A 276,059-nucleotide genomic window follows, 5' to 3' on the forward strand; every position below is an offset into this window, starting at 1 on the left:
TTCTCCCTTATTTTATATATTTCTTAATGTGTGAATAAAGAATTTAAAAGAGAGAGAGAGAGAGAGAGAGAGAGAGAGAGAGAGAGAGAGAGAGAGAGAGAGAGAGAAAATGCAGTTTCATTTTCCAACCATAGGTGGCAGTAGCATACTCGAAATTAAATTTTCTGGGTCAAACATGTTTTCATGGGTGTTTTCAAGATGTGACAGACAACTTGGCACTTACATAACAAAATAGCAATGATACTTTGCAATATTTGCATTTGATCTTACTCAAGGCACATTCAGTTTAGTAAGCTTTGCTAATCAAACTACTTGGAAATGAATGTTGACCTGTTTTATGGCGAATTGGAATAAAGTTGACTAAAAAGTTGACCCCAGACCCCAACTTGCCAGTAATGGTTTTAAAACATCTTCCTCACTAAACTCACACCTCTCTCCCTGACATGCACTTAAAGTACACTCAGGAAGGCTATAATTAGTTTTAATGACTATACCTAGCGTTAATACCTGTTTTGCAACTCAGCCTCTCCTTCTTTAAAGCCCAGTCTGTGATGCATTTAAGGGGCGTTGTCATCCTGAGGAATGCTATTATAAAAAAAAAAAAAAAATCCTTCTTGGAATAGACAAAAGACAGGGCAGATGAATTCCATTAAAAAGGGAAAACCCTTAAATTAGACAATCATGAACTTAACCCCTAGGCGTAATTGTGACCATTTTTTGGCTTTTTGTTGGATCTGACCAAGCCATTTCAAAATAAAATACTGGCCACAGGTCTGCAATACATGTGTGTTATTGTTGTATATTATCAGTAACACCTGCCAGACAAATAGATAGTGATTGATAACGTTCAGTAGATGTACATTATGTGAATACAAAAGGGGGTACTACTACTGCTACAATCTAAATATGCAAATTGCTTTCTTTAAACATAGGTTATAATTATAATAGTTTACAATAGTGTAGGACTTTTTCACAGCATCACTAATCTAAAAGGTTAATATTTTGGTTATTTAATTACAAGAGAGGTGGGAAATAATCGACACATCTCTGTGTGATGCGGTGAAAAAGTGTGATTTATTTTTTGCAGCATGGTTAAAATGGTTAATGATCGTCACCCTCAAGCATGCAGGCAAGATTGAATCTCGGCCGCGGATGAGCTTTTCTGTCAGCCACAAGAAGTTTGCCATTGCTACCTGGTGCGAAATGACTCACTGGGGTTCTTCTTTCATTATGTTTCTTACATTTCACATTAATTGCTGGGGGGCATGAGCATATAGACAATTGAGTTGAAAAATTCAGCTGTCAGAATGTGAGACTTCAGGCTTTAAAAGGGTCTGCAGGGTCACCATTTTTAACAGTTAGTCACAGAGTGTGCAGAAACGCAAATGCAGTGTTGTATAAAGCACTTGAAAGAAGTATTTAACAGTGTTTACAAAACTGCGTTCATAAAAATTCAGCTGTCAGAATGTGGGATCTTGAGTTTGAAAGCAGCCAAGTTTCAAAGTAGAGTTTGGCTTTCCAAGCAGGGTCCCGATTTTTAACAGTGTTTCCATAAGAACATACCGTAAGCGCATGAGTACCATTTGTGCTGACGCAAAACCAGAAATGCCATTGAAGTGTCATTCAGTGCTTGATCACGGTCCGAAAAAGAAAAGAAGCGAGAGGGCAAGTTTTTCCACTACTTTTCATTACTTTACCACATTTTTTTTCTCCCAGCACTTTTTTTTCATTTTTTTTCTCCCAGCACTTTTTTTTCATTTTTTTCTAATGAAAAACTGTGGCTTTAGTTTAGGAGAAATATGAAGTGTCTTTAAATGACTCTTTATTTTAAATGACCCTCGAAAAAATGTGTAATGTGTAATACAGTATACTATAAAAAATATTATATTATCAATGACATTTTCATCTAAGAATCCTCTGTGATGTTACCCTGATGACCTCAATAAGTTTTGCTGGTATTAATTCGTACCACATTTATCAAGCAGGATGGGATTAATGCCAAGGCTGAAGCCTACAGGGTTTTATGCACAGCGGATATAAAAAGTCTACACACCCCCTGTTCAGAAAATGTTTTTGTGATATACTGTATACTGTATAAAAAAGAGGCAATTATAAATTATTTTAAAAGTTTCATAACTTGGACAGTCAAATAGTTTTTTTCCTCCCCAAAATGTTTTCTCAAGGCAAGTAAACAACTCAGGTGTGGTTTCACAAGTGTGCACACCCTCTTATAACTCGGACGTGGCTGTGTCCAGAATTAGCAAATCACATTCAAATTCAAGTTAAATTGGAGTCAGCACATTGATGCTCCTTATCTTCAATTTATGTTGTACTTTCTTCTCTTGACATAACTTGCTCTCATCAGTTCACAGAGTGGCGGAGTGACATTTTTGGGGGTGCTTGGTTACATTTTAAGGGTGTTTGAGCACCCCCAAAATTGGGCTGTGATGTTTAGCAAAAAAACAAAAAAAACAAAAATCCAATTGATATCTTCCGAAAACATGTTGGAAAATTTATAGTCCCACTTATAAGAGAGAGTGCACACTTATGTGTATATTGTACAGTATATTATATATTTTGAAATGACCTATTATGATCGTATTTGTTATGTCACCAGCTTTGCATTTGAACTGGGGTGATTTGTGTACACTTTTTTTTTTTTATACACTTTAAGCTGCTGGGTCACAAATCACTCACAAAACATTAAAGCGATATGGCAAGTAGGTTTTGAGTTGGTCGGTGCTGGATTTCACTTTCCTTTCTTTTCTTTGGTCCTTCCTCGGGTCTCCTGACGGCCTCACGACTCTGGCTGGAAGTGTTCGGTTTAGGTGAACGGTATGGGATTTTTTAATCGGTTTTAAGTGAACTAATGAATACACACCCACCCGCACGCACGCACGCACACACGCACATACAAAAAAAAGAAAAAAGAAAAAAAGAGCAATGATGATATGTCAAATCGGTAAAATTACCGAATGAACAATACTGAGCTCTCCAGAAAAAAAAAAGTGGGTTTTGAGTTTTGAAGCTTCCAATTATCCGACCTTTCATGTATTTGGGGCGACACAGACAAACTCACTTTGTGCGATCTTTCAACATTTTTATTAGTTAGGAAAGTTTGAGTGATTATAAAAGTCTAAGTAGGCAGCCAGAGGTGTTAAAATTAAAAGTATAGATAATGATATTAGGGTTTAAGAAGACTTGTGTAGAAGTTCAAGTATCAACTTAAGCTTGTAACTCCTCGAAAAGTGTAAAAGCAATGGTTTCAAAAGTAAGGAGTAGGAAGTACAGATGTTTGAGTGGAAATGTTCGAAGCAGAAGTAAAAAATTAGGCTGAAATGTCTGCTCAGGTAACTTACTTGACACCTCTGTAGACATCTAATGTTTTATTGGCCTGTAGATTGTCTGAACATAATACAGTATCTGTGATGCTTTGTGATGTTCATCGTACATTTATTTGTGACATGTGCAGCACAGAGTATAAATGTATATACCAGATAAAAGAGACGTACTGTAGTCATACGAAAAAGGCAAATTTTACAATAAGCATTTTGAACACCTTGTAGGTTTTCCAACACATTTCTTTTACAGGGCATTCAAAAATATGCCCACTAATGTGAATGGAGGACATAAACAAAAATGGATGTTCAGTTTTCTTCCGTGACCTCATTTATAATATCCTCTCACCCTGGCACTTTCATGTTTGATTACCAAAGCGATTGTTCACTCAGCTATAATACAATGCATACAGGCTTTTATTATTTATTTATTTTACATTGAAACATTGGTTACCATGTTCAAATATCAGACCCCAATAACAAAATACTCAAAACAATAACAAATGTTTAACAACAATAAAAAGCATTTGTTGATCGTCCCAGGTCTTGCTATGCTTGATTGAGATAACCGAACCCATGTGCCTCCATTGTACAGTTTGTATACAGTGATGAAATAATACAGACAAGATGAAACAAGCACTGTCGTTGAGGCAATGGTTAGTTAATAAATTAGACATTTCTTTTTGACAGCTGCGCTTCTCTCAAGTTGATTGGCTGGTGCGAGCTGCCTCCTTGTGGCCTAAAATACACACTGCAGGTGTGTTTTCATCATCTGGTTGGTTGTTCTCGTCCTATTGCACAAGTTCTCTTCCAGCGACCGAGACATAAAGATTTCAACTCAAATAGTCAGTGTGTTATTTTTTCCACAAGTGCTGACGAAAAGTTCAAACTCCTGTACAGTGTCACATTTTTTTTTTTAAATAAATACTCTCCAATAACAAAAAGTAGATGAGCATATTTTAGCTTTTATAAAACCGAAAACAAACTCCTCGACGTTAAGTCAGCACCAAAATCTGGTGGTAGCTTTGGGTGAAAAAAGTAAACAAATGTCAAACATGGTATCGACACCAGCAGGTGTTAAATATTTGTATTCAAATGAACCCCTTTGATGAACAAAAATAGCAAAACAAGTGAAGTAGTTTGTCCATCTTAACGTTTGCCGAGCAAGTCCCGCCTCTCCTCCTGTCATAACTTCCCCAAGTGAAAGAGAACCTGGCAAATAATGGCCACCACCCCAGCGTTCAGTACGGAAGAAATGGAAATGTCTAACAATCTGCTTTCGTAGAGCACAAACTCCGTTTTGTTCTCCTCCACTTTGGCCATGGCCAACAGGCCTTTGGCAGCTCGACACAACATGCTCACGCTGGGCGGATCCATGTGGGGGTGCCCCATGTGCAATAAGCTGTGAGGGTTATGCTGGTACTGCGCCATGCTGACGCCGTCCTCTAAAAAGGCCACCAAATTACCCACGCTTCCTTTCTGCATGGCTATGACCCGCGCCGCCGTCGGGTCTCCTTGTGCCAGGTGGGAGGTGATGGCCACCGCCATCTCCCTGTACACTTGGGCCTTTCTCTGACCCACGTAGCGGACCAGCACGGTGAAAAGTTTCTCTTGTCGACTGAAAGGCGGCGTGGCGAGGAGGAGGTCCACGTTCCCTTCCTGGATGCTCAGCTTGCAAAGACATTCCAGAACCAGCCTCTGAGGAGTGAGCTGGGAGTAGGCCAGCGCCGAAGGGAAGGGGTCCTGGGCTTCTGCCGAGGGGCACACCATCCAGTGGAGGAGGCCGTCCAAGATGGGGAGGCAGATGGTGTCGGCGTAAGCGGAGAGGTCCAGCTGGCCGGCGATATTCGCCAGAGTAACCATGGCGTTCTCCCGCAGCTGACCCAGACACTCCCACCACCACTCGTATATGCCGCTCGACAGCCCTTTGTCCTGTTTCTCGTCTCGTTGATAGCTGGGGGGCGACCTGGTCCTCTCCGGGTGTTGGTGGTGCAGCAGCAGGAGCCTGCCCAGGAGAAGAATCAAAGCGGGGTGTCTGGACATATCCGAGTCGTTCCCCGGGATGAAGGACAAGCCGCGGACGATGTTGGAGATGCAGAGGCAGCGTTTGGTCAACGAGTCCTGCCAGGCTGAGCTCGTGGACAGCGGCGCTTCATCCAGGCAGCGGGGTTCGTCCTCCAGCAAGGTGATGTGGTCCTGTTCCCCGTCCGGGTGCACCCTGAACGGGTAGGACGGCAGCGAGCGAGCGGGGTGGGCTTTGGAGAGGGCGTCCACCCGCGCGCACAGGACGTCATCGATGGTGGCCGTGATTCTGGGTTGCTCCGTCCCACCGTCCGCCTTGTTTTCTTTCTTGTGCTCCTCCCTGCTAGGCGGGTCGCAGCGGGGTTCCAAGTAGGTCTGAATGTGAGCCGTGGTGTCGCCTCCGCCGGCTTGCCAGTGGAGCAACCCGCTGGTGAATTCCTCGACAAAGTCATCCATCATGACTCCGCTGAGGTCGTCTTTGTCAACGATGGTGATGGGGAGCTTATCGTATTTGCTGGCTTGTTTGGGTTTCGGCTCAGTAACAGACAGCTCAGGATCACGCTCACTTTTACTCTCTGCGTTGTCATCCTTTGTTAAGCTCTGATCAGGTTTGTTCATCGCGGCAGCCGAGAGAGTCTCTCCAGTAACAGCAAGAAAGTCTTTAAGGGGATTTTCTGGTCGGTCCTCTGGCACCAGCAGACCCGGGACAGACTCAGATGTAGATTGTACCGAACTTTCCGTTTCATTGTCCAAGATAGTTTCTTCCTTCTGGTTGGAGCTGAGGTCCAACAAGTTTTCCTTTGTCACCGTCCCTACTTCAAAATCTTGCAGGATGCCGAAGATCTCAATCAGGCAACGGCGGAAGTACTCGACAATGAGCTCCAGGAAGCCTGGCAACTACACGGACACAAAATATAAACGTTAACCGTGAGCAGATAGCTATGTAAGCATTTTTTTTTCTTGAGTTTTCTGACATGCTCTTTAGTGCTGCAGTGGTGCAACGGATCACAAAAAGTCACGGTTCGGATCACGGATTTGAGCCATGGATCGGATCGTTTTTAGCACTTATTACTTTGTCTTCATTCATTTTTTAAAATGCTTTTCCACATAAAAAAAAATACAAAATGTCTAATATATCCATTTAGGATTTAGTGTCTTCATTTATTTTGTAAAATGCCCCCCCCCCATTAAATTAAATTAAAATTGAATTAAAAACGTCTAATATAGCCGTTTAGGATTTAGGAATACAACTTTAAGTGCAATATGAGGCAGAAACATTGTCATTCCCAATAGCCATCCAGGCACCCGTAGTTAATGCCAACACTTACCATGGCCAAAAGTGGGAAAAATATAAAACTAATAAAAATAGTAAAAATTAATTATTGACATTTATAGCCGTCAATGGCAGTGAATGAATTAAAAAGTAAAAGAAAAGATAAAAAATTTGGAGCATCAGGTGATTAAATTTGTAAAAATCATAATTAATCGCATGACTTTAATAGTTAACTCGTGATTAATCACAAATTTTATATCTGTTCTAAATGTACAATAAAAAAAAGTTTTCATACTCTTGTTAACAAAAGTGGAAAAAAAAAATGTTAAATAGAAATAGTTAAAATAAATTTTTGACGTCGACAGCCGACAATGGCAGTGAATGAGTTAAAAAATTGCTCCAAAAATTTACTCAATTATTAAAATAATTGTCGATTAATTTGATCATCGATTACTTGTCGATTAATCGATTATTTTTGACAACTCTAATGCTCTCCATGTGCTGTTTCACTGATACGGTGGACACAGTTGTTGTCAAGAGACTGCCTTACCTGGGAGAGGTTAAATGATGCAACAGTGCTGTCATCATAAAGCAGAATGTTGATGGTGTCAAGCGCCCATGTGCTCTCGGCGAGCAGGCCAGACTTAAGCGACATCATCACACGCCACGCCTCGGGCGTTCCTGGGATGAGAAGTGTGGCAGAAAAGTGGAAAGTGAGAAAAGTGTCGTTGGGTCGCAAAAAATTACACCGTGTTGCGTTGAAATTTGGGATGGACTTGATAATCGATTACTCGAATGTTTAGAATATTTTGTAGATTTTGAAGAACTGTTGATTGATTGTGTCTGCATCAGCTGTGTGATATTCAGATACACGCATGCAAATGTAGAAGCTTCCCAAATACATTTCCAGAATTGTGTTACTATATACTACACTCACTTGTACTCTACTTGCTAATTCGGCTCATTTGAAGCCCCACTGAGAGTCACAAGCAAAATCTTGACCAAAATGTTGGCCTGCTTCCAAACCATCCGCTATCTGGGCTTTTCCCTTGGATGAAAATGATTGCTTTGAATATTAGTGTTCCCTTATGGCCTCCCACCTCTTTCCTGTGTTCTTGGCTAAGATAAACAAGACTGTCTCCACGGCAATGAGACGATATGCTTGGTGCATCAGCTGGGGACACCTGGCCATGCATATACATTCTCAATAACACACACATCATTATCACCACCACCTTTGTTGGATCCCACACTCCTCCACTGTGATGGCACCTGGGCTATAGAGCGCTAGCTTGGATTAAGCAGCTAGCCATCTTCCAAAAACTCCAATTCATCCTCTCCATATCTGTTGTAAATGCCTGTTTGATGTGGCTGTGTAGGTGCTGAGTTTTTTTTTTTTTCATTTACTAGGCTCATACTAAGCTCCTGTTTAAGAAGCATGGCTTGAGCCTTGTCTTTTCTCCCCTCACCCTCCCTAACATCTTCCTGACATGTCTAAGATTTGAAAAAGCGAGTACCAACAGGTCTTTCTGCCATCGTTTATCATGTTTCTTGGATGGGTTGTGCCTCAATTTTGTTGCTCTGTACTTTTGTGACAATCCATCCATTCATCCATCTATCTATCATCCATCCATCCATCCATCCATCCATCCATCCATCCATCCATCATTTATAATATTTCTTAGATGGGTTGTGCCTGAATTTTGTTGCGCTGTACTTTGTGACAATCCATCCATCCATCCATCCATCGTCGTATAATGTTTCTTGGATGGGTTGTGCTTAAATTTTGTTGCTCTGTACTTTGTGACAATCCATCCATTCATCCATCTATCTATCTATCTATCATTCATCCATCCATCCATCCATCCATCATTTATCCATCCATCACTTATAATATTTCTTGGATGGGTTGCGCCTCAAATTTGTTGCTCTGTACTTTGTGACAATCCATCCATCCATTCATCCATCTATCTATCATTCATCCATCCATCCATCATTTATCCATCCACCCATCCATCCATCCATCATTTATAATATTTTTTGGATGGGTTGCGCCTCAAATTTGTTGCTCTGTACTTTGTGACCATCCATCATTTATCCATCCGCCCATCCATTATTTATCCAGCCATCATCTATCCATCCATCATTTATAATATTTCTTGGATGGGTTGTGCCTAAATTTTGTTGCGCTGTACTTTGTGAGAATCCATCCATCCATCCATCCTTCCGTCCGTCCATCCATCCATCCATCATTTATAATATTTCTTGGATGGGTTGTGCCTCAATTTTGTTGCTCTGTACTTTGCGTCCATCCGTCCATCCATCCATCCATCATTTATCCATCCACCCATCATTTATAATATTTCTTGGATGGGTTGCGCCTCAACAATCCATCCATTCATCCATCTATCTAGCATTCATCCATCCATCATCCATCATTTATCCATCCATCCATCGTATATAATGTTTCTTGCATGAGTTGTGCCTCAATTTTGTTGCTCTGTACTTTGTGACCATCCATCCATCCATATTTCATCCATCCATCATTTATCCATCCGTTCATCCATCCATCCACCCATCCATCATTTATCCATCCATCCATCCGTCCATAGAGACTAATGTTGTGTCTCACCTGTGTCCTTGGAGGTAAGCTTGCGTCGAGGCCTGAGAATTGGCAGGGTGCCCTCCACTGATCCCGGTGGGTAGTTGAGGTCCCTCCTCATGTTGTGAGGGAACTGACTCAGAGGTCCACATCCCTGAGAGCCCATCATGGACATCCCAGGCTTTGACATCTTCATGGCTGACAGGAAAGCTACTTTGCTGGGTGACACGCGATTGTCCAAGGAGCGTTGGAAAGCTCCCGGACTGGGCGCTCTGGGCAGGTGGTTTGCCATGGATTGTGAATTGGAGTAGGAGGACGGGGGGTGGCGCGATGAAAAGGGAGGCATACCGCCTGGTGATGACATATAAGGAGACTGCCGGTGCCATTGATCTTGTCCCGGTCGTCCATCCATGTCCTCTCTGCCAATGGAGCCGTAAGGCGGCATTTGGGAAGCGTGTCCTTGCCGATTGGGATAGGGATAACCCAGGTCTGTCCTGGACGGCCACATGTTGGGACCATCAGCGGTGTGGTTAGGAGCAGGCCCCCCTCCCATCATTCCATGCTGGTTTGGCATTGAAGAACCCATGCGATCGCGAGTGTAGAGATAAGGGAACTGTCCTTGGATGGGTCTGTGATCTGGGCCTGAATAGCCCCCACTATAATGGTTATACATGTCCGCCTGCTGGTTGGAGTACTGCATTCCGTACATCTCATTCTCGTGCCTTTTGGGCGGAGGACCGTACATACCGTCCATGGATCGTTTGTAGCCCTGCTGAAGCAAAAGTGGATGTTGCTTAGCAATATTGGTTCAAAAATCACTTATAATCATTTGATAATTTTCAGAAGGAAAATTGTGATTAAATATATAGTATATTTATACATATGTACTGTACGTGTATATATATTAGTGCTGCAAGATTGTGTATATATATATATATATATATATATATATATATATATATACATACATAACTTTAGACAGACTGCACTCACCTGTTGCTGTTGGTACATCCCAGAAGGATGCATCCCATATGGCATGCCAGGATACTGCGGACTGTAGCCATCATGTCTTCAACATAAAACAAGCGGTAATGTAAAACTTACTGCTTTCCAAACGGCTCAGAAAAATGCAACACATGACCAAACTATGACATCACACACAGGTTCTGACCTCTGCTGTGAGGGGTATCTACTGGAAGAATACATGCTACCCTCACTGTGAGGCGCCATGTTGTTCTGACTACCAGGGGGACCCAAGCCGCCCTCCATCCCCATCAAGTGGTCTGGTCTGTAGAGTAAACAACAGTTAAGCTTTTACGCCTACAACGACAAGACAGTGGAACCTTCAAAGTGGACGGAACCTGAGACCCAAGGTCAACAAACCCTGAATATGTGTTTTATATTGTGAAGAGAATCGCTTCCTAATCACAATGAATAAAAAGCCCTCCTTCATCTACATTTACATTGAATGTTTTTACAATTTTGGAAATTGGAAATTTGGAAAGACTGAGTCAACCAGAGTTGACGTTTCAAGATTCCACTGTCCATCCTCCGAAGATCTTGGTCTGGCTCACCTCCTGTCATAGCCTGGTCCGTATGAATACTGCGTGCGTTGAGTCATACTAATTGCTGCTGGGGGCCGTCCATAAATGTCCTGCGCACCTCCAGGCGGCATCTGGCCAGGCGGCATCTGGCCAGGCATGAAGGGATCCGCTCCTGCCACTGAGTGGAACAAAAATCAAAAAAAGGTAAATATATGTATGTAAGTATGTCCCATATGTAGGAATGTAGATAATATTAGCAAAAAATACCTTTTAACAAATCATGCTCAACTGAGGCCTAAAATGCATTTTACAATTTAGTTGTGGCATCTGCAAGCCAGCAGGTGGCAGCATTCCCTCAAATATTCACCAGCTTCTCAACTTGGTTTGGACGCTGTATATATATATATATATGTATATATATATATATATGTGTACAGGAACCTGTATATTATACTGTATAGGCCTTATATTGTAAACTTTGCATAAATAACTTGCTATCTGCTGCATTAATTGCTCCACTTAACCTGATTCTTTTATTAGGGAGGTCCATCAAGTCCATCTATCCATGATGAACACGTTAAGATGATAAAAATACTCAGCTACAAGAACATCAAAGATGATGATGTCATTAGTGAAAGTGTGTGTGCTAACTTGTGTTTGGTAAATTATTGAGTATTATTTAGGTTCAGTTTTACATGTTTTTGTCTTGAGACAATCCCAATCGCAGCAATACAAGCTCCTTGTCCATTTTCAACCATGTTTTGAATTGTGATGTTGATAAGAAGAAAAAAAAAGAAGTATAAAAGGAAACAGTTGAGTTCATTGTGACGACTATTTGTCCACAAGCCAGTGTTTCGTGTTGGCCTCACTCACTCTTCCTCATGCCAATGAAGGGATCCTTGGTATCGTATTGCATCCTCATCATCATGTCAGGCATAATGAGGCCTTGCTGGTATGAAGCAGAGGGTGGCAGAGAGGCAGCACGCTTCTGGAAGGCCGGGTCACTGACTTCTGAGAAGGGATCCTGCACGCTCACGCTGCTCCTGGAAAGGGGATGGGATTAGGAATGCAGGGACAAGAAGTAGAGTACTAAAGTGGAATCGGGAACTGTGTACTAAATAATGACATATTATAATTTACGGAAGAGCTATAGGGCCAGTGAAAAGAGAATAAAAAGTTTGGCAGGATTCTGACTTTATTCACAGAATTCTCACTGAAAGTCTGAATTCTGACTTTAAAGTGAAAATTCCGATTTTAATCACATAATTCTGACTTTAAAGTGAGAATTCTGAAAATTCTGAGAATAAAGTGAGAATTCTGACTTCATTAGTGCTGCTATTATTCTCACTTTAAGGGCGACAATTCTGAGATTAAAGTCAGAATTCCGACTTTATCCTCAGAATTCTGAGAATAAAGGGAGAATTCTTACTTTATTCTTAGTGCTACTATTATTCTCACTTTAAAGTGAGAATTCTGAGAACAAAGCCACAATTCTGACTTTAAAGTGAGAATTCTGAGATTAAAGTGAGAATTGTGAGAATTCTGTGATTAAAGTGAGAATTGTGAGAATAAAGTAAGAATTCCCACTTTAAAGTCAGAATTCTGACATTAAAGTCAGAATTAGAATTCTGATTTTAAAGTCAGAATTCTGAGAATAAAGTGAGAATCCTGCCAAACTTTTTTCTCTCTCTCTTCACTGGCCTTAATCCTCTTCCGTAATAATTATATTGGGCCATCTTAAAGTTTCTGTGTTGAATTAACAGAAAACACAATGGGCTCTTTTATTTTATTTCCCCAAGTCTCGCATAGAAATATGGGACCATTAGCTGTGTGTGTGAGGATGATGTGAAATCAGTGAACCGTTTGCGAGTGACGCGTTGTCACCGCTCCAGCCATGATGTGGCAGCAACCAAGGTGAGCGGTTAGCCTTAATAAATACAGAATGAGCTCAGTATCGGTCTGCCTTCGCCCCAATCAAATTGACCAAAAGTGCATTTGACGCCTGCGACCAAATTGTCACTCCCTTTGTTGAGCCACAAAGCCTAGTTTGGCGCAACAAGCCTTGCGCTAGCACAAAAAATGAAAATGTCTTTGTTTAAATGTTACGTTTATTTTAAAAGGGGAATTAATAACAAAAAATATAATATCGCAAATTTTTTTTAAAGTAAAGACAATTTGCAATTTTGGTATTGTTTCATTTTTTTATGTGGTGAGCCAGGATTGAACAAACACCTTCTGGTTTGGTAGCACAGAGCGCTGCCAGTGGACTAAAGTTCTGGGCCACCTCTGGGACACAACTCCAGACTTTATTTGAACACACAGCAAGTACAAAGTAAATTCTGTACAGTAATTTTTACTCTATTTAGAGTGGGGCCAAATAGACTCAGTTTTAGAGTAAAATTTACACTTGGAAAAGAAAGAAAAACCTCATAAGCTCACTGCATGAAATTTCATGATATTGTAAAAAAGAAAGAAAAGAGGCTCACACTTCATCTGGCCATTACAGTTGGCTTTAAATGTAGGTGGCCAAAACATGCCAAATTAAAATTCAACTGCACTAATAAACTAACCACCAGAGGGTGCTGCAACTTCACAAATGTGCTGCTTTTACTATCGTGACATGATGACGGCGTCATGGTGCCAGTTAGCGTTACATCCCTACAAATGTGATTAGGTAATTGCGTATTATTCGTGTCAAAAGCATGTCAAAACCACCTCATGCCCAGACGCACCTATCAAACATTTATTTTATGGTTGGCATGAACGACTACCTCGAGCTACTGGAAAACTCGAGGAGCGCATGAGAAGCTATGTCTTTTGCAAGACTAACATCCTCAAATGTAGTAAAGTGCTATCCGGGCTTCAAATCATAACTGATCAAGCGTACTACACATCCGTCTCATGTGACCTTTTAGGTCTGTAAATCAACTCCCCTTTTCTGAGATAAGCATCAATTTGAAAGTGTCAAATGATATTTTACAGGGAAAAGTGGTTACATTAAGTGTGAAATGTAGTGACTGATGATGCATGCAGTGAGAAAGGCAGTCAATCTAGCTACAAATAATATTGCTATTATGTGTAGAACTAGTAAAATAATGATTTAAGGTACCTGTTTGGAGGCACAGGTGTGCCCTGTCCCAAAGGGGTGGTGGCACGGGTGGGGGGCAAGAGCTCCCCTGCACCTTCCGCAGTGGAGCTGCTGCCAGAAGATTGCGGCGTCTGAGGACCTTGGAGGGAGCCGCCTGAGTTAGCTGCAAGGTTGAGATGTTGGGATGTTAGGACTGTTAGCGAAAGTTATGTCATCAACTTAAAAGGCAATCAGGACAACCGTTAAGTCAGCTTGCTTGTCCACACAACTCCTAACGTGGCTCGGCAGAGGTTTTTGTATGAGAGAGAATACTTTGGAATTGAGGCCAAAGCGCTGGCAGTAATGACCTACATGAGAAGTGAGCTGAAGCAAACAGCCCACATATGGGCATCAGGATGGGAACAACATGGCGGCTGATGAGGGGCCCATGAAGGAAGAGAAGGACGGATAAAAACAGCAGAGAAAAAAAATAAAGGGAAATAAAGTCAACCACATGCTGCTCGCCTGATTACAATTTGGTCTTATTTCCAAACAATATTTTCCATTAATTGAAGTGTGGGAGTAGCGAAGATTGAGGTGCCGAAGTCAACTGGCTACATGAATAGCTCTTATCATATAAATGAATATACTTTACATAAGTTAACTGCTGTTAAGCAAAAACTTAGCAAATGATGTCCCCGCCATTAAACTGCCGATGCTTAATAAGCTGCAGCCTGGCTAGATTTTCTGGCGAGCACTCTTGATCATTTAAAGCCGTCGTCATACTGGCACCTACCGACAAGCTCGTCCAAGGTCCTACAAAAGCAAAACAAATGACAACCTGATCTGATGACATGTCAGATATAGATTTTTTCTATTAAAGTTAAAGGTGCTGCCAAATGCTCATATTTCAGCTTTTGACCAAATATATACCAGTTTCTAAACCAAAAAACAATTTGAGTCGGAAAAGTGTTCAAAGTCTCAGTCGGCACAAAAATTTTCTTGACAATAATATGTTGTATGCCCTCATAACATTTTGAATAACACTACATTTGTTGAATATGAATTAAACAGTCAAAAGCCACCCATTTTTATCCATCTCACATGGCGGCCATTTTGCCAGTAGATGTCGACTGAAGATGACATCAATGTTTCTCAGGTAACAGCCAATCACGGCTCACCTGTTTTCTGACTTTGGTCGTACGATGTTCACGAGCTGAGCCTTGATTGGTCGTTACCCGAGGCCTGAGCAACGGTGATGTCATTTTTAGTCGACAGCAAGTAGCAAAATGGCTGCCCCTAAAATGGATAAAAAAACGGATGGATTTTGCTGCTTCAATCATATTCCACAATATTCATCAGAACACTGTGCTTAGACTAGTAGACTATACTAGACCGCATGGACGATATTAACTCATTCACTGCCATTGACGGCTATAGACATCAAAAAATGTATTTTAACTATTTCTATTAGTATAACATTTTTCCCACTTTTGTTAACATAAGTATGAAAACCTAGAAAACATTTTTTTATTGTACGTTTAAAACAGATATATTTGTGATTAATTGTGAATTGTGACTACTGAAGTCATGCGATTAATTACGATTAAAAATTGTGACGTGATTAAAAAAAAAAAATAAGAAAATATTATTAATTTTTAATCGTAACTAATCGCATGACTTCAGTACTTAACGCACAATTAATCACAAATATTACACCTGCTCTAAATGTACGATAAAAAAAATTCTAGGTTTTCATACTCTTGTTAACAAAAGTGGAAAAAAAAGTTAAACTAATAGAAATAGTTCAAATGATTTTTTTTTTTTACGTCTATAGCCGTCATTGGCAGTGAACAAGTCAACGTAAAGAAAAGTGGGGTTGATTTCCCTTTTAATTCATTTGCTCCCAAAAAACGTATAAACACGTTCTATTTTAAATGTTTTTAATATATATTTATATATATCTTTTAATGCTAGTGCATGCAGAAGGCTTTGATGCAGCCTCTCAACTGCTGAGAACAGTTGAGGAAATGGTAGTCATTACAAAAACGGCCAGCATGTAGCAGCAGAGCAAAAGAGATCAACCAGGGCCATGTTGCAAAAAAAGCTAATTTACCCACAGTTCTAAACAGATTGATAAACAATGATGAAACTTAGCTATATTCTAATGCTGCAAAACGGAAACAGATGGAAATATATATTTTCCTGATGAAAGAAGAGACTATAATCTTTCTTTTGGTAGGTTCCATGTTTTTATAGCAATAGAACACAGTATTCTGTGAACCTTGCAAGTCAGTCTAAATCCAGTAAAACAGCCGGGAGCGAAGGGAGTTGCTTCAGTGAAAATGGCTGCAAGTGAATGAGTTAAGATACGAGTGCATCGAATTGAGCAGAATTTAATCGTTCCACTTTGAGATATGTATAAAAGGAAATGGCACATCTACAGTACTGACAAGTTTATTTAAATATACGTAAAATGACACTGAAAAAGTGATTTCATCATATCCTCTCGAACAGAGCATTAGCATACCAAATCGGAGTCCAACTGGATCGAACTCTTCCACTTTCAAATCGAACCGTATTTGAACCGTTTCGCATCCCACATATCGATAACTGTATTGAAAAATGAACAGACAGCTATTTCTAGTGTTTTGTACTTTATGAACAAGAAACTTTGATGTCAGCCCATCCTAGCTGGCTGCTAGTCAATCGCATGATGATGATGAAGACAACAACGCTATACAAATCCATATTCAAATCTATAAAACCCTACTGAAATTGAAAATGACACGCCTCCTAGATCATGAGTTATAATTGATAAATCAAAGGTAAAACTGGGTTAGCCTATTTAGTTGTAACGCCACAACTGTGCGAATTCTAGGAGTAAAGAAGAATTCTAGGAGTAAAGAGCCACAAGAGGCTGGTAGCACAAGCTCATAAAACCAAGGGATACAAATTCCCCGTAGCAAGTTTAATGCAAAATGAGGACCGTTCTGCGAAAAAAGATGACAAAGACAAAGAGAGGATATGAAAACAGCCTAATGAGCATTTAGCGTAAGAAGCCTTCCACTGGAACAGCCTTGGTGGCCCATTACCGCGCCACACGTTTCCAATAGGAAAAAAAACACAGACTAAAGCTTTAAAAATTCATACTAATTCTAAATTATTCAATGACGTCCCCTGCTTCGACATGGTAGGAGACAGCGAGGCTGAAATAGAGGCAGAGGCTATAATGATGGCAGAGGTTGCTGACGTACATGTAAACAATATCTGCTTTCACCAAGGTTCAGAAGTAGATTACCACTCTTCAATAGCAAACAGTCTGATGCAAATATTCCGATGTGAGATGAAGACGGACGCAAGCGTGAACTCAAGCGCCCTTTTGCTCCACATTTCCAGGCAGAAGAATGACAGCGGCAAAAATAAATGTGTGCGTTTCAGTCACGTTGGTTGACATTTGTGTGTGACAGCGGGTGACATAATCCACTGGGGTGGGGGCAGAGAGGAGGAGGGGCCATGGGTGGGAGTCGGTCAGCCGAGCCACTTTTGTGAATGAAAGGTGACGGGGAGGTCAGGTTTGTTTACATTTTGCATTCCAGCCCTCATTAATCACTCCTCCACATACACGCTCTCGCCGCTACCAGCCCGCTGGACACCATCCATCTGTGACATCAGCGCTCTGTCGAGTCTATAAATAGACTGGCAGGGTCTCTGCAGGGCAGATGGCTTATGATGTAAAAGGAGGAAAAAATAGAGAGAGCACAAGTGACATCGAATGTAATAATTTATTGACGCAATCATTTTCCTTTTGATTAAAGTTTATGTAGGGTACTTTATTTTTATTTTTATTTCTAACACTTATGATATGATGGTATACTACAAACAATAAAGACATGGTCGCCTTTTATGTTGAGCACCAAATGAGCAAGATGGACGGTGAGATTTTTTGTTTTGTTTTATGTCAGCAAGGTGCTCCAAAGCCTTACATTAACAGTGACAGTCCCATTAGATGATTATATATATATTTTTTATACTTAAAGACAAGACATATGAGGCTGAATTATAATGCGTTATAAACACAAGATATGTGTTTGTGTGATATCCATGTGTACGGGGCCAATTTTCTTTCCCACAAGCAGGAAAAGCAATCTGCAATATCTCACGCTGAGGTTCTTTTCAAAAGCCGGGGTCACCTTTCTCATCTCAGTTGCAAATTAGAGGCGTGCCCTTAATGCACCGACTCTCTTCTTTCCTCTCCACTCCTGATCCTCACGTCATAATTGTTCACAATGTCAATACCAAACATATACAAACAAAGTTACCCAAACACAACCTCCCTTAACCTCAATTCACACAATAATCCAAAAATAAAAGGTCCAAATGGGATGGTATCGAAGCTGACCTTCATTAACTGGTAAATTGTCTCATCAAGTGTTGTTTTCTTACAGTATTTCATGGGCTTACAAGAGAGCATGCAGAAGTTTTGTATGTTCTGCAACTTCATCTACCTTTTAGCAGAAATGTTCCAGTTCCTAAGGGAAATGCAATAACTTCAAGAAATTAACTAAATCACATTAAGAAAGTCATCTTGAATAAAAACACTGCATTTGCCTTTGGACTAGCTGGCTGGAGAAAGAAAGTTGACTTTACATATATCTGATCTTTATTTCTTCTGTTAGTGCATCATTTAGTGGCCCGAATGGCGGATGTTATTTGTCTGCTTAATTAAAAACGCTCACTGACTTAGAACTTATTTAATAGGGTTTTATGAAAGACAATTCAGCGCTTCCCCAAAACACAGGAAAGGAAGTTCTGAACGTTCTAAAAAGCACTTGGGCTGCAATTATAACAAAATATAATCAACCACTCAGTTTTCGGTCTTCATCACTTAACCAGTAGGGGGCAGTCATGCACTAAACGTGCCTGCCCAGAAGAACACAGGAACATGAAGTTATTGACCTCATGTAGCTAACAGCTAGCTCTACCCTCACTCATGGAAACATGTTGAAGCATCATTTATAAGTGACTTTTAAGACACTATTACATGTGTAATGTAGATAGAATGATATATGTGTAAACTAAATGGTGGTTAGTGTTTGTTTACCTGAAGTGCTAATCACTAGAGCACTAATGCTAATCACGATGACTAACAGTTTAGCATAGGCAAATTTTGTTGGTGTTCATGTATAGAATATAAATTGTGAGTACAGTACTTATAGTCACTCAATTCAACTTATGTCCAACCTTAGCACTACTTAGGATTTCTAATCATAACTGCCAAAAGTGAAGAAAGTCACTTTTAGCCTCTTGTTTTCAACCTGCTCCAAATAAAAATGAGACCCAAGTTCAGCACACACAAAAATTGCAGCAGACAGACAGGCTGCTCTGAAGCCCACATATCCCCTGGTGGGAGACAATTATATTTCTTACTAAGCCACTTCACACTTGTCGATGTGCAATTTATTTGAGCTTTCTGCTTTTTTTTTTTTTTTTTTTATCATGTCAATACGGCATATTGAATGTGCAAAGTCAGTAATATTATCAAGTATCAGATATGACTTTATTTTTCATCTAAGCACATACACTGTTAAACCCTACTGTATCCTTTGACACATTAGAGAACCCAACACTAGTTTCAAAGATGATAATTTTTTTTCTTTTCCAAGCTTTGCGCAACCTCATCTGAACTAGTGTAGTGTGTGAATGCTATTTTTACACACACAGCAGGCCTAATCTGTCATAATTTGTTTAAAAAATAAATAAATACACATTTGAATGACGCAACATTTACTACTAGGGATGTTCAATGCCACTTTTTTCAGACTGATATCAATACGACTACTCAACTCTTGAGTAGTCACTGATACCAACACCAAGTACTGATAGCACTAGTTTTTATTTGACACACACACAAAATAAATAATTGCGATTGGTGGGATACCAACCAATCGCAATTATTTATTTTGTTCAGGGTGTACCCCGCCTACTGCCCGAAGCCAGCTGGGATAGGCTCCAGCGCCCCCCCGCGACCCTTGAGGAAAAGCGGTTAAGAAAATGGATGGACAAAATAAATAAATAAATATATAAATAAATAAAATTGCATGAAATCAATGGCAAATGTCTCTTCTAATTTGTAATTTCTAGTTCTTCATCGTAAAAGGGCCACAAGGGGGCGCTGTGAGTATCGGCCCAAAACCAATACCTGATATCAGCACTCGCCCATCCCTTTTTTTTTTTTCTGGAGAGCGCAGTATTGTTCATTCGGTAATTTTACCGAATTGATTCTTTTTTAAATTTTTTTTATATATATATTTTTTAGTTAATTTTTATTTTGTATGTGGGTGAGTATGAGTATGTGCATGTGCGTGTGTGCGTGCATGTGAGTGCGTATTCATTAGTTCACCTAAAACCTATTAAAAAATCCCATACCGTTCACCTAAACCGAACACTTCAGAACCCAGCCAGAGCCGTGAGGCCGTCAGGAGACCCGAGGAAGGACCAAAGGACCCATCCCTAATTCTTACTAAATTTAAGTTACATACAAGCATTCTAAAAAAAAAAAAGTACAACTTGGCTAATTCAGTCCATGTTTCAGCATTGATATACACTCAATGACGCGGGGCCTGGCAACGGTGCAAAAGTGGAACATTCGCCAAAGTTGCAAGACCATTGACACCTGTAGCTTGATCGAATCGCACGCGGGTGGGCAAGAGGCTGAAACCGGTCCTTACCAGGTGAGGGAGGCTGGATCTTGACCTGCTTCCTGCTGTCCCCCGCAGCCAAACTCCCACTGCTGCTGCTGCTGCTGTCGGCCGGCGGCTCTTCACCTCGCTCCATCTTGCACTCGTAGGCAAACAGAAACTGGATGTAGTGCTTCTTCAGCGAGCTGGCTGAGCTGCTCGACGTTCCCACGCTCAGCGTGGTGGACAGCTCCCGCCATTTCTTGTTCTTGTTTACCTGTGGAGGGTGGAAATTTTTTATTTTTTTGCCATCTATTTTGTGATGTTCACATACTGTTCAATACGATGACATCCCTTGCGCCACAACTTAGACCTGCTTTTAGCTTGTCTACAGGAAAATCTAGCCTACTTTTGTTCACCATATTGCCAAATACGCTAATCTAGACTAGCTCTGGCATGAAAGGTCCCCATAATGTATTTAAGTACACAATTGTTTAATAATGACAATTTACTTGAGGATATATTTGATCCCATTGAGAACATGTTTACATAAATTCTGTGGTTCTGTGGTCTTAATCTGAACACGAGTTACCATGGCAAGGCCTCCAATCTCCCGAACAGCAACGTAAAGCTTCCATAGATCCAGAGGTTTCTTCCCCACGACGGGCAGCTGGGAAACGGGAGTTCCTCTCTCCTCCATGAAGGACAGGTAGCGTTCCACCCACATCCGCCTCTCCGGCTCCGCACCCAGCTCGTATAGTCGCGAGACTCGCTCGCCGCTGCACGTTGACGAATTTGGGTTGGCTTTCTGTCCAAAAAAATATGGAGGGGGCAAAATACAGGTAGTTAACGTATATAGCTCTTGGATTCCGAGAACGGACGCAACCTCTCGCCTCCTAAATGAACATTTCATATGAATTGTATAGTGGCAATTACACAGGCTATTTGCTGTACCTTGTACTGTACTTTAACAATTGTCTCTCCCCTGGGAGTCATTAAGTTTCATTGTATATTTACGCAGCGGGAACTAGAATCTTGGTTATATGGACATACTAAAACAGTACACACAGTTTGTTCAAAGAATTTCATTCATACGTTTACAGCAGATTTAGAATCTGGCCTTATGTAACACGGGGTCAGCAACCTTTACTGTCTAAAGAGCCATTTTATGCCAAATAAATGAAAAAAATCTGCATGGAATTGCAAAACATTTGAACATTGTGATGAATGAAACCATGTGTTATTTTAATTAAAAAGTACTGAGGGTCCAAAAGCTAATTAGAGCTGCACCAGAACATAAGAATATGAAGCAACTATTTTCTTCTCCCTTTTTGTAATTTTCCATACTTAATTTTTTTTTCTCTTCCCCCCCCCACCCCCCCCCCCCCCCCCCGACAACAAATTTGGACTATGACATTTTATTTTTTATTTTTATTGTAATCATTAAATTATTTAAATAATATTTTATCTAAAAAATAAAAATGAATATGTAAAAAAAAAAGAAAATACATTCTACAATTTTTTTTAGAGCTCCCTGACATTTTTTTAGTTTTTTAAATTGTAATCATTAATTTATTTAAATAATATTTTATCTAAGAAATAAAAATGAATATGTAAAAAAAAGAGATCAATTCTACATTTTTAGAGCTCCCTGACATAAAAAAAATCTTTATTGTAATCATTAATTTATTTAAAGAATATTTTATCTAAAAAATAAAAATGAATATGTAAAAAAAAAGATACATTCTACAAATTTTTTTTAGCGCTCCCTGACATTTTATTAGTTTTTTAAATTGTAATCATTAATTTATTTAAATAATATTTTATCTAAGAAATAAAAATGAATATGTAAAAAAAAAAAGATAAATTTTGCATTTTTTTTAGAGCTCCCTGACATAAAAAAAAATCTTTATTGTAATCATTAATTTATTTAAAGAATATTTTGTCTAAAAAACTAAAAATGAATATGTTAAAAAAAAGATAAATTCTAAAAAAAATTTTTTAGAGCTCCGCGGGCAGCCACTGGGAGAGGGACTAAAGAGCTGCAGAGTTGCAGACACCTGGCCTATATGGACCCCCCCATCCATCCATTCATATTGAACCTGTGGTACTTACTGGGCTTGGAGGGGCCTTGACAGGCCAAGGGGGGCTGCTTATGCTGTCACTATCATCTCCGTGGTAGGAGGACAAGCTAGCTGGGCTGGGCGACAGTGGGGAGGGGACGGGCACGGCACTGCTTGGCGTGGCCGGCTGCGACCCGCACTGCTGGGGGGCGGAGGTGCTGTTGTTGTGACTGTCTTGTAACTGGTGTGCACAGAGAAAAAAAAAAAACAGCTTCAGTGGATAAAAGAACGATTCAAACATCTTAACGTAACATGTCTGACCCTGAGGAAGCAAAATCACTGGACATTGGTTTCATCCACATGAACATTATGGAATGTTGGAATTCAACATTGATACACTATGTTCAGTTTTTATGGGAAACAAAAAAAAAATCAAGCACACTGTGTATTAGGGCATCGACGCTGACAAGCCTACTTGCACAATATAATGAGATTCAGATGATAGGAATTGCATAAATCAAATCTTGCTTTATGGGGCTAGTTTTGAATAATATAACAAGATGTTGTATTATTGTTGCTGTAGTCTGGAGTAAAATTGCACTGAGAGCTGAGTTTAATATTTTGAAATGAGGCAACCAAAATATTCAAAACAGAAACGGCTCCACATTCGTCAGATTAGTGTCAAATTAATTCCTCTGCGACTGCGTAAATCAAATGAAATATTGTAACAGCTGAACTGATACAGCTTTCGTATTTGGATTTTACTAGATATTGCAAATGTGCCTAATTTGCCCTAAATTGGTGTATTTGAAATATGATGTAAGTTGAAAATAGTAGGGATGAGTGAGAACTGATACCAAGTACACGATATCAGGTGATATGGTATCCTAATTCGTTATTGATATCGGTCCAATATAAGCCCCCCCCCCAAAAAAAATGCATCAGATGATAACGGTCAACATCCAAAATCTCAGATGTTAGCACCCACCCATCCAGACTCTGCTTTATTAGTGTTATTTCTCAGGGTCCTTTCATTTATTTTGTACTTGTCTGGCGTTGGACCGAAACCTTGTACCCCCCCCCCCCCCCAATTTTTTTGTCGATTCAGGAGAATTAAAAAATGTTGTCTTTGTTCAACCATTAACATCCTTAAAGGAAGTAAGCCATTATGAACACTTAAGATCGGTAAATAATTTGTAAAAACAACACCCAGATGTGTGAAACAGACCAATAGCATCGATTTTTGAAAATTTACCAATTTGTGACTTATGAAATTTTAGCCGGGTTGCAGCAATTTATTTAGTTCAAGTGCAGTCCATTCTCATGTTTGAGGTTGAATTTATGTAACTCAAATGTTTGGAATAAATGGGTAATAAATAAATTGGGTATCATTTTTTTGTATTGGCTTGATATCGGTATCGGACAGTACTGTAGGTTGCAATATCGGTATCGTAAGTGAAAAAGTTGTATTGATACGCATATCAGCTGGCCTCTTGGGGATGTTTTACGATTACGGATTTGAAATGAGAAGAATAGATGTTTGCCATTAAATCCATGCAATCTTAATTTCATTTTTCAAATACATAGCTCTTTCTTTAAAATTGTCTTTCATTGTTTTTCTGTGGGAAATTGTAGCCATCAAAAGTACTAATGGTATCGGTACTTGGTAACGGTAAACGAAAGCGATATCGAACATCTCTAGAAAATCCAACAGATTGATGTTCTTTGCATGTACACAATGTATACAATTTCCCCACCAGGTGTGAGTGAGTTTACATTTCATCGAGATGAATAAATGTGCACACGCATGTTAACTGCAAAAGACGGAACAACAGCTTGACAAGTGCTCTGGGTCTTTATATGGAATGTTCAAGTCAGCAAAAGCTTATCTTGCCGGCTTTCGATTTCCCTGAGTCTGTCTTCCGTGGATCTGTGTGTCTTTGTGTTCCTGCACTCATTCCCGGCAGACAGATCATCTCTTTAGAGAGCACGAGGGGTCTCTCTGGCTGCTCTGAATGCCTTTAAATAATTCAAAAAGCCCTTACTACCATAATCAGCAGAAGAAAAGACAGGGATTTGGAGCCAAAAGAAGCGTAGCGGATGTGATGGAGGTGCATGTGTCAGTAAAAACAATTGAGAGTGGGGAGGAAAGAAAGAGCAGAGAGCAGTTTTGTTGCTGCCATGTCAAGGTGCAATTTGAGGGCCAAATGAGAGTTCAGAAGTCACTACGTTTTTTAAAGCAATATTATGTTCTTTGCAACCCTGCTAGTCTAAATAACGGAATTCTGATCAATAAGGCATAGGGCTTCTGGATTATGGAAAAAATAACCATCACGATTATTTTGGCATGAACTCATTCACTGCCATCGACGGCTATAGACGTCAAAAATTAATTTAACTATTTCTATTAGTTTGAGCTAACTAGTGCAGTCATGCGATTAATTCCGATTAAAAATTGTAATCGCCTGAAACCCCTAATTTTTAATAACCCCCCCCCCCCAAAAAAAAAGATTCTTAAAAATTTTTTACTTTTTTTTTTTTTTTTAAAGAATAGATTATTACAAATTAGGGGCATCGGGCGATTAAAATGTGTAATTGTATTTAATCGGACGACTTCACTAGTTAACTCACGATTAATCACAAATTTGATATCTGTTCTAAATGTACAAAAATAAAAAAATCTAGGCTTTCATACTCTTGCAAACAAATTATTATTATTATTTTTTAAACTAATAGAAATAGTTTAAATTAATTTTTGACGTCTATTGCTGTCAATGGCAGTGAATGAGTTAATCGAAATCACAATTATTCAACCGATTATTTATTTTTTGGTACAAAATAAGAAAATGTTTAAGCATTTAAAAATATTAAGACCAATTTAAAAAAAAATAGGAACACTATAATTATGTAAGTTCCTTTTAGACTAAACAGAATTTATAATAATATAAATATAATATATAAATATAAATACCCGCGAAATCCTGGAGGGACAAAGGGTCAAATTACCTATAGAGTGTATTTATTTTATTTTTTATTATTATGATTGCTGTAGCAACTGGCGGTGGTAGAACAAACATCACCACTCCAAATGTAATGAATTATTATTATTGTTATTATAATCTCTTTTATCACAGTCTTTGCTGCTGTTCCTTTTATGCATCAGCTGGGTGCAAACCATGCACCGAGGGCGTCAGTCACTCAAGTCAATTATTCTGTTCGTATACTAAGCCCCTTTCTGAGGATTTGCGCAGATCCCAGCGTGCAGATCTTTTGAATCTCTGTCATAGTAGCTCTCTCTGATACTCTCATGTTTTCTACCATACACCTTCTTCACTGTATCAAGTTCACCGACAACCACATGGATCATTACGGTTTTGATATGCCACATTTTCTGTATTTCTAGTTCTCGGTCTTTGTACTTGCTTTTCATTTCCATTTCTTTCAGTGCGATGTTTCTATCTGACGGACAGTCACGTCAATCAGTTTGCAAGTGGAATTCACTGGCTATTGTTCTATCAGTGTTGACTGGCATGTCCCACATGATGGTGATGTTGTTATCTTTATTATGCATCACTGTCTCTGGCTCGTGTTTGTACCATTTTTCTGTAATCTCGATATCATGGTCTCTACAGATGCACCAATGGAGATATGCTGCAGCATTATTGTGCCTGGACATGTAATCCGTTTTGGCTAGTACCTCACATCCAGATAGAATATGGTCCATATGATGATGATGATGATGATGATGATTATTATTATTATATGATATGTCATATTATGGAGTGAGGCAATTGTATGACATAAATACTCACAAAAATAAACGAAAACACCCTATATAGCCTGGATTAAATTTAAATGTATTGTATAAAAATAAATATAATAATAATATAAATCCAAATAGTTAGATATAAAACCATTTTTAGTGCTCAAAGTAGTTACTTTGCCTGGTAACGAGTTACTTTTATTATGAAGTAATTCAATTACTAACTCAGCTACTTTTATAAGCAAGTAATGAGTAACTATAACTAACTAAATATATACTCACAAAAGTAAATGAAAACACCCTATATAGCCTGGATTAAATTTAAATTGTATTAAAAAAAAATAAAAATAAAATAAAAAATAATAATCCAAATTGTTAGATCTAAAATTTTTTTAGTAGTCAAAGTAGTTACTTTGCCTGGTAACGAGTTACTTTTATTATTAAGTAATTCAATTACTATCTCAGCTACTTTTTTTAAGCAAGTAATGAGTAACTATAACTAATTACTTTAAAAAAGTAACGCTCCCAACACTGGCCCTGAACAACTGTGATGTCATTTTCAGTCGACAGCAAGTGACAAAATGGCCGCCCCGAGATGGATAAAAACAGGTTGATTTTGCGGCTTAATTCTTATTGCACAAACGCAATATTAATTAATTGGAATGCCGTGTTTAGACTAGTGACCTTATCATTTTGGGGTTGACTTCCCCTTTAAGTAAAAGAATAGTGTGTGACTTCTTGTGTGTCCAAGCGACTGTGTGTGTGTGCCGAACCCTTGTGTTGAGCTCAGGCTGCCGAAACACCAGCTACAGAGAGGTGGCGGCCAAAACATTGCGAGGGAAACATTAGGAATGGCAAATTTTAACCAAATCATTAAATATGGTGCAAAAACAAGAGAGAAACAACAACTCGGTGTGCTGAGGCAACATGTGTGGATGAGAAATTATTAGGTGCACAAGAGCAAACCAAAGAGGATAAAAGTGAGGACAATAAGAAACGTAAATAGAATTTCTGTTACCTTTGGCTTGTGAGTGTCGTTGGCCGGGCCGTTGTCATCTTTTACATCTGCTTTCATTTTCAATTCCGGGCTCATCATCCCGTCCCCAGACATTCCGATGGCTCCTTCACAAAAGTATGATGAAAACATTTAATGACAGAAAAATGTAACGATTCCCCAAAGAAAAGATTATTATTATTTTTTTACCATGGTCGCTCAACGCTCTCTCAAGTGATTTGCTGCCACTGCTGCTGTTTTTGTGCGATTCATTCATTTCTGAAACAAATGGTAGTTCCTTTGTGAGGTGTGAAAGCTTCAGGATAATGGCTTGTATGACGTCACAGACATTCGCCTTTCATGGTATTGACATGTTGTCTCCCTCAAAGCGTCGCTGGCAAAGTACGGCCGCTAGTTCTTCACACGCGCAAGCAAGAAATATCCCCAAAAAGATGGCTGCTCAAAACAAAGCCGGTCGGTTGAGGTCTTTTGATTTTGTTGGGAGGAATCCAAAATGTGAGTTTGCCTTCAAAGTGGCGCCACAATGGCAAGGGGGCGGGGTTTGCCTTCACATGATAGACAGTCCTCTCATTTCAAAGGCATTGGCATAACTGCTTTTGAGTTCAAGTTGAAGAGGCGCTAACATCATCATTGCTACGTTTCATAGCGGGAGCCGTATAGTTCTTAAAAAACAAAAGAAAATCCTTGGAAGCAAGGCTTTTCCTTCGGTGCTAACTGACTAATAGATTTTCACTCTTCCTTGGGCAAAGTGCTGTGAAACCTTGGTACTCATTTCAAGTTCCTCAAATATCAAACATTCTAATATTTGGCTGTGAATAAAAGGGGCCTATTCATTCCATGCCCTCAGAGGTGCCTTCGACGACAACGCAAGCAAGGTGAAGGGCTGAAAGAAACTTTTGCGACGTCAATATGTAGCCCGGTGGTAAATCCGGGTTTAGTATAAATACATAGACATCTCTGTTTTAGCTCATTCACTGCCATTGACGCCTAATAGACGTCAAAAATTCAACATTTTTTTCCCACTTTTGTTAACTAGAGTATGAAAACCTAGTATTTTTTTGCACATTTAGAAGTCATGCGATTAAATACAATTACAAATTTAAATATCCTGACGCCCCTAATTTTTAATAATATCTTTATTTTATTTTTTAATCGTGAGTTAACTAGTAAAGTCATGCGATTATAACAATTTGAAAAAATTATCACCTGATGCCCCTAATTTTTAATAATCTTTTCTTCTTTGAAAAAAAAAAGAAAAAAAAAAGAAAAGATTATTAAAAATCAGGCGATTAAAATTTGTCATCGTAATTAATCCCTCTCTGATAAAAGATTTCTGTAAATTCAACATAAACACAACCGACATCTGGAGGGTTATCTTGACTGGCCTGACGTGCGGCAACACTTTTCATTCCAATAAAGATTGCATTAGGAAGTAGGTCAGTGGAGCACACTGGGTCAGAACCCTTCAAAGTAAAGCTTGTCTCTTGGCAAGTTGGAACTGATACACAGGTATGACGACAACATTGATGTTAAATGGTGGAGGAGAGGGGGAAGTACATAGTTAAGTCCTGGCCACGTTTTGAATTAAAGTTGGGACGGGGGCGAGTACCGACAACAGTTATTAATATCGGATGGATACCTTTCCTTATTACAAGGTATCGGTACTATAGTGCTATCGTCGCTATAGCGACGACACCGATATTGTGGCTATTTTACAATCAGGAGCTGGAAATGTGAAATTAGAAGAATACAAAATTGCCAAAATAGGTCTTTCTTTAAAATTGGGTAACCAAGGTAGTGTGCACAGGCACCAGGTAGCCCCCAAGGACCACACAAGTAGCCTGCAAACTTGTTTTGACTCATTCACTGCCATTGACGTCAAAAATTCAATATTAATACTATTGCTATTAGTTTTAATTTTTTTTCTACTTTTGTTAACAAGAGTATGAAAACCTAGAATTTTTTTAATTGTACATTTAGAACAGATATAAAATTTTGCGATTAATCGTGAGTGAACTATTGAAGTAATGCGATTAATTACAATAAAAAAATGTAATCGTCTGACGCCCCTAATTTCTTAAAATTAAAATCTTTTCTTTTTTTTAATTAGGGGCATCAGGCGATTACATTTTTTAATTGTAATTAATCACATGACTTCACTAATTAACTTGCGATTAATCAAATTTGATATCTGTTCTAAACGTACAATACATTTTGTTCTAGGTTTTCATACTCATAAAAGTGAAACTAAGAAATAGTTCAAATGAATTTTTGACGTCTATAGCCATCAATGGCAGTGAATGAGTTAAAGCTAACTAGTTGTCAGACATTGTTATTTCCTAGGAATGTTGTATAAGTCATCACTTGGAATTTTGAACATTGGCAGAGACTTATTGAAATAAAGCGTTCTTGATTTCCATCTGATTGCTAGTTATTGTGAGAAATCATTACTATGATCTGTTCCTTCACTTGGGATGTAACGATATCCAAATGTCACAATAAGCGGTTCAGAAAATGGATAGGTGGATGGACATTACGAAATAACCACCATATGAATCCCACGATGCGATAATCATCACACTATTATAGGGAGGTTGGCAATATAAAAAACGCTCACAAAACAGCATAAAAAGTCATTATACTGTAAAAAAACAAACAAAAAAGGTCATACTGAAATAAAAAGCACACTATTGTTTTTTTGTACATAATAGGAGTGACGTTCCCCTTCATCTGGTGAGTAACACGGGTCTTTAACATAGGTGGCCAAAACATGCCTCATTCAAATTAAAAGGGTGCTGAAACTGCAGAAATGGAAACAACCTAAACTTTTTAATGTGATGTGCTGCTTTTAATATTGTGACGTGACGGCGATGATATCGTGGCAATTTTAATATCGCGATATCACAATATTGTCATTATCGTAACAACCCTAGTCTTTTTCTTGTCTTTTTTTTCCTCTAACTTCTAATTTCTGATCGAAGAGCGGCCACAAGAGGTGTACCGATATCTTGAAGTAAGGCTGGGTGTTGGCTTGATACCGTAACACGGTATCGGCACTCACCCTTCTGAGCAAATGTGTGTAGAAATGTGTATCAAACTGGTAGACCTTCACATTAATTAGTACCCAAGAAATAGCTCTCAGCTTCAACAAGGATGATGAGCTTTCTAATGCAGTGGTTCTCAACCCTGGTCCTTGAGTACCCCTATCCAGCCTGTTTTCCATGTCTCCCACAAGCAACACATGCGTTTCAAATGATCATCTAATCCCTGCATAAAGCCTGATAACGATCTTCAGCAATGTTTAGTCAATATGTAAAAACGAATGAAAGTAGAGAATCGCTAACTAAATAGCATGAAAAAAAACAACACATTTTCCCTTTGATATTTTATAATGTTCATGACTGAGAACAAAGACAAGACAATACGCCCTCTGCCAGCTGGATTTCGCAATCCTACCTGAAGGCATCACATTGTAGGCCGGACCTTGTGCGTTGCCCATGGCTGAAATATTGTTGACTGCTGGCCGGCTGTAGGGGACCGCGTTGCTTGGCTGGGTGACACTAGCTCCTTGATGGCTGCCCTGCCTAGACAAAAACAGGACCAGATGATGATTTATTTGGATGCTTTTATAAGAAAGTAGCTTCAAATGTTCGGGCTATGATGGCAGAAAACAGAGCAGATGTCACATGATTGTATAGAAATGAGATTCGGCAAGCTGTTGTTGCAACTTTTGGACTCTTTTTCTATAAAACAGTCGACAACATATCAGCGATCAAACAGTTCCTTCGTGAGACTGCAGACGAATCATCTTCCCCCATCCCACAAGTCATAATTTAACTAATTAAGGTGAGCTTTTGGAGAGGCTCATATTATTTGTTTCCATGGCAACGGGAAAAATCAATTCCGCTTAATCGCCCCCTTTCAGCTTCCCTCCTCTCACGGCTCATCATGCAGTGTTGCAGGTGACATAAGAGGGGCTTATCTGCAACCTGCTGAATGCTCCGCCGTGTGTGTGTGTGTGTGTGTGGTCTTGTTTTTGTTACATAGTGGGGCCAACATTCTGGAATTTCACAGAGTTGTGGGGCCCACCCGTCCATGGTCCATGTGGTCCCATTTTGCTGGGCGCCACAAGTTTAGACCTCTTTTTGAGGGTCAAGACTTGGTTTTAGAGTTTAGGTTTGAATTGGGTTATGGTTGAGGTTAGGGTAAGGAATAGGGGTAGGCAATCATTTTTGATGGTTGGGGTTAGGGGAAGGGGCTAGGAAAGGCATTATGTCAATGAGATGGTCCCACAAAGATAGTAAAACAAACCTGTGTGTGTGCGTGAGCGAGAGAGAGAGAGAGAGAGAGAGAGAGAGAGAGAGAGAGAGAGAGAGAGAGAGAGAGAGAGAGAGAGAGAGAAGGCAGTGGCTTTCATTTCATTACATGCTGGGCAGTCCAAAGCCACTGACATAAAAGTTAAAAGAGAATACCGTATGCAACAATTTGGCCTATCTGGCTCTGAAACAAGATTATCTCCTGGACGAGCATATTAAAAGATGTAACAGTAGGTGAGGACATGGCACAAAAAGGTCGAATACCGGGGTGTCCAAACTTTTTTTATTTTACGGCCGCTTTGAAATGGTTTTGACTTAAACACAGTGAAATCAATAAAGCAAGCAGTTATATATTGTTTATATTTTCTAGAAGGGCTGGGTTGAATAAAAAAAATCGATATATTCATTTCGAATCGATATTCCTTTTCAGAGCGCAATATTGATTCATAAAACCAGGAATCGATACTTTTAAATATGGCTCCCAAATGCAAATATGCCCTTCTGTTATTGAGTACCCCAAGAGGAGCCCAGTGTTTTTGCCACTTTATTTACATAGTGCTGTGGTTGTAATCGATTTCAATTTTTTTTTAGTTTTGATCAGGTTATGTTCAATAAAACATACATGATTAATGTAACTGCATTGGATTCAATTTTAAAGGTAAATATTCATATATATATTTTCATACTAATGCACCAAGTAAGAGCAATAAGTTACTATTTGCAGCATTGATACTTTATAGAATGTCTTCCATATAAAAGTAAAATTGGTACTGCATAAAATCCTTACCTGAATCAAAAATGAATGTGAATCATAAATCGAACTGGGATCTTCTGAATCGAATCAAATTGATTTTAAAAATCTGAATCGCTACCCAGCCCTAATTTCTAGTTATTCTGAAAAACTGCCATAACAATTTTCTGTTAAGATGACAAGGAAAATTGTTTAGGATTTTCAAGATTTTGGGGTGGCCTCGGCCCTGTATTACTCTAGACTAGATCCACCCCTGCACTGAACAGCAAACGACAATAGCCAAACATGAAAAGACCGAAAGATGGACAATGTAAGGTAGAGAGGAACACCAGCAGAGGTTTTATGATTTTTTTGTCGACAAGAGCAAAAATTCTATTTGGGTTTAAGCTATTCAAATCATTTCTCACTGGCATCAGTCTCTGTTTCATACACGGCGTAATGCCTCATGTTGGAACTGATACATTTAGCCTAAGAGGAGGGATTGGCATGGTAAACCTCCCTATAATCTCATCTCACAGATGTAATTAGTCATAGAGCACGGGTGATGATACATATGTAATCCCTCTATTGGGGGGGAGGGGGGGTTGCATTGGTATAGTGGGGGCCCTTGTGGAAAAGACACCAACTAGCACCAAAACCACGCTTATCCGGCCCCCAATTCTCGATAATATGTGGTATATAAACACCATCGTTGGCTGCCGAGCTGCTCCTTAATAAGACCTGAGTGAGTCAACGCACAGAAATGTACATTTTGATCTTTACACCTCTCACATTAAAAATGTTTTCTTTGCAGCCAAGTGCCTTGGAACTGCTTTTTCCAGCCCTTCCTGCACCCACTCACAGCAATGGGAGACAAGGTCTCATGTGAACGGTCAAACAATCAAATCAACAACAACAGTGGTTGCAAGCTTTTTGACTGTGCCGCTTTCCCATTATGACTAATTCATGTCATAAAAAAGGCCATTAGCGAGCACTTGATGGAGGCAGCGCACAGTGTTTAATCACACTTAATATATGCATGCACAACTATCAGGGAGGGGGAAAAAAATGAGCAAAACGAATTCATCTTGCTCTCAGGCACCTTTGCACCAATGAGGGGAAAATGGTTGACGCAGAGAGAGATGGAGTGAGGCTAGGAAAGAAACAAAAAAAAAAGGCAGTGGCGATGCAAGAAAAAAGGCACACACAGTTGGTCCAACAAATGTGATGCCAGTAATGCGTTAATTAGTAAATTTTATTACCAGTTAAGTAATCAGACTATTCTGATATCATTGTAAATTACTTTGATAAATATATTTGCGTCCGTCTGTAAGGAACATGAGTATTTGAGAGAGTGGCACTTTTTGGCAGCACATGTAGTAACACTTGGCCGCCAGCAAGGGGCACCAGTGAGAAAGAATTGGTAATACAAGCGAATAATAAAATTTGAGAAAAACATCCGATTCCTAACACTATAGTACTCACGAAAGTCAGAGCGAGTGTCATCATCGCATTGAGACTCATATGTCCATAAACAGCAATGGAGGAAGGAGTCAGAGAGATCTTCATTTTCAAAATGCAAACAAGTAGAGTCACTATGTTTAGTTTGTATCAACTAGAAACAAAAATATTAAGGTTTGTTGCACAGTCAACCGTGTTATCTAAAGGGCTATTTTCCCGTCTCGTGTGCGACATCCTCACAACAATTATTTTATTTCGTCACTATTGACTGTCTCTAGTTGATTTTCCATCCACCCTTTTTTTTTTATTTGAATAAAAAAAAAGAAGCGAAAAATAAAACTGAATGGAAATGCTAGAAATTCAAAAAAGGGCCAAAAATTCGCAAAAAAGTTTCTGTGCTTAGAGGGGCTGGATTTTGAAGCGTATCGAAAAAAGGAAAATGCTAATTTTGGCGACGGAAACAAGACCGGATTCATGTCGCATGTTTTGACCGGATATTACGTCACACGCAGGTTTGTAGTCCCAAAGCAATGGCGGACGATAAAGTAAGGAAACCTTTTTGGAATTAATTAAAGAAGCGAATATTAATGCAATTTTAGATGGAGAACAGCAAAGAAACGCTACGGTTTATCAAGAATTACAAAAGAAAACTCATACGTCATCGCAAGACACATTGCTTCCTGGTCGTCTTCTTCTTTTAAATTACTGGTGGATCACATCTCTATGGTGAATGTCGCCACCTACAGCGGCGGAGTCCCCTCTCAATATTCGCGGGAATAAGTCGCGTGTCTGTTTTGCGTATTTTCAGTAAATTCGCTTGAAAAGGCCTGATTTACTGATGGTTGTGTTAGCTGATGCTAACTAGGCACAACCAGGATTGCATCAGCCAAATGGGCAAAATTGCTACATAGTTCATTTTGCACATTCTAAGAGAATATATGTAAATATATTAATTGAGCACGCTTAATGTGATTTATCAAACCTGAGCCGAACTGTGACGGCTGATTTCACACCTTTAAACAACGTGCCCAAAAGGCAGGTACAAACTGGCACGCAAGCGCAGGGTAAACTTTTCCACTCGTGTCAGGATTTACGAAATGTCAGAAACTACAAATTATCGGGATTTAAGAGGCTGACTTCGAGCGGATCGCAAGAAGGAGTCATGCCTACTCATCTATGACAAAACTCCGTAAACTCGGCATTTCCTTAGGGATTATTTTAGTGCACTGTGACAATTTTTGCGTGTGTTGTTCCAAGTTTTAAACACGATACACAGATACATTTGATTATCACACACTCAGGATGAGTTAAATCAATTATGCAGTTGTTGGCTTCCCTTAAATTCTGATGAAATGATAGATTTTTAAAAAATGTTTGCCTAATCAACTAGCACTTCCAATTCCATCACTTCAAACTTTTTCTGTTTGTGGTTAAATTCACTTTTACACCTGTTGTCAACAGTAGAGTGACTATGCAATTTAAAGTTTGTCCTTTGGGCTCTTAGTAAAAGATGGTAATCTTAGTAGATAATATGCAACACGCCCACAGATGGCGTACAAAATCTGTTAGGCTGAACATGCAATTCAGTGCCCGCTATTTGGAATCTTGACAAATTGCTTGTGGTTTGTGGCTGTAGTGTTGTAGAAGGGCACTGCTTCATACTGAGAGTTGGTTACATTATTTAGCCGTAAGTGATCAAATGCTTACATGCAAAGTCAAGAGTTCATTTATTTATTTATTTTGGTTTCTCATGGGTCCCTTTGTAGCACACGCGCGTATGCCGGCATACCATTTACAGCGGCGGCCGGCACTGGCGGTAACAAATAATTATTTTTTTTTTACAATTTGAGCTTTTCCAACTACTAGTTGAGCTAAGTATTAGTGTAGCACAACATGTAAGTATCGTTTCTGCAATGTGACTAGACTAGAGGAACTTCGGTGGCTGACGTTTCTTTGAATGCAGTAGAGTGACAGGGACTAAAAATATGGAGTTTATTACTACTTTGCCAATTTAAATAACAGCCCAGGTATGTTCCCGTTGAGGATATTGTATTATGGCATGTTTAAGAACTTAAAGTCTAATTTGCAAAAATAAATAAATATATATTTTATTAACTCATTCACTGCCATTGACTGCTATAAACGTCAAAAATTCATTTGAACTATTTCTATTAGTTGAAAATTTTTCCCCTACTTGTTAAGAGTATGAAAACCTAGAAATGTGTTTTTATTGTACATTAAGAACAGAATAAAAATTAGCGATCAATCGTGAGTTAACTAGTGAACTCATGCGATTAATTACAATTAAAAATTGTGAATAAAAGATGAATATTAAAAAAATATATATTTTTAACCATAATTAATTGCATGACTTCAATAGTTAACTCAAGATTAATCACAAATTTTAAATCTGTTCTGATTGTACAATAAAACAATTCTAGGTTTTCATACTCTTAACAAAAGTAGATGTTTTTTTCGATTAATAGAAATAGTTAAAATGATTTTTTGACTTTTATAACCGTCAATGGCAGTGAATGAGTTAATAGGACAAACGATTTATAATACCATAATATTTTATGAACCTAAAAGTACTTGATATTGGTATCGGCGATATTGGCACTTGGTATCGATCGATATGAAAATCTCAAGTATCGCACAACTTTAGTTTTATTGAACTTAGATCATTAGTTTATCTAATGAACTACAAGCTTGCATCTTCCTTTCACAAAATGTGACCACAATATTGCCCCAAACACAGACTGCTAACATGTGAAGGACAACACCGGCCATTTTCACACCGTGGGCCAGTGCATGTGCGTGTGTCAGTGAGTGTTGGAGCCTGTCCTTGTGTTGATGCGCAGGGGTGTGTGTGCTGTTGCCAAGGGGTTGCCATGGTTACGAGGTGCCAGCCAACCATCAGACTCCACTTCTCTCGAAGCGGCGGCGCCTCGCATCCTTTCCGGGTGGTGACAGGCCAGGCCGAGGCCTCCCAGCGCTGCTAACTGGACCAGACAGCGCGCGCACTGGGACCACGAGGAGTGTGAAGATGGCAAGCCATCGATCCAGTGCTCTGTGTGTGTGTGTGTGTGTGCAAGGAAGTGTGGCGGAAAGTGTCAGAAAAGGAGCCAGACAAAGAAGGTTGCTGGATGGACTGGATCGGCTGGAGGCCATGAATTATATATGGAGCCAATCTGTTCTTAGGGCAAGCCGGACTGGCGGCGTCTAAAACACACACACACACAAATGGACCCCTCTGCACACCTGCACACGAATAAAAGCGGCTTTTAACATATTAAATCCCGAGAAAAGCCGCTCTTCTCTTCGCTCTATTCTGCTGCCCCCCCCCCCCCCCCTCCCAAACATCAAACAGCTCAGAATGGATGGAGGAGAAGCCATTTATTTGGCCCATCTAATGAAAACGCAGCGCTCCGCAAGCCTGCCAAGACTGCGAGCGACAAAGTGCCACAGGCAGTATCCCCATTCCTGACATTCAAGCACTGCTCTTATTTATTTAGGAAATTTACTTACTAAGGAGGTCAGAAATGAATTATTTGTCGAGGATTTGCCTGGGAGCACTTCTCTCCTTCTCTTCCTACATTTTTCTCTCTGCAATTTCCCTTTGATTTATAGCTTTTTTTTCTCTCTCTCTCTAAGCTTTGCTCTTCTTCTACTAAGTGCTTATTTTTTCGACAGCGGCCGTTCCTATAGCTCCAGGAACTTTTTGTTGAGTGTCGCCGGCAGCGCTGGAAGTCATTTGGAAAGCCCATTCTGTCCTTAGATGATGCTGCCAAGAAAAGCTTATACCTTTTAATTCTTCCGTCTGCTCTTCTTTCCATAATTCCCCACCATCAATCCATAGCCCCTAAAAAAAAAAAAATGGCCGCAGCTTTTGGCTAAGGAAAATTGTACTTCCTCCATATCGGCAGAATGACATCATCAGTTAGTTATTTAAAAAAGGAATGAAAACTACTTGACTTTTGACTGATCTATTGTTGTTACTCTATCCATCTGCAATATTATTAGGGATGTTCAATACCACTTTTTTTCAGACCAAGACCAGTACGAGTCCTTAACTCTTGAGTAGTGACCGATACCGCCAGTACTTTTGATACATAAAATTTCCCCCCACAGAACAGATCATTTTAAAGAAAAACCTATGTATCCTCAACATGTAATTTTTTTTAATGCATAAATAAATTCTATTCTTCTAATTTCTGATTTGTAATTTTAATTGTAAAACATCCACAAGAGGGCGCCTGATACCGGTATTAGCTGACGTCGCAAGTACGATACCTTGAAATAAGGCAGAGTATCGGTCAATACCAATACCTGGTATCGGTACTCACCTTTCCCCAATTATTATGAATGATTGGGAAAAGTAACTATTGTGTAATAAAGTAATCTATTAGAGATAGACTGATGTTTTTTTTTTTTAGGGCCGATACCGATTTTATTAGTAGTCCTCCTTGATTACTACCGATAACGGATGGTTGGAGCCGATATTCATTTCAATGTAAGGAAAAATTCTAGCAAAACATTCAAGGACCTCCCAGGGTCAGAGCTAGTAAAAAGTAAATAGCTCCATATTGTTTGCTACAATGAATAAAGTTTTCCAAAATTTCAAAATATCTGAAATTTTACATTTTTACTTATCTTAATTTTTATTTCAAACAAAAACAAGGTGCAGACAATTCCCAGATTCAGCATCATCTCTTTTAAAATTAACAATTTTTTTTTATGAATATTTCCCTGGATTTAACGTTTTAAATTGATCTATTTTCGGCTGTATGATTCTTCAAAAAAGCTGATGCTGATATTCGTCAAAATACTTAATAGTGGTCCCGATAATCGTCTATCCTGATAATACGGAAAGGAATATAAGCTAATATAATGGAAGATGAAAACAAAGGGAATTTTAGCATGTAATTTCAATAATCATAAAAATAAAAAAAAAAGCATTTTAGTTTGTTATGGAAAATGTTTTTCTTTTTTTCAATTTTAGTTTTAGTTATTTTGTTCGTTTTCTTGAACTATAATAACTTTGACACACACACTTGTCTTTGTATCATCATGGGAACATTTCATTGACATAATGCATTGCCTACCCCTATTCCTTACCCTAACCTCAACCATAACCCAATTCAAACCTAAACTCTAAAACCAAGTCTTGACCTTCAAAAAGAGGTCTGAACTTGTGGGGACCACCAAAATGTCCCCACAATTTGAAGTTGGTCCCCACAATGGTAGTTAAACCTGGAAAAACGCGCGTATGGGCCCCACAATATAGCAAAGACAAAAGCACACACACAAACCCCTCACCAATAGTTTTGTTGAATATTTAGCTGGACATATATGTAAAAAAACTAAATTAGGATCCCTGAGAGTTACAAAACAAGGACAAAGACATTTACCCTAAACACACAATTTGAATCCAAACCTAAACGATGCCCTTTTTTTTTCTCTCTCTCTTTTGCTATAACGAAGGTAGCAGGCAGCTGTGCAGTTCACACCGGGTCGATGCATCAAAGTGGGAAAGCCGCCATGTGCAACGACTAACAACTTGTTTCTCAGACGGGGAGGAACTAAGTGTGAACGTTTCGGAATGTTGCGCTGAGATCCGGAGAGCAAACGGGGCACTGGAGCCTTTAACTGCAGGTTTTCCAAGGCCAATTTTCTCCTGATCTCCCTCAGATGTTTTAAAGTGGGATCTGAGGGAGGAAAACATAACAAGGCGGCTCTGGAAACAGCGGAGAACAAAAAGCAAATTGGGAGGAAGAAAGACTGAATGGGATGAAAGAGTCTGGGGTAGGATAACAGAGCAGAGAGCGAGAGGGTGATACAGTTGGGAGAGCTGGTTTTAAAAAAAGAAGAAGAAGAAGAGAGAAACAGGTGAGAGGGGAGGGAAAACACGAGCAGGCTGAATGATTGACAGCAGATCAGAACAACACTTCTGGCAAGCAGACCCAAGAGTTTCTTTCTTTTTTTTCTTTTTTTTAATGCTTCAGTTGTGTTTATTCGATGAAGATGTTGCAGGGGAAATAATATTCACTTTGCTTAATGAAGCTCCAAAGAAATGGGAACATATGAACTCACCCTTCTATTTACAGGTTATGGTGATTTCAAAAGTTGACTTTGAACTTCAAGGCTCATTTTTTACTATACAGTGGTACCACGGAGTTTGAACACAATTTGTCCGAATTGTTCAACCTCCGAAACATTTTTTCCCATAGGAAATAATGTAAATGCAATTAATCCATTCCCAAGCTCCAAAAACAGAAAATTCTTATTTTAATTTCTATTTATGAAAAAAACATGTACACCTTATACATTATTTGAAACAATAAAAAATCCCTTACCTTTTTTTGTCGTGGTGTGATGGCATCAGTGGATGAAAAATGCTGTGTTAATGCATGCTTTAGTTCAGTGCTGAGTTGGTGTATTTTACATTGGGCATATTGTTAGACTACTAAGGGGTCCTTGTGCGTTGTTTAGCGTCAGGCACGTTGTTGAACAGCTAAGGGGGGTCCTTGTGCAGTATTTACGGAAGTAGTCACAGTCGGCGTGATAATCTCCTTCCTAAACCCACTATGGTTTGTAGCACTGTACGTTTTTCTTTTCTGCCACTGGAACTGCTATCTTTATTTGGGCCCGTGATGAAGAAAATTGTCGACTATCTTATGTCTTATAAGAATGTCCTACAAAGGGATAGGCGAGTACTGATACCAGGTATCGGTGTCGGGCTGATACCAGGACACATTTCACAGTATCGGTACTTGCGACGGGGATCAATACTGGTATTTAATTAGCTCTGAAGTGCAGACAGATTTTTGGATATTATATCGTTTATCGTCACTAACTACTGCACTGCTATGAGAGGAATGACGAACGGAGAACGTGAAACAGGAAATGGAAATACAGAGCAGCCTTCCAAATTAGAAGCATGGATTTCAAAACAAGATATAATTAAACATCACACACTAAACAGCTTGAGGAATTGTTATAGATATTACTAAATTACTGTATTGTATTGAATTGAATTCTTTGCACTTCATCGTATTCCTTAAAAGGAAGTTGTACAAACACATATTTTGATTGAGACTTTTTATTTTTTTTATTTATCTGTTTTTTGAAATTCCTTTTATTGTGTGCTCTATGCAAAATGACTTTTGAGCAAACTGAAAAAATATAACTGCCATTAATTCCAAGCAATTTTAAGGAAATTTGCTATAGTTATGTTATATGTCATTCAAAAAAGTATTTTAAAAATTGTATGTATCATAAGTACTAATGGTATCAACACTTGGTATCGGTGAATAGTGAAGGTTTGAGTATTGGTATCGGTCTAAAAAATTGGTATTAAACGTCCCGACTAATAACATTCCAATTTGAAAAAAAAAATCTGTTTTTTACGCTAATTAAAACTAAAATTGCCCTGCTGATTCCAAAATTGCAGTAAATTTTTCTTTAGCACAAGAATGTTATTTCTCTACAGCTTACCCTTCAGATAAGCAAAACCACTGATTAGCTGTAGTAAGACTGTAGTAAGAAGAGCTGCAACGGCGGTAAATACAACCAAACATGCCGCACCTGCTGTTGTTTATTAATTTTTAATTTTTTAACATGGCTTCCCAAGATGGCAGGAAGTATTTTCCAAAGCATGACTTTTTTTGCCGACGCCGCCATCTTACAACGATCCCGCCATCAGAAAATTGTCTTCGTATTTGTGAGATCACGTCTGATCACGAGAGAGCTCAGCTTTGGAGGACTGGATTCTAGACCGCTGGTGGAACAGAACTCTTACATGTGTGGCGTTCTGTGTTGAGATGATCTGAACAGACTTCACACAATATGAGCAAAACAGTGAAATGCCCGATTTTCTGTCAGTTAAAAAACAAACAAACATCTTTTATGGTTTGAAAAACCCTTATGGGGTTGCAGGCGAGCTGGAATGTATTCCATCCAAATTTGGGACATATTAAGCCTACCCTCCTGATGCACCGTTTTGATAAACCAACTGGAGGAAACACAGACACCCGCCCTTCTTCTCTCAAGGTGGCCATGTTTGCACAAGTTCCCTCGGTTAGGTTCAGTAGGAGTTTACACCCCCACACATAGGATCCCGCAGCAGCCCCAGCATTGCAAACACTAAATATATATTCAGCCCCCATGGAAAAATAATATCCCTAAACTCGTATATTGTTATGGCATCAAAGCGCTTTGCAGTCGTGTGAAGGTGCTCGGCGGCTCCTCAGTCTCGAGTGTTTTTATTGCCAAACCTGTGGTTTACTTCTTTTTATTTTTTATTTTTTTTTATGTCTCGACAGTGCAGCATTCAAGTTTTCGCACAAGCCATCATTTCTCTGCCTGCGAGAAATGACACTCGGTGTACAGTGTCTGCTATCAAAATGTCACACTTTTTACTAGTTTTGTGAAAATAGCGATCGTTGACAAATGGCCCATAGAAGTGTTGCATCACTGAGAATGAACTCTTTCGCTCACAGCCCAGCTTTACTGAAAGTGACGTAAGAGGGGAAATATTTGTCTTATTTTAGTAGTTGCGAAGTATTGGACTTTTCCTGCTAGATAGCAAACTAAAAAATGTAATGATGGAGCAATCGCCGCAGTCAGTGGAGATGGCGTTGCAGCAATGAAAGCATTTACTCGAGGCTTTAAGTAAGCGCTTTTGCATTGCAAGTTGCGGGTCAAAGGTTGCATTTTGACACAATGAATAGCAAAACTGAGAATGAAACGCTGAGACAAACGTAAAAAAAAAAGTAGAAGAAAAAGCACAACCACCGAGACGGACCTAAAAAGCTTCTCCTACGGCGGGTAGTCTGTAGCCAAGGGAAGCTCTGCAATACTTGCACAGAAGCTAGCAACAGCTTGCAGGTATCAGCGAATCTAATTTAGAAAGTTATTATAATTCAGTGCATTATTTCTATAGTAAGCTCACAATTAATCAGAAATTAATCACACGTTATATCTGTTCCAAATGTACAATACATTTTTTTTTCAAGTTTTTCATATTATTTTTAACATAAAATTGAATAAATATGGCTAGCAAATACAAATGTGGCGTATCTTTTAGTTCACTGATTCAGCAATTCATAAAGTTATTTGGTATAAAAAAAAGATCCTAAACAGTCGAAAGAAGTGTGAAATATTGAGTGATTGATTTGTGTTGAGTTAATTTTCTGCCACTAGGTGGCAATTGTGTTTCATGTTGGGCGTTAGTGACAGGAACAATACATTTTTATTTTTAAATTCTGAGCTATTGGTATTTGGAACATGAAGCAACTTCATTGTAAATTACAACTAGATGACAGAAAAAATGGTGACGCCATGCTAAATGCTAAGCTAAGATTGACATGGCTAGCGTGTTTAACTGCAGTGCTTGGTTGATCGATTACACTTTTCACCGCTTTTCTACAACCACTTTAAAGTGTAAGGTATCGAACTTTGAACAGCAAAATTGTAAGAAAATTAGTAAGTGTTCTAACTGTGGAGTAAAAATCATACTCGCTAAACTGAACCGAAACCGGAAAGTGGACAAATATGGTCAGCAAATACAAATGTGGTTGAATCTTCTAATTCACTGATTCAGTAATTCATAAAGTTATTTGAGGTAAAAAAAAAAAAACTGAAAAAAAACCCGGAACAGTTGAAAGAAGTGTGAAACATTGAGTGACTGATTTGTGTTGAGTTAATTTTCTGCCACTAGGTAGCAATTGTGTTTCATGTTGGGCGTTAGTGACAGGAACAATACATTTTTCTTTTCAAATTCACAGCTATTGATATTTGGAACATAAATCAACTCGTGGACTCCAGGCCATTTTGTTCATTGTAAATTACAACTCGATGACGGAAAAAATGGTGACACCATGCTAAATGCTAAGCTAACCTAAAATTGACACGGCTAGCCCGTTTAACACCACAATTAAGTGCTTGGGTGATCGGTGACACAGCAAAATTGTAAGAAAAATAGTCGGTGTTTGGACTGTGGAGTAAAAATCATACTCGCTAAACTGAACCGAAACCAGAAATTAATACATTTCCATCAAGCTGTATGTCAGACAGGAGTAGTGACCCATATGCTTTAAAGTAGATATTCATAATTTATCAGTAATGTTATTTGTATGATTTCACAATAGAGTCCTGAGTTTTGACTTGAATTTTGAGTGATGAATCTCGTGTAGTAAATGCTGTTACAGGCCTAATTCCTTTCTTTGGCTTTGGTGAAGTGGAATTTTCAAGGGAGCTCAGCATATTGCACTAACTTCCCATTCAGTCCTTGAGCAATCAGTTGGAGACAACCCATAAAGTGTTTTGCTTTCTTTGACAGTATCACTTTTAGGACCATTATGATCTCGTTAGTTGTGGGTACCTGCTGTGCGTTGCATTGATTGAGCCTGGCATGGTGGCTGCTGCTGCCTCCTGCATCTTGCGGTTTGAAGTGCCCGAAGAAGGAGGGCCCATTCCCGGTCCTGCTGGCTGAGGCATGCTGGGGGAGCTGGGGGCCACGGTGGGGTACCCCCTGTTGTGGTTTCCCGGTCCATGATTGCGTCCCGCGGGGATGGGTTGACCGGGGCCGTGGCCGTGCACTGGGCTGCTTGCGTTCATGGCCAGGCTGTTGTTCATACCCGGGCCAGGGACGCTGTAGTTGGCACTTGTAGTCCCACTGTAGTTGGAGGGCCGCGAGTAGATTCCTAGTGAAGACAACGTGCAGTGGTCAGCTAAGACATTGTTATGACTCATTTTAATGCACTGACCTTTAAATAAACACAACAAGAAAGTAATTGAGACAGTGTCAACAATAAGGCTAAAAAACAGAAATAGCTATAACAATAACGGAAGTACGGTAACGATAACAATAACAACAGCCGAATAAGACTAGTGAGTTATAGACTGGTTTTTGGTTGGGCTACCTTAGCTCCAAACAAGGGCTTCGCAATGGCAACACATTGGCTTCTCCAGATGAGTCAGCAATGAGTCAGGATTCTGTCCCACTCTTCCTGTTGCTAACTTTCAATGTTAGCCAGCGCTAACATTGAAAGTTAAAGGGCTATCGGTCCTGGTGGTTGATGTCAGCATATGCTAGCTAGGCTAGCCGGCTAAGAATGTTCGAATATGAAATGAGAGCTGGACAAGACAGATGGTTTTGGTTTTGACCCCTTTCTTGTTAATTAGCTTTGACATCTAGCTCCGTAAATGTCCAAGCTTCAATTTGATATATGGCATGTTACCATTTATAGAAGACATATTATTTGTAACTGAAGAACCAGATGTGAAGTTTATATCCAGACATAAAACAGTTTAGCAAGGTAAATATAACTAGAAATTAGAAGCAATTATATTCAATACCACTTTTTTTCAGACCAATACCAGTACGAGTACTCAACTCGACTAGTCATTGATACTGATACCAAGTAGCAATACCACGAGTAGTTTTGATACATAAAATTGTCCCCCCAAAGACAATGACAGATAATTTTAGAGAAAGACCTAGTTTTCCTTAAAAATAGCACAAAATTAATGGTAATTTTCTATTCTTCTCATTTCCAATTTATACCTGAAATAAAGTCTGGTATCAGCCTGATACCGATACCTTATATCGGTCCTTGCCTACCCCTAATTGGAAGGATATAAAATTGCCATTCATTTCATGCACTTTTAAGGAAAATGCTTTATGTGTATATAGATAGAACTTTCTTTAAAATGATCTTTGTTGTTTTTTGAAGGAAAATTTTAGGTATCTAAAATACTAGTGGTATCGATATCAGTGACTCCTCAAGAGTCGAGTACTCGTATTGGTATTGGTGTGAAAAAAATGTAGTGTTTTTTTGTAGTGAATTAAAAATTGTATATCTACCACTCATTTTTCAATATGTACTAGTGTTCTGATACCGTTTTTTTGGCCCCCGATACCGATACCCAGTTTTGCAGTATCGGCCGATGCTGATACCATACCGATACCCAGAGTTTCTTTTTTCAACATGAAAAACCTGCCCTGCCATTAGTTCAGAGCATTCAAAGGCCAATAGGTTCGGCATCCAGAGAACATATTGGTGAAAGTCGTGCACAAGCAAGACACAAGATGCTGCATCCAAAGTCCTATATTAGCATCAGAAATAATAGTATCGGCTTGTTACTTGTTAGTACCTGCCGATGTCGATACCACTGTTTTTATGCAGGCCTCTTCCGATACTGGTATCGGAACAACACTAATATATACATAAAAGTTGCCATTTCTAATTTATTTTCTGTTATGTACTCAAAAAGAAAAACTAACCAACTGCAACTGTCCAATCAAATTTCACCTTCCACCTCCATCACGTACGGTTACATCGTCCATCAAACTAGTAATCCCTCCGCGGGTGAAGAATGAAAAACGTAAAGAAACTGATCTTAATTCCGATTCACGGCCATCACAACCGCCACTGGAGGCCCAAAATAATTTGCGGGTGTTGGTCTGGCGACATTCTTCACAGCAGCAGGTTGCCGATTCGCCCGGGGAACGATTGCCAAGCTTAAGGCTGACTTTGCAAAACACTCGAGACGAGCTTTAATCTGCAGTAAATGCTTTCTTGCTACCCTGGTGTGCTGCATGCCTGCCAAGCCAGAGGCTTTCCTAAGGCGCACTTAAACCCCTCCATTTTGGCTCTGAAAGCTCAGTTTCACTCCAGCACTTGCTGCAACGAGAGCTGACAGAAAATCACCAGGCTGTCAAAGACAATGTGTACGTACATTCAGTCTCACTAAAAGACAGTAAGTGCAGTACACAACACACACGCGCGCGCAGGCACACACACACACACACACACACACTGAACATTACACGACGCCCTGGAACTACTAGGCTGTTTTCACCATGGGCTCCCACCACGGGACAAATCCCCTGAAAAGTATAGAATGGAAAAGCGGCATCCTCCATTGTGATGGGGGCTATTTATTTTGATTTGATTATGGGTACTTTAGTAGGGCCTCCCTGCTTAATCCTCTGAGAATATGTCTGGAAAAGGGGATCAAGTCCCTTTAAAACCTGAAGGCTTTTCCTCCGACGGGGTTCCAAATGACAATATTCCACAAAGGGTTTCTGGAAACGGAAAAGGCTTCTCTTTTTTCATGACACAAGACTGCAAGTCTAGAGAGTGAGAATAATGCAGACAGGGTAAAAATGTCTGTCCTCCAAAGCACAGAAGACAGGATTTAAATCGGATCAGAATAAAAGTCTTCCCCCTAAAGCGAACAGCTGTGGTCGAATTTGTCCAGAAATTGTAACAAAATCCACGATTGGAAAAGGGGCAGAAGAAGCGAATCATTTCGGAGGTTTTGCTGAGCCGGTAAGCTGACACCTGTCGAGGCTTTGCAAGTACCAGAGGACGAAATGTAAGAAAACACGTTTGACTATTTCCTGGATGCACTACAGGGGAAAATTATCAAAAGTTCTTGACTGGATGGAGAATTTGAAAGTTATAATTTCCTGTTTCCATGGCACTGCTTCAGACATAATGCATTATCACCATGTCTTAGACTGAGACATATTTTCTTGCACTCATAATCAACTGGCTCCAACCAACACTGTGGACATTTCTGGGAACGGGGCCCCGAGATGTCTTTGGTGGACAGTTTGACGCAGAAGAATGAGGCCTCATTCAAGAAGCTCTCACAGCCGTTTTCGGACAGCTGTTCAGCCCCAGGTCATGGCTTGCCGCCATAGGCTGGATGGACAATTTGGACTTCCTGGCCTCTGCAGAGCACCTCCCACAAAGTTGTTAAGATTACTAAATTCCCAGTTGGACAATCTGCATTATTTTCCTATTTTAGTGGGCGAGCCTCAAAAGTCAGTTATCGTGTCTGAAAAGTTTTCACGAGTCTTTATTTAGAGGTGAGGTGAAGCCAAATCTCACAGCAGAGCTTTGCGGCGGTGGACGTCATTAAACAGAGTGCTGCCCTGACGTAGCACCCTTTAAATTGTTCCAGTCATGGACGACGTTGGCTCAGCAGACAAATAAAAGACAAAATAGCTTCTGGACGAAGCTTTTTCCTGAGAGTCGTACTCTATTCTGACAAGAATCACTCGCATCTCGAAGGATTGCGACTTTGCCGAGAGATCGTCTTCAAGGACGGATATACTTAGTGAGAGCGTACTTGAAAATATGTTGGACTGTTCCCTCACTTTTTGCTGGTGATACGTTCCAAAGCCCCACAAACACAAAACGTGAATTTCTACAAAGACAAGTTGACTTAAAAACGTTTTTAATTTTTTTTATAGGGGTATCTATTAGGCTATTATGAACCCCGTTGCGTGGCCCCCACACTTCTAAACACTTGTTACGCTTAATACATTTTAGATAAATAAATACAGAGCTGCTGATGCAGTTCTTCTTTTTAATCTTAAAATGGTTTACTTGAACCAGAAACCGGGTTACGAATGTCACAAATTGGCCACGAAAGGAAATCCGCGACACAGTGAATCTGCAATAAGTGAAATGTGAAGTAGCGAGGGAACACTGTAGTCGCCAATACGGTTGAACACACTTGCAAATATGTTCAAATGTATCCAAATTGTAGCCGAAATGCTAAAAACTTCACAGTCAATACCCCATGGCATTATGGGAAAAAAAATGCCAAGTTTTTAGCATTTAGACTACAGTCAGACTAAATTTAGTATGTTCCAACGTAATTGCAAATACATTCAAATTTAAATAATAATAATAAAAACATATATATTATAGCTGTCAAATGGTTAAATTCTTTAATTGGATTAAGCACGTCTTTGAATTGTTATTATTAATTAAAAAGACTTTTCAACATTTTTTGCAAAATTTTAAGAGCACCTGTTATGTTTGAGTTCTTTCACCATTTAATGTTATGAGGACGTCTTCAACATTTTATGATCCACTGCACATCTCTCATCCTCCTCTTTTTCTAATCAGTTAATTACTTGAATCTTTTGGAATGGGGGAAAAAAATGACCCTAATCATTTTATATGAACAAATGTTCTGAATGTCATATGCAAACATTTATTAAATGCTTTACTTTAATGCACGTGCTCGTGTTCATTGCTCAAACACAACCTGTGCTACCTTTAATGTAACCAACCGCTGTCAAGCTAAAGGATCATTTACGGTCAAAATTAATAGTGTGATTAATTTGCGTTAATGCATGATTAACTCATTCACTCGCAGCCATTTTCACTGAAGCAAACGCCTTCGCTCCCGGCTATTTTACTGGATTTGGACTACTTTTGTAGGGGCCACAGAATATTGCGTTCTATTGCTATAAGAAAATGGAACCTACCAAAAGAAAGATTAGAGTCTGTTCTTTCATCAGGAAAAAAAAGTAGGCTATATTTTTTATCTGTTTCCGTTTTGCAGCAATTGGCATTAGAATATAGCTTTCATCATTATTGACAAATCTGTTTAAAACTGTGGGGAAAATAGCTTTTTTGCAAGATGGCCCTGGTTGATCTCTTATACTCTAACTACCATTGCTTTAAGCGTTCTCTTTAGTTCAGAGGCTGATCAAAACCTTCTGTATGCTCTAGCATAAAAAAAAAAAACTAAACATAAAAAATGTATAAATACGTTTTTAGGACCATGGCAATAATTAAAAAAGAATGTTTTTATACGTTTTTGGGAGAAAATGATTTAATGCGATAATTCTTTGTGATTAATCAATGAGTTAATGCTTTAACTTTGACAGCACTAATATATATATTGTATAAACATAGAGTAGGAACGTATACGTATAAACATATTTGCAAACACGTTCAAACGGATTTGCCAGTCAAACATTTTTTACTCCACATTTGCAGTTCCACATACTAATTCTTTATTTGTCCCTTTTTCTGTCCGTGTGGCTCGTTGTCAACTTCCTGCCTGCTTCTCGGCCGCTTAATGCCTTTGGGGAATCTTGGTAGTATTTATAGCATAAAGTGAGGAAGAAGAAGAAGTCATAGTGCTCGTGGTTCTTCGTTCAAAATTACATGGAAATTCCCAGCAAAGTCACGCATTGGTCGCACACTATAGTCAGCGCTGGTCTTAATCTCTGGAGTCGCATGGGAGAGCTCAAGTGTGACCAAACAGATTAGTGCCTATTGCTCCCTCAGCAGGATGGACTGGGCATGTCTAACAGCCGAGACAGTCCCCCCCCCCCCCCATCCCCCCGGCTATGATGGAGCAACGGGTGATGGTGCACAATGCACTTTCCATTTGTGAGCTCCATCAACATAGATTAGAAAGCAGATTACATGACTGCGTGCAGGAGATGCCAAGGACAGCAACACCGGCACACTGTGCATGACTTGAACCCCAAAAATGAATAACATCCAGTTTTAGCTGGTGGATAGAAAATGAAAGATAGTCAAGTAAGAAGACGTGCCATTTCATAATCCTGTCAACCACAAATTGCTATTGAGTTAGTGTAGGATACAATTTACATACGAATTTCGGTTGTGTTGCCACCGTCATAAACCGTAGACCACCTGTATTGATTGCTGTACAGTGGAAATCAAAATTCCATGTATTATTGACGGCCAATAAACTGTGCTCACTTGGGACAGTTTCACATAGGGGTCTACTCACTTTTGTTGCCAGGGGTTTAGCTGGTAATGGATGTATTTTGAGTTTTTTACCATAAGGTCAAAGGAGGACACTAAATGCTGATATACATTTTTATGTGCACACATCTTTATTTATAATTAAATTAATTATATATATATATATTTTTTAGTTACAGTGGAACCTCAGAGTTCGAACGTCTCGAAACTCGTACAAATCGGACTTCAACCAAAAAGTCTTGGAGTAAAAAAATGCCTCGGAGTTTGAACTCATTTTCGGAGTTCGAACACCTAAGCAAAGCAAGCTAAGCCGAACGTGCCTTGAAAACAGGAAGCCGAGTGAAGCCGAAAACTCAGCACTGAACTAAAGCAAGCATTAACTTAGCATTTATCATCCACTGATGCCATCACACCACAACAAAAAAAGGTAAGGTATTTTTTATTGTTTAAATAATGTACAGGGTGTAAATGTAAAAAACATAAATAGAAATTAAAATAGGAATTCTTTGACTTTTAGAGCTTGGGAACGGATTAATTGCCTTTGCATTATTTCCTATTAGAAATCGGAGGTTGAATTATGTTCAAACTTCGAGGTACCACTGTATATATTTTTTAAGAGACCACATAAATACACATAGGGTTCCAAAGTGGAATAAATCAGACAATGATGGCACAGCATTTGTTTGGAAGTTTTTTCTTTCTCTCTTTTTTTTCAACCAGAAATGTTTTACTGCTGATTAGGGGGTACTTGGCTGAAAAACAATTTCACAGGAGGTACCTAAAAAAAAAAAGTTGAGAACCACTGTACTAAAATATCTGCAGCAAAGTGCAGGGTGTGCTCACTTTTTGTGAGCTACTGTATGACTGCTGGTATTTATTGATTGCAATTTCTATTTTGGCATTTTGCCTCCGCAACATCCAGCCTCGGCCACCTCAGCACTTTTCCTGACATGTCCAACAAACCAGAGAAGGGCTGACGAGTTCCACACACTGACAATTTTCTCCCAAATACTACATTCCCTCCCTTAGGATGTGGCTTGAGTCATAACTTGTCTATTCTCTGTGTGTGTGTGTGGCCAAAATTGAGAAACTCTGCAGGTTCGACAAGGCACTGAGGTTTCAAAAGTGCTGCTTGCACGGTCATTAGTAGTGGAGCGCTTAACCCCTGGAGGAGAAGTTGGGGGTGGTGGTGGTAGAGGAAGTGAAGCAATGGGTGGAAGAAAGAACACAGCCCAGATGGACTGATAATCTTTTCCTGTAATGGTATGACGTTCTCCTCCCCTGTCAGTCTGCTTTGGCTCGGGACCATGCGCGGGGCTGTAGAACAGCTGTTGGGACTGGAAGAGGAATATCAACAAAATATCCTCCAGTATCCACACACATGGGCATACTATGAGTGCTGTTGCGAGCTTTCTTGACCACAAAAACTGCACGGCTGCCATTTCCCATCAACCAACATGAGGATGTCGGAGTGTTTCATATTCTTGGGTGAACTCTCAGCTGTTTTTGGATGTGCGTGGCAGGTTTCGTTGCTGTGAATGTTCAGGTCAGCGGGCGGGCCAAGGAAAACAAAGAGCAGAGTTCAGGAACTTGGAGGCCGTTCTGTGTTGGATAATGGCTTACTAATTTGTCAGAGCGCTGGGGAAAGGCAAGGGAAGCAGATGGAGCTGTCATTTAGAGAGAATATTTATCAACAGCTGTCCACTCTGTTCATTACTTGGGTTTAGGTCCTGGCTATGTCCTGGAAGCCTAATTTCATTCACCAGGAGGCGTTATAAGGAAATTGCCAATATACGGTATGGACTTAAAAATTCCTTTTAGCAGTGTTATCGCATTTAAACTCTTATTACCGTATTTCCACAATTAATGGCTGAGGCTGAGGAGTACAAGATGTCTGTTAGAGGGTCATGATTTTGCGTTTTCAGCTCAATGTTAAGATCTTTTTCTCTAACACGTCATCACTTTCTCTCAACAATGGCTATGATGTCATCGAGTTTGCAGTCCATTCGTTTGTTGTGCATATCTACTAGGAGTGGGAGAATCTTTGACTCTCACGATTTGATTCGATTCTGATTTGTGGGTCTGTGATTCCATTCAGAATACATTTTCGATTCAAAACTATTTTTGATTCATAATGATTTGATTGGCAATGATTTCTGCAAAGAATCGTCATGATCTACTCCAGTCTGGTTTGCAAGACAGAATGATAAATGGAGACAGTAAAACATACATACATATTTTTTTATCATTAAATTCAGTCCCAGCCCTTTTCACTGAAGCAACCCCCTTCACTCTTGGCTGTTTGACCGATTTTGCAAGGCCCACAGAACATCGTGTTCTATTGCTATAAAAACATGGAACCTACCAAAAGAAAGATTACTCTCTTCTTTAATCAGGAAAAAAAGTATATTTGTATCTGTTTCCATTTTGTAGCAATTATCATTAGAATATAGCTAAGTTTCATCAATATTCACATTCCTGGTGAAAACACTGACAAAAAGAGCTTGTTGCAATGTGGGCCTGGTTTATCTCTTATACTCTGCTGCCACCTGCTGGCCCTTTTTCATAACAACTACCAGTGCTTTAAGCGACCTCTTCAGGTCAGAGGCTGCATCAAAGAGTCCTGTATGCTCTAGCACAGGGGTGCTCAAGTTCGGTCCTCCAGAGCCACTATCCAGCCTGTTTTCCATCTTTCTCTCCACTAACACACCTGATTCATGATCAGGATCGTTATCAGGCTTCTGCAAAGCTTGCTGTTTAGCTGATCATTAGATTCAGCTGTGCTGTGCCCTGCTGTAGCATAACCCCCCCATAAAAGACGTATAAATATGTTTCTGGGACCATGACAATATTTAAAATACAACATGTCTATACATTTTTGGAAGCAAATCAGTTAATTACGTTTTGAATTGTAAGGAAAGTGCCTTTTTCCACAAAAACAGATTGTTGACCAAATCTGCTACTCTATGTAGCTAGCCATAAATTTGATAGCTTTTATAGTATTTACCACGAGTGATGATACTACCAGATGTCATAACAGTGAGAATTACAGCTCACTATTTATTTATTTACAACAAGAAAATATATAGGAATGGAAATTGAATCTACCCTCGTTTTCAGTTTTACGATTAATTATTAATAAGTAGGGATGAGCAAGTACCGATACCTAAAAACAGTATCGGGCTGATACTCGGCCTTATTTCAAGGTATCAGTACTCGTGACGGCAGCCGATACTGTAGCTCTTGTGGGCGTTTTACAATCAGGAACTACAAATTAGATATAAGAAGAACAGAAAATTGCCAATTTTAAGGACAAATGCTATATTGGGATATACAGCTGTAAGTATGTAAGTATGCTTATTTTTTTATATTTTAATTTTATGTATCAAAACCACTAATGGTATCGGTACTTGGTATCAGTGGCACTTCAAGAGTTTAGTTAGTAGGTATCAGTCTGGAAAAAAAGTGGTATCGAACGTTCCTATTAATTAGCATTCATATTTTTTGGGCTATATGCTAGTAGACTTGGTCATTCCTGCGCTAGATGCTTAAGTCTCAGAAAATGTGATGATGAAAGACTAGGAACCGAAAATATTTAACACATGACTGCAATATAATTTAAGTATTTAAGTACACACTATAAAAGGTTAAACCCAGAAGAATAAGGAAGTGTGACATACCAATCAGACGCCGTCACGCTTTGTGACAAGCTGGTGTTAAAACGCGCCATGAGCCATCCAATAACACGGGCTATTATATCACCATTCTGCAGCTAAACTTTGATGAAATCATCATCATTCTGGAGCCAGCTCACCATCTTTGCACGAGGAGGGCCAAGAGGTTAGTCTGCAGTTCAAATGTCTCATTAATATTTAGCGAGTCACACCCACGGAGAGCCACACGAGACGAGCGGCGTAGAAGACAAAGAGAGGATGGACGTGTCTTTCAAAATGAATCCTTTAATGTTCCTCATTAGCACGCTAACTTTGAAAGCAATGACACTGATGCCAAGGCCCAGCGCGACTGCCAACTACGGGACAATTGTAAAATAAATAAATCAATAAATCAAAAGTAAAATCAAATGGGATTTTCCCATCAGAGGCCAAAATCCTATATTGCCTTAACAGGCCTGAATGACACAAGGAAACACAAGAAGTGCTTTTCATTATTAATATTTCAAACAAAGTATCTCCAAGGACTTAATGTTAGACAAAACATGACGGCATGCGTGTGCATTCAGTTTAGTGCGAGGTACTGTAATATTCTAACCTTGGTGCCCTCCGTACGGGCTTTCTTGAGGTCCGTAGGGGCCTGTGGGGCCACTTTGGGAGTAGGGCCCCATCCCGGGAAACAATGGGAACTGAGAGCCAACTTGGTTCCTTGGCATGTTGGGCATGAACCCTGAAATTCACACAGAGTGACACAGGGTGTCAAAATTAATTCGGAGTTCATTTAAAGTTTCTTTAACATCACAAATGTTTTGAACGCACGATTAATGGCTGCCCCTTACTTGGAAAGCCTGTACTGGGGGAATTCCAGTCGCACCGAAGTTTGTATTTTACAATTTTAAAAATGTGCAGAATTTCACAAGTTACTTCATGTTAAAGATTAGATATAATATAATAAGAAAAGAAAAAAGCAAAGTCTTGTTGAAATGCAATTATGCCATCTAGTGGCAGAAAAATGACCTGAACACAAATCAATATCACTTTTTTTTTTTTTTTTACAATATAGTACATCTTTTTAATTTTAACTCAATTTTATGAAATTATTATGAAATTTCTGTATTTCTATTAGTTTTACATTTTTCCACTTTTATGTTAACAAGAGTATGAAAACAGATTTTTTTTAATTGTACATTTTATTGCACATTTAGAACAGATATAAAATTTGCGATTAACCATGAGTTAACTATTGAAGTAATGCGATTAATTACGATGAATAATTGTAATCACCTGATGTAAATAGACGCTTTCTCTTGATTATTCTTCAGTAAAACCCTCAAGACACAGACAACTAAGAATACTTCTTTCTTTAATAAATAACATCCGATATCAGGCCTTATTTCAAGGTGGTGGAAGAATGCAAGTTTAAGGAAAATGCTATATTTGGATGCATAGGACTTTAAAAAAATCGGTCTTTTTTTTATGTATCAAAAGTCCTAGTGGTATCGATGCACGGTATCGGTATGGGTGACTATTCAAGAGTTGAGTGCAGCGTATTTAAATTGTCTCCATGCATTCAACATTTTTCCCTTGACAGTTTTCCTGGACTGGACTTGAATTTTGATTGACTACCTCTCACTAGACAGTGGAAAACAAGCATTAGGAAAACGTGGACTAAAGTCACAGAATGTCTTGCAAAATGAATTCAAAGTACGCAAACACACACTGCGTGAGTTCCCCCTGCAAAGGGAGGCTTTAAACATTGTTGTGTAAGTGGGCAAAGAGCTCTGCGTGTACAGAATAAGCTGCCGATTTGACCATGGCTACTTCATTATTCTAAGCCGCTCTGTCAATAGGTGCCTCAAAGCCTCTCGGGCTAAAACTCGCCTCTACCATTCAAATTGACATTTGGAGCCATCCTCGTCTGGGATCGGCACTCTCGAGCCACCGTGTTCTTTTTCAAAACCCACAGAAAGGTCTCATGATCCAACACAAATGGGGAAAGGTCGCTGAATGGCCCTTGAAAGAGAAAAAAGTGTACGTGTCGGATGACGGTGAGTGTGTCAGACCAGGTGGGAATGGATTTGTACGCTTGAATGTAAATTTTGATATGCAGCCACTCTTTTGTGAGTTCGGGGATTTGTTAGTTGAAAGTGCAAGGTACCAGTTGGTGTCTATTTTTTTTTCTAATGATTGATTTGAATTCACTACCAGCCATTTTCACTGAAGTAACCCTCTTCACTCCGGCTGTTTTACTTCATTTGACTGATTTTGTGTTCTATTGCTATAAAAACATGGAACCTACCAAAAGAAAGATTACTCTCTTCTTTCATCAGGAAAAAAAAGTATATTTGTGTCTGCTTCCATTTTGCAGCGATTAGCATTAGAATATAGCTGAGTTTCATCAATATTCAAATTCCTGGTGAAAACACTGTCAAAAAGAGCTTGTTGCAACATGGCCCTGGCTGATCTCTTATACTCTGCTGCTACCTGCTGGCCCTTTTTTGTAATAACTACCAGTGCTTTAAGCCACATCTTCATGTCGGAAGCTCCATCAAAGGCTTTTGTATGTTCTTGCGTATATTATTATATATTTTCTTATTAATACCTTTGCTGGCGACTGAAGATGATAATTGACTCATTGATTCATTTTCCGCACTAAAAAGTTAATATTTTGTCCAAAATGAATTTGATAACTTCATTATGTTTCATGTAGAGTTAATACCTTTAAAAAATATTTTTTTCACTTACTGTCGACTGAAGATGACATCACCTGTGCTGAGGAAGTAGGTAACGACCAATCATGGCTCACCTGTTTTCTGGGTTTGGTCAGAAAAACTGAGCCATGATTGGATTAGTGCGGAAAATGGATCAATGAGTCAATTATCCCTTTAAAAAAACATGTTATATTAGATATACTGTATAGGTCTTTTTTTTTTTTAATGAATGAAAATATTATGTATCAAAAGTACTAGTGGTATCAGAACTTGGTATCGGTGACAACAAAAAAGTGGTATCGAACATCCCTAACCTAATGCATTTGTTGGTGAATGTGTCTGCATGTTTGTGTGCATATAATTGTGTCTCTGACTTTACGGGGGCAGATAACAAAGAACGCAAGCATTAAATGTGTGTGTGTGTGTGTGTGTGTGTGTGTGTGTGTGTGCGTGCGTGTCTGTGTGTGTGTGAAAGTGACGGAGGCCAAGACAGTTGGAGAAAACGTGTGTGTGGGAGGGAAAGAGCAGTGATTGGGGCCTGAAAGTGCTTAGGCTGCGAGTGTTGGGTTTAAGGAGCGAGGACATTATTGTAATGTTTTGCTTCCATTAGGATGAGAGGATGTTGGGAGAGGAGGATGTGGAGGAGGAAAAAAAATACTGTGTAATACCTCACTTTAAATTGCCTGGAAAATAGATGGAGGAGAAGAACAATGTGTAGAAAGCGCTAAAAGCAAATAACACATTCAAGGATTTTTGTCTTTCTGCTTGGTTCACTCCCCTAGTATGCATACAAAGACACACACGCACACACACACACGCACAATCTTTCCCTCTTCCTGGCAGAGCGACTAAAGCGGGCAGCCGGCAAAGCATACATGGGAAAAAGTGGGAAGGGACATTCAGCATATTTATCGAAATGAAGAGATGAGAGAGGCTCTTAAGGGAAGCGAGCGCTTGAGCAAAGTGGGTGTGTTTGGGTGAGAGAGTTGCGTGTGAGCGTGTGTGCGAGGGGGCGTAATTCTTGCTAGGAAAAGCCACACAAACAACAGCACTTTTAACCAGCGTTGTATTTTCTCTTGACTGGAATTGGGAGAGTTTAGAGGCATTAGAAAGCAGCATTAAATCTCCAGCTGGATTTTCATCTTGCTGGGAAAGAACCTTCATCCACTCCCCCTTGTCTGTCTGACTGATGCTGACACAGCGGCCGCATTCCATTTATGTTACGGCCTCTGTCTTGTGTTTGGGGCAAGATTTCAAATGATGCATACTGATGTTTATAATTACCAAAAAGCACCCAAAGAACAACTTTATATGTAACTTTTACAAACTAAACTACACATGTCAAAAATAAATCAAATAAAAACGAATTCACTCCCAGCCATTTTCACCGAAGCAACCCCCTTCGCTCCCAGCTGGTTTACTGAATTTTGACTGATGAGTGGCCAAGGACTGGACGGAACGTGACTGGACGGGCAGTGACTGGATTGGACGCCATGACTGACGGGACGTGAGAGGACTGGTCACCAAGACTTAAACATCCTCACAACAATTATTTATTTCAGGCACCAAGCTTAGGCAATAATTGTGACCTTATGTATTAAAGGATATTTATTGTGTCTTAGGCCCCGTCCAGACGGAAGCAGAGCCCGGCTTCGTCCCTCAAACAAATCTCGTACACACAGAAGCATTTCAAGACTTGCGTGTGTCCAAAAGAAGACGGTGAGGACATTTAACGGCTGTAATGTATATGCCAAGTCTGGAGTGGCGCTGTAGCGCAGCCACAGGGAGAAAAAGAATCAGCGAAGAAGACGAACATTTTTTTTTTAAACTTTATTGCAATCTACAGAACAAACATGGCTTTGCGTGTATCAAAACAACATGAAAAAGACGAACACAGGAGAAATGACAATGGCGGGTGATTAAAGTACAACACCGCTTGTTGAACGTGGGAATAAAGAAGCTAAATATTTAGCTGCAAAAGCATAAGCAAGCTAAGGAGGCTGCGCAAAACGACTACCACACGGCTATCCGATATTGTTGTTGACAGACTGACGGTTCGCGCGCAGTCACGCGAGAATTGGCGACCATTACCTTATCACTGGAGGAGTATCCTACATATGGTATCCAGACACGTACGGGCGCGTTTTGAAATCTTTCCACTCTTTAGCCCGGTTTCAAAAGTGATCGGTTTCAAGCTCCGAAACCGCGGCATCATGTGGACGAACGGCTTAAACGGTAAGAAACTTGTGAGGATACATTGAAACTGACTTTCGTGTGGGCGGGGCCTATATACACCAACACAAATGAGACACACGGAAACATGACAAAAAACATGGAACCTACCATAAGAAAGATTGGAGTCTCTTCTTTCATCAGGAAAAAAAAGTCTATTTCTATCTGTTTATATATAGAATATAGCAAAGTTTCATCGATATTTACATTCCTGGTGAAAACACTGTCAAAAAGAGCTTGTTGCAACACGCTGATCTCTTATACTCTGCTGCCACCTGCTGGCCATTTTTTTTGTAATAACTACCATTGCTCTAAGCAAACCTCTTCATGTCAGAAACTGCATCAAAGCCTTCTGTATGCTCTTGCATAAACCCCCTTCCCCATAAAAACATATAAATACTTTTTTGGGAGTGAAGGACAAAGTATAAAAAAAAACATTTATACATTTTGGGGTTTGAATGAGTTAATCATGTGACAAAAACAGCAGGACAAACTTTGAAGTGTTTCAAGCATTATTATCCGTTCACATTCAGTCAAATGTTTCAGATCTCATTGGACGGCGCTTCACAGTGCGAATGGACAATGACCTGTAGCAATCTTGTGAAAAATACAAAGAAGTGGAATGTGATGCAATGGCCAAGTCAGTCATCTGACCTGAATCCAATTAAGTTTACACTTCACTTGCGAAAGACAAAAGTGAAGGGAAAATGCTTCAAGAACAAAAACAAAAAAACAAAGACAGTTACAGGAGAGGCCTGGTAAAGTACATACCTCGCTCGTGAGGCATAGGTGAGCGGGTGATTGGTGGACGGGATGCCTCCGATCCATTCCCAGAACTCTGTGAGTTTGAGGCGGAGCCTTCAGGAAGACACAAAGTCACAATATGAAAATTCAGAAATCCAACAATGTATTATATAGATTGGCAAATTAATTTTCAGTAACACTTTATAATAACTATCTGTTATAACACGTTAATAGATCATTAATAAACGGTTAATTAATCGGTTATTTACTAACTGTTAATGAGGAATAGTTGCAAATTAAGAATAATGTTCCATTAACATATATATAAACTATTAACTGAAACTCAACAAATCACTAGTAATTTACTAATGGCTTGTTTATGATGTATTACTCATTTAGTAGGTATAGTTATAAATCATTAACTGCAACTCATTACCTACCAGTTTATAAATGATATATTACCTAGTTATAAGAGATAGTTATAATAAAGCAAAACATACGGCCCGCGGGCCGAATCAGGCCCACAAAGGGATTTAATCCGGCCCGCGAGATGATTTTGTAAGGTAAAAAAAAATATTTGTAGTATATAATAATATAATAATATAACATATATATTCGTAATCTCGCAATATTTTACACACCACCTAAACTTATGATTTGTTAAAAATAAATTAAATAAAATCATAGACTGACATAAACGTGTTAAATACGACACAAATTCAATTACTATATGAGAAGGATTAATGTCCTTATAACGTCATCAACTGTGCCACACAATGCATTCTGGGAACAATATATATGCAAAACGGGTAACTACAACACATCCGGAACTCGCACAGGCAAAGTGTTGCTGCGTGCCATTTGCATTCATGTTATTTAATGAAACAACATAATTAGAGTTGAGCCCCGTAATGTAGGGCTGGCCCACAAATAGCGAAAATCTGCGTATAATTGACAGCAATTGTTTTTAAGTTATATACCATGATTTTACCGATCTGGCCCACTTGGTAATATATTTTCTTGGTAATATATTTTCCTAATATGAATTTGACACCCCCTGTTGTTGTTCACAATCACATGGAGCACTCAACACAACCGCTATCCATGAACTTGTGTCTATTAATGATCAGTTAAACGACAAATGCACTTCCAGAGGCCATGTTGAGTCTTTTGACCCGGTGGCAGCTCTTTGTGTAAGCATTCAAACATGGGAACCATCCCCTGCAGGAAACCAGAGCCATTTGGGGATCATCGATTTGGTGCTCGCGCGTGTCTTTGGGCTGTGTAGGTTCCATTGAAATCCAATAAGAAGTTGAGAGACTGATTAGGACAATGGCAGACAAGGACCATAGTGGATTGATTTGGCTTGCAGCAAGGAGACAGAGCGGCAAATGTAACCTTTTATCTTTGGATTCGGGCCTTTAAACAGTTTGAGGCTCCAAACTGGCTGTTGATGATGTGCGTGATTCACTGTTTAAGCCAGCATGACAAAAACAAAATTATTTTTGTGTACATTATGCTATCATGCAGCAGTAACAATGTGTACATCTGTCGGACTATTTATTTATGTATTTTTTTTAATTATTATTTTTAATTATTATTTTTAATTATTATTTTTAATTATTATTTTTTAATTATTTTTTAATCATTCATTCATTCATTCATTCATTTATTTATTTATATATATGAGGGGTGTCAACATTAGTGCGTTCATTTTGAGTTAATTTAAAGTTCCTTTAATTTTTTTTAACGAGCGATTAATGACCGCCCCTTATTTGCAAAGCCTGTAATGAGGAATTTCAGTCCCAACGCAGCAGACACGTCTGCGTCAAACTTTAGCAGTAATAAATTGAATAATAATGCATACGTATATTTGTAAAGACTGGGTTCAAGTTGTATTTTACCATTTTAAAAATGTGCAGAATTTCCCAAAGAGATAGCTCTTATTATTATTAGATAGCTCTTAATATGAAAAGAAAAATCCACTGGGCTGTCGCCAATGTCTTACATGTCTTACATATGCATTTGTGCCATCTAGTGGCAGGAAAATGACCTCAACACAAATCAATATCACACTTTTTACAGTACAGCACATCTTCATTTTAACTCAATTTTAGGAATTATTATGAAATTACAATATCAATGACTAAAAGATGTAGCCGCATTTCTATTAGTTTAACAATTCCCCCCCATTTTTATGCTAACAAAAGTATGACCACTTAGAACAAACACTTTATTGTACATTAAGAACAGATATAAAATGTTCGATTAATCACGAGTTAACTATTGAAGTCATGCTATTAATTACGATAAAAAAAATGTAATCGCCTGACACCCCTAATTTATTTACGTGTGTGCATGTGCCGCAGCTGCCAAAAGTAGCGGTAATACATGACTGGAGGTGGCACACTCTCCACATAAACGAACCCAATTAAGTCAACATAATTGCTTGGCATAAAAGTGCATAAACAACATTTCCTTCCACCAGGCCGCCTACAGTCACAAGCACTCACACACGTGAAAGTAATAAAAGCAATTGCGCAGACACATGTAAATAAACACTCACAAGTACACGAGAGGACACAACGTAAGAGCACAAAGGCATTGGATATGTGCCAAAAATGTAACTCCCATTCACACACAAACACGCACACACACACACACGCGCGGACCCCTGCCTCACACATGAGTGGATCCGGCGGCACTGCTTCAAAGAGAGAATATTCGATTAGTTAGTCTGTCAACATGTGGCAGGAGGGAAGGGAAAACATCCGTGCAATCGTTGAAGCAACTCTCAGATAACGGCGGAAACATTGTCTACGTGCCACAATGTGGATAGGATGAGAATACTTCATCAAAAAGTTTGGTTTGAAGCACAGCTACAACATTGCAGGAACAATTGGAAGGAGATTGACATCTCACATGGACTATTTATTTACTTTACTGGGGAAGCTCAGTAAAATTAGTTTTTATTATTATTGTATTGTATTGTATATTGTTATTAGTTCTGTCAAGCGATTCATTTTTTATCGATGAAATTTTCCACAGGGCTGTGCAATTAATCAAACTTCAATTACAATTTCAATTATTACACTTCACAATTACAAAATTGGCATAATGGTAAACAAAAACAAAAGATTATTAATACAAATTTTTTGTTGTTTAAATGTATATGTTTGCACATTTTGTAGCTTATTTTAAGATAACTAATTTAATACATCTTGCTTGGTCTATAAGAAACTTGTTTCAAAGAAATTTATTTGTCTTGATATTTTTTTACATTTAAACATTTTCTCTTTTTGCACCAAAAAACAAATGGTCTTCCTAATCGCGATTTCCATTATTACCAAATTATTTGCGATTAATTGTGATTAACTCATTCACTGCCATTGACGGCTTTAGATGTCAAAAATTCATTTGAACTATTTCTGTTGGTTTAACATTTTTTTCCACTTTTAACAAGAGTATGTAAACCTAGAAAAAAGTTGCTATTGTACATTTAGAACAGATATAAAATTTGTGATTAACCGTGAGTTAACTATTGAAGTAATGTGATTAATTACAATTTTGCAAATTTTTAATTACAATTAATTACAAATAATTTGTAATAATATTTTCTTTTCGTTTTTAAAATAATCATTTTTCCAAAAAAGAAAAGATTATTAAAATTAGGGCATCAGGCGATTATAATTTTAATTGTAATTAAGTGCATGACTTCAATCGTTAACTCATGATTAATCACAAATTTTATATCTCGGCTAAATGTACAATATTTCTTTTCATATTCTTGTTAACAAAAGTGGAAAAAAATGTTAAACTAATAGAAATAGTTCAAATTAATTTTTGACGTCTATAGCCGTCAATGGCAGTGAATGAGTTAATTACATTTTTCTACTTACGCTTCTACTTTTTTCTTCAAAGAGTGTTACAGATATTTACTTGAATAAAATCTTGGAATTAATGTAAAATCATCAAATAGAGTATATATATGACCAAAGACTGCTCCACTAGCTTTCTTGGATCCTTGAATAGAACGCTTCTGTAACACACAACTGTTTAAGAAAATTATCAAAACGGACTTAACTTTACAGGCCAATGGGCCGTCTTTTTTTCTCTCATAGAAACAATTCTCAGAACTTCTCACTTGCAGTTTTAGTTATGCTCACAAGCATCACACTTCAGAAGGTCCCGTGGAGGAATTTTGCTCTGAGATGATACACCAAAGGTGTACAACTAATATGCTATTTGAATTTTGGCTTTGTATAGTGCGCACATTACAAGCGTCAAGTAATGGAAAGTAAAATGAAATATAGTCTATGTCTGTCAGTCTTCGCGCCAGTGGCTAAGTTAACAGGAAGTGAATAAAACTGAGTTAACTGTAGAGTTAATGCTTTAATTTTGACAGCCCTCATTTGTATATATACAAACCTGTCATACATAGTTGATAATATAACTACAAATACAGGGACGCCGAGTTCCAAATGTTTAGTTGAATTTGACGTATTTAAAACACTTGCGCTGACTTGCGCCTCATGCTACTCACTACTGCGCCCTAGTGGCCATCACCTGCTATTGAGATATATATTGAGATACTTCACTTCAGTAGCACGTTGGCCATGTGCCTGATGATAAAAATAATATACCTGAAGATGAACATTCTGTTGTGCATTTTGCGATTTTATTATTATTTTTTAAATTACAAAGCAATGCGAGTAACTTTAACTCATTCACTGCCATTGACGGCTATAGACGTCAAAAATTAATTTGAACTTTTTCTATTAGTTTAACATTTTTTCCACTTTTGTTAACAAGAGTATGAAAACCTAGGAAAAAAATTACTGTACATTTAGAACAGATATAAAAAATTGTGATTAATCGTGAGTCAGGCGATTACATTTTTTTATTGTAATTAATCGCATGACTTTACTAGTTTACTCATGATTAATCACTAATTTTATATCTGTTCTAAATGTACAATTAAAAAAATTCTAGGTTTTCATACTCTTGTTAACAAAAGTGGAAAAAAAGTTAAACTAATAGAAATAGTTCAAATGGATTTTTGACGTCTATTGCCGTCAATGGCAGTGAATGAGTTAATTTCTACTCAAAATGGCCGCTATTATTGAGTAATGCGTTACCGGCATCACTGCATTCTGTTACTTGTTTCAGAGTAACACTACACAAAATAACAGGTCATTTATGGCGAATCCCAAATTATTTGTATACAAATCTAACACTCGTAATCTATACACACAAAATAACTAGCAGCTATTTGTCGCCGTTGAGTGAATTACAGCAATGGTTTAGTTTGGCAGATAAATCAGACGGCAAAACAATGAAATGACCTGCCGTTATGCGAGTGTGTGTGCGTGCAGGGATGCATGCCAGGCATCAGCTTTAGCTGTCAGACCCTGTTTGCTTGGATGGCAGACTGATGTTGGCAGCAGATTGCGCCGTGTGCCCCCGCGTGCACGCGCCGCTGTGTGCACTACACAACCATGCGACGTCTCGCCTTAGATGAGACGGGCAACGACAAGGCGTTTGCGTATACGTGACACTGATTAAGGGAGATGACAATGAAAAATAATCACAAACAGAAAGTCTCAATGACGAAGAGAACATGGAGAAGTGATAAGAGAAGACTCGCGTAAGTTTGATAAAGCTTCGGCCGCGCCCCGTCTTACTCCAGTTAAGCTTCCAGCACTTGGTAATTATTTCACTACCAATTAGTGTCCAAACAAAGCCTATCTCTCCCTGACAACCTCCTCTCCCCTGTCCTCCCTCCTCTCCTCACCCGAAACGCCATTAAATAATTATGCTTAAATAAAACAAACAGGCTCCACACTGAGTCCTGGCACGCTTAATCTGTACCATTAATAATTCATACGCCGAATCTCTGACACGCAGTTCTTCACCATGTGCTGCTGGGAGAGAGAGCGAGAGAGAGGACGAGCTAAATGTCAGCAGTATATCATTTCCTGTATACACACAAAAAATAATAATAATTTGTATGGAAATGCTTCTGCCATGCAGGTCGTCTTCCGAGCTTTGCATATGTGTGTGTGTGTGTCATTTAAAAGCTTGTGTTTATCCAATTGTGGAAGACTCACTGTGCACTCTTCTATTCTAACGATGCACGTTAGCACGTTAGCATGCAAATACCGTACACGGGAATCAATCTTACAGCCCGTATGTTTTTGCTCATGTATGTACACCAGTGCTATAGACATTTTCCATTGGCAAAACAAGATATTACAAGGTGTGACGGAAACCAGTACTGACTGAGAATATTTGTCATCGCTTCATCATTACAATATTTGACCACACAGTCGTTGGCAAGAGATGAGAACAATAAACACGTGCTAACGTTAGCGAACCTTGTTGCTACTGTGATTGAAAAGTCAACACAGGACTCTAGCTGGATTCTGAAGTATTTGGTTTAGGTGAACGGTATGGGATTTTTAATAATAGGTTTTAGGTGAACTAATGAGTACACACACATGCACATACTCACCTACGTACACGATTAAAAAAAAAAAAGAGCAATGATGATGACATGTCAAATCTGTAAAATTACCGAATGAACAATACTGAGCGCTTAGAAAAAAAAAAAAAAGAAAAAGAAAAGTTGGCCTGTGCTATTGTTAGCATGTGTCATGTTTCGTTTTTTTTGGTTGGTGTTTTTTGTCTTGTGTTCCTGGTTTCCTCCCTTCTCTCGTTATGTCTAACCACCTGTGTGTGCCTTCCCTTCCCCAGGTGTGCCTCATTAGTGTTGGTGTATTTAGGCCCCGTCCGCACGAAAGCCAGTTTCAATGTATCCTCCGTTTAGGCCGTTCGTCCACATGACGGCGCAGTTTCGGAGCTTGAAACCGTTCACTTTTGAAACCGAGCTCCAGAGTGGAAAGATTTCAAAACGCGCCCCGTACGCGTCCGTCTGGACACCATATGCAGGATACTCCTCCAGTGATGACGTAATGGTCGCCAATCCTCGCGTGACTGCACGCGAACCGTCAGTCTGTCAACAACAATGGCGGATAGCCGTGTCGTAGTCGTTTTGTGCAGCCTCCTTAGCTTGCTTATGCTTTTACAACAAAATATTTTGCTTTTTTATTCCCACGTTCAACAAGCGGTGTTGGACTTGAATCACCCGCCATTGTCACTTCTCCTGCGTTCGTCGTCTTCATGTTGTTTTGATACACGCAAAGCCATGTTTGCTATGTAGATTGCAATAAAGTTCGGGGAAAAAAAGTGTTTGTCTTCTTCGCTGATTCTTCTTCTCCCTGTGGCTGCGCTACAGCGCCATTCCAGACTTGGCGTATACATTACAGCCGTTAAACGTCCTCCGCGTCTTTTTTTGGACACACGCAAGTCTTGAAATGCTTCTGTGTGTACGAGATTTGTTTGAGGAATGAAGACGGCTTTGCTTCCGTCTGGATGGGGCCTTAGTCTGTTGCGTTTGTCCAGTCTGTGTGAGAGCATTGTCTTATGTTATGTGTGGAAGTTTGTGTGTCAAGTCACCGTCACTCCACGGCAAGTCAAGTCGAGGCAAATCAGGTCACGTCACGCTCGTTCCAGTCTGGTGACCAGTCTATTCATGTCCCATCCAGTCATGGCGACCAGTCCAGTCATGTCCCGTCCAGTCATGGTTGCCCGCTCACCTTTCTCCCTATGGTTAATAAAAATAGCATGCATGTGCACTTGATTCCTGTTTCCCTGCTTTTGGGTCCATCAGCCCTCATCCACTCATGTTCCACCCTGACAGCATGTTTTGTTCTGTGCGGTCATTGAAACTGAGTGAAGTCAAATTGGAACTGTAGACAATTGTGTATTAAAGATTATATGAATGCGTATCAATCAGAATAGTAAATACATGGTGCAATTCTGCCTCAAAGCAAAGGTTCAATTTAAAGCAACAATATGCAATTTTTAAAATAAATTGCTGCCCACCCTTTCACTGCCACTGACGTTTAAAGACGTCAAGTAAAAACCTACGCTTCACTGCCAATGACGTCAAAAGACGTCATCCAATGATTTTTTATTTTTTTTTGAAACGGGTAGAGGAAACCCTTCCGCATGTCTGGTGAAAGTTTCCAGTCTGTTTGTTGTGCCTAATGACTATTTTTGGCCCCTAGAGGGCAGCAATGACTCTCTTTTGACAAGATCGGGTGGGCGTCAGTAGAGGCGGAGCTAGAGCGTCGAGCAGGAGATGAGAATGGAAGACAAAGGAAAAATGGCAGCCGGTCGCGAGGAGCTCACGCCCGAGACGTTTTTTTCAAAGACCAAAAGCATCGCTGAAAAAGCACATTGTTGACGACGATGATCATCATCGATGATGAAGATGAGGGTGGTGACTCCGTGGTTGAGAAGCATTGACGCGGCAGTAGAAGACGTTCGATGGAGCTAGATGGAGGAGGGAACGGGCAATGGCGAGCGTTTGCAAGCAGCTCTACACTTACAAGACGAAAGGCATCGACCAACGCTAAAATAGTACATTGATGACGACGGTGATCATCCTCGATGATGATGAAGGTGAATCCGAGCTTGACGGCGAAATTGGAACCGCTGACGCGACGGCTATGACGGTGTCGTAACGCGGAACACAACCGAGCACGCACATGCGGACGTTCGATCGGACGACGGAGAGTGCCCCGAGTCCAATGCATATTCATCGGAGGAAGTGTGTACAGTCTGCTACTTGCTTTTTATTCCCCGGAAAAAAAGGCCGTCAAGAAAGTGTAACGTTTGCACGCAAAACGGACCAATGTGAAAGTGAAAGTAAACTGTTGTGCGAGTCCTGGCGTCTCCTTGCACGCAGGAGAGCGTTACAAAAGGAAAAACTGTATTTGAAACATCCACATAATTGTAAGTAGTACCACAGTTGCACACATTTGTAAATAGTTTGCGAAATTGTTTTGTCAAATTGTTACACTGTTGAATGGAAATAAACGTATTTTGCAATCAAAAAACACTTTTTCATTGTTGGTGAAAGCGTTTTACAGAAGTAAAGCACTATTTAGGTGTTTGTGGCATCATTCATGGACAAAAAGAAGTGTACAATTCACTAGAGTGCATGAAATAACATCGTTTCACAAAAAGCCGTTTTTCTCCGCTTTTTGTTTCAAAACAGAGAATTTCGGTGAAAGTAACCATTTTCTATTGTTGATTACTGAAGAACGGAATAAGGTAGAAACAAACTTTTTTTTCTGATGAAAGCTGAGAGTCCAATCTTTCATTTGGTAGTATGTGTGTTTCCATAGTCCAAACACAACATTTTCTGTGGACCTTGAAAGATCACTCAAAATGCTTAAATCGGCTGGCAGTGGGGACAACCCGTTTCTGAAAACGTCTGGCAGTGAAAGAGTTAAAATGGTTAGACAATATTCACAACGTAAAAAAACGCAGATTCCAGGAACATCATTGACAAACTGTCCAAGAGGCATCATCAGATGTACCAGTACATGTTTTTATGTTACAAATAGACAGCGAGCTGATCCGTTGGATCGGACAATATTTAGCAATTTATGCAAAATCGGTGATCAGCTGTAATGTCTTTATTTGCCCGCTCGATCAATGAAGTCATTGATCAACTCCACGAAATAAGACATTTATGTTTAATGTTATTTGCATATTTTGAGGACCCCCCATGCATTTCAATTGACTTCAGTTATATGCGGGGTTTCGCTCTTCGTCCCTCTCTCACGCAAATGGCGGCGGTCAACTGTAGAGTAAATAACATAAAAGTTTTTTTAAATATAGATATATTGCTCCAATCGCTGTAATCGATTATCGGTTGTCACTCGTTGATCGCTGATCAGCTAATAAATCCTCATCGTGTAAAGCCTAGTTATAAATACTGTCTAATCATTTTAGTGGGTGTGTAGACTTTTTATATCAACTGTATTTACACTAGAGGGTGACACGAGAGTGTTTTTTTTTTCACTCCCATCGCATGAACTACTCTGAAAGAAAGAAAAAACTCGGCCCAGGCCCACACCATAATAATAATAATAATAATAATAATAATAATAATAATAATAATAATAATAATAATAATAATAATAATAATAATAATAATAATAATAATAATAATAATCCCCTCCTGCTCCCGTTCATAATGACTCCCACTTCCATATTACTACCATTTTGGAGGTCAGCTACATACCAAAAAAAAACAAAAAAAAAACTGCACCTTTATGATTTTTTCCCCCCTACTGGATAATCCTGCTCCCAATCCCATAATTAAAGGTAAAGTTGACTCCCATCCCAGGATTTACCCCCCAAAAATGTCAGCCTCTAATTTACACAATCCACTCGCTAAAATGATTAATATTTCTAACACGGGCAAGTTGTGTTCATTCATTGACGTGTTTGTTGTTGACTTGCTCGCTACTGTGTACAATATTCACATTTTTATTATTATTATTTTTGTGTTTGTGTTGAGTGTGAGAGTCAACAGGAGGTTATTGAGTTTTTGTTTAAAAAAAATATATATTTCAATGATGCGTTAAATAACAGTAAACTAATCAGTATAAAAAAAATACAGATTTTCCCCCAAAACTTTTCCTATGAGGCACCAGGGCCAAAAGTAATGGAAGTTCATTGCATTTATTATGGGGAGATAATACTCTTCGGTAAAAACCAAAAACACATTTCAAATTCCTCTTCCGCAAGTACTGTCAAGGCAACCCGGAGTCTTCGTTTGAAGAGAGGGAATGTAGTCTTTGAAGCTTTTTTTCATCAGGATTTCAAACGCAAAAGCTTGTTAAGTTCAAAGCTGAGGGGGAGGAGTTGTGGCCATATTTCTGTTTTGTTTCAGGGCTCGTCCTAATATTAAGCTTCAGAGGAACTGCATGTGTGTGTGTGTGCGTGTGCTTATATGAGTGCACGTGACATGGTGTGTGTTGTGGTGCCAACAAAGTAAAGTCCAATATAGAATCAATGACAAGTCCCCTTGTGGTACAGTACGTCATGCATGCATGTCTGTGTGCAGATATCGCGCTCTGTGCACTGAAAAAAAAAAAGTCCTTTGACTTTACTTAATTTGGTCATGTACATCGGTTGCATATGATTCAAATGTATTGAATTAATATCGTTATGCATTATTAACTCATTCACTGCCATTGACGGCTATAGACGTCAAAAAATCATTTGAACTATTTCTATTAGTTTACTTTTTTTTTTTTTTTTACTTTTGTTAACAAGAGTATGAAAACCTAGAAACAAAAATTGTACACTTCTAACAGAATTTGTGATTATTCGTGAGTTAACTAGTGAAGTCATGCGATTAATTACGATTATTAATATTAATTGCCTGACGACCCTCATTTTTAATAATCTTTTTTAAAAAAAATAAAAGATTATAAAAAATTTGAGGCATCAGGTGATTACAATTTTTTATTGTAATTAATCACATGACTTAACTAGTTAACTCACGATTAATCCCAATTTTTATATATATTCTAAATTTACAATAAAAAAAATTCTAGGTTTTCTTAATCTTGTTAACAAAAGTAGAAAAAAAACATTAAACTAATAGAAATAGTTCAAATGAATTTACAATCTGGCAGTGAATGAGTTAATATCCATTTGTTCATGTCAATGTTTTCTCACAGGAAACAGGTTCAGTTCACATTTTTAAATGATCACGTCTACTTTACAACATTCCTAGAAAATCATGATGTCCTATCACTAGTGAGCTATTTTTTTACTGCAGCATACTATTTGGATTAAATTTGACCTGTTTTAACATTTGGCAGCCATAAAAATGAGTTTGAATGACTTTTTCTGAAGTGACACAAAATACCCTAATACACATAATACTACAATATTTGTTATTTTTTAACAGGTGCTACGTTTGTGAAACTGGAGTTTATGGTAACTTTGACCTGTATCTAAAGAAATGGAGTTAACAGTAAACGATTAATAAAATATATATTAATAATATAATATATAATATAGTTAGAAGCAGAACATTTCCACCTCGTTTGCTGCGGTCAACAACGGGTTCCTTTACAAAATTCACTCTGACCTCTGAGAGTGTGCTCACCATCCATTGATTTCTGAACACAGCCTATGTTTTAAACCAATCAGCAGCTTGTGCGTGAACTGTTTCCTTTCCTTGTACTGCTTGACACATTGGGCTCCGGGACTCCATTTTTTGCGGCACTTTCAATAACCGAATGGCACATTTGAACAACACTCTGAGTTTCCGAACGTTTTATATATATATATATATATATATATATACTGTATATCTCGATTTGATTCCGATGTTTGGGTGTGCGATTTGATTCAGAATCGATTATCCATTAAGAACGATTTTTGATTCGAAATGCATTTGATTGACAATGATTTTTGCTTCAATCTATAGATGTGCAAGGAATTGTAATGATCTACTCCAGTCTGGCTCGCTAATGCTAATTAGCGCGCTACTCACAGCACTTATATCACTCAAAAGAATGGCTCCACACTGCAAAAAAAACAAACTTTTATTGGAATAACTTGATCGTGACTTTTTCCTTCTACTCTGTAACGTGGCTACAGCTTAATGGTGTATTAGACCGCGTGGAACCACACTGCCCCTCAGTGGCCAAACCGGGTACAACATGAACAGCGCTCCAAATAAAGGCACACAGAGAAAGGCAAGACAGCATAAAATAATTTAAATAGAATCGATTTTGTGACATTTAAAATAAATTCTCAATTGTACAAAATGAGAATCTATTTTTTTGGGCACACTTATATATATATATATATATATATATATATATTTGGGGTGTGAATTGCCTAGTACGTGGCGATTCGATTCATATTACGATTCATAGGTCACGATTCGATTCGATACCGATTAATCCCGATGCGAATCTATACATTGATTATTGCGATTTTTTTTAAAACTCAAATTTTGAAAATACTAATCAGTAAACTTGTACATGTACACTGTAAGATTTGTATGAAAATGTATTTATTTATCTGAAAATTAAGGTTGCAGTCCGTTTCATGTTTGAACAGCACTGAAATAAAATATTAAGGCTTAATGTTCCATTAATATGACATTCTTCCATGCTTAATGTGTAAATCCTAACCCTAAGTAAGACGTTTTGTTGAATATTCCCATAAAAAAAAAGATGGATAAAAATCAATTCGGCGGTATATTGAATCGATTCGAGAATTGCACGCTGAAATATCGCGACATATTACCAAATCGATTTTTTCTAACACCTCTAATATATATATATATAAATTATGATATTTCTGGTGTGGGTCAAAATGGACCCAGAGCATACTATGTGAGCATGAGAAACAAACTTATAAGAGGGTTTGAGGAAGGACAGGCCCTCTTCAAGCAACAGAGGACATTTGTCCAAAAGTGAAGACATGACAGCGAGCTCAAGAGAGAAAATCCTGCTTCAGCACCGCCTCTTAATGCAACCCTTAGGCCGTAAATGTACACACACCTTCTCCAGCCAGCACACCCACAACAAGGTAATATCTCCTCCTTGACTTTATAGGCGAGAGGAAAATAAACAAGAGACTCCGGTAATGGTGGTTGAGCTTTCAATGGGTGTAAGCCGATGCCTCTCCAAGCCAGGGGCTGATGCCAGTTTAACTAGCCCTGCAGGGGACGAGCGCGGGCCTGCAGTGGCTCACAAAACAAGCGCTCTCACTCTCCAGAGATCCTCATTACTTTCAGCGCTGAGTAGCAAGTGTAAGTAAAACAAAAGTGCAGCTTAAGCTAAAAAATGCAGCGAGCGGGATCGAGAGAAGTAGATGTTGGGGAGAGCGTAATAATTGAACACCGCGCTCCAATTTGAATACTCCACTTGGATGGAGTCAGAAAATATATTCTCAAAATGGCTAACACAAGCTTCTTTAGAAAAAAAAACATGTTTTGTTTGTGCTGTGTGAGTTTGTAACCAGAGGGGAGGACATTTTGCCGTTTTTTTACGTTAGGAGAAGATGACGATTGGGATGGTGGGAGGGTTTTAATGTGCAGATGGGAAAGGGAGGAAGAAGATAAAACAGAAGGACAGAAGAGGGAAAAAAGAGCTGCAGGAGTAGTACGGAGCAATACGGGGAGGAGGGGGAAAGCGGGCCAGAACGGCGATGGAAAAAATGGGCCTGGTACCTCGGCGGGAGGCCAGCACCGCAGCAACGCTCCGAGCGAATGCAAACACAGAGAGGGGAGGGGGTTCGAGGGCTGCATATGAGGGAAAGTGAGACACAAGAGAGCGAGAGCGTGATGAAAGTAATATGAGGCCGAGAGAGGGACAGGGAGAGCCACGGGCGCTGTTCCCATGCAGGCTCTTTGGGAGTGGTGCGACCAGGAAAAAGAAAAAAAAAGAAGAAGAAGAAAATCTGTTCTGCTCCCTTCACACTGCATCAAAATTCAACCCCCCTCCTCGCTCCCACAACCTTCTTGTAATAACTTGCACCCCTAACAGAAGAAAAATAAGTTTGGATGAGCATTCCCGTGGTGCGTTTTCCACTTGGATATTTTGCAGCTTGCAAATGAGTTTCTGTCTGTGCTCGGGGAAGTCATTTAACTGACGGCATTATCAACAACGGCCACCTCAGAGCATGCGGCGCTCATTTGTGCTGGATCCCTTCCGGGCGTTTGTGCTCGACCTTTGACCTTAGCGGGGAAAATACACCGCAAAGATATCTTTATATCTGCGGTGCCGCTATGATCACAGATTGGAATATTAATGTGTTTTCTTGCCCAAATTACAAGCAAACCACAGGCTATGATGCAAATTATGGCGATGGGATGTAAAACAAGTTGGACCCTTGAGCTAACCCAGCCTTGTTCACGCACTGCCACGCATCTGCTTACATCTCCTCATCCCCATCGTACTGATCCGAGTTCTTATCTAAGGATGTACTTCAAGAGACAGGCTTTTCTGCAGGTAGCAGCGAATCTAATTTAACTCATTCACTGCCATTGATGACTATAGACGTCAAAAATTCATTTGTACTATTTCTATTAGTTTAACATTTTTTCCCACTTTTGTTAACAAGAGTATGAAAACCTAGTAGAAAATTATTGTACATTTAGAACAGATATAAATTTTTTGATTTATCGTGAGTTAACTATTGAAGTCATGCGATTAATTACAATTACAAATTTTAATTACCTGACGCCCCTAATTTTTAATCATCTTTTCTTTAAAAAATAAAAATAAAAAAATTAAAAAAATTTCTAGGTTTTCATACTCTTGTTAACAAAAGTGGAAAAAAGTTGAAGTAATAAAAATAGTTAAAATTAATTTTTGACGTTTAAAGTCGTCAATGGCAGTGAATGAGGTAATGTTTTTTTTTTAATACAAATTTTAATTACCTGACGCCCCTAATTTTTAATCATCTTTTCTTTAAAAAAAATAAAATAAAAATTTGAATTTTTTCTAGGTTTTCATACTCAGACAGACTAGGAAGTGGGAACAAACTGGCCGAAAACCAGCAATATTGGTTGTTCGTCGATGGCGGAAGGGAGTGCATACGGTGTCGATTACTACTCATCAAGTCCGTAGTTATGACCGTCATGTCTAGTAATTATTATATTTAAAATATATTTTTCCACATTTTACATCTTTGAGTCTACTTATATGGTTTGCTTGTGATGACTCCATACAGGCGACTTGTCAAAACTAAGTCCCAATGTTATAATAAACATAATTTGATTTTTGATCTTTTTAAACAACTTTAACAGGAAGCTATTTGACTCTTTGAGTTTCACGCATCCCAACTTTGCCGCTTCATTCCTCTTTATATCCGTCTGGATGAGAGACAAATATCCTCTCGCCTTCTCTCCAATTTTTCACGAAAGTGCAAAATTATTCAAACGACACGAGTCAACGTCAAAGCGGAGAAGGCGTTTATGTCTGACGGAGAAATCGAGACGTTATTTTGCACATGCATACGAGGAGGGAGGTCGGCGGTTGAGCAATGTGATTTCTGCTCGATTGTCACAAATCTAGCGCAACAGAAAAATCTATTTGGCCCACTGTGTGCCTTTTTTGGCTCCAGGAGAGCAAGGCGAGGGCCGGATAATGTTCAAGTGTATTGGATTTTCTTCATGGAGAGACTAGAAAAGAGAGAGAAAGGCAAAAAAGGGGGAATCACAGGCATGCCTTGATAGATTTGTGTAAGTGTACGGCTGCATGATAGCCCGGCAATATGTCAGCCCTCCACTTGCCTCACCTCTGACTGCGGCTCGATCACAGTCACATCCCGGCAAGCGAGCATTTAGAAGTGATTTGTATGTGCAGCCACGTGTGCCGCTATGCATGCCCTGCCTGGCTGCGGTGTTATTTTTCAAATATATTGTGTGTAGGTGTTTGACAGCCGGGTGAAAGGATGACATGATGAAATTGCTCCCTGACCGCTGGCACGGCGCGCGTCGTCCTGTGAGAGCTCAGCCGTGTGACGTGTCGCATCAGAGCACTGAGAGAGGCTGACAACATCACACTGGTGCTTAAATGCTTGGCATCCGTGAATGTATAAAAAAGAAAAAAAAAGGACATTTATGCTTTGACAATGGAATATTATATACCTTCCAGAGATTATGCTAGCCAGCTAATGCTGTATAACCAGGGTTGGGTGGGTTAGTTTTAAAATGTAATCCATTACAGTTACAAGTTACCTGCTAAATTTTTTTTAAATTAGTAACGTAATCCAAGTACCATAACATTAAAGTAATGTAACTGGATTACTTTTGGATTACTCTAATATTGAGTATGCTCATGAAGACAAAATAAATATAAATATCACCACAATATATATTCTATACAATGTGCCCCTGCTATTTGCGGGTGACCGGGACCCGGGCAGCCTATAAATAGCAAAAATCCTTGTGTAATTAAAAAGCGTGTAGGCTATTGATTGATTGAAGGCTGTTTTCGAACTGTCACTGAAAGCAACCACACCTCATAGATAGATAGATAGATAGATAGATAGATAGATAGATAGATCCAATGAAGATGATGATGCGTGACATCAACTGCAAAATTAATCACAAGTTTAGCCGTGTTCAAGTTGTGCATGATGTTTAAATAGTGAATTGGTGGGAGGAAGATTTGTTTGGAAGGTGTAACTCACATTATGGTTGTAGGCTAGCGGGCTAGCTAGCAAGAAGCTACAGCGCGTAGCATGCCACTGGACTCTTAGCTCAAACTTTCAGTTTCAGTTCCAGTGAATACCGGTCGCCATTTCCTCCTCCCGTCCATGAAGCTTTTTCAAACTGCCCGCGTGTGGAGGACACGACTAGTGAGTTCGTTCGTTCCCACCTCCCCGACATGTAGCAACGGTCCCACTCGCGCGGGAATGCACGTGCTCTCTCTCGCTCTGTCCTTCTCTCTCTCTCTCTGTCTGTCTGTCTGTCTATCTCTATCTCTCTCTCACCCCCTTTCGCACTCTCTCTCATCGTAATTGTAATCCCTCGAAGTAATCCCCATTTTTAATAAATGTACCTGTAACCTCATTACATGTTTTTTCCTGTAACTGTAATGGAATACAGTTACATTTTTTTTTTTGCAATCTGACTACATAACGGCGGTACATGTATTCCGTTACTCCCCAAGCCTGTGTATAACCGACGGCCAACCCTCCCTCATCTAGTTTAACATCTAAACCCCCACACGATAAATCACGTTTTAAATAACTACCTTACAACCCTTTCTTAATTTAATTTAATTTAATTTAACAAAATGCCTAAAAGTGATGCTTAACTCATTTCCTCCCAGCCATTTTCACTGAAGCAACCCCCTTCACCTGCTGTTTTACTGGATTTTGACTGATTTTGCAAGGCCCACAGAATATTGTGTTCTATTGCTATAAAAACATGGAACCTACCAAAAAGAAAGATGAGAGTCTCTTCTTTCACCAGGATCTTTTTTTTTTTAAATTTATATCTGTTTCCATTTCGCAGCATTTAGCATTAGAATAGAGCTAAGTTTTATCAATATTCACATTCGTGGTGAAAACACAGCTTGTTGCAACATGGCCCTGGCTGATCTCTTATACTCTTCTGCCACCTGCTGGCCTTTTTTTGTTGTTGCAATAACTACTATTTCTGTAAGCCACCCCTTCATTTTCGAAGCTGCATCAAAGCATGTTCTTTCTTTTGCAGCTGGAACAACTTGCAATTTTGAAGTGACATCTGCTGCATTTTTTTTTCTTTCTGTCAAACAACTCAGATTTCCGTTGGCATCTCAGAGAACATTAGTTGCCACTTTTGTGTTTTACAGGAAGAGTTTGAGTGTAATTAACAAAAACAAGGCATAATAGGACTTGTTGGCATTTCGAGCGCAGGCAGCCACAATGGAGTCTAATCAGACAAAAAGAGTCAAAATACCCACATCATCAGTGTAAATTCATCACCACTCGTATGGCAGTAAGATGAATACAAGACAGTGAAATGAGGCCACAAGATATGTTGTAATGACTTCCACAACTGAAGCGCAGTCAGTAATGCAGCTTAAAACAATTTGTTATACTCACTAATTAAGTCGCTTATTAATGTTTTGTTGATTTAGTGGACATTGTTGTTCATAAAACTGAACGATGAAGAGGATTACGCACACGCGCAGTGTTGCTCTGCCCGCTCTTTCTCTCCCCGCGTTGCAGCAACGCCAACGAGCGCATTAATGAAAGTGTCTTAACTTGTGATGAAGCGTTAGAATGTGGAGGCTTTAGTAATCAGATATGTGGTAACCACATCAGTGCTCCTGTGTGTCTCTCCCAGGCCGGCTGAGCATTGATCTAATTCAAAGCCAGTGCAGTAAAGCCGCTAAGACGCGCCAAATTTTGCACACCGCTCCACACTTTATCACCATTTATTTGGCACGCCCAATACTTTCAAATATTTTCTTATTAATCACGTCCCAGCAATCGCTTCCGCTTCCCCATCTTCGCCACTTTAATCGGGATTCTCGGCACGGTTGTTGGCAAGAGAGCCGGCAAAACTACTGTCCCAGTTTTCATTAGCGTCAATCACGCTAGTGAGGAGGAAGAGGAGGGGGAGGCCTGACATCAGCGAAGACATTTTGCCCCGCCTCATCACATTGAATGGCAGCTCTGAGGCGCGCTGATATGTCGCTCAAGCGCTCGCTGGGGCAAAGAGGTGGCAGGATGATGAGGGAGGCCAGCAAACACACACACACATCTCTAATTCTCACTCGACACTTGTTGAATAATCACTAATTTACAAAGCAAAAAAGGATGTTCGATATTACTATTATAATATGACAAATCAACCAATAAATGTGAATTGTCTTTAGATTGTATTTAGTTTTGTTTCATGTTATTGTTTTGTCTTCTTGTGGTTTGTTTCATGTCCGTCTCGTTAGGCTTTTGTGTCCACCTGTTCTCGTCAGTCCCTCCCTTGTGTCTACAATCAGTTCCCTCTCTTGTCCAGGTGTTCCTCATTGTCTCATTATATTTAGGCCCTGGTCCAGACGGAAGCAAAGCCGGCTTCGTTCCTCAAACAAATCTCGTACACACGGAAGCATTTCAAGACTTGCGTGTGCCCAAAAGAAGATGCCGAGGATGTTTAACGGCTGTAATGTATATGCCAAGTCTGGAGTGGCGCTGTAGCGCAGCCACAGGGAGTTAACGGAAAGCGTAGAAGAAGAATCAGTGAAGAAGATGAACACTTTTTTTTCCCCCTAACTTTATTGCAATCTACAGAACAAACATGGCTTTGCATGTATCAAAACAAGATGAAAACGACGAACGCAGGAGAAGTGACAATGGCGGGTGATTCAAGTACAACACCGCTTGTTGAACATGGGAATAAAGAAGCTAAATATTTTGCTGAAAAAAAAAAATATATATATCTGTTTCAAATTATCATTTTTTTAAAAAAATTTTTTAAACAAACCGATACCACTGGAACTTTTGATACCGAAAAAAAAAATACAAAATAATAATAATAATAATAATAATAATAAAAAAATAAAAAATAAATATATATATGTATATCTGTTTCAAATTATCAGGTTTTTTTTTAGGTATCAAATGTTCCAGTGGTATCGGTGTTCGGTACGGTTACCTTTACTTTTTTGATCAGACTAACATGGTGTGCTACAAAAATTGACCAAGGCGTGAGTTGGGCAGCTGTACCTGGTGTGTTGGCGCCAGCATTGGGGCCGCTGGCCGGGGAGATGGGCCCAGAGCCTGAACGGGACTGTTGCGACTGCGTGGAGCCTGCAGGTGAGCCCACAGGGGAGGGCGAAGGTCCGCTCCTCTGGCTGTGAAGTTGTGGCGAGGCGTGGGGAGAGAAAGGAGACTGTCGCTGGCTGCTGGCGCCTGCTTGCTCTGCTTGGTTACTACTGCCGCTGACCGCTGATCCCAGACCAGCCTCTGTCCCCGTGGGGAGGTCATCTATCGAGCCAGACAGGTCCTGGAAAAGAAAATTAGTCAAAATTAATTAAATGAGCAGAGAGCACTGCATGTGTGTTTGTCTTTAGCAGTGCTTTTATCTCAATCCAGGGAATCCCCATCAATACAGCCGAAGGAACACTCGTTGCAAAAGCGTGTGGAGGGCGAGTGGCAACGGAACGGCAAAAATAGTAGAATGTGAGAGAGGGCTTAGATGGGATGAGATTTGACGGCTGCCCCCGAAACACACACACACTTGAAACACACATGCACAGATTTTCTGGCAGCTGAGCCTGAGCTGTAACTCAAAAACGAAGGGGAAGTCAGTCGTGAGTGAGACCCCCCCCTCCCCTCCCCACCCCCCACTGAGGGAGGAAGAGGAAGAGTAGCGGGTGAATGCCAGCTGATGCAACCAGCTAAAACAGGCCCAGTGACCTCAGTCTGATCCCACCTGAGACCACAAACGTGTCAGCGGTTTGTCATCGCGTTTTCTCAAAATAGTCAACTTTGCCCTCGTTGTGTTTTGATGCAAAAACATGCTGTACAATGTAGCAATAGTCAATAACGAGAGCTGCAAATTAATACCTCTTTGGCAGAGTTAATTAAAACTGGACCTTGAATTTATAATAAGGTCATCACTATTATTGACATATTTTCCAAATGTAACAAAATGCAGAGTGTGTCTGATTGCACTTGACATGTATTCATCTGCTTTGATGGAATGTGTATTTCTGTGTAAGCCCGACTCAACAAGCCTGGTGGCTTTTCAGTCAGTGTTCATGCCATCATTAAGCCAGCAATGATAGTAACTTATATACAAATTCCACACAGAGCATTAGCAACAACACTGGTTCCAACATACATACGCGGATGCTTTCTTTTCGTTGCTATGTTGATAAATGTGCATTGTCCTAAATAAATAAATAAATAAAACAAATTATGCCATTATGTAGTAGTTAGCCTCAAGGACAACATGAGTACAAAAGCATATTCTAAAAATAGCTCAATTCAGTGATGGGGAAACTAAGAACAATTAAAAAAGGAGAACAATGGTATTTATTTGTGTGTTTGTATGTTTATTTATTTATGTTAATATTACATGGTGCATATTTATTAACTCATTCACTGCCACTGACGGCTATAGACGTCAAAAATGAATTTGAACTATTAGTTTCACTTTTTTTCCCACTTTTGTTAAAAAAGAGTATGAAAACCTAGAAAAGATGTATTGTACATTTAGAACAGATATAAAATGTGTGATTAATCTTGAGTTAACTAGCGAAGTCATGTGATTAATTATAATTAAAAATTCTAATCACCTAATAAAAAAAAAGAAGAAAAGATTATAAAAAATTAGGGGGCGTCAGACGATTACATTTTTAAAATTGTAATTAATTGATTAATCACAAATTTTATATCTGTTATAAATGAACAATAAAAAAATTCTAGGTTTTCATACTCTTGTTAACAAAAGTGGGAAAAAAATGTGAAACTAATATAGTTCAAATGAATTTTTGACATCTATAGCTGTCAATGGCAGTGAATGAGTTTTTTTTAAAAAAATATTTTCCAATTAAAAAAAAAAAAGGCAGTGAATGAGTTAATGTACTATATATTCTCTATTTGCTCTAAAAAATAAAAAAAATAGATTTTGTTTAATGGGAAAAAAAATGCTGTTTTTATAAACCAATATTTTTATAAAGGACATTTAGAGCCTTCAGAATCTAATATTAGCCCGTGCTAGTTTTATTATCGTAATTGGAATATATCTAAGTGTACTTCACACTTCTCATACCCAGGTTATTAAATTGTAAATATTACGTATATGTCCCAAATATATATATTTTCTTTAAAAGGCAGCCTCATCTGTAAGAATGACGTGAGAAGCTCCAGTCCAGAATCCCTGGGATCAACATGCGAAAACTGTTTTAAGTGCATCGTCTGTGATTCAACACAAGGACTTGTTGTGTCTTCATGTAGCCGTGTCATTTCTGTTTTAACAGAAGCGCCTGTCGCTCGCCGTCTGCTTACTGTGGTTAATGCCATCTCAACAGCCAAACAAAAAGCTTTTGTTTCCCATCATGCCACTGTAATGAGTGCCCACCCACTCTGCCAGCCTTTCGCCTGGCATCATTAACCTCGTTTGACTTAACACTCCCCTCTTTTCCTGTCTTGCTACCAACTCCCTGTCCCAGCTAATCAGGTCAGCCGGTTGTCCGAGCAGAGCAAACAGTGGTTCTTATAGTGGAAGTCAACCTTAAACATTTCTTGACAATAATACGTTATATGTTAGTAAATATGACATTCTGATTAATATTACATTTGTGGAGTATTCAGCAAAAAAAGAAAAAAGGTGAGCTGTGATTGGTCGTTGCCTGAGCCCTGAGCAACATCGATGTCATCTTCAGTTGACAGCAGGTGGCAAAATAGCCGCCCCGACATGGACGAAAACAGCTGGATTTTGCTTCATAACTCATATTCCACCAATGTAATATTAATCAGAATGTTTAGACTATTGAGGTCACATATTACTGTCAATTTTTTGGGGGGACAGGAAACTCGTGAGGTTCAGTCAGAACTACTGTTTTAAAAGGACCGAAGTTATTTTTCCAATCAGCAGCCGCCCGCTTGAATTTTTTCTTTACACTTCAGGTTACCATGACAGCCAGCGTATCCATGGCGATGGCTTTTTCCAAATACAGTAACCACGAGCTAGCGTGCTGCGTAGCTAGGTTGTTAACCCATGGGCTAATCATGTGAATGGATGAGAATAATTGCATTCCGCCTAATTGGGTGCTGTTGCCAGCTTTTCCAGTGGCAGTTTAGGGGTGGGGAAATGCGTATCAGTAATTTGTTTAGAGGCTCGTTTGGATTATACACACACTTGAGCACAGCTGTGTGGCCCAAGACCAAAAAAGTAGCAGCACTAATACAATAAAAGGGTGGTAAACCTTAACACCCTTTGACTATATAAATGCCCATTCCAAATACGCCCATTATATTAGTGAAACACCACCATAAAAAAAATTACAACTCTCCTTTAGTTTAATATGTTTTGGAAACCCACACCCTTCCTGTACTTTACATTTAATTCTTGTCACGGGCCAGAGAGTTTTGTGTCTACTGCAGTCACACACGCCAGCCAGCTAGCTAAGCACCCAAACAGACGTGCGGTTGCCGCATCCAAACGCCCCACAATCGGCAGCCCCGATCCAAAGTGGCCCAAATCCAATTTGTTTGGCTCCGGGCTGCAAATTGCTCTGTGTATTGAGTCTCCAAATAGCTGTCAACCTCTCCTGCTTGGCGTCCTGTACCGCTTAATTCACTCCTGGAGCATGTAATTGTCATAATAAGAAAAATATTGAGGTGATAATAACAAGTTACTTTGGGATAGCCACCGCCCACACACACATTCACGCAGAGTGTGTACATAATGGCCTAAGACTTCCATCGACATATTTCACACAACATTGGAGAGGCAGTCGCTCGTGACCCTTCACCTTGCTGGCATTGGCACCTGTCTACAATGCCTGTGTGTGTGTGTGTGTGACAGACACACAATGCGGCTGGCCTGTCACAGCGAGACGTGCTTGGCTACTGATGCAGCCAAGGGGGACAGATGAGACCTGTGTGTGTGCAAGTACCAGTATGTGGAGGGTTGACAGAGCTCTGTGCCAAACAGTTCGGGATTTAAATACATATAGCACAATCCACTCGATTTATGGTTTCGAGTGCCAAAGACAAATGTACACTGGCGCAGAATTATTTGGACAATGGCTGAATAAGCAAAATGGATTTTGCAGTCATCCGTTTTTGTTGTCTTTCATAAAATGAGACTGATTAAAAGGAAATTAATGGAACATTTTTTAATAGCCAGATCAGTTACTTGATCTCAACCCTATAGAGGATGGCCCTGGTCACCAACCTTTTTTTAACCCTGGAGAACCCAAGAACCATTTTCTTCTTTGGAAAATTATGAATTATACATTCAATGACTGCTATAAGTTCACTGAACACCAAAATATATGTTTTTTTCAATGTTTTTTTCAATTTATTCCCTAATTTAGGATTAGGGCGAAATTTGACCCTTTGGGATTTAGGGGTATCATTTCGAAAAATCAGAATAACAAAAACTGTCAGTAAACTATTTAGAATTTAAGAAAATAATCAGTCAAATACACAGCTACATTGAACAATATATATTTTTTGTTTTATTTGTTGCATTTTAGCCATCTTGTCACCACCACTCTGGCTCATGTAAGTGCAATATTCATCCACTAGATGGCCCCATGCAGGGGTCAGAAGTGACACTCTGGACTTTTGAAGTTAAATTTGTAATAAAAAAAAAGGTCTTTGTTATTTGAGTAGCAGAATTTATAGGGGTCAAATTTGACCCCGTGGGTTCGCCAGGGTTAAAGTGAGAGCTACGTTTTCTCAAATTACCTTTAAATTGCATCACTTATTTAAAAAAGAAAAAGAAAAAAAGAAATAAATTCTTGAGCAACATTTTTGAAAATCGTCAAAGCTAACTTTAATCACACCTTGATTGTTTGACCACAAATAAATTGAGGTAATACGGAAGTGTGGGCCCGCCAAAGTGGAGGACAAATGTGGCAAATCCAGATCCAGAAAGTAAAAACCCTACCACAGTTTGGCTTTAGCCCCTGATAGTCCCTAGCAGGTAAACGAGCTAGCTAGGGAGCTAGCTATGTAGCACCTGGGGCTAAAGCCAAACTGTGTCAGGGTTTTTACTTTCTGGACTTGGATTTGCCGCCTCTGGTGGAGGAAACATTTTTAATGTACTTGTAAATACATCGGAACATACTTACGTTTAAATGTACTTGCAGGCTAAAAGCGCCTAAAACGTAGCATTTTTTCCCATAATGCCACGGTATATCGACATGCACATGTGCAAGTAAAACAAAGAAAAACAAAAGGCCCTTTTTTTTGTGAAATGTATTCACTTACATGGCAATAAAATCGATTCTGATTCTGATTAAGAAAAAAATATTGTACATTTTATTGTACATATAGAACAGATATAAAATTTGTGATTAATCGTGAGTTAACTATTAAAGTCATGAGATTAATTACGATAAAAAAATGTAATCACCTGACACCCCAAGTTTTAACGCATTTGCAAGTACATTCGAACATACTTATTAATACGATCGCACATATTTGCAAGTACGGTCGAATTCGAGCTGTCTAACGATTACATTTTGTAATCAGAATAATCCCATTTTAGAATTTTGATTAATCAAAATTAATCGTTTAATTAAAAAGGCTTCTTTATCAACATTTTTTTAAGAGCACCTCTTATGTGTTAATTCTTTCGACGTTTCATGTTATGAGGACGTCTTCAACATTTTTTGATCCATTGCTTGCATAATTTAAAATGGGGAAAAAATGACCCCAATATTTTGACATAAAAAATATTCTTGAATGTCATACACAAACATTTATTAAATGCTTTACTTAAATGTGTGCAGTTATGTTTATTGCTCAACACAACTTTTAACGTAGCCATACGTTGTCAAGCTTAAGTATATAATCTGTGGTCAAAATTAATAGTGTGATTAATCTGCGTTAATACATGATTAATACGATCGATTTTTGCGATTAATTAATTAGTTAACGCTTTAACTTTGACAGCACTAGTTGGAATATACTTGCAAATACGTTTAAACGTACTTGCGGGCTAAAGGCTAGAAACGTTGCATTTTTTTCCCATAATGCCACAGGGTATTGACTTCCACTTTTGGGCTACTTAATACCAATTTTTTTTTAAATTAAGTAATTAAACATTGTTTATTCGTAATTTTTATGATGATTATTATGTCTGCATGCACAAGTCAATACTTGGTGGCATTATGGGATTTTTAAAATTTATTTTTAGTGCATAAAACCCAAATTATAAAACACCACTGTCTAAATAATGTACTTCTTGATCTAACAATATGCACAACAATGTACAATTTAAATGCACCGGACGGGTGTATATATACATACAGAAAAGACCCCGTGCATTGCCTTCTACTGCAGCTACTGCTGAAAACTTTTCCAGAGTTGATATTATTACTGATCTCTTTTTTTTATATATCCATAGGACCTGTTTTGTCTGGGTCAAAAGTAAAAGCACATTATAATGTTACATACACACTGTGGTACTCAATATATGGAGAGAAATAAGACCTCTGCGCACACAGAGGTGAGCTTTATTCTTTGTTTCTCTTCTCTGGGTAAATATGATGATGTGAACTGTAATTAAGTCCAATAGCTACGCTGGGTAGGCCTGAGGGACGACTCTGCTCATTGCAGCAACGCACACATTTGTCGGCTCCGGACGCGGCGCTTTCCATCTTTACGGCGCTGTGGAGACTGAAGGGAAAGGCTATTACATAAAGATGTTTATTCATCCTCCCCACAACTGTCGTCTGAGGCAAAATCCAAATAAAAGGCCATGCAAATGAATCCGAATGGACTTCTTAATGTGTGTGTTTGTGAGTGTGTACGTGTATAAGAAGGTTTTTAATGCAACACCCCTGTAGAGCACCAACTGAACTTGCCTTCACTAAGTGCTATTAAGTGGAAAAAGACGGAGAGAGAAAAACAAACTGGATGGCATTTTAACACCACTTCCACATTATCTATAAATTTATGTTTTAATGCCATTCAGCTGTTTTGTTATGAAACAATTGGAGGTGATATGGGCAACTACTGATGCTTATTAAACTTGTTCAAAAAAAGAAAAAGAAAAAGAAAAGCTTGTTAACACTTTATATGTAGGACAATGGCAGCATGCTGCAGAATGTGTGTGTGTGTGATTGATAACAGCTTTTACAATGCTAAATATGATCTAATACACGGGTATAAAAAGTCTACACACCCCTATTCAAATATGAATCAAATCTCCTGAGCACAAGTTGAAAAATGTATTATGGTGTGATGAAAAAAAGAAAAACTTTAAGCAAGTTTTGATTAGTTTTGACCAGAGGTGGGCATCGAGGGCCAGAGTCCTGCAGGTTTTGCATGTTGCCCTTCTCCAACACAGCTGATATATGATCAGCTCATCAGCAAGCTCTGCATAAGCCTGATAACGATCCTGTTGATTGGAATCAGCTTGTGTTGGAAGTGAGAAACCTCCAAAACCTGCAGGACTCCGGCCCTCGAGGAGCGAGATTGCCCACCTCTGGTTTTGACTGTGATATAGCTAGCAGTTTGTTAGGTATTATTGTGGTTGTAGTTAGCAGTGGTGTAGATCTGTTTCTATATTTCAGTTAGTTTCTTTGCCTCTAAGATAAAGTCAAAATATTAGGAATATCCCTCCATCTGATGCAGTGGATTTCTACAACAAGTGTTGAAAATTTAGAAAATGGTGATTTTGGGCAATATTTCCAAAAGTTCATTGTCTATACTGCTTACACTGGTTAGGACAACATAACAGCTTTTCATGGCACTAAACTATCAGTGATTACTAACAGAAACACCATTTTAATTTGGATTATGTTCATTAACACATTTGCTCCCCCAAATTTATAAAAACGTTCTATTTGAAATATTGCTATGGTCCCCAAAAAGTATTTATACGTTTTTATGTTTATTTTTTATTTTTATGCTAGAGCATACAGAAGGCTTTGATGCAGCCTCTGAACTGAAGAGAACGTTTAAAGCAATGGTAGTTAGTACAAAAGGTGGCAGCAGAGTATAAGAGATCAACCAGGGTCATGTTGCAACAAGATTTTCCCCCCAGCGAACGGATTTGTGAAACTTAGCTAATTGCTAATGCTAATGCTAATTGCTGCAAAACTGAAACAGATAGGAATCTACTTTTTTTTCTTGATGAAAGGCGACACTCATCTTTTTTGGGGTAAAATAGATGGATAGATGGTTCTATGTTTTTATAGTAATAGAACACAATATTTTGTGGGCCTTGCGAAATCTGTCCAAATCCAGTAAAACAGCAAGCGAAGGGGGTTGCTTCAGTGAAAATGGCAGGGAGTGAATGAGTTAATAATTACCGGTGACAATTTACCTGATTTCTGCGTCTGGTCATGTGACTATTGCAAGATGGGCTGTGATTGGTCATTAGCATGAGCCCTGGGCAACTGTGATGTCATTTTCAGTTGACAGTAAATGGCAAAATGGCTGCCCCATGAGATGGACGGTGGATGGCGCGGCTTTATTCTTATCCTACAAACACATTATTATTCTTCTTCTTATTATTATTAGAACATATTATTGTTACTTCATGCAATGTGAACATATTGTTTTCTCCTCTCTGTATTGTAAAATATTGAATAATATAGCAAACTCAGAACAACAACTTAAGAGTGTCTTAAAAGAAAAAAAAAAAAACTTTATGGCTCACAAAGCCCAAACAACTTCTTAACAATAACACAACTGCAAGCAACAAATGAAATGTCAAGAAATGCTGCTGGGGGTCAATCGTTTTTGTGGACTCAGGATTTGGACGGACTGAGTTAATCTGTTTATAATAGTAAGAGTAACTCCTCGGCACGAGCCGTTATTGTTTGTTATAAAGATACCGGGCTAGCGGAGTGAAACGTGCCGAGACGCTTAAGCCTCTTGTGAAGTGTGGTACAGGGTGGGCTCCTTTGAATGTGTGGCCCCATTACCCCCAAGACACTCAAATCTGCTGAGGGATTAGAGTTGAGGTCTTCTGATTCGTCCTGATAATATGCCAAGCAGCTCGTAGCAGTTCTTAGCCATCATCATGCCGAACCCACCCACTCTTCACATTGACATCGATAGAGCATGCACCTTGAACCTGATCATTTTACTTTCCAACATTTTTAATGTACACATTTTTCCCGTTATGTTTACTTATGGCATCCAAGCATATAGCATCCGGCCCCCCACTCTACCTCCCCACTCACCCTGAGAGAACGAAAGAAACGATGCAACATCAATAGTGTGTAAGAGAGATGGAAGGAAAGGAACATGAAAATAAAGAAATAAAGAGCCCAAATTCCTCATTTCTAATTCAGCTGCTCGTTCAGCTTAACCTCTCTCTTCTCAGCAATTAACGCACACGCCACATCCTTCACGCCGCGTACAGCCCAGGCTAAATAATGCAAGGGGCATCCAGCACCCGCATCCTTTATCATCCCAAATGACACCCATTTGCATATCTCCCCAGTCAATTAGAGTGCAGCGGAATAATCAGCCCATAATTGGGGGAGAGTGTCGGTAATCACCCACAATGGCACACCGACAGGGCCGTTAGGAGGAGCGAGGGGGGAGAGGTTGGATGCTTTTGGGTGTGTGTGTGTGTGTGTGTGTGTGTGTGTGTGTGTGTGACAGTCCATCTGACTGCAGTCTTAACTTCAACAAACTAATACATTTAAACAAGCAATCTAACTTCTACTTTCTTTTTATGTACACTTTCCTCCTTTATATATATATATATATATATATATATATATATATATATATATATATATATATAAAAAAATACCATTCACTTCAATATTGCAGCTTTCAAAATGTGAATCAAGAGTGCCAGAAGTGGTTTAAAAAAAATTATATTTCATAATGGCATCACATTTACACAATTCTCAAAGTCTTATTATTATTATTATTATTATTATAAAGAATTATTTCCATGTATGGGAAGGTATTGCATACAGTTAAAATAAAAAAATAGTAAAAAAAAGTATTTTTTGGGGCTTTGTTTGTTTGAATAATATTTTATTTCCTGTTTTATGGGATAGTTGGGGAAGTTTTCTGTTTCTTGGAATTAGTTTTTTTTCTGTCATAAAAATATATTTCTAAAAACGGGGGAAAAATTAAAATACCAGGACAAAAATTGATTCCAAATAACAAAAATATTATTAAAAAAAAAAAACTCATAACAAAGAACTTTGAAAAACATGAAAAAATCCAAAATAAAATAAAACAAAACAAATCTGAAAATCACACAAATTCTGAAAAACAGTGTGTGTGTGTGTGTGTTGGATTCTGAAAAAGCAGACAAAAATATTTTAAAAAAAGGGCAAAAAAAAGATGTTCCAAAAAAAAACATTCAAAAAAACAAAATTCCAAAAAACAGAACAAAAATATTCCAAAAACAAACAAAAAATATTCCAAAAACAAACAAAAAATATTTAGAAAAACAACAACCAAAATTAAAAAAATAAAATAAAATCCTCAGAGAAAAACTGATATTTTTTCCAAGTGAAAACAATACACTTCTACAGTTAATAAATAAATAAATACATAAATAAATCTTGTCATTAATTATTTATTGAATAGCCATTCATTCTTATTGATCCTAATACATTTTCATTCAATCCATTCCCATAAAAATTGAAGGTAAACCAAAATAGCACAACTATACCTCTGCATCTCAGCAACTTTCTACCTTTGGAGCATTCGTGCTTTTTTTTTTTTAAACTCATTGGAGTCAACTTTATATTAAATTGTGACAAGTTTAACCTGAAGCTTCTCCACTTGCACAGCTATTGTCGTTGGCTGCACCAGCACGCCGTTATCGACTCTTTTCCTTCACTCGGTGCCTAAAAGGCAATTAATAGATACCAATTCATAGACCATTGACGAGTAATTTTCCCAATGGCCGATTAAAGAACATTTCCTCAAGTCTAAAGTACTGTTAAATACACAACAAAGGGAAAAGTTAGTCATAGTCAAGGCATAGAAGAAAGGCTGCAGACACACAAGGGGGAAGATTCCCCCACTCGTCCCTTTTAGAAGCAGACTATCAAAGTCGTTTCATGAGAAGTTTTCCGGGCAGCTTTGAAGCACAGTTTTGCGCAGCCTTTTGGATTTCCAGCTCAAAGGAGAATGACCGTTTTCTGTGAGACAACATTTGCTTTTATACACTCTAACTCCCCGTTCCTCCGAGGCTTTGGTGGCGTCCTCTGAACATGCCGAATAAAAGGATGAAGTGAGGAAACGAAGGCGAGAGAGAGAGAGAGAGAAAAGGGATGATGTAGCGAGTCGGGTATGCTGGAGGTGTGTTCAAATGTTGAAAGGAACAAGGTTAGTTCATATCTGCGATGCCCTCCTTTTGTAATCTCACAGCGGCTTTTAATGTTTACCCAAACATCTTCCATCATACCAGGCTTTTGCGCTAAGTGGCTGTTTTTCAATCTCAGCTTGGTGAAATGGTGGCAAGGCAGCCAAGGATAGCAAAGACGTTGACAGTCATGATTTGAAACAGGATTTTGGAATGTCAGGGGCACAAACTCGGCATAAGAGCTTAAGTTAAATTAAAAACAGGTTGGCAATAGTTGTCTAACTTTGTTTCTCATTTGGACGAGAAACTCGATATTCAAAATGTCAAAGTCTTGTAAGTCTGTTAAATAAGCTACCGATTGCAGGTAAAGATGTTTATCATTCTACACTCTAAAAACTGTTGAGTCAAAAATAACTCATATGGGTCAAAAATGGACCGATCCTCTACTTGGGTTGATTTGAACCAGCTCTGAGTCAGTAAATGGGTCTTTTAGTGTAAGACAACTCGTAAATATGGTCAGATCCTTTACTTGGGTCAAAAAATTGGGTCGTTTTGTATAAAACAACCCAGAAAGTTGGGTCAAATTGACCCATAAAGTGGATCAGTCCATTTTGATCCATAATTAGGTTACTTTTGACCCAGCTGGTAGAGTGTAACGATAAAGCTTCTCATTCAAACGAGAAATGTTCTCGTTAGGGCGAGAAACTTTATTGTTCTAGTGAGAAACATATTTCACTTTTCTCCCTCCCATGTCACTTTAGGTGCTCTGTAGGTGTTAAAGTAATCCAAAAGTAATTTAAAGTAATGAAATTACAAGACTTCAATATTGTGGTACTTGGATTACATTACTAACTACATTTTTTTAAACTCTTCCTCTTTGGCATCCTGTCTCGTAAGACAATGGAGTTTGCACCGGCATATTAAAGTAATTCAAAAGTAATGTAATGTTACTGTAATATTGTGGTACTTGGATTACATTACTAACTAAATTTTTTAAACAGATTACTCTTCCGCTTCGGCATCCTGCCTCGTAAGACAATGGAGTTTGCACCGGCATATTAAAGTAATTTACAGTAATGAAATTACATTACTGTAATATTGTGGTACTTGGATTACATTACTAACTACATTTAAACAGGTAACTCTTCCTCTTTGGCATCCTGCCTCATAAAACAATGGATTTTGCACCGGCATATTAAAGTAATTCAAAAGTAATGTAATGTTACTGTAATATTGTGGTACTTGGATTACATTACTAACTACATTTTTTAAACAGATTACTCTTCCGCTTCGGCATCCTGCCTCGTAAAACAATGGAGTTTGCACCGGCATATTAAAGTAATCCAAAAGTAATATAAAGTAATGAAATTACATTACTGTAATATTGTGGTACTTGGATTACATTACTAACTACATTTTTTAAACAGATTACTCTTCTGCTTTGGAATCCTGCCTCATAAGACAATGGATTTTGCACCGGCATATTAAAGTAATTCAAAAGTAATGTAATGTTACTGTAATATTGTGGTACTTGGATTACATTACTAACTAAATTTTTTAAACAGATTACTCTTCCGCTTTGGAATCCTGCCTCGTAAAACAATGGAGTTGCACCGGCACATTAAAGTAATTCAAAAGTAGTGTAATGTTACTTGAATATTGTGGTACTTGGATTACATTACTTATTCCATTTTTTAAACAGGTAACTAGTAACTGTATAAACGTGCATACTTGCTGATTTGATATTGCTTGGATTCGAAAGAAAACCTTATGCAATGTTTTTACAGTTCATGCTATTTAAATGTCATCAATGTTGTGGTAATACCGACAACCGATCATTTAAATCGTTATATGAACTTTTCAAACTATTTTATCTGTATAAATGCTCCTCAAAAACGAGAGTATCTTTACACATTTCCTACCGTCTACAGAGGGAGAAAATATTGATTTCCTTTTTAAGGGGGTGCCTTTCTCTGTTTAATCCCTCATTCCACGACTCTCTGGGGCTCTGTGGCATTTCTTGTCAGCCAGCCAACCTCGTGCCGCAGAGACGTATGTATCACTGTCAAAATGACTGATCAGAAGGAGGGCGACGGGGAGGGAGCGAAGGCAAGGCAAGGGGGGAGAGACGGCTTGACTGTAGAGATGCTAAACCCCCCCCCCCCCCGAAAAACCCACTGCCCCTATTGGACATGCCTGTCAGCGCGTCCGCCTCTGTAATCCATCAGCTCCCGCTGCTGATCAATAATGTGATCGGTGAAATTCTGAGGCATACCTTGTGGAGATATGTGCATGCGGGGAGAGAAAAAAATGAAAATTAACGACTGACTGTGAATGGCTGTGAATGAATGTGACCTTCAACTGGCATGAAAGTTAAACTCCAGACTGCCTGTACGTACATTTTGTCTTCATTCTTTTGAAATATGTGATATTGCACATGGGACCAACTGCAATTATATAGCAGGAAAGGAAAGTACATCCTTAAAGGGATAATTGACTCATTGAGCCATTTTCAGCAGTAAAAAGTTTTGAACAGAATTCATTTGATAACTTAGTATTCATGTACAATTAATACCTTTCAAAACAGATTTTTCCATTTTCCGTCGACTGAAGATGACATCACCTGTTGTGAGGAAGTAGGTAACGACCAATCATGGCTCAGTTTGCTGCCCAAACCCAGAAAACAGATTAGCCATGTGTATCGCGATACGTATCGTACTGTGACCACTGCATCGTGATACACATTGCACCGTGAGGTTGTGAGATTTAATTTTGTTTTAAATGACAAAACCATAGAAAGACTTTATCAACAAATTTCACATTTATGTGGACAGATAATTTTTTCCAAATCCTAGTTGATGGTAGTAAGGCTAAATTACATTCACAAAAGTAAACATTAATAAAAAGAAAAGAAAATCATTGGTCATTAACTCATTCACTGCCATTGACGGCTATAGACGTCAAAAATTTATTTGAACTATTTCTATTAGTTTAACATTTTTCCCACTTTTGTTAACAAGAGTATGAAAACCTAGAATTTTTTGTATTGTATTAGAACAGATATAAAATTTGTGATTAATTGTGAGTTAACTAGCGATTAAATACGATTAAAAATGATAATTGCCTGACACCCTAATTTTTAATAATCTTTAATAAAAAAAAGAGATTTTTTTTTAATAAAAGATTATTAAACAGTAGGAGTGTCAGGTGATCATTTTTTTTATATCATAATCAAATTACATGACATCACGAGTTAACTCATGATTAATCACAATTTTTTATAAAAATGGTAATCGCCTGACACCTTAATTTTTAATAATCTTTTCTTTGAAAAAAAAAAGCTTATTAAAATTTTTGAAAAAAATAATTACAATTTAAAAAAAAAAATTAAGAAAAGATTATCAAACAGTAGGGGTGTCAGGTGATATATTTTTTTTAATCATAATTAATCGCATGACTTCACTAGTTAACTCATGATTAATCACATTTTTTTTTTATAAAAATGGTAATCGCCCGACACCCTAATTTTTTAATAATCGTTTCTTTGAAAAAAAAAAGCTTATTAAAAAATTTGAAAAAATAATTACAATTTAAAAAAAAAAAAAGAAGAAAAGATTATCAAACAGTAGGGGTGTCAGGTGATATATTTTTTTTAATCATAATTAATCGCATGACTTCTCTAGTTAACTCATGATTAATCACAAATTTTATATCTGTTCTAAGAGCGCCCCAACATTTTTTTTTTCTAGGTTTTCATACTCTTGTTAACAAAAGTGGAAAAAATGTTAAACTAATAGAAATAGTTCAAATGAATTTATGACGTCTATCGCCGTCAATGGCAGTGAATGAGTTAAAAAAAAAAAGTGCATCTTAATAGACTGTGCCAGATAAAACACACGCAAATTTCCACGCAGGAAACATAACACAAAAATCATCAATTATACGCCACTTGAACCACCATCAGGACATCGGACTGTTATGAAGTCCATCCGCACACAGCACTGGCGTCATTCCACACTTGCGAGTGTTGCAACTAACTTTTAAATGGTGAAAACAAATTAGGCTCACCATCAAAGAGACTTTTCAAAAAGCCATTTCTCCATTCCAGTTCAAACAGAAGCCCGTTCGCTCGGTAAACAGGCGCGGGGAATTCACCGAGCAAGTCGGAGATGCAAACAGTCGGAGGTTCACCACAACAAAGACGGAAGGGGGGAAGCGGCGCAGGGCTGCGACTCGTCACACACTCAACAAAAGCAAACGGGACCGACCGGCCGTGAGTACGAGAACAAAACAAAAAATACTTCTTAATTGGAAAAAGGGTCTCCCCCTTTTTCCAAATTCTTGCTCCTCACTGTGACTGGATGCCACCCCCCCCACCCCCATATCTTCCCCTTTCTTCTTCTTCATTAAAATAATTCACTGCTGTTTATTACGGCCCCCAACTTAAATTAGAAGACAGATGGAGCAAAGAAAGAAGTGGGTGAGGGGGGGAAAACCTCTGGGTCTTGAACAGCTTGCGAGATATTTTTTTTTTTTACTATTATCAAGAAGACACACACTCGACGCATCATTAGCTATGCATGGGGACGAACTGGTGACATTTTTATTTTTTTCTGAAAGAGCTCAGTATTGTTCATTCGGTAATCTTACCGATTCGACATGTCATCATCATTGCTCTCTCTCTCTTTTTTTTCTTTTATGTATGTGCGTGTGTGTGAGTGTGTACTCCTTAATTCACCTAAAACCTATTTAAAAATCCCATACTGTTCACCTAAACCGAATACTTCAGAATCCAGCTCGAGTCGTGAGGTTGTCAGGAGACCCGAGGAAGGATCAAAGAACAGAAAGGAAAGTGAAATCCAGCACCGAGCAGACATCACCTACTACCCACCGAGTTACCAACCAGAATCTTTCACCAACCCCAGAAACATCTAAATTAAACTAAACCTCGAACCGGTGACATCAAGTCACATGGCGTGCCGAGCATTGTGGGTAAGGCGGCAGGAATCCAGCCTATTGACAGCCGCTGCTCTCCCGCCCGCCACCGTCCCCGGGTTTTTGCAATTACAATCAAACGGCAAATGTGCTAGAGGGGGAATGGTTAATCGATTAATCAACAAATTGTCAAATGAATCAATAATTATTTGTGATAATCGATAATCATTTAGCTATTTTTTTATTATTTAAAATGATCCAAAACCTTATCAAAACATTTTTAAAAAGCGTAAACAATGTAGCTATCAACAGCTGCTAACTGAATCATAATTAATTTATGCTTGTGCACTGTCAATTTGAAATAAAGTCTTGTTTTTTTTTAAAGGGATGAAAATGCAATCGGCTTTATCCGATTCATCAATTAATCGAAAAGTAATCAGCCGATTCATCGATTACTGAAATAATCATTCAGTGACAGCCCTTGCTATAAATGTCGACCATTAATCAAATAATTGGATACGATTTTATTTTGCATATGAACATGATCATTGATTACTTGGTGATTAATCGATTAATTTTGACAGCTAGTTGCAGCCCTACAAACAACTATTTAGTCAGTTAAATGTGAAAGAAAATAACAAATTCTTATATGGGAGTTGTTTGATCATCGATTACTTGTCGATTATTTTGACAGCTCTAGTTACAGCCATACAGTTAACTATTTAGTAATTTCATGTGAGAGGAAATAACGTATTCTTAACTGGGAGTTTTTTTTTATCATTGATTACTTGCCGATTAATCAATTATTTTAATATTCGATTAATCGATTAATTTTGACAGCTGTAGTTACAGCCATACAGTTAACTATTTAGTATTTTTTTATGTGAGAGGAAATAACATATTCTTAGCTGGGAGTTTTTTGATCATTGATTACTTGTCGAATAATCGATTATTTTGACAGCTCTAGTTACAGCCATACAGTTAACAATTTAGTAAGTTTTATGTGAGAGGAAATAACATCTTCTTTCCTGGGAGTTTTTTGATCATCGATTACTTGCCGATTAATCAATTATTTTAATATTCGATTAATCGATTAATTTTGACAGCTCTAGTTACAGCCATACAGTTAACTATTTGGTAAGTTAAACGTGAGAGGAAATAACACATTATTACATTTGAGTTATTTGATCATCGATTACTTGTCGATTAATCGAGTATTTCGACAGCTCTAGTTACAGCCATACAGTTAACTATTTAGTAACTTTATGTGAGAGGAAATAACATATTCTTCCTGGGAGTTTTTTGATCATCGATTACTTGCCGATTAATCAATTATTTTAATATTCGATTAATCGATTAATTTTGACAGCTCTAGTTACAGCCATACAGTTAACTATTTAGTACGTTTTATGTGAGAGGAAATAACACATTCTTATATGGGAGTTATTTGATCATTGATTACTAGTCGATTAATCGAGTATTTTGACAGCTCTAGTTACAGCCATACAGTCAACTATTTAGTAAGCTATATGTGAGAGGAAATAAGACATTCTTACATGTGAATTATTCTTATAATTCCGATTGGTTTGATTCCAGTTCAACTGACGGCAATTTGAAGCATTAGATTTGCGATAAAATGGGATCTTTTAAAGGCTCCTTTTTTTTTTTGCAAATTCCCTGATAGCAAATGAGAGCCGCGACATCACACAACACCATCTTAATTCCATCTACAAATAAGCCCACAATACACACTGCTTCATCACTGGTATCAGTATCGGCGCCATTTGCATATTCGCGCACACCCTCTACCAGACCCGACGAAGCGAACACCAGCTAACCAAGCAGAACGTCCTCGCCGATTTTCGCGCGTGTGTGATGTAAGCCCGCAGAAAGGCGAGGTGACAGCGGCGCGCCGTTGATCTAATAAAAGAGGAAGATGAAGCGGCGTGCGATGGCGAGGCACCAGGAGCACAAAAGGCGACAACTTTTGCTAAAACACACACGCCTCCCCGGCACATAAAACGCACGCCCGCACGCACACGCTCGTCTGTGTGATCGACACTTTCATAGTGTCGAAGCTGAGGTGTCGGGATATAAAAAGCGGCGCTGATATGATTTAATGGCCGAGTCTTATTATAAGACTGTCGCCGGGCTGGGTGTAATCTGGCTGCGGGGCACACACGCACGCACACTACAATGCTCCCCAGCAGATAATATTGCTACGTGCTACATTGCTATTATAAGATAGAGCCGTGATACGCTGCCTATAAGGCTGTCATTTGGGGGAGGGAGTGATTTATGGCTGCGAGGCACGAGAAATAAAGACAGATTATTTTTATTCATGTGTCTTCAGAGGCCAACTTCATATCTGTTGTTATTTTTACATCGACTCAAACACACATTGGGCTTTGTGGTATTTATATTGGACCGCCCACAATAGCGCTTATGGCACAGATTCGGAATCTGCACTTAATAAAATGGCATCTCCCCGTTTTTAACTCATTCACTGCCATTGACGGCTATAGACGTCAAAAAAATCATTTTAACAATTTCTATTAGTTTGTTTTTGTTTTTTTTACTTTTGTTAACAAGAGTATGAAAACCTGGAACAAAAAATATTGTACATTTCAAACTAGAGATAAGATATAAAATGTGTGATTAATCGCGAGTTAACTAGTAAAGTCATGCGATTAATTAATTAAATAATTAACCAATTTACTGCCATTGACGGCGATAGACGTAAAAAAAAGACATTGTAACTATTTCTATAATTTTTTTTATTTTTGTTAACAAGAGTATGAAAACCTGGAACAAAAAATATTGTACATTTCAAATATAAAATGTGTGATTAATCGTGAATTAACTAGTGAAGTCATGCGATTAATTAATTAAATCATTCACTGCCATTGACGGCTATAAACGTAAAAAAATAATAATTTTAACTATTTCTATTTGTTTAACATTTTTTTCCACTTTTGTTGAAAATTTAGATTTTTTTTATTGTACATTTAGTTTTGTACATAAAATTTGTGATTAATCGCGAGTTAACTAGTGAAGTCATGCAATTAATTACGATTGACAACTTTTGCCTGATGTCCCGAATTTTTAATAATATTTTCATTATTTTTTTATTTTATATATTCACTGCCGTTGAAGGCTGTAAACGTCAATTAGTCAATAAGTAAAAAAAATTATTTAACAAAGTAGGAAAACCTAAAAATGTTTTATTGTACATTTCGAACAGATATAAAATTTGTAATTAATCGTGAGTTAAATAGTGAAGTCATGCGATTAATTAATTAAATCATTCACTGCCATTGACGGCTATAAACGTCAAAAAATAATTTTAACTATTTCTATTCGTTTAACACTTTTTTCCACTTTTGTTGAAAATTTAGATTTTTTTTATTGTACGTTTAGTTTTGTACATAAAATTTGTGATTAATCGCGAGTTAACTAGTGAAGTCGTGCAATTAATTACGATTAAAAACTTTTGCCTGACGTCCCGAATTTTTAATAATATTTTCATTCTTTTTTTATTTATTTTTATTTATTCACTGCCGTTGAAGGCTGTAAACGTCAATTAGTCAATAAGTAAAAAAGATAATTTAACAAAGTAGGAAAACCTAAAAATGTTTTATTGTACATTTAGAACATATAGAATTTGTGATTAATCGTGAGTTAACTAGTGAAGTCATGTGATTAATTACAATTTTTTAAAATTAATGCCCTTTTGCCCCTAATTTTTAATAATCTTACTTTTAAATAAATTTATGGCAGTGGATGAGTTAATTAATTAACGACGCCCCTAATTTTTAATCATCTTTTCTTTTCTTTAATCTTTTTTTTTTTTAAGAATCAAAGATTATTAAAAAATTTGGGGCATCAAGTGATTAACATGACTTCACTAGTTAACTCACGATTAACTCATTCACTGCCATTGACGGCTATAGACGTCAAAAGTTCATTTGATCTATTTTTATTAGTTTAACTTTTTTCTCATTTTTGTTAACAAGAGTATGAAAACCTAGATTTTTTTATTGTACATTTAGAACAGATATAAAATTTGTGATTAATCGTGAGTTAACTCGTGAAATCATTACAAACTTTAATCACCTGACCTATATTTTAATAACCTTTTCTTTAAAAAAAAATTGTTTTTAAAATTTTTAATGTTTTTTTTCAAAGAAAAAAATATAAAAAATTAGGGTGGTCGGGAGATTACAATTTTTAAACGTAATTAATCGCATGACTTCACTTTACTAGTTAACTCACGATTAATTACATTTTTTTATATCTGTTCTAATAAAATAAAATAAAATCTAGGTTTTTATACTTTTGTTAATAAAAGTGGGAAAAAATGTTAAACTAGAAATAGTTCAAATGAATGTTTTACGTCTATAGCCGTCAATGGCAGTGATTGAGTTAATCACCAATTTTTTATCTGTTCTAAATGTACAATAAAAAAATTCCAGGTTTTCTTAATCTTGTTAACAAAAGTAGAAAAAAAACGTTAAACTAGTACAAAATAGTTCAAATGAATTTATGGCAGTGAATGAGTTAAGGGCGACTAAATTGCTATTAATTATAAATAGCAGAGCAGCTGTCGTCAAATAAGTGACGTACCTACGAGGGGATTAGACGGCGCGCTGTTATTGCCTCTCCTGCCACTTTTAATATCTGCGCCCCGACTGCAATCACAGGCCTAATAATGGCTTCTCATTATGAGGTGAGCACCCGTGTCTGTCGAGAGGGGGGAGGGGCTTCAATCTCAAAAGCCACAGATGACTCCCTGTTAAAAGTTAATTTGATTTCAGGCATTTACGGAATGAGGCCGTAAATTTAAGCTCTCGAGGGGCGCGCCGATTGGCCAGCGCCGATAATTGAGATATTTGATCTTGATGTTTGACGATGTGATGCAGGTGAGGTTGCAGCACACGCCTTTTGTTCACCACGTGTAATATTGAAATCCATCAGCAGATGGCGCTGTCTTTTCTGTGAGCATGGCAGGGAATGTGATGTGGTGTATTTTGAATGGGGCCACATTGCTGCACAACAGAACATTAAAAAAATCTGTCCAGGTAGGAAAACACGTCGTTATTTTTCTAATCTGGTCAGATGGACCTTTAATTTTCTTTTGTTGTAAAAAAAAAAATACAAGTAATACTCTGCCTGGACTTAAATGCACCAAATCAATTTGTGGAAAAAACACCTGCCTTTTTCTCAAATGGGTTCGAAGATATTGAGTTAATTAAAAAATATAAACTTTTCCCACACCGGCACTGTAAATCTCATGTTTTATAAACTCATATTTAGAGTGGTCAAAATGAATCAACAACTAATCGATTATCAAGTTATCAAGATCAACTATTTTATTTATTAATTGCTCTAAACTTTAGAGCCATTCTTTACCTTAAAATGATCCAAATCCTTTGCTTTCACCTTCTCATAAGTCATTGTTTTTTTTTTTTATGAATTCCTTCATGAAAGCAGACTGACTATATTTTCCCCCATTTTTGTTAACAAGACTATGAAAAATATTTTAATGCAAATTTAGAACAGATATAAAATGTGCGATTAATCGTGAGTTAACTATTGAAGTCATGCGATTAATTACAATTAAAAACTTTAATCGCCTGACACCCCTAATATAGAGCTTTTTGAGCAAAAAGAAAGATCACAGCCTGACTTCTTTGAAGGCAAGAAGTTCAGTCATATCCAATGAAATTAAGCTAAGTAACACAATTTACAGTATATGTATCTATAAATTGGCTGGAAAAACAATTCTGTGTTTGTGGTTATGAATGTGTTAGGTGTACATGAACTCATTCACTGCCATTGGCTATAGACGTCAAAAATTCATTTGAACTATTTTTATTTAACATTTTTTCCACTTTTGTTGACAAGAATATGAAAACCTAGAGGGAAAAATTACTGTACATTTAGAACAGATTTTTTTTTTTGATTAATCGTGAGTTAATTATTGAAGTCATGCAGTTAATTACAATCAAAGATTTAAATCACCTGACACGATTTAAAAAAAGAAAAGATGATTAAAAATTAGGGGCGTCAGGCCATTACATTTTTTAATCGTAATTAATCGCATGACTTCACTAGTTAACTCATTATAAATCGCTAATTTTATATCTGTTCTAAATGTACAATAAAAATAATTCTAGGTTTTCATACTCTTGTTAACAAAAGTGGAAAAAAAGTTGGTTATGAATGTGTTAGGTGTACATTAACTCATCCACTGCCATTGGCGGCTATAGACATCAAAAATTCATTTGAACTATTTTTATTTAACATTTTTTCCACTTTTGTTGACAAGAGTATAAAAACCTAGGGGAAAAATATTACTGTACATTTAGAACAGATATAATTTTTTTTGATTAATCGTGAGTTAACTATCGAAGTCATGCGATTAATTACAATTAAAAACTTTAATCGCCTGACACCCCTAATATATATATATATATATATATATATATAGAGAGAGAGAGAGAGAGAAATTTGTTGTGATAGCTCTCTTGCCTTCGCCTTAGAGTTTGTAGAGAAAGGTCTCCACCTGACTTTCGAACTTCCTCTGTCACATACATATTTTGCACTTACCACTACCCCCCCCCCCCCCGTTTTACCCTCTCTCTCCTCCTTCATGGCCTCTGTCTTAATTTCACAAGGGAATCATTTGACAGATATTGCCCTTGAAGAGGCAGCCTGCGCCCAGCCCCTGAGAGCAATGGGGTGGGGGGGGTGGGGAGGTGGGGGGTGGGGAGGTGGGGGGGGGGCTCGGCGGGGTGATGGAGGAGGAGAAGTGACAGAGAGCGAGAGAACCAACAGGGGAGGGGGCGGGAGGAAGAAGAGGAGGGGGTAAAAAGTTATTAAGTGGATGTGAAAATGCAGCGCAGCCAAAAAGGTTAAGTCTGGAATAGGAAATTAAAACTTGCATCGCTTTTGGCTTTAAATAGATTTGGTTTCATTACGGGCGCCAGGGCCAGTTAGAGTCAAATCCCTCCGGAGAGAGAAGAAAGCGAGCGAGGGAGGAAGGCGAGAGGGCGACGCGGGAACGGAGGAGGGCGACGGAAGACGGAACAATAGCAGAACGGAAGGAGGCCGACTATCATGCAGTTCACATTCATTTTCAATCTCAGCCTGTTTTTCCCCAAACGCCCCAGCGCGAGCCGGTGAATACCAATTCCGCACATCCATTTAACGCTCGGGCTACAAGTGGAACCCAAGGCCGCTCGCCGGCTGCACGGCGCGCATACAAAAGAACGCCGGCAGCGTTGACTAACAGGTGCGCCGCTTATCAGTGACGTTTCACGACTCTCGAGTGAGTTCATTTTCGGACCCTGGCATGAATGTAAGATAAACAAACGCCTCGTACATGCAAAACATGTGAAGGACAAGACCATTTTCTCATTCTCAATCTTCAAGTGGCTTCGGCGGGAGGGAAATTTCTCATCCGGTAAGCACGCTGACCGACGACCGTCACGCGGATCTGTTTATTGCCTCTCCCAAGGAAAGGCGGAGAAACGTACAAGCGCGATCAAGTCAGGGAAAACGACAGAAGGGACGGGAGAGAGACGGAATTAAAGAATTAGAGGTGGAGAGACGTGCCAAGGAAAAAGGAAGCAGATGGACAAGTGGGACAAGAGATCTTCTCATGTGCCACCACTAAACGTGATCAAGTAAGAAGCATCTACTAGAAAGCTTTTATTTTGCTGGCAGCAGTGATCCGGTACTGCCATTTTCTATACAGTGTCTTATTTACATGCAGTTAATTACTCTAGTTCATTTTTTTTAAAAATATTAATTCAGTGTTTTGATTGTATATTATAATTACAATAAAGTTGTCTTTTTTTTTTGGAAATTCTGAATTTCAAAATAAAAGCCTAAAATTAAGGTTGTTTTACCCTCTAATTTCTGATTTTGAGTTTTTTGTTTGTTTGTTTCTTAGTTTCCACTTCATTTTCTACTTTATTTTTTATTTATTTTTTACTTATTTAAACTGTTCTAACGTTCAAACTGTTAAAGTTAAATAAAAAATAAAAAAAATATATTTTTTAACTTTTTCACTTTCAATTCTACATTTTTGACCTGTTCAAATGGTTCCAACTTTAAACTGTCCAGGTTAACCATTTTTTCCAAATTTTAAAATATAAGCCACAATTTAAGATTTTTATTCCCTTTAATTTCTACATTTTTAGTTCATCTTATCCCTACCGCTAAATTCTTCAAAATTTCAAAATAAAAGCCCCTTTTGATTCTTTTTTTGTTTTCTTCTTTTAAATCGTACATTTATTGACAAATTCAAAGCGTTGCAACTTTAAAGATGCTCAATGCAGGGAATTGAATTTCGAAACTCTACTGCCACTTATGGCCGAAAAATGAAACTGCAATTCTTTTGTTCACAAACACACTGCACAAATAATGTTAGGGCGGGAACTTCGAACTCGAATCCAGTCTGAAAACTGTTGGCCTGAGGCTGTGAACAGCTAAGGTGTTAATCTGCTAATTAGAAGATGTTTGAGTCATAAATGGTCAAATAAAAAATATGTTTTGGGGGCAAATTGCCACAAAGAGCAGCTTTAAACTGTTTAGCATATACATAACCAATGGCGGAGGCCCGTGGTGTCCAGGGGTGGCCACGCCCCCCCCGGATCCTGGATATTCAACAATATTGTCAATGCCTACTAAATAATTGATATCTCAGCTTCTGAAGCAGATAGAAACATAATCCCCCCCAAAAAATTTCAGAGCTTCCACATGTGGTGTGCACACAAACCCAAGTTTATTATTACAAACCTTCAATATTAAATAATCAAATAAAATCAACAAACAACTGTGTCGCATCTGCAGGTGTGTTTTTGGACACAATTGTCATGTTGCCTGAATGTCAGCCTATGTTAGTCCATAAAAAGGCATGTTTTTGTTATTTATTTATTTGCATGTTTGATGTTCAGTGTTTTGAACAAATAAACATGTGTAAAATCATTTTTTATTTTATTTTTATACTTAGTCATGAATTTTGCTTTTTGGTTTCCTTTTCTACTTATTGTGTCCAGGTCAATAACTGATATTTGCCTTATTGCCGCCAAGTGGCAGAAAGCTGTATTGTAATTGAGCAACTCATTTGGAACAATTGGAACAGCTCGAATGCACTGAATTCATAACATATGCTCTGAAATTATCTCATGCAGCCCACTAGTCGGTGCTTGCAGCCCAAGGTCGGCATGCAAACGCTTTGGCTGCATGGTTAAGAACCACTTGTTTAGACATTTGAGTTATAACCTTATGGCCACCCCTATATAAGTCATGGTTTCACCTTGGCCACCCCAATAAAAAAAATTCTCGTTACGCCCCTGTCCACACTGCATTTTTTTTCTCTCCAAAATTTCACAAATAAAAGCCCAATTGTTGTTCGTCTCTGAAGTTCAAATGTGAGATGCTGGTTTGTACTAAAAACTTGAAAGTTTTCTGAGAATGACGTCATGGCCATTTTCTTTCTTTCCCACCATTAGCCTCGTTGCTCTTGAAAATCGACAAAAAGCCGAGAGCAAAAGATGCCCGCACACAAGATGTTGTTAGTAATCAAGAGCCAAATTCTGTGTTGATGACACTTCAGGTCATGTGTGTGTATGTTGGAACAATTCAAGACTCAACAGTTAAAAGCAATCTTACAACCCCCACACCCTCAAGTCCCCAGTTTGTCTGATGAGACTACATGAAAAAAAGAAAAAGCCTTGTTCCCACCGCTGTCTGCTTAATAGGAAAAGCAATTTGCTATTCATCCTCTCCAAGGAATAGGCGGTAAATACTTGACGAGGGAGATGCGAGCAAGTCTCGCGACTGTAACACACCGTACAAAGCAGAAACACACACCTTATTGTTTCAGTGTGTGAAATGAAGAGTTCGTCGACGAATGAATCGCAGAACGAAGGACACGTTTAAACCTGCATGTTTGTCGCGGGTTTTGTCAGCGCCGTGTTGAGCTGCAAATTCAGGTGTGAGTGAATACTTTCTAAACTTCTCTTGCGAGCTGAGGCATCTGTGTATACAGTATCTCGGTGGTTTATTGCTGCATAGTGACGTGTGCAGGCTTGGGGAGTAACGGAATACATGTAACGCCGTTACATAATTAGATTGAAAAAAAATGTAACTATATTCCCATTGTAGTTATAGGAAAAAACATGTAATCAGATTACAGGTACATGTATTAAAAATGGGGATTACTTCGAGGGATAACAATTTCTACAATGAGAGAGAGTGCGAAAGAGGGCAAGATAGAGAGAGAGAGAGAGAGAGAGAGAGAGAGAGAGAGAGAGAGAGAGAGAGAGAGAGAGAGAGAGAGAGAGAGAGAGAGAGTAATCCAGTTACATTACTTTAATATTATGGTACTTGGATTACGTTACTAACTATGATGGAGCTATGTGGGGAGCGTGCATGCGTCAAATGTATCTTCAGCTAGTTAGCTTAGCTTTACGATGCTGCTAATTCCCACCAGTGTGGAGGAATGATTTTTGTACACAGAAAATTCTGTAGAGTAAATTTGACTCTATTTAGAGCGGGACCGAATAGACTCCATTTCAGAGTAATATTTACACTTGGAAGAGAGTAAAAAAAATAATAAAAATAAATAAATAAATAAAAGGCACTCGAGGGTTGAGGCACGGACTCATGACCTTCAGCCTAGGAGACTGCCACACTACCACCTGAGCTATGCCCCTCTAACGGTTTGCTTATCTCAAAGAAACCAAAGAGGTTGTTTTTGGTCTCTTGGAGTTAGGACGATTCCATGGAATCATGGAATCAGCTGCAGCCGACACAAGCGAGGTACAGAAAGCAGGAGGTGCGTGGCTCAGGGAGTAGATTGGTCTCCCAAGATGAAGGTCCTGAGTATGTTCCTCCACCCTTGAGTCACTTTTAGTTTTTTCCCCCCCAATTCTTTATTTTACTCTCTTCCAAGTGTAAATATTACTCTGAAACGGAGTATTTTTGGTCCCACTCTAAATAGAGTCAAATTTACTCAATAACTGACTTGGGTTCTAACCATAGCCGTAATGTGGACCAGGATTGGGGTTAAAGTAAACCATTTTAAGATTTTTGAAGTTCAATAGATTAAGCTGGGAAATAACTGAATTTTAGGTTTTATTAAACACTTTGGGCACCCACCATATGTTGATATTTAAGAGCGCTCCATTTACCATTCTAATGTGATTTTTCGTCTGTTGGACTATAACGCTGGTGTCGAGCCAAAACCTTGTACCTCCAAAATAGTCACTTTTCAGAAGATGTTTTTTCAATCATAAACATGACATCATCCGAGAGAATATTTGAGCCATTTTCAACACTTTCAATTGGTCAATAATTTGTCAAAATGATGAAAAGTATAGATTTTTTGAAAAAATATGCACCAAATTGTGACTTACGAGGTCTCAGCCCGAATTTGAGTAGAACTTGAAAATCCCTCAGCATTACTTAGATACACACGCATACACACACACTTACTCTCGTCTTTTTGGCACCAAGATGAAGGCCAAAGCCAAACTGTGAGTGCAACTTCCCATTTAGGCCTAAAATACGACTTTTTTTTTTTTCCCCATGAGGGAGAGCACCAGTGAAGCAAGGATAGTGCACCAAGAAACAAAAAAGGATGAACTGCGTGTGTGTGTGTGTGTCTGAGAGATAGTAAAAATGGTAAGATGTGATGGGCTGGCTGGCATTCAAGGCCTACTTTGTAGCCAAGAGAGCTGAGGCTGCGCTAACGCGAATGTGTGTGCGCATGCACCTATACACTCCTCAAAGCCAAATGGAGAGACCCAGCACTTCAGCAATGACAAGTAGGTAAACAAAATCATCCGTGCGGGAACAAAGAGACAGAGATTGAGCACTAAAGTCGGAAGATGAGAAAACTAGCAGAAAGGAGGGGGGGATGAAAAAAAAAGGCGGCCCTTCCTTGTTTCAACCTCACATCCTCGCGTTGCGAATGTCTAAAGAAGCAGCAATATTTGAAATAGCTGCGTGGATGCCATTGTTTACCGCTCGCGCCGCCATTAAGCCAAACACGAGCACAGTTACTAATCCAGGCACTTCGACTAAATCACTCCATAGTAAGTAGTTCGTGTTCATGAATACTGACACAGACGAGTGCATGTGACGTAAATGCACGTTTACCAATGTGTATGTTGCTCCGGATGTGTGTGTGTGTGGTTGAGCATCTGTATGCATCTCGGCTTGCTCCATTCCTCCTCCCGCTATTTCCTCTCCACACAGTGATGAAGTCCGTCACAGGGTCCCCGGCCCAATATCCAACGCCTAATAAACTAATACATCATTAATGAGGGTGGGAGAGAGGGAGGCAGGACCGACAACGGCGCTGTGCTAGGGCAAGCTATTGCTGCACAGCTCAATAGGGCTTTCTAACAAGGCTGTGTCCTTGAGAGAGGCTGCATACTAAAAACTTCTCCACCGGTGCCAAGCAAGGGGAATTCATAAACAGAGGACAGAAAAGCAAAAGCGGGAGGGGGGGAGGTAGAGGAGCGTAAAGCAGAAAGGCTTCCAGGAATTGGAAGGCGAGAGCAAGAGAAAGGAAGATGAGTCATGTTGTCCTCTTATCTTACTTTCGGTCATATTGTGCCGCCGTGATTGACTCAGTAAGTGAGTACCTGATCAATAAGCAGTATATCAGTTTGTCTGAATGACTATTCCCATCTGTAGCTGGACTATTTCTATTGGTATGTTTCAAAAAGAGATGTTAAGGGCATCAGAGGGCAGTTAAGGTTTCGTTGCGATGAGAATTGGCTAGGTTAGCTTAGCGCTAGCTAGCTAGCAACTGGAAGGGGTACGCCAAACATATCATGAATGGATTTAAAACTTTACCAAAAGCAAAAAAAAAAAACACCCTGGGTCGTGCCGTTGGCCGCTGTACAGTGAATGACCCTGGAGGTTAAATTTGATATTTTAAACTTTAGACTTTAAACTAAAAGACTAAAAATCTTTCCATACATGGCAGCATTAGGGCCGCAGCTGAAAACACATGTCTTGGTACACTCCAATGAGTTTTCAAAAAAAGTGAATATTTAGGATTGGGCTTTGGGCGCTTTGAATAACATATTGTGTAGATAAAGTGCAATATAAGTGCACTCCAATCAGCCATTTTTTGGACTGTGACGTGTTTTTCGGCACCAACAATTAGTAACCCATTCAATTGATTTGGGGTTTGATGGTTAACTCATTCACTCCCAGCCAATTTCACTGAAGCAACCCTCTTCGCTCCCGGCTGTTTTACTGTATTTTGACTGATTTTGTAAGGCCCAAAGAATATTGTGTTCTATTGCTATAAAACATGGAACCTACCAAAAGAAAGATTAGAATCTCTTCTTTCATCGGGAAAACAAAGTATATTTCTATCTGTTTCCGTTTTGCAGCAATTAGCATTACAATAATAGCTACGTGTCATCATTATTTACAAATCTGTTTAAACAGGGGGGGAAACAGCTTGTTGCAAGCAACATGGCCCTGGTTGATCTCTTATACTCTGCTGCCACCTTTTGGCTGTTTTTTTGTAATAACTACCATTGATTTAAGCGTCCTCTTCAGGTCAGAGTCTGGTGGCAGCCGTGGCTTAGGGTGTAGAGTAAGTAGACCTCAGTAACCAGAAGGTCAGCTGTTCGATCCCCGCTCTTCCCAAGTCATGTGTCGTCGTGTCCTTGGGCAAGGCACTTCACACACATTGCCTCCAGTGCTACTCACACTGGTGTATGGAAGGTGCGAATGTTTGGTGGTGGTCGGAGGGCCCGTAGGCGCACACCAGCAGCCATGCTTCCGTTAGCCTGCCTCAGGGCAGTTTCGGCTAATTAAGTAGCTTACCGCCACCACAGTGTGAATGTGTGAGTGCATAAATAGTGTATGCATTCCTCTGTAAAGCGTCTTTGAGTGTCTAGAAAAGTGCTATATAAATCCAATGCATTTTTATTATCGAAGCCTTCTGTATGTGCTAGCATATTTATTTTATTTTTTTTAAACGGAAAAACGTATAGATACGTTTTTGGGACCATGACAATATTTAAAGAACGTTTTTGTACGTTTTTGGGAGCAAATGAGTTTTAAATGGAAAATTAATATGTGAACGTAGATTTGGGGTACAGCCCTCAAATGCTCATTTTCACTATGTCTGCAAAACTTTGGACACACCTCCTCATATATCAGGAATTGGACTAGACTGCTGATGCACACAAAACAAGCGTCCATATAGACACGATTTGAATAATTTAGCATGGAAAAATTGAGACTGCTTGAGCCAAACCCCAAAGAGATTGTGAACCAACTCTCTCAGGCCCCCTCCCAGCATCCTCTGAGGTCAAGAAGATGTTTTTCTGGATGAACGCAACTGCAATGTCATTCTTTTTCCTTTCTCATTGTGTGCCTGTTTTCTGTCCATATAGCATGCAAGTACTACACGCAGAGAAAGAGAAAAACAAAGCTTCCGGTCCATTGAATGCATGCTTGTAGTCATAAACACACACGCACACACTGAATGACTCCCCCCCCCCTCCACTACCCTCCCCAATTTGGACGCCTCTAAGCAAATACTGCCGCAGGCTTCATTTGAATAGCGATAATTGAAAATCAGGCTTGTTTATCAGGCTAAATAGAGTGACAGACACTCACAATATGAGGCAGGGGGTGCGAGCTTTGCAAGTATTAGCATAATGTTCATGGCTGAATGATTTCTAGGTCCATTAGCCCAGCGAAGGACATTCGAGCGGTTCACTTTTCATACTTCAGCTGGAGCTAAATGCTGAAATATGAGTTCAGTGCGAGGTGTTACTATGAAATGATGTATTGACCCCTGCGAGGCGATGTGAGGTTGTGGCGTCATCCTCTGTTGAGATAGACAGGAGAAAGAGGGCAGCAGAGAGAGCTAAATATGGGCATGTGTGTGTGTGTTCAGGAAGGGGGGCTTGCAAATACTCAAGAGAGATTTGGGAGTCTGTCCAAGACTTTCATTATTTTTGATGCAAATGATCAGACCCTCATAATTAGGCCTCTCATACAAGACTCTCTCTCTCCTTCTCTCGGTCTCATTTCATCTTTTGATCAACGGAGCACAGTATGGGGTGGAGAGGAACACCGCGGTCCTCCTCTGCGCTTGGTTTGTCTCTGGGCCTTAAAAATGGCTCCTTGCCTGGTTGTCCCCGTCGGAGAGAATCCTTCTTTGACATGTCAACTTAACTCATTCACTGCCATTGACGCCTATATACGTCAAAAATTCATTTGAACTATTTCTATTAGTTTAATTTTTTTCCCCCACTTTTGTTGTATGAAAACCTAGATTTTTTTAATTGCACATTTAGAACAGGTATAAAATTTGTGATTAATTGTGAGTTAACTAGTGAAGTAATGCGATTAATTACAACAAAAAAATGTAATCACCTGACGCCCCTAATTTTTTATAATTTTTTTTTAATCGTGAGTTAAATAGTGAAGTCATGTGATTAATTACAATTAAAAAATGTAATCACCTGACGCACCTAATTTTGAATAATCTTTTCTTTGAAAAAAATATTAAAAAAAAAAAGATAATTCAAAATTGGGGGCGTCAGGCGATTAAAATTTGTGATTAATTGTGAGTTAACTAGTGAAGTAATGCGATTAATTACAACAAAAAAATTTAATCACCTGACGCCCCTAATTTTTTTTAACTTTTTTTTAATCGTGAGTTAAATAGTGAAGTCGTGTGATTAATTACAATTAAAAAATGTAATCACCTGACGCACCTAATTTTGAATAATCTTTTCTTTGAAAAAAATATTTAAAAAAGAAAAGATAATTCAAAATTAGGGACGTCAGGCGATTAAAATTTGTGATTAATTGTGAGTTAACTAGTGAAGTAATGCGATTAATTACAACAAAAAAATGTAATCACCTGACGCCCCTAATTTTTTATAATTTTTTTTTAATCGTGAGTTAAATAGTGAAGTCATGTGATTAATTACAATTAAAAAATGTAATCACCTGACGCACCTAATTTTGAATAATCTTTTCTTTGAAAAAAATATTTAAAAAAGAAAAGATAATTCAAAATTAGGGGCGTCAGGCGATTAAAATTTGTGATTAATTGTGAGTTAACTAGTGAAGTAATGCGATTAATTACAACAAAAAAATGTAATCACCTGACGCCCCTAATTTTTTTAAACTTTTTTTTAATCGTGAGTTAAATAGTGAAGTCATGTGATTAATTACAATTAAAAAAATTAATCACCTGACGCACCTAATTTTGAATAATCTTATCTTTCAAAAAAATATTTAAAAAAGAAAAGATAATTCAAAATTAGGGGCGTCAGGCGATTAAAATTTGTGATTAATTGTGAGTTAACTAGTGAAGTAATGCGATTAATTGCAACAAAAAAATTTAATCTACCGACGCCCCTAATTTTTTATATATTTTTTTAATCGTGAGTTAAATAGTGAAGTCATGTGATTAATTACAATTAAAAAATGTAATCACCTGACGCACCTAATTTTGAAAAAAAATTTTTAATCGTGAGTTAAATAGTGAAGTCATGTGATTAATTACAATTAAAAAATGCAATCACCTGACGCACCTAATTTTGAATAATCTTTTCTTTGAAAAAAATATTTAAAAAAGAAAAGATAATTCAAAATTAGGGGCGTCAGTCGATTAAAATTTGTGATTAATTGTGAGTTAACTAGTGAAGTAATGCGATTAATTACAACAAAAAAATTTAATCACCTGACGCCCCTAATTTTTTATATATTTTTTTAAACGTGAGTTAAATACTGAAGTCATGTGATTAATTACAATTAAAATATTTAATCACCTGACGCCCCTAATTTTTTATAAATTTTTTTTAATCGTGAGTTAAATAGTGAAGTCATGTGATTAATTACAATTAAAAAATGTAATCACCTGACGCACCTAATTTTGAATAATCTTTTCTTTGAAAAAAATATTTAAAAAAGAAAAGATAATTCAAAATTAGGGGCGTCAGGCGATTAAAATTTGTGATTAATTGTGAGTTAACTAGTGAAGTAATGCGATTAATTACAACAAAAAATTTAATCACCTGGCGCCCCTAATTTTTTATAATTTTTTTTTAATCGTGAGTTAAATAGTGAAGTCATGTGATTAATTACAATTAAAAAATGTAATCACCTGACGCACCTAATTTGAATAATTTTTTCTTTCAAAAAATATTTAAAAAAGAAAATATAATTCAAAATTAGGGGCGTCAGGCGATTAAAATTTGTCATCGTAATTAATCGCATGACTTCACTAGTTAACTCACATTTTATATCTGTTCTAAATATACAATAAAAAAAATCTAGGTTTTCATACTCTTAACAAAAGTGGAAAAAAAATGGTAAACTAATAAAAAAAATGTTAAAATTAAATTTTGACGTATATAGACGTCAATGGAAATCACAGTGTGGGCTGGTCAAAATCATGAAAGACACACATCAAGTTTAACTGATCTGAGAGCAAACAAATGATTGGGAAACCAAAGAAGGAAAGTATTTTCACAATAATATAAACATAGTGGTAATTGACCATTTGTTCACCAACTCTTCCTTTCCAATTTAAATCCAACTACAGCGCTATCAAATTTGATTATCAGTTCAGTCCATCAGCTTTAGCTTTCCCGACAGCTGAAACCCAGCAAACAGGAGAATTTCTCAAGCCAAATCTAATTTGCAGGACAACTCTGAGAAGAAACAACACTTTTCGTAGCCTGCCAAATTAACTCATTCACTGCCATTGACTGTTATAGACGTCAAAAATTCATTTGAACTATTTCTTAGTTTAACTTTTTTTTCCACTTTTGTGAACAAGAGTATGAAAACCTAGAATTATTTTTATTGTACATTTAGAACAGATATAATATTACTGATTAATAATGAGTTAACTAGTGAAGTCATGCGATTAATTACAATTAAAAAATGTAATGGCCTGACGCCCCTAATTTTTAATAATCTTTTCTTTTTTTAAATCGTGTCAGGCAATTAACTGCATGACTTCAATAGTTAACTCACGATTAATCACAAATTTTTATATCTGTTCTAAATGTACAGTAATTTCTTCCCCTCGGTTTTCATATTCTTGTCAAAAAAAGTGGAAAAAATGTTAAATAGAAATAGTTTAAATGAATTTTTGACGTCTATAGCCGTCAATGGCAGTGAATGAGTTCATGTACACCTAACACATTCATAACCACAAACACAGAATTGTTTTTCCAGCCAATTTATAAACACATATACTGTAAATTGTGTTACTTAGCTTAATTTCATTGGATATGACCGAACTTCTTGCCTTCAAAAAAGTCAGGCTGTGATCTTTCTTTTGCTGGAAAAGCAAAGCATCTCACATACAAATCACAACTTCCTTCACTCGGAGCATCTGCCGTATTCTATCATGTGAAACTTCAAAAAACTGACTAAGCATTGACTGAAGTGTTTTTTCATCTGTCTATATAAACATCAAGAACCGGGTCAGTACTGACTGAAAAGAAAAAATATATATATAAAAAAATCGTATTTTTGAACACGTACGAGCGTAGGTTCAAGGTGACCTACATGATTGAATGGTTGGGCACTCCTGTTCTAGGTCCTCTGCGTGAGATGTAAGCCATATTTCAACCCCCAAAAAATCCATTGTATGCAAAGTGAAATATAAGAAGGGTTTTGTTTGACTAAAAGGTGAATTGTGTCAGCTAACTAGGTGAAGCTAAACACAAAATGTGATCAATACAAACAAATTAAGCCTCACAACTATAAATAATCATTTTAAAACCAGCATATTTGCAATGCCCGTACCCAGTGTTTTTCCCAGGAAAGACATTTGTTGCTGGCGAACGCTTCCGGCGACGTGAAGATGCTAATGCGCAAAGTTTGACGTTGCTTTGAAACTACAAAAAGACAAAAATAAAATCTTAAGTCATTACTGCGAAGTGGATCTTGTAGACGAGGGGTCAAGGAAACATGGGAACGTCCACGCGTGACAACAACCCATGATGGGTACACAGTAACTTCACTAGAGTGAATTTGACTTTATTTAGAGTTAATTTGACTCTATTTAGAGTGGGACCGAATAGACCAAATAGACTCAGTTTTAGAGTCATATTTACACTTGGAAGATAGTCAATTAAAGAATTGGGAAAAAAATGTCACTCAAGGGTTGAGGAACAAACTCACGACCTTCAGCTTGGGACTCTAGCCACTCCTACTTTTTTGCTTATATCCAAGAGGTGACCAAACACATTGTTTTTGGCCTTATAGTTATGAAGATTCCAGCTGACACGAGCGATATACTTACACACAGCAGGAACTGCGTTGCTGAGGGAGTAGATTGGGAAATTCCTCAAGATGAAGGTCATGTTTGTTCCTCAACCCTTGAGTGACTTTTATTTATTTTTCGATTCTTTTCTTTTTTTACTCTCTTCCAAGTGTAAATATTACTCTAAAACTGAATCTATTTGGCCCCACTCTAAAAAGAGTCAAATTTACTTACAGAAAGCAAAGCATTATATTTCTCTAGCTAACTTAGCTTAGCATAGCTTGTTGTTTCAAAGTGCGTCTACATGGATAGGCAGTGATTCTCTGCGGAACTTTGGTCAAATCATTTGCGGAGAAAGTTCGGTGTGGAAAGCAAGTCAGCGAGTCAAAATATAAGACACAGCTGCGAGGGGAAAAAAAACAAAAAACGCAGAACAACACTGAGCTTTGGTCCCCGTACACCCAGCAGAGGAGCCAAACTGACGAGGGAATAATATGAAGACTGGAAGGTTAAAAACCCAGCAGAGGACAATGACACTAAGCCCGATGGGAAACGGAGAGGAGTCAGAGGAGAGGAGGATAAAGGACGGGGTTGGAAGGAGAGCAGGAGGAGAGGGCAATTTGGTTTCAGCGCTCCTCTAATCTAATATGTGTAACTGTGACGGATTCTCAGTCGTCCACCAGAGCCTCCGCACACAAGGGACGGAAGCAAAGTTTCCTGTGGCCGGAGGGGGATGAAGCAAGCAGGGAGGGTCGCACAATCATTTCTGGGCAAGAAGCAATCCCAAAAGTAGAATGTAGGACAAAGCCAACATCTAATCGGTTGCAATAAATCCTTTAAAGGTGTGTGTGAGCATTTTCAAGAAGGGGAGGGGCTGAGGGGCAATTCCACAGAATACTACCACATCACATATTTTCCACCCCACTAGAACTTGCTGACTCCCTCTCTCCGACTACATGATTGAGTCTGAATGAGGAGCAGCAGCTGCGTCCCACCGCAGCAATGCTAAGGTTAGCTATTTGCTCTTTTCACACTCCACCGTGGCTAAAAGGACTTGGATGCAATGGGAATAGTCAGCTAAATCATCCCAAATCCCGCTTTTACCAGAGAGCAATAACCAGTGTGGTTGTAGAGTTCGCTTTGAGAGGTGAATACCCTCCGAACTGACGCGCTTAAATCGTTACACAGAGCCACGGACTTGCATTTTCCATTAGCTTATTGATTTTGGGTACACAAGGGTTTAGGGCAAGACGTCTCGACAGGAGATGGCTCAGAAGGTAAGGTCACTGGTGCAATGAGTTAAAAAATGAAAAGGCATGTGATTTCCTGCAGTTGTGCCTTCCAAGTCTGCTTGGAATTTGAATTGTTTGTATTAACATGAACTACAACATGATCTGTATGAAAAAAAAACTAGTGATAGACAGATATGTTTTTTTCAGGGCCGATACTGATGTACATTATTAGTGCCGATAAACGATATTTGAAGCCGATGTGAAAAGGGGTGACAACATTTTGGTGTCAAAATTTTATGATCAAATATCATATAATTTAATTTAATACAAATGCCAATCTTGACTGTGTTTTTCAGACTTTTCAAAATGTAGATTTTTAAAAAAAAAATTTTATATTAGACAATCTAATTTTAAATTTCTAAATAAAAATGTTCCAGGAGCTCCCAATGTTATCAGTATGTCTTAAAAAGTTAAAAAGAAACTTAAAGAAGTAAATACCATAGCTCTGCCCCCCCCCCCCCCCAAAAAAAGCAAAAATCTTAAACTTTTACATGTCTTTGTTTTAATGTCAAACAAAAACAAAAGGTTCTAATGGTTGCCATCATATTTCATAAAGTGAACTGAACATTTTAATAAGTAGTGCCCTGAGATTAAAATGGTTTTAGCTTTGCCTTTTATCGGCCATCAAATTTTGAAAAAAGGCCGATACCGATATTTGTCAAAATGCCCAATATCGGCTTGATAATCGGGCCATAGATGAAATAATCTTGACCCACAAATTCACAATTAATAAAGCTCTGAGAAGTACATATTTGTAATCCATTCATGCTTGAGCATCCATTTATTTCCGTGAGTTATAACACATGCAGACAATATGCATATTTAGTGCAACTTTAATGAGATTTTGAGCCTTGTGTCCTGATCCCAGCGGATTTCGTCATCCCGGCGTCACACAAAAAACAAGTTTTTAGTCCAGTCAGCAAGCCAATTCGTCCATGTGTGTGTCAATAACACATTTTTCATAGCGATTCACACGGTAAACCAATTAAAAATGAATTTAACTGTTAAATTCCTTCCTATTTACTTTCACATTCATTGTGAGCAGCTGTGTTTTCATCATACTAGAACTAGAACTACTTCCTGCTTCCTTGTCTAAGAATCATGGGAAATGTAGTCCTACTAGACTAACGCTGCGGTTGCCAGTCAGAGCTGACTGAGCCTTTCTGGTGGCACATTTACAATGTTATAATGTGGGACTGGCACAAGGTAAACGACACAGTTAGCTTTCAATTAGCTGCCGGGACCAAGCAAAAAAAGTTGGCTAAGGATGATGAGTGCATTAGCTTGTTTAGCGCGGTTTAACTGTCAACCAAGATAGCATTTAGCATTAGCTAAAGTCATAGCACAGCCACTGGTTGGGAGCAAAACATTTATTTAGCCTAAACAGTAAATGATGAACATGTAATCCATCCCAAACTAGATCATTTTATTTTTGCCATTTTTTTTGTCATCATATTAACTCATTCACTGCCATTGATGGCTATAGATGTAAAACAAAATCACTTTATTTCTACAAATTATTATTTTTTCCACTTTTGTTAATATAAGCATGAAAACCTAGAAAACATTTTTTTATTGTACATTTAGAACAGATATAAAATTTGTGATTAATCGTGAGTTAACTAGAGAAGCCATCCGTGATGACATCATGATTAAAAAAAAAAAATCACCGCATGCCCCTAATTTAATTTTTTATATTTTTTATTTTTTTAAGAAAAGATTATTAAAATAAATAAATAAATAAATACACATATATATATATATATAAAAGATTATTGAAAATTAAAGAAAAAAGAAAAGATGATTAAAATAAATAAATAATCATTTAAATAATAAAAAAAGATTAAAATAATTACAATTATTTTTTAAGGAAAATATTATTAAAAAAATATATTAAAAAAAGATTACTAACAATTTGAAAAAATAATTAATATATATATTTTTTTAAATAGAAAAGTTTATTAAAAAAAAATATATTTTTTTAAACAGAAAAGATTATAAAAAATTAGGGCGTCAGGCAATTAAAATTTGTAATCGTAATTAATTGCATGATTTCACTAGTTAACTCACAATTAATCACAAATTTTATATCTGTTCTAAATGTACAATACAATTTTTTTCCCCAAGGTTTTCATACTCTTGTTAGCAAAAGTGGGAAAAAAAATGTAACTAACGGAAATAGTTCAAATGAATTTTGATGTCTATAACCGTCAATGGCAGTGAATGAGTTAAGGAAAGCGCTTTCTGACATCAAGCAAGGTCCCCCTTTTTACACATGAGCAAGTTCACATCTCAAATAAAAACCCTTTCTAATTCACGGCTGACACATGACAGCCCTATCTCGAAAGCAGCGCCCGCAGACGTCCCTTACAGCCACTCGCGCAGCCTCACAATGCCTTCTCAATGTCACGTCTCCGCGCCATTCAACCATTGAAGCGCACAGACGCAGGCATTTAGTCATTTAGTGTGAATAATGTGCGGATGCACTCTCCAGTGTGTGCGCGTGGGGCATATTCAGTGTCAGAGTTGAGTGGGCATGCAGGGTTCTGAGATAAGGCCTGATTTGGACCCTCAGAGGGACAAGCGGGAGCGCGGTAAGAACAGACTTGGGAGGGACTCGCTCACATGGCCAGATCTCACTTGTTTTCAGTTAGCTAAATCCAAGAAAAGACTCTCATTACTATGCAAGTTTATACGGCATGGGTGCGAAGTATGTGCGTATATGTTTGTACAATTGAGTTCCGAAGTTTACATTTCCTAGCACCATTTGTGAAAATAGGTCATTTGGGGGAAAATATGACTTCTGACTGAATGTTCCTTGTTGATATGTTTATTTAATTTAATGATGCATTTAATGCCTTAAAGTTCACTTTGAATCCCATTAACTAGGGATGTTCGATACCACTTTTTTTCCCCCAGATAGTGATACCTCCAGTATTTTTGATACATAAAATTTTGACCTAAAAAAAGACAGATCATTTTAACGAAGGACCTTTATATCCCAATGTAGCATTTTTCCTTACAATTTCCTGAAATTAATGTAAATTTTCTAATTTCTGTTCATAAAAGGACCACAAGCGGGTGTCCGATACACGAGTACAGATACTGCCTGCTATGGACGTGATACAGATACCTGGTATCGGTACTCACCATCCCTACCATTACCAATAAAATAAACGTCTTCTGCCTGATCATTCATGTTTTCTTTAAAGAATGATAAACATCTTACATATTCAACCCAGGTATGTGAACTTATCAGCGCAACTGAATGTGTGTGTTAACTACTGACTGCACATGACAAGTTCTGTTGCTACAAGTATTAGGTAACAAAAAAAAAACGTGATTTTTCATGATGATGAGACTTGGACATGGATAGAAAAGATGCATTTTGATTGGTTATGTGATTGATAGACTAATAATAAATCCGAAGGCCCTAAATCAGGGATAGGCAAGTTCGGTCCTGCATGTTTTTGGTGTCTCCTGCCTCCAACCCAGGTGTTTCAAATCATCAGCTCATAATTACGTTCTGCAGGAGCCTCTCAGCTGTGTTCGAGGAGGGAGACATCAAAAACATGCAGGACTCCGGCCTCTCTAGGACCAAACTTGCCTACCCCTGACCTAGATCTTTTCCCTCCTACTTTACTTAAGTTATAACCTTTATCTTGCCCTCAGCCCCAACACACACACACACTCTCAGAATTCCGAGTCAGCATGGGAAAAATAATAAAAAGAAAAATGTGGGGAGGAGGGGGGGGGGGGAGTGAAATGAATAGGTTAGCTTAGCGCAAGCTAGCTGCTACGACAGACGCGACGCAGATCGATTTAAGACTTTACCAAAAGCAAAATAAAATTTTTAAAAATCCAGAGTTTTGCATTTGTACAGTGAGGCATCCTGGGGGTTAAAGTAAGTAATTTGAAGTATTTTTTTTAAAAGAAAACCTTTTAATAGGTGGACGCGGCATATGTACACTCAGATGTATTTAAAAAAAAAAAGTGAATACGAGGATTGGTAACGCGCTTTGGGCAACATTTGGTGCACCGGTACATAAATTGCCATGTAAGTGCACTCTATGATCAAATTGAAATTTTCATTGTTTTTTTTGGCAAAAGTATAATTAGTAACCAATGGATTTGGAGTTTGGTGAATAAATGCTAAACCGCATTTGGTAAGCGACCGTGCTCCACGTGAAATATGCTCTCGCGAAATTGTTGTGTTGTGAGTCTATCATGAGAGTGCGACAACTGCGCCTCACGAGGATGCATCAGCGTGTTCTTTCTCAATCTCCCAGGGTGAACGTGTCCCTGCTGTCACATGGTGGATGTGTTTGGCCCTCAGAGCTTTTGCTCCTTTGGATTCCTATCGGCGCATCTGTGTCGCCGCTGCTGTTAGCCAGACATGTAACACACAGAGTGGCAGCCCCAAAGCAAAGCAAAGCAGAGAGGGGAACAGGGACATGATTTCAAAAGCGCTCACACGCATGCACACATACTCACCCACATACAAAATAAAAATTAATTTAAAAAAAAAATATATATATATATATATATATATATATATATATATAAAGAGAGCAATGCTGATGACATGTCAAATCGGTAAAATTACCGAATGAACAATACTGAGCTCTAAAAAAATAAATAAATAAATAAAATAAAAATAGCGTTGCGGTGAAATCCTCCAGAGTTGAGATCACAGACACACTAAGGAAAGAGTGAGATGAAAGTACAGTCGGTGGCTTTTGGAGCTTTTCTAACACACAAAACAGCAGCCGTGCATGCATTCATTTTTCCAAAGGTAAAAACCAGCAGTACTATGTCTTCCCATTTGAAAACCCCGTTCAGCTAGTTTTTCTTCCCCGACCGGTTCCTGCTTGCGTTGGAAAATGATTTGGTGCTTTTATCCCCCCCTAAAGACATTTTAATAATTCCCTCACTTGTTATTCTCAGTCACTTCTTTTTCTTTTCATATTCTATTCACTCATTCTTGTCTTTTGTCCCTTGTGATCCTTCCCCTTTTTTTCCTTTTTTTGTGTGTGTCTGCTTTACTATCAATGCTTTGTCCTAACACTTCTTTAAGTGCAAGGACACATGTGCTTTGGTGCTGTCAAGTGAGAGAAAGTTCATCTGGAGTGAAAACAAGCCAAAGCAGACGTAGGCTGTTAAAGTAAAAAAAAAAGAAGTCAAAAAATAAAAATAAAATATAGGCCTATATAAAAGCCATGACTGTGTATATAAAATACATACAGTATATATATTTTGGGCTAATAGTTGGACTGGGAATCGATTCTAATTTCCACAATCGATTCAATTTTGATTCACAAGAGTTCAGTTCGATTTGATTTTGATTTTTCCCAATTTGATTCGATTCACTTCATCGATTAATTATGGAAAATCAATTATTCTTAAATGTGAAAGATGTGATAAAAACTCCACAAATATTTAATAATATTTAATAATATATTTAATAATATTTAATAATAAAATAAATTTTGCGGAGGCAGTAACTGGTCAAATGATTTAGGTTATTAATGAAAGTGACACATGATATAATTACTTATGTATTGCACGAACATTGACGTCAGCAAGGATGAGATGAAAATATTTTCACAATTCAAATTCAATAATTATAAATATAAACTAAACATATTCTAAATTGTCTTAAAGTGCATGTCTTCCATAAATGTAAGAAAATACTTTGAAATTCCTATGGACAGCAAATTTCAAGAAAACAGTCAAATACAAACAAAAAAAATGCCCTTTAAAATCCTATTTTCTTAAGAATTTATGGGGGGGGGGGTATTTAAATAATATAAATATTAATTATATATAAATTGGATTAAAAAAGGAAAATCAATTCGATATTGATTATTATTTTTTTTTAATCCAGCCTTAGCTAAAACAGTAATTTAAGAAGGGACAACTTTAAAATATAAATGGAGACTTTTGATAACAGTGTTAGTTAGCCAAAGTTTTTTCCTTTCAAACAAATTGCCGAGTTGTTTTTCTTTCTATGTTTAAGATGGGGCCCAATTCAAGGGACAATTCATTTAGTATTTCTTTGTTGTGAAATGCTGGAAAGACAATTCTAACAACAGCAAAACTTAAATTTTTTTGTTGAATTGCCCAACTTAAAGTTTGCTTTTCTTTTTCTTTTAACAGTGAACCTGCTATTTCAAATAGTACCATTTGTGAAATTAGCTATACAGCAAATGTATAATTATTTATTTTTCAGGTACCTTTCTTAGCAGTGAAAGGAACAAAATAGATAATTTGATGCAGGTTTTTACCACTTTAAAATCTAACAATAACAATAAAGATAATTAAAAAATATTTATATATAAATATCTCTTACACTAGGATCGTTTTGGAAGTGATCAGAGTCCTGTGAGGATGACACACGACATCCCTATCTGAGACATGCCGGATTCAGATTTGAATTTCAACTGCATTTTCTTTACATCTGTTTGTCTTAAAAATGATTATGCTGATTTGTTTTTTCTTCCAATTTTGCAAATGTGCAGTTGATTCCCACAGTGTCATTAATACACCAAATTCCCACATTGGGAAATGTCAGATATTTTGCCTAGTGTAAATAAAAACTGAGCTAAATAAAAACACATTTTCATATTACAGAATTCATATTTTTTTCATAGCTCTTTCTCTCCAAATGTTGTAGTAGGTTAATGCCCATCAAAGCTAAAACGGGGACATCAGCTGGTGAGAAATTCATCAAATTAATGGGAAATGCTTCATCTTGTTTACATATCTAAATCCTTTTAGCTATGGCAGGAAATGCAGCTTCTTGGATGTCTAATGTGCCATGATCCTTCCCTTCCAGCATTCCCAGTATACCGACATCTCCCTCCACGGAGCCTCTTTACCCGGAGACCCATTTTCTATGAAGTCGACGCCGCCGCTTGTTCCAGCGCTTTGGCTTCAAACAGCGACGTGCCTTTTGGGGCTACACGCATATCTGATCTCTTCCTCCCCTCCTCTCTTCCTATTGTTTTTGTTCTGGTTTTCGAGTCTTCCCAGGCGTCTGCACGTCTTTGTCTTTCCCCTCTCTGCTTTTGTTCCTTCTTGCAAATGGAGACAGGTGGGAGCAAACAACCTGGCAGTTTTTCCCTCTCTTTTTATCTCCTTTCCTTCCTGTGGATGCTCTCTCCATCTATGCCATGTGTGCCTTGAAAGTGAGCGGAGGGAGGAGGGGAGGAAGGAAAGTTCTTTGGTGTGTTTGCAGGCACATGCGGCCCCTATCAATTAACATAAAACAAAAACACATTCACACACATAGGAAGATTTTCTTTACAGCAGACACCTATAGTATATTTTGTACACTATACTGTATAGAAAAGCATGTTTGACCACATGATCACAACACCATCAGGAAATGATCAAGGAAGCATATAATGTAGTTGCTTAATAACTTTCACTCTTCTGGCGAGATTTTGTACAAGCGACTGGAGCTCGTCTGTGGGAATATTTGTCTAGTCATCCAGAGGAACATTTGTGAGGGCAAAGGTCACGAGTGTTGGACCAGATTCATTAAGTAATTGATTTAGAGTTGTGTTTGGAGCAGGGGTCACCAACATGGTGCCCGTGGTAGCCTCCAAGGACCACGTGAGTAGTCTGCCAGCCTGTTCTAAAAATAGCTCACCAGTTATGGGGCATTGTGAATTTCTGTAGTGGAATTGATCGTTTGAAAAAGTAAACACTTTGAAAGATTTATAGAGATAAAGCGTTACATATTGACAGTTATAGTATCTATTTCCTACCATGTTGAATCAAATAATTATTGTGAAATATCATAATCAGGATCAGCGTCTCCTCATAGATGGATATCATTACTACTACTACTACTACTACTACTAATAATAATAATAACATTTAGTTAGAGGTTATTTGAGCAATTGTGTTATTTCATAAATGAGTATCAAACTGGTATCCCTTTACATTAATCAGTACACAGCTGACAAATTCAAAAAGGTTATACACAGTATAGTGTTTATAAAAAAATCTTGTAGATAGGGTAAACTATTTTTTATTATTTCTATTATTTTATTAATAATAATAATAATAATAATAATGATAAAATTATATATATATAATCATTATTATTATTATTAAAAAAATGCCAAGGAAATTAAAGCAAACTAAAATATAATTCAAACTAAACATAATGAACATAATAAAAAATATAACATATATATATTCATATTTTTGTTGTCATTATTGTTATAATTAAATACATATTTTTAAATCTAATGCAAATTGCATGACTTTACTCTTAGTGTGTAATCCTACAAAAATATAAATATTAACAAGGGTGATCATAGATAAGCATGGTGAAGTGGTGTTTAGCACATTAGCAGTTAGCTCTGAGAACTTGTAATTGAATTACAGAGACCAGATTTTCAAAAATTAAAAAGCAGGACGCTACAATTTTACTGAAAATAAAATATACAATAAATTCTCACCAGGAACTAATTATAGCAAATTTTAATTTAACTCGCCAGTGTGGTTGTGTTACTACTTTAGCTAGTAAGCAGTGCACTATTATCTATTGGAAATATGCAGCCAAAAAAGCTCAGCTTGCGTTGAGTTTGACCTGCGACTGCAGCATTTGGGTAGTAGAATTACATTTCCCATGATTATTAAAAATGGAATCAGGAAGTTCTGGTATGACGAAAAAAGCCTTGCTAGCGATTTAACAGTTACATTCCTTCTTAATTGGTTTATCATATGAATCGCTATGACAGGCATGTGGGCTAAACAATAAAAAATATAATCATTTAAAACGGGATGTCTGGTCAGCCTAAATTGGATGTCAGCTCTATCCTTAAAAAGTACAAATGAATCAGTCCATGAAAAAAATATATAGTTGTTAGGTGGTTAAGTAGCAAATTGACACCAAAGAAAGGAAATCCATTTGCAATTTGATGACAAAGAGCCATCGAAAATAAACACAAATCAGGAGATCTCAAATTTAGCCTTCAGTCGGCGTTTCTTTTCCAGCATATTAGAGCAAAATAGATAACACAAACAGGAAAGAGGATAAACAAGCCAAACTCAGTCGGCTGCACACAGCTCACAGCAGCCGCTAACACACACTGAGCTGGAAAAAGTGTACGTGTGTTTGAACGAATGAGATGTAACGACATACACACTTTTCTCCCCCAAAATGTGAGAAAGCTGGCGACAGCTTGCGCGAAAATCCCCGCGTTTGTGATTGTGTTGGCGTTTGATCTTGTTGTATTATGTAGTGCTGTCGTTGAGCGCGTGTGTGTACACGACTGACAAAATGTCACTGCGGTGACACAACCGTCATCAAAGCTTGCCATCTATCCTAAAGACCATCTAGTGATATTCATAAAGAGCATAGCAGATAACAGCCTTGTCATGTTAGCTCCTCCATAATACACACGTCTCGCGTTTCGTCTCAGCCTGCGTGAGTGTGTGTGTGTGTGTTTGTTTTAGACAGCGCGTCCCCACCACGATGATCATATATGCCCTTGTTGTTCAGGTTTATCAGTAAGATCACAGCCATGTCCAAAGAACTGTGTGCGGGGAGGTGATAACAGACACATACATAAAAGCATGTCAAACGACTTTAGAACCATGTGCTGTCACAAAGAACACACACACGCACACATACAGAAAAAGGGGTGTTCCTTTCATTCAGTTAGACAGAGGTATTGCATATATTTGAGCTAATTAACTTTGAGACATGAACATCATGGCAGAGAGAGAGTGAGAGATAGAGCGAGAGAGAGCGAGAGAGAGAGAGGGACGCGGAGAGAGAGAGAGGGAATGCAAGAGAGGAGGAAGAGAGAGAGGAGAGAGAGAGGGAAAGCGAGAGAGAGGGAAAGCGAGAGAGAGAGAGAGAGAGAGAGAGAGGGAATGCGAGAGAGGAGAGAGAGAGGAGGGAAGGAGGGAGAGAGAGAGTAAGAGAGAGTAGAGAGAGAGAAAGAGAGAGAGAGGGGAGAGAGAGAAAGAGAGGAGGGAGAGAGAGAGAGGATGGAGAGAGAGACAGAGGGTAAGTGAGAGGGAAGAAAGAGAGGAGAGAGAGAGAGACAGAGAGAGAGGGAAAGCGAGAGAGAGAGAGAGAGAGAGAGAAAGAGAGAGAGAGACAGAGAGGGAAAGCGAGAGAGAGACAGAGAGGGAATGCGAGAGAGTAGAGAGAGAGAGGAGGGAAGGAGGGAGAGAGAGAGTAAGAGAGAGTAGAGAGAGAGAAAGAGAAAGAGAGAGAGGGGAGAGAGAGAAAGAGAGGAGAGAGAAAGAGAGAGAGAGGGGAGAGAGAAAGAGAGGAGGGAGAGAGAGATAGGGAAATAGAGAGAGAGAGGGAAAGAAAGTGAGAGAAGAGAGAGAAAGAGTGGAGAGAGAGAGAGTGGGTAGAGAGGAGGGAGGGAGAGAGATAGAAAGAGAGAGAGAGTAGAGAGAGGATGGAGAGAGAGACAGAGGGAAAGCGAGAGAGGAGAAAGAGAGGAGAGAGAGTGATAGAGAGAGAAAGAGAGCAGGGAGAGAGAGAGAGAGAGAGGAGAGAGAGAGAGAGTGATAGAGAGAGAAAGAGAGCAGGGAGAGAGAGAGAGAGAGGAGAGAGAGAGTGGGTAGAAAGGAGGGAGGGAGAGAGACAGAAAGAGAGAGAGTAGAGAGAGAAAGGGAGGAGAGAGAAAAAGAGAGGGGAGAGAGAAAGAGAGGAGGGAGAGAGAGAGACAGAGGGAAAGTGAGAGGGAAGAAAGAGAGGAGAGAGAGAGAGACAGAGAGAGAAAGAGAGCGGGGAGAGAGAGAGAGAGGAGGGAAGGAGAGATTGAGGAGGGAGGGAGAGAGAGAGTAAGAGAGAGGAGGGAGGGAGAGAGAGAGAAAGAGAAAGAGGGGGAGAGAGAGGAGAGCGAGATAGGAGAGAGAGAGAGAGGGGGGAGAAAAAGAAAGGGAGGAGAGAGGGGAGAGAGAGAGAGAGAGAGAGAGAGAGATTTGCTTTGTTATTAAATACACACTGTCTAGTACGGGGATCTTTTACAGCAGGTGAGTTAAAAGAAATTCCCACCAACAAATGTAATCAACACCACAAGGAAGATGTAAGAAACACTCGCGGGCCGACTTATTAATAAAGCACATTTGCATGCATTGCCAAATGTGTACGTACGCGTCTTGTCGTCTGTTCATAATGGCCCAGTACAATCAATAGTTTGCTTTGCGGCATCGCATCGAGAGCGCTCGCACGCAGCCCGGATGATCAAAAGCACAAGTATATATATTTATACAGTATGAAGTATTTAAGCTCGACCTATACAACAATACAATATGCACACCTGTTTTGCTTTTCAAACAATCCCTGTTCAATAAACAGCCTCCATAGTTGCAGCATGAATAAGTCATGCATAACTTCTTTTGCTTCAATTCTGTTGTCTGCTTTGCTATTTATTTACAAGCCACAGGGGCAATTGAACAACACGGGTAAAATATAACTAACTGTCCGTATATTTTATCTTTAAATGGCTTTGAGAATAATTTGAGCTGTTGGGATGCACCGTCCAGATGTTTTAATACTTTTTTTTACAAGTGATGTGATCATTGAAGATGAAACATCCAGACAGTTTTGTGATGTTGTCAGCAGCTTAAGTGAGTTTTCTTCAATCGCACCCGCCACATTGACGGGACTTTTAACCGTATTTCTCCCAAGTAAATAAGATGAGTCTGTTTCGATAGCAGATGTCCAGCAGTGACTGTAAAACTATTGAGTGAAGGGACCAACATTTACATCGCACTCACACACTTGAAGAACAAGTCAAGTAAAAAAAATAAAAAAATAAATCACTCAACTAGTCTAAACAAGGTATTCTGGTTAATATCGTGTTTGTGGAATAAGAATTAAGAAGCAAAAGCCGCCTGTTTTTATCCATCTCGGGGGGCAGCCATTTTGCCACTTGCCGTTGACTTACGATGACATCACTGTGAAGGCTGTGCCGTGATTGGTCATTACCTGAGCCCTGAGCGACTGTGATGTTATTTTCAGTCGAAAAGGCAAAATGGCCGCCTACTGAGATGAATAGAAACGGGTGGATCTTGCAGCTTAATTCATTTTAAAGCATTTTATTATGAAGAAAAAGTTTGGGTTGACTTCCCCTTGATGAAATCAGAGCTTGTTTTTAATGTTTTGTAAAACAATAATTCATTACGTGTGAAGATTTTCCAAATGCATTTGTATTGTTTTGCATTAAAACAAAGGGGGAAAACACTAACTTGTTATTTTTTTAATTTGTTGATGAATTTACTGGTCCATCTAACCTATTCCAAGGTTAATAAAAGAGAACATATACAGCACAATTATTAACTCATTCACTGCCATTGACGGTGATAGACGTCCAAAATTTAGTTTAACATTTTGTTCCCACTTTTGTTAACAAGAGTATAAAAACCTAGAATTTGTTTTAATTGTAGATTTAGAACAGATATAAAATGTGTGACTAATCGTGAGTTAACTAGTGAAGGCATGTGATTAATTACAAGAAAAAAAATGTATCTCACGACGCCCCTAATTTTTAATCATTTATTTTCTTTTTTGAAATCGCATCAGGCAGGCAATTACATTTTTTAATTGTAATTCATCACATGACTTCAATAGTAAAAACATGTTAAACTAACAGAAATAGTTAAAATGAATTTTTGTTGTCTATAGCCGTCAATGGCAGTTAATACAGGGAAATACATAAAAAAATAAAAAAAATCTCAGCAATTTGCCTTATCACTTTTAACAGTAGCAGTTGAAAGAGGAATAAAATTATTTGTCCTCTTTGCGTGTTCCAAAACTTGAAGACAGATTTAATGTAAGACAAAAAAAGATTTTAATCTAACAGAGATCTCTGGACATCGTGACAGTCTCCAAACATCACATAACAGGTGGAATTTCAGAGTGCCGAATGTGTCTCTTCCGCGTGTAAAATGGCTTCTTATAGTTAAAACCGACCGCCTCTCTTTCATTTGTAGACAAAACATACTCTCTGGGTACTTTTCCGTGAGTGATGGCGAAAAAGTCAGGGGTGCGTGTTCGAAACAGATTCTGTTCTCAAGGACCAAATGTGTTTTCCCACAGAGAAGGAACTTCTAGACCAAATAATACGTCCCAGCTTAAGGTCAAATTATACTGAGTTCAACACTACTTGCTTTACACGTCTATAAAACCTTTCAACATGGTTAATATAAAGAATTAAGATGTTAATAATGTATAACAATGGTTAATATATGAAAATAAAGAATTTAAATGTTAATAATATCTAACACAGTTTAAAAAAAAAAACTTTATTTAAACAATGTATGACTTATGACTATTTGATTGATTAAAGGTTTTTACTGTTTAATAAGTTAAAGTAAAAAAAAAAAAAATCCATTCAAATCTTGCATCTTTCTGCTTTTCTGTATGCGGACTTTGGAGAAAAAAGTTCGGACCCCTGTGATTTAGGGGCTTAGACCACACAGCAATACACTGCTCATTGTATTCTATTTTATTGTTAACCTGCTCCTGCATCCATTCATGATAGCCAAAACATTGCTGGAGGACTGGAAAGCCATCCTATAAACACGTACGCAAGACTTTTATTTCCAACAGCGAGAACAACCTATTTCACTGCCGCGCTCCCAAACACACGAACCAGAGCCCCGGCATTCATTCGTTTGAGCCTTTGTTTTTGCCGTTTCTCCTTTTTCCCTGGCGGAGGTTCTGAAAGTGATTACCAATGTGGTCCACTTCATTAGCATGAGAACAAAAACAGTGTGGGGAACACATTAGCACTTCACAGGGAGAGACGGAGAGCTGTCTGCCTGTTTGTTTACGTTGTCACATTTGGACATTTTCTACCGCCGCCGCCGGGATGGCGATTGCGCGGGAGGACGCGACTGAGGGCGGATGCAGGGTGTGTTTGGTGGGAAGACAGAGAAAGAGGTTTAATACACCACATGCAAAAACTGGTGCCTTTATGTATTTTGTGCTGTTTATTCTCGTTATTGTGTTCAAGTTTGCCATGAAGCATATTAAGAAAATAACATGCCAGGAATTTAGTATCGTCGTTAACTTAGTTAAATTAGGCACACCTGCACAATGAGTAACAATAATATGAGTATGAAACTCTTTTTTTTGTCAGAAACTAAAAGCAAAAGTAGTGATGGGCTCATGTTTGAGTAGCGTCCTGTGCTGTCCTGCAGACATTAAAGCAGGCTCAGGATCTATAATCCTTTTTCCAATCACAGGTGTGATTATTTCCCACAGCTGCGTTAATCTTCCTCTCATATTTTACGCAAATAAATTCAAATCACGTCACATTGCAGGGGAATTTGTGTCTGGCCTTTTCATTGACTGCTCGGCGCTAATGATGTGTGTCATGTGTGGGGATTTGCGATGACGCTATTTACATCTGGCAAGAAGCTGACCATCGCGACAGCAGCATTAGCATTATCTTATGACGGCAAGAAGAAATTATAATTCTCTTGGAGAAAGAGACTTGTTGGTACATTACAACATAACCTCAGATCCTATAAAAATGGCACTGCAAAAAGGACAGTAGAAAATTTAAGATTTTTTTTTTAGGAAAATTAGAAAATTATGACTTCAAATAAGCAAAATTATCTGCTGACAGAACAATTAAATTTTACTTAAATTTACCTGTAAGATTTTGAAAAATAAGAAAGTAATTCTAGGCCCATATCAACCACAATTGTATGTTTAGTCTAAAAACAAATAATATTTAATATTTTCACTGAGATGAGCGTTTACTGGAAAGAGGAAAAATTTGCTTAGTAAATATAATGAAATGACAAATGATGATTTTTACACAAAAAGAAAATGCTAACAATAAAGAGCTAGATTGCACTTTTGTCTGATTGTTTTCAGACTTGTATTTTTTCCATTCATCTTATTACCAGATTATGCAAAATCTTAAAATAAGAAAATTCAATTTATGAAACCCCAGTTCAGGGCCTTTGATGTTGTTTAGCCATCTTAAAATGTGTAAAATGCTTGTTTTAAGCCTCAGAGGACTTAAAACAAGCTGTTAAAACCCAATGCCAAGACTGCTTGATCAAATAAGATTAATTAAGTAGTAAATATTCTAAAATAAGCAGAATGATCTTGTCTGACAATTTTATTTTTAGTAAAAATAACTTGTCAAAGCAAAATAGGTCAATTTAGGTTAAATTTGAGAAATTATATCTTACTTAAGAATTCATTTTTTGCAGTGTATGAGCAAAAGAGTGAGATTCTGATTGAACATTAACCGCCGTAGTTGCTACATCACACTGCAAAAACTTGGCCTAAACATATTAAAAAAGATAAATATATTAGTTCATGTCAGCAAAATGGTCTGCCAATAGGAAAATGCTTTTTTTTCTTAAAACAAGCGCATAATCATCAAAAAAAAAAAAGTGTATAGTGTAGCCATACAATTCTGATATTTCTTATTTTAAGCTAAAACATACTCAAACTAGTAATAAAATCTCTTCGACAATTTAAATACCATCTAAAGTTTTTAAGAAAAAATGAAGCAAGCAAAGTGCTTACATAGAAATTAACGGGTAAAAATAAGTTACTGAACAGATGAAAAAGATGCATATTTAGCCTTGATTTAAGCTACTTAATATTGGTTACATTTTAGTTTCGGCAGCTCTTAACTTGTCTGGCCTTTTCTTCTTCAGTGGTCTTTTGAGGCCCCTTCAACAACACATCTCAGAACCACCGACGCAAACCCAAAAGCCACCTTCTTCGTCCAACGTTAGCCAAGTTAGCTAGCCGTTAGCTCGGACGAAAGTGAGATGTCGGAAACAGGGGAGCCAACTTGAGTCAAACCAGTCCGCAGCTTAGCAGGAAAACCTATTTGGAGCCAATTGACCCGAAGGTCAGCTGGATGGCTAGCTAGTTTTCTGGTGAAATGGGAGCGGTAAAAGAAATAGAGAAAGATCAGGAACAATAATATGACTTCAAATCTAGTAGCGCTTGCAGACAGAAGGTAAACGGAATAAAAGCAGAGATGAGTAAACGAATAAAGTCGGTGATGAGGTAAATGTGTTGTGAATAAAGCGTCTCCTGTGGACTTTTTCTCCCCATAAGGAGAGCAGAATTAAGTTGCTGGACAATATATATGATATGAGAAGAATGTGAAAAAAACGGAGCGAGAGAAATACGAGGTGACCTCAGCTGTCTCTTGGCCTGGCAATAAACGCAGGCAACTTTCTTCTCCTGCAGTCCAAATATTTTTTGCCTCTATTGCAAGTGTATTTTGTGCATTTATATTTCTTTTAATATCACTGGCGTATTTAGAGTAAAAAGGCTTTACAGTGCCAAATATTTCCTTCCCATTATTCATCCACTTGAGAAGTGGTTAAGTATAGCTGTGGCCCCGAGAACGAGTCTTGGCTCGTTTCTGTATTCTATACTGCCAAAATAGCGATGCTCAATACCGCTTTTTTGCAGACCGATACCACTACAAGTATTCAATTCAAGTAGTCCCCAATACCAAGTACCAATACCACTAGTACTTTTGATATACCCCCCCCCCCCTCCAAAAAAAAAGACAGGTAATGTTAAAGAAATACCTATACAGTATATCCCAATATTGCATTTTTCCTTAAAATTTTATGAAATTAACACTAATTTTCTCTTCCTCTTATTTCTAGTTCCTGATCGTAAACCGACCGCCAGAGGTATCGGACGCTGTCGTGAGTACTGATACTTTTAAATAAGGCTTTGTATCTTCCCGATATTAGGGGTGTGAATTGCCTAGTACCTGGCGATTCGATTTGTATTACGATTCATAGGTCACGATTCGATTCAATACCAATTAATCCCGATACGAATCTATAAATTGATCATTGTGATTTTATTTTTTTTTTTACTCAAATTTAAAAAAATACTAATCAGCAAACTTGTACATGTACACTGTAAGACTTGTATGAAAATGTATTTATGTATCTGAAAATTCAGGCTTATAACTGAGCCACTGCATTTAACAAACAGGTTGCAGTCTGTTTCATGTTTGAACAGCACTGAAATAAAATATTAAGGCTTAATGTTCCATTATTATAACATTCTTTCATGCTTAATGTGTGAACCCTAACCCTAAGTAAGACGTTTTGTTGAATAATCCCATAAAAAATTGATGTTTAAAAATCGATTCGGCCGCATATCGAATCGATTCGAGAATTGCGCGCTGTAATATCGCGATATATTGCCGAATCGATTTTTTCTAACACCCCTACCCGATATAATTCTTGGTATCGGTACTCGCCCATCCTTAGTAAAAACATACACATATGGTTAATTGAAAACTCAAAATTTTCCAAAGCATTCATTTGAGTGTGAATGGCTGCTTATATATCTCCTGCCATTCTCTGGCCGTTCAAAAACAAACAAACAAAACAAAAAAAGAGAACGAGCCACTATTCTGCATGATCATGTCGCTGAATAGGACAGATTCAAAAAAAGAAAGTGTGACCCTAATGAGGATAAGTATGACGAATGGATAAATGGATGGGAATATGTTATTATCATTATTACACATTTTCTTTTTATTCTTATTATTCCACTAGCTTTTTAAATTGTGCTTAATACAGTGCTTCTCAAATAGCGTGACCCCATGGAACATTTGTTATTATTATTATTTATTTATTTATTTTGCTGTCCTAGAATAAAGTGTAATTGCACCCACTACAGTATCTGACAGTGGTGTTCGAAGGTTTCCTGTTAATAAAGTTATTCTTTCTATATATGTATTTTGTTTTCTTTAATGTTAATAAGGATACAATGTTATGCATATAGGTTTACTTAAAACAATTTCTTATAGTCGTGGTGGTGCGCTGTCTTGAAGAAAGAAATGTCTTGTTCCCACAGAAAATAATTGTGAAGCACTGGCCTAATAACGTCACTATCACTCAAAGTATTCTAACTATATATATTAAAAAAAAAGTATGGCTCACTGTATTTTGTCAACATAATTATTTGTTAATTATTATTTATTCCATAATTTGGATTTTTTTTTTTTTGTGAAAATCAAAAACAACACCACAGCCATTTCCCCCCCGACCAAAACACATTTTGTCATCAATTAAATGATCTTTTAGGACTTCATTGAATTTCAGAGGGACATCCTGAGGGAAAAAAGATGTTCACAAAAATAATTCCGTCATGCATATATTCTCTTTTTTAGGTTTTATTATTGATGTGTTGCATTATGTGTGCACTATTTCCAATCAAAATGTATTATACCAAAGTCTGCTACTTATTTTTGAGTGCTAACATACTGTATACTGCCAGCGGGGGGTCTTGATTTTTGGACACACATACAAACAAACAAAATCAATGTGCAATCAACTATTTCATCATAAGTAACACATCCACGAACGGCGCCCACGCTCCATCGCTTCCTCGTGTTCCGACATTAAAACTCCCCTTGTGGAGAATGGAGCTCCGATCAAAAGAGTCCCATCTCAATTCCTCCCCGTTCTGAGAAGGATGTCAAAGGTCACCATGCCTAAATGAGAACTCTTCTGTCTCTCTGACACGTCCTCACCTCGGGCACCTCCCCTCTCTGTCTGAGTCAATTCATTTCTGTCCTTGGCCAAGAAGGACTTCATTCCTATCCTTCGTTCCTTCCTGCCGCCTGCTGACCTTGCCTCTCCTCTCCGCTGCCCCACGTTGCGTTTCATTGATGAGGCGCTTGATGGTGGAAGGACAAGTGCTCCTCTAAGCCAGGCCCGTCTTTGATGGTAATGGATGGACGGGGGGGAGATGAGGAGTTAGACGAGTGCAGCAGCAGGTCTTCCTCCATCTGTGCCCTGTTCCAGCTCGAACCATAGACTACCAACATACACACACACGCGTGTGTGTTGCTTGGAAGGTAAGAGGCATCATTTCAAAAGCTGTGATCAGGGTTATTAGAGTTTTGGAATTTTCCTTTTATTTTATTTATTTATTTATTTATCTTAGTTTTAATTAGTTTTCAGGGTTAATTATTATTATTATTATTATCTCTTTGACTGCCAAAAACGTTAAATAACGTTTAGTAAAATCCTACAGAGGAGTGCCAAAGACGTTAAAAGACGTTTGTTTCGAAACAGAGGTGAAACTAACCATTTTCTATTGTTGATTACTGAAAAACGGAATAAGGTAGAAACAAACTTTTTTTTTCTGATGAAAGATGAGAGTCCAATCTTTCATTTGGTAGTATGTGTGTTTCCATAGTCCAAACACATAATTTTCTGTGGACCTTGAAAGATCAGTCAAAAATGCTTAAATCGGCTGGCACCCACGGCATCCCTTTTCTGAAAACGTCTGGCAGTCAAAGAGTTAATATTATTTTTAATGCTTAATTTTAGTTAGTTTCAGTATTAATCATTTTTTTATGTGTATTAATTGTGCGCAATATTTAATGAAAATGAAAAAAAGTAACATATTTCTTACCTAGCGTTGTATTTCGGCTGAGTTGAAGGAAAAAGCAGGCAAATTTGTCGCGACGTCATCTGAAGGAGCTTTTCTATTGGCTGCTGCTCGGTGACATCACTTCCGTGTGACACACTTTCAAACATTCTTTATTCTGGTTAATATCGAAATAAATAGACTTAAAATCATTTTTAAAATCATGCCCAAAGGCTCATGTAATAAATTAATTACCAAAGACTAAAACATAGGACATTTTTGCTATAATTATAGTTATTTTGTTAGCAAAAAATATAGTTTCAGTTAGATTTTGTTTTTTAAAATGAAATTTAGTTTTTATTTTATTTCGTTAACAGATTTTTTTTATTTTATTTTAGTTTTATTTTTTTTCCCGTTAGTTTTCATTAAGTAAAAAAACCTTGGCTGTGATTGGCTGATTGTTAAAGCTAGTTAAAAATACACTTTTGGCGGGTAATAGACAAAGGACGATCTCGCTAATCAAAAAAACACATTTTTGGCCTTTTAGAGGGGTCACATTTTAAAGTACCTCTAGAAATGTTATTGGATTGTCTTGAAACTTTGAGTGTTTAATCTAAAGATGGTAAAGATGAAAAGCAAAAGTGTTTTAATTTCGTTGAATACTGTTGCTGTGGCGATGCACCGTTTACCAAGAAAAATGACACTATTTTGATGGTCTTAACAGTTGGGAAGACACATGAAACTTTGCACACACATTCCACCTGGCCACTTGTCTTTGCATAGGGAACTCCTAAGACACTTAAAAGTCCCTTTTCACTTCTCTTTTAGGGGAAATTATTAAAAAAATAAAAATAAAAAGGAAATCATGATTCTCAGAATTTTTTTTAGAATTTGTCCACTAGGAGCAACTTTTGGACTAAGAATCTTTAGGAGGAATATGGTCCCTAGTCATCACAAGTTGAGGAAGTGAAAAGGAATGGACATTTTGAACTAAGAGCTTCAACTCTCTACAAGATGTGTTTTATGGCCCAGCAATCTCCGTTAATCCCAAAGGTGTTTGATGGGGGTTGAGGTGAGGGCTTTGGTGTCCGTCCACACCAATCTCAATCTCAGGAATATGGCCCCTGGTCATCACAAGTTGAGGAAGTGAAAAGGAATGGACATTTTGAGCTAAGAGCTTCAACTCTCTACAAGATGTGTTTTATGGCCCAACAATCTCCGTTAATCCCAAAGGTGTTTGATGTGGGTTTGAGGTCAGGGCTTTGGTGTCCGTCCACACCAATCTCAATCTCAGGAATATGGCCCCTGGTCATCACAAGTTGAGGAAGTGAAAAGGAATGGACATTTTGAACTAAGAGCTTCAACTCTCTACAAGATGCGTTTTATGGCCCAACAATCTCCGTTAATCCCAAAGGTGTTTGATGGGGGTTGAGGTCAGGGCTTTGGTGTCCGTCCACACCAATCTCAATCTCAGGAATATGGCCCCTGGTCATCACAAGTTGAGGAAGTGAAAAGGAATGGACATTTTGAGCTAAGAGCTTCAACTCTCTACAAGATGTGTTTTATGGCCCAGCAATGGGCTTTGGTGTCCGTCCACACCAATCTCATCCAAGCATGTCTTCAAAGATCTCAACCTCGAATGGTCTCATAAAAGATGAACCTCAATGTTTTCCTTTCTCTCGCTCTTTGTCTGGCTGTGTGTACAATATGTATTTGTAAATAAAATATACTGTACTATATGAGAAGAGTTCGGTAAAAGTCAAACATTCCCTGGACAAAATCATATATTTCCAGCAGATTTGGAGCTAGCATTGCTGTGAGCAACCAAGTGCATGCAAGATGTGTGTTTTTTGTTTTTGCACATTACAAAAAAATACTTGCACTTTTTGAGCAATCACGTCAAGTGCAAAGCTCCCAGCGAGATGCATATTGATAAGGCAGGGAGTTTAAAACAAGACGAGACGAGGGCCACTGCGCCAAACTACGCAAAGCCTCGGCATGAACCTGCTACGACGGGATGCAAATGTCAACTTGAAAGTATGATAAATACCTTTCATCCAAAATGCATGAGCTAACGACAACTTAAAAACACACGCACACACACACTCACACATTGGTAGCTCATTAGAGGGCTAAACAGCGCCCAAGCCCTGAGGGAGAAGAAAGATGAGAATCAAGAATGAAAACGAGAAGAGACAGAAACACTTGAGAGACAACAAATCATATCGACTATAACACAATTCAGAGACAGCTTTCTCCATCTCTTGTGATTTTTTTTCCCCATCCTAACGTCATCCACCCCCCCCCCCCCCAAACAATAAGACGTGATGTGGCAGCAACGTGTCTGCTAATGGATCTGACACATTAGGGTGAAACAAGCCATTAGGACAAATGCTATGCAAAGTAACAACAAGCAAATGAACCTGTATGAGAGAGTAGGAAAGCTTTGTGTTTGTGTGCAAAATTATTAAATTGTCTAGATAAGGATGATATCTGTCTAGACAGTTGTTTGTGATGGGCCGGCACATTTCAAATATACATTATATAACTAATGAAAGTAAAATACAACAAATAATAAAAACCAAAGAGCTAAAAAAAAAAGGAAACATTGGAACAATTAGGAAAAGATATGTTCACTTTGATGAGAAGGAATTTACCCACATTTTGGAATACTTTTTAAATACTAATAATAATACATTTAAATGTGGCCATGTTGTTAGGGGCATTATGAACACACTTATAAGAGATCAATACAACAAAAAGCCTTTAGAAAGAAAATAATTGTCCTTTTGATTCTTACTTTAAAATATGTATTCATCTGAAAAAAAAAATATATATATATATATATATATATATATATATATATATATATACAGACGCTCCCCTACTTACGAACATTCGAGTTACGAACAACGGTACATACGAACATTTCTGCGCGTACAGTATGTCGAAAAATGTTCGGAAAGAGATGCTGTAAGTTAGATTTTGTATTGCGCGTAGTGCTTCTTTCCGCCGCTAATACCGACGCTTGGCGCTGTGAGAGCTCATTGGAGGCTCAGCAACGTGTCGAGGAGGAGGAGGAAGAAACGCCGGTCCCCATGAAGCCGATTCCAGCGACGACGAAGAATCTCTCATGATATAAAATCCTCCTCTTCCTCCTCCTCTCCTTAAGCATCGAGTACATCTTCCAAAAGTAAGTTAAACTTCATTTTATTTATCTTATTACGTACATGTACATACTGTGTGTGTCTCTCGCTCTCTCTCTCTAACATACGTAGTACAGTACAGTACTGTACGTATTCTCTCCATTTTATTAAAAGTTTTTTTCAGTACAAACCAATGCAGGTTACTTGTACAAGCCTTAAACATACTTGTATAAACCTTCAATATACTTATATAGGCTTTAAACATAAATTATAATACAAAATATAGCACTGAAGCAACTTACGAACAAATTCACCTTACGAACGATCGTCCGGAACGTAACTCGTTCGTAAGGTGTGGAGCGTCTGTATATATATATATATATATATATATATATATATATATATATAAAGCCTTTAGAAAGAAAATAATTGACATTTTGATTCTTACTTTAAAATATGTATTCATCTGAAAATATTTCCCTATTGTGGTTACAGTTTGTATTTGGAACTGTACTGTATCATATTAGAAATGCATTCCATCTTATTATTTAAGACACTAGATATAAAACTATATATATATATAAAATCACGCACATTCCAGTAATAAGGTCCACCCATACAACAAGGAGTAAAAAAAAGTGTTTCTGTGGTGTTACCCGACGGCCAACTATGAATCCAATGTATAACCTGCAATGCAATAAAGCCACATCTACCGCTACATTGGATATGCCTGGGCAAGGTGGACTCTTCCAACCGCAAGTTCTCAGTTTTCTTAACTTTCTTTTTAAAAGCGATGGCGGTTTTTCCTCGCTTTCTTTATTCCCCTTTCATTGAAAAGCTGCACAGTATGACAATTTGACTCCCTTTCATTGATGCTAGTATTGACTAGCATGACTAGCAATTATTTTACTTAGCTTGGGACAGAGCGGCAATGTGGGCAGCAACCATCGCACATCATCATCCCAAAATGTATTGTGCGTGTGAAAACATGGCGGCCACTGCGTAATCAAATTATGCTGTCAACAAACACATTTTTTTAACTTACAATGTGTTTGAATCGTAGGGTTAGCGGTTGTATTTTCAGACCCGTTTGTCATCATAGAGATTCCTTTGAATGCTGTGCATGATTATCTTTAGAAAGACTAATGTTGAGGCTGTTCTGTCTTCTTTGCATGTAGTATAGAAAGAAGGCAAGAGGTTGACGATAACAGCGGGTAATATTATTAGATTTCACAGTTTCAGTGATGGCGTGTGTGTGAGGATTTATCGTTTAGCCAAGTCTGACAGATGGCCGCACACCTCCAAAAGAGCAATGAGACTGCAAAAATGGGCCATGAGTGACATCACCGACTCTAGCCATGTGTGTGAGAGTGTTTGTGAGCACACTTACTGTACGGGAAGTATGACTGTGTGGCTCAGTGTGACCAAAGCAAATGTTACTCAAGCGCCATTTTGGTCCCATTGGACATTAGTAGCTGAGAGCCAAGTCCTGCTAGTAATCAGGCTGGCAGGTCAGTAACACGCTGAAATGGACTGGACAGTCATCAAGGCAGGGCTGAATGCCACAGGGAGAAAAGCCCAGCAGATTTCTGTCCTCCCTCCTTTCTTTCAAGACGCAATAGCATTGCCCTTATATGGCGCTTCCTGTCATGATCTTTTTTTTTTCTTTTCTTTTTCAGGAGAGCTCAGTATTGTTCATTCAATTTGACATCATCATTGCTCTCCTTTTTTTTAAAAAACAAATAAATTAAAAAAAAATTATACATTTTTTTAAATATATACATATATATACATATACATATATATATATATATATATATATATATATATATATATATATATTTTTTTTGTATGTGGGTGAGTATGTGTACGTATGTGTGTGTGTGTGCGTGCGTGCGTGCGAGCGTGTGTGTATTCATCAGTTCACCTAAAGCCCATTAAAAAAAATCCCATACTAATAATATAATATAATAATAAATTGCCAAATGCAGAAACATCAATGTAAGTTATCACGATGTAGTGACTCTCGCTAACAGAAAGAATTAAGTAACCAGAATTAGGTTAAAAAATTCTATATACGTAGACCATGTTTCTATAAATTTTGATATTTGGTTTTTATTTGAGGCAGATATTTTTTCCATTAAAATGTGATTTATGAGGAAGTTAGACCATTGGTCGATATTCAGAGTTTGTTTATTTTTCCAGTTAACAAGAATTGTTTTTTTAGCGATAGTAAGGGCTACAAGTGTAGATTGAAATTGTTTATGTGGTAAGTCAGTTGTTGTTAGGTCACCTAGCAAACACAAGTTTGGAGCTAAAGGTATCCTACAGTCCAAAATAGCGGAAAGTTTTTCTAAGACTTTAGTCCAGAAATACATAACCGGAGTACATAACCATAAAGCATGAACATAAGTGTCTGTAGTGTTTTGTAAGCATTGGAGACAAATGTCGGAGTCTGAGAGTCCCATTTTCTTCATCATATATTGAGTAATGTATGTTCTGTGAATAACTTTATATTGGATAAGTTGTAAATTTGTGTGTTTTGTCATTTTGAATGCGTTTTCACAAACTTGAATGTCCTGTCATGATCTTAAGGCCATCAATAGTGTAGCAAAGCAAAAGTACTCAGATGTACATTTAGTTAGCATCAGGGAACTTCAGGTAGCCCGACACGGTCACGTCGTGGACACGGCCCACTTTTAATGTAGAAACATGACAGGATAAAAGTAAAACATATTTTAGTGTCAATTATATATAATATTTGTTTTGGTAACACAACCAAAATAAAATAAAATGTCAGGCTAAAACAAACCACATAGCTCAAAATACAAAACAAAGTGACACAATGCTCAGTATGTCAAGACTGACTGAAGAAGGAAGAGGAGGAGGATCGTGTAGCACCACACGCGGGCAGAGAGACAAATATATGGAAAGCAATTTGGCAATTACACACGCACGTACACACTCTCTGGCCAACGTCCAGTCGTCATGTTGCCAGAGTGTATAAAGTTCATAGCGCCATATTGAGAAATGTAATAACTGTGGCTGGCAAGCGACAGCTGATCACATCGCCAATCATAAGACTTGCCAATTCATGGTACATGGCACATGCACACGTGCATGAACACACACACACTGGCACACATTGAATCTAAGTGTAAAAACTAGTTAGTTTAAAGTCAATCTACCCTTTAAAGACTAACTCAATTAAATACATGATTACAATCCACCCTTATTGGGCCTCAATCGCTAACGGTCTGTACGCACAAAATGTGTTTAAATTGCGCGTACACACATTTAACACAAATCTGTGATTCTTCATTGGCTATTCTGCTAAATATCAACGGCAAATGCTTCTTTGCTGTGCAAGATTTACTCAGCATTTTGATAACTTTGGAAGTTTGTCAATGAAAATTCTGTAAGATGTTTAACATCATTATTACATGTTGTCAGTTTCCGTCTTTAGAAGGCTTTGAAAATAGGATAAAAATGAAGAAAGTTACGTTTTAGGGTCATCTCTCCTGACTTAAAAGCTCTGTGCATTAACAGAGATGCATCCAACGGAAATAGGCACATAGGAGCATGATTTATGGGTCATTGACAGGTACGCATTTCACCAGATGCAGCACAGTTAATTTATTATTAAAACACAAAATACGTTTTCTTTATTATTATGTACTCGTATCTAAAATTGTATTATTATGTACAATTTAGGACATCTATAATTTAGGACATACATCTGTCATGGAAAGATTTCTACAATGGTTGCACCAGCTATGTTATGAGGCTAACGATTAGCCATCTAAACAAAACAAGCTAGCTCGCCACACAAGTAAAATTATAATGAAAATAAAATATGTTGATCATGCCGCAAGATGTCGAAATGCCACCACCACATGCCAGTTGTTAAAAGAGTGACTTTTGCGGCCATGTACCAATCATTTAGAATGAATTTTGATTCAATGACATGTGCATGGCGGCGCCAAGAAAATTAGTCAGTACACAGATTAATGATTTTGCGTATCCGCTTAAAATTGTGTAGAGTAAGAAATTAGTGAATTATTTTTTTCTTTCTTTCTTTCACTCCATTTGCAGCTAGCTACCTAGAAATTTTGAAAAAAATTCACAGTATTTTCCTAGATGTAATGTCAACAGACTATCATATCCACAAATATAGTTTTTTTTAATATTACTTTAATTGGTCATTGTTTAATCTCTGCTTTGTAATGTAATGCCGGTTTAACAAAAGAAGCACAGAGTCCTGAATGCACTATGAGTGATTTACATTGGTGGCAAATCCAGGTCCAGAAAGTAAAAACCCTGCCACAGTTTGGCTTTAGCCCCTGATGCTAGTTAGCTAGCTAGCTCCCTAAAAGCAAGCACCATGAGAGCTAGCTAGGTAGCTAGCTAAAAGATAAACAAGCACTTTGGGAGCTAGCTAGGGAGCTAGCTAAAAGGTAAACAATGTAATGCCGGTTTAACAAAAGAAGCACAGAGTCCTGAATGCACTGTGAGTGATTTACATTGTGATTTACATTGGTGGCAAATCCAGGTCCAGAAAGTAAAAACCCTGCCATAGTTTGGCTTTAGCCCCTGATGCTAGTTAGCTAGCTAGCTCCCTAAAAGCAAGCACCATGAGAGCTAGCTAGGTAGCTAGCTAAAAATAAAACAAGCACCATGGGAGCTAGCTAGGGAGCTAGCTTAAGGTAAACAAGAACCTGAGGCTAAAGCCAAACTGTGGCAGGGTTTTCTGGACCTGGATTTGCCACCTCTGGAAAAACAGTGGATTTCACACTTATATACACACTGGCTGTGTTTGTGTACTGATTATGGCATATAAAGTTGAATAACAACAAAATATGTGGCTAGCTAGCTCCACTCTCTCCAGCTGACTTCTCATAAGCAGTAAGCACACCTCTTTAAAGTATTCACCGTTCACCACCTGTCACGTGACCCAAGCACCTGCTCATTACCATGGCAACCAAAGCCATATGACACATACACACAGATACTGTCCTGGATTATTGCGCCTAAATTACATGCAATAGATATTGTGATGCATCATAGATTTTTTTTTCCTGTACACCAATTGTCGCCTAATGGTTGTATCTTTTTAACATTGCACCTAATCTGTCCGCTATCTATCCAGTTCTCCTTATCCTCTCCCCAAGTGTTTGCTGGAAGAAAGGAGAAAAAAACGCCATAAAAGTATTCACTGAACTCATTGGAGTATTAGCAGCTCAAACAAGCCCAACACAGCTATCACCAATCTGTGCAACTTTGCATGTACGTGTGTGTAATTTCACTCACGTTTTGCCTGTGAGCACAGTGTGCAGCCAGCTAAAGCTTCTCAAAGATAATGAGAATGAGAGAAGAAAAACTTTATCTTAATCTTTAAAAGGCTCGACGTGAAGCTGGAATCCAGCTGTGAACTGGGTCGTGAGTGAGCAAGGTGTTTGTGTGAATGTATTTCCGCATAGATCCATTTATGCGTCTGATGCGTGTATGAGTGAAGGAGCGCACACATATTTTATGACGGTAGATTAATAGCAGCACCATCAGGACTCATCACAGTGTGGATCATGCATAATAAACCTCCCATGTAGTGCTCACGCACGCACACACATTTCCTCTCACTACAGCAACGCTGGTGTTGTTGCTGCCCCCCAACTTCAAAGTCAGATGTAATTTCAGCCTCCTAGCAGCCAGAGGGAGCCACGCTGATGACAGCCGGGTTCCTCCTTTAAATGGCTCCTTCCTCCATCCAACCCTCTCCACATTCATTAGCTGAGCTCCTTCAGTCCTCTGTGGGCTCCTTCCTGCATTTTCGCCAATGGGTTGGGACGACAGGCGTCCAGGATCAGACATAAAAATAAACCCAATGGAGGATTGAAGGCAGGAAAAGAGGGAGTGAGAGGAGGGGAGGGGAGGGGGCGGGGGGCAGGGGAAGCAGTGAAGGAGAGGTCACGAAACGCAGTAGACAAATAAAAGCAGGGAGGTGTCGGTTATATTTCTTATTCTTTTCCAATGTTTCATTTTAACCATCTATGTTGCAACTAAAATGGGAAAAAGTCGAGAAAGACTCACAAAGTGATTTACTAATGGATACTTCCCATGTCCGAACTATTAATGAATATAAAATTGATGTTTCCAATCTTCTGCTCAAACTGGCTAAATAACATTTGAAACCATTTTAACTGCACATTTCAAAATTCACGTCGTAATGACAGAAAATCACTATTCATAAAAGAAAGCTTCGAGCCTGAAAGATAGATCAGCCTTTTAGTGCTGTTGAATATGAAATCGACATATCAAGTATAATGTAATTGAGGTGTGGACTGTGGAGTAATACTTTTTAATTATATTTTGGAAATGCCAAAATGTAGCATAGTTTGAATAAAATGAGTAAGGATGCTCGATACCACTTGTTTTCAGACTGATACTACTGTAGTATCCACCGATGCCGATACTACTGTAGTTTCGATACATAAATAAAATATAATTTTAAAGAAAGACCTATACATCCCAATTTGCCCTTAGAATTGCATTAAAATGAATGGCAATTCTAGTTCCTGATCACATAATGGTCACAGGAGGGCGGCCGATACTGGTATCGGCCACCGTCGTGAGTACCGATACCTTGAAATAAGACCAGGTATTGGTACTTGCCCTAAAAAAATTAGCTAAGCTGATGTTGAACAACTTTAAAGTTGATACTCATTGAGCCATTTTCAACAGTAAGAAGATAATATTTTGTCTTAGAAACCAATTTTTCCACTTGAAGATGACATCACCTGCCCTGAGGAAATAGGTAACGACCAACAATGGCTTAGTTTGCTGACCAAACCCCAAAAACATGAATAAAGTATAATAATAATGAAAATAAATAAATAAAATAAAATAAAATAAAATAAAATAAAATAAAATAAAATAAAATAAAATAAAATAAAATAATAATATAGTTATCATATTAATTCTGGACAAAAATATTAACTTTTTATTGCTGAAAATGGTTCAATGAGTAAAGTATCCCTTTAAAAGGTGTCAAAAACAGCATCTACCGGTACAACTGAGTGTTGTATTGTACACACTCGTCTCATCAGAAGACACCAGCTCGATGAAGTGAACTCACAAGAACTCATAAGAATTTTTTATTAAGGGGACATTCACTTCCTTCATCAGTCTGCCCTGCCTTCTTCCCCATCATTTTCCTCCTTCCTCCCCCGTAGCGGCTGAAGAGGCGCCAGTGGAACCAAACTCGTGTTTCCTTAACCAAGATCATCCCTCTCCATTTCTCCTCAGTCTCAAATCACAAAGCTTGTCACATTCTGGGGCTGTACGAATGCAAAAGCACACATTCTCACCAATTGGCCTGTCAGGGGCAGCTGGGTAAAAAACATGACCTCCCGCATCTCCCTGCTACCGCTGCTCAGCCTTGTGTTGCCAACTTGCTTTAACAACCTACACTGGCCAGCAGAGCTCCCAGTAGGTAGAGCCATGTCCAGCCATCAAGATACAACTAAAAGCCTTCAGAAAAGAAAATATTTTTCAGATCCCCATTGGGATATTTTCTTTTAGTGTATCTCTCTCCTCCACAGGAGCGCAGTGTCAGCGGTGGGTTAGCGCAGGGAGGCATTCAGAGTTAACACACCAGTCTAAAGGCCCAACTAATGGCTGGTTTCTTTTCAACTTTTCTTCAATTCAAACCTGACGTCTATCATGTTCTTACTAAAGGACACAACTGTGGATCCGAACCGCTGGTGACTCTAATTGGACTCCAGACATGTGAACTCTCAAAAAGGGATGTTGATGGCGCGGCAAAGAGTTTCACCTCAGATCATTTCCGCTTCCTGCGCAGCTATAATTCCGAGCCGTGGGGGGACACATGGTACGCCCATGCAAAAACACGTGTTCACCACTCTTGAAGAGTTGGGGGGAGAAAAATGCTCATGTGAAACTGTGTGTGCGGTAAATCATTCATGAGGAGTAGAAGGAAACAAGCCGGCGTACAAGCGTGAACGTAGACTGTCTGCATTTTCGATGAAGCGACTTCTTCTGACCGGCCGGCAGTTTCATGATAGCTGTGATGATTAAAAAGCAGATTCTTTGTTTGTGGTGGTAAGTTGAAGTGAGTCATGTGAGGAAGCAGGATGCAAATGTAAAATTAAAAAAATTAAAAACTGAGCATGCATTTATATATATATATCTGTGGCGCACTCATTCACAAAATTGCAATATACAGTATACTTACTGCACACAGGGGAAGTCAAACCCAAACATTTCTTTACAATAATGTTTATTTGCACCCTCACTTTTCTAAAGATGGTATTCTGATTAATATTGTGTTTGAATTTGAATTAAGCGCAAAATCCATCTAATAATCTCCATCTGAGGGGGCGGCCATTTTGCCACTTGCTGTCGACTGAAAAGGACATTTTCATGGCTCAGCTTCAGAAAACAGGTGGGCCGTGATTAGTCATGTCAGGTAATGAGCACTACAGCATATTATAGGCTACTGTTAAGAAATCAGTCAATAAAGCCCAGCTTGGCAGAGCATTAACGCCTTTGTTGTTGCTTCGATGTAGACTTTTGACACCATCCTAGCACGAAGGGAGTTTGCCAACTTGGACATTGGACAGGTGTCGGTACCAGATCGTATCGGGTTGCCTACCGTCACGCTACAGGATTGAATGGAAAAAATCTGGTTGACATCAAACATTGGGATGGAAATATTAAAGATGTAATTTAAATAACAAATGTACAGACTGAAATTGTAAAAACGTAAATAAGAATATAAAAGCAAGATATATTGAATAAATAATAAATACACACATTAATTTATTATTTACTGAGATTTGACAAATATTGTCTGTTTAGATCGCTAATGTGTTCCTATTATCATTCAGACTGTTTTTGTGATGTATTGTGATTTGCGAACAGCTAAAAAAGAAACCAAACTAAGAACACATCTGACTCGCGCATTTCGTTAGCGCTGACATCATCAGTAAGCGCGAAGGCGTGTCAAGCTATCTATTTTATTATTTATTCAATCTTAAAGTATACTGCTTTTATGTACTTAGGTTTATTAACATTTTTACAATTCCAGCCAATCCTGTAGCGTGACGTCATCTGTAGGCGAACCTTGATACAATCTGGCAGCCCGATCACATCTGGTAACGACAACGGAGAGACAAACACTCTTAAGTTAGCTGAGCGCTAGCTAACTGTTACAACAGAGCACGGATGGATTTAAAACTTTACCAAAAGGGAAAAAAAACACTCTGGGTTTTACCGTTGGCTAGTGAACGGTGAGAGATCTTGGAGGTTGAAATATGTTATTTTAAATCAATCCATCCATCCATCCATCCATTTTCTTAACCGCTTAATCCTCAGAAGGGTCACAGGGGGCGCTGGAGTCTATAAGTGCATAAATAATGTATCCGTTCCATTTTAAAGCGTCATTGAGTATCTGATTAGATAGAAAAGCGCTATACAAATCCAATGCATTATTATTATTATTATTATTATTATTATTATTATTATTATCCCAGCTGGCTTCGGGCAGTAGGCGGGGTACACCCTGAACTGGCTGCCAGACAATCCAGGGCTTATTTTAAATAAAATAATTAAATAAAAAACTTTATTGTAAAGAGATTGCGGAAGTGCTGTTTTCAAGAAAAGAGAAAATGAGGCTTGGACAACATATCGAGTAAATCAAGTGCTGTATAATAGGATTTTTCATTTTTGGGACAATGATTTTTTTGTGTGGCAAAAGTACAATTAGTAGTAATAGTAGTAATTTGAATTAATTCTATATTCAGTGGTTAAAAAGGTAAACAAACAGGTATCAAGGATGTGGTGTACAAATCCACTAATAAATATGCAAATAAATAATATACCTGCATACATTTGTGCACAACTGATGGATTAGGAGAAGTTTATTTCCACTCCTCAGTTGAAATGTATGTGTTTATTTTGACCACTCTAAAAATAGGCTGTGACTTGATGACCATGAGAAAATGTGGGCCCCAGGATGAAATCTGCTGCCATAAAGCAAATCTAAGGAACCCTTGGGTCCAAATCCAAACAACAACATTACAAGTGAGCCACAATTATAAAAATCAAAAACGCCTTTAACAAAAATGACTCAGAGATTCTTCCATTTAAAGGACACCATCTTGCAAGTTGATTCTATAGTTGTGAGGTGTGACCGGGAGCATTCCTCTCCATGTGAAAGTGGCTTCAGATTAGCACTCCTATTCTCGGACATGCGACGTGTTGGTGGCGGCCGTGGCCCGGGAGCTGCCGTGGCCTTCGGGGCTGCTGCACCTTCTAAGAATAGGCGGCAGCATCCAGGGCACATTTCCGTCTCAGCGCTTTCTCTCACATCCCCCGCCTCCATCAAAAATGCTTAAAAGAAACTACAGTTATTCCTATATGGGAAATGCAGTGGGAGACTTTATCATTGTGTCGTTCCTTTCTACCTTCGTCTCCTTTCTGCCTTCACGCACTCCCCCCAGTGTGAGCTAACGTGGAGGTTGAATGTAACCCTGCTGGATGACATTACTGTGCGCTGCCCGCTGGCCTGTCTGCCTGCTTGGGGACTCTAAAATAAAACACAGCAGTGCGTCTAAGCCAGTCAGGGCACATACTGTAGAAGCAGACTGACATGCTCCGTTAGAGCATGCGCACATTCGCCGCACTTGTGTGTGTGTGCAACTGGCGGAACGTGCATCAGTGCACTTATGCGTGTTTGTGTGCCAAGATGTGTGTGCGTCCGTGTTTGATAGAGGTGTGAGAGAGAGAGTAGGTTAGCTGGCCTCTCCAGCTGTGTCTTGTCAATCACTCATGACCTGACACTCAGAGGAGGGCAAGATGGACACTAGCAGGAGGGATAGTTAGTATTTGACAACGTTCCCTTTTTTTGTATGAAAAAAAAAAAAACATAAGTAGGGCAAATGAGTGCAAAAAGACAACCAGGAATATTGAACTTAGAATGTGAGTGAAAAAATACTGCTGGCCTGCATTCAGCATCCTCGTCACCCCACACAAGTGACAAAAAGATAACCACGTTTCACCTCAACGCTTCACACACTTGCTCTTCTCCTCTTATTTGCTTCCTCATCCTGTTCTTGCCTCCCATCCTTCCTCACCTCCTCACCCGCTTCTCGCTCCGTCTTTCCACATGGCTGGCCATCCGCTCCCATGTCTCGGAGCATCGGAGGCGGCGAGGCAGTTTGGCAGGCTGTCAGGGGAGGGATGGGGAGCCGGGAACATGTAGTGACTGGAACGAGGGTGTGTGTGTGTGTGCGTGAGTGCTGGCTGTTGGGTTCTTCACGGAACTGCTTTTGCAATGCAAGAATTGTTACCACCATGCAACTTTGGGCAAGACAACAGTTAAATCAATGAGCGCACACAGCAGGAAATAGCAGAGCGATTCTATCAGTGGCTAGTCTGTTACTAGCCCAATATTGGGCAGGCAGCTGATCCACACCGAGAGGGATGACCATCCCAAAGACCCCCAACCCAGATTGACTGGGGTATGGTGCAGAGCCCCTCCATTCCCCGGTACTCCAGGACAACCCCCCCAGTACAAGAGACTTAAAAGAGCTAAAAGTCAACAACAAAAAAAGCTAAAAGGCATCAGCGACATCCCCTAACCATGTGTTTGGCATTTTGTGTGTTCTCTTTGGATGCCATTACAAAAGGGCAATTGTACTGACAAATTTCCATTAAATTTGATAAGAAAACAAATTTCAAAGTATGGCCTGCAGTAAAATGACTGGTCGAGCTCTTAAATTCCACTGTAAGTAAAAACTTTTTTTTTTTCAATAAAATGTGTCTGCCCCGCAGGATGGTGAAAATGAACAAACACAACTATTCAAAACAGATTTCACAAAACCAACACATTTATACTGTACAAAAAGATGCGTCACTCCAAAAGATGATTGCAGTCAAGAACTTTTCAAAATATTTTTGGAACTGTGGTGAAATTCCAGAAAAACATATGCCCCTAGATGGCACGGCTTATAAAACAGTAAATCTTTACTAAGCACATGTTCTAATCGGTGGCTTTTCTGTTCTACTTTTCTAATAGATATCAATGTGTACTTTGTACTTTGCAATGGCGTACAACTTTACTGCATCCTATTGACATGATTTAAGGTGATCATATTTTAATTTCCAAAAAAGAGGTCACATGGCCTCGAGATACTTAAATTTTACTCAAAGTTTACTCAAAGATGCCATACATTATAACTAATTTTAACTATGCCTCCTCTGTATGGGTTGAAAATAAAACAAAAACCCTTCACAATCAACTTGGCAGCAGTCCGCGGTCTATCAGTCACGGTAACACCACGTTAAGGTCCGTCTCCCATTTGTCACGTAGAGTGTCAAGTCAAATTCAATACAAAAACAATGAAAACTGGAGATTTTCATGAATTGATAAAACCAACCTTGTTGCCCAGACAGGATGTAAAGAAGTGTACAGAGGACTTTTGATTCCCCTAATTTAGTTGGCTTAGATGGAAGCAATTTAATAATAATTTGCATAATAATAAAAACGCACATACTTAGTCTTAAGTGAGTCATATCTGAGGATTATTCACTAAATGTGGTAGAAGAGAATTTGAAAACGGATAGACAAACAGCAGTGAGAGCAATTGTCATGCCTTCCTCCTCAAGAGTCACACACATTTTGTCTCTTATGGCCCACTAAGTCCAAAAAAAAAAAGTGTGACTACTTACGATGTTTATTTTAAAATTGATTTGTTCTTTTCATTTTGAGTCTACAAACTTGTCCCAAAATTGCATTTATTTTCTTCACTTTTCTACAGTGATTATAAGGGACAACTGTGTCAATGTAATAATATGGCGAGGTGATTATACATATAAAACTTTCACACTCATAATGGCCCTCTGAGCAGAGGTGACCAATCCAAGTCCATAAAGTAAAAACCCTGCTAGCTCCCATGGTGCTTGTTTACCTGCTAAGTGGCTAGCTAGCTAGCTAGCATCAGGGGTTAAGGCCAAGCTGTAGCAGGATTTTTACTTTCTAACTAGCTAGCGCCCTAGCTAGCGCCTAGGGTTCTTGTTTACCTGCAAGGGAGCTAGCGAGCTAGCCAGCTAGCATCAGGGGCTAAAACCAATATGTGGCAGGATTTTTACTTTCTGGACTTGGATTTGCCACCTCTGCCTCCGAGGGAAACCGGACGTAGGATGTGGCCCGTGATTAAAATGAGTTTGACAACCATGCTTACATTGTCCATATTATAATATGACCAATGGGTCATTTGGATTGTAGTCATGGTCTTAACTGATTGAGGCATGCTAACGTATCTAGCTACTAAACATACAGGTCATGTAAACATGGCCAATAAAACATTCAAATTAAATGTTTTTTTTTAATTATTATTTTTGATATGATAGATATGAGAAATCAGGCAATTTTTGACTTTTTGTGCTGGATTTATAAACCGATAACAAATCATGAGTCACTTTTTCTTTTATTGGATGAAAAAGGAAAGAACAAAAAACACACAGATTCTCTACAGTGACTGGGAAAGTAGTTACTGTTAAGTGGGTTTTGCCAACGTTGTTAACTGCACGGACACTGCACAATGTGATGAAATTTGAGGTATCTGTATCTCAAGTACAACACATTAAAGACCCACGGGACACTGTGACTTGCATTCGAAATAAGTCACAAAAGTTCCCTTTAGTCTCTCTTCAAAACTGCCGCCACATCACATAGCAGACGTGTCCCAAAACAACAACATGACACTTTGCCGACCTGCTCTCCCTCCCACCTGCCAGAGAAAGAGGAAGAAGAGATGACAGCAGCTTTAGATCTGACATCAAACGTGAGCGAGAGAGGGAGAGAAAAAGCGATGAGGAAAGCGGGGGGGCGGGTTACAACTGCACCGTGACAGCTCGCTGGAGAACATAGCAATGCCAAGCAAATTTGCTCTCTTTCTATATTTTCACCAAGCATTAAAGTTTGGTTCACTACGCAATTGTTTCCATCATCAAGTTGTGAAGGGTACCGAAATAACTGACCCGTATCAAATATCATTTTGGCAAGCGCACTTGCACGGTATGAGTGGAGCTACACCAATGGAACAAACACAACAAAGCTTATCTTCATCATATACTAATGCGCATGTCCATGAAGCCATACAGTTAAGTTTAGCCATTTCCACTTTGAGCTTTGTATACACGGTAAAACCATCTGCTACTACTACTAAATTGGACCTTTTACAATGAAACCACCAAAAAATGTCAACCATACAAAACTAACTAACCAACTACTTAGTGTAAACATAGCAACAACAAAAAAAGTAATAATAATAATGGATACATCATATGGGATGTGAATGCATATTCAGTCAGACCCACCAGCAATAGGAGAAAATCAGTGATATAGAGACCGTATATGACAAACACATTTTTAGCCTTGTGCCTTATCCCAAACGCTTTAAACCAGGGGTGGACCAACGTAAGTAACCACAGGCTTCTTCCAAAAATAGCTCACCATCACATTGTGATTTTCTAGAGAAGTTGTATAAGTATATTGCTTTCACTTGAAAGAAAAAAAGTAATGTTTTTCAGAGTTAGTTTTTTTTACTTAGTTTTTTTTTTCAATTTTTTAAATTATTTTTTTATGAACTATTTGTTCCTGTGGGGGGGCTGATTTTGTTTAGAATATTTCTTATGTTTTTTTAAATCTATCTAAAAAAATGTATGAACTCAAAAAATGTAATTACATTAAAAAATCACAAATACTGGGAAAAATCAGGAAATAAGGGAACAAATTACTGATAAAAAAACATTGATTTTTGTCAAGTGAATTCAATACAAAATGGAAACAATGAAGGAATTTCATAGAAATAAATTGTGTTGCATATTGGCACTTCTTGGATCTGTTTCCTAATTGTGAAAAATCATTAACACGATCAGTATCTTCATGGACTAAATGTCATTAATTATTATTAATAAGAACTACTAGAGCCGTCACTAACAAATCGTTTTAGGATTGATTATCCTATCGATTAGTTGGATAATTGCCGTGCTACCGTTTCGAGGCAGAAATTATTGTCAACCAATTTGTGGGTCGGATTTTCTTTTAGCCCTTCACACTAATCAATAGCCAAAAAGTAGCTCGCAGCTTCACAAAGGTTGGTGACCCCTGCTTTAAAAACAAACTTATTAACACACACACACACACTTCAACTTTCTAAAACCCATTTTTAAAAATATTTCTTAGGCCTGTCGCACACCAAGCAAAATTGCTCGCACTGAACAAATCTACAGGCTCACTGTAAGGTAACTGTGACCTTGAACCGGGTTTTGAGGCCCCACATTTACATTTTTTACACATTTACATTTTTCCTGTAAAAACAAACAAAGCAAAAAGAGTTACTTGAAATTCTGTGATATAGTATCGGTGCGAACGATCAACAGAAGTATAGGGTGAGAAAACTGCATTTAAATTCTGAAGGGTATCGATTCAAGAGCCTCCCTCAGCCCCTGTGACATCAGTGGTGCTCTCGTTCCGAATTCACACGGACACGTCGCGGCCATTTGTCCGTGCAGAAGGCAAAAGTGTGGTTGCTTTTATGATATGCCTTTCGAAAGAAAAGCAGAGTGCAAAGGAAAAGGAAGAAACAGATGACAAACTGTGTGATATGTGGACAGAGGTGGTTTTCCAAAATGTGCATGTGCCTAATGGAATGTAGCTTGGGAAGACAGAAGACACATCTACTGACACCGTCCTGCTTTTTTAAGTCCTTATCTGCATTCCACATTTATTGCATTCTGTGTGTTTGCTCGCTTTCATCATCAGCCTCAACAATGTCAAACGTCCTGATTTTATTTATTAAAAGTTTATAGCCTTCATCTCATATTTTTCACATTCCTTCCAACAAACTCGTTTTTAACCAAATCATTTTTAAACATTGTTTCATTACATTCTTCAGAATCCAAAAGAGCCACGTGACGACTTAACTTGATTTGTTTTTAAAAATCAAAGCAGCCCAAACTAACAGACTATCCTGCCTTTACCAATGTTTTTCTCAACTATTCCTGCAGTCGGTCGGCCCCTTTAACAAGTTTGAGCAAGTCCAAATGCCAAAAGGCAGAGCGCGTGGGTTTCCATGTGTGACTGCGCGCTATGGTGCGAGAGCTTGTGACCATGCATATGCTTCTCTGCGCCTGTGGGTGTATTTGTGAGAAAGTTCTTTAACCGCTGATGCCTCTTCCAACCAAGTTGCGGACGCAGGAAAAACACAAACTTGAGAACAAGACGCATTCGATTGGACAAGAACTCGGAAGTGAGCGAACGCTGGAACTGGAAGGCCTTCAAGTAACGTTTTACCTCTACTGGACTCTCACAAACACACAAAGTATTTTCAAGACATGGAAATATTCAGCCGTTTCTCTTATTGAGCACTTTTACTCGCTTACCGGCAGACTAGAAGGACGGTCCTGGGAGGAGACGCCATCCTCATTGTTGCTCTTCCCAGAATTCCCTGGGCCAGGACCTCTGCTGCTGTAATTGTCGTGTTGTGCCTCCTGAAAAGAAAGAAAAAGATTTTGAAAACATGAATAAATTAGAGGTGTAGGTCATTTAAATAGTGTTTAACTATTTTACTGCCAAAAACGTTAAATGACGTTTAGTAAGAACCTACGGAGGGACGCCAAGGACGTTAAAAGACGTTCTCCAATTTTTTTAATTTTTTGGGGGGAAACGGGTGGAGTAAAGCCTTGGCTGTGGTGAAAGTTTCAAGCAGATCTAGTTAGCCTAATGACTATTTTTGGCCCCTAGATGGCAGCGATGACTCTCTTTTGACAAGATTGGGTAGGCGTCAGTAGAAGACGTGAGGCGGAGCTAGAGGAGACAATGGATGGGAAGTGAAAATGGCGACTGGTTGCAAGCAGCTCACGCTTGAGCATTTTTTTTCAAAGACGAAAAGCATCGACCAACGCTAAAGAGCACATTGATGACGACGATGATCATCATCGATGATGATGATGGTGACTCCGAGGTTGGAAGCATTGACGCGGCAGTAGAAGACGTGAGGCGGAGCTAGATGGCTGAGGAAGCGAACAATGGCGACCGGTTGCAAGTGATGACGACGATGATGATGATGGTGGCTCCGAGGTTGACGCCGAAGTTGGAAGCGTTGACGCCGAAGTTGGAAGCGTTGACGCGGCGGCTATGACCACGTCATAAAGCCTCACCGGCTAGCGATGCTAACACCGGAAAACGCGGAGCACAACCGAGCACGCTCAGGCGGACGTTCAATCGGACGACGATGAGTGCCCCGAGTCCAATGCATATTCATCGGAGGAGTGGGTACAGTCTGCTACTTGCTATTCCCCGGAAAAAAAGGCTGTCAAGAAAGTGTAACGTCTGCACGCGAAAGGGGCAATCGCAGTGAAACGAATCTGTTGTGCAAATCCTGCTGCGTCTCCTTGCACGCAGGGGAGTGTTACAAAAAGAAAAACTGTATTTGAAACATCCACATAATTGTAAATAGTACCACAGTTGCACACATTTGTAAATAGTTTGCGAAATTGTTTTGTCAAATTGTTACACTGTTGAATGGAAATAAACGTATTTTGCAATCTAAAAATACTTTTTCATTGTTGGTGATAGTGTTTTACAGAAGTAAAGCACTATTTAGGTGTGTGTGGCATCATTCATGGACAAAAAGAAGTGTAGAATTCACTGCAGTGCATGAAATAACATTGTTTCACAAAAAGCTTGTTTTCTCCGTTTTTTGTTTCAAAACAGAGGATTTCGGTGAAACTAACCATTTTCTATTGTTGATTACTGAAAAAATGGAATAAGGTAGAAACAAACTTTTTTTCTGATGAAAGATGAGAGTTCAATCTTTCATTTGGTAGTATGTGTGTTTCCATAGTCCAAACACAACATTTTCTGTGGACCTTGAAAGATCAGTCAAAATGCTTAAATCGGCTGGCACTGGCGACATCCCGTTTCTGAAAACGTCTGGCAGTCAAAGAGTTAAGCAATGATTTCCATAGTAAAATCACAGTCAATCATACATTTTGTATCTTTTCTAAATGGAGAAAAAATTGGTATTTTAAGCCATACTGCCCGAAGCCTGCTGGGATAGGCTCCAGCACCCCCGCGATTCTTGTGGGGAAAAAGCGGTTTAGAAAATGGATGGATGGATGGATTTTAGGTCATACCTTTTGCAAATATATTTATTATTGCAACATTTCAAATTCAAGCCTAATAAGACTAGGATGCACTGTAAAACCGTAACTGTAATGTTAACTTAATGTGTTATACTTTGCTACTGTAAAACACATTGTTAACACACTATTAAACACACACCAAATTGTGTTACTTTTTTGGACGGTACTTCATATTGAGGAACGGCCTTCAATTCTTTCTGAGTTACGACCGGTGTATTAGGGCCACGTATATTTATTTCTTAACGGGGTAGGGGCTAATATTCCGGGAAAGAACTCACAAATTTTGGACTTCATAGAGTGGCAAATATGCTTCTTTATAAAGTGGCAAAGTTTTTTTTTCCTCACAAATGTGACACTTAAGAAACTTGCAAATTTACAAAAAAAATTATTGCGAGTTTTTTTCTCGGAATATCTCCCCCCTTAAAAAATAAAATAAACTTATATGTGGCCCTAATTTGCCATCGTACTGAGTCACCTTCTATCCAAACATGTATTTTTTGCTTCTCTGGCTGATTTCTTCTACGTTGGTGTCATTTTGTTCATCTGCATGCGTGTGCCACACTGCCCCAAGAGGCCAAGGCATGCACAGCAGGAACAGCACAGTAGCAAAGCACACAACTGCAAAGTATGAAGACAATAAAGGGTTGTGTTTAAAAAAAAAAAAAGCAAATAAAGACGTTGAACTCGTTAATAACAAAAAAAATACTAAATAATAGCAACATTGATATTACAGCACATTACATAAATGAATGGTTCCATTTATAATTACCCCAAAAACTTAACGTTTATTCTTGGGCTTAATGTCCCTGTCTAATAACTTTTAGCTGCTTACAGTGTCAGGCCAAAACCTCATACTTCCAAATTTGGTTAATTTCATATTTTTTCCACAAATCAATACTATGTGGTCTAACGCTTATGTTATTATTATTGACCAATATACAGTGTTGAAAATTGATTATTCTCTTTAAAGATACACCATTAATGGTTCACCACTTGAGATAGTTTAGTAAATGGGATACTGTCGCCCAACACCAGTAGTATATTAGATTTATTTGGAAATATATTTTAGTCAATCAAAAAATGATATATATCAAAATGGAGAATCAACAGCTGTAAAATTGGGTAATTAACTTTCATCTTAACAATAAATCCCAATGCTGAAAAATTATATTGTCAAGAAAAAAGAAAAGAAAAAAAGAATATTACAACTCACAAATTGATGATCAAAACAAAACCAAAAATGTGTTCTTTGAATATATTTGAATCCATCCAACCATCAATGGTAAATTGGTAATCACATTACACCCGGTATGACATTTCGTAGTCTTGATCCACAACCACACTGCTTGACACATAACAAATCCCAAGCATGGACATGCAATGATGAAAAAAAAATGCCCAAACCAAAAATGGAGGGCAAACAGGGGCATAACACGGGCAGCCCAATACATCCCCCCACACACATATGCATTCAGTCCTATTGTTCAATCAAAGACATTTTCTTTCCCTGTGTAATCACCAGCCTATCGTGTAATGCAATTTTCTCTCCATTGTCGGAGGTGTTGCCCCCCTTCCCTATCTCCGTCTCTCGCTTCATATCAGCGTCTCCTTCCCTCTCTTCCTTGCCTTTATTCACTAGCGAGGTCGTTCCTCCAACACGTTAAGCGTCCGCAGCACAATGGCAACTTGTTATGGAGCTCCGAGTGGAAGGATTAGCGATAACCGATAGGCAAAGGATCACATACGCACACGAGCGCGCGCCCAAACTTTGGCAGGCGCCGCACGTCGTACATACATGCAACAGCGGTGCATCGATGCGCCGCACGTCTTGACTTTTCTACTTTGAAAATCAGTTTTCCCCTCCTCAAGCTTATCTGTTGTGTGATTAGACTGCAGTATTTGGGCAACACTCCTGGCAGCTAGTGGATATCGTGTTGCAGCAGGAGATTACCCTCCGCAGCCGGAGACCTGGAGTGAATCTATTATTAACAAATTAATAGTGTAGTCATTTGTGCGGCAGAGGTGAATTACTCTCGTGCAGAATTTAAGAGAAGATTGCGTGTGAAATGCGATATCAAGTTAATATTCTTGCCACTTTCCCGCCAAAGTTTCAGCTTTCGAGTTGCCGGAACAGCTGCGCGTACGTAGAGACAAAAGTTAATGTATTCACTCATTCATTATTAAGAGAAGGTAATGTAATGACCTTAAAAGCCCCAGAGTAGTTCCTGGGAATCCACATTTCAATTATCAGCCAATTAAACCCCAGAAGCAGTAACAAGGTGGCATTTTCATCACTTGAAACTTGCAGCCATACTGGCGGAAGTTCCCTTCAACCCCTGACTGCAACATTTTTGGAATCATTAATTACATATTTTCATAATAATGATATAATTTGATTCTATACCTTGTTGATGTTTTTGCATTTTTTGAGTTGCTCGTGCATGACATTTTTCTGGCGTTTCCTGTTTTCTTGTGATACAATTCATTTTCTTTGTTTAGTTGGCCCCAAACATTGTTTTTTCTCTATCCACGATTAAGATCTTTTAAATCATTTTTTAAATTATTATTTTTCCATATTCTTGTTGTTAAACTGTACTTTTTTTTTTTTAATTTTAGTAAGCTACTTGTTATTTCTTTACTTTGCTGTGAATTGCTTTGTTTGTAAATGTTGTATGTGTGCATAGAGGGCATAATCAGTTTCCTATCATGGAGGACAGCAGAAATCGGAAAATAGTTACTGTTGAGAAGCTGAAATTGTGAGCACCTGTGCTATTTCAAATGAATAGGGTATCCAAACAATTAATCGATTATTGAAAAGAATTATCAACAACCAGCGATATTTTTTTTATACACCTTCCCAGCATGGTGACAGCACTAGATGAAACTGGGGACTGAAGAGTATGGATCCCACATACAAAATAATTATTATATATTTTTTTAAATAAAAAAAAAAAAGAGAGAGCAATGATGATGACATGACAAATCGGTAAAATTACCAAATGAACAATACGGAGCTCTCCAGAAAAAAAAACGAAAAAAAGAAAAATCAAAAATTAAATAAAATAAAAATGAAGAGTATGGATCCAAAACCATAACTCCTTTGCTACATGAAAAAAAGAATCTAGGCTAGTCGTGACTGGTTTTGATATGGTCCTATTCTTCTAAATGTAATATTTCCAGCAATATGCTCAAAATCACCTTTTCACAGATGAAAAAAAGCCATAAACAGACAATAGAGTGTAGAACACCCAAAGTGTCGGTTCAAACAACTCCAATATTTACTCAGGCATATGAGTCTGTAGTGTGTGCGTGTGTGCTTATGTGCATGTGTGCGTGCGTGTATGCTCGAGGGAATTTCTGTTTTAAGTGGGTCAAAGTGGGGTTAGCCTCGTACTACTGTTTACGCTCGTGTTTCTTACATCACTGCTGTCAACCGTAAAGGCAGAGAGAGAGAGAGAGAGAGAGAGAGAGAGAGAGAGAGAGAGAGAGAGAGAGAGAGAGAGAGAGAGAGAGAGAGGGCAAGCAGAGGATGAGAGGGGAAAACATAAGGTAACGCTGCGACTGCATAGCGAGGAGGAGAAGAAGATGAAGAGAGGAGCGCTGATTAAAAGGAAAAAAAAAGTCATAAAACATCAGAGGCAAATGAAGGAGTGTTCCGAGTGTATCCTTTCATTTAAGCACCCCCCCCCCCCCCCCACACACACACACACACACTCCATTGTCTCAAAATCCCATTTCCTAGCTAATTTAGAAGCGTCTAAAATACACTCCGCTCCATACCTTAAGCCCAAGGCCACGGCTAATCCTGTCTCCGCACACGCGTTTGCGCAAGCGCGCACACTCATTCATCCTCGGCGCTTTTCAAAAGACTTCATCTTGGCGTAGTGGAAACGAATGAAGGATATTGAAAGCAAGCGTTTGAAGTACATGAGGGAATGCAGAGGAATCAAACTGTGAGTTAAATGCTATTAGACAGCTGTGTGCAGAGCCAGTGTAATATTAGATTTGATTGAATAGATGACTGCTGAATGCGGTGTAATATATAGAGCCGGAGAGGCTTTATGCCGACGTAAATCAATATTGCAGCGCTGTGTTCATCTCCGTCACAGGAAGACGCTCACAAATGTTGCACGCTGACACTCGTTTGGAACGCGAGGCCCGCTTGTTCCCGGTTCAGATGTGCCAGCGTGACGTTCGCCTTTGTTAATCCCAGAATTAAAAAAAAAAAAAAAAAAAATTCCCTTTCCTAAAGGGTGGGGTCAAAGGCGGCCCCTGAAACGGTCTGATATTCAAAAGACACGCCGGCTCTTAAAAGGGATCGCTGATCCAAAAAGTGATCCAACCGTCACACAGCGACAGTTTCTTTTTTTTTCTCTGTTTGACATTTTTCATCTCTCACATCATTTCAGAAATACACTTGGCCTTTTCGACTGCTTGCACTGCACCGTTTTGAACTCTACATTCAAGGACGAGGTGAACCGTTGCCTTCCTTTCAATCTGCGCGGCTGCCTGTCTTCGGCAACTCGATTCAAGAAGCCATGAAAGAACTTTCGAAAAAAGAAAAAAAATTACCAGGGCATGACGGAGCCAACATTTTACAAAACAGGGAGCAGGGCAAATTTACACTTTCTACTTAATCTCTCAATCTCGTTTATTATTTTGGATATTGTGTATAAATAATTTTGAACATGAAAACTGCACTGAATGATTTAATTTATTGCCACTTTGTTTTATACATTTATACAATCTTAAAACTTCTGGGTTAAAACTAACCCAATTTTATGAAGAAGAAAAAAAGGACCAACCTGCCTCTTGGGTCAATTTGACCCAATTTTTTGTTGTTGTCCAAAATAACCCAACATTATGGGTCAAGTTGGGTAAAATTGAGGGTTTAAGGGTGTTTAAAGGGTTCTTTTTTGCCTTTCCTGTTTATTAATCAAGCAGTCAAAAAAATCTATGTATCGATCAATCAATCAATCAACTTTATGCCCTTAAAACTGCTGGTCAAAACTAACCCAATTTCGTTTTAATAAAATAAAATAAAATAAAATAAATAAATAAAAGGACCGACCTTCTACTTGAGTCAATTTGACCTGACTTTCTGGGTTGTGTTTTTCTTTTTTACAAAATAATCCAACATATTGGGTCAAGTTGGGTACAAAAAGGGTGCTTAACTCTTTTACTGCCAAAGACGTTAAATGGCGTTCTGCAAAAACCTACGGAGGAGCGCCAAAGACGTTAAAAGACGTCCACCTATTTTTTTTTATTTTTATTTTTGAAACGGGTGCAGGGAAGCCTTGCGGAGCTGTGCTGAAAGTTTCAAGCAGGTCTAGTGAGCCTAATGACTATTTTTGGCCCCTAGAGGGCAGCGATGACTCTCTTTTGACAAGATCGGGTGGGCGTCAGCAGAAGACGTGAGGCGGGGCTAGAGTGTTGAGGGGACAATGGCTGAAGAAGCCATAATGGCGGTTGCAAGCAGCTCACGCTAGAGCCGTTTTTTTCAAAGACGAAAAGCATCGACCAACGATAAAGACCACATTGATGACGACGATGATCATCATCGATGATGATGATGGTGACTCCGTGGTTGGAAGCATTGACGCGGCAGTAGAATACGTTAGGCGGAGCTAGATGGAGGAGGAAGCGGACAATGTTGTAAGCAGCTCACAGTTGGGAATTTTCAACGCTAAAGAGCACATTGATGACGACGATGATCATCATCGATGATGACGATGGTGACTCCGAGGTTGACGGCGAAGTTGGAAGCGTTGACGCGGCGGCTATCACGACGTTATAAAGATTCACGGGCTAGCGATGCTGACACCGGAAAACGCGGAGCACAAGCGAGCACGCTCAGGCGGACGTTCAATCGGACGACGAAGAGTGCCCCGAGTCCAATGCATATTCATCAGAGGAGTGTGTACAGTCTGCTACTTGCTATTCCCCGGAAAAAAAGGCCGTCAAGAAAGTGTAACGTCTGCACGCGAAACGGACAATCGAAGTGAAACGTATCTGTTGTGCAAATCCTGCTCCCCTCTCCTTGCACGCAGGGCAGTGTTACAAAAAGAAAAACTATTTGAAACATCCACATAATTGTAAATAGTACCACAGTTGCACACATTTGTAAATAGTTTGCGAAATTGTTTTATCAAATTGTTACACTGTTGAATGGAAATAAACGTATTTTGCAAACTAAAAACACTTTTTCATTGTTGGTGATAGTGTTTTACAGAAGTAAAGCACTATTTAGGTGTGTGTGGCATCATTCATGGACAAAAAGAAGTGTAGAATTCACTAGAGTGCATGAAATAACATTGTTTCACAAAAAGCTTGTTTTCTCCGTTTTTTTGTTTCAAAACAGAGCATTTCGGTGAAACTAACCATTTTCTATTGTTGATTACTGAAAAAATGGAATAAGGTAGAAACAAACTTTTTTTCTGATGAAAGATGAGAGTTCAATCTTTCATTTGGTAGTATGTGTGTTTCCATAGTCCAAACACAACATTTTCTGTGGACCTTGAAAGATCAGTCAAAATGCTTAAATCGGCTGGCACTGGCGACATCCCGTTTCTGAAAACGTCTGGCAGTCAAAGAGTTAAAGGGTCACCCTTTTTGCTTTTTTTGTTTATATATCAACTAGTCAAAAATAAAAACAATCAATCAATCCACTTTATGCCCTTAAAACTGCTGGCTCAAAACAAACCCAATTTTGTTAAATAAATAAAAAGACCGACCTACTACTTGGGTCAATTTGACCCGACTTTATGGGTAACAACAACTTTTTTTTTGTAGTAGGTCTTTTCAATTGATGACAAAAAGGGTGTTTAAAGGATGACACTCTTTGATTGTTCTGTTTATAAACCAAGCAGTGAAAAATAAAATCAATCAATCAATCAATCAATCAAAATGTTACACCCTTAAAAATTTTGGGTCAAAAGTTGGACCGACCCCACTATATTGGGCCAATTTTACCCAACACAGAACATTTAGTTGTTTTGTACACAACCCAGGAAGTTGGGTCAAATTGACACAAGTTAGTGGGTCGGTCCAACTTTTGACCCAAATTTATTTTATTTTTTTACCTAGTACTTAGAGGTAGGAAATGAATTCAATTCCGTCACATCTGCCACATTGTGTATTTGTGCAGATCTACAATATGTGCTTTCCATAAAAAAAATAAAAAAAAAATAAAAATAAAAAAGTGATTGGGCTAATTTCATGCTCAATGCAAGTCAAGTGCAAAGTGCAGCCTAAATTTGTCCATGGATGGAATTTTCGTTCTTTTGGTATTTTTGCAGGCAAAGCACGGTTCGAAATAAGCCTTTGCACCATTGTGGGAGTGAACACAGCTGACTTGCTTTCTGGCTTATGGAAGTGGAAGATCGACAGTGATGTGAAATTGGCCACTGGAGGGGTATTCTTTTTCATATTCGAGAGATATGAAAGATAATACCCCTCCAGTTTGTTTACAGTTTTATTTTTTGTATTTGTGCCATTGGGGTTGGCCGTGTCCCTTTATTTTGAATTTCAAAGGCAAAGTACAAGCAAAAATATCATTGATGTCAAATGTATTCACATGCATGAACAAATACCAAATTTGGGAATGATTATAATTTCCCCTTTCTAGCAATACCTTGCTTTTCCAAATCGAATCAGTGGTTGCTAAAAATTTGACGGCCATTTTTGCAAAAAAAAAAAAAAGTGACAAAATCAAACTGCAATATCTCAGAAACTGTTGATCTGATCAGGCTGAAATTTGGAAATGTCCATGCTGTGATATACCTACACACACAATTTCAGCCAAATCTGATAAAGTAGGGTTCCACTCTGGGGGACCTGAGGTGGAACGACCCCTCTCTGGGCATTCCGGCGGGACACAGCTGCGGCAATTTGGTTAAAGAAAGTCGACTAAGCTCGGCCTAAAAACGGGCGCATCTTAAGTTTAGTCAAGCGTAAAAAAACAAACAATCATGACGATACAATCAACAGCATTCTGGAAGTCTCTTTTGCAATATTAGTGCGTGACATATGTTGTAAATGAATCCAGACTTGTAATGTAATTTGATGTTTCACCTGATGTGGGCGCTCTAATTACTCTAGCCTAAAGTGTCTAAAAGGAAAAGTGCTTAAATTGACCAAATAATCTGTCCATTTAGCATTAGTAGGCCGTTACTAGTAAGCCAATTTTGTATCGTATAAGTATAATTTTGTTTTCTGAGAATGTCAATGGCTTGCCTTCCTCTCAACGTTTGTCTGTTTTTCAATCCACATCTATTTCTACGCCCCTTGTACTACTCGTCTCCTCTTCATCAGTTCAGCCTCCGCCCCCCCTCCCCCCCCCCTTCCTCTCTATTTGTGTCTCCCTTCCCCGCAAGCCTCATGACTACCAAATGAATTAGTCGTCCCTGTTGTTCCGCGGCACCTTGGAAGATGCGCATCTCACAAAATCTGACACTAATTCCATTAATATTCATTAAAAATTAAGCTTAATTGTGTGTCTTTGGGAGAGAGGGCCCAACTCATACAGAGAGAGAGAGAGAGAGAGAGGGAACATACAAGTCAGTCAATCTGCTGACACACTGCGCAGTGACACCAAGGACAGGGAACCTCTCGCAGCCGTTTGGCAAGACCGTGAGAGGCGTGCACGCATTCATGTGTGCACATACACACACAATGACAATGTTTTGACTTTGAAACGCATGTTCCTGCTAATCACACTGACCAAACCATAATTGGAGCTGCAGTGTTGTAAAAAAAAAAAAAATCAAGGCTTTGCCATTTTACAAACACCGTATTTTACATTCTCATTATTTTTGAAAAAGATGTTAATATATAATAGAGCGAATCTACTTTCATGTGCTGTGACTGCTTTTTCAAAAAGCAGTGTTGGACTTGCAAATGACGGCCATTCATGCCAGGCTGGAGACTATTATTATCACCACGGGAAAGGTGACCATTAAAAGTGGAAATAGCCACGGGACCGCCTGTGTATATCTGTGTGTGTTGAACTTAATGGGTCCATTTGAAACGTGGCCTGTTGCATCGCTGTATGTGTGTGTGTGTCCTTCAATCAAGATTCAAACTCAGTGATTCGCCAGACTTTTAACCCATTCAATGCCATTGACGGCTATTGACGTCAAAAATTCATTTGAACTGTTTCTATTAGTTTAACATTGTTTGCACTTTTGTTAACAAGAGTATGAAAACCTAAGAAGAAAAAAATTGTACATTTAGAACAGATATAAAATGTATGGTTAATCGTGAGTTAACTAGTGAAGCCATGCGATTAATTACAATTAAAAATGTTGATCGCCTGATGCAATTTTTTTTTTTAAAGATTATTAAAGATTAGGAGCGTCAGGCGATTATTTTTTAAAATTCTAATTAATTGCATGATTTTACGTGTTAACTCACGATTAATCACAAATTTTATATCTGTTCTAAATGTACAATAAAAAAATTCTAGATTTTCATACTAAAAAAGTTCAACTAATAGAAATAGTTCAAATGAATATTTGACGTTCAAATGAATATTTGACGTGTTATGAGTTAACACGAGAGTCTACAAGAAGCCACAAGACACACATACTGTATATGCGCGCACAAGCATTTCCTTTGCCTACATAAACAAAGACAACCACATTCACACACACCGTGTCAGAGTGTGTGTGCCAATCTTCCCGTTAGGATGATGTCAGATATACCGACATGGTGCAGAGATGTCAACCCCAATCGTCACCTCTCTGGAACATTCTGAATATTTTGCCAGGAACATTTTGATTATGTCAGGAACATTTGTGACTCACTCAAAACAAACACACACCACCAAAAAGACGCCAAACAACACTCGTATTTTAACAGGAAGTTATCACTGCACTCATTCACTGCCATTGACGGTTATAGACGTCAAAAATTCATTTGAACTATTTTTTTTATTATTATAACTATAGTTTTACATTTTTGTTCCACTTTTGTTAACAAGAATATGAAAACCTAGAAAAAGTGTATTGTACATTTAGAACAGATATAAAATTTGTGATTAATCGTGAGTCATGTGATTAATTACAATTTAAAAAAAATTATCGCCTGATGCCCCAAATAAAAAAAAAGAAAAGAAAAGATTATTAAAAATTAGGGGCGTCAGACAATTACATTTTTTAATTGTAATTAATCACCTGACTTCAATAGTTAACTCACGATTAATCACAAATTCTATATCCGTTCTAAATGTACAAGAAAAAAATTCTAGGTTGTCACACTCAAAAAAATGTGAAACTAATATAAATAGTTCAAATGAATTTTTGACGTCTATTGCCGTAAAGGCAGTGAATGAGTTAAATTAACTTATTGACCAAAATTCCAACATATTGAAATTTACAGAATTTAATATAACGTTAAATAAAGGGCTATTTTCATTGATCTGTTCTCCATTTATTATCTTAAAATGCTTATTATATACAGGAAAAACAATGAAATAAAAAACCCAAATATAAACATTCAAAATCATCCAAAATGTCAGCATTAAGTCGTTTTCAATTGTAATGTAATATACATCATGTAAACCTTCATTCAATGTTCACATACGATGTTAGTGTGGCCTCTAAAAATATGTTCACACTTCGGAGTGAATTTGTTTGTTAAATACAATTGTTTATGCAGTCAATCACATCACAATCGAATGTATCCATGAAGTGACACGCATTTGCACATCACATGACGCCACGTGGCGTAGTGTGAAGTAAATATGACCCTTCATGTCATGTCCTGCTGCATTATTTCAATTTCAAAGATTTTGTGCAGCCGGAGCCTATCCTAGCATATTCTTAATGACATAATTTCACCAGAGCTGTCAAAATCAATCGATTAATCGACAATAATCGATCATCAAATTAATCGACAACTATTTTAATAATCAAGTAATCGTTTGGAGCCATTTTTAATTTAAAATTGTCCAAATCCTCTAATTTCAGCATAATTGTTCACTGATTTCTGTAGTCCTTCATGAAAGAAGGCTGATTATCTTCTGTGTTTAATCAAAATAAGACATTTGAAAACATCTGTTTTTACTTTGGAAAACACTGACCGAACCGGTTACATAGTTCAACATCAATCCACTTTTTTTTAATCACTTTACGAATACGAAGCACGAGATAAACACCAAACACTGGTTAAACAACAATCAGGGGAAAAAAATGCTCTTGTAATCACTTCACTTTAATGTGAAATTAAAATGAATCTGATTAGTCGATTATTCGACTAAATAATCGATATGCGATTCTAAAAACATTCGATAGTAAATTTCACTCGTTTCATTTTCATCTTCATTGCATAAATCGATTAGTCGTGTCTAGCGAATGAGGCACAAGGATGACGTCATAGAAAAGCGACTGTTATTGTGTTACTGTCTTGGACGCTACAGTGTGGCAATGGCACAAGAGATGTTTCTATATCGCATTATGACTTAGCAAGCAAAATTTCCTCTCCACAACATTGTCAAAACATATAAAAACTGCCTATAAATATAAATACTGAGAAATTGGAACACTTGGCATCTCTATAGTTATGGGACAAAATCTTGTAATTGATATTGTGCCGTTGTGCACTATGAGGAAACAGCACATCTTAATACTCTGTGCTGTGTTTTTTCATAATTGTCGAGTTTCGATAGTATCGTTACTGTTCGAAAAATAATTTGCAAATGGTTATATCGTGAGTGAATACCTGACCACATATTTTTATTCTCATTCAAGCCAACCAAATACGATTATTTATCAATCTTACACATTCCTTGCTCCTCCCTGTCATCACTACCTGCATCTGTCCCTGCACACTTCAATTGCTTTGGCTTGAAATTAAAGCGAACACCCGCACTAACTGGACTACACCCACATGACTTTCGCTACAACATAGAGGAACAATCAACAATGGCCAAACATTGGCAAGCTTGTCTTTGACATTTTGTGAGATTTCTTTCCCCCGTCTGTGAAGTCGGTATCCAGGAACAAATGTAACGGCATTTCCGAACAAATGGCAGCTAAATGAGGCCCCCAGGGTGCCGCGCTGCTAACTACTGGCCTTGCATTGTTCAGAGCCATTATGATTGTCCTAACCAATCCAAAACAGCTCTCCCATTCGTGGTCATTTGCATTTGAATTGCCGTACGGCTACACAAAAACAAACACAAATCAAAAAAGGGAAGGAAAAAAAATGACGGGGGGAAAAATAACAGAGGTGGATTCCGGTCGAGCAATTAGCAAATGTCAGTCAAGAGTGGAGGGAAAAAAACAAACTGCTTTAAAGAACAAGTGAACAGGGATGTAGACCTGCACTGCACTGTACTGCAAGGAAATTATATTTTATTACATATTTACCTTCGACGACTATAAAGCACAACCACATAGTCAAAATTAATGCATCAATCAAAATAGGGTTCCTTCCTATTATGTTGTGGGTCAAAATGACCCACTTTAAAGTTAAAGAGCAAATGTTAGCTTTTCATTATCATACAACAGACAATAAAAAAACATTTAATTGAATTTAAAACATATTTATTATATATTTAATTTTTGATTTAATTTAAAACATATTTGCAATAAAAAAGAGTTGATGTGCTTTCGGAGCATTGACGATATAATGGGTCAAATTGACCCAACATTTTTATTTTATTTTATTTTATTTGTTTTTGCTATGAAACTTCACATCAACAGACAGAATTGTTGTTTGATGTGTGAAATGAAAATGCTATAAACCATGTTCATTGGGTTGGTTTTGGAATATGAAACATTTCGGGTCAAATTGACCCACTTTAAGGTATACATATTAGTATGAAACTAAACTCAGACAATTAAATGGTTCACTTTGACATACTTTCAATTAAAATAGTTAATAATGTTTATCGGAATGCTTTTGAAACATTAAACATAGCCTGGGTCAAATTGACCCATTTTAAAGTATAAGAACAAAAAAATTGTAGTTTTAGTAGTTTTTCATCAACAGACAATTTGTTTTGAAAACTGTTAATCATGAGCTATAATTCATTATCAGGGCGCTTTTGGAGACTTAAACAAAGCACAGGTCAAACTGACCCATTTCGAAGTTAACTCATTGAAACCCAAAAATCAGTTTTCTAATACTTTGTCATACACTCCCAAAAACGAATTTATACGTTTAAAAAAATACATATATATTTTTATGCTAGAGCATACAGAAGGCTTTGATACAGCTTCTGACATGAAGAGGTCGCTTAAAGTAATGGTAGTTTTAAAAAAAACGGACAGCACATGGTAGAGTATAAGAGATCAGCCAGGGTCGTGTTGCAACAAGCTCTTTTCCTCAGTGTTTTAAACAGTTTAGATATAAACAGCTAGAAATATATATATTTTTTCCTGATGAAAGAAGAGACTCTAATCTTTCTTAACAATAGAACACAATATTCTGTGGGCTTTGCAAAATCAGTCAAAATCCAGCAAAACAGCCGGGAGCGAAGGGGGTTGCTGCAGAGAAAAATGACTGTGAGTGAATGAGTAAAGTAACTGCAAATAGTATTTCATAATGAAACTTCTTCAAAATGGTTCAATATTTGCAATGGAAATGGTTAATAATGCGTTTTTATCATGAAACAAACATTACTGTATTAGTGTTCTTGAGAAACCAACCTAACAGGATGCTTAAAGGAGGCATACATTGTGTATGGAATTTCTGATGCTTCTCGTCACATCATTATATGTTATAATATTTCACAGGAGTCCCTAATAAAGTGTCCTGCAAGTATGGTTTTACTGCTGTGTGTCTACGCACACATGAATGCATATGTGTAAAATTCATCAAGCTTAAGTGCTCGTCAGAGGCAGCCAATCTGAGTGCGGCAGGCCTTGGGTTGCCGTGGCGATACGTGGGGACATTTAGAGTGCTCCGATAAACTCTGCCATTTAAAAGGTTATGACAATTAACGCAGCTCTCCGCAAATTACCACTGCCAGACCTTTACCCACGGACATCTCTGTCTCCTCCTTATCGCCCGACACCCAGCCTCACTCCGCCTCTCCTCCTCGGCTGCCATTTGCCCTCGGTTGCCGTCACCCGTCGTCCCCGCATCCTTCCATCCCCTTCCAGCCGCCAGCGCTTTTTATTATCACGCTAATTAACAGAGTTCCTCACTTAATATTCAAATGGTGACCGATTAATGACACTGAACTTTGGGCGCCCCCTCCCACGCGTGCTGCACCTTCCACTTTCACCACCAACCCCTTTTTCACTCTCCTCGCTGACTTTCATTTCCTCTGTCTCGTCCCTTCAACCTCCCCGTTCCACCTCCCCATAGCCAAGGTGAGCTCCAATTTCCGTGAGCGCGTGTGTGTGTGTGTTTGTGTGCAGCAAGGGGGGGGGGGGGGGGGGGTTTGAAGGAGGCAGCAGACCACAGCAAGGGGGTTGTAAAGCTAGGGGCCAGGCTGCAGAAAGGCTCGGCAACCTTTTAATTAACCCGGTGTGATTAAAAGCAGGGGAGGTGGAGGAGTGGAAGGAAAAGGAAAATGGCAAACTGGTAGTGAAAGGGAAACGACTCAGGAGAATCACCCGCAACATTTATTTTGAGCTAATCCACAACAAAGTTTTTTTTTTTCTGAATAAAATTCAGAAATTAAAAGTAGAACAGATTAGATGAGTGTAAGGCGGTTTTGGACTCAAAATAATCACATTTTCCGTAACATCTGATCTTGTGCTGAGGTTGTTTTGTCTTAATTAATTTCCTGTGTGAGAATTTTTTTTTTTGGTGCATGTTCTATTATGTGCATAATAGTGGAATATCCTTACAATTCTCTTTCCACAATACAACTCCAAATGTCAAAGAAAGAAAAGAGCATGAGGCTAAAATGTACAGTCCCAAAGCAATGTTTTGCATGTGTGATTGTTATTGCACAATTTTTACACACACCCAACATAATTAGCACATTTTATTTGAATGTGCACATGCTTTTACAGACACGTTTTGCTGATAGGGTGCGTTTAAAGCGCTCAACACAAATGTGGGGCAAAGATAAACCACTGAATCAGTTCAGTAGGTTTCCATGAAGGGAGCTTGTCTCCTCCAATCAGTTGAAAACAGCTCCCAAGAGGCGACTGTCACGACAGGAACAGGAAATAGATAAGACCAATAGAGGAAAGGACCAGTAGGATCCGTTTCACAGATGGATGGATGGGCTTTGCTTGAGTCCAGATAGATCTCATGTGGGATGACTCGCCTCCAGGAATTCAAACCAAATGCAAGTCGGTGACATTTTTACAGTTTATATACCAGGCCGTAAAATAACCGGGCTGTATTCGGTTACATGTAATTACTCCCCAAGCATAAATTTAACGTTTCTAAATTGATTCACATGTGCCCCAGTAACATGTTCTGACATTGTTATGAGTAGAAAGATGGCAGCCGGCCAATGTCTCAAGTCTTTAGGTCTGCCCCGCTTGTGTGTATACTGCTCAATAAAAGGAACACATCATAAAAAATCAGCTGAAAATGTGTGAAATTACAGCGCTCGCTTTTACACATTCTCACATTTTGCTTTTTATGAGGTTGACCATATTAGACAGTAAAAACATGTACGCAAGAGGAAAGGGAGGGGGCAATGTATAGCCAGGGGGCCGTCTACCATCCATGAGAGCAATTGATCCAGCCAGCTATGCTATTCTAAAAACAAATAAAACTTCAGAGACACTTTTATAGAATGACCCACCAAAACATTTTTCAATTGTTACATCTTCAACATTATATAGACTCACATCATATAGTAAATCGTGCATTTTTTTAAATAAAGATACATTTATGGGTGGACTTTATAAAACTAAAAAGGCCCCTAAAACGAAATATGTTATTCCTTGAAAGTAATCTGGGCAGAAGAAGTGGTGTTTAAAGAGACTAATAGATAGATAGATAGATAGATAGAGAGCCAGCTAGCTATATATATATATATATATATAGATAGATAGATAGATAGATAGATAGAGAGCTAGCTAGCTAGAGAGAGAGAGAGAGATAGAGAGCTTGCTAGCTAGAGAGAAAGAAAGAGAGAAAGATATATATATATATATATAGATAGATAGATAGATAGATAGATAGATAGATAGATAGATAAGCTATACTATAGCTAATTACCTAAAGAGCTAGCTAGCGAGAGAGAGAGAGAGAGAGAGAGAGAGAGAGAGGGAGGGAGGGATAGATAGATAGATAGATAGATAGATAGATAGATAGATAGATAGATAGATAGATAGATAGATAGATAGATAGATAGATAGATAGATTTAAAAAACAGTAGTACACACTATAGTACACACACAAAAAAATATTTTTTTCAAAGTTTACCTCTCTCAAGGACTCCCGGTTTAGTATTTTCTTGTCTGTTTTTTCAGCTTTGACATCTGAGAAATATCTTTATAACACCTGTGCTGCTCCTTGCAATCAGATGAGGTCACAGCGATACAACAGACTCAAAGGAATGGGCTATTTTCAGTTCGATTTGCTACTAAACTGGCTAATAGTGCTTGGTTGCAGAGCTAATTCTTTGTCAAAGGAAACTGGAATGGTTCCATCAGTGTGAAGATGTCCTCTGGCTAGGGTTAATGGGAGTGAAGTGGGCTGTGGGATGCTGCACAGAACGCCCGAAGATCACCATAAAGTACGTTGCAGCTTGGATTTCTCAATTTAATGTCGGGTCAAAAAGCAGGGGTCGAAACCACAATGACATCCTAATCTGCTGCAATCTTTTGTGTGTGGGTGTGCGCGTCTGTGCGTGTGTGTAATCTGTTCAGTGCGGCTCACATCATGTCTCATTTTAGCCCCGAATCACAAATAAAGGTCACCATTTGACCTTTTCACAGCTCAGAATTGCAGCAGCACATTCAGCCGATTTGTGTTTACGCTGACACACGTACACAAAACTGACAGAAAAGACGCACGCTCACTCGGGAAAAAAGAACAGCTCTGATCTGAAAGATCACCAAATCCTCTATTTGTAATCCTGGACAGATGTACTGTGTTGGTTCAATTTCCAGCCATGTTTACTCTTGAATCCTAAATGAAAGAAATGGCCTTTTTTTTGTATTATTTCCACTCTCTGAAATACTCTCCAACTCAAATCGATGGAAAGTGCACTTTTTGGTCTGTGGACAAATGTCATGTTTTTCTACCAATCAATAATTTCATATTACTTGAAATCTTGAAAAAACACAATGACAACAGTCTGTTCTGGAAAGTGAAAAGTGAAATTGCATTCAAGTCAATTGAAAACCTTAAGCACACATGCAAATTCCCTTAAACAATAATAGAGCTCACTTTTGATTGATATTTGCATTGCGTATATGCACATGTACTGGATTTATGTTCATTTTCTTTTGTGAAAAGGAAAAACTGTTTTAATTCCCAGCAGGAATGCTTTCTTAATGACAGCAATGATGACAAACACTTTTGTGACATTAACAGGCTCGTGATGTGACTTAATTTTTATCTCATTATTCTTAGCATGCTTGAGATAAAGCAGCTCACCGTTCACCGCAGCGGTTGGTACAATGACCAATAAAGAACATATCAGCACAGGTGCAAAAACAGCCATGGCCAGTCAGAACGGTCGAGAAAAAGCACTGAACCTGGGGTGCAAATGTCAGCATGGGTCAATTGTTGCCACATCATCAGCTAATGAAGAAAACATATTGTTGCAATCACCAAATGTCAACCGGGCAATGGACTTCAGTCAGAAGAAGAAGTCAGAGTTGGGGGCGAACAATGTTTGTTCACTTGGCTGTGCAATTCGTGTGTGTTCTAAATATGAAAAAAGAACAAATGACTTTGTTTTTTGTTCAGTGTGAGAAAAAAATAGTTGTCATAAATACTAAGACTGACAATTCTTTCCCCTCTCTCTCTCTCTCTCTCTCTCTCTCTCTCTCTCTCTCTCTCTCTCTCTCTCGCTCTCTCTCTCTTTCTCTCTCTCTCTAACTAGCTACATTATCTCATTAGCTACATTATCTAGCTAGCTACATTATCTAGCTAGCTACATTATCTATCTATCTATCTCTCTCTCTAGCTAGCTACATTATCTAGTTAGCTACATTATCTATCTATCTATCTCTTTCTCTCTCTAGCTAGCTACATTATCTAGTTAGCTACATTATCTATCTATCTCTTTCTCTTTCTAGCTAGCTATCTATCTCTTTCTCTCTCTAGCTAGCTAGCTATCTATCTATCTCTTTCTCTCTCTAGCTATCTATCTATCTATCTATCTATCTCTTTCTCTCTCTATCTATCTATCTATCTATCTATCTAGTGTCTGGAGTACTGTGTGCTAGTACTCCAACTCGTACAACATTTTTAATGCATTTATCTAGCGTCCACAATGTAGTCTCATTAAAACATCTCTTTTTAATCCTAATCCATTACATGGGCCATTCCGAGTTTGTTCATCCACATTGCTCTGCTTTGCTTCACCCTGTCTTTTCAGAGCTATTCTTGCCTGTCCATTTTCATTGGAATCCCTCCCGTCTCGCTGTGTTGTTTCTCCCGGCACCATTTTGTTCTGTTTCTATCCAGGCCACAGTCATTCCACTCTGGCTGCAGAGTGGATGGAAAACACATGGGCAGCCGTCACTGGACTCCAAAACAACGTGAACTTGAACCCCGCTTCTGACTGTGAGGAAAACAACGTCTGCCGAGCAACAGACTGAACTTGGCCATTCAAGTTCAAATAAGTTCATATGTGTGACAGGTCTTTTGTCACTATGATTAGGTTTGGATGGGCAAGGCTGTTTATGAACTATGTCTCTCTTTTTTTTCCCTCTGATGTGCATGTGTAGACAAAGGGAAAGAATGTACAGGAGACTTGAAATGCATGGTCGTGAACAATCACAACAAATCCCATCAGACATCCTCCAGTAATAATAAGCAATATTTTATCTGATACCGTATATCATAAAAGTAAGCCATTTAGCTGACTCCAATTGGTCAACGGGATAAAAAAATAATCAATTTCTAATGCTTGTATTAAAATCCCAATGTCATCTATTAAATTATTATTATCTCACATAACAACATTAGTTTTAGTTTTTAATTATTGATGAAATATAATGTGAATTCTAGGGAAGACACTAAATGAATGCTCTACTTCTTGATTATTTTGCTAGTGTGTTTGTTTTTGAGAGGCCAAGTGTTTCTTTTTCCTAATTAATTGGTTGATTTTGGCAGACCGCTCCAAGGAAACTTTTTATTCCAAGGAAATTTCTTTTGGTCATTATGAGAATTTTTTATTGCCTCGCTTACGCGATCACCAGCGAGCGCTTTCTATTTACAGACAGCAGCGCCCTTTGGAGTGAAAACGGCTGCTTCTGGCATCTGTGATTGTGTGAATTAGAGAGAGACTGATACGGTTATTTCAGCGCCAATACTGATTATTAGCTGTCAAGGACGCCGATATTCATTTTCACTCAAAGTGAAAAATTGGCATCTACATTTTAAATAATACAATCTCCAGCTCTTAAATTTGTAAAATTTTTAAGCATATGTTTATTGAGCAACTTTTTGGATTTGTAAAATATTGGAGTAAAAAAATATTTTTTGTCAGTGGTCTGGTGGTCCCTGGAGAAGTGAGTATACTCTCACTTTTCAAATTTTTTTTTTTAAATTAGTCCAGAAAAACGTCCTCTTTCAGAAACGGTGACATGTAAGAATTAAAAATCCGTCATTTGTATTAGCTCACAATAATAAAATTATCATGACTGAACAGTTTGGTAACAAAAGCAACCTGAAATAATGTCAAATGTATTTATCATGAGGCAAACAAAGTATATGTCATAAAACAAATCACAATATTTAGTGAACAATGAACAAAAATGTCTGAACGGCGATTTAGAAGTGGGTATGCTCAAAACTGACTGAAAAAGAAGCGGGTATTCGGGTATGCGGGTATACCCGCGTATACCCTGGACTACATACATCACTGATCTTAGTCAACCGTCTTTGCTTTAAAATTCTAGCAAAAAGTTCAGAGATCTCCCAAGGGCAGTGGCATGTCTTCAAAAGTGAAATAAAAATGTAATATTGTTTTCTACAGTAAATAAAGTTTCCAAAATTAAGTGGTAAATTTTTTACTTATCTTAGTTAAAATTTCCAGTTCCCCGGGTCAGCTACATCAAACAAAAATCTAAATAAATAGTTTTCTGAAGTTGACACATTTTTAAATTGATATATTATCGGACATACAAGTCTTCAAAAAGGCAGATACCGATAATTGTCAAAATGCTGAATATCAGCACCGATAATCGGTTTAAAATGATCGGACTTCAATTAGGCTACCATGTCAATCAGGGTATGCAGGTGTGCCATGCCGTGGACCGTGAGTGTTCAAGCTAGTGTGTTGTTACCTGAGGCGGTGGTCGTGACTGCAGGTAAGGCGTTTGGTTCGGACCCGGAGGGGTCTGTTGCGGGGGACTGAAATAGGGCGGCGTTCCCTGCTGGCTCGCCTGCTGCTGCTGCTGCTGCTGCTGCTGGCTGTAGCCGGCCATGCTCTGCTGGCTGTAGGGCGCCACCTGCCATAGAAAAACAATCCCTTTAAATTCAATCAGAGCAGTGCAGATATGTTGTCGGTCACATCAGGAAGTGATTAGGCTACAACTTCAATCACGATGGAGAAACAAACATCCCACACGGGGCAGCACAAACGGGCTTGTCTCCATTTTCCAATTCATCCGAATGTCCCTTGGCTAACGGATCTCAATTTAGCTCGGCCATGCTGACGACGGACTCCCAGCAGTCCTGTGCCTAATGAACTCGCAGTGCAAAGAACTCTAACGCAATGTCCTCTGGCTCGCCAAATGTGTCATCCTCTTCAAATTATCTCCATCTCGGTTCGGAACGCAGCTGGGATGAGGTGTAGGGGGATAGCGCGGCGCGCCCGTCCTGGACCGTAACGCTAATGAGGGAACATGCGAATGAGCCGGGGCCTTCCAGGGCGGTGCAGTTAGAAAGTAGCTTGCCAAGTGTCGCTGCTGCATTACACGCCGGTTAGACGAGAGAGTATGCGAGAGAGGCTGGCACGCGTACAAATGTTGTCTTAATCCTGGCTTGTCATTTGTTATGACTACAGACACAGCCAGGTGCTCCTCACTCCTCTAAGGATTTCTGCCGAGGTGTGGGTTGTCTCTTTCACACACAGACACACACTCACACAAAACCCAAACAGATGACTAAACATCATTTACAGCTGGCGGTAAAGCAACATGACAGCACTTTTTATGTCATAGTTTTTTCCCTCATGTCACTTTACTTGCTTATTCCATCATTTACACCATCCAACCAATAGCATGGCCAAAACCTTGTAAAAAAAAAAAGACGGTATACGTGCTGTAATTCGTGCTGGGTGTAAAAGTCATAGTTCACGTCCACTTTTATGAGTTAAACTCTGAAAGGACCTCTTAACTCATTCACTGCCTTTGACGGCTATTTACGTCAAAAATTCATTTGAACTATTTCTATTAGTTTCACATTTTTTTCCACTTTTGCTAACAAGAACAAAAATTATTTTTATTGTACATTTAGAACGGTTATAAAATTTGTGATTAATTGTGAGTTAACTATTGAAGTTATGCAATTAATTACAATAAAAAAAAATTATCGTCTGACGCCCCTAATTTTTAATAATCTTTCCTTTTTTTTGGGGGGGGGGCATCAGGCGATTAATTTTTTTTAAATTGTAATTAATGACATGACTTCACTAGTTAATCACAAATTTTATATCTGTTCTAAATGGATAATACATTTTTGTCTAGGTTTTCATACTCTTGTTAACAAAAGTGGAAAAAAATGTAAAACTACTAGAAATAGTTCAAATGAATTTTTGACGTCAATAGCCGTCAATGGCAGTACATGAGTTAAGAGGTCCTTTCAGAGTTTAACTCATAAAAGTGGACGTGAACTATGACCTTTACACCCAGCACGAATTACAGCACGTATACCGTCTTTTTTATAAGGTTTTGGCCATGCTATTGGTTGGATGGTGAAATGACTAGAAACAGTTCAAATGAATTTTTGACGTCTATAGCCGTCAATGGCAGTACATGAGTTAAGAGGTCCTTTCAGAGTTTAACTCATAAAAGTGGACGTTTTAAAATGACAAAACACACAAATTTACAACTTATCCAATATAAAATTATTCACAGAACTATGTGACTCCGACATTTGTCTCCAATGCTTACAAAACACTACAGACACTTAAGTTCATGCTTTATGGTTATGTACTCCGGTTATGTATTTCTGGACTAAAGTCTTAGAAAAACTTTCCGCTATTTTGGACTGTAGGATACCTTTATCTCCAAACTTGTGTTCTCTAGGTGACCTAACAACAACTGACTTACCACATAAACAATTTCAATCTACACTTGTAGCCCTTACTATCGCTAAAAAAACAATTCTTGTTAACTGGAAAAATAAACAAACTCTGAATATCGACCAATGGTCTAACTTCCTCATAAATCACATTTTAATGGAAAAAATATCTGCCTCAAATAAAAACCAAATATCAAAATTTATAGAAACATGGTCTACGTATATAGAATTTTTTAACCTAATTCTGGTTACTTAATTCTGTCTGTTAGCGAGAGCCACTACATCGTGATAACTTACATTGATGTTTCTGCATTTGGCAATTTATTATTATATTATATTATTAGTATGGGATTTTTTTTAATGGGCTTTAGGTGAACTGATGAATACACACACGCTCGCACGCACGCACGCACACACACACACACACGCACATACACATACTCACCCACATACAAAAAAATAAAAAATAAAAAAATAAAAAAAAAAATATATATATATATATATATATATATATGTGTGTATATGTATATATATATATATATGTATATATATTTAAAAAAAAAAAAAAAAAAAACATTTATTAAATTTTTTAAATTTATTTGTTTTTAAAAAAAAAAAAGGAGAGCAATGATGATGTCAAATCGAATGAACAATACTGAGCTCTAAAAAAAAAATTAAATAAAATAAAAAATAAAAGTGGACGTGAACTATGACCTTTACACCCAGCACGAATTACAGCACGTATACCGTTTTTTTTTATAAGGTTTTGGCCACGCTATTGGTTGGATGGTGAAACGACTAGAAACAGTTCAAATGAATTTTTGACGTCAATAGCCGTCAATGGCAGTACATGAGTTAAGAGGTCCTTTCAGAGTTTAACTCATAAAAGTGGACGTGAACTATGACTTTTACACCCAGCACGAATTACAGCACGTATACCGTCTTTTTTATAAGGTTTTGGCCACGCTATTGGTTGGATGGTGAAACGACTAGAAACAGTTCAAATGAATTTTTGACGTCTATAGCCGTCGATGGCAGTGAATGAGTTAAATCGTCTTTAAAAAGAAGAAAACTAACAAAATGATTTATATCAACAATCATGAGCATGATGTAACAACTACTAAGGTCTTATCAAATCAAAAGCACATTTTATTTTTATTGTGAATGATATTAGCAAGGGAACGTACTCACGAAGACAGTACACTATGGCAAATGGAGATGAATCCATGTGAAATAGTTCTGAAGAGTAAAGTGGTGAGAATAAATCGTCCATGGACATTGTCACAATGACGATTTCAATAGAACTGATAGGGCAATATAGAATACATTCCACTTCAATGGGAATTTGATTAGAAAGGACAGGTTAGTATGTGTGCGTGTGTGTGTGCGCGTGCGTGTGCGTAGCGCCCATTGTGTGAGTGTGTCATTAGGCCTTCGAGACAGACAGGGTGAGATCAGTCTCGCTGGCAGAGAGGTTAATAGCGTGGCCTTGCTCGTGCCAACAGCTCCACTGGATTCATTACTGCCAGCCAGGGCAACACACCGCACACACACTCTTAATGCTCTGAAATGCACTTTGCACATGTAATTATTAGGGGGTGTCAAAATTAGTGTGTTAATTTTGAGTTAAAGTTCCTTTAACGCCACTTTTTTTTTTTTTAACACGGTATTACTTGGAAAGCCTGTACTGGGAGAATTCCAGTCCACATCAAAATTGAGCCGTAATAAATTTAATAATAGTGCATATCTTTGTGGAGACTGGGGTCAAGTTGTATTTTATAATTGTGCAGAATTTCACAAGTTTCTTCATGTTAAAGATTAGATAGCGCTTACTATGGAAAGAAGAATGCACTGAGCTGTCACAGTCTTACAAATACAATTATGCCATCTAGTGGCAGAAAAAAGCACAAATCAATATCACACTCGTTATTATTTTTTTTACAGTACAGTATATCTTTTTCATTTTAACTCAATTTTAAGAATTCTTATGATATATTGCTGTATCAATGACTAAACGACGCAGCGATATTTCTATTAGTTTAACATTTTTTTCCCCACTTTTATGTTAAAAAGTGTATGAAGTGTATCAAATATTTTATTGTACATTTAGAACAGATATAAAATTTGCGATTATTCTGTTAACTATTGAAGTCATGTGATTAATTACAATTTTAAAAAAAAATTGCCTGACACCCGTAATTAATACTTACTAAATTAATTAATCAGAAGTTACCCCCAGTTACTCAATATGTGAGTAGTTTTTCCAACTACAAATCAATATCACACTCATTTATTACAGTACAGTACACCTTTTTAATTTTAACTAAATTTTATGAATTATGATGAAAATGCTGTATCAATGACTAAAAGATGCAGCAATATTTCTATTGGTTTAACATTTGTTTTCGCTTTTATGTTAACAAGAGTATGAAAACTTGTAAATGTTTTTGTACATTTTATTGTACATTTAGAACAGTTATAACATTTGCGATTAATTGAGAGTTAACTATTAAAGTGTTAAATGTTAAATGTAAAATGTTAATCGCCTGACACCCCTTGTAATTATGTGTATTTACCCAGCTTTGCAGTCAGAAGTTTTTTATTCTCAACTTGAAAAAGCTGCCCTGCCATTGGTTCTGAGCATTTAAGGGCCAATAGGATATCTTAGCTCGGCATACAGTGAACACGTCACACATCGGTGAATGCCGTGCATGAGCAAGACACAAGATGCTGCATTCAAAGTCCTATATTAGCGTCAGAATTAATGATATCGGCATGTTGCTTGTTAGTACTCACCAATACCGATACCACTGTTTTAATGCTCGGGGCTTCTGCCGATACCAGTATCGGTATCGGAACAACACTAGTATTAATGTAAAAAAGATGTGTGCATTTACAAAGGCTGTTGTTGGGGGGGGGGGGGGAAGGGGGGGATGACTTGCTTCGACTTAAAAAAATTATAAAAATGGGCAAAGCAACTGTTGCTTCAAAGGCTCCACAACAATGGGCCATTGTCTGTGGTTGAAGTGTCTGTAATCAATGATGTGTTTAAAGTCTTATCTCATCTCCGGCGAACTGCAGGTGGGCTGTTTGGTGGGGGCTTTGTGGTACCGCCCTTCAAGATAGTATAAGAAGGTTGTAAGTGTCTGTAATCGGGGCACTTGTGAGAGGCTGCAGTCTCCATCTGGAACTCACTTGTGCCCGGAATATTCTGTAAAAATAATACCTTCGAAGTAACTGTTCACCGATCTCCAGCCTGTATTTAGATAATCAACATTCTCTCTACCCGAAAGACAACGAACACGAGAAAGAAAAAGCTGATCTTCCTTACACAACTTAACCATGCGAAAATTTAGTCCAACGGTGAGAGCAGTCGACGCAATTGCTTACTTGCGTCGGTAATCACCAAAATAGAAAAAAACAGCCAACCAGTATGTAAACACTCCTGACCCAAAATGATCATTTATATTTCGTCAATTCTCAAACAAATACACATGACAGGCAACCTGACAGACGAGTGCTGACAGTTCAACTGGCAGAAGACCTCAAAGAAATGCGCAGAGCAAGTCTTAAAAAATTGTGTCAAGCTATAATCAATAAATAGACGTTCACTGCAGTCTATTGTCTTCAAAATGCTTGTTTCATTTGATGACTTAAAAATACGGTGCACCCGATGACACAGTGCTGCACGATTATAAAAGAACCATGACATCAAGCATGGCAGATTACAATGTTGGTCAGACAACATCCCAACAATGGAAATAACTTTCAATAATAAACCATTTAAAGAAGCCTTCAAGTCTATTTTGTCATTTGAAAAGCATACACACACCTATGTACAATAACCGTACAAAGCAGTGTACAGATGCACTTTGACTAAAAAAAATATGCATGCAGAGATAAGTAGACCTGCTGTGCTGGTGATTCTTCAAATAAAAAAAAAAGAATGCCTGCGCACAGAAAATAAGGCAATTTTCTGCCTGCACTCGGGTGTGCTTTACCCACAATGCTTTGGCATGTATACAATGTCAAATATAATAAAATGACAACAGATGCTAGGTGTGAAATGACACATAATAGGCATCCTTTGAAGCAAGTAATTCAGCATAAACTGCAAAGAGAGTGTGATGAAATATATATATATATATATATATATAAAAAAAGCAGCCAGACATGAACACATTGCTGAACTCAATCATAAAAGTCATAACGAATGAACAAAAAATCTAGACTTACTTTGCCAATAATAATGTGGTTTCATGTTCTACCAATAGACCACTGAAAAGTCCGAACAGCATACAGCTTGTAATTAAATTGGGCCATTGATCAAGAGAGATAATGTCCCCAAATAGGCGCTATGCCAGGCGGGTGACCGGGACTTTCGAATACAAGATGAGGTCATTCAACCACTAGACCTGGCACGCCAGCCGAAAACACATCTACCGCTCTTACACGAGAACAATCAGTCTAGTCACTTACACACCATGGTGCGAAAAAAACAAAAACAAAACTGACAGCTAAAAACAACAGATAGGTTAAAAGATTAAATGAAAGATGCTTGAGACAGAGCGCAAGGCAGAGAGGAGATAGATGGGGAGGATGTTGACTTATGAAGTGATGTTTGACATGATAAGGCCGTGATAGTGACAGTGAGCTATGTGAACATAACAAGGAAGGAAAAAGGGCGGAGCAAGAGTCAAGCACAAAGTTGGGAACAATGTGAAAAAAATTTTTTTTTTAAAAACACTGAGAATTTCATCTCTAAAGGGGACTTTAGGGCACTAAATGCGCATCATTAACTCATTCACTGCCATTGACGGCTATAGACGTCAAAAATTCATTTGAACTATTTCTATTAGTTTCACTTTTTTGATCTCTCTTTTGTTAACAAGAGTATGAAAACCTAAGGGGGAAAAATATTGTACATTTAGAACAGATATAAAATTTGTGATTATTCGTGAGTTAACTAGTGAAGTCATGCAATTAATTACAATTTAAAAAAATTATCGCCTGACGCCCCTAATTTTTAATAATCTTTTCTTTTTAGTTGATTAAATTTTTTAATTGTAATTAATCGCATGACTTCAATAGTTAACTCTTTGACTGCCAGACGTTTTCAGAAACGGGATGTCGCCAGTGCCAGCCGATTTAAGCATTTTGACTGATCTTTCAAGGTCCACAGAAAATGTTGTGTTTGGACTATGGAAACACACATACTACCAAATGAAAGATTGAACTCTCATCTTTCATCAGAAAAAAAAGTTGGTTTCTAACTTATTCCGTTCTTCAGTAATCAACAATAGAAAATGGCTAGTTTCACCGAAATGTTCTGTTTTGAAACAAAAAGCGGAGAAAAAGAGCTTTTTGTGAAACAATGTTATTTCATGCACTCTAGTGGATTGTACACTTCTTTGTTCATGAATGATGCCACAAACACCTAAACAGTGCTTTACTTCTGTAAAACGCTTTCACCAACAATGAAAAAGTGTTTTTAGTTTGCAAAATACGTTTATTTCCATTCAACAGTGTAACAATTTGATAAAACAATTTCGCAAACTATTTACAAATGTGTGCAACTGTGGTACTACTTACAATTATGTGGATGTTTCAAATACAGTTTTTCTTTTTGTAACGCTCTCCTGCGTGCAAGGAGAGGGAGCAGGGTTTGCACAACAGATTACTTTCACTTTCCATTGTCCGTTTCGCGTGCAGACGGCCTTTTTTTTCCGGGGTCCGCCTGAGCGTGCTCGCTTGTGCTCCGCGTTTTCCGGTGTCAGCATCGCTAGCCCGTGAATCTTTATAACGTCGTCATATCCGCCGCATCAACGCTTCCAACTTCGCCGTCAACCTCGGAGTCACCATCATCATCATCGATGATGATCATCGTCGTCATCAATGTGCTCTTTAGCGTTGAAAATTCCCAACTGTGAGCTGCTTGCAATTGTCCGCTTCCTCCTCCATCTAGCTCCTCCATCTAGCTCCGCCTAACGTATTCTACTGCCGCGTCAATGCTTCCAACCACGGAGTCACCATCATCATCATCATCGATGATGATCATCGTCGTCATCAATGCGCTCTTTATCGTTGGTCGATGCTTTTCGTCTTTGAAAAAAAACGGCTCTAGCGTGAGCTGCTTGCAACTGCCATTATGGCTTCTTCAGTCATTGTCCCCACAACACTCTAGCCCCGCCTCACGTCTTCTGCTGACGCCCACCTGATCTTGTCAAAAGAGAGTCATCGCTGCCCTCTAGGGGCCAAAAATAGTCATTAGGCTCACTAGACCTGCTTGAAACTTGCAGGACAGCTCCGCAAGCCTTCCCTGCACCCGTTTCAAAAAAATAATAATAATAAATGGGTGGACGTCTTTTAACGTCTTTGGCGCTCCTCCGTAGGTTTTTGCAGAACGTCATTTAACGTCTTTGGCAGTAAAAGAGTTAAGTCATGATTACAAATTTTATATCTGTTCAAAATGTACAATAATTTTTTTCTAGGTTTTTATATTTTTTGTTAACAAAAGTGGGAAAAATTTCAACTAATAGAAATAGTTTAAAATAATTTTTGACGTCTATAGCCGTCAATGGCATTGAATGAGTTAATAAGATAAGGCTTGCTCAATGGTCTCCGCCGCTAGCAAGTAGCATTCAGGCTAACCCATTCAATATTTCAGCAAAGAGCGATTTTACTTGCAATGCAGCAATTTGTCTAAATATTATTTCAAAAAATTGAAGCTTTGCAAAATGCTTTGGGCAGAGAATGGCGTAGATAAAGCACGAATGAATCTTTTCCATTTACTGTTTAAGCCACATTTAGCGAATCGGCATTTTAGCACCATTTTTGGGCCAACTTATGCAGAAATCCAGTGAATTTGAACTTGCAATGACATATTTACAATAATACATTCTATAATGCCAGTGGCAAGATATTGTATTAAAATATTCCGATGCCAGATTAAATGTTTAAAGAGTTACCGGTAGTTCACCTTACCCTTTAAAAGTTACCCACCAATAAAAATACATAATGAGCTAATAAAATTACACAATATTATTCCTATTTCCATATTACATATTTATGCTACACAGTATGGTGAGTATGATCAGCACATTTTCTTTGTATATATTTCCAGCACTGATTCACTGCATAATAAGACAACTGCCTGCAAAAGAATTAGTGGTGTTATGTCTACAATACATATCATGATATAGTGTCCCAATTTGTCACCTGAACAGATTCGACCACTAAAATCAAGAGCAAAACGAGTCCCGTCTGATGATATCATCAGCAGCAGTTGAGAGTCCATCCACCCACCTGTGCTGGCTTTTGGGCCACAAAACAGCCAGCCTCAAACAACAAGCGTGTGAAGGGGGGGGGGGGGGGGGGATCTGCATCAACAGGCTCATGATTAAACATCAGGAAAAGAACGAGCACTCGTCACCGTCCTCGCGTCTCTCCCCCAAGGTGACGGCGCTCTTGATGCTCCGCACCTCCTTTTGATCTCACAATCTCTCCCTCTCCATCCTCATATATGGAGGAGTGTGTGGGGTGGGGGGTGGGGGGGGGGTGAGATGTCCTTGGAGGAGGGAAGGGACGGCTGTGATATGCAGAACAGTCACACGAACCTGCACACGAAATCAGATTCATTGAGCACAGGCTGATAAAGTGAGAGATACGTACGTATGTGTATGTGTTTTAAAGTATGTTGTATAAAGATTTCAAATTATCTTGTAAACTTTATTTTTTTTTTGGGAGAGCTCAGTATTGTTCATTCGGTAATTTTACCGATTTGACATGTCATCATCATTGCTCTCTTTTTTTTTTTGTATGTGGGTGAGAATGTGTATGTGCGTGTGTGCGTGCGTGCGTGCGTGCGTGCGTGCGAGTGTGTGTGTGTGTATTCATTAGTTCACCTAAAACCTATTAAAAAATCCCATACCGTTCACCTAAACCGAACACTTCCAGCCAGAGTCGTGAGGCCGTCAGGAGACCCGAGGAAGGACCAAAGAAAAGAAAGGAAAGTGAAATCCAGCACCAGTATCTTGTAAACTTGTAGAAGTCACACATTAAGGTGATGCTTTTTTTTTTTTTTATCATAAAATAATAGTGCACGTGATGTGCCTTGTTATAGCTCCCAATTCTAAAGAAACATTCTTTTCATTCCTCCCTTGTTTAGCCCAAGGTCAAATCCTTGTCACGTTCAAATCATGCGGTGGAAAAAAAAGAAGTTTGTCACATGCGTTTTGTTGCTGGCTGGCTTTGTCTTGTGCTGCTCATGTTTGAGTGCGGAGCTGTTAAAAAAGACATTTTCAAGGAGTTTAATGCTTACTGTGTGTTAATGCTCGCTGCAAGTGAAGTTTTTGCAAAGCGGCTCCGGGCCCCTTGCCATCAACTCCAAATGTTTTCCCCCACTAAACTCCTGACCCGATTTAGAGGCCAAAACAGGCGGGCAAGTAGTTGCGAATCAGGAAAGAGGGAGAAGACGGTGAAAGAAAATACGATTCAAAAATGGATCTTTATATGAGACGGTGGATGTTGGCATGGTGAAGTTACTTTATTTAAGATGAATAGTTATGGTGGTTACTATCAATTACTAATCACAAAACTGCTATTTTCGAAGATGGGGAGGATAGTTGGAGGGAGGAGGAAGAAAGGAACAATAACAAGCTTGCGAACCAGCATCATCACTGCAGGCTATTACATTGGAGGCTGCCTAAGTCGCTGGCACTCTAATGTGCCAATGTGTTAAATGATGCTGACACATTAAACAGTCAAGTGGCTCGGGGTCAGTACAGACACTGACAACTTTAAAAGGATCAGCGGCGCCACTTCTCATCTTCACAACATTAGCCTGTTTGTGAGTCGTCTATCAGTCAAGCAGTTCTGTTGGGCAAAGAAACTGTATTAAAACGTCCTTGAGCCACAATTTGGCCTTGATCCGGACTGCTTGCCTTCAGTGAATGAGATCATAACAACATGAGAAGGGATAAATACTTGTTCTAAGAAAGAAACTCATGCTGCTCCAATGATGTCAAATATTAAATTATAACATTCGAAGAAAGAGGAGCAAAACATGACTTGCTCACTGCGTGAGGATTTGCTCCTAAAACCAGCTAATGACAGCACCGAGGCCAAGTAGGAACAACCAATCAGTGACGGCGGGCGTGATGAACCAAGTGTCAGCATGAGGATCCATAACTGGGAAAATAAATAATTAAAAAATATATAAATGTCCAGGTGCTCAGGAGATGTGCAATTGGGCTCTTTTTGATTTTTATTTGATTTTACACCCCCCCAAAAAACTGCAAACTGATATCATTTAATGTTAAATTAACATTATTGCGGATAAGTCCAAGATAGTATTTGAGGCTAATAACAGCTTGTTTCTAGTGCTAATGCTAGCTTTATTGCTAGCGCTGCTGTTTTGTTGAAGCTGGACAGCATTCTCTGTGGCTATTCATCACAGCAATGCAAAAAAAAAAAAAAAGGTTAGGGTAATAATAATTAGGTCAACTGTGAACTTTTATGTTTAACACTGGAATTTAACACTCTCTTTTCTTAATTTCTTCACACCCTTTTATTCCAATTCAGCGCTAACTGGATATCTGACAGATGCAGAGCCACACAAACGGTGTATAATGATGCCGATTTAACTTGATGATGATGACGATGATGTTTTTTTTTCACATCTCATCTTTGGCAGACTTGACCTGTTTAAGAATATTTTAAACAGTCTGGATGAAAAATCAGATGAATTCTTATTGAGAGAAAAAAAAGGGATAATCCCCTCGCAACACACAGACTTTTTTCCCCCTTTATTTTGCTCCCTCCATCTGGCTCCACTTTCATCTCTCTGCTCTTTTATCTTATCAATAGACATATATAGAGCGCAGAAGACAGGGAGCAGCGAGCGTGCAGCGCTCAGAAACATGCACTTTGTGATGTTTTACACCGCTTTCCTGCATTCAACATTAAATTGTATTAAATCCTAACATCAACTCACCTGCTTGGGCGAGCATGATGGAGTTCGCAGCTCATGCAACTAATGCAAGATATCTCAAAAAGAGACGTCTTTTAAAAGACATAACCCACTTGCTCCTATTATCAAAGCTGGCAAAAAGTTGTTTTGCATCACAGTTTGCGGATCAAAATTAGCATTTTGTACTTCAACAAAACTCACTGAATCACAAAAATGAGAATCATAAACTTCTACTCTTAAGTTTTTCTGATAATTGAACCGCCAAGGTGGGCCCAAAAAGCTTCGTGCAGCTAAATACAATGCAGGGTCGCTAATCATCACTTCCGTGGCGACGAATAAGATACACTTCGAAGTATCGTTCTTGTGAAGCGATTACAAGAAATGATGAATACATGCCCAAGCTAACCTAAGAATCTAAAATTGACGTGATTGTTTCCACTGGAATTAAGTGCTTGGGTGACTGAATAGGCTTTTCATATTAGTCTGTCTGGAAATGTGTTAAAGTGGAGTGTATCCAACTTTGAACAGCAAAATAGCAGGCAAATTAATTGTGTCTGGAATATGGAGAGAAAATCATATTCACAAAACAAAAACCGGAAGTTAATTAAGTTCCTTAACAGCATACTTCAGCCTGGAGGAGTGTCTATGATCTTAAAAGTAAACGTATAAAATATTTATAAAATCATTAATGTTATTTGTTTGGCTTGTGTGTGAATGTGATTTGTGATTGATGATCCGCTAACATCTGAGGCTGACTTCAGATCATGGACTGTGTATTGTTCCTGAGAACTTGTGAATGTCATTGATATCCATGAAAAAGATAAAGCACATGTTGAAAATATCTTGTAGCACAGTCAGTGTGTAGTCGACCAGTGGGGAAGTGTGGACCTCTCTGGCTACACTTCCACTTTGAAGGGCAAAAACAAATACAATCAAATAAATACACACTAAAAGTTATGTCATTATGACGAATGTAGTTCTAATTGGTGGGAGACTGCCTCACTGCTCTCGTTATTTTTAATGAGACAGCCACCCCCCCCTCCCCCAACTTCAAAAAATTCCAAAGATGCCGGCCGGGAACATGTACTGTTTGCAGCAGAGTCACTCCTCGCAGTTGTCGGTAAGCATTGTAGACACGTGGCAAAAAAAAAAGAAAAAAAGAAGTAAGCTAGCAAAGATATAATCCGGCAATGAAATCGCAGCTAAAACGTAATCACCGACTCACAGCGCCTCAATAAAATATGATTTTGTTCAGCCTTGTGCAGTCACACATGGTGGGTGGAGGAGACCCCTGCCCTAGATTATTGAAATCACTGTGCTCGTTACTTTATTAAGCAAGTTGGACCTTGGAGGTGATTGGTCTGGCTGGAGAACTTCATGCTAATATAGGCACACGCCAACATTAGCCTACTGCCTGTGACTACGGTAAACAATGAAAGAAAGAAAATTTGCTAGTGGTGTTAGCCAGTTAGCTGCGGTGGGCTAATGGCTGCCTGCCTATGCAGTCAGAAAAAACTTAACATCACTCAATGTGTGAAAACACACTAAAAGACCAATCGCTATTATTCATATGCACATTCCTACTCGTCCACTTCAAACGGTGAAACTATGAAAATAATCAGCACCAGGTAGCAACACAATGTGACAAAGCAAGCCAGGAAACAATATTCCAATGCTTGCCTCCTTCGGTGACGTTTAAAAAAAATATTGAGTTTAGTTGGTGACGTGCATCATCGAAAAGACAAGCCAAGCTAGATGCAACATTTCATCATCACAACAACATCCCAGAATCATATTCAATCGCTAATTAAGGATACTAAAAACACTAGTTAACTAGGCTGTATAATATGGTGGCAGTCGTTAGCCGGTTAGCTGCTAGCATTGAGTGCCAGGCTAGCTGCTAGCATCGAGTGCCAGGCTGGCAACAGTCGTTGGACTTCCTTTCAAAGTAACGTTAATAAGCTAAAATGAATCTGCACACTAACTGTACCTTTGATGCTGACAGTCTACACAGTTGAAGTTTCTACTGATCCATTTTTTTTTTTACAAACCAGGCTCACTCAAATGTGCTGTTTTAGCAGGCAAAAGTGCTACTGTGATTCGGACGTCACTGTATCCCATATCCCAAAATCTCATCCACTGAAAGTTCACAGACAATTTATATGTAAGAAAACAGTTGACCTAAAAAAAGAAAACCTATTAGTTGTTTATTATTAAGTGAAATGTCATATGTTCTCTTGTGTATATATAATTAATTCATTATATCCGGTTATTTTGACTAGGGTACTCGAATACTTAATTATTCTATACTATAACCACAGTCCGAATTCAAACCCAGATGTTTGAGGAAACCCGCTACTATGGTCATATAAATACCACAAAAAAGCACCAGTAACTGACTTGAGAGGCCATGAACAAAATCCCTCTTATCTCCTTTATTCAAATAAATAACATCACTTAAACTGAGTAAAATGGGAGGGATTTTCACCCTCATTTTTCACTTAATGGCCATGCAGCATGGGCTCAACGTTACGTGTGATTGGCTGAGGGCCACTCCACAGTCGAGGGGTAATAAAAGTTACAAATGAGAGCAGGCTATTAGAGCCATTGATGTGCGTAGGCTAGCTTGCTAATTAATTGATTCTGAAACTTCATCTATTCCGCAGCCAGAGAGGAACCTTTAATTAATCAGCCTTTTTCAAGCCGTTTTCAAATTGCTGTCCTCTATTCGTTCACTTTTCCTCTGTCCTTTTTCAACTCCACCTTTACACCCCCCGCCGCCACCCCTAATGTGCTCTGTAATTGTGACGGGAGAAAGCCCAGGCTCCCGCGTGTCGGCAAGGAGTGCAGGTCTGAGTTCTCGAGGAAATAGTACGGGCACAAGTGTGTGACCGCGTAGATGAGATGGGTACTTTGAACAGCAAGCATTCAATATTTCAAGAGCCTTTCAAAAAGGGAGGAGCGCAGAGAGGCTGGAGTGGTCCCCTTTGTATCTCCACCCCTTCCGCCCCCTCCAGCTTTCCTGGCAGAGGGGCTGATTTATTGGGGCTTCCCAGTCACCGGTAAGAGGCTGCAGCCATGGCTGCATTAACCCCCGAGACAACCCCAGCACCCGGGGGCCCCTAAGTGCTTCCAAGTGGCCCTTGCTCCCCCCACTGGTGAAAACCCCCGCTTCCCCGGTGCAATCAATGTCGTAAATTACCCATCTCGCGCACTCTCAAGTCGATATTCCACAGGATGATGTTTGGCCAGGAGAGGATTTTACAAAGCTGTACTTTAATACACGAGGCAAACTTGAATGTGCAAATGTAACACAAGATTGTCATACAAATTGAGGAACCGGTTTTCAACTGCCTGTGATACGCCATCTAAAAGACACAAACAGTATAGTATACACCAGTTGTATATAGATTAGGGGTGTCAAAATTAGTGTGTTAATTTTAAATTAATTTAAAGTTCCTTTAATGCCACAAATTTTTTGAACGCGCGATTAATGACCGCCGCTTACTTGGAAAGCCTGTACAGGGGGAATTCCACATCAAAATTCAGCAGTAATAATTTTAATAATAATGCATATATTTGTGGAGACTGGGTTCAAGTTGTATTTTACAATGTTACAAAATGTGCAGAATTTCCCAAGTCACTTCATGTAACGATTAGATAGCTCTTAATAGGAAAAGAAAAATGCACTGAGCTGTCACCAACGTCTTAGAAATGCAATTATGCCATCTAGTGGCAGAAAAAACACCTAGAAACAAATCAATATTACACTAGTTTTTTTTTATTTTATCTAAATTTTTATGAATTATTATGAAATTAATGTATCAATGACTAAAAGATGCAGCCATATTTCTATTAGTTTAATAAAAAAATCTACTTTTATGTTTACAAGAGTACGAATACTTGTACATTTAGAACAGATAAAAAACAATTTGATTAATCATGAGTTAACTATTGAAGTCATGTGATTAATTAAGATTAAAAAATTTAATCACCTGACACCCCTGATATAGATGAATCAAATAGAGCAACTCAATGATGATGTTTATAGTCCTTCAATATAGACTGTCTCTGGGCATCCTTTTAGTTAGTTTAGCTCGTTTATGTTGGCCAAATTTGTATGATGATGGATTTAATAAAAGAACCAAATATATCTTTCATATGATAGATACTGTTGGTAGACAACAACTGGAATTTAAGCGTTTAAAAAAAAAGAAAGAAACTGGAAGACATGGAAGCTTTGAACACAATCTTCTTCAACAAAAGCGTTGGAAAATGTTGCTTGGACAAAATATCTCACTGAACCGCAACAGCTTTTGCGTGAGTGAAAGCCTAATTTCTCAAATCACACACAATTATAATATTTATATTTCATCAGGAAAGAAGCTAGTAAAAAATGTGATGACAATAACAATAAATCCATTTGTGTGGCCCACTGACAATATAAAATTAAATTCAGTCAATCCAGCTGCGACGTATCAAACTAGAAGAAAACGGTTTCTGTTCCACATGACAAAGAAAACAATAATATAAAGTGAAGGTGAACGTATTGGCCTCTATCTAGTAAGTGTACAGTATTGGAGACAAACAGCCAATGCTGGTGATTGTTTTTCGGCAAGACTTTTGGACATACTCACCTTTATTCATTCACACATGAACTCACATACTGCTTCTGTCTTCATTGCCCAGGATATTTGTTTTTATTTTATCTTTCTCCCACTCATCCACCCTCCCCACATTTCACATCAAACGCTAATGTTTCCTTCAAATTCCCTTTCTTCTTCGTCTGCCAACTTTGACATCACAGGAAATTATGCTTGAAATTGGCCCTTTTTTTTTTGCATTTCAACTTCATTCCACTTCCCCAACAGACACTTCTCTCATGTGTAGGCATGTCATTCATCCCAAAGACCCTCTCCCCTTTCTTCTACTTTTGCCTTGTTTTTCACTCCTTCCACTTTAGTATTTTATTCATGAAGTGTTTCCCATAGATAAGACACAAAATGCTTAACTTGGTTAAAATACAAAATAAAAAAACTAGGCTTGTTCTCAAACACACAATCTGGTGATGTTTGATGCCACCAATTTCCTTTCCAATCCGATACAAACACTTGCTATTTTATGTTACTAGGTAACTCAAATTGACATTTCCAGTAAACATTTCATTTAATAAATAAATGCCGCATAATTTGGACACATTTGTCAATGCCTACATTTTAAAATATTCACTGTACATACTTACATTACTTATTACTCCAAGCTGAATTCATGCAACTATTTGCTGAGGCATGTATTTATTTTGTTACTTATTTCATAACCGTATTTATTCATTGGAACAACTCCAACAGCAATAAAGCTTAAAATTCCTCATATTCTCCCACTCTACCTGCCAGCATCACCGGAGGAACAGCACCCATAAATGCCTCGTACTGTTTCCTGTGTTGAGGTTTAACCTGAAAAGTGTTTCCCAAGGCTTGTGTTGCTGCGACGTCTTAGCATTTTTCTTCTGAAATAGCCACACTGAGCAAGAGGTGAAAACAAGCGGAGATGGAGGAGCCAATGCTAATCGCTAAGCTAATGTGAAATGCGGGGTCGCTCAAGCACAGTATGAGTGCTTAGTTAATGAAATGAATCGTCACTGCGATGGCTGTCAAACATTTCTCCCCATGTATTACCTCAAAAAATATTTGTCTCTCCAAGTACCACCACAATGACCGCCATTAAAATATAATAACATGGCCTAAGTGAGGCAAAAATATAGGATTTTTTTAGAAGCTGTAATTAGTAGATGATTTAAATTTAAATAAATTGCATATAAAAGTGAAGTAAAATATAAATATGAATGCAAAAATGGTACAGTTTAAACGTTTAATTCAGCGATTCTTTCACGCATCACTAGAGGGAGCCTGCGTACCACTAGTGGTACTTGTACACTTTAAAAAACAATTGGTGACTGCTTACGTCAGCCATGACGAGAAGCTTATAATGTCAAAAGTATACTATAGTATCAGCAATATTATTTGTATTTGGAGAGTGCTCAGTTTGAGTTTTGAGACCTATATCTTTAGTTTGTTTTATTATTTTTTTTTACACAATTTAGCTTTGCTAAGTGTCTATATGTTTAATTTGTTAAATTAATGTCATTATGGTACGTAAAACTTTCATATTTAAATACCCCATTCAGAAATAACTGAATTGATCATTTTTATACTTTATATTTTTATATTGCAATGTATACTGTAACTGTGAAGGAATTCAATTTATTACATTATCAAAATTTTAGCCAATATCGTCCAGTCTTCATTTGAAGCAATTAAGTATATGACAAAAATTTGAAACTTTTTTTTTTTTTAAACATGCAACCTTACATTTATATACAATGAGCATTAGTGCAACATTTTAAACATGATTTGGCTATTTTTACACATACACATAATTACATAATGTATGACATCTAGTAGTAGTTGTTTCTTTGTCGAAGTAATCTAAACAATTAAAAATAGGACTGCATTAAACAAAGTCTTTGGTGTTGTTGCGCAATGGAAGTAATAGCTTCTAATGTTTTGATCGTTTGATGTAATTTTTTGTAAGTGTTACTGCACTGAAGCTTGATTGATTTGTCTAAAACTGTAAATGAAATCAAAACTGCAGTACCTGCCAATATCAATACTTTATCATTGATCCACACGTTACTAACACCATGCATTAACAGCGCGATACACATAGCACCGCCTCTCTCGACTTATTAGCTAGAGGCTACGACGGGGCAGTGTTTCTCCTGAGCCATCATTGCTCAGATCTGTGTCTGTGCTTGCCTCTTATTACAAGATTAAGCCAAACAACCCAGGAAAGGGTTAGCCAAATGTTAGCAAGCTGCAGAGAGTTAGGAATGTGTCAGGACGTGTGTGAACGCATGCCCGATCATGTGCACAAGCGTACACTTCCATTGTGAGACCTCCAGACATACAGTATTTGAAAAATTGTTTTATTTTATTTGATATATTTTATTGAATCTTTTTAGAAACCTTCACACTAACAAGTCACATGACACCGGTGAGAGGAAATGGCTAATTGGGAATTGGGAACAAATGTGGGTATGTTCTCTTTTGTTGCCTCCGTTTGGACATTAATGGCTTTTGTTTTGAGTACTTTTAAGGGGACATTATATTTACAATGTATATTAACTACCTTACAGTGTAGCCGGGTCATTTCTTCAGTGTTGAACTGAGGCACCTGAGAGAGTCTAACAACACATGGTCATCACGTGATGTTACAAATCGTTACTTTACTAAAAAAAAACAAAAGGGAAGAAGTGGTTGTTTATGTGCTTCAAAGAATTTGGAAGAACTCAGTAACATTTAACTAACAATTATGCATATTTTCTTCTTCTTTTTCAAAAGTACCAGGAATGGAAAAATGACTAACCACTAAAAGTTGGTCAAGTATTTTTTTTTAAAAGTCAATGTTTTGTCCAAAGTCATCATTAAAATAAAGTTTTTACAAAAGGTTTTACACATCAGCGCCGTTTGCGGCAGACACTACTCACTCGCAGACTCGCACCGGTCGACGGGAACGCTCAACCGAGGGGCACAAAGGCGGAAGCGCAAGTGCTGGGACGCGGCCCACACGCGGCAAAGCGGAACCGGAAACAAAGTTGATGGGTGAAAGCCCGGAAGTCGGAAGTGCCGCCTCCTCCGTGGCTTATAGTCCATTATGTAAGCCATTTTAGCTACTCACCTTTGCATTAAAAAAAAAAAAATGAAAATCATATTCAACCTTGGAAGTTCCCAATGGTAAGATCTTAACATCACACTTTCTTTCAACCCATTCTCTTCTTTTTGTAGCATTTTTTTTGGGCTCAATCGTTTCCTTTACGGTAGGTAGATGCTAGATTATTTTTTTGGGTCCAACCAGACTTCAGCCACTATGTGTTGCCATGCCAATCTAATCTTCATAATCATTAGCGATGGCCAACGAAACCTTAGCAATGGGACTGTTTCTTGAACCAATCAGATTTCAAATTTCAAAACGAGCTGTCCCTCGTTGCGATGACATCAGCATTTTCCATCCTCTGATTGACTCATGTTCAACTACCAAAACACTTCAGTAGCCATCTACAGTCAGATGCGTTATTTTTGACATAACATTAAGTTTGTAAACAATCCAAACTGAATTATGATTAAATCAATAAACAAAAAGGACACATTTGCAGTTATTGTGATCAAACAAAATGCTTTCCTCATGTAGGCCTAAAGAAGGCAAAGGATTAACCAACTTGACTCCCCCCTCTCTACTTGATGCAGTTATTTAATAATAATAATAATAATAAAAAAAGTAAGGCTTAATTTTAGCCGGCTTTAATCATAATGAAAAGCAGAGGACCTTTTGTCCATCCGCTAAACCCCAACACACACACACACACCACAATTCACAGAGGTAGACACATATCTGTGACAGGTTGCCTGGCAACGTCGCAGCATGTTTGGCTGTGACAAGCTGGGGTCTCAGCCCTGAGGCGCAATGCATCATGGGGGATTGTGTTGCCAATATAGCAGAGATAGCGAGGCTGACATCCTCAACTGTCTTTGCAACATGTGACGACAAGATACGGTGGCTGGGGGGCTCCTCTCGCGGGTCCTATGACACAAACATTTTCTGCATCTTACCGTGTTGTAATTAACTCATTCACTGCCATTGACGGCTCTAAACGTCAAAAATTCATTTGAACTATTTCTATTAGTTAAAAAAAAAAAAAAAACATTTTTGTTAACAAGAGTATGAAAACCTAGATTTTTTTTTATTGTACATCTAGAACAGATATAACATTTGTGATTAATTGTTAGTCAACTAGTGAAGTCATGCGATTAATTACAATTGTAAAAAATTAATTGCCTGTCGCCCCAAATTTTTAATAATCTTGTCTTTTTTTTTTTATTATTCATTCACTGCCATTGACGGCTATAAACGTCAAAAATTCATTTGAACTATTTCTATTTAACATTTTTTCCCACTTTTGTTAAGAGTATGAAAACCTAGATTTTTTTTATTGTACATCTAGAACAGATATAAAATGTGTGATTAATTGTGAGTTAACTAGTGAAGTCATGCGATTAATTACAATTTAAAAAAATGAATTGCCTGTCGCCCCAAATTTTTAATAATCTTGTCTTTTTTTTTATTATTCATTCACTGCCATTGACGGCTATAAACGTCCAAAATTCATTTGAACTATTTCTATTTAACATTTTTTCCCACTTTTGTTAAGAGTATGAAAACCTAGATTTTTTTTTATTGTACATCTAGAACAGATATAAAATGTGTGATTAATTGTGAGTTAACTAGTGAAGTCATGCGATTAATTACAATTTAAAAAAATTAATTGCCTGTCGCCCCAAATTTTTAATAATCTTGTCTTTTTTTTTTTTTTATTCATTCACTGCCATTGACGGCTATAAACGTCAAAAATTCATTTGAACTATTTCTATTAGTTTAACATTTTTTCCCACTTTTGTTAAGAGTATGAAAACCTAGTTTTTTTTTTGTACATTTGAACAGATATAATATTTGTGATTATCGTGAGTTAACTATTGAAGTCATGCGATTAATTACAATTAATCATTTTAAATTGCCTGTAGCCCCTAATTTTTTAATAATCTTTGTTGTCTTTTATGAATTTATGGCAGTGAATGAGTTAAAAGTCATGTTAGCGATCGATATGAAGCATACCGCTGTTTCCCCCCCACGCTTCTCTCAGATGTGACCTGTGACCTTGTTTCTGTAGGTGAGGCTCATTACTCTCATGTGAGCGTGTGGAATTAAACCTCCTCCTCCAAACTCATTACTGTGAGCTGATTCTAGCAGCTGCAGTAATGCAGTCAATGCGGTGGTGGTGCTGCGTTTAAAGCCAGTACCAGATAATTAGAAACTTTAGAAGCACAGTTCCCATGGCTATAGCCAGAGTGAACAACTAATTCTATTTGAACTAATTACGTTCCATAGCGCTATGCTGTGATTGCTATGCTGGTGCGCGGCCTCCCCTATGTAATACGCTCTAGGAGCTCAACACTGAAAAGTACAACGGACGTATTTTGGACTGCGTGAGCGACTGTACGTAAAAGCGCTCTGCAAACCTCGCCGTTTGGGAGTGTGAGGATATCTTAATAGTGTAGCAGTGAGTTAGCATAGTGCTGCTAATCACAGGTGGCTAGCAGCTACATTTACTTTGTTAGATTTACTCAAGAAAGTTTTAGGATAAACTGTTGGTGTTTGTATTTTGCAAAATGTTGATTTAAGTATTTTCTCGTTTAATGCAAATGAATATAGGCTCCAAATATTGTTTATTGGCCTCCTTGACTACATATAATCCGTATCGGCCCCGAAGTCGCTGAAGCTAACTTTTCATTCGTTACGTAAGAGAAATCATTTACTAGGAAGCAAATTACTGGGAACCAGTTTGCCCGAAAGCAATGCATGTGCTGAATGTAACAATGTAAGTTATCAGAACACACAATATTTTAATCGCAGATGATGTTGAAGATCAACATCCTAAAATAATATACAATTACACTGCAATTAATAATCTCTACCCGGTGTGCCTATAATGCTCTTTCACATTTGTAAACAAATAAAATTGATTTCAGACCATTTATTGTGGCTGAATTTGCCATTTGTATTCTATTTATTATGTAAAATCGTTGGGAAAATTAGAATTAGCACATCATAAAACACAATTTGGTAAATGTAATATTTTTTTTCAAAAATCTATATTATTGGTCAGTCTACATGTGTGGGTGCCATTTCTACAAATTATTGACCAAGCTGAAATGTTTAAAATGGCTTTCTCTCTTTGACAATGCAATACCAATGGTTAAACAAACATGCATTTTTTTTGTTTTTTTGATGGGGCTCCTGAAAAGTGACCATTTTAGAGGTACAAAGTTTCAGCCCGATGCCAGCCATTTTCCTATGGTCAGGTTTATCTATATGATATTCATGATGTGCTATTAAAAATTAATACTAGAGGGGTCAGAATTAGTGCGTTAATTTTTAGTTAATTTAAAGTTTCTTTAACGCCACAAATTTTGTAAACGCGTGATTAATATCGCCGCTGTACTGGCGGACGTCCACGTCAAAATTTAGCAGTAATAACATTTTGCAGTAATAAATTTAATAGTAATGCATAGATTTGTGGAGACGGGGCTCAAAATGTATTTTACAATTTAAAAAATGTGCAGAATTTGACAAGTTACTTCATGTTAAAGATTAGATAGCTCTTAATGTGAAAAGAAAAATGCACTGAACTGTCACCAACTTCTTAAAAATGCAATTATGCCATCTAGTGGCAGAAAAATGACCTCAACACAAATCAATATCACACTCATTATTTTTTTACAGTACAGTATATCTTTTTCATTTTAACTCAATTTTAAGAATTATTATGATATATTGCTGTATCAATGACTAAACGATGCAGTGATATTTCTATTAGTTTAACTTCCCCCCCCCCACACTTTTATGTTAAAAAGTGTATAAAATATTTTATTGTACATTTAGAACAGATATAAAATTTGCGATTAATTGTGTTAACTATTGAAGTCATGTGATTAATTACAATTTAGAAAATTACCTGACACCCGTAATTAATACTTACTAAATTAATTAATCAGAAGTTACCCCCAGTTACTCAGTATGTGAGTAGTTTTTCCACTGGATACTTACTTACTCAAGTAATTATTGTAAGAAAAAACATTTTACGTTTACTTGAGTTGTATTGTTCTAAAGTAACACTACTCTACCAACCTCTGTCCAGTCTGCCGTCAGTAGATTATAAATCAATTTTATTACTAAAATGTAAGAATGATCAACCTGACAATCAATGTGAACAAATATACATAGCAAAAAAATACAATAACAAAAGTACTATGGCAAAATGAGACATTTGGAAATAATCTAATAGTTCTTGATAATTGTTTACTTTGTTTCACATGTTGCTGTAGATACAGTCAATGAAGTCATACTTACCAATAATCAATAATAGCCAATGTAATAGTGATATTTCAGTTTCATGTTCAATGTGTCAATCATACCACTGCAAATCAGGCATCTGCTGCAGATTGGGTTGTACAACTCCCCACACTTTTCAAATATATATTTTTCTTTAATTGCTCACATGCAGTATAAGTAGTACATGCATCTACTTCAAATATTAATTAAAAATGCAAGGAATCTGCCATGTTTCTCTCTCTCTCTCTCTCTCTCTCTCTCTCTCTCTCTCTCTCTCCCTCCCGTCTTGCTATATTTAGAAGCTCACTGGCCTCAGTGTGAGCTGTCCAAGTCCAATGGAAGCAACCAAGCTGTCACAGTAAATGGCAGGCAGCGTCAGCATAGGACACTGTGCACCTCTCCGTCTGCCTTGTGCTCACTCTTACAAACACACACTTGAGCCATGAGCACACACACAAAACCCAATACAATATGAAGTTTGGACTTCATCCTGTAAATGTTTTACAAATCTACTGTAGCCCACTAGCAACTAATACCAAGCGCATGTGCCATTGAATGTTCACATTTGCATACATCTTTCTTGTCCAAAATGAGATTTACTTAGGACTCAGTAAAGCAGACATAATAAGCGTTACTGTCTCCAACACAGAGCGGCTTTGATGCTAGTTGTACTGAATGCGATGTCTTGATGTTTTCAATGGGGACAGGAACAAAAACAGTTGAAAAAGTGAGCATCACATAGAAACACGAAATGAAACCCTTATTGGAACGAAGATAAAGGAGAAATGTGCACCGAGCATCACCTCACCCGCACCAGTGGGAGTCGAAAGAAACAAAAGTGATGAGCAGGAGTGACACCAGCACAGGCTGTGATACACACAGCTTGGTCATTTAGACCTTGTCTCAAATTGAACCTATAAAGCCTTTGAGGGGGGAAAAAGTATATTGTTACAGCCTGATGACAAGCATGGATGTCACATTTATGTTTTTTTCCAGGAGCAAGAGAAAAAAAACTTGTTTGACAGTGAAGCATTTCATAAAACCACAACGACCACAAATGTTTGTTATTAGACAGCTTTAGCACCAGAAACATAAATCTATCTTCTCATACTCACCACATCACGTTATATGTTTAATGTTGTTTTAACGCGGAGTCTGGGTCTGAATGAGGATATACATTTATGTAGGAACCTCAAATCCCTGCTTTGTCTCAGCTTGTAGTAATGGTCAGAATGTAAATCTAAGCAAAACATACATATTGTACATTCATATAAGCCTAATTCAATTTTTAAGAGAGAGAGAGAGATTATTTTTCACGATTACTTGATTAATGAAAGCAATTTAATTGCCATTTTTCCATAATTCAGTAAGTGCTTTGGGCTGTATTTATCATTATTTTCCAAAGTAATAGCTGTGTCGTGATCCGTGTTTTAGTTTCAGTTACATTTTAGTTTTCCTTGTGTCTCCTTTTGTCAATGTATCTCGTTAAGTTTGATTGTGTCCACCTGTGCTTGTCAACCCGGTCCCCTGTGCCATCCAATCAGCTCCCTCAGCCATGTGTGTCTTGTCCAGGTGTCTGTCGTTGTCTCGTCAGTTTGTTTGTATTTAGTGCCGCTTTCTTTCAGTCTTTGTCGCTTCATTGTCTTTGTCATGTCTTGTTTCCTATCGCCCTCGTTTCAAATCATTTAGTTACTTTCAACTCTGGACTTGTTAATTCATTAATTTGTGACTCACTATGTAGCCTATGTTAAGAACAATAAAGAAAATTGACTGTTAAAAAATTGCCTTTGACAATATGCATTTCATACATAAAACAATTGAAAATCCATGATGGGCCGAAAAATCCTAATCATGTAAAGCCTGCTAATAAAGCCTCCCATTGCCTTACACAACACACTTTTGGTTTGTGAACGTACCTGTTGCTGGGGATACTGCATGCTTCCCATACCCATTTGACCTCGTCCCTGCATACTCATTGGATAACGGTGTGAGGGAGGTGAAGTATACGGCTGGCTAGGCGGGTAAGGCCCGCCCCCTGGCTGCTGTGGGCCCGAGTACGGATTATTGGCCATACCATAAAGCTGCGAGCGCTTCATCGCCATGAAGTCCATGGAGGGCACCTGTGAAGGAAAAATGAAATGTTTAAACAACCAAAATAGTAAATAGGTGATGTAACTATAACGACAACATCGTGATATTAAAATTGCCACAATAATATTATCGTCATGTCACGATATTAACTCATTCACTGCCATTGACGGCTATAGACGTCAAAAATGTATTTGAACTATTTCTATTAGTTTAAGATTTTTTCCACTTTTGTTAACAAGAGTATGAAAACCTAGAAAAATATTTTTTATTTTACATTTACAACAGATATATAATTTGTGATTAATCGTGAGTTAACTATTGAAGTCATGCAGTTAATTATCATCAAAAATTTAAATCGCCTGACATGATTTAAAAAAAAAAGAAAAAAAGAAAAGATCATTAAAAATTAGGGATGTCAGGCGATTAAAAATTTTAATCGTAATTAATCGCATGACTTCATTAGTTAACTCACTATTAATCACAACTTTTATATCTGTTCTAAATGTACAATAAAACAAATTCTAGGTTTTCATGCTCTTGTTAACAAAAGTGCAAAAAATGTTAAACTAATAGAAATTGTTCAAATGAATTTTGGACGTCTATAGCCGTCAATGGCAGTGAATGAGTTAAAAAATGAGAGGTTGCATTCCATTTGGGCAGTTCCAGCTCCCTCTGGTGGTTAGTTTATTAGTGCAGTTTAATTTTAATTAAGCATGTTTTGGCCATCTATGTTTAAGACCAATGCTAATAGAGAATGAAGGGGAACATGACATGTTGGAGTTCCTCCACACATTGACTCGATTCATAATGTGTGCGTGCATTAGCAAGTGCCTCAATATTAACTGATTGTAGGCCTTTTATGTACATTGTGTTTCTTGTACTATTTGAACTATGACCTCCGCTAATTAGCTTTGCATAGTCAAGACATTTACATTCAATGGGTCATGTTTATTTTATTTGCAGTCATACCAGCAAATATTTTTCAACATCTCTGTCCAAAACTTTTCACCCACTTAAGCCGTCTAAAGCATTGTGAACTACATCGAGCTTTTTCTTATACATCGTCAACCTCCTCACAATATCCTGATAATTATCATATAGTGACGTTTGGATATCGTCACACCCCTCGGATTAAAGAGTGAAAATTGTGATTGTTTTATATTCTAAAATGAATTCAACCATCATTTGGCCCGCTGCAGCCTTTGACATAAGTCAACTAAGTGCACACCCTCTAAACCACATCAACAATTGATTTATGCTACAATGACATGCTGATTGGAGGCCTTCAATGGATGTCTGCAGGTCATGAATGAACGACAAATGGAATTACTTAGCAACGATGTTTATTGCATGGCTTTAGGGAGGTGTGGGAAGGCCGAAATAAAATGATTTAATTATAACACATCTTTATTATAATGCCTGAAAAGGTTTTAATGGCGGTAAAAGTGGTTTAAAGCAACAAGGAACAATAGCAATAAAAAAAACTTGATAGCCTTTTTCCCCACAACCGCAGACCAACAGGGCCAATTATCACTTGACAACACCGCCACCTCACTTGTTGTTGCTTACAGCAAAGCAGCACAAAATAGTCATTCTACTCTTATGAATTATAAAATAAGGGAGCTGCTTCAAGTGACAAAGCAATTCAAGTTAGAATCCCTGGAGGGAATTGGGGGAAGTCAAGTAGTCCAAGTAGCAGCTATCCAAAGAGCTGCCATCAATTCATTTCACAGTGAGTATTTCAATGTCTTTTTAAGGGCAGGGGGGGGATTTCAGGGGGTCTTGGTGAGACACTGGAAAATTCTGGATCAGTCCAGGCTAATCCGTCACCTGTAGCGACGTGTTTGTGTGTCGTCCGGGCAGATAATGTCGACTTCCCCTGCGCTGCCTTTCTCCTCTCAGGCTTTCACCCTTTTGTCTCACCGTGTTGGATCATGTGTGATTTATGACATTTTGTTCCTACTGTTCCTTACACACACTTTCACTTCTTTCCTTCTCTCGTCTCCACTGAGCATAACACACACACACGCACACTCCACCGCTGCCAACTCCCTCCTCCCCAGCTCAATATCACCTCGTCGAGTGTGGAGAAGAAATTGCCACTGCCTCATATTGCCGGGCTTAATATCAAGAAGAACATGTCAGGGGATGGAAGCACTTTATTCAGCGGGTTACTTGCGGACCGTTCGCCGGTCTGCCTCTTAAAGTGGTTTTGTCTACTGAGGCATGTGTTTGGAGGAGTTTGGGCTATTTCACAGTGTGAGAAGGAAAAGTGTGTGCAAAAGGGTGTTTGGCTAGTGAGAGAGAGATGGTGAAAGACAGCCAGAAAGGGCGTGAGGAGAGAACACGAGGGGGTCTGAAAGTTGTTTCGCAGCACGGAGTTGTTTTGAGGCCACATTTGAGAGAGGCTTATCTTGCAAAGGTCAACACCAGCAGAATATTTGAAGTCTAACAAGAAATATGAGAGGAGGCTGTTTTGCAGGACTATGGTTACTTTATGTAAGTACGCTGGCATTATGTTATTTTTTTCACATTACTCCTTAAAGTCAATTAGAATTTAGGTATATAGTGAAGAGGGTCTTCTGCCCAGATTTAGTCATAACTGTTTTAATGTACTTATTTCCTCAGTAGAACTTTTATCTGTGGTTGAAGTCAATGTGTATTGAATGATGTCTGTAGGGCCTCCTCTATTTTCACAACAATAGACCATTCAAGATAGTATAAGAATGTTGTGAGTCCGCTGTAACTTTGCACTAGTGAGAGGCTGCCATTTTCTGGGAACTCACTTGTGCCCGGAATATTCTGTAGAAATAAAAGCTTCGAAGTGACTGTTCATCGATCTCCAGCCTGCATTCGGATAACCAACATTCTCAGTACCCGAAAGAAAACGAACACGCGGAGGAAAATATTATTTTCTTCAACAATAGTCATTATGGACAAATATCAATGGCATCTTCTGATCTAAGCCTCCTAAGAGGGCAAGGAAAACTCAAAAACCCCATATGAGGGAAAAAAGAAGAGTCCAGGGAATTCTCATTCCAGGATGACCAGTCTGCAAAGAAAGCCAAGTGGTACATTCAACACTTAATGTGGCGCTACACAATGTTAGCTACACCAGCATGAAAGTCCATTTAATAAGATAAGCAGTTTTTTATCAATATCAGAAGGCGGCCATTTTGCCACTTGCTGTCGAGTGAAAATGACATCACGGGTCTCAACTAACAACCAATCACACCTCAGCTTCAGGAAAACAGGTGAGCTGTGATTGGTCATTGCCTGAACCCTGAGCAACTGTGATGTCATCTTCAAGCGGCACATTGGAAATGTCTGGATTTTGCTTTCCACAAATGTAATATTAATCAGAATGTCATGTTTAGACTAGTGATGTCACATATAACATATTATTGTCAAGAAATGTTTAAGGTTGACTTCCCCTTTAATCAGTCAGCAATCAGATCAAGAATTCAGCGTTTTATAGTTTTGACAGTAGGCGTTCCGAATGTTATTTAAAGTATCCCGGAACATATTGTGTTCAACCTTTAATATCTTTTTGACAGTGTGAAATAAAAGTAATTACTGTATTATCTTCAGATTTGATTACAACTCTTTCATCATCATTTCATGATATTCTCCGAGCCACAATGCTGCATGTGGCTGAAAAAAAAGTTGATATCTAAACACAGAATTACACATAAGGAAGTATATAAAAAAATATGAGCCATTCTAGAGTAATAAATGTCTTAATTGTAGCTTCTTGTAAAGAAATTCACAATAAAATCTACAGATAAAAACTTTCTTTCAGGACTAAAATAACATTTTAAAATGACACTACAAATGGAGTCCCCATTGGTCTCGGACAATTATATTTGTCATGTGTTAAAAAGGATGTGTTCACTACAACAAATTGACCTTTTGAACAATAGAATGCCTTGCATTCATATGCACAACTAAACCGCACGTAGCAAAGAAATTGGGCAATAGACACCCTAAAACCGCATGCACCTAAAATACTTTAACCCGCTAAGCTCCAGTGGCACTCAGCAACACCCAAACAGCACTCCGTTCACCAGCCCCATCTCAAGAGCTCCTCCACTTGTAACAACTACTGAGCCAACTCAAGTAAATCCCCTCACACAGCTGCCAAGTGTGTACACACACTAACATTGACTTGCAAAAAAAATAAATAAATAAATAAAAGTGAACTGCAACACTTAAAAATGCACTGGAATCAGAAAATAACTTCTGGGTTTTGGGAGCGGAGAAGTGGATGCTCGATTAAACGCAAATATGCCCCCCACCCCTCCACACACACACGAGTGAGGATTTGTCAAATAAAGCGGCCGCGGTGAAATTACATCGTGCCGGCAGACACATCAGTCCATCTTCCGCATGTGACATTATCAACACAGCCAGTTAACTCTCCTCCTCCCCAAACACAGCCTCATATCTGCCCTCATGACAAGTTCCACTAAATGAGATTTCAGTCCACTGAAGGTTTCCTTGAGATATGCCCACCGATTCCCTCAAAGCACAAGAAACATTTCTTGACAAATTGAAACGTTCCTTTTTCCTCCCCTAAGAGAAATGAGTGTACTTAGGGGGAAAATATGAATATGACATGAACAAAATCATGTTTGCGCCAGGGGGGGACAGTAGATAAAATGTAAAAAAAAAAAAACACATACAAAGAAACAAACAATTGTGTTTTTCTGTTTGGTTCATCTGGGCATGCTATCAACAGAAGGGGAGAGGTGGGGGCAATAGAATTTCAACTGCTAAATTTAAAATTCAATTTATGAAGTCCTCTTTCTCGCTCGCATTCTCGTTCTCAGGAGCTTTTTCTTTTCTTTGCAAAACAAAGCCATTACACAGAACATGGTGAAATTACTACGGGGTGAAACCTGCTAAATTGCTTTTTGAGTTCATTCGACAATAGTTTTATTTTAGAAAAACAGATTTCACCCCGTCACGCTTTAATGTAGCCAGTTATTGTGCAGAAAGGCACAAAAGGCTCGGATATGTGGATTAGGAGACACGCTGGGATGAAACAAGACATAAAAACAATATTGGTCAATTTTTCTGATTCATATTATTTTATTATTATTAGACTAGGCAGAAAAAAAGAAAGAAGCACTCACAAATAGTAATTGTATTTTCTCAACTGCCAAAGATCAACTTTGCAAGAACAACCAGAAAATAAATCATGTAATAAGCATATGCTGTAAGCAAACACACGACGCTATTTAACTCTTTCACTGCTACTGACGTTAAAATACGTCAAGTAAAAACCTACGGAGGGCCGCCAATGACGTTAAAAGACGTCATCCAATTTTATTTTTTTATTTTTTTGAAACGGGTGGAGGAAAGCCTTCCCAGCTGTGTTGAAAGTTTCAAGCAGGTCTAGTGAGCCTAATGACTATTTTTGGCCCCTAGATGGCAGCAATGACTCTCTTTTGACAAGATTGGGTAGGTGTCACCAGAAGACGTGAGGCGAGGCTAGAGTGTTGAGACACTGGCTGAAGAAGCCATAATGGCGACCGGTTTGCAAGCAGCTCACGGTCGAGCCGTTTTTTTCAAAGACGAAAAGCATCGACCAACCATATAAAGAGAACATTGATGACGACGATGATCATCATCGATGATGATGATGGTGACTCCGAGGTTGACGGCGAAGTTGGAAGCGTTGACGCGGCGGCTATGACGACGCCATAAAAGGTTCACGGGCTAGCGATGCCAACACCGGAAAACGCGGAGCACAACCGAGCACGCTCAGGCGGACGTTCAATCGGACGACGAAGAGTGCCCCGAGTCCAATGCATATTCATCGGAGGAGTGTGTACAGTCTGCTACTTGCTATTCCCCGGAAAAAAAGGCCGTCTGCACGCGAAACGGACAATGGAAAGTGAAAGTAATCTGTTGTGCAAACCCTGCTCCCTCTCCTTGCACGCAGGAGAGCGTTACAAAAAGAAAAACTGTATTTGAAACATCCACATAATTGTAAATAGTACCACAGTTGCACACATTTGTAAATAGTTTGCGAAATTGTTTTGTCAAATTGTTACACTGTTGAATGGAAATAAACGTATTTTGCAAACTAAAAACACTTTTTCATTGTTGGTGGTGGTGTATTACAGAAGTAAAGCACTATTTAGGTGTTTGTGGCATCATTCATGGACAAAAAGAAGTGTAGAATTCACTAGAGTGCATGAAATAACATCGTTTCACAAAAAGCTCTTTTTCTCCGCTTTTTGTTTCAAAACACAGAATTTCGGTGAAACTAACCATTTTCTATTGTTGATTACTGAAGAACGGAATAAGGTAGAAACAAACTTTTTTTTCTGATGAAAGATGAGAGTTCAATCTTTCATTTGGTAGCATGTGTGTTTCCATAGTCCAAACACAACATTTTCTGTGGACCTTGAAAGATCAGTCAAAATGCTTAAATCGGCTGGCACTGGCGACAACCCGTTTTTGAAAACGTCTGGCAGTCAAAGAGTTAACACATGAATCGTTTTTCTTTCATTGCAATGTTTTTATGGTTGTGATAAGGCAAAATTGAAATCACAATAGAATTTCGACACGGCACATCATTAACTCATTCACTGCCATTGACGGCTATTGACGTCAAATATTCATTTTAACTATTTCTTTTAGTTTCAATTTTTTTCCACTTTTGTTTTTCATACAAGAATATGAAAACCTAGAAACAAAATGTATCGTACATTTAGAACAGATATAAAATTTCGGATTAATTGTGAGTTAACTATTGAAGTCATTCGATTAATTACAATTTTTAAAAAATTGCCTGACGCAATAAAAAAAAAGATTATTAAAAATTAGGAGCGTCGGGTGATTAAAATGTGCACGACTTCACGAGTTAACTCACGATTAATCACAAATTTTATATCTGATTTTAATGTACAGTAAAAACATTCTAGGTTTTCATACTCTTGTTAACAAAAGTGGGGAAAAAATGTTAAACTAATAGAAATAGTTAAAATGAATATTTGTGTGTGATGCAGTAAATACATTCATGACACATGATGATTGGCTATTGTGATACACATTTTCAAACCTGTCATCCGCGCAAACCGCATTGACTTTACATGGAATCACACCGCCATAAATGTTTCACAACATACACCGTTTAGAGCAGTTGGAGGATTAAAGTTGTTTTTTTTTGTAGTCACAAAATGATTCTATAATGCAATAATAGGTGTTGACATTTCTAGAATTGAACAAAAATTGCAAAATCGCACAACTTAACATTAAAAGAAATGTAACAATAAAAGGATAAAGTAAAATGGTAATATGATGAAGTAATCCAATGCAACATCTCGTTCAGAGCGCGGCTTTCATTGTCTTAATGAGAATATTGATTTCCATGGAAACATAGATGATCAACCTTCCAGAGCAACAAAGCTCATTTCCAGTGACAAAACTTGAGTGTTTCCATTTGTGGTTCCATATGTTTGCATCGGTATGGTGGTCTTCCTGTAACCTTCATGATGTTCTTTATGGGCTACAAGCTGCTTTATTGAGCAACAGCTACTTCAGAAATGGTTTAATCCTCCAAAGAGCAATTCATTGGGCTATTATGTTTCCTTATAGTACCTGGCAGTTTAACACTGTGTGGAACAAGTATGCTTTTGCTCTCGGACAGCTCCATAAAAGCATTTCAGGTTGACTGTTACAATTGTTACAGTAAGTATTGTTTTTTTTGTTTTTTTCTCTATAGCTCAATGTACTTCTCTTGGATTTATACTTTAACAACATGACGGGTGCTTGCAGGGCACGTCGTTTTAAAATAGCTTTAGATGTCACCTAAAAGGAAACGCATCAAATCCCGTTTATTGATGATCTCTTTTTCTCTTGGAGCAAATGCTGCCTGCCTTTTTTTCCTCGGGTAATGAAACCTTTTAGCCGTGTGAATTTGTGAGTAGAAACAAATAAGGATAATTATTGTCTACGGATCTTCTGTGTGCAGCGTGTGTCTCTTTCTGGAGAATCAACATGCTGCAGTCAGAGCCGCTCGGTCTGCTGGGACGATCACTCTTGTCTTTTATGTTATTTATTTATACCATGCAGCAAAGCACTCTCCAATTCCTATTACACAGCGGACCTTTGCGCCGCCGCCGCCGCCGCCTGCAGAACAAAGCTACACATTTGAGGCTTAAAAACACTTTTTACGTTTGGGCCTGCTGTTTTAGAAAACAGGATAAAATAGGAACAAGGGAAAGAGGAAAAACAGGGGAGGAGGGGAGAACGCGAGAGAGACGGGAGCGGTGGGCGACGAGATCGAGCTCCATATTAATGTGTGCAAATTCCCCCGCTCCTGCTGACTAAGATTAGAAAAATTAATTTCATGGATGCAGAGACAATACTGATGTCATCAAGCAGAGAGCAGAGGAGCGCCGCGTGTTAACTCTTCCCTGTCCGGCCTCTATTTAGAAAATTCTTAAGCGACTGTTGCCAGATTACTACGGAAGCCAATGTGGAGTAAACAGTAAATATTTTGGACTGGTAAATATATTTGAACATATTTAAATATGTTTAAACGTATTAATACATTTAAACATAGTTGAAAATATGTTCAAACGTACTTGCAGGCTAAATACTAAAAACACTATTTCCCATAATGCACACCTACTAGTTTAAAAATAATGCTATTTTTTAAAGCATTTGGCCCATATTACACCAATACAAATTGAGTAAGCAAACATTTGTTTACAGTTTTCATAATTTTTATGATTTTTTTATGTTTTGTAGTGCATGATTTACGTTGAAAAATGCAGAACGGAAATCATTCATTACAGACACAATAATAAATCATAAAAATTATAAGCAGTGATTATTTACTTAATTTTTTTAGCGTATTGGTATAATGTAAGCCAAATGCTTTAAAAAAGCAGTATTTTTTTTAAGTGGCCAAATCGTGTACAGCGTGAACAGCACTCCCAATAAAGGCGCAGACAAACAAGGACAAGACAGTATAAAATAATTTAAATAAAGTCGATTTTGGGACATTTAAAATCTATTCTGAATCGTAATAAATAAGAATCGTGATTCTTATGAAAATCGATTTTTTGGCACACCCCTAGCAAATATGTTTGAACGTATTTAAATATGGCCAACCATACAAATATGTTTTGAACATAAGCCGTGGCTCAGGGTGTAGAGACGGTCATTCAGTAACCAGTAGGTGGGCTGTTCGATTCCCCGCTCTCCCCAAGTCATGTGTAGTTGTGTCCTTGGGCAAGGCACTTCACACACATTGCCCCCAGTGCTACTCACACTGGTGTATGGAAGGCGTGAATGTTTGGTGGTGGTCGGAGGGGCCGTAGGCGCACACTGGCAGCCACGCCTCCGTCAGCCTGCCCTACGGCAGCTGTGGCTACTTAAGTAGCTTACCACCCACCACAGTGTGAATGTATGAGTGCATGAATAATGTATCCATCCCATCGTAAAGCGTCTTTGAGTGTCTAGAAAAGTGCTATATAAATCCGATGCATTATTATTATTATTATTATTATATTTGCAGGTCAAAAATGTCTACTCCACATAGGCAGTTCCACAATATCCGAGCTGTATTCACAATGCCGTTCCAAGATTCAGTGAATTACGCTTTGCATCATAATGGCATTCTGCATCTCAGCACGCACGCCTTGTTAGGAAAAAGTCCCGTAACAAACGGCAGTGTGAAAAGTATCTCCGGTCCACAGGGAGCTAGCTGGCGCCCTTCTTTAGCTCAATATGCCTACATAGCATAGGAGGACGAAATTAACCAAGGGGAAAGCAGGAGACGGCAGCCTCGGAGGAGGTGGGTGGAGGCTCCCACATAAACAGTGCATGTTTGGCAATGAGGAGGTTAGAACGAGAGGCAGACTGAGCGCGAGAGAGGAGTCAGATAAGAGGCTGCCGTAATGCAGACAACCAGCACGCTTTTGTGTTTGGCGCAATGCACATAATTGCTCTCTCTGCTGTGTCGCTCAGTGTTGGGCGAGAGGTGTGCCCTCTGCGTTTGACACCAATATTTATACCACAGACACACGCGCATGCTCATAATACACCCTTCCCACCCCACACCCCCCTCCCGCCGGCACGAGGGAAAGTTGCAGATCGCACACGGTTCGTCACGGCCATCACAAAGACGTCATTAAGAGAAGGGAAGAGGAGGAGAGCGGAGGAGAGACGGGGAGGGAGGAGAGCGGCTGCTTCATCTGTCTCAAGTGAGATTGGGGTCGAAGGGTCACCGGAGCCCTTTTCCTTTGCTGAATGAGGGCTGGAGACAAAAATAGGAGGAAGAGAAGGGAGGGGGGGGGGGGGGAACTCAATGACAAAACGAGATTCATCTGACATGCCTGCGACACCCCATTAGAAAATGAAAACAAATAAAACCAAAACGTGTGAAGGAAACAGAGCGAGAGCAGAGACCTCAAATTTGCCAGTCAAATCTCCTTCAAAGACTAAAGGTATTCAGGCTGGATTTGTCACATGCAAATATAATATTCCATCATTTTCTCATGCTTTTTTTTTTTTTTTTTTTTTTTAAATCACATCTCCCACATATCAGTAGCATCCCCTATAGAAAGCTTGAAGACAGACTGCCAGTGCTTTCACTACTATGGATGCTCCCTGCTTGTTTTCATGGTGCCTATTACCGGAGCGGACCGGGCCTGATGCATTCCGCCCGCTTCGACACTGGGACCCATTTCATTTAGTGGCCATGGAGGAACGAGAGGAATGTGCTCCTCGGGCCCCCAGAACCCCATGGAGGGAGCCTCTTACCAAACCAAATGAAACAGAAAGGGAAAGAAGAGAAAGAAAAGAATGGGCCTCGAACCCAATGTGCAGCGAAATCTCCACTTCCAATTCATATGATCCCCCCCCCCCCCCCCCAAAAAAAATGGACTGTGATGTTAGCATTGACTATCATGTTGGTGGTGTTAATTGCTTCATTTTGGTCCATCGGATGCTTTTTTTTTAAGGCTTTAGTTCAGGGGTCAACAACTTTTTGGGAACTGACAGCTACTTTTTGGGTATTGATTCATTTGAAGGGCTACCAGTTTGAAGACAAATTACCTTGAATCACCTTATTTTGAAATATTGACCTCTTTGAACACGCTAATTATGTCAATTATTCCCTACAATAATGACCAACAATGATTTAACACGGTAGGAAATATTTAACACTTTATTTCTATAAACTGTCATGATCTGAATTTTAGTTCACATTTGTTTTTGTTTCATATTATGTCTTTATTTCCTGTGGTTTGTGTCTTGTCCTGTTCGTTAGGTCTTTTGTTTCCACCTGTGCTCATCAAACCGGTCCCTTATGTCTTCCAATCATCTTCTTCGAACACTTGTGTCTTGTCCAGGTGTTCCTCGTTGTCTCGTCAGTTTGCTTGTATTTTATGCCGCATTCGAGGAAAGTGGGAAGTCGGACTTTTCTGACTTCAGAACAGGAAGTGAGCACGGGAGTCAGGTGGGGGGGGAAATGGACCCCAAGTTCACTGATCGGCTTCAATCTGATGTCACTCGACAATGGCGAGCCTCATGGAGAAATTTTAAACAGATATTTCTTTATATTTATTTATTGTTACTTAAAAATGTTTTTATTTGAAATACGTAACACAACGTGATTTGGAATTACTGCGTTAACCAGAACAACAAACAGTTCATTGCAATCAGCCATCTTTGTTGTTTACGTTTGCTTCAAATGCTTTGAGGTTGGAAAAGGAACAATCCAAGGGCGATAAATCCGATTTCCTATCTTCCTCGAATGCAACATAATTTCCCTGGTTTCTTTCTGGCATTGTCAATTCCTTGTTTATGTTTGCTATCTGTTGTTATTTGTCACAATGACATGTCACGTAGAGCCTTATCTTTCTGTTTGTTACTTTGAATTGTGTTGTTTTGGACTAATATTCATTTAGTACCATAGTTGTTTTTTTGATCTATAGACCTTTTGTTATGAAATTCCTTTTATAAGGACACTCCTGCATGGCTTTCGTGCACTTGGGTCCACAACCACATCAAATCTTAAGTGTTTACATTTTTAATGATCACTTCTACAACATTCCTAGGAAATCCCAATGTCCAATTGCGGGTGTTTTTTTTTTGTTTTCTTTTACAGGCCAGCAGGTTAATAAAACACTGCCAAACTTGGCCTCAATGTCAACATTCTTGCTTTCTTGGGCCTATGTCATAACATTATTTTGAAAATAAGAATTAGTGAATGTCCCCCAAAATAGTAAGAGGAAAAACACAGTAAGAACAAATGGTTTTGTTGACACCTGTTGGTGACTAAAACCATCTGTCCTGAAGATAGTAAACATGTTAAATGCTGCCCTTTTGCTTGTCCAGCAGTCAAAACTGAATTAGCGCTAGTAAACATGCGGGCTAGATCCCCTTCCTATTCCAGGGAATCACCGTCTTTGCTAACGGAATGGTATTAGAGGGGAAGTGTGTTTCTACAGGTTGAATAATTATGAGCCAAGTCGTGTATTGCCAAGTGTGTTTATGAATTAGCCATGGTTATTCATGATATTGTGCTCAGAGTAGGGTGAAAATACATAAGTGAATACTAAGTGAGCAGACCAACACAAATGATGCTAAAGGGTCCTGAGGGGGCTTTCTCTGCCATCCATTAGTCAACACTGTAAGGCAAAGCTTAACGAGCTCCTGAGGCTGGCCATTGGGGGAGTGGGATCACTGTGAATTATGAATGTGTTATCTAAGGCCACAACACAATAGCGCTCCTCCATCTTTGTTATTCAGCCTTTGATTTTCTTTTGCACCCTTAAAAAACAGGCAAAGGATTTCAATGGAAACGTCTTTCATCAAATAATCGATAAATAGCCAATGCGTTGCACCTATAAACAACAGATTTGTCAAAGTAGGTCACACACATGGTGTAGTTAAAGAGGCTCCCCACTAAAAACAAGGATTTACATTCAGGCAGTTTGTTTTGGAGCACTGCCCAGTCCTCCAGGGTGGAACTATCCATATTTCTCCGGCGGGTGATCCATCACTTTAGAAAAAAAACACACACACAGGCACACAAATAAACAGATATCCTAACCTTACCTGGGGCGGATATTAGATACTCATTAAAAGTCACCTGAAACAATTTAAACCAAATTGATTTCATTATCGGGCCCAGCATGACACACGAGGGCTCCAATTCTGAAAACTCAGCTGGAAATTTACATTAAATAATGGATTAGACACAATTACTGACGTGGAGAACGGTTTGTGATTGATACACAGTTACAGTACAAGTAAAGTTCAGTTAAATTTATATTTCCGTTGAATTATTTTACTAGTTTGCAAAGAGTCAATAGTCCTTTCATAACGAAAATATTGGCAATATTCGGATTTTGGACATTAAAATAAAAATTCGAATAGGCTTATTATTATTATTATTATACTGTAAATGTAATACTGGACTATTGATTTTGAAATGTGTGTATTTTTAAAGGCCTTTTTAATTGATTTATATTTCACATTTGATATTGTACTGCAATGTTGTGGAAGTACCCAACTGAGGACTGGAGTTGAGAATTAGCTTTAGCTGTACAACCTCTGTTACTGCATCATATCAGCTGGAAGTTTGTAACTATGTTTGACTGCATTGTCCCTGTCAAATAACGATTTGAATTTGAATTTTCTTTTAGAAAATCCCAAATAAGACTTTTGGATTACCCCTTTTCTAACCCAAATATTTGGTCATATATACGTATATCGGCGTACCTCTCTTTAACGGAACTTTGTTTTGTGTTCTGCGCATGCTCTATTTGCAACGAATCTTGGTCTGAACTACTTTTTATCTACTTTTTCTGCGGCCATCTTACGTTGCCACTGGTTATACTTGAATACATTGATTTTTACACAGAGTTTTCACATTATTTCCACTGTGTATGAAAATTCACATATATAAGTCCGTGCGTCTGGCGTGCAACCCTGTGGAACTACACAAGCAGAGGTAAACAAAATAGCGAAATATGACGACTCAGGAGACCGACTACCTTATTAGTGTGATGGGTGACCTCAATATAATGTCTTTTAATGATGTTTATTTGCATAATGACAATTGACTGCATGTAAACGTAATCCACGTCTATCAACCTTGCAACCACTTGCAGACGACGTAAACTCCAGCAACACCCAACCTGGCCAGACCCCAAACACCCCCCCACCCCCCCGCCACCGCACACCTCCACTTAGAGGTCACTGGAGCAGCTGCAGCAGACATGGGTCTTCATTTTCCCCTGTAATGAATGTGAGCGTTCCCGACCCAAAATAGCTCCCTGGCCTGGATAGTGAGGCCCAGGAAATCACCCCCCCCCCCACCCCACCCCCACTGCAACCTCTCCAGGTCACCCAGTGAGAGGCCCCCGGGCCCTGTGAGCCTGAGTCAGGCCTTCCATCTCCTCGACCCTGACTGGGAATCAATCACAGAGCGGCTGGAGGAACGTGAGGTGGGGGAGCGGGGTCGATCGGTGAGAAAGGCTCCAGGCCTGTGGGGGCCCCGATGCAATAGCCTACCACCATTCACCCTTTCACTGTCAAGGCTCAGCAGGGAAGTTTTATTTATAGTACGCTAGCAAACTGAATCAAATCAAAGCTGGATTGGATTATTTTCATAATTACTCTTTACATTATGCACGCCTCTCTTTCTACTATTAACAATGGATATTATTACATTTAAGAATTACTCAAGGCATAATTCAACAACAGTTTAACCACACAGTGAATCTAAATATGGTCCAGAACATATTTGGCCAGAATAAATGGCTCTAAACCTTCAGTGACCTTTTATGTGCATTTTTTTGTATTAAAAATGGCACATATTAAAGGCTGCGATTGGCTAATAACATGTCCAGTGTGCACCCCACCTCTGGGCCAAAATCAGCTGGGATAGCCCCCAGCTCACCCGCGACCCTAATGAGGACACGCACACACACCATAAAGAAAAATGGATGGATGGACATATTAAAGGGATGTACATATTTCCCAGGTGTGGAAACATAATTCAGCTGCATGTAATAACATGGTGAAGTGAAAAGGGGGGAGGGTACATATAGTCAACCACCAATGAAGTGGTTTTAAAAACAATACAGCCACTTTTATGGTACATCTTAAACCAGTTTACCACATAATTTGGGAGCAATAACCCGAGGAATGTCTATATCCATTCACATAAAATCATAAATGTCATAGCTATAATTTGTGTATTTGCTAATTGTATGCTAAAAACTAAGTATCTTTGATTTTATTTTTCCAGACCAATACCAGTCTGAGTACTCAACTTTTGAGTAATTGCCGATACTAAGTATTGATACCACTAGTACTTTAGATGCATAACATTTATACAAAAAAAAAACATTGACAGATAATTTTAAAGGAAGACATTTATTAATACAGCGTTTCCCTTAAAAGTTCATGAAATTAATGTGAATTTTCTATTTTTCAAATTTTTATTTCTAGTTCCTGATTGTAAAATTGCCAAAAGAGGGCAGCCGATAATGGTATCAGCTGCCATCACGAGTACCGATACCTTAAATTAAGTCTGGTATTGGCACGTGTCTGTATGTACATTTCTATATTAACTTTAAACCATTTTTATTTTTTAATGTATTGCCAAGGAATTGGATCGGGACTAAGTATCGGCAGTTCCTTAGCAGAATACTAGACTCATTGAGCCATTTTCTGCAGTAAAAAGTTAATATAATGAATTTGATAACTTCATTATTTGTAATGTACAATTAATGCCTTTATAATCTAACTGACATCACCTGTGCTGAAGAAGTAGGTAATGACCAATCATGTCTCAATTTGCTGACCAAACCCAGAAAGCAGGTGAGCCAGGATTGGTCGTTACTTACTTCCTCAGCACAGGTGATGTCATCTTCAGTCGCCAGCAAGTGGTTGGATACAAAAAAATATTTTAGTTTTCATATTCATTCTGGACAAAATACTAACTTTTGACTGCTAAAAATGCTTCAATGAGTCAAGTATCCATTTAAAACCAAAGATTTGGGTGTCAAAAAAATGTGATCGGGACCTCCCAAGTAAAAACCGGTACAAGCTTGTGTTTCCACAATAGGATGAGCTGCTATGTTTTTATCTCAAATTTAATGAGAACAGGGAGTTGCATCACAGATTTGCCTCACATATCTCATTTTTTTAATAGCGTTAACTGTCACGCCAGTAACAATAAAATGTAAAAAAAAATAAAATAAAAATTTATGCTGCGCATGATAGCAGCTCACACGTTTTATGCAACTTCAGAGCCATATTTTTCCCCAAAACACGGGCTGAATTTCAAGGGGCATTCCATTTCAGACGTGCCACTGGCAATACAGAGTTGCAAACGTGTTCAGCGGGATGTGAAGTTACCAAGGAGCACTTACACAAGTCAACCAATCAGTAAGGTTACACAACATGTCTTACAAATATGCCCCTGCATCAGTCAAATGTAAGTATGGTGCGTGTGTGTGCTTGCGTGTGTCTGTGATCAGTGCGCACCATCTGTTTCCAGATGTTGTGTGGAGCACAGCCAGGCGCTTGGCAGGCCTTCTGACAGGCCTGTGTTCCTTATTGATAGAGGGATCACAGAGGCAGAAGAGTCAGCCATGCTCAGCTCGACCACAATATTGTCCTGTCGGCTGTTATTTATCTCAGTCAGTCGGGGGAGAATGGCAGCTTGGGAGCCAAGTTTACAGCTGTCAGAAATGGGCCAAATCAGAGTTGAATGGCTTTCAAACATTTGGAACGTAGCATGAGGAATGTTTGATTTGTCATACACATGCGGGCCGTATTCCTGAGGAAACCATTCCATGGTATTTGGATTTTGATTGGGATTTTTAAATCTGCCCTGGTAAATATCAGCATGTTGGTGGAGTAGTTGGACTGCTTCCTGTAGTAAGAATGCGAGAAATGTTCACACTGCATGTTTTGTTTTTCGTTTTACTGCATGCTTTAAAAACATCTTTACAAGACACTTTTAAAAGTATTCCCGAGTGCCTGATAATGAAAAGACTCTCTAATTCACACAGGTCTCCAAAGAGAAGCACAGTATGCTTGCTTCAAGTTGTTCACAACTCCCTGTTGGAGTTTACTGTAAAAATGTATACAAACTAGAATTCAACATTGCACATTTAAACATCAAAATGTCAAATCAAACTATATTAAAAAAAATATATATATATATAACATTACATTTAACAAATGTCTGCTTGCAAAATGCTGACATACATGGTTAAACGCCATTGGCAGGCTAACGGAAATAGCATTGACATGCTACTTAAATACACACGGAGCAGCAACACATACAAACCGTGCATATTACGGCACTCGCATCTCTTACAGTCGACCTCAATGATGTTGCAGCACATCATGATACTGCGCTTAAGGCACACAACTCGAAATTCAGACTTGCCAATGTACTGTAATTTTTTTTTTTTTAAAAATTAAAAAAAAATGCAAGGATGGTCAACTTAAAGACTGGAGGGGGCCACAGTTTTTCATCGGGATTTTCAAGATCCACTATCCTAACCTAACAACTTAGAGTTTGAAGCAAACAAGAAAATAATCACATACTGTGGGAAAAAAATACCATTCAAGGATGACACAAAATTGCTGAACAGCAACCCCACATTAAGTGCAAGAACTAATTTTATGCATTTTTTCACAAAAATCAACTCAGTCAAATTTGCCCGATTGATCAATGGTGTCACTGATGGGCTCTATGAAATAGGACATTACACATCTTTTTTATTCTCTTTTTTTTTTATCCATGCATTTCAATTGACGTCACTCATATGAAGTAAATGGCGGCGGACGAAAAATCATGATCGTGTAAAGCCTAATTTTAATATAATATTAATATTATTGTGTTTTTTTCCTGCGTATCATCCAAATCAGCAAAATATAAATACATTAATATTAGGCCTAATCATGTTGTAGTATTGGGCAATATAAGACCTGGTGTAAGCACATGTTTGCCATCTAGTGGTGAATGGTGATATTACAACTCTAAACTATAGTCGATGCATATTCACAGTTCAGACTCTGCAAATTTGCATAACAATTTTTTTTTCTCCAATTTTTTCTTTCAATGTTTTTTTCTCTGAATTTTTCCCCAGGATTTTTTAACCCCCATTTCCCATGGAGAAATCTATATCTAATGTCAGCGTTGTTTTTCTTTCTTTTTTTTCTTTTTTGGGGCGGGGGGAGGATATTTGTCATGTTTGAAATAAATATATAAAAAAAGAAAAAAGGGCCACTCAGAGTGGAGCCGCCAGTTGCCCGCCCGTGATATAAAATAATTAACAAATGTTTTGATCTCTATAAACCTTGAACTCACCTGCACATTATCGAAGTGACTTTTCAACTATTTCCATCTGTTGACTGCTTATTGCCTTGATAAAGTGTATCCCTGACCCTCCACCCAGTGCCATCTTTCTTTCTAGACCCCTGCCAGAAGTATGGAGCAGGACCGACGTTTATGGGGGGCAGACCTTTCCCTGGAGCTTTGATCCACAAAGTTCAATAGTCTCCAGATCTTGTGGGGTCAAGCAGCAGGAGCCACGTGGGCAGGGGCATGTGTAAGTGAAAGCACATTGAGCTGGGCAGGTCAGCATGTAGGCCAGTATGATCCAGATTTGAGAGATTTTGAGACTTCTGGGATACGTTTACCTGTGATGCCTCGAGTCCATTAAGTGTAGCGGTACGGGAAAGGAAGCAATACATAATTGTAATCTATGACTATGAGAAGCAAGACACAAAAGCTAAAAAACTGATAAATGATTGAAGTATTTGGGGGCAAAGCTACACTTTCATCAGGCAATATCCCGGGTCTCCAATCTGTCATCTTCCTTTCATCAAACTCCTCCGTCCCTTGCAAATTATTCATGCCAGCAGCTAATCGCATTCATCCAATTCTGTTTACTTTATTACTCCACTTTTATTCTGCTCTTTCCCCACATTTGTTTACAAGAATAAAAGCCTACTCTGACAGAATTATCCCTCTGCACAACAAAAATAAATCACAGCCCTTGCACACACATCATTCGCATTCAAAGAGCGCAGCTAAATTATAGATGGCCCCTTTCCCCTCCAAATATGCATTTCATTAGCATTTCCTTCGCATGTTTTTGCATGCTTGTGAGCATGACCCACTGATGTGCAAGAGTGTGTAGGTGTGCGTGTGCATGCGTGAGCAGAGAACGGGAGCAGACTTGCAGCAAAGCAGGACACGTCCCCTTTCCCAAGCCTAATTTAGGATTCAATTACAATACTCTTTAAAAAGCGTCAACTTGGCAATTAATTATTTTAAGATTATTCTGACAGTAATGGGCCTCCCACTGACGCCAGCCGGTGCAAGACTGACTGCACACACCTCTTCCTACTTCTTTTGAAAATCCATCTATTCAAAATTTCTACACCCTCAAACAGTTTTTCAATGTAAAGCAATTATTATTTTGTCTTCATTCATTTGCTTAAAAACACATCAAAAATATCTTGATCTTTTATGATTGCCTTGAGTAGAATAGAGTGGAGGAGAGAAAAACTACTGTTTCAACCTTTCACTGTGATACCCAATGACAGCAAGAGCCATCTACTCTTGCCAGTAGTAGTAGTAACTTTGCTGTAACCTTAAAAATACAATACAGAAAACAGCTTACCCAAACAGATTTAATGGCGACCCTACGAATGTTTAATGAGCATCATAATAAACTGTTAAGCAGTCAGTCAATAAAGTCCATCCAGGCAGTGTGTGAACGTTTTTGTCGTTAGCAAACTTGGACGCTGGACTGGAGAGGCGAAACGTCATAGGTTAGCTTAGTGCTAGCTAGCTAGCTAGTAGTACAACAGACATGACATAGATGGATTTAAAACTTCACCAAAAGCGGAAAAATCACACTGCGTTCTGTTGTTAGCATTAGCAACGCTAGCTGCGTTAGCATTTGCGGCACTAGCCACAGTAAAAATTAATCTTTGACATTTATAGCCATATATAGCAGTGAATGTGTTTAGTCGATTTTTTTTTTATCGATTGAACTTGGTTTCAAGATGTCAGCGATGAGTCAAGTCGTGGTTACGCTGTGACACGTTGCCAGGAACAACTTCAAAATAAGTGCATGCCAAGGCATTGATGTCCATATATTATTTGTATTGTCAGGTTTAACAAGTGACTTCCTGACAGTGTACGCTAAATAAGCGGATATCCAAGGCATAACAACTGCTACAAAAAAAAAGTAAATGTGCAAATTCCGCCTAAGTCACGCTTTTTAGTTGAAGATAAAGCTTGATATTCTCTTTTCAGAAGACGGATGTAGAGAGCCACCTAGTCTGGCTTTACTTTGATCCCCCAAATGACTAAATACGCAAACTAAAACCTCCATATCACCTTTGCATCCATCTGTGCCTCTATTTTTTTCACCTTCTCTGCCATGTTCCATTCGCCTTCTTGATGTTTCCTTTGCCCGGGTTACTTTGCATGGCGCTCTGATCTCCTTTGCGGCTGCCGTGCAATTGATATTGCTTCAGTGCGGCGGCCTGCTTTTTATGAGCCACCAGGGCCTTCTCCCACGTCCTCACGAGTCCCCAGGAAACGCTGACGGATGAGCCCCGCGACAGTGTGCAAACACGCATCAACACTCGCAATCATGCACAAATGTGCATACACAACCGTCTGTCACCGCCGCTGCCAGGCGTAAGCGAAAAAACATGCTGCCCTCCTCCGCCCGCTTTGATTGGAGCCAAGCGAAGCATTTTTTTATCCTCCCTTCTCGCCGCCTCAACCCTGCATTTTTTTTCTTTGCTCATTTCCGAAATGAATGTCATCATCCATCCCCTTCCTCCCTCACTCTCCCCCATCACCCCTGGGCAAACCTCAGCCCAAGCACCAGATTCTGTTTATTTAAATATTTGATATGTAAGCAGTCATAAAATAAATGTCAGAAGAGGAAAAGGAAATGGATATGCGCAGTGTGGAATAAGAGGTCATTATGGGTAATAGTCTTTGATGTATGCCCCGGCCCCCGCGGTGTAACACCCACCCCCCCACCCCCTCCCCCAGCCCCAGACATCACCACGACTACCGTAAAGACAATCCCGTACATGAGCTGGGGGATGCTGAGGAAGTCATAAACAGAATGAACAGGTGAATGAATACACAGACAGCACTCAGTGTGTGTGTGTGTGTGTGTGTGTGTGTGTGTGTGTGTGTGTGTGTGTGTGAGAGCGAGCGAGCGAGATGGAAAAAGGGTGCTAGCACGCACAATTGACTTTTCAACATTGCATATTCCTCAAAGCAGCTATTTACCAGGCCTGGTGATTTCAGAGGCCCTGGAAGCAGCACTTTGCAGACAATTTGCAAAATACCTTCAAATACGGCCAGCTTTTACAAATACTCTCACTCGCAAACTGCCAATTCTGAAAGTGACAGCAGTCTTATCTCTTCGTCTATTGAACATCACTTTATTGATTTTTAATGGATTTTCACGTTGGCCACAAGACCAGGTGCCGTCTACTGTTGCTGACACAAACACACACACACATCTCGAAGAGTATGTGGCTCACGTGTAAGGGATCCCTTCTAGTCGTACCCGAAGGATTACATGTCTGACAATTTAACTCAAGATCTGATGGGGGGGGGGGGGGGGTAAAAAAAAAGAGCAAGGTAGGCAGAGTGAATAAATCAAACTCGGCTCCTGAGAAAAAGAAGGACAAGCGCCAGGAATAAAGAGTCTGACTGTGAATAACCTTGAATTTCTCCTTGATGCTGAGGTGCTTAAATAAGGCAAATCAGCACAAAGAAAATCCCCAATTAAGAAAGAAAATAATCACAATATGTTCATCAGACTTGATGTTGTATTGGCTTGGCATTTGAGGTTATTCTATTCCCAGACCTTTGCCTAATAAGCTCCCCGGCCGCACCAAAGAGCTCCAGGATAGGGAGTGACATCACATTACGGGTCAAGAGTCAAACAGAGATTTTGCTGGCTGTTGACATTTCACCTCTACGCACTCCAGCTGGATCCCCTCATGATTTGTCAGCACAGAGGAATTTGTCCAACAACACGCATTCCAAGGTAGACTATTTAAACACAATTCAATTTGAGCCTGTTCTCACCCGTATTGAGTAGGGTTTGTTTGTATAAACAGTAGAGTAATTAGGAGAAAACTGACCTATTTGTTGCAGCATTTCAAAAAGCTTTGTGAAAACAAATCAGAACAGTATCACCAGAGATGACCACAATGTATCTCGCCGGGCAGTCTCCAATGGTTTCTGGTTTATCTAAGAGGGTTGTGCATCAAACCAATAAAAGGTTCAATTCAGTGGGATTCTGATTTAATTTGTACAGTAATATGTTGTATGTGGACCCACTAGTCTAAACACGGCATTCTGATTTATATGTTTGTGGAATATGAATTAAGCAGAAAATCCATTTGTTTTGAATCCATCTCCATCTCATGTTGTCTTGTACTGTCACTTGCTGTCGACTGAAAATGACATCACAGTGCCTAATGCTGCATTCGAGGAAGGTAGGATTTATCCCACTCTGATTGTCCTATTCAAAGTTCAAGGTTAACTCTTTGACTGCCAGACGTTTTCAGAAAAGGGATGCCGTGGGTGCCAGCCGATTTAAGCATTTTGACTGATCTTTCAAGGTCCACAGAAAATGTTGTGTTTTGGACTATGGAAACACACATACTACCAAATGAAAGATTGAACTCTCATCTTTCATCAGAAAAAAAAGTTTGTTTCTACCTTATTCCGTTTTTCAGTAATCAACAATAGAAAATGTTAGTTTCACCTGTTTAAAAAAAACGTCTTTTAACGTCTTTGGCACTCCTCTGTAGGATTTTACTAAACGTTATTTAACGTTTTTGGCAGTCAAAGAGCTAATATAAACAGCAAAGATGGCTGCATCCGATACATTGTTTGTTTTCTGGTAGTGTTCATTTTATCTGCCATTTTTAAAATTTAGTCCAGTTTCAATCCCCCTTCCTTAGTTTTTAGCATAGTTAGTCAGCCTCATCCTGTTTTTATTTAGTCAATTTTTATTCGACTATAAATCTTGCATTTTAGTTTTTATTTTAGTCCAAGAAAACATAATTTTATTGGTCTAGTTTTAGTGAACAGAAACTGTTAACATTTTAGTCTAGTTTTAGTCGGGACAATCATTAAACTGTTTTTTGTTTAGTTTTTTGTCAGCAGATTATGTGGAATATTTTGGCTCTAAAACCATTTCACATAAAATTTTCTCTCATCTTTATGATGAAAAACAACTTCACACACAATTACAGTATATCAACAAGTGGCTTCTATGGCTCCATGCTATAAGATAGTAAATTAGCCAGCATTAGTTAGCGGTCGGATTAACATTATTGTTGGAATGTTATAGCCGTTGGATTAATGTTACGTTCTAAATAAAATTAAAAAAAAAAAAATTGTAAAACCTTTTACCGTGAATCCACCTCCTGTCTGCCACATGTGTTGCACTTTGCTAGCTGCCAATTTGAAAGGGGGTGTGTCACTGTGTGTCACATGACAATGTCATGTCACATGTCACGATTAGCAGAGACAAGATTTTACACAATCATATCATTTTCGTCTCGTTTTTGTTCATGATCTAAAATGTCCATATATTTTAGTCCAAATTTTTTTAAAGTAAAGTACATTTTCTTCTCGTCTTCATTAATTAATTCATACTGATTTCGTCCCTTTTATTGTTTATTAATGAGTGCTTTAGTCTAGTCTAGTCTAGTTTTAAATTATTTTTGTTTTCGTGGACAAAATGAACACTATTTTCTGGTTAATGCAGTCAGTCCAAATCATGTGGGTTATGTAAAGTTACCTATTTCATTTAAATAAATTAATGATATCATAAATGAAGAGATAAATACGTTTATCATCATATAAATTATGTTTTGCCATTTACGATCTGTGTCTCTAACAGGGGTCGCCATTATAGAGTGACGTCAGATTGAAGCTGATTGGTGATGTCGGGCTCGGATCTCTGATTTCAACGGGGTCTTCCCGTGCACACTTCCTGGTATGAAATCAGGAAAGTCTGACTTCTCACCTTGCTCAAATGCAATTACGGCTCACCTGTTTTCTGGGTCTGGTCATGTGACGTTCACAAGCTGAACACTTGGGCACTGTGATGTCATTTTCAGTCGACGGTCTCAAGTGGCAGCACAAAACAAAATGGCCGCCCCTAAGATGGATCAAAAACGGGTGGATTTTTGCTGCTTAATTCATATTCAGTATTAATCAAAATGTTTTGTTTAAAATAGTGGGGGTGCCTAAAACATATTAAAGGATATGTTTGAATTGAATTCCTCTTTAATAATTTGTCTTTGTTGAGTGATGTTGATGTATGGCTGAATTAACCATTAAACTAAGATTTGTGCTGATTTCAATGAAAATACCATCTTGTGCTTATTTAAACCTGTTTTGAACCTTGCTATGAAAGATTACAACCTTCAAGGAATATGAACAGCTGAATTTTTGTTCGAAGTCTGCTTGAACATTTCAAAAAGCTAAACTTACAACATACAGTGATAGGTCTTAAAATACAGATGTATGTCTCTGGTGCTTTTATGTTTTCTTTTGGAAAAAATCAGAAGCGTGACATTGACGGTTGTCATCCAAATGTGACAGTTTACAAGGCAATCAAGTGGCTGTCACAAGTGTCCATCAAACCATGAAGACTGACTAAAACGTCAACAAAGAGCCAACCACCGTTACTGCTTTAATAACAGCAGCTGCCAGCAACATAAATAGCGTTTGAGTTGAGGACAGAAATATTACACTAAAGTTTATTTTTTTAAATCACACTGATACACGCAGACCAAAGTGAATGTTGGTAATTCCAAATTGGAATACAACTCTAGAAAGGGCATCAACATTTTGTGGTGACAAACTATTACCTTGTTGCGCTGTAATACGCAAATACCCTAAATCCCAACTACAGACACTTTTCTTGCCTTAAATCTTTTCTGCACACACAGCCTGTGCTCCCCTCTGCCCCTTCCAGAGTTGGTGTCAGGGTGCCCTCCAGCGTGCCTCACCCTCTCCACTCTTAATTACCACTAATCGTCTACTCCCCCCATAATAGAATCATTCATCTTTACTACTTAATGAGTAGACACTGCAGTCAAGTCAAGGTCAACCGCAACTAGCAAAAACAGGCAAAAACACAGCAACTTGGACACAACTGCAGATGAACACAAAGGATGGATGAGACTCAAAATAAACCCAGAGAGTGAAAAGATGAGCGATGATCGCGATCCGTGGCGGTCTGCGTTGTTCAATGCAAACCACAACACGCAGAGGGAATTTCCAGAGAAGCTTTACAAAACGTGTTAGGCAAGTCCAAACCGTCAATATCTCAAAACAAGACAGCTTCAGCAGAGAGAAATGCTATGTGAATATAAAATGTAGTTTCCATTATAGCACACAAATATCTAAAGAATTATTCCCCCTACCAAGAACCATTTTTGCAGAGCAGGTAAGAGGGCAACATAAGCATTATCAACTTCAAGTACCATAAAACGCATAATTAACACTAAATGCTGCAATTTAGTGATTTCAGTAAAGCTTGTGATTCCCAAAGAGCAAATTATACAGAGAAATGTCTTTGTTATTTATTTTTTAACTAGACAATATATTTATATATTTTTTTCATTACAATTTCTGTTAGTTTGCAGGATTGCGCTCCACTAAACTTTACAGTCAGGTGGAGCATGGGCCAATGAAGAGCTTATTACATTTTGGTACAGATCCAGGATTTGTTACCACTTTTGTTAACATTGCAATAATTTCCTTCTCAGTGATTGTATGAATATTAATAAAGTCAACCATCACAGAAAAGCAAGGATAATAGTTTTACATAAATAATGCTACGATTAAATATAATGAAGTTAAAATCCATTATACTCATATATCCGTATATTAGGGTTGGGATTTATTTTTATTTATTTTTTAATTTGAATTTGAAAACCATATTTGCAATGTCTGGAAACAATCTTCCGTGTTTCTACAAAAAAATATAATTTAAAAAATTTCCATTGAGCACCTAGACTCAATGATGGGGGATTACAATATGGTTTTTAATATATATTATACAAATTGATGGGAAATAAAATACTTAAAACTATACGATACCAGCACAAAAATATACAATAATACTTTGCATAAATCCACAGCCCTAAAAATGTAAGACAAAAACAACACAAATAAATCTAAGTGTTGCTCAAGTCAAAATATATCCAAGTGAAATAGGAAGTTTCTCACTCCAGTCTCATGCAGAGAGCAAATACACGCAACCATGTGCTCCTGCAGTGCAGCACTGGTCAGCCCTGCGCAGCAAGCTTTGTAAATGGGACAGTTGTCTATGGATTATGGTAATGTGGTATTCCACACTCCCCTCTGGCATGCGTCTGACATTACAGTAACCTTTGCATGTTTAGCCAACATGAACTATGGATGTTCATTGAAAAGAGGGACACACACATGCGAGTGTGTGCACTAAGAGACGCGCCGGCACACACAGACACACAGCAGAGTGTGCACAACATATGCTCATCCAAAACAGTATTGACATTCTTCAGACGAATTAACATCATGGAGCAATAAGACATTACACACTTCGGAATAAAGTTCAGCTGAGTTGTCGATATCAAATCCAGTTCATCCGGTTTCAGCTGAAGGAGTGTCTGGAATGTGGAACGCAAGTCGAGCCATATCAAGGAACTGCCGAATGTGAGGAAAGGAGAGAATTGCTGCCATTTTAAAAGCTATTTTGGACATCAATCCCAAAACATCAGCAGCAAAATGACCTCGTCCTCTCATCTGCAGCGTGTCATCTACTAATGAATCTCCACAAATGTATGTTGACTCTGTGTATGTGTACAGAGTAGAAAATCAGGTACCACTTTGTATATAAGAGAGATGCTTGCACCAAATTTAGCAGAAAGATCTTTTCCATCTGTAGTGCATCAATTGTTAGATTTCTATTGAGGAAATGCTGTAGTTCCTTTTCCTCCACTAAAATGCTGGCGATCATCTGCATTTTTTTCTTCCCGGTATAGAGAGCCATCATGGCATCATCTATGTACTTTTAAACAGTATCCATTCATAGGACTATATTTTTATTCATCGCTTATTTACATACTACTTTTATATGTTGCTCCTAATTTTCCAAGGTTTGAAATAAGTGGTTTTGCGAGGAAAAATTAGCATTATACGTCACATCGAAACACAATGAATCACAAAATTGAGAATCAACAGTTCAAAAAGCTCACCCGGGCTCGCCGCACACGCGTTAAAGTGGAGCAACGCACCGGTAGTCTGCATGAGTATCTTGGAGCTACATATGCTGCACCAGCTAGCTACAAGTAGCAAAGAGCTACATCTGGCTACTACTGTGGCTAAACACATTACGAAGTCGCTCCCAAATCAGTAATCATCACCTCTGTGGCGGCAAATAAGCTACACTTTTGTTCTGATAAGTAAAGGATGGCATTAAAGAAGGAGAAGCGATGCTAATTGCTAATCTAATCTAAGACTAGCATGGCTAGCAAAACTGCTCAGTAGGCTACAAGGACAAGCTAACAATCTTGTTTTACTATAACTCAAAATCTGAAACAGTTTATTTATTAGCACTTACTAAGTAAATGAGAGGCATACTTGAATGTTACTGGAAGCACCGCGTTGTTTTTATTTGAATTACTGTAGTTGCACTTTACTGCATTACTTGAAAAGTGATATAAGAAGAAGATATCTGTATTTTGGTATGACAAATTTGTATTCATCTTTTTTTTCATTGTATGTGATCTATAATGATTTTTTTTTTAATTGGAGGAAAAAATCCAGAAAATTAGCATTATTTTATGTAATTTTAAGGAAAAATACTATATCAGGTTATACACCGTTATCAGTAACTAAAATGATTTGTATTGGGATATACAGTACATTTTTGAACTGCACTCTGAAATGATTACTAGCATCCTGCTGCGACCTGTGGCTATAAGCGCAGTGCGCATCCCGGCAGCGCGGTGCATTATGGTAGCCTGCTACCAACTTGTCATTAAAAAGGAGTTTAATGGAGTCTAACGGGGAGAAGCGCTGATTTGGACCATTTCAACCATTGGAAAGTTGATGTTTTTTATTGAATCTATTTTAAACACGCATAGCATGTCGTTACTAACTACCCTCTTCCGGGACACGTACAGTTAAGCCTATTTAAGTGCTTATTATTTGACTGAATGTGTGCAATTTAACGGGAGTTGGACCGAGGACACAACACCGGGACGAGATCAAGAGATGGGTACGAGCTTTCTTGACTGAAGGGTTCAATTGGGGCTAGAAGCAGGTTCTTAGATGATTGTCACGCCATTAGTTTGGTTACACGTACATCCGCTAGCAAGCTTTGTGATGCTTCTATCTGCTCCCTTGGTTTTTAGGATATTGATAAAATAAATGTGAAAAAAAAAATCTATTTTAGCCTCTTATACGTCCGTTTGGATCTTTCTTTACAAGCGTACACTTCCGTCTTCTTGAGCTTTGCCATGGTGTTTTCTTTTTTTGCCTATAAACTCCATTAGGACAGTTAAAAATGGCACCAAGAGCATCTGTTGTTTTGTCACTTTAAACAATGCTTGCAAGCTTTAAGGTGTGCAGTTGCGCAAACACTTTCAGCACTCCATTCGCCGCCATTCAAATGACGGCTTTGCTTTGCTTATAGTGTGTTCATGCACAAGCATTGTTCCCTTATTAACACACCTACACACTGAAGTGGTCAACAGAACAGGACAATGCGTTGAACCAGTCAACACACAAGAGCTGTGTGTCTACGAGTCTGTATTTATTTGCTTCACAGAAAACAAACAGTGACAGAAACAAATTTAAAAAAAAAGTGGGACTTTGAAGAGAAACAACCCAAAGAAGCAGACAAAACTCATTAAAAGAAGTTCAGTTTATCTTCAGTCCCATCCTTTTTTTTCTGTGTTTGTCTCACTGTGCCTCACACAAAACAGACAGTCCTTGCTAGTACAGTTTGGCTTGATATATATATTTTTTTTTTTTATTGAGCATGCAATCCCATCATGCCAGCACTGATTAGAATCACCTCAAACCAAACAGCAGCAGCAGCGCCCTGTGTAGTTCTGAGAAACAGGAGGCTTACACGTGCGAAGTGGTGTGTGATGTTGTTTTCCTCGCAGCCTATTAAAAATAGGTTTAACAGCAAACTTATAGTACTCTATATTGAAGGGTATACAAAAAAAAAAAACATTTTACATCACATGCGCCAAAACTTAGACCTGCTTTTAGCTTGTCTAAAATGTTGTCTACTTTTGGTTACTCTTCCCTTTTTTTATGAAGATATGAAAAATATGACCCAAAGTGCCAACATTAACATTAAAAATAAATATATATTAATATAAAAACGTAACTATCTGCAGTAAATTTTCATTGAATAATAAAACATCCTTGCGGGTTCTAAGAAAATGCCCGATTTTTTTCTTCTTTTTTTTTATGAATTCTTGCAATTCCAACAAAGGTTCTTATATCAACACGGGTGGTTAAAGAGCATGTAAAAGGAAGCAGTATTAAAGCAAAGATGGCAGCACAATAGTCCACAGATGTGTTGAGTAAGGTATATAAATATTCAGTGGGAGATGCAGGCTGTCTAAATACCTCTGAACTGACTGCAGGTCCCTTGGGAGACAGCTTGCAAACTGAGAACCCAGGACACATGAAAAGAAACGGGAAACACTGACGGAACAAAAATAGGGGTGAAAAAACACGCCTGCAAAATTGAAAGCTATCTGTAAAGAGCACCATCTGTTTCTAAAAGACTTCTTTTGCAAATACACAAATAAGCCCACGCGGGAGGACAAGAAAGAAATATTATTTGCCCTGTGGGATGGAGGGGGGAGATGAGGGTCCTTCCCTTCAGCCCACTCCACATGGCTAATTAGCATATGTGAAGGTCAGGGTGGAGGCTATGGCAGGGTGGGAGGGAGGTGGGGGCGCCGCCATAGCACAAGCACACGTGTACGCTACTAAATGGATAGAAGCCATTTAAATTACTGTTGTGTGAAGGAGACCCAACACTTTCCCCTCCGCTCCTCATTGTTCACAAGCCTCCTGAGCTCCAGTGGGAGAGAAGATTTTAACTAAGTTGACATTTGCCTGAGTTCTGTTACTGATTCCCTCTCTCGGTCTAAACTGAGCCCGGAACATTTCTCAGAAGTCAGCAGCCTTCCGTGTGACTCACTTCAAATATCGCCTACATTCTTACATCTGCGGCCTTGCTTCAGCCTTCCTCTACAGCAGCTGCGCCTCCCTCCTCGTCTGCGAGTGCAAATTGCAAACCGTGGAAGTATTTCAAACAGGAGAAGAAAACTTTTTTTTACATGTATGTGTAAAACAGGACAACAAACATTTGGCAACATCGTGGCTTGACCGACTAAAGGGGCCAATTACAGCCCGTCATGTTTGCCAATTATTTTTTCATTTACAGCGCTTGTGACAAGGGTTTAATTATTTTTCACACAAATCTATACAATAACCCTATATCCTTAAATGTATATATAATGACATTTTGTTGTCTAAAGGTCATTCTATGGACCTGTGATTCAAAACAAAGAAAATCTTAATGCAAGTTGTGTAAGGAATTGACCTGGATGATACTATTTTGAACACTTTGTTTAAAAAATGGAAAATATAATAAAAACATAATGCAACATAAATCTAACAAAAATATGTTAAATATGACACACATTCAACATATGAGAAGGATTAATGTATTTTATAATTTCATCAATTAAATGTGTTGGGCCGCACAATGCATTCTGGGAAGCGAAGGAAAGTTTTTAACAATATACACTATTATATATGTATAGATATATTATATACAGTTGATACCCGCTACTTGCCAGGAATTACATGCATATAATTGACACCCATTGAAATGCATTGGAGGGGGAAAAATAATGAAATTATGATTATAAAGTTCTTTAAATTATTATTAAAATATTTATGCATTATTTTTTTATATTAATCGGCTGATTTGTCATTAATCAGATTTTTTTCCTGCCAAAAACTGTCATCGACATCAGCCTAAAAAAAATCCATATTGGTCCATCCTTGCATTTTGTGGTACAAATTTACTAAACATACCTTGAAGGACTTCAATATTTTTGGGGGATCTAAACAGCATTTAAAAAGTCAAATAATATTGATTTGATGGGACACCGGTATGCTAATAAATTGTCAGGTTGTGTGAAGTCTACCTGCACTAATCCCAAACTGCCCAAATTAACGTTGATGTCACAATCAAATCAAACTAAAAAAGCCACTAGAGAGCTTAAATGTACCCAAATGGAATGTAATTTGCCAAATAAAGTTTCGCTTGGACTGCTTTGCTCAATCCTGATGAGAGAGAAATAAGATTACATTAAAATGACAGTTGGGCAAGCCATTAAAAAACACAACTATTTAATTAGCCACCTAATATTATACACGTTAGTACAGTACGTACCTCATGATGCCACCGTGTTATTCGATTCTATACTTAACGCTTAGTATTTAGTAAAAAGATGAATTGGTATTCCGTGGAAAGAATACGCAGCCAAGGAATAACCCCAGCTTGCCAATTACCTCGGCAGGCCGTGTGTTTCATCTGCGGAGGATGAAAACCGCCGAGCAGGGCCCTTATCGGACGGAACAGAGCAAATTAAAAATTCACTCTGGTGTTGCTAATCAGCACTGTGCTTGCTAGCCAAGACGCAAAACAACATAAACAAATGATTGACAGGAGCGGACTGGGGCAGGATGGATGGGGAAAGGGGCGGGAATGAGATGGGACTGCTACGTGCTGACAAAGGTGCATCAGGTCGCGGGATGGAGAGAAAACACTTGGAAAATGTTGCAGGAATTTAATGGCGGCAGCCACGTTTAGGCCCATCACTATGCACGAGGCTCCCTGCGATCGGCGCATAATACAATGTGACATTGATGCATTGCTCCCATTATAAAGTCTTTGTTCGTATCACACTAATAATTCATAAGAGAGAAATGTAAACAGTATGCAGTGGAAAGGAACGCAAGTAGGGATCATTTCAAGGTAAGCGCAGCACGACCGAGGATGGGAATGTTCTTGCCTTTGATATGCTCCGAAAATACCAAAACAACAAACGCAAAAACATGGAGCACAATAGTGGAAATGAGTCGAAACTGGAAATGCCCTTTCATTTTTCTTTTACCAGATCACGTTATTGCTATAATGATCTGAGTAACAACAGTTTCCAACGTACTCATTATTATACACTAATTACTGTTATTGTGCTCTGTGTGTTGTGTGTCTGTTCAGTTTAGTGGATAACAGACAGATCTGTGTTGCACATGTAGGATGACACAGGAAACTCTATATCATTTATGACTTCAACTTTAATAAGTCATTAGGCCGGCACAGCTGCTCTTGCATTACTATGTACATATGGCTCACAGAAAAAAACTGGATTTGGCATTCAGGCAACACAAACTATAACCTGGGTAATTGAGACAGGTAGTTAAAAAAAAAGAAAAACATACAGCAAACCCTTTTGTAATGATCTTTTTTTTTTATCGACTTTTTTTTTATTCTGTTTTTTCTTCTTCTGTCTCGCTACCCGTGCTTTCATGTCTTGCCTTGCTCGTTAGGTTCTTGTTTACACCTGTTATCATCGGGCCTTTATGTCAACCAATCAGCTCCAGCCAACGACTGTCCAGGTGTACCTTGTTGTCTCATCAATTTGTTTGCATTAATGCTGCATTCCAGGAAGGTGGGATGTCGGACATAACCCACTTGGAATCTCCTAATTCTAACCTTCAAGCGTGTAAACAACAAAGATGGCTGAATTAAAAAAAAAATTATAATGTTCTAATACATGTGTTTATAATTGTGCAAATTATGTTTTGGCATTCACGGTCTTTGTCGCTACGTGGTTGGCCATTGTCGAGTGACGTCAGAATTAAACTGGTTGATGAAGTTGGGGTCCCATGCGGGGTCCAATGCTTTCTTTTTGTTGTTGTTGGCTACTATGTATATAGTGAGGGACTATACAGTGAATAAGGGGTTAGAGCAGGGGTGGGCAAACTCGGTCCTCGAGGGGCGAACTCCTGCAGATTTTTTACGTTTCCCTCTTTTAACACAAGCTGATTCCAATCAAGAGGATCATTATCAGGCTTATGCAGAGCTTGCTGATGAGCTAATCATACCAGTTGTTTTGGAGAAAGGAAACATCCCAAACCTGCAGGACTTCGGCCCTCGAGGACCAAGTTTGCCCACCACAGTTTCAGAGGATTTTGATGCCTAGTTCGGTGCGTGGAAGTCACCAAACACAAACAAAGAAGGACCAAGAGGAAATGACAACAAGACTGTACACACGTTACCAGGCATGAATGAAGAAGAAATAGCAGGAAGTGTGAATGAGCATCAAGCTCACAAGTGCCATAAAATATGATAAAACACCTCCAGATAAAAGGAATAGAGTACAGTATATAGAGTGCCCAGTTTTTGACCTTCCTGCTTCATGTGACTCCTCAGCCACGTACCACATTGAAGTCAGAATCAGGTAAGTAAAATGTGTCTAATGCCAACAAGTTAAACTGAAACTAAATAAGTGGGTCGACAAACAAATGCAAATAACCAGCTAATATTTAGCTTGTGTTCATAAGCTGCTTAGATATGTATTTTTTTCACCCCTCAAATGCAGCTTGTGTTGGTAATATACAGTTTTTTTTCTTCCTATAGAAAAACAACTGATATTTTATATCCATGGCATAGGGTAATTATAAATATTTATTGTAATTCTGACCTGACACAGGTTAGGGATATTTTGTGTTACAACTTGCGTACGAAATCGGGGTACAATGTGTCGCAGGAAGACAACTTCACCACGAGTCTAGCTAGCTAGTGATCACCTTTTTATACTAGAGCTTGAGCCCCTCCCAGCTGGTTACACCTTGTGTGACGCCAGGTAACGTGCTGTTTTTCACTGTATAACTAGAATAAAGTGTAATTGCACATCCACTACAGTAGGTGGCAGTGGTGCTCTCATTGCCAGAGCGTGCGCAGCGAGTATTAGCGCACACACAGAACAGAGCGGGAGATATGAAGTGCAGTGAACAAACCATGGAAAAATAGTTAACAGGGATGAAAAGAAAGGGGGCAAGAGACAAAAAAAACAATGTTAATAAATTTCTATATACAGTAATCTATGTTTCTTCTATAGGCATATATACACTTTTTTGCAGAAGTGTACTTCGTGCATCACTTCTACTATAAATGACACTATTTATAGTCACGGTGGAAGGTTGTGAAATCTTTTCTTCTTCTAGATTGACCTACTGCTACTGCTACACAAACAAGTGGTAAAGCCCTGTCTTCATTTTGGTGATTGACCAGACAAGTGAGAAAGGTGTATGTGAGTATGTGTCATGGAGGGAGGGGGGAATAAAAGTGTAAATGAGGCGCAGTGGATTCGCTCACTGCTCCCTCCTGAAGAGAAGCAGTGAGGAGGGAAATTAAATTTGAAAGAGGGGAAAATGTGCCAACAGGTGACAGAGGCGTGCTCCAACCAAACACACTCTGAAGTGAAGCACAGTCGAATCACGGGGCCAATTTGGATGCGCTATTATGCACAACGCCGCTCGCCATTCTCACACTGCTCGTCAGAGCGCACAAGAACAGTTGTTGGCGCTCCAAATATGAATTAAACATGCGGCTTTTGTGGCGTGAAAATGCTGCTCAAATGTTGTCCAGACAGAAAAGGCTAGATTTGTTTTTAGGGGGCTGGATGGGTGGAATAATACGCATTCAAGATCACAACACAACTGAACAAAGCAGTAAAATAGAGCAGACTGATGCACTGTCTGGGCTTCATTATGTATGAACTGAGTCAGATACTGTTATTGTAGTTATCTAAATGTTATCATTTCTTGTCACCATCCTATTTATGCACAGTTCAATCAGTTTAACAAATTATTTTTCCTCACATCCAACAATTGACTTCTATTAAAACCGTAGGGTTTTTTTTTCAGTTTACGCTGCATTTAACCCCTTTCGCCCTGCAGTTGTCCAGATGTGTCATTAAGTAGTGCGCATAATTTAGCGCATCTAAAACAATTCTAGGGTTAAAAAAAAAATTAACATCTCATGGGGAGGTCCCCACACTGCTTACACAAGCAGTATTTCAGCACAATGTCCCCAAAAGAGTGACGATCTCAGGGATGAGAGCAGACTATGTTGACAGCTCTTGCCTGGAAAAGGGGGAGGGGCCAGGGAATAATTATTTCGAAACACTTGGTCCCCTGACTTTCCTCCCACTACTCTTTCCACTGATGTGCCCTAAAGCAAGGCATTCAACAGCCAGCTGCAGCCAAGAATAGACGCTAGCTTGCAGGGATGTGAATATAATTTTTATGGAACACAACATTAGTCAGATGATGAAGAAAAAAGAAGAATACACTCAAAAAAATATCTCAAATTCCTATATGTATATTAAACTGAAAACACAACACCAAGATGCTCATTTTTGATTGGGCTGCCACACGTTAGCTTCATAAGGCACACCTGCACCTTGTGCTATCTGTCTTGATGACAGACTGGTGACAAATGTGAGACAAATCTTTCAGGCCTCCAAATATAACATTTTGGACGGACCTTCACATTAATGATCATGATTTAGGCGATGGATTGTCTGTTAGAATTTTCAGCTCAGTTGCATAAGATGAGAGGAATGTTACACCAACTCCAGCATTTCATAAGGAATATAATGTGAATTAATATTTTATGGAGCTGTTTTACATAGCTTGATGAGTGGTTTAAACACAATCTACCCTGTGGCCATGTGGTAGGGATCACTACCGCATTACAAAAAACATATAGTACCCTGCAAAAGTCTTAGTCCACTTAGTTTGTTGCTCACTACTTTCATTCATTTTATACATAAGTGATGGTAATTTATTAGTGTTCCGATTAAAAGTCACCTTTACATTGTACAATATTTGATTATATTGCCTGTATCTTTTAACAGCCATGTATTAATAAGGATGCTATTGTGTATTTCACATGCAAAGTATAGCTGAGCTCATTTTAAATATTTTACAATGTAATTTATTCTTAATTAATTTTTAATTACTGTATTAGTGGGCATTAGATTTGTTAGACACAGTTTTAGGTTTAGTGCACTTAAAATGAAGATTGTTGACGCCCCCCCAATATTTTTCATCATGTTAGATAGATAATGTTTACTAGAGCCAATTATAAGTGACAATTATCAGCATTTTGACAAATATTGGCATCAGCTTTCCTTGTAAATCTAATGGCCAGTAAAACATTCACTTTAAATTTGTGTTGACTGAATTATTAAATTTCAGTGAACTTTATAAGAGATTCTGCTGATCCTGGGAACTCTGTGGAGCTTCTGTTTTTAGTTTTTTGCTTTTTGTTTTGTTTTTAATTTAACATTTGGATTATTTTGAAATTTTGGAAACCTTAATTTACTGTAAAATCCAAAAGGGAGCTAAAAACGTTTGACTTTTTAAGACAGGCCATTGTCATGTCTTAAAAAGTCAAACGTTTAAAACAAAGATATCTAAGATTTATTGTCTAAGATTTAAAAAAAAAATAACATTGTGGAAAGTTTGCAGAAGTTGTTCAATAAAAGGGAAAATGTTGGTGTCAAAATAAAAATAAAAAATAAAAAACTCTTAACTTTGAAATGCTTTTAAACGTGTTTATTAAACAACTTCTGCAAACTTTTCTTCAGATTTATTGTCTAAAATAAAATTTCAAAAAATCATCATTTTGCAAATCTGAAAAGTTGTTCAATAAACATTTTTAAAAACATTTCAACAATGTTAGGAGTTTATCTTTTTTAATTTTGACACCAATATTTTCCTTTTTAGCGAAAGTGTGTATAGGCTCCAAATACCGGTTATCGGCCTCCTTGACTACTAATAATTGGTATCTATATCTGCCCTAAAAAAAAAAAGTCACATCGATCGACCTCTAATTTTTACATTCAAGGAACACATAAAAACACCAATCAGAAAAAAATGCTTAAATTCCCAGCAAACCCACAGCTGTATACATAAAATATGTAGTTAAGGTTGTATGACCTTACCTGACTCCTCCCAAGGCCTTGCCCTCCATTGCCCGGACTGATTGAATGTGGATGGTTCCTGGGCTGCCCTCCCCAGCCGTGGGCTGTGGTGTTTCCATACTGGGGGCCCACATCTTTCCCCATTTGTGTCGAGGATCCACTGTAGTCTTGGTAGGCCCCGCCGTAGCCTCGCATCATGGGGCTTGGTGACGTGAGCAGCTGGTTGAGGGTCGGCGTGGCCCCTGAGGGATGCTGCTGTTGTTGAGTTGGTCCCGGGAACCTTTGGAAGCCACCGGAAGAAGATCCCAGTGTGGACTTGCTGTGGCTTGCTGAGGAGTTGCTACTCATCATCAAGTTTTCAGGTTGCCTGCATCCCGAGGGGCCCATCATGCTGTAGGTCCCGCCGCTGTACCGTGTCCGGTTATAGGGAGGGTATTGGTTATATTGGCTGTTCTGGTAGCTTGCTTCATGGGAGTTGTCCATGGTGTTATGTGCAGATGATAGCCCCATCCCTTGCTGCTGCTGCCCTCCATGTTGCTCATAAGACCTTGTTGAATAATAGTTGTTGTTGTACTCGGAATTGTTGCTGGTTGGCCCCAAGTTGGCGTGATCATACCTTGAAGACATCATCCCCTCTGTGGATTTAGGATGTCCCTCACCTTTACCTTGCACCTGCTGTGACTCCACTTGACCCCCCAGAAGGTTCTCCTTACCGCCGTGGTGGTCGACGACCCCTCGCGGTCCTTGTCCGTTGTTGTTGCTGTGCATCTGCCGCTGCGGATGCGGCGCAAACTGGCCGAATTGCGGCTGCGGTGTCTGGGACTGAGGGGGGTCTCCGCTCCCGACACATTTCAGTTTATGGTTGGCAATCAGTCCCGTTTCCATGGAGGAGGTGTTGGAATTAGACGATGTGAGGTTATTCCCATCCTTGCCGTGACCCGCGGGAGTTGAACGCACCATGCCGGTCTCCGTTCGGCGGCGATGGTCTACATTATTCAGCGTCCCATCTCCGGCCCCCAGCATCTGCCCGCTGCGCTGCTGTACGTTTCCTCCTCCTCCGCCGCCGCCGCCTCCTCCGGATTTCCCCGAATTGAGCTCCGTGCCCAAGCCGCTGGATAATTTCTTGGTTTTGTTGTTATTTCTGGAGAGAGCCACTTGCGCAGCCATGCTCACTCACTCCAACATCTCAGCGCGCAGCGACCGCGACCTTCCGCCAGCCTTGCGCGCGCAGGCAGCAAATAAAATAGAAGAAGATACAAGAAGGTGAAGGATATTTTCACAAACTTTAATCTAGCTCCGGTGCTCTCGTCGTAGCGGTGGTGGTGAAAATGCGCGTCAGTGAAGCGTCATGTTGAAAGTTGGTCTTTCCAGGTTTGAACTTTTTCTTCTCCCCTCCGCCTCTTCTCCATCCCGGGTCTTGGTGATATGTGGCCGTGTCTCTCCGAGCCCTTGTGGCCCAGCATGAGATGAGAGAGAGAGAGAGAGAGAGAGCGGGCTCGACCAGTTTATCCGCCTCCAGGGCTCCAGCGCGACGCACTTGGAAAACCCGGAGTGGATTCGACATTCACGCTGCTTTGGCGTGCGTTTATTTAATGTGTAGATTTGGATGGCGCCCAATGAAAAACCTCCAGAGTAATTTGTAAATAAAGCCAACTGTAATATATGTGTGTGATAAACAATAATTTTCGCCTAATTATAAATGACAGTCCACTTCAAATTGTATATATTATTATTTTTGTAATTATTAGGCTACATGTTGCCAAATTTGCAATAACTCGTGTAAACAGTTCTAGTCAGGCACGTGAAGGCAGCCCGTGGGGGGGACCTCACAGGTCCTAGTAATCATCAGCTTATTTATTTACAAACACTCATAGAGGACAATACAATTTGGTAACAATATCCACCCATATGAACTAAAATGGATATATAAGATTAAATAAAAGGGTGATTAAGTAGTCAGTAGTCATTTAGTAGTATGCATTCAATGAAATGTGGTCATGTCGTGTCTCGTGCAGTTCATGTGGCCAATTAAAGACAACAAAATATCACTCTCTCAGGTGTTTTCATCCAGCTCCTAGTGCTACATTTACAATGGAACATTTTCACCATCAAACAATTTTGTTTACAAATGTATAACTCCTATAAGTTGCATCAACGTAAAAATGCATTAAATCACATATTTTTTAATAAGAGGCCATCTTGTTCCCACAACCGAGGGTGCTGCCAAAGTTTTGTGGCCAAATTGAAAATATATTATTGAAATCTAATTGGTCCTTAGAATGGAAAATCACCACCCTAATTTACACCCACAACTTATCTTACAAAAGGATTTCCCCACCCACGTGCCACCTTCTAGTAATTGTCAATGGACGGTATAAGGAGGTTATCCGGCTCTGATTTTCCATCCACCCACCGTTCATGTCCCTTGACTCAAGCCAGTTCTCAGCAGCTCTGACAGGAGTCGGACACGCAAACTCAAACTGTATGTTGCCTTTGGAATAAGAACAACTCGACAATTTATGGCAGCTGTAACGCTATGTTGCAATAGTTTTCTTTCAAAGTCACCTTGTAACAGTAGGAACCATAGATGTGTGTATAAAAAAAAGTATTATATTCAAATACAGAAATGCATTGTAAAAACTACAAAAAATAAATTTTATATAAATAAAGATCCCTTTTAACAACCCCTTCAGTTCATTTCATTTGCCTGCAAGAGCAACTTGTGTGAACTGACATTTTTCAAAAAAAAAAAAGAGGCGTGAGGATGAAATAAAATAAATCAACCCCAGGCTGCGGGCTAGGACCACACAAAAACCAAAGTCTACAAGATACGCTCTAACCCATCAGTGGTATTCAAACATGAATGTAAAATAGTGCTTAGCAAAGACGCTGGTTGTCTGCTGGGACTTGAATAAGCAGAGGCTGTGCTTTGATGAGATCAGATGCATTTGATCAACAGAGGGAGCTGTGGATGAAAGAGGGGCGGGGGGGGGGGGGGCGGGGGACGGATTTGGGGATGAGTGGTGCTGAGGATGGCCGTGGTAATGATGATAACTGCTGCTGCCCGTAGTGCTAGACAAATATGATGACGACGATGATGATGATGATGATGATAAGCATCATAATGATGATGGTGAAAGTTATGCTGATTATAGTGATGGTGAGTATGATATTTTTCGCCACGTGTTGCTTCAGGTCACAAAACATCAACAAAATGTAATTGGCTACAATCTATGTTGTGCAGCGTGAAGCTCAATTAGATGTCCATGACAAAGGGAAGACCCCTGCTGGACATATGGTGTCAGTACAAGTCAGAGCTTCATAATAATAATAATAATAATAATAATAATAATAATAATAATAATAATAATAATAGTCATACATCAGCCCGAGATGATTTTGTATTGTATTTTAACATTCTTCACTTTGATACAGGTGTAAAAAGGAGTTAAACTAACTTCATTGAATTGCTTCTAGTGGTAACACACAATTGAATTAAATTAATCTAAGTCAATATATTATATTTGAGACTGTTGAAATATAAAGTGCATTACAAATAAAATGTATTATTATTGTTATTATTATTATTATTATATTATTATTATTATTAACTTAAGTCTAAAAAGAGAATTGTTGACCAACTTCATTGAATTGCTTCAAGTGGTAACACACAATTGAATTTAATTAATCTAAGTTAATATATTGAGATTAATTAATTATGAGGTCTTTTTTTTAAATCACTTGAGATCATTAAACTTAATATATTAATGTTTGATTAACTTATTGCAATCATCTGTTACAACTTGAAGCAGTTACGGTACAGTGCTATTTAATTATTATTTTTCCTCCATTTTATCCTAAGTGACCTGCCCACAATTTAGAGGGAGCAGCCCATTAATGGATTTGTAATATAGTGTAAATGGAACGCAACAAAAATTATACATTTAAAATAATTTGTTTTATTATTCCAGTCAATGTCAATGATAGTGATTAGTTTCACATCATAGCAAGCAAATAATATGGCTGGGAAGTCATTGTTTTTCCACATTCACAGTGTCCTAAAATAAAAAGCACACATATCCAGAACCTTGCGCAACACATCCATAATACAAGCAGGAATAAACATGTTGCTTTTTAGACTTAATCCTGCTTGTATTATAAGTTTGTTGAATAAGGTTCTGGATATGTGTGCATTTTACACCACAAAACCTTGATTGTAAATGGCAAACATGAAAAACAATGATTTCTCAGTTACAGAGCGAGTAAGGAGCAGGCTGATTTCTTATTTTATTTTTGGGTACCAATAAAACCCTGTCATCATCATCATCATCACATTTTCTTCACTGCCATCCTTCTGTGGTGGCTTGACAAAAAACACTTGTGGGGCTAATCCTGGATTCTCACTGAGCTTTTTCCAAATTCTTATACATTCTGTTGATGTACTTCAACATAAAATAGAAAGAAAAAAACATTTATATGACAGTAGTGACCATTGAAACAACACTTGTTTGTGCGAATGGAAGCTGATTGACTGGAGTCAAATAAAAGCGAGTGGAATCCCTGGAAACATGTTCCAGCCACTCGCCTTTATGTGCCCATATGGCAGAAAATAAAAGCCATAACGTGGTTATCGTCCAACAACAAGGTCTCAATGGTGCTCGCCATGCACATGCACCATGTTCAGTGTATAATACAATAGACTGGACCAGATGGCTATTTAGCCAAATGTATAAGACACTCAAAAAGATGTACACATATCTTTTTGTACACTGTGTGTGTCTAATTTTTATTGTAGTTAGTTATTTTTATTTTATTTTCGAGTTTTGTTTTATATTTTAGTTAGTTTTAAATAGTTTTCAAAGTGGGTTTATTAATATTTACTAGTTTTTGTGTTTTTTGAAAATGCTTCATTATACTTTAAAAACTTTATACATTTATGAGAAATAAACTCACAGGTTTTTGTGAGAGAAAAAAAACGGAAAAAACTTGCGAGAAACATATTTGTGCAAAATGCCTACAGCATATTACGCACATGGCGAATGCAAGTTTATTTCCCGTAAAGTTTTTTTCTTTGCCATTTTATAATGTTGGAAATAATACGTCATCATATTTTATTCGTTTTAGTATTATTTTTTTGTGTGTATTTCATGTGGGGGAAAAAAAAATTGGAAAAAAAAATCAACAAAAAAAGTTTTTTTAAACAGCCATCCACAGATCAAATACTGATTTATAAATACATTTTACAAGTGCAGTGCTTAAAACTCATTCACTGAAGCAACCCCCTTTGCTCCGGGCTGTTTTACTGGATTTTGACTGTATGGCAAGGCCCACAGAATATTGTGTTCTATTACTATGAAAACATGGAACCAACCAAAAGAAAGATTAGGGTCTCTTCTTCCATCAGGAAAAAAAGTATATTTGTATCTATTTCCGTTTTGCAGCAATTAGCATTAAAATATAGCCAAGTTTCATTAAAAAAACTTGTTGCCGTGGCTGATCTCTTATACTCAGCTGCCACCTGCTTCCTGTTTTGTTTTTTTAAATAATAACTACCATTGCTTTAAGCCACCTCTTCATGTCAGCAGCTGCATCAAAGCCTTCTGTATGCTCTTGCGTAAAAAACAAAACAAAAAACGTCTATATACGTTTTTGGGAGTGAATGGCAAAGTATTAATAAAACTTATTTACACGCTTTTGGGTTTGAATGAGTTTATTACTTTTAAAGTAAAATGTTACAAACCCTAACATTTGTTTTATTTTTTATATATTAATCAAAAGTGAGTTCAGTGACAAAAACACTTTTTTATTGGCTGCTTAAAATCAACCACAAAGGGTCACGTACTGTATTAAATTACCGGAAATTGGCAAAGAGAAAAACAAAGGACATTTTAAATTTAAAGCGTAGTTTCATTTAGGTTTTTTTCAGCATTTATTTTGTTAATGAGCATTCAACATTTATTTATTTTTAGCGGGCTAAAATAACCTTGGTGTGTCTGTATGTAAGAATGTGTTTGTGTGAGAGAGAGAGAGACATCAGACAACTTTCAACGCTACACGCAAGGTGTCAAACGAACTTGAAATGGTGGCGGGTTGTGTGCACCTTTTGTGATTAGCACATGCCTCATATACGTACACACTCACACGCACATACACACCCTTCCTTGCTCTGTACTTTGTACACATGCCGATTCTGGCTCCCGTCAGAGTGGCAGATCAAAGCCTCAGCTCTGATCTCATCTCGAGCAACACTATAAGGCTGACAGTGAGAGGACCGGGGGCATTAGCATATTCTATGATGGCTTTTCAAGCCGTTGCCTCGGCTGCAGTTCGGGGTGCGCTGCGCGCTGTGGCTTTGCAACTCTAATTTCCCTCACCCGCTCATTAAAAAAAGCCCACTGTTCTCCCATTAATTCGCAGACGCACGGATCTGTTTGAATGGCGAGTGTGTATGTGCAAGGAAAGGGAGGCGTAGGGCGGCAATGGCTCAGCGCATTTGCATTTATGTTTAATTTATAACCATCAGGGGCCCCCTGATGCAGCAAGATTGAAACAATAACCTCAGACAAACACGGAGAAAAGGAGGACGCTGGATGGAAATGCACACAACTGGGATGTGCAGTGAATATGCGGATGAGTGTGGGTGTTCTCCTTGGTAAGGACGCTGTTGGGCCTGATGCATTTGTGCATCTGCATGGAGGTACATGTGAAACACTGGCAGGAAGGCAGAGGTCTCCAATCCACGGGGGATGACATGCCAGGGTGAGTGTCTGTCAGGAGGAGGGCTGGAGTCTGTGCTGGGGGGGAGGGGGGGGGGTCTGCAGGGATCCCCCCCAGCGCGGCAGACAGCAGCAGAAGCCCGGCCAAGCAAAGAAAGTGGGTCAGCCCGGCACACATACACAGTTCAGATAGATACAGAGCTGTGAGTATGTTTGCTGAGAAGTACGGAAGTGTGGAACTGCAAATGTGGAGTCAACATTTTTGACTGGTAATTACATTTGAACGTATTAGCAAATACGGTGGATTGTATTTGCAAGTACGTAGGAACGTATTTGCAAATACGTCAGCGTCGAGCCGCTACTCCTCCACGTTGAGAGGAACCAGTTGAGGTGGCTCGGGCATCTGGTTCGGATGCCTCCTGGACGCCTCACTGGGGAGGTGTTCCGGGCATGTCCTACCGGCGGGAGGCCCCGGGGACGACCCAGGACACGCTGGAGAGACTACGTCTCTCGGCTGGCCTGGGAACGCCTTGGGATCCCGTCGGAGGAGCTGGGTGAAGTGGCTGGGGAGAGGGAAGTCTGGGCTTCCCTGCTAAAGCTGCTGCCCCCGCGACCCGACCCCGGATAAGCGGAATTGAAGACGGACGGACGTAATGCAAATACAAAACGTATTTGCAAGTACGTTTGCACATATTTTCAAATATTTTTAAACGTTAATCGTATTTATGTATTGTAAATACAAAACGTATTTGCAAGTAACTAAATGCTAAAAACATACAGTAATGCCACGGCGTATTAACTTAAGAATGCGCATGTAAAAATGAATTTTTTTTTCCAGCATTTGGCCTCTGTTTTCATATCAATACATTCGAAAATTAAGTAAGCAAAAATAGTCAATTAATAATTGGTATGGTTTATGTTTGCGGTGGTGCATGATTTGTATTTTTTTCCCATAATGCCACTTTGTATTTGCATGCACAAGCCGATGTCAAAATGTCAAAAATAAATCATGCACTGCAGACATAATAATAAATCACAAAAATAACAAATAAACTATGTTTACTATATTTTAATTCATCTTTACTATATAATATTTTTTAACTTCTTAATATAATATAGGCCAAATTCTTTAAAAAGGCATTTCAAAAAAAACTTTGTGTGCACAAGTTGATACCCTGTGGCAAATGTTTTTGTAAATACGTTCGAACGTATTTGCCACTCACCAATATTTACGAGGGATGTCAGGCGATACAATTTTTTAATTGTAATTAATCGCATAACTTCAATAGTTAACTCACAATTAATTAAAAATGTTATATCCGTTCTAAATGTACAATAAAATACTTTTCCTACTCTTGCTAACATAAAAGTGGAAAACATGTTAAACTATAGAAATATGGCTGCATCTTTTAGTCATTGATACAGTAATTTCATAATAATTCATAAAATTGAGTCAAAATTTAAAAGGTGTACTGTACTGTAATAAATGAGTGTGATATTGATTTGTGCTGAGGTAAATTTTTTGCCACTAGATGGCATAATTGCATTTGTAAGACGTTGGCGACATCTCAGTGCATTTTCTTTTCATATTAAGAGCTATCTAATCTTTGACATGAACTAACTTTGCACATTTTTAAAATTGTAAAAATACAACTTGACTCCACAAATATGTGCATTATTATTCAATGTATTACTGTTCAATTTTGACATGGAATTCCCCCAGTACAGGCTTTCCAAGTCATTAATCGCGCATTTAAAAAATGAGTGGCGTTAAAGGAACTTTAAATTAACTCAAAATGAACGCACAAATTTTGACACCCCTAATATTTACTGCACTTTAAAAGTTTCCATTGAGAAGAGAAAGGCATGGAGAGAGCACACATACACTGTTGTGGGTTGTTATCACGAGGGAGCGCCAGCTAGGCTTATTTGCATTCGTGATGTTGGAGAAGATGTTGCTCAAGAAGCAAGTTGACTGGCTGGGGAGGGCCAAAAGGCAAAGCCAGAAGCCGCTGGTACGCCATATGCATCAAATTGATCCAAAGTCTTTTCATTTCAGGCTTGGGTAAATAACAACATTTGCATTGATCAGTCTGCAAAAGCCAGCTTACAAGAGGCCTGGGAGTAAACGTAATATGAGAAACAAAACACATCTCTCATTCTTTTCGGTTCCTTGCAGAGTTGAGGGGCTCACCAGAGCCCTCAAAACAGCTGTGATAGATAAAATGTTTAAAAAAAAAAAAAAACACTGGAGAAGAGTGAATGCTATTGTGTCTGCCTGTATACTAAAACATAGAATCACAGAATTCCCAAGTTGCGGCACGCTCTGTTTATGCCTTATGAAAAACATGACTCAAAAGAAACAGCAAGCAGCGATGCTCTACTTTCACTGTCAGCTATCATGTGAAGTGTAAAGAGGAGGAAGAGGATGAGAGGAAGATGGAGATGCAGAGGAAAGTAGAGGAGAGTGATTTTCTTCATCCACAGATCCCATCCTGATGGTGACAGGGGACCGGGCTCTCAGAACACCCCCCATCTTTCTGTATATATATATATATATATATATATATATTTATATATATCTACCTCCTCCTCCCCTTCTGATGCCTGTCACTGCTCCTTTTCCATCCCTCCTTTCTCCTGACTGGAGGAGTGTGTGAAGTGTCCCCCGAGAGGCTCCTACTCAAAAGACGGTATTTACAAGATCCACACTGAGCCCACTTTTAACTGCCTGTGAAGAACTTCTTCCATCGCCTTTGATGTGCCAACCTAATGGGGAAGAGCGCGCCGGCAGTCACTGCATATGTTAGCGCGCCGATGCGAGCTAATCCACTAGCATTGCAAGGTAGGCTTCACGCTGCTTGCGGTAAGCGAAACCTTCACTTGCTGCACGGCTTCAGAGCTAATGCTGCCCAAAGAAAAAGGAAATAGTGTACTTGTGGTGCGATGGCAGCGGCACTGAAAAAGTGTGTCATATTTTACATTCACTCTGGACTGGAGGCAGGCAACAACTTGATGAAGGTTATTGACATCTTTCCTGTTTGGAAACAAAGATGAGGTCATTAGGTTGCCCCGGCATAGTTGAGGCAGAAAGAATGGCGTACATACAGGGTTGGGAAGGTTACTTTTAAAATGTAATCTGTTACAGTTACAAGTTACCTGCTAAAAAATGTAGTTTGTAATGTAATCCAAGTAGCATAATATTAAAGTTATGTAACTGGATTACTTTTGGATTACTCCAATATTGAGTATGCTCATGAAGACAAAATACAAATAAATATCACCACAATATACAGGGTGTCCATAAAGTCCCTTTACCATTTAAAAAAATTATTAAAAATGCAATTGATTAGATATTTTATTCAGATTTGTTCTATTGTATTCAGTGTTTAAAAAAACACACAGTGTTTATCATTACTCACCTTAAGCAAAGGATTACTGATGCCATTGCCACAATTGATGAGGCTATGCTACAGCGAACATGGCAAGAAATCGAGCAACTAATGGTCCCCATGTAGAAGTGTATTAAAAGAGGTAAAAAAAAAAAACTTTAATAAACGCTGAATACAATAGAACAAATCTAAATAAAAATATCTAATCAATTGCATTCTTAATAAAATTTTGAAATGGTAAAGAGACTTTATGGACACCCTGTATATTCTATACAATGTGCCCCTGCTATTTGCGGGTGACCGGGACCCGGGCAGCCTACAAATATCAAAAATCCTTGCGTAATTAAAAAGCATGTAGGCTATTGATTGATTGAAGGCTGTTTTCGAACTGTCACTGAAAGCAACCACACCTCATAGATAGATAGATAGATAGATAGATAGATAGATAGATAGATAGATAGATAGATAGATAGATAGATAGATAGATAGATAGATAGATAGATAGATAGATAGATCCAATGAAGATGATGATGCGTGACATCAACTGCAAAATGAACTTTTATCCCAGTCACAAGTTTAGCCGTGTATATGTTGTGCATGATGTTTAAATAGTGAATTGGTGGGAGGAAGATTGGTTTGGAAGGCTAGCAAGAAACTAAAGTGCGTAGCATGCCGCTGGACTCTTAGCTCAAACTTTCGCTCCGAGTAAGTTCCAGTGAATACCGGTCGCCATTTTCTCCTCCCGTCCGTGAAGCTTTTTCAAACTGCCCACATGTGGAGGACATGACTAGTCAGTTCGTTTGTCCCCACCTTCCCGACATATAGCAACAGTCCCACTCGCGCGGGCGTGCACATTGGCTCTCTCTCTCTCTCTCTCACTAATCGTAGAAATTGCAATCACTCGAAGTAATCCCCATTTTTAATAAATGTACCTGTAATCTGATTAGATGTTTTTTCCTGTAACTGTAATGGAATACAGGTTAAAAAAAAAATTGTAATCTGATTACGTAACGTCAGTACATGTATTCCGTTCCTCCCCAAGCCTGCGTACATAACTGAAAAGGATCACAAAAATTACGTTAAAAAACTAACATTATTAGACGGAAGGCAACTTTCCGATCCTTATGGAATTAAAGTGGGAGAAAGATGTCAGAAAGTGGCCCAATGTCCAATGGCCAGATATCTATATCGTTGGCTGTGTGTTACATAATAGCAAATACAGTAAATTGTCTTCTTCAATCTTCTCGTTTGCATTAAATAGTTGACAAAATAGGAGCATCATTTGTGCGTTGGAGCCAGTCGAGCATGCGCCGTCTAATCAGTGTATAAATTAATGTTGTGAAGTCGGATCGAGTTGGAATACGTCGGGAGGGAGTTTCCAACAAATTAGACATTTGACAACAAAAGTTCAACCTTGGCTACACTGGACCATAACACATTTACCCACATGCGCTACAGAGATTTAACGTGTGTTTTTACAGATTATAGCTGTATTTTTCTTTCTACGAAACGGTTTCTGCCTTGCCACCCTACCCCAAAGCCCAGACATATGCAGAAGACTGGGGATTGTCATCACATGTACTAAACAACCAGTTCTTGCCAGAATTGTCTGCAGCTCCTTCAGTGTTACAGTGTGCCAGCCTCCCTGACCGTTTTCTTCTCGTCTTTTCAGCAATTTTGGAAGGACGTCTGGTTCTTAGTAATGTCACTGTCGTGCCAAATTTTTTACACTTGATGATGACGGTCTTGACTATATTCCATGCGTATTTATATGCCTTGGAAATTCATCAAGAGGGTCTTGCGCCATTATGTTATCTCAGTTGTTTATTTCATAAAAAAAAAAAATCAGCTATACTTGTTATTTCTTATTAATTGTGCACTCTAAAAACAGATGGCTATTTAAAAAAAACGATTCGGGTAAAATAAATGAATAAATAAATAAATAAATAATGGACCGACCCACTATACTTGGGTCAATTTGACCCGACTTGCTAGGTTGTTTTATACCAACAGATCCAATTTGGGGGGTTGTTGTGTACAAAATTTTGGGGGGTTATACACAACGACCCAATTTTTTGGGGTTGTTTCGTGCAAAACAAACCAGAAATTTGGCTCAAAAAAGAACAAGTAGCGATATATATATATATATTTTTTTTTTTTTTTTGTTTTACCAAAATTGGTTTCTTTTTGACCCAACTGTTTTCAGGGTGAAGTCACACTCTAAAAACATTTGGGTCAAAACTAACTTTTTTTTTTTTTTTTTTTTTACTTTTATTGATATTGGGTATTTTATGTATTTATTTATTTGTACAAAACAACCCAATTTTTGATCTTGATACAAAAAAGTTCAGAGTAGTCTTGTTTTATGGGTTACCGGTATTTATTTTTTACTCAATTTTGGGTTAAAAAATATAACCCAAAATGTTGGGTCAGCCCCTGGTTGACCGATCTTGCCTTTCTTTTTTTCAAGAGTGTGGGAAAGGTTTTCAAATCATTTATCTTGCCCTTAAATTTTTCCATCACCAAAATCAGGCATTTGATCGGGGATGTTGAGACTTTTTATATCCAGTCATGTCCCGCCAAATTTTCTATTGCTGTAGGTAAAATGGCCTCCTACTTTTATATGTATGGTTCGCTCGGTCTCATCCAACTCATGCGCCACACAACAGAGAGGTCAAAGATCAAATGACAATTGGGAACGCATGCACCGTAAACCGCACTTTTCAAACATTCTCAACATAACGTTGCACAGATATGCTGCGTTAGAACAATGACTCTCAGCCTAACAAAGTTTTATCTTCAACATGAGCACAAAGAATGAAGGCTTTGATAACAAGCAGTCAGGCATTTGGAACGATTTTGAATTAGGCTAATTAGGTTTGTGTTTTGTTTGTTGTTCAGTAGCAAACATCAAAGTGATATTTCACCAATTTGTGTCAGTTCCGGGGAAGAGAGGAAGAGTTTGGAGGAAAGCTGCCTATTAATCTCTGCAGGTTTGCTGTATTGTGCATTAGGGAAGCTAATCAAAACAAGACAATTAAGAATAAATGATTGTGTTGATCACAAGTTAAACAAATCTCTACATGTGTGCTATTTTAACAACTTAGCGGTGAAGAAATGGGGCCACGCGAGTTGTTTTATTCTATTTTTTTATTTCTCAGCTCCTGGCTTCAATTTCAATGTGCGCCCAATCCTCCCTGCTCTGTCTGAGTGGAAACATACAATCAAAGGGATGGGGATGGATTGACCCAGGAGCTCAAAGTCTGAGAGCAACGGGCTGTTTTGATCTAATCTAATATTTATGAATATCTTCCTTGATATTTCCTCCGCACCACCGAGCCGTCTGCTTGTACAGTGTTACACAATAATGTCTTAGAGGGACTATGACGGAGATCAAACGGAGCTTGGGCACAGAATTTCGTGTTCACTCGCTCCGCAGAGCCTGAGAAGGATCTCAGCGGCAAGCGACTGTATCTAACTCCGTGTGATTGAAACGCAAGTGCGACTACTCAGCGGCGGCGGGTGAGATGATATTTTGATTTGTGTCTCTGTCAAAGGGAAATGAGTGCAGAGATGGAAAACACGGTCACCGTTTGAGCAGAAGGATGAGCGTGACTGTGTCTCTGTTTGCCATTTCATTTCATCCACCGTCCACACAAATATGTGTTTTTTGCCATGGAGATGGCACGCCTTTCATCGAGTCAGCCTGCCATGAAACCATTCGGGCTGTTTGGATCAGTAATGGCCTCAGAGTTTTTGTCCCCCCCCCCCACTATCTCTTCACAAAAGTCAAGTGTTCTCAGACATGTTATTTCCCAAAGTGTCCTTGCTTGCTCCGAGGAGCTATTGTTAGCCTAATAGGGGCTAACGACACGAAGACTCTAATTATGGAGGTCAGCAGTAAGCCTTGATAATATTGCGGGCAAAGTGGGTAATTTGTGGCAGTCCTGTTGAAGGGTTGAGGGGAGGCGATGAAAAGCAGGCGGAGTGGGGGGGGGGGATTGTTGTTTTCTTGTGTCAACGCCTTGTCCTCCGTCCCCCTAATAATTCCCCAGGATCAGAGAGCCAAACGGCGAGGGAATATTAATGGAGTGTGTGACATTATGGTAGCCGCCCATTCAAATGGAATATTTTATTACATTATGGCCCATCAACAAGTGATTTCTCACTAGGTTTCATCTGTGTATTGCTCCTGTTTGATAAAGCCCCTGCGCAGCATCGCTCAAGTGTCCTTTCGTCTTATTTAAAGCATGTATTACAATTACAAAAGGCCCGTGCTTAAAGATGAATGGATGATCTGTCATATTATGTTCATTGGATGCATAGCCGCTCACCTCGGTACGGGGAAACGCATTCAGATACCTGACGAAACGTAGTAGCTTATCCACATGTAAAGGCAGCACGTCAACAAGAACTAAACCGATACTGTAGAAATGATGATTAATTGCAGAGCAGGATGTGTTTGAAGAGAGGAAAGAGATCATATCTTAAATGTAGTGGCTATTAATTATTGTACAATTATTAACACTCAAGGGGAACTAAGAAATGCTTTGACTTTGAAGCATTTTCCCCATTTTTTTGTCTACATGAAATGTAGTGATATCTGTGACATACTGTACAGCTGATATATAAAGGAGAAAAAAATCAACTCACCTGTTCAAATGGCAGGTTTTTAATAATGATCTAAAACAGTGGTTCTCAACCCTGATCCTCGAGTACCTCTATCCAGTCTGAATCTGTTTTGAAGATCGTTATCAGGCTTCATGTAGACCTAACTGATCGTTTGAAACAACTGTGTTGGCTGAGGGAGACATGGAAAACAGGCTTGATAGGGGTACTCGAGGACCGGAGGTTGAGAACCACTGATCTAAAAAATGAGATCAAGATAAACTTTTTTTCCCCCATCATTTACTGTCAGGCACCTATAACCTGTACAACTCACTTTTCAAGTGGCTGCTCTAACTGGGATATGACTGTGTTCAGAATTAACCAATCCCATTCATACTGGTGTTAAATGTAAGTCATCATACACCTGCCACCATCGTGCCTCTGATGAACCTTAAATAAAAAAGCTGTTTTTGGAGGCTTTGCCTGATGTTTTTTCTTTTACTTTCTAACACCCGAAAGGTGTAAAAATGTACTGCTATTCCTGTTCATTATTCTCTTCACCGCGTCAAAAGCTCGGGTTGCAGATAATTAGCCTCCAAGCATGATGCTGACAGCACCTTTGTTTGGGATTTTGATGCACTTTAAATGGTGGCAGGAGTGTGTTGATTCCCATTTACAACGAGTGATTGATTAATTCTGAAAATGGCCACATCACAGTTATGGGGGTGTGCACACTTGTGCAATTCCATTATTTTACCTTTTTTTTTTGCCCCCCTCTCAAGTTATAGGTCACATTAATGGTGGAAAAGGAAAAGTTTGTAATGATTTATCTTGGTCAAATATATACACACCCCATTTGAAATGGCATATTTTTGATATATATATATATATACATACAATTTCAAATGGGGTGTGCAGACTTTTTATTCCTACTGCAACCCCTCTCAAATAGTTGGGCGAACCCCGTGCTACAATAAAGAGTAATTGCACATCCTTTACAGTAGGTGGCAGTGGCGCACTCATTTACTTTTTTTATTTTAATGTAATGATTTTTGGGGGGAGGCAAATTGATGCACTTCAAATGTTTTGTTACAAACAAAAAAACACAAAAAAAATGTTAATAAACTTCTTTGTTGTAAGTTGATCACAAATTGTTTTTTCTTTGTTTTCTTTAATGTTATTAAGGATACAATGCTATGCAGAAGTGTACTAGTAACAGATTTATAGACAAGAGTTGGGGGGCACAAAATAAAAAATAAAAATTCCTAGATGGGCGTAACAGTAATAATTGAGAAGACTGAACTGAAAGGAGGGAACTAAATAAACTGGTCCATTTTCGGGCATGTTCGTCATCCACACCCCACCCACCATCGATGAATATTTTCCCGAGCAGAATTTTGTTCCTGGAAGGTGGACAAAATGAAGAGCATGGTAGACAATAGGTTAAACAACACGGAAAACGGAAAGCACGATAGGTGGGGAAAAAAATTCTGAATAATAACATGAACCTAAATTGAGCTATATTAAACATGTTCACAACTGTATACGCTTGTAGCAGCCACAGCAAAAGGCCGAGCAAAAGATGGGATTTAGCCGAAAAGCAGTCCGAGGTAGAAAGCCAGTAGCCTTCCGTACAGTGCGGTGCCAGGCCTGGAAAAGACAGACACCAAAGCAAGTCAGCAAGCTTGTGCCTATTCTGTCAACAGCAAATATCAAAGCCCTTCTCCCATGAGTGATCTGTCCAAACAATTAAAATGGAACCTCTTTGTAGCATCACACTTAACATGTCAGACAGAAAAATGAAACGGGCCTGGGCGATTGGAGCGGCATGCCTTGACGCCTCCTGTGACAAGCCCCACAGAGAGCGCGGCGTGCCAAAGGAACAATGGCACTGCTAAAATTTTAAATATGTTTTGACATGAAATCAAAAGTTGCTCAACATTATGGTGGAGAGAAACCTCCAATTCCTGTGTGATCACTTGCGAGACCCCAAAGGTGAAATAGGTAGAAATACTGACACAATATTCTCTTTGCAGCTTTTCTGACATTTTTAACATATCTGGGAATCATTTTACGTTGTGAAATATTATTTCATCGTAGGATGAAAGCTCCCAGGCAACATCTGAGGCTCCTGAAAAGCTTGCAATGATCAATGAGGGTTCCTGTGTGAATGTTTGATTTTATCTGCCTCTCATTGTGCCTTCTGGTTCTGAACCAGCTTTTGCTGCCATTCCATTTCAAATGCTTTCAATTTGGCAGATTTCCTGTTGTGGCATTGACAGCAAATGCTGAGCTTCTCCTAACAATTCCAAAATTTCACAAAAGTAGAATTCCTCTTTGTCTGGCTGATTGGTTTGATGAGTGATCCCAGCAGCATCCTGATTGGACCAGGACTAATCACGCACTCGATCCCTCCTATTGGTGTAGCTGCCATCTGACACGTTTTGTGATGTGACAATGGCCTTTTTTCAAAATAATTTTGACTTCCATTTCACAGTAATAAGCTTGAGTGGCTTTAAACATAATAGAAAGCAAGACAATTTCATGGGCCTTTCACTGTGCTCTATACATAATCCCAAAGATGAAATTCCTAATCTTCTGCTAAACAGGGGATACTTTTCTTTTTTTTAAGTAAGACCCCAATTATGCTCAGCCACAAATTAGCAGCAAAATGTTTCAACATGGAATAAAAGCAAGGCGGGAGAAAACAAAAGCCAACTGGTTAATAAGATTATCTATGGCAGCCGCCCAGTGCACATTATTGTAGTTCACACAAATGAGAGAGATTATGAATCACATTCATAGCAGCCTAATCCATGAAAGACTCCTGATATGATTACTTTCTCTTACGTTTTGTGAGTGATTGCGGAAGATTTATTTTGAGTCCTGCGGAGTCTTTAAAATACAGCTGGACGTGAAGCAATAGCCAGTTGAAGATTAGTTGAATCTGTCTGAGATAAATAAATGTGTTTTGGCAGCAATCACAGATAAACTGTACTTTTACATCTTCTGATCAGTATGTCTAGTGTTATGCAAATTACACAAACTTCCAAAATTAGGACATTATACATACAGTAATTAGTGAACATGTATGTATGTACTGTACCTGTGTATAAAATTGCTTTCTTTGAATTTGATTGCATTTGACTTACCTATAAGTATATTTTGGCTGGTGTGCTGGAGTTGCCAGCCAATCACAGGGCAAATATTCAAAATCACGTGCACAGTTAAGGCCCAATTTTTGTGGGCAGGCGCTTGGCATATAACCCGCCCCATCTTCCATTGCGTGTCATGTTTGTGAATTTGGGAGACCTCGTTGACCCTCGCTGGGCATTCCGGCAAACTGAGGGCGTTTACTATTACACGCCACTGGTGCACCTAAAAATTTGTGACAGAAAATGGACTACACTTTAGACCAACTCAGAGAAGGTCTAAATTGTGGCGCAGTTAGTGTAACGTGGTTTTGTTGAATTTGATGGAGGTGCAGGCAGACAGATTCTGCGCTTCGCTGATTTGTGTGTTTCGATGTATATATTTTATTCATAAATATGACATCAGCATGCATCGAACCCTCTGAATCAATGCATCAAATGCATTATTATTATTATTATAACTATTATTATAGTTTTATTATTATTAATTATGATTATGATTATTATTGTTATTAGTACTACTATTACTATTATTATTATTATTATTATTAATGATGATGATGATGATTTTTTTATTATTATTATAACTAATATTATAGTTTTATTATTATTAATTATGATTATGATTATTATTATTGTTATTAGTACTACTATTACTATTATTATTATTAATGATGATGATGATTATTATTATTATTGTTGTTATCATTATTATTATTATTATTATTATTATAACTATTGTTATTGTTTTATTATTATTAATTATGATTATGATGATTATTATTATTATTAATAATATTATTATTATTATTATGTTGAAAGTAGTTTCTCAGAACATATATCAAAGAGATCATTAGAAAAATTCACAGATCATACTTACGGTATTTCCGTTGCGAAACTGCAACATAAAAAAAAAAATCTGACTGCTTCTTAACATGCAATTCTGAAGATGTTTCCTCGGCAGCGCCCCATCTGTCTTGACCGATTACAGCCACCTTCATCCCTGACCTCCCCTTAGTTCCTGACAAGGTCAAACAACTCCCATTAGACAGAACCAAGCCTCGCGCCTTTTGCCAGAGAAGTATCCAAGCCGTGCATTGTGAAGGTCAGGGGCTGCATAATGAACTGGAAAATGTCAGCTACATTACACCCCATTTAAATAGCGGCTTTCCCTGCACCAGAAACCAGTGTGAAATGTACATTTCTCCCTGTGGACCCGGAAAGCTAAGAGTGTTTAATCCATTCTGGGTTGTGGGTATTGCCTTTTCATAAATGACTGAGTCTGCTACACCATCTTACATTATAAACAAGCAAGCATCACCGAGGGAACGTGATAAAACCAGCACATTGGTGTCTAAACTAAAAATCACGCACTGGATGCTAAAAAACATAAAACAAGGCAATGAAAACGGGAACTAAAAGGACAGAATAAAAGCATGATTGATACTCTTTTAATTTAACTTTAAGTATATGCTCAGTGAAGTATCACAGCAATTACCAATTATTTTGATTCTTCACAGATTCACACACACACACACACACACACCGCCAGGAATGTCAACGGCTGCATAAATTAGCGTGAGAATAAAGCAGGCGAGGCGATGGGGCTGAGACGCAAAAAGGGCATCCAAAGGAGAATGTTAATAATGATTCCTCTAAAACAATTTCCATTAATTTCCAGCCATCCCACCAGGGAGTAATATCTACATGCCTGAGGCAGGTTTAAATTGCCTCGTCTGCTTGAGAAAGGAGACGAAGCCTCCCCAGTGTCCAGCTGCTCTCATCAGATCAGGATGAGTCCGGGGACACCCAAAAGACAGACGCACAACAGGCAAAGCAAGTTATTAGTACGGCAACCAATCCAGGAGACACACACTGGATGCACATTCACAACATTTAAGACAGCACTTTTCTACATTTGGACGTTTCTTCTTTCTATCTTGGCCGGACAGCGCTGGCAGATTGTGATACTTTTTCTTGCACGGCTCAGTGCATAGCCTTCAGACAATGTCAAAGGTAGGACGTGAATAATGCGATCATTTCATATTCTGACTCCCTGCCAGGGAATATGTCACCGGGACACCGGGCCACATACCCAATCAGCATGTGAAGGCGAGGGCCGGGTCCGGAAGCCTCGTCCAGACGGCAAAGGAAGGCAGCCAGCTAATGTCACGTACAGCAGCATCAAGGATCGGCTCTGTCTCCATCTCAAGATATACGCTGGCATCTCGCCGCTGTCCAAGGCCTGTATGGACTCGCTTGGCCTGCTGACACAGGCTGGTCACGTGTTCTGGGTTCGGGCACACCTGGTACATTGTCATCGAGCTCTGGTTTATGTGGGGGTAAACAGGTGAAGAGGAAGCAAGAGATGGGAGACATTAGTCATTGAAAGTATAGTCTGAAGGATTTGTTTTGGCTCAAGTAGCGGAGGCAAGTTACTCTCAGTGGCATATGCAAATTTTGCTTTGCGAATGCCTGCTCCTGATTGGTCAACTGTTCCTGTGGACGTGTTAAGAGCAGTGTTGGTAACCCGGTGGGTAGTAGGTGATGTCTGGTCGGTGCTGGATTTCACTTTCCTTTCTTTTCCATTTTCTATTTTTTATTTTTATTTTTTTCTTCTCTGGAGAGCTCAGTATTGTTCATTCGGTAATTTTACCGATTTGACATGTCATCATCATTGCTCTCTCTTTTTTTTTATATATATATATATATATATATATATATATTTTTTTTTTTTTTTAAATTACATTTTACTTTGTATGTGGGTGAGTATGTGTATGTGCATGTGCGTGCGTGTGAGTGTGTATTCATTAGTTCACCTAAAACCTATTAAAAAATCCCATACCGTTCACCTAAACTGAACACTTCAGAATCCAGCCAGAGCCGTGAGGCCGTCAGGAGACCTGAGGAAGGACCAAAGAAAAGAAAGGAAAGTGAAATCCAGCACCGACCAGACACCACCCACCGGGCCACCAACCGGAGTCCTTCACCAACCCCAGGAACATCCAAATTCCAACAAATCAGGGAGACTTTTTTTCCTTTCTTTTCTTTGATCCTTCCTCGGGTCTCCTGACAACATCACGACTCTAGCGGGATTCTGAAGTATTCGGTTTAGGTGAACGGTATGGGACTTTTAATAGGTTTTAGGTGAACTAATGAGTACACACTCACACGCACGCACACATGCACACACACACATATACACACGCACATGCATATACTCACCCACATACAAAATAAAAATAAAAATAAAATAAAAAAGAGAGCAATGATGATGACATGTCAAATCGGTAAAATTACCGAATGAACAATACTGAGCTCTCTCTCTCTCTCAAAAAAAAAAGGAGCAGTCTTTTTTATTTTATTTTTTATTTAGCAGACTACAAGACTCAAGATTCTTAAATGTTTCTCTGACACCACATGATGACTTGCAAGTAAAGCAGCAACGTCCTTATAATAAAGCCCCAGATGAAAATATAATCAAACTAGGTCCTTCCTAGGACAGAAATTCAAACCAAAGTTATCAGGTCTCAAATTTTGCCTGACAAACTGCGATGTGAAACTGCTTATTTCGAGCCTTGACAGTGTATAAACAAGAAACATAGTTGTGTGAGGTTTTTTTAAGTGAAGAGAAAATAGTTGAAAATGCTGTTATAACTACACTGAAATGTATAAACATGAAAGCATTAAAGCAACACTAAGGAACTTTCAGTTTACGTTATTATGGCGGCGCCATATGGACAAAAGCGGTATTGTTATGTCTGAAGGAAGACCACATTTCCCAGGAGTGCAAGCGCATTGCGTAGTTGTTTTTTTTAGCTTACTCCAGCAAACGAAATCCTACTTTAAGTGAATATTTGTCAGAGTAATAATCTAATAGCTCCACCTTAAATATTTCACATTTGTACTCACTCATTCACCCACCAAATAAAAAGGTTGCTTCCTTCCTTCCTTCCCATAAGTGTTTTCTAATACTCTGGCCCTTGCCTGCACCTGTGAGAGGTCGGCTTTCTCATTTGCAAGCGAGGGAGCGAGAGAGGAGACGGCTGCCCACCAGCCTGTCCATCAGGCAGGCTCATCTCGCAGAGTGGGAGCGCACACTTGAAGCAGTGCGTATGTGTGTGTTGATTAATATCGGGAGGGCGAGGCAGCGCTCAAGCGGCGCCTGTCGGGAAGGAAAGCGGCGGGCGAGCGAGAGGACAGTTCTCTTCAGTGTCGCCCAGGGAGAAGTCTGGCAAAGGGGGTAATGAGGCAGAAAGAGGCGGTGGAGAAGGCTGGAGAGGAGAGGAGACGAGGAGGCGCCAAGGACAGGCTGCCACATTCTGCCCACCTCATACACACCCTTCATTCAATCTCTCTGTCCTCACCTACCCGCAGCAAGCTCCATCAAGGTTCCATTGGACGTTCTCATCCTTCACAATGTGACACTCCTTCCCCCTACCTCAAGACATTACAACAAATCTCAAGACTTGCACATGTAAGAGACGGGGAGGACATAAAGATGCGGGGACGAGGGGAAATGTGATGGAACCCGGCTAAATTAGCGCCTCGTGCGAGTGCAGAATCAAATGCAGCACGCATATCTTCTCATTGCCGTGGAGACAGCCTCGCTGTGGAAAACACAGGCATGAGGGTGTAGAAAAGGAGCCCAGCATCCCGTTCAGATAAGTCCAAATAATGAATACTGTCCAATATTTGTCTTACAATGTTAGTGAATTATTTTTCATTTCTATCTCTCTATTGCCAGAAATTTAGCCTAGCTTTCACGCAAATTAAAATTTAATTTAAAAATATATAAATTATGATTGACTTCAACATTCAAATTCTGGTTATTTTCTGAAAAACTCTGTAGAGTGAAAACTTAATTAAGGACAAATATCCCCATCCCATCAGCACCAAAATGTACAGCTTCATGAATATTTACTCTTGCATAGATTTATGTACTGTAGCATCAAAATGACAAAAAAAAAATCCTGTCTTGCAGTGTAAACAAAACTGGAAAAAAAATCTTGGCTTTGTACCAAAATGTAATGAGTTCTGGTTTGGCTCAGGCCCCAACCTCAACTTTTTGCATAATTCGGCAAACAAAACGCGATGGAAAACAAATCTCTCAGCAGAGGAGACAGAAAACATCCATTCATTTTGTTTAGCTTTTGTCCTCACGGGTCACAAGTGAGCTGGAGTCGAGACAATACCGACTTTGGGCAACAGCGAGGTGAAATCAACCTCGACTGGTCGCCAGCCAATCACATACTGTAAAAACAAACAAACAAACACTCACATTCCCATTTAAAGGGGAAGTCAACCCAAAAATGTTTGCAACATACTAGTCTAAACACATCATTTTGCTGAATATTGCATTTGTGGAATATGAGTTGAGCATCATACATATATGTTATATTTTTTTTCCGTAAATAAATAAGTGAAACTTAAAACAGTAATTTCCCTCAGTACACCTGATGATCTTTGACGATACAGTAATTCGGAATTACTGTATGAGCTCCTTGTTAAAATGATGTTAGACCTTCAATGTTCAACTTTGTCCCTGAGTGGTGACTTATGCAAGTCTTCCATCTTGCCTGCCCCGCCCCCTGCCACGCCCAGATCCTCCCACTCGCCTTCATGTTTGATTGATACTGACTTTGGATGCCATTTGGAGATTTGAATCCCAGCTGAGCTGCTACGGCATGAGCTGCAGCCTTTGTCCAAGTTTGAGGCATGACAGGGACAAATGGAGAAAAATAAAGATGGCGGGAGGGTGCGGACGAGTGTGGCCTCTGCATCTGATGTATCTTAAATGACTTTGACAGAGGAGTTTCAACAGTCTCGCCGGGCTTGTGCTAATCTGATGTGAGAGGATGCCACACTGAGGCTGATGGGACGCACAGATAGAGGAAGGCTCAGAGGCATAAAGGGGGGAGAGAGAGAGAGAGAGAGAGAGCTGCTCACTCAGCTGGTGAGAAAGCTGCCTGCCCTCTTCATCTTTTCATCTCTCCAGCTTCTGTCTTTCTCACTTTGCCGCTGCCTTCCTCAGCCAGTTATATCCATTTGCCACCAAGCCCCGGCCGGCTCTCCTCTTCTCTCCCCCTCCATCCACATCTCTCTTTATCTTTCACACTTTGTATCAAGCTGCCTTTCACTTCTCTCCATCTTTCTCCTTGTCAACCCTGCCACTCATCCCACCCCCCCCCCACCCCTCTCCTCCACCACTCCCGCCCTCTGTCTTTCACAGACGATTTAGGAAGTCACAGCCTCTCCCTTCCATTTATGAAATTGCTGATGTTATTTCCTGCACCCCCCACACTCAACAACCTCTGTACCCATCTCCATCTCATACATCTTCGGAGATGCATGCATCCTCTCACCGTGTAGTTAAAACACGACCTCACTCCTTTCCAGCAGACACGCTGCTGGAAAAACAACAACAAAGATCTCTAGGGTAATATTCGGAGACATCGGGACTGGCCGCCGGACTCGCCGACCCTGCCACAATAATAACGCAGTGAGGGTATTCTTAATCCTCACCCATGGCCTCTTGTTCACCTGGAAATTCTGAAAGAGGCACATGCATGCTGCCCCAATTTACCTTTAACTGTAGCTTTTTTTATGAATTATTGCTCAAAGGCATCACTATTTTAATTTTTGTTAAGTGCTGCTGCAGTCGTTTTCAACGCTGTGAAATATGGTTAGTTCTTTCAAGGGGGCTTTCAAGTGTTATGGCATAAAATAAGAGATATTCCGAAATGGGGGACGTGATAGACAGTGGCACCTTGTGATACAAGTTACCCGACTGCAATTGTTTTGCATTGACTTGTGGGCAATGACGCAAGAAACGAGTGCTCAGTTCACAGTAAGCAGCAGTTTGTTAACATTTCATCTAAAAAATAGGTCTCAAGCTGTTTAACCCAAAAAACATATAAATACGTTTTTTAATACTTTGTCCTTTACTCCCCAAAACATATTTATAAGTTAGATGCTAGAGCATACAGAAGGCTTTGATACACCTTCTGACATGAAAAGGTGGCTTAAAGCAACGGCAGTTATTACAAAAAAACGGCAAGCAGGTGGCAGCAGAGTATAAGAGATCAGCCAAGGCCATGTTGCAACAAGCTCGTTTTACTAGTGTGTGTGAATACTGATGAAACTTAGCTATATTCTAATGCTAATTGGTGCAAAACGGAAACAGATACAAATGTACTTTTTTTTCTAATACTTTTTCTTGTTGAAAGAAGAGACTCTAATCGTCGGTTCCATGTTTTTATAGCAATAGAACAGAATATTCGGTGGGGTGAGCCCTGCAAAATCTGTCAGAATCCAGTAAAACAGCCCGGAGCGAAGGGGGTTGCTTCAGTGAAAATGGCTGTGAGTGAATGACTTTTAATGACACTATCAAATGAAGTTTAATATCAAACTAAACATGAAATACATGTGAAAATGTATGAGTTGTGTTTCTCAAACAACCAAACAACGTTCCCTTAGAAATGCTTTTGCTAATGCTAAAATGTAGACGCGCTAACGATTAGCATCAGCAGTGGTGTTGTTATAAGCCTTTGGGCAACAGATATTTGAACACAAACCCTGAGGAACATATGTAAACAGACAATATCGAAATACTGTCAGGCATTTGTGACCCTCCGGCACGAAAACGATCAAAATGTGTGTGGTCGTAATTTGAGCTCAGGCCTAAAAAGCATTGACTATGTGAGCATGATTGATTTTCAGATTTGCGATTCAAACACCAGAAAAGTATGGCACGTTTACGTCCCAGTTGGAATTGATGTGTAAGACAGAGAAGAAAGACAAAGACATAGGTCCAAAAATCAACGGAAATAATCCGCTGCCGAAAATCCCATCTGGACGTCTGGAAAGCTTTTTGGTCACATAAAGCAGATAATCATGCATGTCAGGTAAGCTTGTTTTATGAATTTATATTGCCCACAAAATCGATCAAAATATCTTAAGTTTGAATAGAACCCTGCAATCCAATACTGCCGTTAAGGTCAGCTTTAGCTGAGACATGACTGTGCATTGGCCAGCAAGCTACGGACGACTTTGGAGAGGAAGGAGAGCAGATTACCCATGAGCCACTGTGTCAAGGCTTCATCCCGCCTGATGAGAGACCAGTTCAGCGTTTCAGCGCATATTCAGACAGGAACGACTGTTTGAGCACGCCACTCATGACCTGGGTGATGAATGGTCTCCACTGCCAAGCAAAGAAAGGAAAAAAGCGGGTGCGAGATCAATATGTACGCACGGTGGCACCTGTTTCGCATGTTAAAACCCCGTCCAGCCCCGACCGCTGTCCGCTGCCTCCCGCGACACTGACGGACAAGCTTCTGGGAGCCGGTGGGCGGGGACTTGATTCTGAGGACTTATGCACGCAAACATGGGGTGCGTCAGCAGGTTTCCAGAGCGGCTTGCGCGTCAGAAATCTCAAGGTGATGACATGTCAAATCGGTAAAATTACCGAATGAACAATACTGAGCTCTCCAGAAAAAAAGGAAGAAAAAAAAAAAAGAAATCTCAAGGTCGAAGTGGAACACTAGACATACTGTATATTTACATACTGGCTGGCACACGACGAATATCCTGATAAACCCTAAACTACAGACTAAATTTAACAAGCTTATTGTAGAAATAGGGAATGCTTGGGAAACAGTGGGCTGTATGGAAGTTACTGAAAAGAAGCTAGGGGGCTAAAATATTGAAATTGATACACACCGCATGGGCTGTCGCTGCTGCTGAGAGGGGTGGGACGCATTACCAACATCAATAAATCCCTACCAGGACTGGTTTTGTTTTATTGCCAACTGCGCGCATGGTTGGAGTTTTCTTTCTTTCGATATTTTAATAGATGGGCCCAGTTAGAATTGCGCCGTTGTGGGAGTGAACACAGTGTTTCTCGGCCAATGGAGCACATTGGCACCGTTTTGGCTCCGTGTTTGTAAGGTTATTTAATTAATTGATGAATCCCTTCATGGTCTTAGCACCGCTTATTTTATCTTGTCTTCTTTTATCGTTAACACTCGTTGACTCTCAGGTCCTCCGGTGTCGGTCTTTTAGTAATACCTAGAGTCAGATCTAAGACCCACGGTGAGGTGAAGTTCCAAGTCTATGGCCATGGTCGGTGGAACAGCATGCCGGAGGACTTTAATGGTTGTTGTGATGAGCTCTGGCTGCGGTGGGTGCTGCCATGGACACAGCCAAGATTCTTGGGGGCTGGGGGGGGGGGGGGGGGGTTGGGTCTTGGCATCAGTCGCCGTCTGCTTGTGGCAGGGCAGCTCTGTCTTCGAGTTTGTTTATTTTGTGAAGCACTTTGTGTAGCTTTTTCAATGTGAAATGTGGTGTAATTGATTTATTGATGTTCATACTGCTGGTCAGTTCCGATTTGGTTCACTGGAAAAAAAGGACTGTAGAGAATTTAAGAAAAAAATACAGTAAAATAAGAAAATTATTACTTCAAATAAGCAAAATGATCTGCCAACAGAACAAGAAAATTTTACTTAAATGTACCTGTAAGATTTTGAAAAATAAGAAAATAATACTAGCGCCATATCAACCACTGCGGTCTTGAAAATAGTATTTTCAGACTAAAAACAAGTAATGTCGATTTTTTTCAAGCTGAAATAAATATAACTATTTTCTTAAAATGCATGAGGTTTTTTTTTTTACGCTTGGAGGTAACAGGTCCCATTTTCTTTGTCATGACCTAGCCAGGAATTGAACCCACAACCTTCAAGTCTGAGGGTAGGCACTAGACCACTGAGCTGGTACTGAAAACAGGAAAAATGAGCTTAGTAAATACATCGAAATGAACCATATTGCACTCGTTTGCTTTCATAATTGTATTTCCATTTATTTTATTACTAGATTATGCAAAATCTTAAAATAAGGCCTTTGATGTTGTCATCTTGAAATGTGGGAAATGCTTGTTTTAATCCTCGCAGTACTTAAAACTAGCTGTTAACACTCAATGCCAAGACTGCTTGATCAAATAAGATAATTAAGTAATAAGTATCTTAAAATTAGCACAACGTTCTTGCCTGACAATTTCATTTTAAGTTAAAATAACTTGTCAAATCAAAATAAGCAAATTTAGGTTAAATTTAAGAAATTATATCTTACTTAAGAGTTTTAATTTTTGCAGTGTTGCCCCATGTATGACGTACCAGATTTATTTTTTTCCCCATGTAAATGTGAACAATACAATTATTTTCTTTTTCTTTTTCAAATCACATCTAGAACTGTTTTGCATGTGGATATAAATCAAATATGTATCTGATGCCACTGCAGTCATTTAACCTATATGTCATCAAAAGTCAGCACAATTGTTTGACAAAATAATGACAGCAAAGGATGTTTTTGTAATGTGAACGTTTACATAAAAATATCAGCAACAACATAAAATCAGCATTGGGCATCAATTCTTGCAGTGTGAATGTGGCCATAGGTGACCATAGCATTATTTTCTGGACATACTCCATTATTTATAGTTCCGTTGATCCAGCATATGGGCAAAATACAGCCTGGGGGCCACATTTGACCTGTCAACAGTCTCTGCTTGGCCCTTGCAGACAAAATAAAATGTAAATTATGCAGGGGTTTTATTTTGAACATGGTGTTTTTGTTTTGATGCAAAATATTATAATAAATATATACTGTATAAATAGTATGCTAATCTGAAATGAAATTCCTGGATCTGCATCTTCCCCTCCTCCCATCTTCACCAATTGTGGTGGTACTAATTCCCTTTCGGATGTAGCAAACTAACTGCGATGAAATCTCCTTGCGAGGATGTGAACTTCAAATGTTCGCAAATGGCTCAGGTAACTTGACAGCAATCTATTTACTCTGTAATTTTATAAATTTATAGATGAGCCTTGAGATGGCGGGGATTGATTGTTAGGCCCCACATTCAATCTGAGTAAACATATTGTGTGATTCAGTTTTTTTTTTTTTTTGTGTAAATTAATGAATGAATCAAAATGGGATAAGAGTGCAGCAGGTGGAGGTAGATGAGATGTGAAGCGAGCAAACAACACGCTGTGGAGCAGCTAATAGTGAAGCGAGGAATTACGGTCCAATTGCTCAATCTTATTGTGGCCCTCTCGCTGGCTGCTAGCCTCTGTGTGATTTGATTCCATTTGGAAAAGCCTCATTTTCCTCTTGATCTCACTCATTAGGGACCTTGCTATTCAAAAAGCTCAGGAAAGAGTCAAAGCAATGGGCTGGATCAGTACACAGCTGCTGAGACCGGGCAGGTCAATGTTTTATATCCTTGGCCCCGTCCAGTTAGATCTGCTAGCCTGCACTTCAAGACGTGTTAAAGCTCTGGGCTGAGGAAAAATAAGAAACATTGTAAAGGGTGAGGTCAAAATGGGGTCTTGATTTGCCAAGAAAGATCATCCTTGGTTTGACAACAACCATGTCCACAGAAGAGTGAAAATGTTTTAATGTTGATGTTATGTTTAATTAAAAAAGAAAAGAAAAAAAGGTCAAAAAGACAACACTCTTTATCATTATTATACAACTTATTTTTCATCTCACTTATTTGTCCTCATTCAACTCCCACATACAACATCTGATTTACACTGTTACAATATCGAGATACTCCAAAAATCCATGCCAACCAGGCTCATAATTTTCTCATTTAATTTATGTACAGTTTTATGGAAGATGATTAGGGCCTACGAAGAGAGAGAAAAAAAGTTTGGCAGGATTCTGACTTTATTCTCAGAATTCTGACTTTAAAGTGTGAATTCTGACTTTATTCTCAGAATCCTGACTTTAAAGTGAGAATTCTCACTTTAAAGTCAGAATTCTGTCTTTAATCTCAGAATTCAGATTTAAGAATTCTGAGATTAAAGACAGAATTCTCACTTTAAAGTCAGAATTCTGAGAATAAAGTGAGAATTCTCACTTTATTCTGAGATTAAAGTCAGAATTCTCACTTTAAAGTCAGAATTCTGAGAATAAAGTGAGAATTCACACTTTAAAGTCAGGATTCTGAGAATAAAGTCAGAATTCTCACTTTAAAGTCAGAATTCTCACTTTAAAGTCAGAATTCTGAGAATAAAGTTAGAATTCTGACTTTATTCTGAGAATAAAGTCAGAATCCTGCCAAACTTTTTTTCTCTCTATTCACTGGCCCTAATCCTCTTCCGTAGTTTTTGCACAAGGTAGCATTTAATGTAAAAAAAATAATAATAATAAAATAAATACATTTAAAAAATCCCATTCATTTTTAATGGGACAGACATTCAACTTTCTAAATCAGCATTCCACTCCCTTACATACCACTCATCATCATTCCTAAATGTTTGATACTGTTGCAACGGTGCAGTTGGTACAGTTCATTGTTCAGTAACCGAAGTGTCGGGGGTTTGAATCCCAATTCTGACTACACATTGCAAATGTGTCTATGGGCAAGACATAAAGTGATAGGCATGTATACTTACTGAAAATCATATAGTGAAATCCGTTGATTTTACTTAAATGATTAAACATATAAAATCTTCAGCTTCGTTATTCCACAACATTCAATACAATTATACACCATTTTGAAAAAAAAAAGTTCAAGGTCAGAGCACATGACGCCTATGTAGGAGACCCGGGTTCAAATTATTTTTGGAGGTTTTTTTTGGGGGGGGGGGGGTCAATAGATTCCGTATTTCAATAAAATAAAGCATTCCAAATCATTCCACATGCATTCACATGTTAGCATTCAGTTTTCAGCATTCACACGCAATTTCTCCAGAATTTGCACGTCTGGTTCCTAAATGCATCATGCAATGTATCTACATGTGAGGATGGGACTTCTGTTGCAGTGCTCGTCAACCCAGAGCACATGCAGCCAATTATCCCTCTTAATTATCTATTGACCAGATGGAATTGATGTTTTTGGAGAGCTGATTGGATAATCAGGAATGTTGGCTACGATTATTCTCCTTGGATGAGCTACTTCGTCAATCCAATCTGGCCTCCTTATTTGGGCAGTCTGTTGTCAGCTGCATAGGAGATTCACACTAATGGTTGCCTTGGTTTCAATGTTTCCTCAACGAGAGGCTAAAAGGCGACCAGGTAATGTTTTCAGGCGGACCTTTTTTTTTTCCCGCTCCCTTCATTAACCTCCACATCTGTAGATAAGTGAATATTTCTTCTAGAGCTGAATATCCAAACCAGGCTACTTACGAATAAAAAACTATGCTAGTTCTAAACAAAGAACCTAGTTGCATTAATATCTGCCTCTTCTCGCTTCTCAAATGAACAACCCATTTTCTTAACTCTCTTGAAGAGCTTGCCGGCATAAAACCAGGAAGGCAGCAAGAACAAGAGAGCACGAAAGAGGAGTGACACTGATTGTGCCTCCACTAATTAAACCCTACCTGACCCCAGTGTTAGGACATCATTAGTTCTCCCTTGTAATCATCACACCGCAGCAATTACATTCTGTTTGGTCCCATTTGTGAGTTCCCTGAACAATTAAAGACAGATCTGGGGCAAAAAGACTGAAACTAAATAAGGAAAATGTCTTTTTTTTTTTTAATGCATGATTCAATTTTATGACACGACACAGGAACCTCCAAAGTGGTTGTATTTTTAGTTCACCCAAAATTGTTTGGAAATATATGCTTTAACCCCTAAAACAAAAACTTGCCCATCTTACATTTCAACTTAATGAAGCTGGCAATCGGAGGGAACTTTTGTTGAAATAAACAAAATCACAAACGGTGTAATTTCTGCCTGCCAAAAGAAGTACGCACACTGATTGATTACTGTAACTATAAAACGAGGCAATGTTGAAAAAGTAACTTCACTGATTACTCGATTTTTAAAGTAACTTAGTTACTTTACTGTTTACTTGATTTTACAAGTTACTATTAAATACTTTCAGTAGACGCCAACAACTGCTTAACATAAAAATGACAACTGTTTTTGCCAATACTTTATTGGAAGTCCATTTTTTAACAGTAATGCTTCAGGATAAAGTTTTAATTGAAAAAAATAATAAAAATGTATATAATAAATATTATAAGCCCAAAAAAGGATTAAAAAATATACAGAAAACACCCTGTTTTTTTTGTCTTGGTGAAATGAACCTCTTTTGAGAGCTGATGTTCCTCTCTCATGCAAATGAGCCATTGCTCACCCCGCCCCCTTTTTTGCTGGGCCAATATCGAATATAGCTTTGGTTGCCATGTCTATTTGGGGCAAAGCTTGTGGGTGGCTACTTGTTTAGCACTGACTCTAAAAATGCAAGTACAAAACTTAACTGAGATGAGTCCCCATAAAGACAGTAAAAACATTGGCTTATATATATATATATATATATATATATATATATATATATATATATATATATATATATATTTATTTAAAAAAATATAAAAAAAGAAAGAAAGAAAAATGAGAAAGAAAAACATTAAAAAAAAAATTTTTTTTAAAAGGAGAGCAATGATGATGTCAAATCGAATGAACAATACTGAGCTCTCCTTATAAAAAAAAAGAAAAAAAAAAGTAAAAACATTGGCTGCAATTTCACACATAGAGACAGCACTTCATCGCCAAACCACTGAATTAGCCGTTAGTGACACATATAGCAGATGCAGTGCCAACCTTTGTGAATTGGGGCACAAGTCATAATGATATCACAATTCGACAAAATATAAAATTGTTCACACACAGACACATTGTCAGATATCAAAAATTATATGTTCATGATTGTGGAATTTCCCGTTTGGGGGGGCAGGCATGCCAGAGACCCAAACTATTGGCATACACCCAATTAAAAGCCAATTGCCCATAATTTTTCCATTTATGAACACATTTTACCCCAAAAATTGTCTCTTAGGTTTAAATACAATTTGACATGTTTGAACATAAACAAATGATTTAACTTGCAGATTTGCTAACCAGTCGGTCAACGTACCACCTTGTCAAAAAAGAAATAAATAATTACACAAACCTTCCACAATTGTAAAAAACTACCCCTATGAAATGCCTTCAATACTAAAAACAGGAATGAATGTCACAAGAAAACTCCCATGATTGATTTGCGCCGATGGGTTTCCTGCAGAATTTTGGCACAAGAAAAAAGAGCGACTAAAAATAATCCCACTCAGAACTCTGAAGTGCAGCAACGTCCTGTCTCTCGACTTGAAGAAAGTACACTTAATAGAACTACAAGCACATCAATGCAGGATCGAGCCATGAAGGCAAGTGTACACTTCAACAAAAGTGCACCAGGGTTGAAAACTCTGGGGACTTCATTCCAACCAGTTCCTCTCATGTGTTGACCTTTACTAAAACTGACAGTAATAGCAGTGCCGCTAAGGCCACTCATTTTCAGGCGAGAACAACATCAAACATTCATTTTTATCTCTGAATTTCGTAAACAGAAATATTCAATACATTTAAGATGACTATAGATAGTATTCACATGACGTCATTTGCCCCACATTGTGTGCCGTTCACGAATGGGAACGACAAAGAAGTGTCCGGAATCGAAAGGATTTCCAACCCACAAAGTCTACCAAAGTGTGTTCTGACTATTGTGATTAAGGTAAGAGTCATTGTAAGATAGTAAAAAAATGCTTTTACCATAATGCGATCGTGATAGATGTGAGCCGCTAGCCGTGGCTAGCTCTGGCTAAAAATAGATCTGGTGGTGGTCAAGATGTTCCATTTTGAGATCTCTCCAAATACCCTCCTTAAGGTCTCTTATTTTCTTTTCCCAGCAGCAAAAGTTGAAATTGTTGTTGAAGTGTACAAAAATAAGTGATGAATACATAAATTTTTTGTTGTTTTTGTAACATTTTGTAACATGCTAGTGCTAGCAGCTAGCGCAGTCGGGGAACTAGCTATCTTGGTTTAAAAATAATCCGAGATTTTTCACCTCAAATTTACAAACCATAAATGCACATAGCAACCAATAAAAGCCAAACGTACAGAAAACGCAAGAATGCCCGTGTTTTGGGAGCCATCCTACCTCAAAGCATACTTTCCCATGTCATCCGATCCGGGAAACATCGGCAAATGTTTGTAATCAAATCGATTCCACTAGCAAACGTTTCAACGTGGAGTGTTGAGCTAAATCGTAACGTTAGAGGAAGCTGGAGGAGACATTCACCAATAACAAAAGAACATTCGCTGTAATCGCGATAGAAGCACAGCTGAGTCCGCTGGGAAGTTGAGTCGCGATCCCGTGACGTCACTGAATACTATCTATACAAATGGAATTGTATAGAAAAGAGACATTTACAATGCAGCAGTAACACCAAGAACCTTTTTTATTATTATTATTATTAACTGGTGATGATAACCTCAAAGTTCTACTTTATGGTGGTTTTGATGTTTTAATATAACACATTTTATATTTAGATATTTAGATATATATATATATATATATATTTTTTTTTTTTTTTTAATTAATTGGTTGAACACTACTAAAAAAAATTACAATAAAATATTGAATATTTACTTTACTGTTAGGTATTACATGATGTCCAATCATGACCAAATAAGATGTTTTTTATGTTTTATATTTAATGACACTGCTTCCAAGTACTAGCCTACGCCTTTTGAACACCAGATTGCACCTAAATGAAAATCACTTGTTCAATATATATTACTATATGTTGCAATTTAAAGTGTGGCTACATGTTAATAGTAGACTAATGCAATCTTCACATTTACACGTGCAACGATTGCTTAGACTTTGCTGCTGTAAATAAAATATATTTTCATATCACTACATGCCTACATTATCACCTTCAATTCCAAGTGGGAAGTAATTGAGAGTAAGAATTGATTGAAATATTTCAGATTGGCTGTTCTGGACTTGAATGCTCGCAGTTTTACAGTTCAGGTTAAGTCAACTCAGAACTCAGGTTAGCTTAAGAACATGTTGAATGTCTTGCTGGAATAACTATGGTGTCATTTGTACAAAAGTTCCATGTATTAAGGAGGGCGTACACAAACGAGCAAACAAATCCATGCTGATGACAACCTAACCTCTTTGACGGAGCCCAAATAGAAACTAAGCCAATTTCGAAAAAGTAAACCTCAACTTTTACAGAGATGACTAACTGCCATGTTTGAAAACTTTAATAATCTTA

The 276,059-nt window shown here is 38.5% G+C and overlaps 1 protein-coding gene across 5 annotated transcripts; it reads right to left on the reverse strand.

The window, feature by feature from the left end:
- Positions 1-3,371: 3,371 nt before the first annotated feature.
- On the reverse strand, positions 3,372-242,502 carry arid1b (AT-rich interactive domain 1B). 5 transcript variants are annotated; one of them, XM_077555243.1, is made up of 22 exons: positions 241,096-242,502; positions 203,718-203,921; positions 177,869-178,033; positions 155,712-155,819; positions 79,916-80,195; positions 59,822-59,908; positions 54,706-54,837; positions 44,259-44,580; positions 30,824-30,951; positions 27,557-27,625; positions 27,371-27,474; positions 22,642-22,830; positions 21,119-21,334; positions 20,578-20,803; positions 13,889-14,030; positions 11,653-11,822; positions 10,810-10,957; positions 10,407-10,523; positions 10,229-10,304; positions 9,266-10,004; positions 7,184-7,314; positions 3,372-6,257 (listed from the first exon to the last, which is right to left on the reverse strand). In XM_077555243.1, the coding sequence occupies exons 1-22, from the start codon at positions 242,239-242,241 to the stop codon at positions 4,524-4,526; spliced, it is 6,633 nt and encodes a 2,210-aa protein (XP_077411369.1). In that variant the 5' UTR covers positions 242,242-242,502; the 3' UTR covers positions 3,372-4,523. The 5 variants fall into 5 exon arrangements, with proteins under 5 accessions (XP_077411369.1, XP_077411340.1, XP_077411400.1 ...); XM_077555214.1 differs by having other exon boundaries at positions 9,266-10,007; XM_077555274.1 differs by lacking the exon at positions 54,706-54,837 and having other exon boundaries at positions 9,266-10,007.
- Positions 242,503-276,059: the final 33,557 nt, after the last annotated feature.

Source organism: Vanacampus margaritifer, chromosome 1 (assembly GCF_051991255.1).
Source record: "Vanacampus margaritifer isolate UIUO_Vmar chromosome 1, RoL_Vmar_1.0, whole genome shotgun sequence".
NCBI lineage: Eukaryota > Metazoa > Chordata > Actinopteri > Syngnathiformes > Syngnathidae > Vanacampus > Vanacampus margaritifer.

Excerpts from the sequence above, each read along its gene's own strand:
- arid1b (XM_077555214.1), bottom strand. The coding sequence starts at position 242,241 with ATGGCTGCGCAAGTGGCTCTCTCCAGAAATAACAACAAAACCAAGAAA. Across the intron at positions 54,838-59,821 it reads ACCTATGCCTCACGAGCGAG|GGTTCATGCCCAACATGCCA; the intron begins GTATGTACTTTA and ends TGTGAATTTCAG. Across the intron at positions 6,258-7,183 it reads CATCATTTAACCTCTCCCAG|TTGCCAGGCTTCCTGGAGCT; the intron begins GTAAGGCAGTCT and ends GTGTCCGTGTAG.